Source organism: Leptonotus elevatus, chromosome 6 (assembly GCF_054856555.1).
Source record: "Leptonotus elevatus isolate MCC_2025b chromosome 6, RoL_Lele_1.0, whole genome shotgun sequence".
In the NCBI taxonomy this organism is placed as follows: Eukaryota; Metazoa; Chordata; class Actinopteri; order Syngnathiformes; family Syngnathidae; genus Leptonotus; species Leptonotus elevatus.
In genome coordinates, this window is record NC_141244.1 from 21,790,020 (window position 1) to 22,040,474 (window position 250,455).

The window sequence follows — 250,455 nt, forward strand, 5'->3', positions numbered from 1 at the left end:
ACGTCCCCCCGTGTGGAACCAAATCCCGCCACAGCTGCAGCGATGGAATGTCAATCTCTTCAAAGTTGATGTTAAACAATTCTCAACATTTCTCAGCAATCCTTCAAGTGAGTAAATCCGCGCATGTTGTATTGCGCATCGTACCGATCTTATCAAAGTGTGACTCAGCAGGCCTTTTTTTTTTTTTTCCCCACAAACTTCTGGAGGTTTGTGCTGGAAACGGATTGGTGGCAGTATCCCGTCTATATTCTGCCAATCGTGCGGGAACCAGACAATTTTCAGTGAAGTGGCCAGCGTGTTTATTTTTGGGTGGCACATAAATGTGTGTATTTAATAGACATCTATAAATTAAGGGAATAATTCAAGCGGAAGTCTTTCTTGACAATGTTATGTGTGACCTCATGTCTAAACATGACATTCTGATTAATATGGGGTATATGCCAAGGAGGAGGCGGGACTTCCGACTTCCTGGTTTTCACACATCAGCTTTGTTTCCGCGTCCCAGTTCTTGCGCCTCCGCCTTTTGTGCGCGTTGCCGTCGACGGGTGCGAGTGTGTAGTGCGCTAGTGTGTCTGCCTCTGTTGTCCGAAGCATTTCAGAGAGTTGAGAGGTTTATCCATCTCAGGGGGGCGGCCATTTTGCCACTTGCTGTCAACTGACGATGACATCACTGTTGCTCAGGGCTCAGGCAACAACGACCAATCGCAGCTCACCTGTTTTCTGAAGCTGCGCTGTGTTTGGTTGTTTCCTGAGACCTGAGCAACATTGATGTCATCTTGAGTCCACAGCAAGTGGCAAAATGGCCGCCCCCTGATATGGATCAAAAACGGCTAGACTTTGCTACATAACTCAGATAGGTCCAGAGTGGGCTGCGGGAGGGGGAGGCTTGTGTTCGCCTCCAGTCCAGCGTCACAGGAGACCTGATGAATGTGAAGTAAGCTTCTCATCGTGCCTGTGAAAAACATTTTGGTTTATACTCCAAGTGCCAAATGTGTGTTTTATAAATTTGAGCCGTGACTATTACTCCCAGCAACGCTGATGTCCACAGATCATCTCGCTAGCCAACCGCTGTCTTGTAAAAAAAAAATGGCATCCCAAGTCAACCAAAGAGAATTCTACATTTCTCCGTTTTATTGAAGCTTTAACAGCGTGTTGATTAAGAGCAGACCAGGAAATCAGATCAGCAAAATACAAAGTGAGAGATCACGTTTTGTGTCATGCCAAAACAATTTGCCCGCATGGCAAAGTCAGAAAAAGACAGGAAAATTACCTTTTTTTTTTTAAAGGCAGTGGTAAAAGGAGCTATATGACCTTGCGATCTGGAAAAATACACCACACAAAAATCTGAAGGTCAACTAGCGTTCTGGAACCCATTTTGTTGGACCTTGCGAGCTCTACTGTATCTGAGAAATGACAGTCGCGTATTTCGTGACTTCATAGCTGCTTTTGTATTATTATTTTTTTTGCAGATGAGACTTAGTAGACCTTCAAGGTTGAGTTCTCTTTTCGCAATTTCGCAAAGGGTGGCTTATAAAATACATTTTGCTTACACACAGGCTGTTACAATTCTGTTTCGGCAACCACCAAATATTGACAATTGCATGGTTGGCTTCATGTGACAAAGTAAAGTAAAAAATACAGTAAGTAGTTTTTTGTTTAGATTTTTTTTTTTTTTAGTCAATGCAACAATGAATGCTCTGGCAGTTGCATAGAGAGCTGGAAATACAAAAACAAAAATCTCACAAAGGGTAAAGTTATAAAATACTTGTTGAACAGTGACAATCACTTCCAATGCAATGTGCACCTCTGAAGCTGGAAAATTGCCAGGTCAGCTAAATAAAAAAAAATACAAATAATGATTGTTTTTACTGATATTGAAATCCTGATTAATAAACACGATTCTTATTCTTAGGAAAAGCAAAACAAAAAACACGATTCTTATGTTATGTATATGTGTGTTTTTTTATGATCGTGAGAAGCCAAAATTGAAATCATGATTGATTGCCCAGCCCGACTAGCTTAATGCGACAAAATTTGGTGGAGAGGGGGGGGGGGGGGGTTATTAAACAGGAAACATTAGTGTTTTTCTCCAGCCAATGTGGAAAAAGCTACTCTATAAAGTGTGAAACTGAAGTCCTAAGACATTTCAACATGGAATGTGGGAGGGTGCCAGAGTACCTGGAGAAAAAGTACGGGGGAACGCGACACAAGATTTAAACCCCCAACCTCGGAATTGTGAGACGTATATATGCTAACCACTCAACAACAGCGACGTCTCAAACGTTCTGTACGAAAACATTTCTGCTTCATCTTCGGCTATGCAACAAGTCGGGTCATGATCTTATACTGCGGGTCCGCAGAGTCAGAGTTAACAATGAGCCCGACAGACTTTGGCAGTAATGTCCATGTTGAAGATTATAATCATCGCATTTCACTCTCATTTCTGTATTCACGATACATAGGAGTGCAATTACATTTGACAGATGGACCCTAAAGGCCTAATTATGGGAATTCAATTCAATGTAACTTTTTGTACTTTGAACACGGACAAAAAAAGGTGAAGATTTGCCCTGAGCTATCAAAGTCAAGTCTGTAAAAACCTTGTACGTTTTTGCCCAATGACAATTGACAATGTAGCCTTAATGTGACCTCAACTGGCATAACAGGCTTTGTGTATCGGAACAGTACTCTTAGCCGACATCAATGGCGCCGCTATCCACCACTGACATGCTAAAATCGAAATGTCTCCAATGAATCACCATCACAGGCGCGCTCCGTTTCAATGGTGTAAATATATCACCTGGCTGCGCCGGGGGAAACATTAGCTCGCCATACTCTGGAAAAAATGAGAAGCGTCCTGTGCGAGTTAGCTCTTGCCTCCTCACGGGGGAGACGCGTAAATCATTAACCGGTTTGAACCTGCGAAAGGGTTCTGGCCGCGTCTGAAGATGGAGACGGTGACAGACGAAAAGTGTTTGAAAAGTTCATGTAGCCTGACAAAAGCCCATGTCGCACTCGTGTTTTTCCTGTTTAACTCATTCCCTCCCAGCCATTTTCACTGAAGCAACCCCCTTCGCTCCCGGCTGCTTTGCTGGATTTCGACTGATTTTGCAAGGCCCACAGAATATTCTACCAAAATAAATGTCGGAGTCTCTTTTTTCATCAGGAAAAAATATATATATTTTGTATCTGTTTCCGTTTGACAGCAATTAGTATTAGAATATAGCTAAGTTTCATCATTGTTCACAAGCCTGTTGAAAACACTGTGGAACAGAGCTTGTTGCAACATGGCTGATCTCTTATACTCTGCTGGTACCTGCTGGCCGTGTTTTGTAATAACTACCATTGCTTTAAGCCAAAGCCTTCTGTATGCTCTAGCATATATAAAAAAAAAAAACTAAAAAAAAAACATATATATATATATATATATATATATATATATATATATATATGTTTTTGGGACCATGGCAATATTTAAAATAGAACATTTTTTATACGTTTTTGGGAGCAAATGATGTAAAGGGGAAGTCAACCCCCCCAAAAATCTTGACAATAATATGATATATGCAGCCCCACTAGTCTAAATACAGTATTCTGGTTGAAATTGCAGCAGTTTTTAGCCATCTCAATGGGCAACCATTTTGCCACTTGCTGTCGATTGAAGATGACGTCACAGTTCCTCATGGCTCAGGTAACGACCAATCACAGCTCACCCGTTTTCTGAAGTTCTGATGTTATTTTCACTCGGCAAAAATGGCTGCCTTCTGAGATGGATAAAAATGGCTGGATTTTGCTGCTTAACTCATATTCCACAAATGTAAAATTAATCGGAATATCATGTTGAGACCACTGAGGCCATATATAATAACATATTATAGTCAAGAAATGTTTGTTTGACTTCCCCATTAAATAAGCAAAGGTCACACTAGCTTGTTTCCATCAAGAATAGTTAAGAACTTTTAACGGTTTTCAGCAGTAAAAGTTAGTTGTTTATAATTAATTTGATAATTTTTCATGTACACTTAATACCTTTAAAAACAAAATTTTCCACTTGCTGTCGACTGAAGACGACATCACCTGTGCTAAGGAAGTAGGTAGCGACCAATCAGGCCTCCGTTTGCTGACCAAACCCACAAAACAGGTGAGCCGCGATTGGTCGTTAACTACTTCCTCAGCACAGGTGATCATGTCGTCTTCAGTCGACAGCAAGTGGCAAAATTTGTTTTAAAAAGTATTAATTGTTCATGAAAAATAATTATCACATTAATTATAGACAAAATATCTTCTTACTGCTGAAAATGGCTCATTGAGTCGTCAAGCATCCCTGTGAGGAAGGAATGGGGAGGACCCACTTGTGGAAAAGTCTCTCCAGTCTCGGACATAATTCTGAATGCGACTGGGAAGACTTTTGCACAAGTTCCGCGACATCTCTCAGACCTGTTGAAAACTTGAAAAAGTCTCCAAAAGTTTTCGGGAGAAAAACTTCCCGCGACTCCCTGCCAACCTGGCTCGTCTCCAGGAGATGTTGTGGAAACATCTGTGCAACCAGTGGAGACTGCAGTTGTCATAAGGTCACCAACGAGTCTCTTAGCCAGTATGATAGGAGGCCCTTAACAAGCTGTTTTTTAAAATATATATATATATATATATTTGTGAGTACAAATAGTGTCTCGATTGCTTGTTTCGCTCGTTTGTTGCCACAAGTGTGGACGCCCGTTGGCCGCAACCGCAGGGGTTTGTTCCGTTCCACGGGCCCGGGGCGCAGCAGTCGCCGTCGTGCAGATGGACCCCTTCGACCCCAGAGTGTTGTTTCACTCGACCGTGAGTCAACAATTCCCATGCAGCGGAGGGAGGGGGAAGAAGGAACGGGTTGCCAGGGTGGCGACAGGAAGTCGGCAAGTGTTGAACGATTACATGGGGCTTAAGCTTCAGAGGGGCAGGAAGCAGATGCCTTTTGGAATAAGTCAACACAAAAAATGCTCGTCTTGATTGTGCTCTGTGTGGGTGTTTTTGGGGCTAGGCTTACCATACAAAACCCTATGATAACCTACATCAGGATTTTTTTCTCTCAACTGTTTTTATTACTCTTTAGGCATGAAAAAAATAATTCTTTTTTTGGGTGCAAATATACATTTTTCAAGGAGTTGGTGACATGTCCACTACAGTGGACAATGTGCATTTGAGCAACCGATGAAATATGTTTGTAAGAAAACTATAAATAATGTCTCTTTGACAACTACTATTTCAAAACTACTACATGTATTGCAAAAACATTTACCCAAAGACAAATGAACTTTTTATGAAGTACAGATAGTAATTAATTTTTTTCTGACAACTATTAATAATCACTGCCGCTGTCATCAACCCCACTTGAGTCAAACGGTATATGGTCGTCTATCCTGTAGGTTTTGCTAGCATGTTCTGCACCTGACCAGGATCCTTACTCTCATATGAGGACTCAAATCCATAAAATATTGCTATAATAAAAATGTAATGATGATTTAAAGCAACAACAAAAAAATTAATGCAGATTCAGTTTCAAAAGCAACAAAGTAACAGCAACACTAAGTTGTAGTCACAATACATGACGCAATGATGTCCAAAGTCCAATTTAGTGGACTTATGATCAACCGCACATAGAATAGAAAGAAGGGAGACGCTAACTCCCTTGTTGCACGTGTTGTTGTCGGTCTTATTTTTTGCACTTACAAACGTTGACCACTGGATGGCAGTGTATGTCAAGACTACACTATTGTCCACTGGAGTGGCTAATGGCCATCTGTGGCAAAAATATTTGTTTATATTGGAGAAAACGTTTTAATAGCTCAGTAACCACTAAATATAAATAAATAAAAATATATATATTATTTTTTTATTTTTTTACAGCTAACGTGACAGTCAAGGCACCCCCCCCACCACCCCCGCCCCCCAAAAAAGTTCCGCTATACACGCCTGAAACTCACATCTGGTTCCTCTGGAGCTCCCTCCGGCCGGCCTGTCGGGTCCTGTCCTCCAGAGAATGCCCTGTCAGGTAAAACCTGCACTTTGACACGCGGTCAGCCGGCGCTGACTGGCAACCGGGGCCCGGCTCGGCGGTCCGCATCAGCTGCTGTGCGTGCAAGCGCGCAAGCGTGCCATTAAATCCGATTACAGCCCTCAAGCACTCTCCTGCAGTTTAGAGGCAAGGGCGAAAACAGGCCCATTTCTCTCAGTCTTGATGATGTCTCTATGTCATTAAGAAAAGGCTACAGTTCACTTGAATTTGTCTCTCAGCACTCATAAATAACAGCTTTTATTTTTAGTGCAAGTGTGTGGGAGAGTGGATGCTCACTTCACTTGGTCTGGATGCGTTTATGCTGATTGCAGGAGCTTGGGAACGTCAAAAAGAGCCAGGGTGTACATTATGGTTCTCTAGACACTCTCTGGGTTAGAACCAATCCCCACATTCAGATCTCACTGTTGTGATTTTTCTGTGCACTTTGTGAACCCCTACGTGTGAAAAACATCTTGTGTTCAGCCGGAGAAAGACAATCACGAGATGCTCTCAGCGATCAGACATTTGCCAGAAAACAGCTCGCAGGCCTGAGGCACGAGGCGGAGGGTTTCGTTCCAACAAGTGACTCTTAACAGTAAAAAAAGAAAGAAAAAAAAGAGAGAGAGAGATTCCGATGTGGCAATAAACGTCAAAAATTGGGACGAGAACACGAGGTCTGTGAAACAAGCAACAAAAGGCGTTGAGATGATAGCATTCGATTCTCATTTCTTGCCATGGCTCAACATTTGCTTGCTTATCAATTTTGAGAGCAACCGTGAGATCATCCTGACTGTCAAACATCTCCTTAATTCGTTTGCTCCCAGTGGCAGCAGCCGACCACTGGCGTGTGATTGTGTGTGTGTGTGTGGGGGGGGGGGGGGGGGTGTATGGGTGTGTGGAGGGGGGGGTGTGACTGTGAGGTATTGTGAAGCGCTTTGGGCACAATATGGCGTCGATAAAGCGGCGCGCTATATAAGAAGCAGTCCATTTACTGCCAGTCTTAGTCAAAGTAGAATTCCTCAAAAATTTCGTCAATGAAAAACTAAACAAAAATTATTTCATCAACACACATTTTTCATCGGACTAAAACTGGTCTAGACTAAAACCCTCATTAATAAACAAAAGCTGGGACTAAATCAGTGTACTAAAATAAATCTATGGACATTTTAGTTCATGAACAAAAACGAGACGAAATTTCTATGATTTTGTAAAAATGTTGTCTCTGCTAATCTTTCACCGTGCCACTGTCATGCGATACAGTGACACGCCCCCTTTTCAAATGTGCAGTTAGAGAGCGCAACATCGACAAACATGAGACAGACAGGAAGTGGATTCAAGGTGAAAGGTTTAAAAAAAAAAGAAAAAGGGGAAAGTAAATTATAGTTATAACGTGACATTAATCCAACAGTTGTAATGTTCCAACAATAATGTTAACCCGGTCACTAACTGCTGGCTAACTTACTAGCTCATAGCATGGAGCCATTGTAGCCACTTGTTGATATACTGTAATTGTGTGTCAAGGTGTTTTTCATCAAAAAGATGAGAGAACATTTTATGTGACATCATTTTAGATCAGAAATGGTCAACATTATCTGTTGACAAAAAAAATATACAGGGGTGAAATGATTGTCCTGACTAAAACTCGACTTAAACGACCGTTTTTTTTGACTAAAACTACACGAATAAAACTCAAACGTCAATAATAAGGGAAAGAAATGCCAACAATTTTAAGAGTGGATGAGCTAAGTGAATAATTTGAGGTTAATGTTGTAAATTGAGTTTGAAATGATAATAAGCTGTTTTGGTATCATAGTTTGCGGTATACTTACAGTTTAAACATTTCATTATATGAAATTTTAAACATTTTTAGGGGCGGCAAGTTTTTAATTTTTTTATTATTTTTTTTGCATTGTTCACTGGAGGTCTCAATCCCTTTCCAAAAATATGTTTATATTCTATTGCCAATTGCCCATGTGTAAACCCCTTAAAAGCTTCAAGGCACTGCCAATTTTGTCAATATATGTGGTGTGCCACAAGGTTCTGGTGCGAGGCCCTTGAATTCTTTGTTAAACTTAGATTCTGTCTTGCGTGACAAATGAGCAAGTCATTGTGTTTGTGTTTTCTATTAGACCCGTCAGACAAGACCAGACTCCAAACAAAGGACTCGACATCTGCGGCCAAAGATGCAGATTAGCCTAAATATGCTCGCTAAAACCAGAGGACAGTCGGCAGCTGCTATCGGCCTCCCTCAGTGTTTATGCGAGTTTCTCTCAGCTCACGCAAACAAAAGTTGCAAGCTCCAGCTCGCTTCTGGGAGCCGTGCCGCCGTCGAACCATAATTGCTAGCCTGGCTGTTCTACGGTGTCTTGCCTCCAATTTGACACAGTGTAAGTGTTAGCGGCGGTGGCGGATGGCCCTGTAATATTCTCTCCATGCAAGCAAGTTCCAAATACGCCAGTTGGCAGCACGACTTTCATTTCACGTGCGGCCAACATGACCACTTAAAGCTCTTTATGTGTCATTTGAAATGTTTGTGCAAAAGGGGGCTGCTGAATGCTTGATAGCGTTTGATGCGATTCTTAAATGTGACTTTTTTTCCCCCGCATAAATAATCTTTTGTTGCAATGTCTGCCAAACATCATGGCAGAAAATGTATGCGTGTTTTTTTTTTTGTCATCCTAAAATAGAAACTAGTTGCTCCGCAGTTTTCAGCATTTCTAAGAAGGAAACCATAAACACAGTCGTTCTTGATTATTCTGGGATGTGTGCTTGGTGGTATATTACACTGTGTATTATTATGTGTGATATGGGAAACGCGTGCTTTTTGCTCAATGGCTACGTGATCCTTTCGATTCACACAGAAGTACATTTATTTAAATACATACCACATCAGTCTTAAAGAGACATTTTGTTTCGATGGCAACATTCTTTCATCCATCCATCCATCTGACCATTCCACCATTTGTCCAATCATCCATTCATATATCCAGCCATCTGTTTATCACATCATTCATCTGATCATTGTTGCATCCAACTACTCATACTTCCATCCATCCATCTCACCATTTCACCATTTATTCATTAAATCATCCATCCATTAATTCATCCATCCATCTGATCATTGTTGCATCCAACTACTAACTTCCATCTGTCCATCCATCCATCCGTCCAATCCTCCATTCATTTATCCAGCCATCTGTTTATCAAATCATTCATCCATCCATCTGATCATTGTTGTATCTAACTACTCAAACTTCCATCTACCCGTCCATCCATCCATCCATCATCTCACCATTTCACCATTTATTCAATACACCATCCATCCATTCATCCATCCATCTGATCATTGTTGTATTTAACTAATCAAACTTCCATCTGTCCGCCCATCCATCCATCTGACCATTCCACCATTTATTCCTCAGATCCATCATCCATTCATCCATCCGTCCAATCCTCCATTCATTTATCCAGCCATCTGTTTATCAAATCATTCATCCATTCATCTAATCATTGTTGCATCCAACTACTCAAACTTCCATCCATCCGTCCGTCCGTCTGACTATCCATCCATCCATCCATTTCACCGTTGATTCATTAAATCATCCATCCATCCATGAATCAAATCATTCATCCATTCATCATGTCTTTGTTTCATCCATCCACTAATTCTTCCACTCACAAATCCATCTATCGATCGGTCCAATCACTTTCCAGCTAATTACTTTTCTCAATCCATCCAATGAATCCACATAAAGAGATCACGCAAGTTTTGACCCTCCCGCCATTCATTCCATTTATTCATCCATCTTTTATTCCATCCATCCATACTCCAGCCTGATCATGAAAATTCAATTTGAAGTTCTCCCATCCTGACGATAAAGAATGTCAACTTTTGAGACATCAAGGCGCACGTGTGTGTGTGCCCTGACAGTTGAAGTCCAACAGAGACGTCACCGCAGAGCGTTATCGATGCGCCGGGGAACATTCGAGTAATATTCCCACTTTCCGAAGAATGTTAAGCTTTTTAAACACATGCTGAGCAGGAGGAATGTGACACGTCCGAAGCTTTTGTGTTTTGAGGCTTCATGACAAGCGGCTGTCACAATGCGAGGAGAACAACTGCGTGAGATGTGTTAAAAATTCTGCATTTGAGTTTTGATTGACGCCGTGTTTGTGGGCTCACGGGATGGATCGTCCCTACATGCAGATGGAGAAGAGTTTATGATTGCAAAACAGATTCCGTGCACGGGAGTTCCCTGCTCTCAACTCCCATCTGTCCCATAAAGCTCTCCTGGCAGATGCCTCCTCTGTGCTTTTTTTTTTTTTTGTGTGTGTGTGTGTGTGTGTGTGTAGGGGGGGGGGGGGGGGGGGGGGGTCTGTGTGACATGTGTTTTCTTGCACTGGCGTGGAGGTGTGGAGGTGAGATTCACGGACACGTTTTTCCAAGGACATTTTCGTCTTTGTCGGTGCCAAGGTGAAAGAAACATTTTGTTCTCTTTTTCCTTGTCACTCCCCGTTAACGTGCTCGCTACTTAATTGTCACTCCGGGCAAGCCAAGGTTGTCCAGCAACACGTGTTTGCAGTTTGATAGCAGCAGCGTGTGTTTTTCATTTAACACGGATTGGATCCTTCATTCAGTGAGCCGTCGTCGCGTTCTGAGCGCTGAATTAGGAGTCATGCATGCGCAACTGCTGGGCCTAAAAAGGGATTTCGATTTTGGATTTTTGATAATTTTGTGGCTAGCGCCGGATTCTTTATCCCCCCCCCCCCCACACACACACACACACACAAAGTTAGACCAATAAATTACAAAAATTACACCTTTTTTTTTTAGCAACTTCTGCAGTGTTGCTATTTCATCCATTCATTCATTCATTCATCCATCCATCAATCATCTGGCTAATCAATGTGTCATTCAGCTAATTATTTTTCCATTTATTCATCCATCCATCCAGTTAATCAATATTCCATCCATCCATTCAGCCAATGATTGTCATTAATTCATCCATCCAGCAATCATTCTTTCATCCATCCTTCTATCCATCCATCCATTCAGCCAGCCATCCAGCTAATTAATATTACATTTATCCATTGGTTATTGTTGAATCCATTATTCCATCCAGCCAGCCATTCATCCATCCATCAATCATTTGGCTAATCAATGTGTCATTCACCTAAATATTGTTCCATTTATTCATTCATCCATCCAGGTAATCAATATTCCATTCATCCATTCTGCCAATGATTGTGTCATCCATTCATCCATCCAGCAATCATTCTTCCATCCGTCCGTCTGTCCATTCGTTCACGTAATGCAACTTATTTATCCGGGTGTCCATTCCTCTGGTTGTCCAGCCTAATTGGTCCTTCATCCATTCATCATTTATCCAGGATGGAACAATGAATCCGTTGTTCACTTTCTTCCATCCTTTCATCTGTATTGTTAAATTCTTCCAGCCATCCTTCCATTAAATCCACCTAATCATCTTTCCATCTATTCAGTCATTCTCCCAACATTCATCCATTATTCAGCCATCACTCTATTTACTTATTGTTCATCCATACATCCAGCTAATTATTATTCCATCCATCCCACTCATTTGTATTCATGACCCTCCGTCGTCCAGACGTCCTTTCCGTTAAATCCACCAATTTTTTTGTCCATCCAGTTCGTTATTGTTCCATCCGTTCACACAGGCATCCAACTTCCATCCATCTGCCACACAGCCATTTCTCTGTCAAATCAAATCCGCCTAATCATTTGTCCATCAGTCTTTTCTTCCATTTGTCCATCTTATCTTTCAGCCCAACCGCTCATCCGTTCATCCGCCCTGCAGCTATCGGCCCATCTCTCAACTCCAGCCGTGTGTGGTTTTGATTAAAGACAGATCAAGCTCATTCTCTCGGGGAGCCTTTCCTCGCATTCTCAGCTCAGATGCGTCATGCACGGCTGGGAGTTTTTTCAACCTCGCCAGCATTTCATTTCCTCTCAATCATCCCGTCGTGTCATTACGCATCATCTCGGGCAGCCGAGCCCACCTTTTTGTCGGGGCTGTCGTCACTCCCTCGGGTGCGGATTATCAAGCAAAAGCTGTGTTTGTAAAAATGAGTGGGCGACTCAAAAGGCCAGCAAATATTATCGCGGGTTAAACGCGGCTGTCTTTTGTTCCTCGTATCTTGTTTAAATCTCCCACCTGCGGACAGACCCTCCGCATTCGTTGGCTCCTTCCTGTACGCCCTCGCCGACGCTTATCGGGGCGGGGTGATAAGACTTTACGCTAAACGGCAAGTTGCACCTCTTTTGTCTGGGAATCATTCAGGAAAAGTCTCTGCGTGCCCTGTAATTAGACCTCTCTCGTTGCTGGTGAAGATTCAGTCTCACCTCCTCATCCTGGCGGGAACTTCCTTTCTTCCCTCTTGCATGTCCGCCCTCCTTCAGTTCCGCCGCGGTTATAAATCTGCCCCAGGGACAATAGGGATAGTGATCACAGAATGACTCACAATGCTATAGTTTTACCTTTTTAACAATCGAAACAATAGTATTACGGATAAAAAAAAATAAAAATGAACAGCTAATTTTTTAACAGTGGTTAACTCTCAAGATGGCGTCCGTGGCTAACACTGCCTTCATGATTCAAGTTCAGCAAACAGGAAAGAGAGAGCTTGTTATGGGTTCGGTGCTACTCCCTTGGCATTGACTCCCTTTACTATCTCGGCCCAAATTGTATTTTTCCGCTTCTTGGCCACTTCATTGGAATGTTTTTTTTCTGTCAGCCCTGACCAGTTAACGTCAACGATCCGCTGAATTACATTTTTCGCTTTAGCAGACAAAAATCCTGCTTCTTTTTTTCCCGCAAAACCGAAAGTAAACAAAATTGTGTGATATATTGGTGCTAACCGGTGACGTTAACCACACAGTTAACTTTGACGGTGCTGTTCACTAACAATGTGACTAACCATGTTTTGAACAAGGTATATTTAACAGTCAGTTAGCTAACGACGGGCTAATAGTTTAACCCGGTGCTACGCTTAACCGTTGGTTAAAATAACTGAGAATTGAACAACCGTGCTCAGATCTTTGTCATGAACAAGAAAGACAAAGAAAAACAAAGTAACATACGTTACATAAATAATGATGTAAGATTGCTAGAGAAGAGGAAGGGATGCTAAGCCAATGGTAGCATAGCTGAGAGATGAGCCAGGTCTTAGTCAAGCTTCCACATACGGAAAAGTTTTAAGTTTACTCTTGAAGAAAGAAAGAGAGTACGATAGCTAATGGCTCTACCTCTCATTCTGCGTTTATATATATATATTATAAAAAAAATTTTTTTAGATACAGCTAGTAAATGTAAGCTCTGTGAACGTAGCATTCTAAGCCACCACAAGCTCTTTAGGCTAAAATGATGCCCGGCTCTGTATTACTTTCTATTCAAGGAGAAGGATTTTCAATTCCATTCTAAATAAGCGCCTCTGTTACGTATCAGTGAGACTGTAAAAAAAAAGATTGACTTTGTTGTTTAATGTCGCATTTGATGTTTGTATACAAGCCATTCAAAGTCCATTTTCCGTACTATGTCCCCAATAACCCGAAATAAAAAGTTTGCAGCTCTCCTAAGAAGCTCGTTTTCTACACCCGCAAGCATATGGCTTCAATACAAGTCCTTGTCACACTTTGTCAGATTTACAGCTCAGATAGCACAAAGTGTAGAGTGTAACGAATCCCACTTCCATGTCATCAGCTTGTACCAGCGCTAGTTTTGTCGCGTAGAACATCATGTTGGAGCATGTAGAAGAAAGCTGTAACCTTGTGATTCACATCATATCAAACCCGCTAATGAGGCCAACTGAATTGAAACCGTCAGACGGTTCAAGGGAAGCTCCGGATGACTTATTACACCAGGCTGCTCGTTGAAGCGGATTTCATGTTAATCATCCCCGTTCATTCGTTACGTTTCTATTTTCATCTTTTTCGAGAGCTTATGAACCACGGCTCGTCAAAGAGGTCATGTGTTAGTGATGAATGGACAAAAGTATTGGGACGGGTGGTTACACGGATTGCTTACTTTAAAAGCAGACATGATTGAAATCACTGAAAAGTCCTTTACATTACAGAAACTCTTGATGGTGCATTTCCCAGTAGGGCTGTAACGATAACGGCTATATCGTGATATCGCGATATGAAAACGACGACAATATCGTCAACGTCATGTCCCGATAGTAAAAGCAGCACATCTGTTAACAAAGTAAGGTTGATTTTCATTTGTGCAGTTCTAGCACCCTCTGTTGGCTAGTTGTTGTTGTTGTTTTAATTTGAAGTTTAATTTTCACATGCATGTTTTGGCCCTTCTATGTTTAAAATCCACGATAATGGTCAGATGTAGGGGAACGTAATATGTGCGTGAATGTGGAGGAACTCGATGTTTGCCTGCATTAGCAAGTAAGTGCCTCAATATTAAGTATTAGAGATTGTAGGTTGTTTATATGCATTGCTGTTATGTACAAAAGCACCATATTGTATTTTTTTCAGTATGAGCTCTTCTTTTCTTTTTCTTTTTTTACAATATTGTGACCTCTTTTTATATCGCCAACCTCCTCACAATATCGTGACAATTATCTTATCGTGATGTTTTGGTATCGTTACGTCCCTTTTTTCCAGCTCACGGTGCAGATGAGAAACTTAGTTAGCTGTAGTTAACTAAACCGTGTACCAGGTTAACCGTGGGCTGAAAACGGACTGTGAGAAAATTTAACAAGACTTTGAATACAGATGAAAGTTCCGAAGATTGGTCGCGCGTTGGCCAGTCCAGAAATTCCCGTACTGAATTTCGGCCCCAGCCAGGAACAAAGTGTGAATGTAGTCTTAAGCAAGACCACCAGGAGTCTAAAGACTTGGACCTTCCTATGTCCCTCCACCTGGCTTCCAAAAAAATCATCAGTCAGCATGCGCTCTTCCATCTCGCCGTGGCTTGCATTTCTGCTTCCGATTCCCAGATGTTCTAACTGTGCAGCAGTAACTATTCAATCATTGGACCATCTACACGTCAGCACCACTCCTGTTTGGTCACTCAATATGTGTTAATCATTACAAGCCTGTGCTTGTTTCTCTGTTGCTAAAACACAGCAAATATCCTGTAGTTGATACCTCTATCAAACAATAGACACACGCACACACAACCTCCCTCTCTGATTTGCTTGACCATTTTAGGCTGTTCCTATCACCCCCCCCCCCCCCCCCCAGGCGCCCCCCATGACAGCTTTTTCCTGCTCTGAGTGCACTGGAGCCAGGAGAGAGGAGGAGGAGAGAGAGAGAGCTCTTGTTAGTCAGCCTCCAACTTGGAGAGGAAGTTACCACCTCTTCCCAGACTACACAAACACACTTTTTAGTACTTGAACCACAGCGGCAAAAGCGAGCCGGGAAAACAGTCAAGGCTGCTTGTTTGCGATGTTTTCCACAAGGTTTTTTTTTTTTTGTTTGGGAGGGAATGATGAGTTTGTGCAGCGTTCCTGGAGCTCTCTGGAGCGTTTGACCGGGACATGATTTATCTCCACACACTGGTGAGTACTTTCCACTATTCCACCCCCCATGCAACTGCTCACTGAGTGATTAATATTAGTAGGTTCGAGTGTAGTTTTGAAATGTAGTTGCCAGGTCACCTTGTCTCGATATCTTCCAATATGAACCAAATGTTCTTCCCAGTTTGTTTTGATGACTAACCAAAAGTGTTTGTTTCGTTTTTTTTCTATACAATCCTCCCGTTTCACTTTCATTATTTCTGCTGAGTGCGCAGGGGCCGACTCGACCGCCGTCTGGTCACTGCTAAGTTTATGTTGTGACCACGCGTGCTTGTGGAGGGGGAGAGCTGAGGCAGCGTTTATGTTTTGAGCCCGGGTTCGGCTTTTTTTTTTCTTTTCTTTTTTCCTGTGCAGCTGCACGCTGTTGTGTTGGCGAAGTTCGTTGCGGTGAATGATGACTTGTCACTTGGAATGCAAACAAAAAGCTGACACCTCGTCCGTGCCAAAGCCACGGAAATTGAGTCAGATGCGGTAGAGGAGGTAGACTGCATTTTATTTTTTATTTTAAGTGTCTATCCATTATTTTTGGTACCGCCGAAATGTAATAGAATAAGCTTTTATTTGTCTTGTTTTGGCGAAATTTCAAAATAAAAATCCAAAAATATCTTGAGCGTGACGAGCTGCAGTTTTGTGGCAACTGCAATAGAAATACTGTAGATGCGAGCATAGTTAGCACTTAGCAGCATTGTTTTTAATCAAAATATAAAGTTATAATGTGCATAAATTCCTTATGTGTATGTACGCCGTTGGGAATGACAACCATACATGACTAAAATACACGACAGTGAATGTGAACAGCAGCAAGAATGGTCAGCAACAAATAAACAAATCCATCTATATCAATGGTCTGCTGTACATATGAGAATCAAATTAACACCAGCACTAGATCAAGCTCTCAGGGGGGGTCCCCTTTAATTGAGTACGCTCGAGCTCCTCCAGTCAATCAGATAACGCTGATAACATAGGACGAGCGTTAATGCGTGTTTAGTTGACCCCCTCCGAGGCTGCTTGACAACAGTTGACTCTTGTGCGACCTCCCTAAGGTATTCAGATCCCGCAGCAAACCCCCCCCCCACCCCCCCTACATCAATCAATCCAAATCCCCGACCAACCCATTCATCAGCCTTGTCTTCATCTGTCCCGAGGATGCTTGTTAGCGCTGCTCTTTTTTTAGCCCAAGGGTCATGTACTGATTGGGGATGCTTGTTTAAACTCCCACGGTGCCAGTCTGGGAAGTTGTAAGCGTTTCAAGACTGAAATGGATCACGGGGGTGGTATCGGTTGCAATGAAAAGTGACAGGATGGTGATGTTTTTGTTTTTTTAATTATCGAGCAATGGAATCTTTGGAGACTTCCTTCCATCCCGAGAGATTTGCAAAATCTAGCTCTCGTAAAAATATTGATCATTTCTTTGTACGTCTTCTAGACAGGAAACGTTTGTCTTGCATTTCATTCTTGGATTCACCAACATGATTTCAGCGTTTCCCCATATTAAATTACGTTGCTTGACATTCTTGATTGCTGCTTTGACGAGCGTCTTAATGTGTCCCTGCTGTGACATTTAACAGCGCCCCTGAAAGTCTTTTCTCCAACTTTATGCTGTGTGAAAGGTACAGAGACGGCAGTGGAGAATTGAAGTTGGCCTGTGGTTTGTTGGCCGCATCGGCGCTGTAACAGTTGAGTTGGCAGTTATCCATCTTGCCCTTTTACACTGAACCCAGCAAAGGCAGCAAATTGTCGTAACTGTGTGTGGTTTCACGCAGAGACCAGGCATCCCTTAATTAGATAACATCGACTAGTCTCAATCTATTCCCTTTCAAACAGCCACCATTGTTTACACTTTTGATGCTACCTAAGTCTTGAAATTTCCAGGCGGATTTTAACACCCTATTCCATGTCAGTGCCTTTCTCACAGAACATCAAACGAAGGGGAAAACCGACATTGTTGGGCAGTGTGAAAGGGACTAAAGTGCCAATTATCCTCTTTCACACAGAGCTGCTGCAAAAAAAAATGGACTCATCAAAGCTATAACGGAAGATCCAACAAATATCTACCTAGACATAGAATCCAGTCATATTGCCAGAAATATTTATGCTTTCATACCACAACACCGCATCACACAGTCAGATAATCGGAAAAACCTTGCAATCAACACAAAAAGGAAGATGTCATTGCCAGGAGTTAAAACACCTCCATTCCTGGCACAGCCGAATAGCCTTTAAAAACATGAGGCGGCCATCCCGCCTCCCTTATGGTTCTGATGCTACCGCCAAAGAGAAAAAAATTGCTTAGTCGACTTCCTCCAAAACAGCAACACAGGAACAATATGTGGAAAATTATGCTTTGTTTTTTTACAGCAGTATGAAAGGCATTAGTAATTTCCTTCTGCTCACAAGGCCTCCTTTTGTAGAAAACATGTCATCCTCAGAATCTTGTGGACGAACCCTCGAGGAGACGGCAACGCCTCGAGACCCAATCACGGAAAAAAGGCGAACACGTGTTGCGTGTCACAGGCTAATAGGCGGCGGCAGCGGGCGTGTAATTGATGCAGCGTGTTGCGCTGCTGGCCGGCGTCCAAGATCGATGTAACGGGTGAGATTATGTGTTGATGATCTGAAGCCTGCGTTGATTTCTGCAACAGGAGAGGAATCAGGAATCCATCACGATAAGCAGAAACATACATGTCAAAAACCATGTGAGGACTTTGGCGTATGTTTTAGCATCGGGGTGAAGATGCTACTCCATCCTCGATAGTAGGCACTAGATTTCATTCAATTACATAAAATGAAGTTTGAAGTGATGGCATTGGAAGTGTTAGTGGAAGACGACCTGTTCCTTTCATTCTTGGGAAGCCAGCAATCACATCAAAAACATGTTTGGTTTGATTTAACCCTTCCCAAGTTCATGGTAATTAGATGTACATGAGTTTTTTCCATCAGTCATATGGCATGGCATGACTCCTTCTTGTGATTTGGCTCCTGTATAGACTATAGGTCATGATAATTTTTGTTTCTGGCATTACATTTTTTTTTTACACAAGCAGAAAAGATCTGTTCTCGCTGTGGCCACTCATTTTTTCCTGCTCACGATCCTTGGCCACACCGACCTTTCAGACATAGTATTCAAAGATGCAAAATAAGCCACCGCAATTCGTCTCAAATTTGATGAATCACATTGTGCATAGTAAATTAAACAAATGAACTGCGTTTACATTTTTCCCCGTTTGGTAGAAACAATCCAGGGTGTGCTTGGTTAGTACATCTGTTTGCTTGAGAAATCGAGTTGGCGGCCGTTTTTTTTGCACGTGCGGACGTGTAGTAAAACAGACCCTTTGTGATTTACATATGAAAGCAATGTGGCCCTGCTTCGCATCAGGAGCACATCTGGCGGCTATTAAGCACTTGCCCTAACCCCCAGCGCCATCGCATATCTCCATTACCCTCCCATTACCTGCCAGGGCTCGCAGAACACGCTCTCCGCAGGACAAGCGCAGCTCTGTGGTTATAAAACCCCCCGACCTCCCTCCCCCACCACATGAGGATATGCAGGGGTTTGATTCGGGACTCTGAAACAAGCTGGCGTCACGCTGGCGTCTTGATTTACAAGACTGCGTTTTTATTGAAAGTCTCCAAATCTATGTTGACTTGTGTTTTTCGCCCTTGAATGCGAAGGTGTTGCTCGTCGAGTGCATGTCAAACAACGCGTTCCTAAACCGCAACGTGTTCTGTTTAGATTGAATACCAAATGTAAAGGATTGGAGTGGATCATGTCAAAGTCTGAGAGCCGAGCAAACATGCAGGCTTTAATTCACACCCACTCATCGGGAATTTAGCACAAGTTGTGATTTGCTTTCACGCCAACTTTTGGACTTTGCAGCTGGAAACAGAAACAGAGCTTTACCTATGAATAGAAACATATGACAAATACTGTACTCATTGTACAGAGTTATTGGAGCAAAGCCAGATGTGACCGTTGGAAAAGTATATCTGAGCAATTTATTACCGGCATCAAACCAGGACAAGCCGGTACACTGTTAAACCTCTAAGGTTCGTTTGTTCGGATATGGGAAGACTTCTTCCCATGTCAACTGTCGCCATTGGAAAACTTTTATTGGCAATGTTTTCAACTAAAATCTTATTTTTATCATTTTGGGTTAATGTTCAACTAAGTAACAGTGTGAATGGTTGTATATCTCTAATCTGTGCCCTGTGATTGACCGGCGATCAGTTAAGGGTATAGTCTGCCTTTTTTTTTTTTTTTTCAAAGTCAGTTGGCAAAGGTACCCGCTTCCCACGGTGGTTGGATTGCAAAGTCAACAACCTCATTACATTACAGTATTCGCTGACGTCACGGGTTCGCGATCCCGCCCCCTCATGGTGGGGTAATTTTCCAGTGAAGTCAGCTTTGCTTCTATTGAGTTTACGCCAAATGTTCTTTTGCTATTGACGAATGTCACCCTCAGCTTCCTCTAACGTTACTTGTGTAAGCAAGACGTATGCGGAAGATTTACCTCAACACTCTTTGCAGCGGTACACGTTGAAACATTTGGTTAGTGGAATCGATTGGATGACTTGAAAACGTACGCTCTAAAGTAGGATGGCTCTCGAAACACGGACATTCTTGCGTCTTCTGTACTGTCGGATTTTATTGGTTGCTATGTTTTATCAATTGTGAATTCGAGGTGAAGAATCTTGGGTTAATTTTTAAACCAAGTACTGTAGCTAGTTCCTCCGAACGCGCTAGCTACTAGCGCTAGCATGTTGCAACAAAAACAACAACAACAACATTGTTGATTCATCACTTATTTCCGTACACTTTAACAACAATTTCAACTTTTGGGCTGCTGGGAAAGGAAAATAAGAAACATTAAAGAGGGTATTTAGAGAGATCTCAAAATCCAACATCTTGACCACAAATCTATTTTTAGCCACGGCTAATGACTCAAATATATCACGATCGCATTATGGTAAAAGCATTTTTACCATCTTACAATGACACTTACCGTAATCAAAATGGTCAGAACACACTTTGGTAGACTTTGTCGGTCGGAAATGCTTTCGATGTATCTTTGAAATTCCGGACACTTCTTTGCCGTTCCCATTCGACATTCCTTGGACCGGCACACAATGATGGCATGTGAATACTATCTAGAAGTTTCATTTCACATCTCTGTTCGCCCAATTTTGCACCCGTGAACGGCACACGTATGCGCCATTGTGAAGCGGTTCGTGAAAATTCGGAAAGAGTGAACAAATGAATGAATCAAAGTAACTCGTAGTAAGCAACACGAGCGCTCCTCAGCATTTGCGTTGCGTTGTCTTGCTGGTCGTTTGCCCCACGAAAGGCCTGCCGGGTTGATAGGTGGGGGTCGGTGACGTCACGTGAATACTATTTGACTTTAGCGATTCCACTGTTTTTGTTTTTTTGTGTATGCCATGTCGCCTCCTTGTCTCCATGTGTTGGTATGCTTAAGAACATATATGCGTTTGTTTCAAAAATATTTAGCCAAAGGTCAACTCTCTGTCACTAAATCAAAGCATACGTTTGTTTGAAAGTCCTCCGTGACCCTAGGTCTGCTTTGGGGGGCGGAGGGGTCAACCACATGCCTGTCTCGTATCCAAATGCAACAGCCTGGAAGGTCTTGGCCTGGAGGAGGCTGCTTTCTCCACAAAGGGCCAAAGATTCTTGGATGTGCTCTTATGGTTGTTTGTTGTGGCTTCCATAAGATGTTAGTTACTTTCACCTCGTGGAAACGCAATATTTTCCCAAAGATGCGGAATCGGACGGCCTATTAATCAGTTGGGCTCTAGTTTTAGATCTGAGCAATAGTTTCAGGTTTAAGACCGATTGTGTTGCTCATCCTAGAGGTTAGCAGGGTTTTTGGGGTTTGAACTTCAATAAGATGGTGACTATTATGAGTATTGCTATATATTCTATCTGCATGTGTTGCTACCACTTGTGTTCAAGTTGTTAAAATGTTTATAAGTACTGCAACATCGATGCTAATTTCATTAGCTTGTCTATGCGTTTTGCATTGCTAGCAGGCAAATTCTCTTGTTTTCGTTAAAATAATACAGGGAGTCCTCGAGTTACGTCGTAGGTGATCTATGTGGTTTTCGACTTTACGGCGCCCGTGCCTGGTCCGTACCCCCCCGTTTATTTACCACAGTAATCACGTCATTTTAAAGATAATTAAAGTTGTGTTGTTGTCACCTCCAGGAACGGACGTCCATCAGCCGGTCGGCTCACCATCAGGCGCGTCACATTTCCGTGTTTAAGTTTGAATTAGCTCCGCTCTGCCGTCCGTCAGTGATGAATGTCCGTGCAGAAACACAAAATATTGATTCTGGCTCTTCCGGATCGCGCAAATATGTTTTTTTAAATTACTGTACAAAGTATTTTGATGGAAATATCACCTTTAACGGTGAAATTCGTCGGAATTCGGGTCACATCTCCAATGTAGGAACGTAACTCGGACGCAACTCGAGGACTCCCTGTAGTGGTTAGCACTTCAGCCTCACAGTTGTGAAATTCTAAGTTCAAATCTTGGTTCTGGCCTTCCTGTGCGGAGTTTCCCACCGTCCAGAAACATGCATGTTAGTTTAATTGATTGAAGACTTGAAATTATCCGTAGCTGTGAAATGATAGTGTGAATGCTTGATCTCCATGTGCCCTGTCATTGACTGGCAACCAGTCTAGGGTGAACCCCGTCTGTTGCCCAAAGTCAGCTGGGAAATAAGGTCTCGTGGTTTTGAATGTGGAAAATGATGGATTGATGGACTTGTCAAGCTTTAAAACGTTCAACGTTGCAATTAAAAGACCCGAATTTTCCTCGGTGGCTGCCGCAGAATCAAAGCAGGAACTTTTTAATGAACGAGGGCAAAGTCACAGGATGCTGTAAATTTTAATGTCAGCTTCCACAATCCGTCACGTCAGTTTTGACTAATTAAAGTCTATTTATACTATAAATATATTCAGAGTCTGCTCCGCGGCTTCTAGCAAACCACAGAAAAGCTCTGTTGCGGCCCCACGGAAATTCCAGGTGCTAAAAATATTGATGCCTTTTGTGTGCCGTTAAACTGAAGAAATAACATTGACACCAGTGATATAATTTCACGAGTGCATACTTACATCGAGCGTCAACAGAAATTCCTAAGGAGTTGCAACTTCTTCATTGCCTAACCACAGTTAGGAGGCCGTGGATAAATCATTTCTCTCAGCAGACATTCTAAGCTTACTCAATGTGATGCTGAAGGAAGTCCTGGATGACAGAGTCATTGTTGTTTTAGGATGATAGCAAAAATATGGAATGGTCATCCTGATGATCCGCGATAGCGAAACAATACCCGGACAAAAATAGCCTTTCCCGTTTTCCTCGCGCATAAGCACAACATATTATGAAGTCAAGCGATGTCTTCTTTGCAACTCAGATCAAATTGTAAAGTTACCGGTTTTATTTAGGCCATCAACAGCGGTTGACATGACCATTAGAAGGAACAGGAAAAGGATGCGTGAGTGTTTCACCTCAGGATATGAAGTTCGGAAAGACAAACCGATAAGCCAGCAGGGACCAAAAATAGGAGCGGATATTAATGGCATGGGAGCACTGACCAAACACTAAGAATAATTGGAAAATCTCATTATCCTCTGCTCCGGTCTGCAAATGAAAACACTAAACGTCTGGGAAACGCTGCTATCAAAGCAAAAAATATTTGACCCTTTGAAACATGCCTGTAAATGTCACCATTTTCTGCTATTCGGTACAAACAGCACTGACACTGAAGACTCACATTCTCACCTACAGACAATTTATATTCTTCAATGAAAGTGCACATTTCTAGAATAATAGGAAGAAACCATTCAAACTCAGAATCGTTCAACTTTGAGGCAGATGTGCTAACCGCTAGCGCACTATGCTGCCTAAAGGATTTTTATGGTTTCACATTGGAGTGGATTCTACCACCAGCATTTTAAAAGTGTCAGTCAGCATGCATTCTTCCACTTGGCATTGGCTTATGTTTCGGTTTCAGTCCCCGCTTCCCAAATTCACGAGATTCAAATCCCAACGCTGTTAGGACTGTTAGGGAGACGTTCTAACCCCTGGTGTACCATTCTGCCTAACATTAATACAATTATGGTCATGTAATTCCGGTTTTTGAACTGGGAATTTTCTCCCAGTGCCGTAATTATAAAAACATCAGTCAGCATACATTCTTCCACTTGGCCCTGGCCTTTGGAGGTCAATATCAGAGTGTGTATGTAAGGAACAAGTCACTCCAATGAAGGCAATATCCCACCACCTTTGCTGGATTCTGTGTAAAAGGCTATGACATCAATTTTTCCGGAATCTCTGCGTGAAAGAGGTCACTGTTGGGACCTCCCAAAATCCCACCGCCTCTTTTTTTTCTTTTTCTTTTTGCACAGAAGTTCTGCAGCACTCAGCACTCTGCAACAATGCATGCTATAGAGTGTGCGCTAAAGGCTTGACTGCTCTTATAACGACGGCATTGTTGTAAACTGGCCAGAGTTTGTCGTAGCAAGGCAAACTTGGCAACGCACACTTGACGGTAAGTAGAGATTAGGGAGGTCCGGGTCTGTTAATAATTTACCTTGCAGTAAAAACCAAAAGACAACAAAACAACATGGTGTTGTAATTAGTAATGAGATGGGCTTGAAGCAGATCCCCTGTGGTCTTTTAACGCCTTGGAGTCTTGACGGAGGACATTCCAGCGAAAGTGTGCAACCGTTAACTTTGACTTTGAAGAATCCTGCAGTCATTTATTTTATTACCCTTGAGACAAAAGCAATGATCTCAGCTCAAGGACGGACGCATTCTTCGTTAACAGAGGGTGGATTTGCTGGATTAGTAGCAAGGTATTTAACTACGTGGGGGGGGTGCTGGAGATGGAACTTTAATTGAAAAGCATGGAAGGAATCTCTGGACAAAATTAAGAATCCATTGCAAAATTAAAAACGTCCACATGACTGTGACAGAAATACAGCAAGCAACTTTGGCTCTAAAGTCCGTCCTTGATTTATGTGGGGGTTTTTTTTAAGTCCTCACATTTTTATTTTGTGTAATTGTTTAATATCTGAGTCAGGCGTTCTATTCTGACCGTAGGATCCACAGCCAGTCAAAAATGCTCACCCTAGAAAAGCAATCCACGCTCTACTAATTCAACTGACAGCTGTGCCCCCCAACACAGCAGAATAACTTGTAACAGGTCACAGTTCAGCATTTTTCACAGCTCACCCATCAACAGCCCCCGCACGTCTACTAGATCTTATGGTCAATGTTTTTTATTGGGGAGGGAGAAGTTTTGGGAATTTCGTCCGTGGATAAATGGCTTCGGCGTTAAGCTCCTGTTGGTCGTAATCAAGGTCATTGGTATTGCAGTTTTAAGTGTTTTTACTGCTGCTTAAGTTTAACAGCCTGTCATTGCAATATTTGGAGTTCCTTTGGGGCAAATGTGGCAGGTTGTTAAAGTCTACTGGCGAGAAATGAAAGTAGGACTTCCTTTTACTGTTTTAGAAGTGCTTTCACTTTTCTAACCTCATTAAGGAAAGGATGGCAATTCAATTTCAACCCATGTTAACTTTAAAGAGAATGGCAAAGCTATTATCGGAATTACAGTGGGCCTTATTTACAAACTATTCTTGAGACAAATGTGTTCTTAAGTTCCTCTTACCTGGATCACTAAAACCCGCTACCTGAAAACCCTTCAATCTGTCGTTCAGAGCTCTTTAAGCACTCTCCCACGAAGATTTTATTTATTTATTTTAACTTTGAAAGAACCATTTCCAGACAATTCTCAAGCTCACAATGATCCGGCATTGCTTTCATTTTGTGGTTACACAGAATTTTCTGCTTTTAGATGTCTCGGATTTTCAGGGTTCCTTCTCCAGACTGCAAGTTTCAGATCCTCCGCAGATGTTTTAAAGGGTTTGGATTAGAACTCTTCCAAATAGTCTGATGTTTTGTTTTTGGCCATCAATGCTCTTTCGAATCGTCTTTTCTTTGGTTCTTGGCCATTCTTGGATGTTTTTAACTGTGACTTTCAGGTGTTTATCTTGTTGGAGAACCTGTGACCTGCAGGTGAGACCAAGCTTTCTTAGACGGGGGGAGGGGGGGGGGGCACATTTGACCTCAGCTGGCCTTGATAGTCTTGAGTTTCTTCACAAATTCAAAACACCTTGTGCTGGATAGAGCAAAGCGGCCCCACCATATGACTGAGCCTCCTTCATGTCTTAAGCTTTCTGGCAATGTACCCTGTACAGATTCAAAACGAAAAAGCACAAAACCGAGCTTCCTTCATGTTTCACACTTGATGATCTTTTCTTGAGAGGTCAGACTATACTGCCTGCAACTTTTAACACAAAAGTGCACTTCCATTGATTCAAAAAGACCTCACGAGGACGGCGAACAGATTAGAGATTAGACTATCGCAAATTTGAAGAGCAAAAGTCATTAACCGACAACATTTTCGTAGTGGAGTCGCTCCGAAAAGCAAAAGCGCTCCCTCCGGTCTCTCGCTGGACCGTGAACATTGCAGTCTGCCTAATGTTGTTTGCACTGCAGACGCGTCAGTGACTCTGGATCTAATGTGGCTTGACGGCTGTGTGTGCGCGCGTCTGCGCGTGTGTGTGTGTTTGCTCTCGTCTCAGGGTGGCCAAATGAACTGTTTAGCCTGAGGACCAAAGATCACAAGCTCGCTCCAGCAGCGAAGCACAAAAAGGAGGATCCGAAAAATCTTTTCACATCTCCGAATCTTCTAACACGATGAGCTGCGGACTGAAGACCGGCTTGGCCGTTTGATTTAGTGGTAAGTGCTTCATCTGTGTTCTGTTTACTTCTGTGCCTCACCAGCCGCATGACATATGGTCGGATTTCCCTCCCCCCAAAATGTGTCAAATGAGGCACACATCACATTTGGCATTGATATCACCGTGGATATCTTTCGCTGAGGTCACAAGCAGGTGAAATTTGGAGGTTAACGTAGACATAAACATGCAATTTAAAAAGCGGCCCATGTTACATATGTAAGGCCCCCGTGCCATGTGGTTCAACTTACGCAGGTTAGAGCGGGACGCCATGCGCGGTGCGTCATCATTTGTGTTGGATTTTTCCACTGCCGGCCACAAGTTGGTGCTAACATGAGCTGGGAGAATTGCGGGCACCTCCTGTTATTTACGATAGCTTCATGTTTTCATCTGATTTCCATCATGATGTCATCGGGCCGAGGAAGTGGAACTTTAGGAAGTAGCTTTAAAGGCGGAGGAAGCTGGGAACTGGGAAGGATTAAAGTAGAAAAAAAAACAAGCCCTCTGTCACACTGCCTCTATAAGCTAGCGTTTTCCCACCTTTTCTCCATGTCTGTGACAGTGACATGGAAAAAAGCCAGGAATTTTGTTGTTGTCTTAATTCCTTATTCCAGGAACACCACAAAGGCCATACATGACCAGACAGTGTAAGAAAATGGTATAAATGGCACCAACATTGAATAGAGATGATGAAGTCAACACAGTTCCGAATCTTAAACCTTGCGCTTAACTCATTTGCTTCCAGCCATTTTCACTGAAGCAACCCCCTTCGCTCCCGGCGGGTTTACTGGATTTTGCAAGGCCCGCTGAATATTGTGTTCTATTGCAATAAAAACATGGAACCTACCAAAAGAAAGATTAGAGTCTATTCTTTTATCAGGAAAAGAGTTCCATTTCGATGCCGGCAACGTAACCGGAATTTATACATAAATAGCAATATTGAAGTCATAGTTGATCACCAACCTACTCTAATGCAAGTCACAATTACGTTAACATTTGTATGAAAAAGCCTCCGAAACCATCAATACAAAACGATCAAATGAAAAAGTTCATCCATTGCAAACGTATGTCGGGGCCACCTGCTGATGTCATCAGACGGGAGGGAAGTCCTCTGCGACCTCTCACAAAACTGACCCTTAACCTGTACTCTCAGGGTGTGTCATGCCCAAGTGGGTAAGGCGGTGCGCCATGTGGCTGAAGCATTACTACAAGCCAAAAAGTGCACAGTGGAGCTTTTGTCTGACCCTCGCAGGCGTCATCCTGCCCACCCGCAGGCTCACAACCGAATCTCCGCTGTGTTTCGTGGGTTTGACATGGAATGCTCTGCGTCGACTCTCGTCCTGCCATGCCGTTCAAAGTCAGATTCAATATGCTCATGTCTACCTGATTTATCTGTCGGCAGCTTTAAAGAAGCCACCATGGACGTGAAGAAGAAGGAAATGGATCTCCTGAGCAACAGCATAGCTGCTTATGCACACATTAAGGGTAAGTCGCATTCTCGTAGGCAATAACTCATCCATCCATTTTCTGTTGAGTTTATTCTCAGGTGAGCTGGAGCCTATTCCAGCTGACCTTTGGCGGGAGGCGGGGTGCCCCCTGGATTGGTTGCCAGGGCACATATACTGTAGATAAACAAGGATTCACATTCACAACAACAAAGAAGTTAGAGTCTTCAGTGAAGCTAACATTAAGCTAAGCTAAAATGTACTGCCAGATCAAATTTTGAATAGTGCGAGAGCAAAAAAACCTCAGAAACTTACAAGAAATACACGTAATGTACTCGGATGTTTGTGAAAATACTTTTCGGTCGGGTTTTCAAATGAGATAGTAATTAATTGCTTTAGCAGAGATTTCGCACTTTGAAGCATCGGGTACTGCCAGCGACAAAAACACCCTGAGGATCAAACATTGAAATTAATTTGCTCAAATGTATTTTTACTTGTACATTGATGTTTCCAGAATTATTATTTACACATTCATACATTTTGTTTTTGTTTTTTACTAGTAGCTAAGTTAATGTGTCAAATCTTAAGTATGCTAGCTTCTGATTGGTTAGTGTTAGTCAGCTGATAGGGGATCAGGAAGTGCCGTCGCTCTAGCTGCGATGTATGACTTGTAAAGTTTAAATAAAGAATAAATCAGTCTCTATCCTGCCTTTTCGTTTTATAAACAGTGTTCCATTAACCACCAACGAATCCTCACGTTAGACTATAGCTATTAGCTACGCTACGTGTATTTCTCGTAAGTTTCTGAGTTTTTTTCTCACAATTTTGCCACTTAATAAAGTCTCAAATTTACGACTTTATAAAGGGACAAATTTGCGAGTTTTTTTCTTAGAATATTACCCCCCCGGGGAAAAGAAATATTTATACGTGGCCCTAATACGTCGTCATACAATTTGTCACAGGATTCGACTGCCCTTTAAATGTTTATTCCAAACAATTTTCCCTTGCCCGTCTTCCCCCAGCCAACCCAGAGAGCTTCGGCCTGTACTTTGTGCTCGGCGTCTGCTTCGGCCTGGTTCTGACTCTCTGCTTGCTGGTCATCCGCATCTCCTGCAAGCCGCGCATCCGGACCGCGGGCGGGGCCGCCTCGTCCACGCCCGAGAAAAAAGCACCGCGTGACGACGAGGACCAGGAAAGCGACGACGAGGAAGACGACGACGACGACAGGGACGACGTCGAGGCGCCCTCCCCGCTGCTCGCCGCCACCACCTCCACAGTCACCACGGAGATCCCCGTGGGGAATCACAGCAACCACTCGGACGGGACGCTGAACGTGTTCACGTCGGCCGAGGAGCTGGAGAGGGCGCAGCGGCTGGAGGAGCGGGAGCGGATCATACGGGAAATCTGGAGGAACGGGCAGCCGGACATCCTGGGATCGGGAACGGGGACCATCGGGAGAGTGCATTACTACTAACAGACGCCAGGCCCCTGAGACTTAAAGGCTTGTGGTGCAATGTTACAATACCAAGAAGTGTCTTGTTAACAGACTAATGGATCCATATTGACAGAACAATGCAGTATGAATGGAGCTGATGACACTTGAACTTTGGCGCTTAATGACATGAAATGCACACAACAATGTTACGGATAATGAGCTTTCGGGTGTACTACAGTGATGCTTCACCATTTGGACCATGCAATTCCCTATAGAAGCCACAAGTTGGCGCCACATCACTACTTACAGTTTTTCTAAATTGTTTGCCTCAGTCAATTCACTTCAACAGACTATAAATAAAGTTGAACTGAGCAAAGCATCAACGCCATATATCTAGAATTGTGCCCATGTTACATAAACAACTGTATTCAGTTTGGTAAATTAATCAACAAATACAAACAACCTCGCCGAAACTGACACACACGGGCAAACATACAAGCGCACTAGCACTTTACACAAACAGTATAAGCCATTAAACTTGGCTTTCAGTTATGCACAGTAATAAATTTAACTCATACACGCAAATTATGACAAAGTGCACTACACCTTAGAGAATTCTATTTCCCTTGCATTTGGGAAATTAGATTTACATTGCTTTCCAGCTCCTTGAAGCCACAATTTCACCCCAAAGCTCAATATCCCTCACTTTTTGTGAGTGGTGTATGAACAGTTTCTCTGGTAGGTAGAGACTGTTATGTACGCAGTGAAGGTTCTTCTGTGTCTCTGGTGAACAGCCACAGAAGGACAGTAAAGGAAATGACATTGTTTGAACACAAACATATCACTTAACCTGGGGGCTAGATAATGTTACATGCAGTCAAATTAAGGTTAAAATGAAAAGGAAATTAAAGCATTAAGAAAATCATTTGCAGATGGTGCCTTTGGGGCAAATTGATTTTTATTTTATTTTTGAAATGTTGGCAGTGTCATCTTTAATCATTTTATCTGTACTGTATGTGCCTTATTTTGAATGGAAACACATCTTTGTAATAAAATCTGTGGGACCAACAACACAAAACGTAACCCTTGTGTGAGAAAAATGTTTTTATAAGGCTGCTTAAAGGAAGTGGCCTAATATGGTGGGATTGCTGAGAATTAAAGTAATTTCCTTCCAAATGGACAGGACAGTGTAATGGTGCCACATGCGCACTTGATTTATTAAATGCCTTGTGTTTTTTCTATTTTGTAGCACAAACACCATCCTACAGTTACGTACACACGTGCTGCACAGAAATGTTTAATTTTGATACCTGTTTAGGCTGTTTATGTTGTACTTGACATGCCCTCACGAGCAAATAGCAAGCCAGCGTTGCGTTGGTGATGACCAATCAGGTTGTAGCTCTCATTGACCTGGCTTTTTTTATTATTATTATTATATATATATATATATATATATATATATATATATAGTCTTTAATCAGCATTCACTTTTTACTATGCAAATTGTTGGTGTATCTATAACACAAATACTTTAATTAATTAGTTTCGTTTAAATTGAAAATAGTTGTAGTAATGTCAAAACTCACCAGCCAATAGGAAAACAGCTTGCTGTTCTACTTGACTAATCAGTGCTGAGCTCTCATTGATTTGGCACTTTACTTTTTCCTTGTTGGTAAGTCACAACTTCAAGTCTCCGTTCACAGGCGTTTATCTATTTGTTTTTTTTACTATGCGACTTAATAGTATAGCTACTATACACGTACACACGCTGTTTTAATTTCCTTTTTGTTTCAGCAATTTGTCGTAGTGGCGCCCTCAGCGGTGTTAGTATGTATCTCAAAGCTAAGGCTAGCTGGAAGGCTAACTGTGTTTCAGACTCGTGTACTAAATTTTGACTCGTAACCGCTCGTTTTCTGCTTTTGTTTGTGATAAATGTTTTCAGTTAGCGGATTCTGTAGTTGTATCAACACAGGTTTTGCCAATAATAGTCGGTGGTTTACTGTGTGGAGCATAACAGTCTCTTTTTTTATTTTTTTTTTATGTACCATATAGCCCACTCTAGAGTTCTGTTCGCATGCTACTAAGCGCCTTATGTAAAAGTATGTTTGTGATGACGGTGTGGAAACATGATGGTAGCCATACAACCAGAAATGCAATTGTGACACAGGTAAGGTTTTGACCACAGCATGATCTCGACCCAGGCTAGCTTCCAAGTCATGGGCGGAGAAACTCAAGAGGGCGGGTCTCTCTCTTGCAAATGAGACACTGCTCACCCCACCCTCTATACTGCAGGGCCGATCCCTCAGGAGACAGAAAAATTATAAACATGAATTATGTTTTCGCTTGTGGAGGCAGCACTTTGTGGCCAAGACTCCCATTAACATTTGTCAGTTTGCGGCACAGTGAAATGAGCCATCAAAACGGCATGTATTGAAGAGTAATTTCCTTTGGCAAAAAGTGGTATCCAAATGGACCTTCCACTGTATCAACACAAGTAAAACCATAATGGCGATTCTGTGGCGGCTCATACATACATTTAAATTCCATTTCGTGCCCTGAATGCCCCCCAGTGGCGTACAGTAATGGCCCTAAAGTCAATTCCCATGAAATCCCACACAATAGGCTTTCTGTGACAAACTTCTCTTTGTCCGTTATAACGCTCTCTGTCATTATTTCTATTTTTTTTTATTTCTCAAGGCTCCCCCCCGAACTTCCCCACATTGGTCATCCTTCCTTCGTCACAAGACAACTTATGTTCAATGTGGTGAGAGAGACAGAGACCATTCATTTTCATATCTGTGAACCATTGGTGAAATTTATGGCGTGACCCCTTTTCACCCCTCGAGTCCCAGAGGAAACGCGCCTCTGGTTTAAAAATAGAACATTCGTTCCCATAGCAGTTGTACAGATGGGATCGTTTCTAGATGTTACCCAGATGTGCTCCGGCTCGGACTACGTTTGCTGGGCTCTGACGCGTTTGATATTGCTATTGGTAGGACAAACACTCAAAATGTAATCATTCATAATGTGCAATTTTGAAAGACCATTTAAAAAACACTCCCTCGTACTTTAAACACATTTAAAAGTATAAAAATACATGTCAAGCACAAAAATTGCAAGTGTTAAAAGTGTAGAAAATGCTGTACAGTATTGATAAGTGGTGTGTATTGAATTCAACATTGATGAAGTTCCATTTGTTGAGAGCTAATGTAAATAAAGCGTTCTCGATACAACGCCAGCATACTGTAACTCAGTCCTTCCTGAATCATATCCAGGAGTTTTACTGTGTCTTCTCCTGAATGGTCAGGATATTCCTTTGGTGCTTAGGCTCACTACCAGAAGCCTTCCAAGATGCAGGATGCTTGGGGACCTTCTTCGGTCTTAAAAACGTGTTTTTTTCCCAAGATGATACCAGCAGCCAATCAGAGCCCAAAATAATCAAATTCCCACAAGACTGTTAAAGCCTGGTGATTTTTTTTTTTTTTAACTGCATTTGAATCAATATTTATGTTTTCAATGGTGCAACAGTTGTAAAAAGTCCACAAAAAAAACATTGCTATAAAATGCAGATTTCTGTGACAGACATTCCACACACAAAAATCTACCCAATAGCAAGGCCACTGTAAGTGAAATATTCCAGGATGGAAAATATACGACATTAATCAAACAAAATCATTTTTCTACACGGACTGATTCGCAAACACCACTCCATGTAGAAATAAGTTAGCCGCAGCCCTACTTCAAAAACTCCTCCACCCCTTTCATTCAGCCATCTGCAAAACTCTTATTTAATTGATACTTCTTCTGAAGTCCCCTGTTCTGTGCCCGAAAGGCAGACAATTCCCAACTTTAATTGAAGCGTGTATCGGGTATTATACTTCAAACCCCTGTTCCAACTTTCTGCTCTTCCCTTTTACACAGCTGCTGTCACACTTCAATACTATTTCCGAGGCTGGAAAATCAACCCCTCCAGTTGTCAGAACAGCGACCCAGGTGGGCTTGCCGCTTCTTACAGGTAGTGGGAAAGGTACTTTTGTGACACTAGTCCATTTACGGCACTGTTTCTTCCCAAGATGCTGGTTCACTACGGAGTTGTTCTCATTTTTATCCCCGTGGTAAATAATGGCAAATAAATGAATAATGGCAAATATGAAAGTGTTTCAACACCCAAGACCTTTTGACTTGATTTATGATTTGACTTTAGGTCACATCCTCAAAAGTCACACACAAAAAAGTGATCTTTAATAGCCCAATGGCTCCCCTATGTGGGTATTAGGAGAATAACATTCTTGTACAAATGGAAACACAATTATTAAAATATGCAGAAAATACATTTACTCCTCTGTACAGCTGCATACATATGACATTATATGAGTAAATATACAATAAAACCCAGGAAAAATAGATTACAAAAAAGCAGTTAAACTCGTTTACCCTTCTGTTGTATTTGTTTCTTACCAACAATGGTCATTATGGGTCAATGTGACCCAATATACATATAATCATAACAAATATATATAACAGTGCAAATTCTATTCATGTTGATTATCAAAACAAAAAAATAAAAGTAAAAACAATAGTAAGCCCAGCAGAATAAATGTATCTCTCTCTTTTTTTTACTTTTTTTTTTTTTTAACGCCGTCTAGATTTCCGTATGGGTCAATCTGACCCGCATCATAACAAGGGGGTTTAACGTAGTCCTTGCTTGTGAGCTTGTTTGCAGTCAACGGGCATGCTGCGTGGTTCATCATACTTTGAGATTAATGTTGAATTTTCAACAATTTTACTTCTTCCTGCATGGAAAAATACACACACAGAGTCAGTATTGTTTTATAAAAAAAAATTGTAACATCAATCATTGCGGTTATGCTTGCAAAAAAAGCTGAGCTTATCTGACCTGCAGTGTCAGTCGTTTGTTTGTCTCTTCCTTTAGTTCCTCCTTTACTGCCTGCATGTCGTGGCTGAGCAAATACACATAGACAGACATTTAGTAACCAATATCCTATTTTGTGGACTCAAAGTATGACAAGTCAAGAGCAGGACATCTTGGAGATGACGGGATTACAGTAGTTGGAAGCGACAGCTCTTCCTTTTAGCAATTACTGTCCTCGTTTTTTGAAATGCTGTCAAAAACAACCAGGTGCAAATAAGGTGTTGAGAAGCAAATAGTATTTCAAAAAAAAATAATCTAACAAAATGCTCAAGGGATGATGAAAACCCAAAGTAGTTGGACCGGTTGCGATCCAGCAGTTCAGTCAAGCGTTGTTATTGAGGCAATTAGTTGATTTTCTTTGGGAGAAACATTTATACACAATTGGAACAATTACAAGCTGATTGCATTGGATTTTAAAGTAGTTTAAAAAATGTCATTTGACTGAATTGTCTTGATTGACAATGAGGGAAATGAGTTACACTCCGACTCCTCTACTGCATCACAGACGGTCTGAATTTATATAACTACCAAGAATCCATATAATACGGTCAGGAGGATAGTCATATATTATTGCAAAATATTCAAGCCTTGTGTGATTTTATTTGTTGTTATCTTTCTTTATAATACTGTAGTGAGTAGTGACCCTGCATTTGTTACGTGGAGACTTTTCTATCTTTTAAATGTCTGCGAGGCAGTGAAGGTGCCTGAATGTGATTGGATGAGTTTACGTATATTTACAGGCTGATTGCAAACAATTATGCAGATATCAAGTTGACAACCTAAAAAATATATAAATGACTTCATCGATTAGCCGAGCCGATCGACTCGACTGTCATCACCTACAAACAAATCTGAAGTTGCTCGACCCCTTAGTACGTGGCACTCACTCGTGTCGCGCCTGCAGAATGTCCAGAGCCAGCCGCAGATCCTTGACTTCTGCCTGCAGGCTCTCCAGCGTCACCTTGGATTTTTGGGCCACGTTTCGGACTTCCGCCGGCACCCGAGGAGGTGATGGTCGCGCCGGAGGTGGCGTTTTGGGTCGGAAGTCTACCTTTGCCGGTTGTGGCTTGAGATGCTCTGCGCCCTGATTTCAAATATAAAGTGAAAAGTTATTCGGTTTGGTCTTAAATAATGACGTATATATTCTGCTACACCTTTTGTAAACCGGGGAGTTTATCGCTTTGGCCCTTCTTGGTCAGTTCCGGTTCAGAGTCACTTGGAGTCTGTAGAGAAAATTTTGCAATTAAAGACCCTTTCTTTCATTGACTTGAAGATTTACTGCTAGCAGTTCACACATTTTATAATAATATACTGCACCTCAAAACAACATATTTACAGTTAAAAAATTCTGATGGCAGCAGCTTTGATTCTGAAACATACATATCATCGCAAAAATATTTGATCTTGTCCGTGAACCGGTTTAGTTCAGTTTGTGGTTCCACTGTTTATCTTAAGTACAATCAAGCATAAGTAAAAGTAAGGCTTCTCCTCTTTGTCGCCATGATTACATGAGCAGTGACTCAGCGTTCAAACACTCAATCAACAGCTCGGGGAAGCTCCGTGGCTAAGGTGGCTGTTCTTTTGTTTTTTTATTTTTACCTGCACTCCGATGGCTGTTCCCGATGGGGGTTTCCTCTGGGGCGGCTTGGCTCGGTTGGCTGTCGGGTGATTCAGCTTGATGCTGTCCGGGTCCACGCCGTCAAAATGGTCGCCGTTTTTCTCCTCGGGCGATTTTGGCAAGTGCGGAGACGTGTCGCTGTTGGCTCTGCAAGAGAATGATTGGTATTGTCTTGTCTTGCTTTCGAAATGGTGCACTGAGACTTAGTTCTTCAATAAACAAGATCTTAAAAGGGCAGCATGGTGGAATAGTCAGCTTGTATCATAATGAAGACGACAAACGCTGTACAAAGTGAATGGGTGGGCGTTGTGTGTTGCTTTGTACCAAATAGAAATCAACTTCTCGCGGAGAAATCACCCTCAGGAACGGTTATAGACAGCTTTGTTTTGGTTTTCTGAGTTTACTTGCACGTTCACACAGGAAACAGGAAGAAGGCTGGTTGTGCGCGGTCTTGCCCGATCGGACTCATCCTAGACTTTCCACTGTTTGCCGCTAAAGGTTGGGCATCCTGGCATTCTTCTTTTCGAAGGACACCGTGGCAACCAAAACCTTGACTTTGTATAAGGCTCGCTTCTCGGTGCCAAGTAGGCATTTTTCCCTTGTGACCTTTACTGAACTTTTTTTTTCTTTTTCTTTTTTTTAGGGAGCTTGACAATTATTGCAATAGAAATTGCTGTGGTGGGAGAGAAAAGAGCAATTGTGAATGTCTCACTTGGATAAACCCCTGTTGGCTTTGTCTTTGAGTTGAGGCGGACTGAGTTTGTTGATGCTCGGAAGCTTCACTTTGGTTGGAGGATTGCTTCGCAAGTCCTTAAGCTCGGGTTTTTCATCTGCGAAGGAACAAAACCATTTTACTCCAAATGTTAACTTGACTTGACTTTTTGGGACTCAATGTGTGTGTTACCAGCCCTACCTTTTGTTTTTGTCGGGGCAACTTTGTCCATGGCTGGGCCCTCTGTTTTGTCTGGAAAATGCAAAAGAAAATAAATGTGCTTGCTAAATACGAATAATTAGCAGCATTGTAGGTCAATCTGTTAATTTTATTTCATAGAAGAATAATGATGATGATGATGATGTTCAATGGTTTGGAAAACTTATAAAATTGTATTTAGCAGATAAAAAAAAAAACACTTTTCGTCACGTCTAATTAATAGATGTATGGAAAGAAAAAACTTGTTGAAGCAAACAACAAAAATGTTTTTCGTGTTCCAAAAAATATTGTAGTTTAGAAATGCAATTAACAAAAACGCTTTTTCTTCATGTTCGGGAAAAAAATCCCACCAAAACAACAAAAATTACTTAATTGAAAAGAAAATATTTAAAAACAAATACAAATTTGGAGAAAATTACTATGTATTGGGGAAAAAAACTCCTTTGATATACAAGCAACAAAAATAACTCTTCTTCCTGTTTCTAAAACAAAACAATAAAATGTGTCGATAGCAGCCCAAAAAAATATATATATAGCAAAAGAAAATAGCAAACTTAAGTGACACAAACATGGCTTTTATTTGTGTTAAAAATGGAGATAGTGAAACTGACTTTTCTTCATTTTTTTTGGAAGGAAATCACAAAATTGAAGAAATAATATAAAATTACTAAAGTTGGAGATACAAACAAGATTATTACTTTTTATTCATGTTTCGGGAATAAATATTTTTTCATGATTATTTTTTAAATGACCATTAATAGCCAGTTAAATGCCTCCATCTTTTTTCAGACAGTCCACTGGCTCATTGAACAGAGCATTAAAACCACTAGTTAAATAAAACAAAGTAAAAAATCTAGCTGGCTGTATTTCAGTTCAAACGTCAAAGAGGAAAAGCTGTTTAGGCGCAGGCCTGGTTTCAGCTGTAACCAACTGAACTTCAGGCAGAGCTCCCAAGGGTCACAACAGCATCTAAGGGACAATAAAGTGTTGAGCCCTGGGACTAAGGTCAGCCTCCAATCTAATCAGTTTACTATTTACCATACAAGTCCTGAGTCCCGACCTATTTGAACCCAAATGTCACCAAAAACCAGCACTTACATGTAGCGTACAGCAGAGTCAACGATGTGGCGGCAGCACAGGAAGCCCACCTTGGGTATTCACAACATTTCCTTTCAAGCGTACAAACCACACTCGCATAGCAGCGAAGCTCAGATGTGTGCCACTTGTACAAATGTCTTGTGTGACAAGACGCCTTCCTCCCTCCTCCTCAAATCCCCACCCTCCCATTTCCTTGCAAGACTCCCAAACAATGTCACATGACCTCTTGCTCACCACCTCCTCAACGCTTGGGACACTTCCTGAGGGGAAAAAAACGAATTGTGGCGACGGTCCACCATCAACCAAAAATAATTTTCTTTCTAAAATCTTCTTTCCCTAACCCAAGCCAACTTGTGTGATTTCCTGGGGGGATGGGGACATGGACATCTTGTGACCATCAGTCTAAAGTTTGCCTTAAAAAAAAAAATCCTAGTCGTCTTTAAGTGTGTATTTTAGCATATTTATGACAGGCCTCAGGGACCGATATTTAAAAATATATATGATTTTTCTTTTTTTCTGTCCTATTTGCTGCCTCTAAATTTGAACCGTGATCGCCCCAAAATCCTGAATCTTAGACATCAAGATGTTGGCTAAATCGGTCAAAACCTCACCACAAACCACAAGCCAGTATAAAAGCCAAACTTAATCCAAAGACAGCAAACATATAATTTTAGATCAAACAAACAAGTCTTCAATCACAATTATCACTATTATTTATGGTTATACGTAGGTATGTGCCTTTTAAGAGGCGGTTCCTTCTGCTTGTAAGTATGAAGGCATGAGCTCTGGCCAACAGCACCTCCTGCCTTACAGTAAGTATACTGTAAAAACATAATCACTTAAGAAACATTTCTGCTATAGAGTTGGCGCGAATGATCAATCAAGAGAAGGCCCCAAAGCCTTCTTTATACCTCCCCACATGCATATATATCAGAAAAACGGTACAAACACACCACACTCAATTTTATGCTTACCAGATACGACTAGGTTTTGAGGAACCTCAATGTAATCTAATTAAACCAAGTGTTGCCCCGGATTTACTCAGGGTAACAGCTGAAATAACTTGTACAAGATACACAAGACGATTACAGCCACCAGCAACTGACTGTTACCCTCAGACAGTTTCCAGCCTATCACAGAACCCACTGTCATGACAGAGTAAAAATTCCCAGTGCTGCTCTGTTAAATCATGTCAGAATTCCAAAAACGTACCTAAGGCTGCCTTGTTGATGTTGCGAGCGGGCGGTTGGCTCTTGTTGCCAGCCTGGAGAAAAAGAGTACAGACAGAAAAAGCAAACCTCAAGTTAGCCACAGTGAGTCCTTTTGTGTATTCAAGACACCTCTTTTTATTTTTTTTTTTTTTTTAAACACACTCTTTCCACTGAGGGAGTTTTCGGGGTGAGTAATTCCCAATACACAGAAGAAAAAAACCTTAGTCACTGAATCCTGGCAGCGAGTCAGATATAAACAAGTTTTTGGGGACAAATGCAAGAAGACGTTGCAAAGTCTTAAGCAAATGTCTGTATGTTCTTCGGTCAAAATATATAAAGGATACATCCTTTTAAGCACACTTGGCATCTCTTATTTTTTGGGTGGTATTCTGGTGCATGCAAATGAGCCACTGCGAACTTTGCTTCTTGGCTTCCATTACCATGACGACGGGGGGGTAGAGCTCGAACATTGCAACGAGGTTAGCAATAATCGCCAAGTTGCTGACTTTCACTTGTCAATTCAGTTTGCATGTAGCGCATGCACCACACACGCCACCAAACACAAATACATGCAGGCTTTCAGACGCTAATACAATAATCCACTGGCTGCTGCCAGTTAGTGTGGGGTAGGGATTGAGACCTGCCTCTAATGGCCTATATTAATATTTTAAACCATAGCAATACCACACCAACTATGATCCCAAATAACTTTAACATAATTTCACTTACTTACTTCTTGACCATCCTATCTGCCAAGTAATGCTCAGAGAAGCTCGTGGGGGGGGGGGGGGGGGGGGGGGGGGGAGTTTGTTATGTAAATCAGCCTGACTATTATGTCACAATCTGGCAAAATTTAAACAGCTCACTTACAGACACATTTTATGTTGTTTAATTGCACAATCAATGGGTGGGCAGCCACTCCTGAGACCCAACTATTTGTATACAAGATAATTAAAAAAAACACATTGAAAGCACATCCACGGGTTCGGTATAGTCTTATTGATTCACTCACCGCCAGACTGTCCATTGGCGGTATCACCATGACAAAGTTATCAGGGAAGAATCCGCAGCGTCCGTTGAGCTCGCCCTCCCACCAGCCATCATCTTCGGTTTCCTTTAAATACAGATGAAAGACTTAGCTACCTCAAAAGACGCCCTCCAGCTTATTTTGCGACATCTAATTGCTTTCTTGAAAAGCCCAAAACCTAAACATAGCCCAAACCCCCATTAACAGAGATCAAATTCATGTTTAAATATATTTCTGACATTTCTCGTTTATGATTGGCTCATTCATCAAAACATGCACACGACTTGTGGCACGTGATTTTTCTGGAGAGAGGTTCGACTGGTTCCGCTGGTTTTTCACAAAATGACAAATGCGGCATTAAAAGATAAGAAAAAAGGTAGCTGGAGGTAAGCACAATGTCATCTGCCAAGAATCTTTGGGAAAAGATAACAGAAATGTTCTTGAACCTTTCTCAGCATGACGACGACGTCCCCAATCTTCAAATCCAGTTCGTCCTCTGCTTTGGCCTTGTAGTCGAACATGACTTGACAACACTCCACCACTGAGGAAAGACGACACATACTATCATCACACATTGCTCACGATATTATAAATAACTGTGCACTTATTTTTTATTGACAGACAAATTTCATAATAAAAGAGGTACATACTGTATGTATTTAATATTTTAGATTGATTGATTGTTAATGAAAAGTGCGCAGTGATTTGCTGAATATTCTGAGAATATAAATTCAATTTTTTTCCACATAAATGTATTGTGCACATTCTCAGATTTGGAGAAGTAATATATTTCTTGTCTAATTTGAATACACTTTAAACAGCTGAGGTGTATTTTTTTTTCAGTTATTAATTTATTAATAAATTAATTTAGTATTTTCTTCTTTAGTTTGTTCATGTTGGCAAAGCTGAGGGACCCCCATGTTTTTGATGGCATAAAAGCCTGAGCCAATCCCATTTTTTCGTTTTGTTTTTTACCTCTCAGTAAGGTTGATAAAAGATGGAAACTATTCTGTGTGTGCACAGTTCTTTTGTTTTCCAATTATTTTTTACTTTTGTACTTAAGTACACTCCAGTGCTACTTACAGTAAACAAAGGTATTGAGTGCTTCTATGTTTTGTACTCTTTACACAAAGTGATTATTTTTGCCACCTCTGCTTATCAGTGGCTTCATTACAGAAAAAAAATCAACTGCCAAAGCCTAGTTGTCATCAAGGGTGTAACAAATATTCACTCAGGATTATTGAGCTTTCAAGTAGTGTCACCTTAACACTGGAAATTCCCTGATGCCTCACAATAAACGTACAAAGATAAGCGAGCCTACGAAATACATTCCTCATATATTATAGCTGACCTCACCCACAACCAACACAGTTCCGGAATTTTCGCTTGTCTCTTGTCAACTGGGTGTGATGCTAAGAATAGACCTGTCTATCTGCTTTTAGAAACCGTATATGGTATTCCTTACGTGCAAATGGCAACCCCCTGAACATCACTGAAGTATTGTTTTGCAACCTACCGTTTTTTGCTTTGCTGCGAACTGTTGTTCTCTGAGACATCTGTGAAATGAACAAAAACATGATAAATAGAGTGATCACAGTGGCGTGTCGGACAATCATTGTTTCAGTATTGTACCTCTTTACTGAAGACTGCATTGCTTAGCTTCGGTCTGGCCTTGCTGTCATTGTGTTTGCCATCTAACAAAACAAAATCGTTAATTGGTTTAGCATATTCATGTTCATGAAACTAAGAAAGGCAGAACAAATGTAATTTTAAAAATGTGTAACTTTCCAAGGACCCTCAAACCCTCTTCTTCATGTCTATTCCTCAAAGTGATTGTTTGACGGCATCCATCAGATTCCGTTGGCAAAGAAGCTTCACAACTGAGCGTTGTGCAAATGTCTAGGATACTTGCTATTTGATTGGTGCTCCATTTGGATGAATTCCTGAATAGGAGTTTGTCAAAGTACACCACTTAGATTTTGCCCCCAAACCGTTGCTTCAAACCAAAATTGCTGAAACTTTGAGACTTTTGCACATTGTGTTATGATAGACATATTCATCCAATTTCACGCTGATTAGTGAGAATGGTGTTACCAATTTAGCACTGCCCTCCTGTCTTGGACACCTGGTTTAATTGAGCGCATTTGGTCAAATTTTTTGTTTGTCAAAGTACAAACCTAAATGCTGAAGTGCTATTTGATTTCGAGCACAGGTCTTTCAGACATTTTGGTCCATTTTTTTTTATGTTAGACAATGGACGCCCACCCAATTCCACGTCGATCAGTGAAACTGGTGTTGAATGCTAATTTTTTCAAACATTGTCGTGCTTGCAAACATTGGTGATGCTTCGGGTATTTTAAGGACCCAAGAAAATTGTTGAATTTGTTGAAAGAATAATAATGAACGTGGTTCCAAGAGGGCCTACGCATTCCCTTGTTGTTGGGCCCTAAAGTAGTTATTGGACGCACCTTTAGGGATGACGAAGATCTCTCTGACAAAGTTGGACGGAAAGGCCCCTACTCTGCCGTTTTTGATGCCCATCCACCATCCATCTTCAATCTATCATGTTGGAGACAGCAAACACTTAAAAAAACACACTGCAGTTGTCTAACAACCTGAAACTAAACCCATTACACAGATTACAGTCTGTCAATTGTCTCATTGTACCTGCTCACGTCACAAAAAAACCCCTCAGCGTTTAATTTCTGTCACCTGTTTACATAGCACCTGGACATTTGACAGGAATAGCTGTGCCCAAACTCTCACCTAAGCAAACTCAAGTGCATTCCCCTGATTTATTTATTCATTCAGCTCACAGGTCTTCAGAGGACTACAACCTCACCTCGCTGATGATTTCCACCGTCTCCCCGACGACCAACGGCAGCTCATCCTCGTTCACGGGGTTGTAGGCAAACACCACCTCGCACGTCCTTACTTGTTTCACCCTCTTCGCTGGAGAGATGGAAGACTATATTACAGCAAACAAGTACTGTGGATTGACTGAGGATTTAGATGCATACTTGTCCGCATGCTTCTTGGTTCCCGCTTGCTGTTACCCATCAAATAAACAGGCACTTCCTGCAAAGAATAATAATAATAATTTAAAAAATAAACGTGGTTAAACTTAAAACGCAGATAACCAGGACACAGGTCTTGACTAGTGCTTTTGGCAGTGGAGCAGACCTTGACAAAGTTGGCCGGGAAGATGCCTCTCTTCCCTCGCACCTCGCCCTCCAGCCAGCCTTCCTCGCTGGCCTTTGTAACATTTTTCACCACGTCTCCCATCCGCACCGTAATCTCGTCCCCCATGGTGCCCTCAAAGTTGATTAGTACCAGAACATCTGCGGCACAATGAGCAAGTGGGGCAGATAATTAGATTATTTTTGGCTTGTCTTGGTGACATTCAGACATTGCATTGTTGGAGATCAACTTTTCTTTATGTGGTGGATTCTTGCAGGGTATGTGTGTGTGTGTGTGTGTGTAAACATACACTACGCTACTGACAAATAGGTAGGGATATTCGACTTTCATATGAAACTTTCAATATTTCAGTATGTTTTGCATAACTTGTTGTTCTCTAACAAGGAGCTAAGCAGCAATAATTCTCAAAAGGGAGACAATATGAGAATATTCACACGCACGTAGTCCAACTAGGACTCTAGATTTGTCATAGCAAGTTATTTTAAATTCTTAGCAGTTAGTCCCTGTGTCTTGATCCCTGATTCCTAACAAACCAAATTAAAAGTAGATTTCATACATCTCTAAAACAAGCACTACGATAGGCTCACCCATTGTGTCCGACTTTGTCTTCCTCAGCCCGATGTGTGTGTCACAGAATATGCTATCGTCGTCCGCGACCTCCTTCCTACTTGTCAAACATTAACATTCAGCATTTCCTGAGGCTTGTCATTGCAAGTCGAAAGCTAGGAGGAAGGAGGGTGGAGTGAGAACTGGAAGGAAGTAAGGAGGGGAGGGAGGTTTCAGGCTAAGGAAAAACAGGTGGGGCAGGTTTATAATGGCACAGCTAAGCCAAGTCACCTTAGAAGTGTTTACCACCTTGTTCACAAGGGGATGACGCATTGACGTAAACATTTAGCTCTGAAAAAATGTGGCCATAAAATCATCTGCTATGGATATCACCATAAGTCTCCGTCATGCGTTTCTGGGGGCAGTTAGAGCATGTTGTTGTGTGGCCAAAAACAAAAAATCTCGAGGCAAAAAGAAAAAAAAAAGCAGAACTGGAAGATGTGAGACTGTATTACCTAATTGTCACATGGCAAAGAAGGTGGTGGGGGTGGTGGGCAACTGAAATACCATGAAGTTTATATCACAAAGGAAGATGAACTCATTTAATTGCTATGCATTAGCATCTATTGTGTGGTTAAGGCTTGCGTCTCTCCATGTGACTTAGACCAGCAATAGGTACAAGACAAAACTACAGGCTGTCATCGGAATCTGTAACCTTGACGCATGTACATGCACTTTGGGATATTTCCCAATGCAAGTACAGCATAAATGTGCAGATTGGCTAGACCCTGTCAATGCCAGATTGACGTCATAGGAATACACCGATCGGTGACATGGATATGTGTGGCGGCCGTGGCTCAGGGTGTCAAGACGGTCATTCAGTAACCAGAAGGTCGGCTGTTTGATCCCCGCTCTCCCCAAGTCATGTGTCGTTGAGTCCTTGGGCAAGGCACTTTGCACACATTGCCTCCAGTGCTTCTCACACTGGTGGTGCGAATGTTTGGTGGTGGTCAGAGGGGCCGTAGGTGCACACTGGCAGCCACGCTTCCGTCAGCCTGCCCCAGAGCAGCTGTGGCTACTTAAGTAGCTTACCGCCACCACAGTGTGAATGTGTGAGTGCATAAATAATGTATCCATTCCTCTATGAAGCGTCTTTGAGTGTCTAGAAAAGCGCTATATAAATCTGATTCATTATTATTATTATTAATATTATTATTATTATTATTATTATTATTATATACACCCCGACTGCCCAACCAAACCAAATAAACACATTCTAAACAGCCACTATAAATCAAAGCCACTGTGAAAGCATAGAAATTATACATGGAAAGAAGATACAGGCATGAATTGGGAATCTGGTACTTGGACCTGCACTTTCAAACTATCCTAAAAAAAAAAAAAAAACTTTGAATGACCATGGGAAAATTTGTTTTTGTGTTATTCATGGGATGGGAGAATTGCTCTCTGACGTTATGAATTCCTGTTTTATTATCATTGTTAGCTGGAGGAGTTGCCATATCAGGAGTTAGTGTGGTTGTAGCTCAACTTGGACAACAAACAAGCTCAGAGTAAATCAGCAGCAACGCATTGTGCATTCAGTTGATTCAACACAATCAACCAAATTCTTAATTGATAACTGCAACAGTCCTCCAGCCATATTTGGCTTGTTTTCAGAATATAGCACTCAAATGGTAACCATATGGTTCAGTTCGAATCATTTTAATATCCTACATAACTTTGACAATTAGAAACGCAAAGAAAATCTCTATCTTACTGAAATTTCCATGCACTTTTCTTGTGAATGAATGAGCCAATGCAATTAAGAGACATTAAATTGAGCTTCATTGTCATCAGTGTCATTTAATAAAACCGTCTTCAAAAACACATACACCCGCGTAACAGATTATTATAGAGCCAGTAACACAAGCAAGCACACCAGGTGAACGCAAATTCTACTGATTGTCACTTTTACACATCTGAGACTATTCATCACAATTTTTGAAACCTCTTTATAGTTCTTATAAATATAACCCAAATTTCATGTAAACACCCTGCGTATACTATGGAAGCCAGAGTCTGCTTGTGTAAACAAACTATTTTAATTGATCTACTTCTGCAAACAAAAATGCTAATTTCTTATTTAATGTTCTTACAGTTTCTAGTGTAAAACATGTTTGACATTTTAATCGTCTAGAGAAATGTTTGCAAATTATATGCTAAATGTGGATCCTGCTTAATGACCACAAAACTCCAATTGTACATATAAATGTAAAATAGTTTTCCAACATCAAGTTAGCTAAAGCTCCTACTGTGAACAACAGAATTTCAAAATGTGAAGACTGTCATAAAAGCCCAAGTAGTTTGCTTCATGCTGAAATACTGTAAATCCGATAGATGACCTGACTTTTTGATGACCCTTTGCAATTTGGTCCCTTTGTCAGATCCAGGCCAACAGTGTTCCTAAGTACCCTCAAATCCACATGTGACTCAACTATATAGCTTCAAAAAGCATGACGTGTCTTACTATTTAAAAGTTTAAGGCATAAATGTGTTTTTTATTTTGAACTTTTCCTCCGAGCTTGTGCAGTCTTGACTTTTAAAAGGCTCGTGTCAATGTAAAAAGTTCAAGGCACAAATCAGGGTATTTTTTTGTACTGACATGCAAAAAGTTCACCAGTCATTTTGTAAAGTGAGACTAAAACAGGAGAAGGTATGTGAAACAGTAATCTACCAAGTAACAGTGAGTCATCTTGTAAGAAGTTAAATCAGATGTAAAAGCTCTGGAATCTACGTTTGTCAAATATTCCAGTGGATACAAATCGGATCTCATAAGAAAACGGTCTCTTAAGATGTTGACGCTCAGGTATTTCCGTCTTTTTGATGCTGTTCTGTATGATCTTCAAGCATGGCGTTTTTCTCTCCGTTGACCTGGAACTTATCTTGGGCCCATGTGATGTTCGGCCCTCCGCCGTTGGCTTTTCGTATGATAAACCTTGCCCGTCCACGTGAAAATCCACCTCCGCCGCGTCCTCGCCCTTCTCTGTTGTCCATCCACTTGCTGGTTTCTACCTCGACATCTCTGTCATCGTGCTAGATTAACAGATGGAAATACATAACAGTTGTTAAATAGTCAAGACAATTAAGATGAGTGTGGGAAGAAACATGTCTTACCAAGTAGTATGTTCTGCTCTTTGGGGGACATTCCTGGTCCCATTCTTGGTTTTTGGGTGCTCCTACCATGTCTGGATTGCAGTCTCCCTGGTAGTTGCCCCTCTTCCATCCCCTTCCACGAAATCGTACTTGCTACAATAGAAATGCATTTGCTCAAGCTCCAATTTTGGGGGGTTTTCATTAGGGCTGGGCAATGAATTGATTGTATTGATTACTGAATCTCCGTACTATAACACGGTTTAGGGTGTTAAAACTTGTCTATCCCCAGTCTTGGAATTGCAGAATTCCCTCAGACACTGGTGCCTTGAGGGATGCTGATAGAAAACTGTTTTCTTTCTAGAACCTGTTGGCGGTATTCCAATTCCAATTTTTTTGCTTGCCTATATAATTCCACCTATCAAGCCAACCAACGATTTGACTGATGCTCGGCCACTTGGTGAGGTCGCTTAAAGCGCTATTCTCAGGTGTGAATTAGCAGAGAGGAAAGCAAGGGCAGAAACGTGAAGTTATGAAAGAAAATTAAAAAGGACCCGTGCTTTGACCGGGACTTGACTGCTATTGAGGCTGCTTAAAGCACATAGTTTTTGGTCGTGATTGGGCTCATGTCATGACAAGAATGACGGAAGTGTTTAGAATTGGCCATCATCAGCCCTAGTTATCAAAATAGTCTGAAACTTACAAATTCTCTCCACTGTGTTTCTTTCTCCGCAGACGTCTCCGTCGGCGCAAGCCGAGCCCTGCTAAAGCCGTCTTTTTTTACTTCGGACTTGGGCACATCATCCACATGGGACTTGGAGGAGGACGATGAGGAAGACGACCTGGAGCGAGAGCACTTGCTCTCACTGATCCTACAAGCGGAAATGGTACGTGCACATTCCAGCAATATTTCACAGTTTTATTGGAAAATCTCAAAAGGATGGGGCTGTTGCACATACTTTGATTTCTTGGAGAACTTTTCCTGAGATTTCTCTTGACTAGTGTCTGGGGACTCTCCAACCCCGTCCTGATCGTAATCTCTCTCGCGGCTAGAGTATCTCTTACGCCGTTCGATATCCAAGCGCAGGTCCATCGCGTCACCCTTCGTTTTTTCCCCAACATCCTGAGCAATGCAAAACAGAACAGACTGTCTATGGCAACAAGAGCTAGGTAAGTGTGAACACAACTAAACTGTCCAGTAAAAATAAGTTTAGCTTTTGGTAGCGCAATTGCATTTATGGTCTTCATTCAAAGCTTGGCAAGGTTAGGATTATTTTAAAACAACATGATTCCTTCAGGTGCTCATGGAGAGAAATTAGACTACTCAACAGCATCGCATGGATATGGACTACCCGCAAATCTCCTTACAGGTTCGGGTCGTAATTAAATATACTCTCTATGTAGGACAGTCATGTATTATCTAATTCAAACAAGACACTCAGGATTTACCAGCCTTGAGTTTAAGTTGTAAACAATATTTATGCATTGGTATAAAAATATAATTTTAGTGTTGAAATTAGAGTTGCAATTTCTTGCTCTTTTTAGATATTTCCATTGTTTTGATACTTACAAAGACAATTAGTCCCTTGAACAGCTTGGGCACAGCGGCATCCACGTTTTGACTTTTATCTTATTCATTAGCCTCAGTTAGGCTTGTGCCAACATAATACCCAACTCACAACAGAAAGTCAAAATGCCACATTGTCATTCATTCATGGGAGGGCGAGCACTCTAAAGGCATCTGGCTTGCTCACTGGTTTGCCGTTTTGTTTGCCCGGTTTATACGTCAAAGTGCAAAATATTCAGTCACCTTGTTAGTGCCATCCTCTGGGCTTTTCATTGCCTCAAAAATCTGTGAGTGTTTCTTAAAAGCACTTGGTGATACGTCAATTCTCCTGCAAGGGATGACACAACAAAACCATTAAGACACCATGCAGTGTGATTTGTTAGCCACACTGGCCTATGGAGACAACATCCGACAGGACAATGAAGAATGAAGAACTGACCTCCAACCAAAAAGAAAACAAACAACAGTTCAGGTAGGACAGTGGAGAGAAATACCTGAAGGCTGCTTTTAAAATAGGAGGTGAAGCCACAGCACACTGAAGGGTGAGAGTTGTTCACTCATAAGGGTGACTCTACCTGTGAATTTCTGGGCTTTTTCTCAGCTTCATGCTCTCCCTCTCTGCAGCTTGTCTTTGGTACATGGTGAATCGCTCGTTAAGAGTCATTCGGGAAGGCACAAAGTGCTGAGCTGCGTAAAGAGTGAAGGCATTATTCTTCCTCCTTTAACGTTCTGCATAAAATAGGCAACACTATACCACGTCAGTTTTTCTGGAATAAGTAACGCAAGTTAGCAACCATTATTGTTTTGCACTTAAACTTCCTGTAAGGCTTCACAGAGGAGGATAGACCTAAAACCAATCTCTTTTTACACTGCATCTGTATACAGTGGTCCTTGATGTTTAACTAAAGACCTAGACACACCAATCCGACGTCAGGAGTCGGACAGCGTTGGGCCGGCTGGGGCTGGGTATCTATTCAGATTTCCAAAATCGATTTGATTCAATTCAGAAGAACCCGATTTGATTCACGATTCACATTCATTTTCGATTTCAGTTAAGGATTTCATGCAGTTTTACTACCAATTTTACTTTTATATGGAAGACATTCTCAGAAGTATTAATGCGGAAAAAATATAATTGAATCCAATGCAGTTACATTAATCATGTATGTTTTATTGAACATGACCTGATCAAAACAATAGAGTCAAAACAAGAAGAATAGCAACTGTTTGTAATTAGTAAAAGTAACCAGTATGCATTGTTTACAATTTTATATCCCACCCCCGTAAAGAGGTTTCTGGCTGCCTTTAGGAATAATGATTGCTGCCGCCGATTGAATGGAGGGGAATTACTTCTCGTGCATGTGCTGAAGGTACGTAATAAGCGGGGTCGGTGCGGTGTGTATTTACATAATTTTTCTATGCGACATGCCGATGCCACAGGGGGTAGGCATCGGTCACATTTAGCCAACGTCGGATTGGTGTATCTAGGCCTTAACATAGAAGTCCGGAAGGTTCATCATGTCTGTAACTTCCATACACAACAGCAAGCGAAAAGTGACGGCTTTGACAGACACTGTGAAAAAGTATTTATGACTTCCAGATTGTGTTTTTGCAAACAATCCTAGAATGTAAACACAATGGATTAAACTTCAATCCTCTCACCTCTGATGTGGTGCAGGATGGCCACAATGTGCTGAGCAAACAGCTCGGAAGGAGCTCTCTGCAACGGAGCAGTCTGAACGTGTTGAAAAATGGAGCGGAACTCTTGGCCCCTCTTAGAGGATAGCACGAGGTCCTGAGACAACTGTCGTTCCTGAGCTAAAATCTCGGAAGCGCTGAGCACAGTAGAAATTATTGTGTTAGTCAAATCAATTATACATACAGCAAAGGGTTTATAGCAAAGTGTCTAAACAAGAAGACTATAGCCTACCCTATCAAGCTGTCTCCAAGGAAATCCATTCTGACATTGATCTTTGTCTCAGGTTTTCTCAAGGACAGCAGTGATGAGTTCTCCTCTGTCATCATAAACATTTCCCTGTCAGAGTTCCGCCTCAACAGTGGCGTGAAAAATGGCGTGGCGGGAGATCTAGATATTTTGCTGGATTTGCAACCCAGCTCTTCAAATGTTCCCAACATTTCCCGTCGAGCAATGGCGGCAGATTTAGGAGCGGTGTACCTCTCCTCTCCTTGGGCGTTGGGTTCACCGTCGGCTCCCTGTGAGGAGGCCACACTTTGCCATCTATCAAAGCACTCATCAAATGGCTCTCTGGACAAATTAACAACCTTTGGATTAGAGTTGTTGATGTCCCCATTGAGCCTGTCTTTGTTTAGTGACTTTGAGTGTGGCTTGAAGAGTATCTCTTCATCCGCCTCATCAGACGGAGAAGGAGAATCCTTTAGTAAATGATTTAAAGCCACTTTGCCATTCAGGTCTTCTATGGAGCGCTTTGACGGTGGTTCAGTGACACCTGCATGTGTTGGACCATTTATATTGGATTGATCCTCGTCTACAGCATTTGCATCTGTGCTCCTGTTTTCCCAAGTAGATTTAGGTTTTTTATTGTGCTCCTTTAGAAACCTAAACAAAGGTAACAAAAAAGAGAGAGACACATCTAACGCAACTTTACATACAACAACTCTGTGTGCATGCAAACTGATGATTATCAATAACAAAAGAATAAACTTGTCTTACTTTCTGAAAGCAATGGAGACGGCCGTTTTATCTCCGTCTAGGAATTCCTCGCTCTTGAAAATGTCAAGGCTGGAAATCATTTGGTTTAGTGCTTCCTGTGACAAAATTTTGGGAGAGGGTGCAGTACACACTGTCTGCCAAGAGGGGGCACCATTGTTGGTGTCATTTGGGTTCTGGAATGAGGTACCAGCCTGGTTTGAGTTTTGGCTGTTCTGAACATTGACAGCAGGATTTTCTGGGCTGACTTTCTTTGGACTGCTGTTGCCTTCTGTCAGGACTTGCCAGCCCCCCTCAGTTGACCCACCGCTTTGACCTTCTTGGACATCTCCCGCCTCTAATTGCTCCCCATCTTCCCTTTCTTTCTGGGCCTCCTTGGAGGCCAAGAGCTCCTCTTTTGCATTGTTGGAACGCTGATTAGCTACCAACATGGCTTTGGGAGACGAGCCATGAGAGGATGCATTAGAATGCTGAGATTGCCGGGATAATGGAGAAAGGGATCGGTCAGAGTGGCGGGAATATTCGGGAGGCGGGGAGCTTCGAGGGAATTTCTGAAGGTAGGCTCGCCCTCTGGACTGGTTTTGTTGCTGCTGCTTTTGTTGCTTCTGGGGGTTCTGCTTGTAATTTTTCCAGTTGTTACGAAAATTATTGTTGTTGTTGTTGTAGCCTCTCCCGCCTCCTCCACCACCACCACCACCACCACCACCACCACCACCACCACGCTGATATCGTCCTCGTGAGAAATAGCCCCGTCCTCTGCCTCGGAAGTTGTACGGCCTCCGGAAGCCACGTTGGTAGCCCCGGAACTCACGGCTGTTCTGGTATTTCTTGTCGCGGTTATAAAATGGTGATTGAGATCTTGACCGGGACCGTGATCGAGACCTTGACCTAGAGCTGGAAGAAGAAGAAAATCACATTTAAAGGCTGGTTATGGTCTGTAGACCTGGCCTGGTATACGGAATAGTCATTTAATGGGCTTTGGAAGTAAGGTTGCTTCTTCAAGTATCCGTGCTTTGAGTATTCATTTTTCTGATGATTTTTAAAAACATTTTTACTCGCTACATTTAAAAACTTGTGTATGAACTTTCTACTTTGTCACAATAGGCTCATTAAAGTGTTTACAAACTCTGTGGATGATGATGAAATGACCTAAAAACAGAGAGATGATTGATTGCGATCTTGGAGACTAATGAAGTGGGAAAAACAGCAAGATGGTGATAGTTCAATCATACATCACCCCAGATACTATGTGTGCACGTATATTTTTAATACGTTGTTACGGAAGACGTTCCCATTTCTGTCCTTACTGGTCCAGAACCTCAAGTGCAGAAAAGATGGACTTTCAGAATACCAATGTGTAGTGTCACAATAGTCCACATGGTGGCTCTGGTGTTCTTATGTGCACCACTCTACCCTCGACATAAAATATACAGTAGTCTGCATTTTCTCGCCATGATCTTAAAGTATATCTCGAGTATCTGTGCACGAACCGCGTTTTAGGACTCTCCATTGGTACATTTGATGTATGGATGTTTCACATCTGGTGTAGACATTAACATCTTCTCTTTCAAGCTTTTCGTGTAGACCTCAATACTTGAAATGTTTTCAGAGTTTTCCCCCAACTTTTTCAAACGCATGGTATTGTACTCTCATTTACACCACCAATGGAAATGTGATACGACTGAACTCTACAAGCCACCTAAGTATGCCAAAATAAACAAACGCACCCAACCAGCAGCAACATAAAAGACATGAAAGAGATATTAAAGATTGATAAAAGGCAACAAAAAAAAACTCACCACGTCCTTTTTTTCATTGGAATACCGAGTGATTCACAAGGCAGCACACTGAGCTGCTCTGCACACTTAATGGCAGTGAGTTGCGCTTACACTCCAGCTGTGTCACATGGGCCAAACAGAGGAGGAGGGCTCTACTCAATTCCTGTTTGACTCTATGCTTGCCGGTAATGAGGGCTAACCAATCAGTGGAGAGTTGATTAACGGCAAGATAAATTGGGAAAAGCTATAAAATGTTATCACCCTAAGGAAGAAACACAACAAAACCATTTTTTACAAGTTATGCAAATAGGTGGCATTTACCTGTAACGATGTCTCCTGGAGCGGGATCGTGAGCGACTTCTTCGGGACTGGGAGGTGGACCGGGATCTAGAGCGCGTTCGGGACCGGGATCTCGAGTGGCTCCGAGACCGAGAGACTGATCTTGTGGCTCTGGACATCCCCACTGGCAGGCCAGGCAACTAAAACTTTCATAGAACAGTAAAATATTCCATTCCGGTCAGGAGTTCTTCAAAAAGGTTAGAATGTACAAAACTAGTAAGACAACGAGAAGTAGAACATCTTGAATGGGTTCAGTGGTATTCTAGGGTTAAATTAAGGTGAGATAAGATAAGAGAGCACAGCCATACCTGAAGCAACTGAGAGTAAATGAAACTGCTGAAAGAAAAAAATAAAGGAGCAGCCTCTAAAGGCAGTGGAAGGCAATGTGTAAATAGTGTCAGGCATCAAACACAAGCTGTTTTTATTTAGCCACTGCTCCTCATTTGCGTAGAGGGCGTATTTAGCCACTGCTCCTAATTTGCGTAGAGGGCGGATTTCCTGTGGTCACCTGACTGCCACTCTACCACTCACCATTGTCTATGCTGCAGAAAATTGCACAGTAATTTACACCAAGTTTAAAAACTGAAGTTGGTCTGTGCGCAACCGATCATTCTAGTCTGTAATTTCTTTGTCATCTAATCTGAAGATATGAATTCTCAAGCTCCAAAACACTGACTTGGCTGGACATTGTGAAGTTAATACCAGATCAGCCTAACATGAGAATATTTGCTTGCATTTATTACACGTGACAATGGTATTCATTTGAACCAAGTCCAGAATAAACACGCTGCTGTCAAATGTGTCTTTTGATACGCCACATTAAACTAGTGGTACAGTATAAAGCAATGGCATCTGCAATAGTAGTCTGAGTTGAGCTTTCCAAACATAACAGAACACTCAAACGACACAAAACTATAAATTTCTGGCAGAGTCCTGAAATATGCAAGGGATCAAATCACCAGTGTCATCTTCATGGACTTCGGGTAGAACGGAAACTACCGACTGCTTATGACTGTGATTTCAAAAGTTGTGTGCCCTATCACATTGGTGGTCTCAGTGTATATCCTTGCTACTATTTTGGAAAGTATCAAAACTGATCTGTCTCACCCCTCCCCGCCTCCACCCCCTCCTTTTCCTCCTCCTTCATAAGCACTACGAACACGCTGCTCTCTCTGTTCCTGGCACTTTGTTGTCATTGGCTTTCAGGGTGCAATTTCCTGAAGGCTCCAGCCTCAACTGATCATCCACTAAGCTTAGCCTGCATATTTCAAGAGCGTGGCATTCACATGTGCTCCTTTCAGTAGTAAAATGGTGGACTGTTTTTCTTCTTTACATATCGCAGCCCTCTTGGAGATGTTCACTTGCATGACAGTAGTTGGAACATCTGGATCACGTTGAAAAGGAAGTGTAAAACAGACGGACAATAAGCTTCCTCTGCAAACTGCAATTAGAACCCTTTCTTCCGTACGCCACATATAGCAGTGGTTGGTACTGTCGCAGTTACGGGTTCAAATCTGTGTCAGCTCTGGCCTTTCTGTCTCCGGGTACTAAGACAGCTCATACCTCCTGACAACATGCACATTTCGCTGTGAGCCACGATATCATCTCTCCCTCGGTACACGGTGTACCCTTTTAAATTGCTTTCTGGTTTTTCCCTGTTTTTGTACAGACACAGAATGTGTGTGTGTGTGTGTGTGTGTGGGGTGTGGGTGTGTGTGTGTGTGGGGGGGGGGGGTTGTGTGTGTGTGTGTGTGTGTGTGGGGGTGTGTGTGAGGGGAGTCATACCATCCATATATTCCCACATGTATGCAGTAATCCACCTTCGGCGGTAGTATCATTAAAGAAGTGATGGCCTGTGTCCCATTACACTATATTTTCTGTACCTATTCCACCATCTGAAGTTATATCCAAGCCGTAACAGAGGCTGGAAGGTGCCTGTGTACTGTACACGGGAGCAACACAGTCCTGGAATTGGAGTTTCTTACTTCTGTCCGATCCATCTGGGGTGTCTCATTTGCATTTGTTTAACACTTACTGAAAAAAATAAAACGGCATTTCACGTGTTTTTCTGGTGTTGTGTTTGAACAGCACTGACATGTAATAGGAGGACAAAGTCATCAGGGGTTGTCATACCACCCCGCAATTGCTTATTAATAGTCTTCACAAAACATCATGGCAACTGCCTGGGACATCATTTAACAGCGATTCACCAGCTTCACTTTCTTCTTGTGGCCACATTTTGTTTATGCAATTAAAAGTACGAAATAAGATTCAAGACTATGCATTATGTGTACCATATATACCCAAAGCATAGCTTCTTCCTTGTCACATCGTTAAGAGCTCACTTCCAGAGTTGCGACGTCTGTTTCAATGGTCTCTATTGATAACCATGTGCAGCTGTTCCTCTGGCTTCACAACATACTGTCGGCAGCCTAATCACCGAGATTTTAGCCTCTTAGGGGAGCCTGTGTCATGTTTAGCCTTTTAATCAGTCAACTCTGGATTTGCTCACAAACGCATACCGCTACAACACTTGTGAGGACCTTTTAATGGATTTGCAACAGTAGAACTGATCGTTAAAGACCTCACATTTGACAACTTGATGACAATCACAGTAGCATGAATAATAAGCGCTAAACTCCAGCGAAGAAAATGTTCTTGGGTACCTTTTTAAAATGATGAAAATAGAATCTATATGTTTTGTAAACCAGATCAGAATTAGCATATTAAATGATACGTAGGTCTTGGTCCAGCAACTCGACTTATGAGTCTCCTAACTTAATAGGAGGTGCTGTCTGATTGGTGTATAGGTCCAGAGTTTTACACCCCAGAAAATATAAAGATTTTTGTGAAGGTGGTTTTGAACGGTGTTCCTGTATCTATTCCTATTCGTCCAGGACCTCCACTGGAAAATAACTTCATTGTATATCTTGGACTTAGACATTGCAGATCTAAATAGTCCTTACATAGAAAGGCACCCTAACAGCTGTAGTTTAATTTCATGTAATCAACAATGGACTTGCAACTTGATACGCAGCTCTAAGACAATGGACCTACAACTTGATACGCAGCTCTAAGTGCCCGAGAACAAATAGTCCACTCCATTCAAGGACTAGATTATTTTGGCCGGTATGCCACGACGGGAATCGGAATCACATTTGCCCGCAATGTCGTTGGAACAATCCATTGCAAATGTCCATTCGAGTGATTTCTAGTTTTTTGAAACGCAACAACCCTTCCACTGACTACCCTGTCAAGACACGCTGAGGCGGTTAAGACGGACAACAGGGCCTTAGAGAAGATAAGCTATGCGGATTCCTCCTTGCCTTATTAAACGAAAACAACTGCTTTGCTTCAGTCTGACCTTTTGTTGAGTTCTGCTTAGAACTCAGAGGAGGTCCTGTGTCGCAACAGACTTCTTTTTTTTTTTAACCTGAATTCAATGCCAGTACCACCGTAAACTGATTTATCGTATCGCTATTCACAAATTTACCTCTTTGAGTTTTTTTTTGTGGAACCTATCCTCAGCTATTCTCTGAAAACCTCAGCTGTGTTCTTTCTGTAACACTCAAAGATCCTGCCTAACAGGATACGGCGACGTAACCCGTATTTCTAAGTGCCACAGTCTATCGATATATATAACATATCGGATTCATATAACAATGAAACAAAAAACATTATTGTGGTAACCTCAAAACGTCATGTTCCTTGACCGTTGTTGACTGTGATTTCTCATTCCCTTCAATTCAAACCTTCCCACAACTGCATAATGACTCTGTTTTTACGGGTTGCGAGATATAAAGTACAGCCGAGTGTCAGACAGCCATCCTTGCGTTGACTCACTTCCCAACGCAACTGTCGTCGCCGTGTTCGCACACGAGAAGGACGCCATCAGCTGAAGTAGGGCTAACTCTATTTTGGTCTGCCGGCAACAGGCCGGCGATGAGTTATAGCTTTATACTTGCAAAATATGCACAGTTGCCATTTGCGTTTTCCCTTTGGGCCTTGTAGTCTGCATGGAGATAAGATGGTGTTAACCAAAAGGGTCGGGGGAGGCCGTCTTTTAAACTCATTTTGATTGCACTTAAAGAACAACCTAGCAAAAACGATGGTGTTTCTTTGACAACTTTGTCAAAATGATCCCCGTTCATGCGAATGAAAATGCTGTACAGTAAACTTCGCAATTCACAAATTGACATTGTCACATTTTTTTGTGTGCAAAACATATCATGAGCTTTTTGCTTAAAATCACATTTTCGCGTTCTCTATAATGATCGAAGATGCCACAAGATGGGGCTAAAGTCCTGAAATGCCTTCTTCTTGATTTGCTTTGACACTTGGCGACTACATTAAACAAACGCCTCTGACACCTACGGGACTTCAGCGTAATGACAGCAACACAATTGCACAGTGTGAGAAGCTCGATCATTACCTTTAACTTTCTGTCAAGGCCTTTGTTTTGTAATTTAGTGTGCAGTTAGTGTTGCCTCTCTCAAGCAATGAGCTCAATGTTACAGACTCTCATTGGTTTTATGTTTATCATATGAGCAACCGCAACAGGATACCGGGGCAAAATGAAAACACATTAATATACCTCAAGTCTACCAGCATATGTAAATACAGACACTCCTTATCATTTTGTGCATGTGTGTGTTGTCATGGACAGCTGCTGTTTATCAAAGAAAAACAAACTGAATCCTGCAAGAGAAAGTGACATGAGTGGACCCCAAGAATAGATTTCCCTGTCCACAAAACCTGAAGCATTTGGATTTATAAATTTATATATAAACTATTTTTTTTTAAATTACAATCCCTGGGACTATATTTGACCATGTGACTGTTTGTTCTGTAGATGGAGTGGGTGAAGTTTGCACTCACAACTTTCTGATAAAATAACAGCCTGATAAAACAAACTTGAAGCAGTCCACTGAATTGAAACTTTGTTTGAATGTTCCACAATTTTTCCACAATCATTAAGTCAATAATTAAAAAGTAATAGTCAAAGTTAAAATTACAATTGCCCCCAAAAATATATTTAATGTCATTTGAACATTGATGACATTATAAATGCAAACTACTAAAATGAAGCCTAAAATAAATAAATTTATAAATTTGAAGGAAAAAAACAACACATTGCAGAAATTCAAAATGACAATTTTTAAAACAAAACAAAACTGATAAAACAGCGCAAATAAAAAAACAAAGCTAAAACTAAACTAATATAAATATTCAGTCATAAAACTATAATAATGAAAAAAGAAAGGTTGAAAAATATATATTGACTAAATAATACACACTCAAAAAGGAAATCTTTTTTTTTTATAAATTATATGTGTATAATGTTTTAATGGAATTATTGATACATTTAAATGAATAAAGTGATACAATGATGCCAATTGAAAATGTATTATTATTATTATTTTTATAAAGACATGGTGTTTGCATAAAATATTTATTTTCCTAACTAGCTCTCCATGAACACCCAGACCAAGCCTGCGGGCCACTTTTAAACTCGCCACCCACCTTTTTGAGAACCACTGCATGCGTTTTTACTAACTCACTTGGAGCTCATTCTCACTGCGCTTTACTACAAAGCGAAAGTCATGCGGCCTTCTTCATAAATCATTTTACCCTCCTCTCTAATTGCCCGCTCACACATCACTGCGCACGATCTCATAATTGATCGCAGCATGCCGAACGTTTACGTTATGTCAAAGTGATTACTGCTAAACGGAGAAGAAGAAGTCACTTACCGGTCAGCTTTTTTTTGTTCAGCGTTGACGTTGCCTCATATTCGGCAGCATCTAAAAAAAACGTCAAAAGTCGTCCCACTGTAGTGCTCCTTGCGCGAGAGTGTGTGCGGATGTGTGCGTGTGTGTGATGTGCAGGCGCAACTGGCTCACTTATGGCTGCCCCCATGTGCGCGCGCACGTGTCTGTGGGACTGTGCGCGTGCGTGTATGCATGCATGTGCGTATGCAACTGAGAAGGGGGGCGTAGCTTGTGCGCTCCCTTTTGGCGTGGGTGTGTTCGTGTGAATATCATCACTGCCTGAAAAGATAGGGATTTAAAATGTATACTGTAAGCATTTATATACATTGTAGATAAAAAAATAATAATAAATGAAGAAAAAACCCAATTTACAAACATGTACAAAACACTGTATAAACTTTTCTCAGACAGGCATTGTTGCCGTCGTTGTTGTTACCAATGTTTGTATTAGTTTGTGTAGTAATAGTATTTTTATTTTATTTATTAAGTGTTATCACTAGTCAATTAAAAATGTGAAATTCCCTGCATTTTTATCCCCAAAACAGCAAACATATTGTTGGATAAAATACATAAACTAACGCTACATGCTGTGAAAACATGCAAGCACAAATTTCAAACTTTAATAAATGGACAAACACACACATTGATAAAACCTGACAAGTGTGGAAGAAAAAATAGATTTGAATGACTTAATGATTGTCACATGGCTCGTTTCATAAACACATCTTGGCAAATAAGGACTTTACTTAACCTGGTCTTGTCTGTGTGGCAGGAAACACCCACAGGAATGCCACTCAGCCGCAAGGACGACATGTAAAATCCTCCCCCCAAAAAGTGTGCGGGTGGGAAGCCAAAAGTGTTTTTGCTGTGTGCTGGAAGCAAAAAGTAACAGCTCGTGGACCACAGATGAAAGTAGGACTGCTAATTGACTGCAGTTGTGTGATATTAGCGATGACGATGTCACTACATCCATTCACGATTCTCAATAACACGGTATAAGATATACAGTATGTAAAATTAAATTAAAATAAAAAATATAAATGAATATAATATAATAAAAGTTAGCATTTAAAAATAAAGATAAAAAGGTTTGGAAAAAAAGCTGAAATTCTGTTATGTTAAATGTTATGAATAGTCGGGGCGGTGGGAATCATAAAAAACACGCATTCAAAGACACTTAAACATAAAAAAAAAGCTATTATAAATGTATGATATTAGTTTTTATTTTTAATGTAGTTAATAAAGTATAGCTTGTAAAATGTTGCATGAGACTGGCAAATTGTATTTTTATTTTTTATTTTGCTATGGGTAGAACATAAGGGCAGAACAGCCGGTTATGCATCATACCCTCTCAAACTGAGCGGTACAATATTGAAGGGAATCGTGATCCCACTGAATAGAACCAAATCGAATCATTCCACTTGAAAATATAACCGTTTTTAAATCTTAGCACACCATACGTTTTAAGATATGAATGGAATTGTCTTTTATTGGGGAGATGCACTGAAATCTCTAAATCAGGGTTCACCATTTCCGGTCCTCGAGGTCCAGAGTCCTGCAAGTTTGAGATGTTTCCGCCCACTAGCACATCTGATTCATATAATCAGCTCATCAGCATCCCCGATAACGATCCTGATCGTTAGTATCAGGTGTGTTGGTAGGCGGAAATATCTCAAACCTGCATAGCTCAGGACCTCGAGGAGTGGAATTGGTGATTCAGGGTCCAGGGTGTACACCACTTGTCGCCAAAAGTCAGCTAGCATCAACTCCAGCTCCGTAATGAAGACACGTTTATAGAAAATGGCTGGATGTTTGTAATTTTCCCATTCCTGAATGCCCTATGAGGAAGCGGCGGTTGCAATTCTGACTTCTGTCATTCGAGACCTCTATTAAGGGATTTTCTAGATTGCCCAAAAAACATGGACGTGTTTGTCGTTAAAACAGTCGCCATATTGATGCTGACAAGGGGATTTGCTTTGCCGACACACATTCTTTTCATCGGGTTATGTTTTATAAAGTGCGGAAGCTTATCAGTTGACGTCTAAATGGAGGCTGAGAACGCTTGCGTTGTAACAGTGTTTAATAGTCTGCGGTATAAACGTTTTGGTCGGCTTCTCTTCTTGTCATCGTCCTGGCTCATTTGCTTCTCCATTGGCCATTCAATGCAGTGCTCGGAGTTCATGTGCACTTCCTGTGGAATGTTCTTCATATTGTTGATGCTACGTCTGCACTACGCGGTGGCTAACGCCGTTCACCTAGGTTGTTCAAATTGTACTTGCCAACTCATTTAAATTTTGTGTTACTGTAATTGCAGCAACATGTTAGTAAATCATGCTAATGTTAAAAGGTTTCGCTCAAGCATCTGTTAGCTGCTATGCTGGATAATATATGTGACAGGGTTGCATTGGTTTGTGTGACACACTATCACGACTGAAAACAAAGAAAAACTATGAAAAATAGAAGAGAAAACTTGCCTAAAGTCTGCCCAAGATCAGAGCCGATAACCGTTAATGATGTACCGTAATTTCTCCTCGCTCAGTTTTGTTTCTCTTCTAGATGGCTAAAAAGTGACAGGGTTGCAATTATGTTGAGAGACACAACTTCAGAACTTAATCATAATAATAAGGAAGAACATATCACCAACATTGAAAATCTGATTTCAGATTTATTTGATCGTATAGTGTGACTCTCTTTTCCCAGTAAGTACAGCATACTGGAACTAGGGTGTTTTTTTTTAAATGCAAATTTCCACTTTAATCTTGACGCCGCCGTAGCAACAGAACTCCATCGTAAACCGTGGACCCCCTATAGGAACAAAGGATCAGGACACGTAATGATTGAACTCGACAAAGCCTGCCAAGGCTCAAATGTTTCCCTTTGTTTCACACGTTCATTCACCCTAATGAGTACAAGTGGTTTAGAAATGATTAGATTGATGCCTCGTGTATGACAAGTAATCACAACAAAGCCAGACAAAATTCACAGACTGAACAAGAGAGACCACCATGCTTGAAGCTTTAATTAGTCATTACGGTTTGTGTTTACGCTGCAGGAAAGTCTGATATGGTGTGTTCAATGTGGCAAATGCTTGCACTCATTTTGTCTGCACCCGAGGCTAATGTTTCATGGAGAACAAAAAAACGGCCACTGTGTGTATTTGCATTGGAAATGCCGCTGCTGATAGCTTGCGCCACATCCTGCCATCTTCCCTTCGTTTATAAAGTCCATCAACAAACAAAGAACTCGCCATCATTCAAACATGATCAGATTTTCCTGCGAAGCTGACTGTGCCCCCCTCTGTCCGGAACAGGATATCCAGTAGAGCAGATAGATGGATTTCAAAAGTCTTTTCTCATTTCCTGAACTTAGGTCATGTTTGTACAAGAGCAATATCTTCACCAAAATGGCAGTTTTTGTTTCTTAACCCTTTCAATTTTGACATGAAAAAAAAAATCCTTTTTTTTTCACCCTGAAGGTTGAGGACTGCAAGAGGGTTGTTGCCTGCATGTAAACGTACAACAGGGATTTCCAAACAATCCAGAGAACTGTCTGCGTTTCCACCTTGGTCTTAGAAGGGTCATGGGGGATGTCGAACCCGTGGAAGTTTAAAACCGCACAAGATTGATCATAGACAGTACATTTAAAGAACAGAAGACATACAGAGGTGAAAAGTTGCCTTGACCAAAAATTAAAATTGGTGTCTTTTATCGGATTCGAGTCAAGTCATGTGACTCAAATCCCCCACCTCTGCCTGTACGCCTTTAAACCGTTTGACCCCTTAGTTAAGAATGTCATGTGTGGACCTAAGTGTGCGACCTTGACTCCATACAGCATCTACAATCAAACTTTGATCCATGTCAGTGGACCAGTAACCTGCCTGCTGTCTGGACGCCGGTGACGCCACTCTCGGCTATTTTCAGCAAGTCCCCTTGACACCATCTCAGTCTCTCTCTTGTGTTTGGATAAACCAGTTCACAACACTGCACACCCTCCACTTTGCATCCTCGCCACCTGTTGGAGGTGTCAGTCTACTTGCTAACGGTCTTTCAGTATTGCACCTCGTAACTCAACTCCTTTGAGGGACATTGTCTTGGGCAGTGGTGCGAAGTTCCGTGCATTAGTTGTTTTTTCTGTGGACTTTTTTTTTTTTACCCGTTACATTTGAAAACATCGTTTTTACTTTTGTTGTAAAGTACATTTATAGTAGTACAATATACACTTTTTATTTATTTTGTTTTAGGGGAGTTAGTACAGGAGTTAAATCCGTACTTCTACTTTTTTTACACAATTATCTGTATTTATTAGTCCACAGTGTGAGTACTTCTACAACCTTTGCCAAGAAGTCTTGCTACTGCAGTTGCAACAATAGAATGTTGTATAATCAGGTGAAAACTTGCACAGGGTCTCTGGAGAGCAGAATCAAACTGGCTGTGTGGTAAATCCTTCCCTTTTATGTCAAACGACCTCTGTTTTGGAGCATCTGGTTGTTGTTACTGCTTGTAAATATCCAAGCGTCTCTTACTGGCTGTGCCATGAATCATCATTTAATCCGAAGAAAAGAGTCAATTGTTTGAAAAAGGTACTTTATTTGTTGGTGGTGGTAGTATTTTTTTTAAGCTTTCTTTAAATGGCAAAAAACTGTTTTGCTCAGCAGGGTACGCACGTACCGATTTTCAACATTTTAACAGATTTTTAAAATGTGAGAGAGAGTCCTCATATGACTTGTGCTACTGTTGTGTACTCAAGATGGTATCCAAACTAATTAAATTCAAAGAAGAACTAGCATGAGCTTACAGGTTGCTACCTAATCGTGTTTTTCTGTAGCACGTCACAATCGCTGAGCTGTGGCTCAGCCGAACTTGGCGTTAACCACACACAATGACTAGTTATCGTAACTATTGAGCAGGTTTAACAAATACGATTTCTGAAGCAGATTGAGTAAATCCCTCTTAAAACAACCCAAACATTTGTTTTAAAGAGTGAAAAAAATCTTTCCATCTGGACCTTAGACACGAAACAGCATGCAAGGAAAATCCAGTTAAGATAACCAATGTGGAAACAGATTACCGATTAAACTTGAAATCATTCATCACCGCTCAACCAAGGAAGTGTTGACGGCCATTATATTTTAAAGTTTGTTGTCTTGTTGGCTTTGGCATTTCTTTGGCACGCAATTCCCTATCAAGGATTGCGTTTGGAAAGTATTGAAAGACACTGGCCCCTGCCACCTCCGTCTTCTCGATTGCACAACTGTCGGGTCATCTGACACCTGTCAAAATGCAAGATTGATGTCTCTCGCTTGTCCTCTTTGTTGTCATCACAAGAGGGGGTTACGGAGATGAGCGCGCACGCAGAGGCAGCTGCCCCGTGGCTCCAAAGAGCCTCCGTGACCACACAACCCACGCACACCCTGGCCAAAGTCTGTTATCACCTTCTCCATATTTCGGCCAAGGGCTTGGATCGCACCCTCGCTCGTCAAAACTCACGCGTCAGTATGAAACATTTGGGAAACTGAAGACGGCTCCCAACAAAGCCGCGATTATGAGCAAAGCCCACTTTGATTAGTGGGCAAATGAGGAGATGAAAGTAGAGCGTGGCTTTACGAGTGTGCAATTCCTTAAAACCAAATAGTGAGGACCCTCTGTCCCAAACATGCATTTGGCATGTCCAGTATCATTTGCACTTTCGCCGCCTATGTTCATGAACGGGTGTCCTCATGATGAATCTATTGTGACAGTTTAAACTGAAGGAATTGGTTTTAACGACATATTTTTATTGAAGGCTGTCAACTTATTACGTACCCCACAGGAATCAGTATTCAAACCTTTGCTTGGACTAACTAATAAAATGTTGCATCACAAGCCTTTTTTCCCCCATGTCTCCCTCCTCCAACACACCTGAATCATATAATCGGGATCAGCATCAGGCTTCTGTAGAGCTTGCTGATGATATGCGATCAGCTCATCAGCAAGCTCTGCAAAAGCTGTTGATTGGAATCAGCTGCGTTGCAGCAGGGAAACCTCCAAAACCTGCTTGAGGACCGAGTTTGCCCACTACTGGTCTAGAGTGTCTTACTCTGGCTGAAAGACAGGTGTGCTGTGGTCGCTAACTGCATATGTAAATTTACATCGATGACCTATGGCTTTCCCGAGGTGCAGTTAAAATGGAAACTTTTTGTATTTCGATATGGCAAAGCAGCATGTGCCCACATTAAGCTGTTCTTGTACCCTCTGTTCCGAGTAGTAACTCTTTTATGATTATCACAAGTGTGACAGCGAATGCCACGTTAGTCCGAAGCTCTTACATACTGCATTGCGCCTGTTCTGTACAATCTCTCATTCTCTCCTCTGTCTCTATGATGGCTGCAGTTGGTTTAGCTCTCCAAGCACTTGCCAGAATATTCTCCGCACGGGAGAAATACTGCAATCCCTAGCCTTTCCCTCGGAATAGTTTTTCCTCACTGTCCTTGGCCTTCCGCTTTCAACTGAGTTTGAGTCCTAAGCCCCCTACTTAAGAGTCTCTGACAACTGTCCACATCTAAATCGAGTGTCACTGTGTCAAGTCTCATAATACAAGAACAGGAGTGGTCAGTCAGAATACATCAAGTGGGAGAATTGTTTCCCAAAGATCTCCATAGTGGAAGTTCTATTGAATGAGGACCTTGGAGACTTGTCAATGGGAATAACTAAGCTTGCAATGCAAAGCCAAATGTGTGACCCTGAGCCCACTGGAGCAAAAGGCTAAGTTCGCGTCGCTGCCATTTTCCTCATAACGCCGTCAGATTTACGACCGATTCATCCGGAGGCCGGGCAGCAGGTGCTATTGGTAGAGAACCTACCAATGCCACTCATCGCCTAACAAATGAACTGCACTAAGTAGAGGTCATGTAGGCCACGCTACACCTTTTGCGGCATCTTCCCAAACATGTCCCGGGCCGTGCAACCGGATCCCGTTGGCCCAGTGGCTGCTTGTCGTTTGCAGCCTCTCAGGTTTTGGATTTAGGATTTAATGAGGCTGTAGAGGGTTGTAGAGACTGGCTGTCTGGGCCTGATTTGGGTTAGGAGGTGATTATACCAATATTTCATTCATGATATTTGGAAGAATTAGTTTAAGAGTGAAATCGGTCACTGTCATAAAAATGTTATTAACTGTTCTGAATTTTGCAAGAGTTGTGACATCATCCAGTTATTACAAATTATGAGACAAAAATGTAGGCGTTCGAGAAATGTGCTTTCTTTGTCTTTCCCAAGTATTAATTGTTTTTGACTCTTGAACCAATCTCAAGCGACGTTGGCAGTATTTCAATGTATGTGGACATGCACAGAAAACTCTGAAACGTGTGTTTGTGATACGTTCACGGGAGTTGGTGATGCATGCGGAAATCGCAGCTGCGCCAGACCGATGCTGTTGAAGACGGGCTTCACAACGACAGCTGAGACTGCCAGTCTGCTCCCTTGCGATCTGTTACACCAGTAAAAAAAAAAGAAAAGGGACAAAAAAGAAAAAAAGCAGCACCCATCCCCAGTTGTTTTTGTACGTAAAGTGAAAAGACCCTTCGCGATTTACCAGCATGGGTTACATCAGGCGTAGTCCTTATCTGTGGTCTACCAAGGGTCAAATTAGAGCCTTTGCAAATCCACACAGCTGTGGGGCTGTCGGTAGTTTTACTTTTACTAAGGCGGCAAAGGTACTCACACTATGTACTTATGTAAGATAGATACTTGCCTAAAAAGAGAATATGGAGTAGAAGTAAAAGTAAAAAGTACAGACTGTATTTCTGTTTTTATTAGTTAACCTTCCACAGAATCTGAGAAAAAAAAAAAACAAGAATATAAACATTGAAAAGTAACAAAAAAATAAGAATTTTCCTTGCATCTGTCTTCATTTCCCCCCTCTGGAGGTCCGTAAGTTGTATGACATGTTCTGTTTCTGGTTGGTTCAAAACACATGCACGCACTAAAGAACATCTCGTCTGCCAAGATGGTCTCTCTCTCTCTCTCTCAAATTAAAGAGGCGCTTCAACTTTTTATGCCCAAGCAGCTGTGGATTTCTGCAAGTTGACACTCTTCATTTAAGTAGACACGAGCAGTCACACAGTGAACACGTCGCATTTAGACTTTTAAATTTTTTCACGCTAACTTGTAGAAATGTCATGGCTCGTCACGGTAATGAACAGACCACACTGGAAGATTAACTCTCAATAAAGAAGTAAAATCTTGGTATAGGTAGCTTCAGTGCTCGGACTCCCAATTTTATAAGCTTTAAAGCAGTCTAGGAAAATGTTCAGCGTGACTATGTAGACTAGCTAACATAGCTCAGAAGCTAACATAGCAGCTAACGTGTTAATTCTAACCCTTGATAAAAAATAAGAATAATATATATATATATATATATATATTGCTGTCTTTATTGCGTGCACAGCGAAAGTTGTAATAACTGTGAATTTCAAAGTAGCAGTTTTATGCCCTATACAGTAAAATGTACTGTTATTTTTACGATGCTGTCTTTTAGGGGGTATCTTTCTTCAAACTTAATATCTAGCAATAAACGTATACTATAGATTAGGCCTATTGGTGTCCTGGAGGTCATATATCCAAACATTAATGTTGAAAATTAGTGAGCTAAAGCTTGCATTTGGAAAACACTGCAAAGTGTTATCACATTGTAGATTGTTTTATTGGGGCTGGTCATGACATTTTGTAATGCTAATTGTCAGCGAACAATACACTTTTGTGAGCTGTAATTAATTTTTGCTTGTTTGTTCCCGTTGCTTCCCCTCCTTTTTAATCATGACGACCCTCCCGAAGGGATTAAAGTGAACCTTTTGTTCAGCTAAATGCAAGCAGATGTCTTCTGTGGAGGTTCATGTTGGGGCACACTACCATGACCGTACCAAGGAAAAACAAAAGCAGAAAACAAACAACAATCAAACCCTTACTGCCGTATAAATAAAGCGGGAGGCAGGGTAGCCCAAAAATTGTTCTTTGGCATACCACAGTGAGTCACAAAAACACTTCAGCTTGCATTTGTATCTTCTGGATAACATGTGCATGGCATCCTTCGAAACCAGTTGATTCACGAAGATGCCTGCACGGGCCTCGCTGCCGTGGGAGCTATGGTCAACTTTGGGACATTATACCACCCGCTGACTTTTATTTAGATAGACAACATGATCAGGCGGAAGGATGAAAAGGAGCACAGATAAAAAGGAATCTCGTCATATTTTCTTTAAGGAGGGATATCACACAGTAAGGTTTTATTCTTAAGCAAGCAAAGTTTCCTCCCCTGCGGCTACATGTTATGTTATGTATGTTAAACGAAATAATGTCAACACATCTTTTGACAAGCACAGTAACAAAGTATTAGTACTAAGATATATTTTCTGCTACCTCTGCTTGAGGTTTTATTTTTCTGAAAAGAGGTAAGAGTGCATTTTCCACCAGTTATTAGTAGCTGCTTTAGCTGTGCACAATGTTAGCTTAGCTATGGACACAAGGTTTTGATATAAAAGCTTGAGCCAGCACATGCTAGTTTTTTTTTCTTCCTAATATGAGCACTATGAAAGTGAAGAGGGAAACTATTTTATGTATTATTTTTTTTCATTGTGCCAGTTATCCAAATGGGATTGGTATATAATTGAGAGTAAAAAATTCATTCATTTCAGAGTCTACTACTCACAGTCTGTCTTCACATAGTTATGTTAAGTACATTCTGTAAGTGCTTTTGCCACCTCTGCATATTTATCTTGCCAGTTCAGCATCCAAACACCACCACAAGAATTCCGTGTTTTTTCAGTCTCCAGTTGCCTGTTTCCCTCAGGGCTTCTGCAACATTAGCATGAGAACCCGCAATTTCTCCTCTGCTACTTTTTGATGTTATTAAAGGGATAGTTGACTCATTGAGCCTTTTTTAGCATTAAAACGTTCATATTTTGTCCAGAATTAGATAATTTTTCATGTTGAATTAATAGCTCTAAAAACGAATGTTTCCGCTTGCTGTCGACTGAAAATGACCAACGATGGCTCACCTGTTTTCTGAGTTTGGTCAGCAAACTGAGTAATAATTGGTCGTTACCTACTTCCTCAGCACATCTGATGTCATCTTCAGTCGACAGCAAGTGGAAAATTAGTTTGCAAAGGTATTAACAAATTAATTCTGAACAAAATAAGAACTTTTTACTGCTGAAAATGACTCAATGAGTCAAGTATCCCTTTAAAAATGTTGTCAACGGATAAAGTTAACAAAAAAGACTGCTACGTTTGCTTCTCTTGCTTACTAGCTTGTATTTTCACTGGTTTGGAGCAATTCAAAACTCTTTTGGTCAGCAAGTGAAGATGTAGACTGCTACGTTAGCTTCATGCGCTCGCCGGGTCTCGCCTTCCCTCTCCAAAAATGTTGGTCCTACTAATAATTAAATATGTCATACTAATTTCACTTATATTAATAATAAATTCTAAAACAAATTAAACAAACAGTCCTTGAAAATGTCATGCAAATGTTTAAATAAACCTGATCTGTACGTAGGGTGTGTTTCTTCCATCGATGCGAACCACATTTTGAGAATCAAACACTAAGCAAATGAAGCTTGACAACTTGACTGTTTTTTTTTTCCATCTCAACACAAATTCTCTTGTTGGTCTGTCAACAAAAATTCCCAAATTCAAAACTTTCCTGTTTACGGTGTACTTTAGAACTCGTTGGCTGACTAACAAAAGAGTTTCAGTGTTACTCTTCCATTTGCTTTGGCTTTTGCCACCCGATGACCGAACTGAGTCACATTTGTTTCTGCATCTTCCTCCACATGCACTCGCTCCGTTTCTGCGCAGCCAAAACAGCAAAGCTGGCGGCGTGAAGGCGTGTCAGGAGCTGGCGAATGAAAATCACTTCCTGTGCATGTGCAGAGTCACTGGAACCGAGCGGCCACAAGTCCCCCTCCCACTACTCCTCACACCGTGGGCCAAACAGGATGTTGTGTGATGTGCCAGATTATTATGAGAAGTGTAACCTCACATACAGTAGACCCAGCTGACGGGACCTGTTGACTGACGCGCCCTCACATTTACACACAGCCAGCTTTCCGTCTTTCTTTGTCTTTCTTCCAGTTTCGGATCACGCTGGAAGAACAGCGGAATATTAGGTGAATCATCCCAATTTAGAGCTGATGATGTCAGCAGTTTTTATCTGATTTATTCCTATGACTAATTGTAAGATACTGGAAGAGTCTGACAGACATTGCCAAGAGTGAGATGAGGAAACAATCAAACGCTCAATTGTAACTTTAATGACAATGACTATACACTTACCTAAAAAGTCAATATTGAAGCTATTTTCTGTCATGAAAAAACTTTTTTTTTTATGTCATATCTGTTCTTTTTAATCCGAGGTTGGAGTCTCAAATCGCAGGAATTAACTTAAATCTTAAGTGCCAATTTTAGGACTTGGTTGGCTTGACTTTGACTTGATTTTCATGAGATTCGACTTAACTTGAATGACATGATTTATGGGCCGTATCGGCCGATCTTAATACATCGTCAATATTTTGCAGTACACATGTACATTATTTAGAAGCGTGTCTTGAGGGTACTGTATAAAAATGACAAGTCCATGATTTACTACAGCCTGCTAGGATTCTAATTGGCATTGTGACTGCCATGCCAAATGTTTTGACACCAGGCATCCACAGCAATCACCGCCCATCCTATTCCCCAGCATAGTCTTATAACCGTTCTGACCACGGTGGCCTGGAACGGGGCTGTCATGGCTGCCAGGAATACATTCATTATGACTCGACATATGTAACCTACTCCACCCTGTTTTTTTTTAATCAGAAATGATGCACAGTTTGATATTAACATTTTGTTCCCTTCGTGAACCGAACCGCGACCTTAAAACCAAGCGACATGCCGAACCATGACTCGTGTTCCATCCCTTGCCAGGGTGTCTTTTGCCATTAGGGCACGGTCCAGTCAAACATGCGGCAGACCAGTGGCAGCATAATCCATCAAAAGCTATGCGGTCGAGGCATGACAGCTTAATATCACCCAACATTAGTTGTGTTGTCTTGTAGTTTTGTGGTCCGGTCAACGTTCTGCCCGTCAGGCTCGTTTTTTTTTTTTTTAGAAGGTGGTGGAAAAATACTTTCCTTTCTGTCTTCATTTAAATTTCTTCTGGCACTTCTGTGAGAGAAAAAAAATGATCTCATTTTAAAACCCATTGAGATGTTTGCCAGGGGAAAAAATGGTTAGGTTTGAATAGAACTACTGTTCTGCTGTGTTCTGTGTCCTACTAGACTGCTCTGCTGGTCCACTTCTGTGGGTGTTGGTTCCACTCCAGGTTTCGGTTAAGTGGCATTTCCACTCCCAGTTTTTTTTTTTTTTTCCGCCTGTGGTCTGCAGACACGTGCGCTGGGTGTGTTGACGCTCTTCTTGATGCAAGTAATGTACAGGCGCCATGTTGTTGACCCACATACTGCATCTCTGAGTTCACATGCTCGTCGCGAGGGCTTCCTGCCAGGCAGTGAGAAAGTCAGCATCGCATCCATGACTTAAAGGGGCTCAGGGAGCTGTAAGCTTTCAGGAATAGCTAAAGTGACACTCTACACTGCTGTCAACTTTTCTGGGTGCTCTGAAAGTCTTTCTTCTCATGATCGAGATTAAATCCTGGAATGATGGAATCGAATCGGGGTTTCCACTCTATACCTTAGGATTTTTCTTAAGTACTGATATCAAAGGAGTCCAGTCGATGTTGGACATCACTGGTTAAAATATAGTTCTCAAAGTCATTAAGCAAGACCAGGGACGCAAGTTCTCTCATTTGATCCCAAAAACATATAAAACGTTCTATTTTAAATATTGACATGGTCCCAAAAACGTATTTATATGTTTTTATGTTTGTTTGTTTTTATGCTAGACATACAGAAGGCTTTTATGCAGCCTCTGACCTGAAGAGGTCGCTTAAAGCAGTGGTAGTTATTACCAAAAAAAGGGGACTCAGTGTCGAGCCGCTACTCCTCCGCATTGAGAGGAACCATTGAGGTGGCTCGGGCATCTGGTTCGGAGGCCTCCTGGACGCCTCCCTGGAGAGGTGTTACGGGCATGTCCCACCGGAGAGAGGCCCTGAGGCAATCCTAGGACACGCTGGAGAGACTATGTCTCTCAGTTGGCCCGGGAACGCCTTGGGATCCCGTCGGAGGAGCTGGTTGAAGTGGCTGGGGAAGAGGGAAGTCTGCGCTTCCCTGCTAAAGCTGCTGCCCCCGCGACCCGACCCCGGATAAGCGGTAGATGAATGCATGGATGGATAGATTCAGCAAATGTCACGGAATCACTAAAACCATTAGTTGCTATACTTTTATTTTGCAGAAAGCTGTTGCAGTTTTTTTTTAGCGAGACTTTTGTCATGTCATGTCATGGCCTGATTATTCGCCTCAGGGAAAGTTTTGTTTTGCCAAACAGACAAACAGGATTTTGGTTTTCAGTCCAGAGATTTTAACGATTCCTAAAAGGCTTGCACAAGTGGGACATTCAGTCAATACGAGGTCAGTCTTGGGTGTATTGTGGTTTTTATGACCAGTCCTGACCGGTGGGGATGCTAGAATTAGAAGTCTGGACCTCTTCATCCGAGTTCCCATCCAAAGGTTTCACTCTTCCCCAAGCACTCTTCTCTACACAATACTGACTTGGTGCCATTTTCAAACCAGATGAGCAACATATGGGGATCTGCTCTTTTTTTTCTGCTGGGAACACAATATCCTTTTGTGTGCAAAAGTGGCGCAATAACTCACAAATAAACATCAATGCGATGATTTAGGCTAATTTCAAGCAAACGCAGCTAGCATGGGAATATTTTTTTTCATAGTCCGCAAAGCTCCTCTGACAGCATGTCACTTGGTTATGATTAGAGTTGAGCTATTTTGTTTATCTCTGTCAAAATTGAAATCAAAACACCATTTGATCTGTTCGTGTTAACCTGTAATTAAACTCAAGCTACTGGGACACATCTTTTGACTAAGCATTCGCAGAAAAAGGCAAGTCAGAAGAATGAACGTAAGTTTTTTTTTGTTTTGTTTTTTTAAAGAAGAGGAAAGTTATGTTATGAGAAAAACTTTTTTTTTTTTTTGAGAAAAGTAGTTTTATTTTACAAGAAACATATCACTTTTTTTCTTTTTTTCTTTCCAAGACAACAGTCTCCAAATAATGTAACAAAAATAGTTACAATATTACAAGGAAAAGAAAAAGAAATACATACATTTTAAAAAAGTTTTTTTTTTTGTTGAGTCAGATGTTTTCTTTTTTTTTCTTTTTAAACAAAAGTCATGATAAATCCAGAGAATTATATTTTTTGAGAGGTTTTTGTTGAAGGATTAAAAAAAAAAAATCCAAAACTAAAGCACAAATATGTCAAGAAAAGTTGTAACATTACAAAAATAATAGTGCATCAGTCCCCATGTTTTATGTTTGGTATGACTTTTATTTGTTCTGCATGTCAGTGAATTAAATCAAGTCCAGAGCGACCATCTTGCACTTCTCTGACCACATTTCCTGGTGCGTGCCAGCCCTCGCCAACTCCTTCCTTATTTGACGAGACGCTACTAAGTCAAGATGTGAACCATTTGTTGTGATTAAGTAACGGTGAAACTTGACCTGAGGCCTTACCGTGCGAAACGGGGCATGCGGGCTTTAGATGTGACGATGCACACGGAAATCTTCTTCTTCTGCTGACTTTAAAGTATTAGGGTGCGGGAGGATCACCTGCCAGTGGGGAATCAAACGCACCCAACATAAGAACGTGACAACATGGGACCAAGGGGACAGGCGCGGATAGATGTGGCGGCCGTGGGTGTAGAGACGGTCATTCAGTAACCAGAAGGTCGGCTTTTCGATCCCCGCTCTCCCCATGTCATGTGTCGTCGTGTCCTTGGGCAAGGCACTTCACACACATTGCCTCCAGTGCTACTGTGGAAGGTGCGAATGTTTGGTGGTGGTCGGAGGGGCCGTATAATGTATCCATTCCTTTGTAAAGCGTCTTTGAGTGTCCAGAAAAGCGCTATATAGCTCTGATGCATTATTATTATTATTATTATTATTATTCGCATGGGACTTCTACAAAGGACTCAGGGGGAAAAAATCAATATTGCGAGTGAATGATGTCCTGTGGAATGAATTAAAAATGTTGGAAATACAGAATGTGAAGTTGTAATGTTAAAGAAAAAAGTTACTGAGAATGAAAAAAGGTCTGCTTATTTTGGGACTGGGATTTTTTTTTTTTGTTGAAAACAAATATTTTGTGAGAGTGATGTTTTTTAATTCGTAAAAAAAGCTAAATCTTTGAGGAAAAAAAGTACTGTACTTTTGAAATGTTTCAAATTCAAGTTGTCCTTGAAAGTGCAAACTTCGAAATGCATGTGAATACTATAGAAAGCATTAAACAATGTAGAAAATATAGAATGCGAGACTTGAAAACCTAAAAAAAAAAAAAGAAAGCTGAATGGAATGGAGGTAAATTTGTTATATTTCTTAAGTACAGTCATTTCTGGGCTATAAGGCGCACCTGCCTATAAGCCTCGCCAGCTAAATTTGAGGAACACTCGAGTTTGTGACACATATAAGTCCACCTGACTGTAATGTGTTTTAATGTTACCGCACCGGGTTCCCGCTACTTTGTTTTCCATAATGAGGGCGCAAATTGTCTCGCTCTCGTTCTCTCTCCTACTGTATTTGGCCTCTCTTGGTTTGTTTGGTTGGTTGTCTGTTATAGTGAGTCCCATTGCGATCTGATGGATAAGACGCACCTTTGTATTAGCTCCAGGGTCGAATGCAAGTGAAAAAAGTAGCGGCTTATAGTCCAAATTGTTTTGTAATTTTCTAATGTAATTTGGAAATGTTCTCAATGTGGAATTCTAACAAAAATGATTTTGGAATTTTCAAAATGTTGAAGTTAGAATGGCTTGAATTGGTTGAAAAATGCTGAACATTTACAACTGATTTGTTGTCATGGAAAATTTTGAATTCTTTAAATGTGGGATTTTGAAGTTTATAAGGAAAATTTGAAAATAAATTTGAAAAAATTTCTTCAATTTAAATTTGTGTTGTGTTTTTTTCCTTGTGGAACATTTTGTATTTTTGGGGAAAGTGGAAAAATAATTCCCAGGAGGCCTTGAATTAGCAGAATATTTTGAGGTTGGAATCTGTTATGAATGTGGAAGTACACTGAGAAATGTTCTTCATCATTCGACCAATTAGGCTAAAGGATGCTTAGTGCCTTTGAGATTTGAGTTGATTAGTTGTCCTATATAACAAAAGACACTTTTATTCAATGTAATGGGACATGCCGGAGCACAATTTACAACATCATCCCAAATGTTGTCTGGCAGAGACTCTGAGAGCCGCCGCCACCCTCCACAGGATATGCACTAAAGAAGATGGATGACATTTAGAAGCTACACTATGACTTCTGTAGCCATGTGGTTACAATAACGATTAAACCTGCAAAGACGGAGGACTCGTTCCAGTTTAGAGAACTGGAAGAAAATCGGATCATCAGGTGCCAAGTAGGGGGTGCCAATGAATCTCTTTAGGACAAGGTCTTCATCAAGCTCAGACCTTGTGGAGCTGACTTCAAATTAGAGTTTATGTTTCATGGCGAGATATCAAACTTTGCCGTCATACTTTAGCCACACGCGCTGACAAAAACCTCAAATCTTTGTAAATTCGTGTCGGCCTTTTGTTCGGTATGATTGGTTCAAATGTGGTTGCAATCAGAGAAGTTTGTCTCATAAGGAGCCCTGGAAAATGACACAAAAATGATATTTGCAAACCAAAATGGCAGACTTCCTGTGGGTTTTCAGGCATGGCTTCTTGAAACTTTTTTGTAGGTCTGGTCATGATAGACACGTGCATGTATTGAATTTCATGTTACTAAGTTAAACTGGCCCTGACCTTGATGACTGAGAATTTTTGAAGGAGCCCTAGAAATGGCCAAAAGGACTCTAAATGACCAATTCAAAACAAAATGGAAGACTTCCTGTATCTGTCAGACATGGCTTCTTGAAACTTTTTTTGGGAGTGTCATCTCATTTTTTGTTGTACTGAATTTCATATTGCTAAACTGGATCTGGCCTTGTGGGCCAAGTTATTTTTGGACGCACTCCTAGAAATGGCCATGATCAGCCCAAAATGGCTGCTTCAAACCAAAATGGTAGATTTACTGTGTCTTTTCAGGCATGGCTTCGGAGACTTTTTTTTTTTTTTGTGGGCTTACTCATGAGCCATGCCTACCAAATTTCATGTTTCTAAGTCAAACCTGCTTTGGGAGCTGAATTATTATTCTGTCCATCGGCTTTTTAATACTCCCAACATACAGATGAGATCAGTGTTGTTCCAAGTGGATGCCTTATCCAGAATTTCCTCCGTGTTTTTTTTATTTTTTTTAACCTTCCTGTAGACACGCTGTGAGCGGACACACTGATGGCCCAGGGCTTGCTTTAATGCACATTGCATCTGGAGCCAATTCCACGACAGCAAAACCTTCAAAGTCTAACAGTACCTTCTGGGATGCTTGGAGACGTCCTATTTGTTCGGATTTAGTTCGGATGAACTTAAGTCTCGTGAGATTTGCTCCAGTCGAGCAAGATGTACGCCACAGTGTGCGTTTCTACCTTTCAACCAAGTTAGTTTCAGCTTTCCTTCCTCCCTTCCATTTTATTTTATTTTATTTTATTTTATTTTTTAACCATATGTTCAGACGCTGTCAGCAATCTGCCTCCATTTTTTTTTTTTTTACTGAAGCGCAAATCTGAGTGAAAAAACTAAAAAAGTGCCCAGTCAGCATTGAAGCAAAAAAAGACCTGGGCGGTCGTCTCACATGTGAGCGTGAATAAACCAGAAAGTGAAAAAAAAAAAGAAGAAGAAGCCTCCCAAGGGTACTTTCCACTTGTCAAGCAGCTGTGTGTGATGTTCCCGTGGGGAAAACCGTCAACACGGTAATTTGTTTTTTTAGAAGAACCCATCTTTTTTTTATTATTAAGCAAACAAGCCGAGCGAGAGCCAACATGGCGTCATCGGCGCTGGTCTGTCCAGATGCAGGTGTTCATGCAGACATTCTCACCTGGGCCTTTATGTAAATGTGTTTCTTTCAGTCTCACTTTCAGGCTAAAAAGTTCCCTCCGCTCCAATGCTTTTAACGTGACTGCGTTGACAACTCGGGGTCTTGATGCTACTTTCAAATACCCCCCCCCCCCCCCCCATCCTCCACTGCCCAGCTTTGTCTCGACGAGAGATCATCTTGCCCTCCCCAGTGTCGTAGAACGGCTGTTGTCGCGTGTCTTGCAAACACACACTGTCGCCGGGCTGTCTCTTAATATTTCTTGTATTAGCTTAGCAATTTTTTTTGCTGAGCATTGGTTTCTTTTATTTTTATTTATCTCACTAATTTACATGTTTAATTTATTCTAAATAGATAACTTTTTAGAATTTGTTTTGTTAAACAGTTGGTTAATTAACTCATTATATATAGATGTGTGTGTTTTTAAATTCAATTTTAGTGCAGTTACCCGACAGTTCCCCAGCTAGCTAGCTAGCTAGATGCCCAGCTAGCTAGCTAGCTAGGTAGATGCCCAGCTAACTAGCTGAGCAATACAGTCTCAACATTATATAACGAAGTTCAGGATCTTTAGAGATAGAAAGAGAGAGATTAGATAGAGAAATAGATCTAGAAACAGGAGCTGTTTGTTTGTGTAAAAATTCCAAATATTCTATCACCCACTGCTAATTCTTGTATTTAGTAGAAGTCTTAAAGGTAGGCTGATTTTTACATACCGTTATGCCCGGCAGTCATTGTGATCACACAACAATCGATATTGTGGAAGAAAAAAAAAAAAGACGATATTTCACAAATTACCTTGAAGGCCAGGAAATTCTCAATGTGAGCCCTAAAAATGGCCGCTTCAAGCTAAAATCTCAGACTTCCTGTTTTTTGTGGGTCTAACTCATGATAGAAATGACTGTCAAATGTCATGTTTCTACGTGAAAGTGACTCTAACCTTGTGGAGTTTTTCGAGTAGTGTGTTTTATTACGCGTCGTCAAACTTACAAGTGAGAACACCAAATGCAAGAAGGCTGGAGACCAGCTTTGAACCTCAGAACGCTAAGGCAGATGTGCTCAACACTAAACCCCACCGAGCTGCCCCAAATGAAAGCCATCTAAAAAAATAAAATAACAAAAAGTTAGAGGCTGATTTATGGTTTGCAAAAGTATCTTTTTTTGTTGTTGTTGTTGTTGTTGCAAACAAGAGTCTTCAAAGTCTCAATCGCAACGGGAAACAGCCGAGTCATCGCGTCTTCATGTGGTCGCCGAGACGCAAAACAAGGTGGCCTTAGTCCAAGGACAAAGAGAAGAAGAAAAAAATGTGTCTCTCTGAACGACATCTGGAAGGCTCTCTCACAATCGGACAACTCGTGTTACTGCGAGAGATCCCGCGTTTCCTGTCCTGGACTGGAACGAGTCCAAAAGCCTGGACTGCCAGTTTAGCTTTAGCGTGTAGCTCGGATTCATGCCGCGTGCTTCTCCCGTGAGCTAAAAATAACCGCCAATGTGAGACTGCAAAATCAAAGCTGCCTGTGATGTTGATCGGCGGCGACGTCTGCGACTCACTGCTGCGTCGCCACGCAACCGATGGGAATTTCAGTAGATGTGCTTTTCAAATCGTTAAATGTGCACATCCGCTGACTTCTGGATCATTTCGGTCGGGTTCCCTTGAGATTCATTGTCGTCCCGTAAAGTTTGTTTTATGATAAGATATCTGCCCAAGTATTCCCACCGTGCTTAGAAATAGCACTAACACAGCAAAATCACTTAAATGGGGCTTTTTTTCTTCTTCTTTTTTTTTTGAAGGTGCTGCTAATCGAGTTTTAGTAAGTAGGGGTTCTATGGTTCTGGTTTCAAATCTCCGCCGTGGTTTTTGTGTGTGAAGTTTGCGTGGTATTCCAACCAAATTCCAAAAACATCTTAGGGTTCATCGAATATTCTAAATTGGCCGTAGGTGTGAAGATCAGCCTGAATACGTAACTCATTTGCTCCCAAAAACGTATAAATATGTTCTATGTAAAATAAAAATAAAATAAAAAAAAGTGTCCCAAAGACGTACAGTATTTCTAAGTTTTTTGTTTAGTTGAGTTTTTTTTAATGCTAGAGCATACAGAAGGCTTTGACGCAGCCTCTCAACTGCACAAAACGGTTGAAGCAGTGGTAGTTATTACAAAAACGGCCAGCAGGTGGCAGCAGATTATAAGAGATCAACCAGGGCCAGGTTGCAACAAGCTAACTTCCCCACAATTTAAAGCAGATTTATGAATAATGATGAAATTAGCTATATTCTAATGCTAATTGCTGAAAAAAACGGAAACAGATAGAAATATACTTTTTTTTTCCTGATGAAAGAAAAGACTCGAATCTTTCTTTTGGTAGGTTAATTGTTGTTGTTTTTTTATAGCAATAGAACACAATATTCTGCGGGCCTTGCAAAATCAGTCAAAATCCAGTAAAACAGCCGGGAGGGAAGGGGGTTGCTTCCGTGAAAATGGCTGGGATTGAATGAGTTAATTGTGTGTCGCCTATGTGCCCCAATGCCAATCCCGAAATGTGTTTGACTTTCAAGACTTAATTTAAATTTTTTACCCTTCCTTTTAAATCACAAACCCTTTGCGCAGACTCAAGTGGATTTAAAATATTAGCTTGACGTCCAACACATTCAATCCATTTTTGGTAGCGACGTTAGCTTAGCCTGACCTTCTTTATTTTTTATTTTTTTTTAAATAGCACGTAACAAAAGGAATGATAAGAGCCAGTCAGAAAACAAACGTCGGCTAATCCAAATAAATCTGCGAGCACGCTTTTATTCTGAAATGCACGCCAGGATGACTCCCGGGAGTCATCAGAGAGCACTCAGGTTGTGACAATGTCCCGACCCCTGCCCCTCAGCTGCCCGTTCCGAGCCAGCTGCAGCGACGCCCTGGGTGGCACGGGGTCCTCTTTTGAATGGAAATAGCCCCCACGCTCGGACGTCACGCAGCGTTCCCGCGGCCTTTCCTTAATGTACTGTCATCTGAGAGCAGTCCCTGCGTGTCGCTGAGCAGATACGCAACGGATCAGCGTGAGGGTGAGTGAGTGGTGGTCCGAGGGGGGTCCGAGCATGAACACTGAGCAGGTTGTGGATGCTAGACATTTGATGGCTGGGACATCCTCGCGCACTCGTATCTTATTGCCGAACCCTCCTGCTGAAGAAATGACAAATTGAACTTCGGTGTTCCGGTGGTGACGAAAGCGCCGACAGCCGTCGAGTTAAAACAGTGAAATGTATTTAAAAATACAAATAATACTACTTCATGTTAGTTTGAGTTAAGATTATGGTTATGTTTAGTGTTATAGTTACGTTAAGGCTTAGTAAAAAAATAAAATAAAAAAAAGACGGAATTGGAGGTGACGTATTTCCGGTAGCGCTCCTCTCGCTGTTGTAGTGCTAGCATAAATGCTAACATTAGCATTTATGTCATTGTTGTCGCAACACCCAATCAAAAACACCTATACCAATTGATGCTAACATTAGCATTTCTGTTGTTGCGAACATGACCCCCGACTACTTCATTTTGTTGGACTAGCGCTAACATTAGCATTTGTCACTTACCCCAACTGTTGTTTGAATATTTTGCATTCCAAAAGGTGCCTAAAAGTCATTTTCTTACCCCTGCTTGAACTCAAATGAAAGTGCCAAGTCGTGTTTTGTGTCCACCAAGCGCCGATGACACCCACCAGCATCAATTCCACTCGTTTATTATTGTTCCGGCCTTCATGCGAACGTATTAGGAAAACCTCGGCACTGCTCGGCCTGCAACTGTGCGCCGCCTCACTGACACTTCCCTAAAAATAGAGCCTATAATCCACCCCCACCCAGCCCCCCCTCTTTAAAAGTGCATTAGCCAGATCAGTTGAGCACATCTTGGCGCGCTTGGGAAGGCCCATAATATGCGTACTCTAATAGAATGCTGTCTATCATATATGCAATCGGGAATGCAAGTCAGCTGTGTGGAGGATTGGGAATGTTTTCCCTGGATTCTTATGACCTGCTTGACCTATGGCGACTACAACTATTAAACTTTGTACATGCAAAAGGTTTCAGGCAGTATTAAATGTGATGCTTTAGCAACGCTTTATGACCATATTTAGAAACTACAGCCGCACTGTTTCCAAAACACACCACGTTGGCAGACGACTTCCTGGTTCATGAAGGATGAGTAACAGATGGATGATACCATTATGATTGTGGACGGCTGTGGAGGCCACCGTGGAGTCCATTTTGGTTATGGGGAAATTTTCAGCATCACTTCTCAAGTGTGCTGGGTTTTTCTTGGCTTTTTTTTTTTTTATTATAGAATTTTTGTCGTTTAAGACCAAAAGAACATCATCACAGATACAAGCAGCCCAAATGAGATTCCTCCACTAACTAAGTCTAGCTGGTTTAGTCGACCTGCCTTCAAATTAAATGAAATTTTGACCTTTTTTTTTCTTCTTGAAATGCACAACAAATCTAAACCCCAAATAGGGCTAGGGTTTCCTCGAAATATTACTATTTTTGTCATATGGGGGGATTCCCCCCCCCCCCCCGAAAGGAATCCAATAAAAAAATGTTTTAACGTGAGGTGACTAATTTAAAAAAATGTTTTGTTTCTTGAACATTTTTATTTTTATAAAGATTTTTGGTAGAAAAAATCTACCGATTATTTAAAAAAAAAATTGTGTTCCCACAGCATTTGTGTGTGAATATTCGTTGTTTGAAGGAAAAACACTCCCAAAGTCGATAACTTCCTGTTAGCATTTGCATGTGATCTTCCTTTCACTTTTAGCACTAGCGTTACGCTAGCGATGTTTTAAAAACAAAGCATGTTTTGTATTTAAATATACCGTGGATGTCATTCTTATTGTCGTGTGTTCAGTTTTACAGTTAACTCCAACTGGGGTGTCATGAAACAGCTGAGGGACAACAGAATAACATACGCTACACACTTGCTAGTTGCTAATGCTACGCCAGCAAAATGGCGCATTCAGGGTACTTTCACAGCGTCGGAAACTTCCGTTTTCTTCGATGATAAAGTTTTAAGAGGAAAGTTTTTTTTTTACTTGATCTAACTCTTATTATACTCTCAATGAAACAAACAGCGGACACTGTACAGATTTGTCTTTAATAAGACTGTTGAAATAACTCCACAGGGAGCTTACAACGCGCATCGAAATGTATTTAGACACACGCACACAGACCAGCCCCAAAGCAAATGAGCAAACACTTGAGTCATGCACATTTGTAATTATTTACAACTAACAAAAAAAAAACATCCCTTAGCTTTTAAATAGGAGAATAAATCTGTCTTTTATAGATGTGTGACTTCAATATTGTTGAAGCTGTGCGTTATTATTATTGCGTTTAATCAATCAAATAAACATGTTGACTTGACAAAGTTGCGTCCCTCATTGACTTTACACACAAAATACACGATTTCCCTCCAGTTAAATACGAGCTAACAAAGTGTGTTTGCGCGGCGTGTACGCAGGACGATGCTGTCTGGGAGGAAGATGCACACGAGGTCTTCGCACACAGAGCCTGGCGTGACGCAGCAGCAGACGCCATCCCCCGTTTCACCTTCAAAGGTGGAAAAAGAACAGCTTTTTTTCTTTACAGGTTGTGTGAAAGGGGATGCACGCTGATGGCTGTCTGCAGGGCTCCACTTGCCAAACGCGTGATCACCATTTCACAGCACTTCTGGAAAAAGAAAAAAGAAAGGCAACGTGGAAAAGGTGAAAATGTATCGATTTAAATAACGTTTTAACATTCTCTAATTAGCGTAACTTCATAAGCCGGATTAAGCTGAGAAAAGCGCTCTCGCGTCTCGGCGGCGTCATTGGAAATAGTTCCCGGGTCAAAGCCGTCGTCTCACGTGTCCTTTGCGTTCATTCGAGCGAAAAGGAGATGAGGGAACGTTTTATTGGACAAGTGGACGAGCTAAGTCAGATGCGCAATGAAACAAGATTTGGGGGCGCAGACAGATGGTGGTCTGCTGCCAAACAGGTGAAAAAGATATGGATGAGTGCGCGGGGGGTGGTACGAGGGGGGGGGGGGGGGGGGGGGGGGTCCGACTCAGCGCTTAATTGCTCCAGAGTCCGGTTTCTAAGCTCCTCGCGGATCGAGTCTCCTCATCACTTTTGCCATTTGAGGAATTCCACTCTGTAAGTGTGCCCAATTATATTACAAAAAACAACCCCAAAAAAATCTGTCACCATCCATCACTGTGCAACTAAAGAGCTCCCCCAAAGACATGCGCCTCTTTTAGAATACATATTCTGTTCTCTTAAGGATAGCAAGTGAAAGTTCCCTTGCCAAGTGCTTGTGGTACAACACAGCTCGTTGCATATTTTTTCTTCAAAACTGAACTAATTGTCTTTTTACAATATTACTTTTTTCTTGTAATTTATTTTACAAAAAAAAAAATTCTTCTAGAAAACTGCACACATTTTTTTTTTACATTGCAACTTATTTCCTTGAAGAAAAAATTCTAGAAAAAGAAGCAAGATATTTTTTCTAGAAAGTGGCAAAAATGTTCTTTTTACAATATTGCAACTTATTTTCTTAAACAAAAAAATTCAGAGGATTTTTTTCTCTAGAAAACGGCAGAAATTTCTAGGAAATACCATTTTGCTAGAAAATTATACAAATTTTCTTTTTACAATTTACCCTTTTCTAGAAAATAGCAAAAACATTTATTTATTTTTTTACAATATTGCAACTTTTTTCTTAGGAGAAAAAATCTAGAAAATACCACAAATTTTATTTTTGTGATATTGCAACATTCTTGAAAAAGAAAAATGTTATTACAATGTAGCAACTTTTTCTTGAAAACTATTTTAGAAAATTACCTTTTTCTAGAAAGCTTTTTTTTTTTTCAATATTGAAACTTTTTTCTTGGGTGAAAAAATCTAGAACATACCTTTTTCTAGAAAATTATTTTTTATATTTTATATTATATTGCGATATTGTAACTTGAAAGATAATTTTTTTTTCTTGGAAAGCATTTTTTCTGGGGAATAAAAATACAGTAAAATTGTTATTTTTACAATATTGCAACTTATTTTCTTGAAACAAATCTAGAAAAGACCCTTTTTCTAGAAAACGACACAAATGTTATTTTTACAATATTGCAACTTTGTTAAAAAAAAATTCTTGAAAAACACCTTTTCCCCTGGAATAAAGCACGTCTTTTCTTTTCCCCAATATCGTAACTTCTTGACATTATTATTATTATTATTTTTACATACAAGTACACATTTGAGCATTTTTATGTATTTATTTTTTCATTTCCTGGGGGGAAAATATGGATTTTCTTTTTACAATATTGCAGGGTTTTTTTCATGGGAAAAAAGACTAAGGACAATATTCTTGAAAAATAAAATTTCTTTCTGGAACAAAGTACGAATTTTCTTTTTACAATATTGCAACTTTTTTCTTAAAAAAATAGAGAATGTCCTTGAGAAAATACAATATTGCAACATTTTCTCTCTCCCCCCCCCCCACTTTGAGAGAGTTCAGTATTGTTCATTCCAATATGTCATCAACATTTTCTTGAATTTTTTTTAATTTTCTTGAAAATATATTTTACCGTCCAATAAGAGAAGGAGTGCCGTGTCACACTGTTTGTTGTGATGTCATACCTGCAACGTGCTGCGTCTTCAGCGGCGCCGCTTTCTTCATGAAGGTATCGTCGCCATCGAAGACCAGGATGTCGTCGGTGGCCCCGCCGACCTCGGAGCGTCCCCGCGCGCCGTTGAGGATGATGTCCTCCACGGACAGGCCGTTGTGATCGCGTCTACCCGGCTGGACCCTGTTGAAGTGAGTTGGGCTGTGAGAGAGACGCACGTACATTCAACATCTCTGGAAAATGTTCTGTACATTTTTACAAAGTTTGCTGTAAATTATCATGAGAAATAATACAAATTGGAAACTTTCTATGGAAATTAACTGGGAATCGAAGGTCATTTAATGGATTGGAAAGGTATCATATTCAAGCAAACAAAGAGCAAAAAAAAAAAAAGTGGTCCAACCAGGAAGGCGTTTGACTGTTACCTTTGTCTGCTCTGTCCGTGTTCTGTCTTGTTATCCATGTTGACCTCACATTCTGCAACACAAACATCCGCAAATGTACACTTTTGGTATTTCATATGTTGTACTTCTTTTCATATTCTTGCAAATCGGTGCTCAACTTGGCTACATGCCTTTATTCTCATGAATGTTATGTAAAAAAAAATATTTTCTTGAAATGACATTGCCCAATTTTTTAAAACAGTATGTCTTTTTATTTTTACTACTACTTTTACTTTTAGTGCTTTTCACCCTCCCAAAAAATATCAATATTTGGTCTTTTTGTTTAAAAAAAACAAAAATCTTAAAAATACTTATTTTTCCATTGAGGTATTTCTTATATACCATTCTAAACCAAAGAAGCTTTTCTCACATGACTTTTGGTCAACCATACTTTTGACACATTTTCTAGAAATTCAAGAATTCAGATACAGATTCAACATGTCTGCGATTTCTGATGTGTCCAAATGCGCTACTTTGCGAAACAAACGGATGCTCTCAAGAGGCTTGCCAGTTCTCCTTCACCCTTTGAAAAGCATCTCTTCCGATTGTCATCCATTTAAGGCGCTGCGTGTTTCTTGACCGGCTTCCAAAAACCCTCCAATCGAGACAGAAAGAGCCGCCTTTAACGCATGTGTCTTTATGTTTCAGAAGCGCAGCGTGTTGCATCAAATGAAAAACATTGGCTCGATGCGCCGAACGTAACACGGTGGGAGGCTCTACAAATACCGATTCATTACTTTTACGATGCAAAGCAGCTGTGTAGATACGCTAACGCTGCATTTACATGTGTGCTCCTTTCATTGAAGGTTTCCAAAGTAAATGCGAGGGAGGCCACTCTTCCTGCCCCCCCCCCCCCCCCCATGTCCCCCGTGCACAAATGCGTCCATCCCGTCCAGCAGAGGAGGAGAACTCAATGTGCAGCTGTGCAGGATATGAGAGATGCAATCAAAAAAAGGTGCGCATAAAGCCGGACCGGCAGCCGCGTGTCATGCGAAGCACGCCGACGATGCGTGTTTGCGCTAACGACGGCAGCACGTTGGATGCCGCATATCGTTTTGATTGATGCGCTCAGCAGGGTGTTGAAATCGCTATAATGCAATTTTTCATTCGCACATAACACATTGTTATCACAGTATTCTATTTATTCCCTGAATATTAGGACTTCGACATTCGGGTCATGTGAGGTTTTTTTTAGAAAAATACATCTCATCATTTTGGGAATAATTTTTTCAACATTCTAGGATTTTCTTGTAATTTGACTTTGGCAAGACATTTATTTTTCCTCTTGACTATTGTGATTATATTATTTTTGATTGATTTCAAATGACATTCTTGGAGAATTCGGATTTTGAAAAACTTTTTTTTCTTAATTAATTTCTATATGAAATTAACTTTTTTCTTTGGGAAAAAAACCCGTTTTTTCTTTAAATATTGCATATTTTTTACCCTCAAATAATTGTTTTTCTCAGAATATTCTGACCTTTCATCTAAAATATTCTGGCATTATTGTCGAATTACCTCTATATAGTTTATTACATGACCCCCCCCCCCCCCCCAAAAAAAGAAAAGTTTTCCGAATGTGAACTTTCTCAGAATTTTCTTTTCTTCTCGGTGCAGCCCTAACAAACTTACACACTTTAAAAACTTAAATAGACCATGCTGCACATTTTACGCATCCTTTCATCCCTTCAAATGCTCTCTTAAATTGAATCTTAAATTGCTATTATTATTATTTTAAGAGGGATGAGAATCTTGTGTCATATTGAAATTGAAAATAACACTACTGTGATGTTGCCGACCTTTGTTGCTCTCCAAATCTTTCTCGCTCACTGGATGCGACTCTGGCACGACTGCTTTTGTGACCTTCTGGAGAGAAAAATGAAAATATGTCACGTTTAGATTCATTGCAAATAAGGTCGGCCCCCCCCCCATCCAGACATACCTTGTCACTTGCATCTGATTTGCGCGTCCTCTTCATAATCTCCTCCAGGCGCTGGGAAAAGTCAGAATTCGGATTACATGACACACACACACACAGTTTAGGGAACGGCAAATGTAATTCCAAGTGCGATCCATCCGCTTCATAAAACATCTTTATTGTTATTGTTATGATTATTACAGCATTGGCAGCATGAGCAGTGGCCTGTCAAAGTGAGCGGTCGCCGCTCTGTTTTATTTACAGTGGAAACTCCAAAATCCGACACTCCTGAAGGCACACAATTTGTAATTGGAACAAGATTTTGAGCAAAATAAATCTTTAAAAAAAAAACGTGAAAGGATGAACTTTTTGGTTTTTTTCTTTGGGTTTTTATTTTCCAACCTTGCTAAAATCGATGGATTCACTCATGCCGGTTTAACTTTTTTTTTTAAGGCGACGTCAACGTTTTATAATACTTTCTTCCTATTAAAATGACATATTTTTGTTTTGTTTTTAAATGACATTGTTGTAATAGTATGACTTTTCTTGTATGTAAACATAACTTTTTTTTTTCCCTCACAATATTATTGATGCTTATGCTGTTATTGTTTTACTCATAACGTTGCAGCTTTAAGCATTTTAAGGACATCGTTTCTTTTTTCTTTTCCCATTATTTCAAGTGTGGTGAAATTAGCATAACGCTGATACTGAATATTTATTGTCCCTCTGGCCTCAGACGACCACGCTCCTCTCGGCGGATAGAGTTTATATTTAACTCTCAGTAAAGCAGCTCTATTAAATGACAGCATACCGACAGGCGATCCCGCGTAAGCCTTGAGACATCCTTCGTCTAAATTCCCGGGATTGAGCAGAGCCAATGTTGTCCAGAGAATATGATACGTCCTCTCGAGAAGGAGAGCTTGTTTTCAGCCGATTACCAGCCGGCATACTCGCGTCATGTCAATCAGTGCGTTTGAGATGAGGAAGGCCGCCAACTCCCCGGCAGGGAAACGGTTAACAAAATTGACAGCGGAGAAGGCCGAGCCTACCTTTTTCCTCTCCAGCCTCTCCTGCTCCTCCTTCTGGAAGTGCTTCTCCCTCTCCAGACGCTGCTTCTCCGCCTCCTCGCGAGCTTTCGCCTCGGATTCTTCTTTCTGAGGACAGAATCCAACTTTTTTTTCCCTTTTTTTCTTTCCTTTTTTTCTTTCATTCACCAGACACACAAAAGGAGCGGAGGTTTGAGCCAAATCGGCACGCCGCACGCCGGGTGTGGCCGCACCCTGACGATCGCTCGTCTGACCACAAAGGCGATATTTTGGTTCTGGAAAACAACTTCTTTAACGAGCAATCGTAAGCTGTTTTTATCAAAATGAATATAAATGTAATTCTTGTAAAAGGCCACAAGAGGGCAGCAGTTTTGCAAGCTCAGGAGGGTCCACAGCAGCTTGGATTGACATTTTCTCTTTTATTTTAGTATTTAGCAAAAAGCATTCCTATGGTTTCTCTTTTCAAATAAACATCTGTAAAAAAGATTTATTGTGAAACCTAAATTGAAGACAAGCTGTTCTGTAGTACTGTATTTTAATTTTAGTATTTTAAGTAAGTAATATTTTAACATTCTAGTAAGTATGTAAAATGCTGGAAAAAATATTTTCAACTAAATTAAAATAGAGTGAAACTTTTATTGCTTCAACCTGAGCACAAAACCAGCAAATTGAGAGTTTTACAACAAATAATGCAGTAGAGGAAAAACTAATTCAATAAAAATCTGTGAATTTATGAATGCGTAAATACGAAGCAGTTCACTATAACATAATTTATTGTTTTCACAGTCATGGCCTTCTGAGAAAAAGCCGAACGAATGCCCTTTGTTTGACTTTTGCGGTGTAATTCTCCCGAAATGGTCGCATTTTTGGGGGTGATAAACTGGATTTTCCAGTGCTGGCGCGTACCTGCTTTTGCAGGCGAACGTTCTCCTCCTGCTCGGCCACAGCTCGCTCCCTGGCCTCCTCCTCCTCCCTCAGCCGTTGCTGCTCGTCCCTCCTCTGCTGCTCCTCGGCCATGGCGCGCGCCTCCTCCTCGCGACGACGCCTCGCCTGCTCCTCCTTCGCCAGGCGTTCTTCTCTCAGAATCCTGAAAGTCCAAATACATCCCATGTAAGAGAAGCTTTTAAAATGGAAACTCGCCATGAAAATGAACTCGGCTTGTGAACTTTTCAACTCCGTCTGACCTTTCCTTCTCCTCCTGCTCGCGGCGCTCCTCCTCATCCCTCTCGCGCTGCTCGCGAGCCTGCCGCCGTTTCTCCGCAAGGATGCGGGCCGCCTCCTCGGGGTTGTTGGTGCCTGCCATGGGCTTGGGGGACGGGGAGTGCGCGGAGGGAAGGTCCCTGATGGATGGCTCAGGTGACGGCGAGGCCGAGATGTTGGAAGTAGACGAGTTTCTGATGGCAGGAACCACAGGAGAACCTGGGAGAGACGAAAATGGATGACCAAGAAGTTCACAAATTAATTCAACAAAGTGGGAATGCCTGTGGGTGTTATTTTTGTCCACTTGGAGTCACCGTCCTCTGGTTCTACTGTAGTATCTGTGATAACCTGTCCTGCTACCATAATAGACGTGTCAAAATATAGGACAATCCAGATCTGTCATGGTTAGAGATAGACTGATATGCTTTTCTCAGGGCCGATACCGATTCGCGGTAGTCAGGGAGGCCGATAACCGATATTTGAAGCCGATATACAGCTAACTGTTAGCTCGCGGGCTAACCAATCACCCACACGCTAACCCCAGGGATAACTCACAAATAGCCGCTAAAAAATGGCTATTAGGTTAGCCTGCGAGCTAACCGTTAGCTCACGGGCTAACCTAATAGCCGTTAAATCGCGAGCTAACCGACTAGCTCACGTGCTAATGATTTACCTGAACGCTAACTCGCAAATAGCTGCTAATTTGCGAGCTAACTATTAGCTATTCCAAATAGCCGCTAAAAAAACGGCTATTAGGTTAGCCCGCAAGCTAAAGCGAGCTAATAGCCATTAATTCACAAGCTAGCTAGTTAGCTCGTGGGCTAATAGCCGCTAATTGCTGCTTATTGGCTGTTAGCACTGCACGAGCAACCAATCAGATGGTGCTGTGAGCGGGCCAATGTTGCAGGGAGTCAACAGCCGCTGACTCAGAGTAGCAAAAATAACCGTTTTTTATATATTGTCCATCAAAACAAAAAAAAGAGGCCGATGCCAATGTTCATAAAATGCTGAATATCGGGCCGATTATCAGCCGGGCCGATTATCGGTCTATCCCTAGTCATGGTACCAACGACCAAATTTGGGCTAATAGGTAGTCTAATTTAGATAAGAGCTACTATGACACCTAGTTTTAAATTGAGGACAAAGCTAAACCAAAAAAATATGGAGCCCTCTACTCACGCCGACTGTTGTTCTCGGGGGTGGCCGGCCTGCGGTGTTCTCTGACCCTTTCCAGCTGGACAGGGGAGGAAGTGCGGTGGTCCACCCTGGCGGGGGTCCTCGCCCTCCTGGGCCGTCCTTTAGGGGTCGACGGGCTGCTGCGTGTGGAAGGGGGCTTCGGGGAGGCGGCGGGGCTCGGCGAGGCGGTCCTGCCCTTGGGCGTGGCGGGCGACGACGGCCGCGGCCTTGCGAGCGGACTTGGACTGGACGACGCATGCAATTCATGTTTTAGAGTTTGCAAATATACATACGCAAAACAAACAGCACACAGAGGGGGGGCGGGGGGGGGGGGGGTGCGTTGCCCAGACACAAACGCAGAACTTTTACGACTGTGAGGCAAATATGATAACCAATATGCCACATTAAACAATCTGCTTCTTTTGGAAACTTTCCTCTTTGTAAGTCAAGCTTGTGTCCTGAAGAAAGTCAAAGCAGTGAAACATTACATCATCCATTGAAGTGCATTATACCATTAGGGATGACATCACTCGTTTTGGCCTCAGGCACTGACAGCTCACTCATGTGCTTTGTTTGTCAAGCCAAAGGAAGTGGACCCCCCACCCCGCCCCCCCTCCCAATTGCATCCCATCCTCTCTATCTTGGTTGCCATTTGTTGTGTGGCCTCGGGATGAAAGAAAGCGTTTTTCTATTTTCGCCTCTGCTCTGCACGAACCATGCCGCCTGAATAGTAGCCACACGTGTTCATGATCATACTACAGACGCATGACAGCTCTGCATTATGAATTGGGGAGGCTGTGTTTATTTTTATTTTTGATACAGAGCAGTGATTGCGAAATGCATACACATCAAATTAATGTAATGTCATAATTGTAAAAGTTGTTTTGGGAATATTTTCATTCTTTACTTTCTGCTCAATTTCTTGTATTGGCCTCTGGTGGCACAAAACATTACGTGGAAGTCTGCCTAGCAACAAGTGCCAGAGAAACGCGTGACGCATCCAGAAAAAAATGCAAGCAAGTCTGGAGTTTCTTGATCAAATTTTGTTATCGGTGCTAAAATTAACATAGCAGTTGGGTGATATTTTAGAGTATTTCAAAGTATACATTTCCCAGTACAGTACTAGAGTACTGTAATTTTGCTTATATGCAGCCTAGTTCAGTGTTTGTTTGCCAGTTTTGCCAGAAATGCATTGTACTGCTCTCTCCAAAATGTTTGTAATCAAAACATTTTTTTATCAAGTATATTTTTTATTACATATATACAAATGAGTTTGAAACATATTTTTAGAGAATGTTTTTTTAATTAAATCTTAAAAAATATGTATATATTGTTTCCAATTTACATCTCTTTTTTGACTCAATTTTAACATTTGTTGAAACAATTCTTTTATCATATTTAAAAAATCCGATATTGGGTGCCTTTTGTTTTTTGTTTTTTACCTGAGGTCTGCTCTGTGTCTCATGCTGGGAAGCGATTGCCTCTTCTTGAGGAACTTCTCCTTTGTCAGGGCGTTTTTCTCTTTCTCGTTCTCCCGCTCCTTGTCTCTCTTCTCCTTTTTGGTTCTATCCATCTGATAAGACGAAAGAAGTAAATATACCAGGTGTGCGTCGCGCCTCTGCGCGTCGAACGTGTTACGTACGGGTGTGGAGCTCCGTCTGTGCTGGCGCTGCGTGATGTCGGGCGTGCTGGACGTCACCCTCCAGCGATCGGAGCAGCGGTGGTGGGGCAGGTGGGCGCACAGCGTCAGGGGGCTGGCTGAGGACGAGCGGGGGCACAGCGGGGACTCTGAGGAGGAGACATTTTAGTTACAAACTAGCAAAAAATAAATAAAATGCAATCTTGTTGTGGTCTGAAATGCATAACAGAATTGCTTTGGCGCCACCTGGTGGCATCTTGGTGCTAAGGACGTACAGCATATTTATGATCCAGTTTTCATTTTGGAACCTATTTGCTGAAAAACTCGTTCATTCTCAGTTTTTGATGCCATCTTGGTTTTGTTCTTGATAAGTTTACTTCACTGATGTATTTTTTTTCTTCATCTGTGTATGTCCGGTTTTGCGGCAGTCCTCGAATTTTATGTGATTTGTCGTTACCTGCTTTTTTTTTTTTTTTTAATAACAAATGTGAGTTTAATGACTTCTACCCTTTGTGCCCATTTCAGTCAGTTATTTTTTATTTTTTTTACTTTCACTTAAATTAAAATTTTAAAGAAGTTGAATCGATCCTTTTAGTTTCAGCAGTTTTTAAGTACAGTACTTAAGTAGTGTTTTGCTACCTATGCCAATTCAATATTCAAATTAAACTTTTTGTCTATTATCGTCAATTACAATTACAACAAAATAAGCAGTCACTTTTTTTTTTTTTCAATTGCCAATTGAAGATGCAAAGATCGAACGGGCTGTCCGGCAAGGATAACTTACGTCCGTCTTTTCCGTTGGCGAGCACGCTGGCGGCGCTGCGGCTCCGAGCCAGGAAAGACAAAGTGGGCGTCATCAGGCGGTCCACGATGCTGCTCTCCCATGGACTCAGTGCAACGTTACGGGCTGCAAGTTGAGACAAAAAAAAACAAAAAACGTTTACATCTGCGTCTTAGGGCATTTAACAGGGATGAAAATAATACTTTAAACCTCATTTCAGCTAGCGTCAAATGATTCACTGCAAGGACAACACGGTAAATAAAATAAGAATATCCACTAGAATTGACTGTGAAATAAAACCATGGCAAAGGTGCACCATGTTGGAAAGGAGCCCAACAACTGTCGAGTCGGAAGTTCTTTGAAATGCTCGTCTAGACAGTGAATCATCACTTTTTTGTCACCTTTTATCCTGGACGAGGAACTTTCCCTGCAGTATAACCGAACACAAAAGGCGTGTTCCACTGCAACACGGCCCCGACCGCTTCCTCCTTGGAATACATTATCTTCCGCTCCTCAAAATGCTGACTCGCTCACTCGCTCACTTTGCTTTCCCAGATGACAGGATATTCCCAATTGAAGAAAAGTGAGTCAAAGCAACCCATAATGAAATCACCACAGAATGAAGCAACCACAAGACGACACAACAGCAAATGAGCACAAACGCAAAAATACAATCATGCAAAAAAGCTGCGGACCGGAATCTCCAAACTCAGCTTGGAAATGAAACGAAAAGTGTCAACCATCAAGCAAGGTAGAGGGACTTGGGACTCAAAATCAGGAGGAAGTAACTGAAGAATGAAACGACACTGATGGTTTCCCCGGCGATGGTGGAGTTGTGATGGGCACATTTAGGGGGGACACACGTTGGGGAGTGGGTGGTTGCGCATTCCACTCGTAGTCTTACTTCTGCTGGGGGAGTTCCACAGCGTGGCAGAGGACTTGGAGAGTCGCTTGTTTATGACCGAGTCCACGTGTTTGGGCAGGTTGACGGTGGAGAGAGAGCATCTGCCTGAGAAGCCAAGAGAGCGCCACACACACACACACACACACACATGTTCACACACGTTTGACAAGCAACAAGGGGAAACACCTCCATTTGTCGTGCTTTTACGACAAAGGAGCCAAAAGCAGGCTTCCATGCGCTGAGAGCGCAAAATTCCACCAAAGCTTATTCATATGCCAACAGTGAAAATTAATGAGGGAAGAACATCCAAAGTCAAATATACAACGACTTACAAGTGACCTCATTTATAAGGTTTGACAACACAAAGTAGATAGTGAACGGCTCTTCAAAAAAAAAAAAAAAAAAAAACGTGCTTTCCAATCTAAACAACTATACAACAGTTTGCTAGCTAGCTTAATGCTAAGATATAATGGGAAAAAACTAGGGGTGTGCCCCCCCAAAAAAAAGATTCTCATAAGAATCGCGATTCTCATTTAGTACGATTCAGAATCGATTTTAAATGTCCCAAAATCTATTTTATTTAAATTCTTTTATCTTTGTCTGTGTGTGCCTTTATTTGGAGCGCTGTTAATGTTGTACCCGGTTTGGCCACTGAGGGGCAGTGTGGTTCAATGCGGTCTAATACACTGTTAAATTGTAGCTACAATAGAGAGTAGAAGGAACAAGTCACAATCAAGTTATTCCAATAAAAGTTGTTTTTTTTGCAGTGTGGAGCCGTTCTTTTGAGTGATAAAAGTGCCGCGAGTAGCGCGCTAATTAGCATTAGCGAGTCAGACCGGAGAAGATCATTACAATTCCTTGCATATCTATAGATTGAGGCAAAAGTCATTGTCAATCAAATCATTTTGAATCAAAAATCGTTCTTAATTGACATCGCAGACCCAAAAATCGGAATCGAATTGTGAGACATTCAAAGATTCCCACCCCTCGACTGGCAGTTATACCATAAACAACTTTTAATTGAACATAATCATGAGCAACACATGTCATGCACACAGATTATAGAACAATACCCACAGGCATTAGTTCTTTAACCTCTGCGCAAAACAACTAATATTACTGTTATACATGATATTTTTTAAGGGGGATTGGAACAGATTATTAGCACTTCTGTTCATTTTAATGGGAGATGATGATGGAAAGTGATTTTACATGTTCCAGGCTCAAACTGTGGTCATCACAAAACATTAAACTAACTGTACTGTATAAGCCAAATACTGCTTTAACAATCACTGAAGTGTAAAAAAAAACAGTTACTAAACTTATCACCTTTTCACTAATGAGGTCCGTTTTTTGCAGAGTGATTGTACTGGCCGACGTTAGCCTCATTCAAATAACAACCTGCCTGATGTGATCAAAGCATCTTTTCCCCCAAACTTCCTGCCAGCAATTCCTAAATAACACCCTGAGCTCCAAGCAATTCCAACATTGCACACAAGCGGTGAAAGTGATTGTTGCTAATCCCCCCCCCCGACACACGGCCAAGATGACCAAATTGAACAGTTCAATCGGGCAATATCAATAAGAGTACTGCAGTCATGGCATACTGCAGTGTGATTGGACGTCTGACCATTGTTTTGCTTCAACTTTGAATGCAAATCGTGCAATAAAGCAGCCGACTTGATCAATGCAATTCAATCATACCAAAAAGCACTTGCGTCATCCACTTCCTCATTATTGCACAGATTCTCTTTCCCTCCTCGGATACTTACTCGTACCCTCCTTTTGGTTGGCATTCTGGTTGCCGGCCCAGGACCACCTTTGCTGGCGGATTTCGGCCCACGTTTTCTTGGCGGAACGCTGGATGGCCGCCTCGTAGCGTTCCTGGAGAACAGATGAGAACAGACATACGGTTGTTTTAAACAGCTATTTTCTATTTTTGTTATTTTAAATAACAGCTTTTTTTTGTTAAAGGTGATAAGGAGTATGCAGCAGGCCGCTAAAAAAAATGAATGGGCGTGTGTCTATTTTGAGGGCGTCGGCGTGTGAAGCGAGGGCGACCCGGCTGCCGTCACCTACTTTGTTCTTCTCCTGCTTCTGTTTTTGACGCTCCTCCAGGGCGGCGCGGCGTTTTTCCGCCAGGACGCGTTGTTCCTCCAGCCTCCTGCGACGCTCCTCCAGCTGCTGCTCCCTCAGCTGCCGCGCCCTCTCCTCCTTCTCCAGCCACTGGCTCTTCTTCGCCGCTGAGGTGCGGAGGAAAAAAGGAGGAGAATGGGTGAGAAGGTCGGGAGTGCCGGAGGAATGGGAAGGCCTTCTATGAAAAGTCGTCTTCTTTTTTTTTTTTTTTTTTTTTTTTTTTTTAAAGGGCTTCTTTGGTAAGTTTTCACTTCAGAGAGATGTGAAATCTGTTGAAAGTACTTCAACTTCTGGAAAGGTGGGCGTGATTCCTTGAAAAAATTTGGTTCAAAAGACTCTCACATCTAAAGGTCTTTGTGTTTGGAAAATAGAGCACATTATTTCCTACTTCTCACAGAGGTAATCACATCAAACTACATCGACTTGACGCAGGCTCCGGGCAGCTTCCCTGCTGTGTACACGATGCACTTTTTAGACTACAAAGTAAAACCTCCAAAGCACTTGGATGAAACCAAAACAAACTGGTTGTAGATTTGGGGATCTTGTAATAGAGAAAATGGTCACTAGAGGGGACCAGAGTCCGACCGCCTATTGAGGAACTCTGCTTTAGTGCAAAATTTTAAGTTGAATATTACAGTAGGGAGTGTCGACTTCGTTTTGTCAAATTGTGGATTTGAGCTCCTCAGCGACATGTGTCTATTTTAGGGCCCTTAATGATAGACTAAAAAGAAAAAGTCTTTCCTGACAGTGATCAATGCTGCCAAGTACGATCAGGATTTAGCAAAGTGAAGCCATTAAATAATCATAAGCAGCAGGCGGCTCTTAAATCTCCGCCATGAAGTATTGATGCACTGGCGCGGCTTCTCGGGAGGTAACTTGTGTGCATGTCAACAAAGACCCGACGTGAAAATTGTCGTACTGAAAGTCTTCGTGGACCTCCCCTTTTAAGCGGGTAGTGTAAACACACACAGCTTTGGAATGATCTCTTCTTTTATCCAAGTCTGACTGAAGGTATTAGATTGGTCCCATCTGGCGTTCCCTGGCCTGCCGATCCCCCAATTAGATTGATCTACAAGCTCAGCACAGCTGGATTAGGACACAAGAAGATGCTCCTGAAAGGGGCGGACTTTAAGGAATCGTGGTTCTGCATGGTTAAACTCAATTTTACATACTATACATTTAAAAAAAAAAAAAAAAAAACAACTCCATCCCATCTACTCACATTATTCATCATTTGCTGCTTTTTTTTTTTTATGTTTATATATACAATGGAACAACTGGAAGTGACCCACTTTGGGCTTTCCCATAATAGGCTAAGATTTAATTGGGATAGTTATTTTTGTAACGTCATTTCACAGAAATGAATTTAACAGTGAAGACGCTGAAAGCTCAAGTTGATCTCTGGCTGAATGGAAAGACACACGGATGTTCACGATGAGGAATGCTTCAGCTTCTTTCACGCATCAGAATAACAGAAGACCCAGCATTTATTCGCCTTTCTCTTTTCGACGGGACAGAGCACGGCGGCGAAGCGGGATATTGCGACTGCGTGCATTTTTCACACGGCGAGTCCCGCCGTCCTGCAATCAGCTGATTGCACCCCCCCCCCCCACCTCCCGTTATGGAATTGCCATTTGATGGTGTCCCGTCTGTTTAACAGCCATGATTCTATAATTACTCAGAAGGCGAATTATTGCCAGGTCATGTTCTGTACAAACATTAGCCGCATGGAAAAAAGGTGGGAAAATGGCCATTTTTACAGGCAGCGTGAAATTTTAAGGGATGCATGAATGAAGCAGTTGGAATGCGGGGCAATATGACCAAAGCTAAAAAATAAATAAATAAAAAAATATTTGAGTCAGACTTTGGTTGAATGACTGTTTGTTTGATTGTTGTTAGAAGAAGGTGTATTGAATTGAGTTACATGGGACCAAATGAGCGTGAGGACGAATGATGTCTTAGGACCACCACCACCACCGTGTACACAACGGTTACTTACCTTGTAGCTTGCTGAGCTCTTCTGCAGGGAGGAGGGAAGGTGGGTGAGAGAGAAGACAAGCAGCTGTCAATCATGCAAAGCAGTGCACCGTGTGTGCGGTGTGTGTGGCTACCAAAAGATGCAGGCAAGTGATATAGTGATGGAAAATTGGCTTTTTATTGTATTGTTTACAAATGCTTCGATCTCTGGAGTGTCTGTTTTGATTGTGTTTTAGTGCACAGGTAAGCTCATGCACGAATATGAGCATGCATGTGCGTTTTTGTGTTTTTCACCCCACCACGAGGGGGCGCTCTCATCCCGCATGAAGTTCTTTTTTGCGCCCCTGTTTCCACTTACCGAGATATTTGGCTTTTTCCTCTCGCCTCTCCTTGGCCAGCTGCAGCCTCTCCTCCGACTTCATCGTGTCTGAAGTGCAAAAAACGCGAGAGGGAAACCGTTAACAGATCGAGAGGTGCACTCGTCAGCGCAGGGACGGACAACCTGTGGCGCCCGAGCGATGTCCCGTGGAGGACAAAAAAGCTGAAGTGGCGCTGCCATGATAGACTAGTGATGCTGATTAAATACGATGAAGGCTAATTATCGTCACCGGGGAGGAATGCATGTCTCGCCGCAATATCAGGACTGGCATGTCAGCAGGCAAGGTGAGGCGACCTGCTTATCATCAAAAGAATGGCTGCACAAGAACAATATGAAGTATATGAAGGTTGTGCAGGTTGTGTTTTTTCCCTCTTTTTTAAATTTTTTAAAGCTGCATTTTTTGTCTTTTTTTCTCTTTTCTTTCTTTCTAGTAGGTCATTTTTTTCTTTTTTTTTAACAGTTGAGCTGAAATTTTTTTTACTTTCAATTTTCCCCTAGCTTTATATTTTATTACCAAAAAGTTTTTTTTATAGTTTCCCCATTTGTTTTATTTAAACTGCAAAGGCATTTTTTTAAATTACATAGCACAGTATTTTAATGTATTATTTTTCCTATTTTTTCCCACGAGGTGCTCAAGATTCTAATGCCACTTATCCATTATATTTGAAGACATTGTTGTATAGAGAAGCCTTTAAAATAGAAGCAAAAGCATGTTGAACTTTAAAAAAAAAAGAAGCCTGGCTTCCATCTGTATGCGGGGGTTTGTTATGACAGCAGTGGAACATGTGACAAATATGAAATCACATGACTCTTAATGGGAGAATATGCGAGTCCAGACAGTGGAAGATTGACTGCTGCTTCGTCATCGCTTGTCGCTTATTATTAAAGTCAAGAGTATAATACATTAAATTTTTACATTTACTAAAAACTAAAAATATTTGAAGAAATGACGAACTTCAAAGCTCACGCGCCAGCTTCATTCACGTGCACATTTTTACGAGGTATTCGTTAGCATAATGCCCGCGGGGTATTTCTGCCTTACTGGGAGACCCCCTATCTCATCTCACAGTCCAGATGTTTCACATCAAGCACAAAGCAACATCTGCACCATCTGACTGGAAGAGGTGTCAAGTGTAAACAATGTGCCAGGTAGAGAGAGGGGGGGGGGGAACATCCTGACCCACTTTGGTATTTATAGGACTGTGGAAAGCCCACGTGTTCGCAGTGAGGTGCCAGGAAGGTGCTGCATGTGTATCAGAACATCACCGCTGTGGCAAGTTGTAGTTTTTGGCCTCCGTGCCCGTTTCCACCCTTAAGTTCTTATCCGCCATTTATCCTCAAAAGGGTCGCAGGTGAGCTGGAGCCTATCCCAGTTGGCTTTGAGCGAGCGGCGGGGGGGGGAACCCGGATTGGTTGCCAGCCAATCGCAAGACACTTATATCGTCAAATAATCAGGTCATACTAACGACTGCTGCTGTTTTGGTTAGCAACGGTGTTCATTTAGGCCAATTGGTTACTGCTTAAGTCACCTGCGATCTGAGATAGTTGCAATTACGACCTGTTTTTGTATTCCTGATGGAAAAAGGGAGGTGTCTATTTGTCTTAAGTGGACACTTTTTTGCATTTCCGCGATCAGTTTGTGATATTGCTTACAAGAAAATGGTCTTCTAATTAGAAAACGGAAACACTTTTTTTTGCTGCGTAATTATTTTCGCAGGGAAGATGGAGAGGAACAATAAAATCAGTCAGAGTGCCACTTGAAGCAAATCGCTGCTGTCAGACCACAGAACGAACGAGTAATCAGACCACAAAAACAGTCTCTTTTCCCGCTAATCGCCTGACTATTCACTTGGTCTAATTAAGGGGGTTACAAAGCGCTTTTTCCCTTTAAACTCCCCTGGAGGCCACAAAAGCCCACAATTAACCAACTTCACAGCGCCAGAAAAGGAACCTGAAGGACAAGGAGGTCATTTCTTGTTTTTTTTGGGGGGGGGGGACGAACTCAACTGGTTTATTTCTCAGAAAAGGAAACCCTCGGGGGACTAAAGTGAGAGACCGCTGCAAATGGATTAATGGATAAAAGAAAGAACAGAGCGCAGCGGGAGAAAAGAAGCTTACTTATTTTCAAAAGCCTCAAACGTGGTTCTTCAAGTAAACAAGCGATGTCGGCTAATGGCTGTCGGAGTTAAGTGTATTTCACATTACCGGAGTTTGACACCTGACACGCACGTTTCACGCAATCGTTGCTGTCAACGAGCATTTTTATACATCACACCAGATATTTTCATCTGCAATCGGTGTGTAAAAAAAACATTGTTAATTACTGCCCCCTGTGGGACGACAGTGGGAAGTAGTTTCACTTGACACTTCTGATGTCAAGTTTTGACAGTAGGGAAGCACCAATAACGATATCAGTATCTGATATCAGCACTGATATCACGTCATACCAGATTGGTTGGCACAAAAAGGGATACTTCTTTGTGATCTGTTTTATATATTAGTGCTTTTCATACGAATATTTACTGGAATTACGACTTTACTCCTGCGTTACTGTCGCTTCATGGTACGCTATCTATGCCATGCTACAACTTCGGTACAAATCTGGTTCGCATTGGTACGAACAGAACGCCGCCGTATGCCAAAGACCCGCCTTTATACTTTGTTTCCGTTTGTTGCGTTATCTCAGTGTAAAAGGCTGTGAGCAATCTTCAAGATGTCTTCTCCGTATTGGATTTGGCCGCAGGTCTGAAAGCAAATGCGGCCTCTCAGACTCTCAAGAGAGCTGAGCTTACTCTGGCAAAGTGCAAACCTAATAGCACGCCATTATCAAAGTTTGAGTCGAGTCCATTATGAGTCTGATCGAACCGAGCGAACCCTTGGCGTGTTTTACCTCTTTTAGGCTGCGGCGCAGGTGATGCCGGTGAGCCGGGTGTCCGTGGGATCGGGTCAGCTTTGGTCTGGGCGGTCAGTTTCTTGGCCGGCGACGCCATTCTGTCGGCGGGTTTATTGGGACTGCTCTCCCCTTCTGGATCGGGCCTCGTTATCTTCCTGTTCAGTGCTTCGCGTGGCGCTGATCCAAAACAGAACATCGCAGAGAGAGAACAAGGGGTAAATGACAAGGGAGACGGTAACGCTGCGAGAGATCTCGACCAGTCGATCCTCATTCCATTCACCGCCGACCTGCAAGTGACGTCACCCCCCCCCCCCCCGCGCCGCCGCGCCAGGTCGTGAGGAATGCTCGGCTTTCTTTGGGGATGCTTCACCGCGATGCTGCACTAATCTCCCCAGGAGTCGCTGGTATCATCAGAATTGAACAAAACAATAACTCGGCTGCATTGTCAGAGGTGGTGACTCACACTTGGCAGGCTGCTTGAACTCGAATGTCCAACTTCAACATCAGTTTGGCTGGGATCTGACAACCCGAACAAAGGCCCTCATGGGAGGGACGCTTGGCTTTGTCCGGCCCGCACTGTACGCCTTGTGTTCAGCTCGGGAAACCCGGTTTGGGTAAACACTGCGGCAACAGTCTGTAAATCATTGCGAGCGTTTTTTTGGCTGAAAAAACGGCACCGACGGTAGGAGGCTGTCACAGAGGGAGTCGCGGTGAATCGCAGGGGGAGATTTACGACACCGTCGCTGCGCTATTCAACAACTCAGCAACCAATGGCGAGCAAGACGACTGCTGCGCCGCTCCATCGGCGGCCTCTGTGCCGACTGCACGCATTTGCATTGCGCTCTCCTCCAATGAAGCTACGGGAACAGGTTTAAAGTCCAAATTGAGGTCTCGTGACTGGTTTTATGCAATTTTGAGGTCAGATTTACACTTCCGTTCCAATTCAGTCTTGTGGCCCCCTTTTTCCATCCATCCGTTTTTGACCTTTTGGACGAAAGGCGGGGCTACAACCTCGACTTGACCTCAGCAAATCGCAGGATGCCCCTTTTTGAAGTCAATATTTTAAATCTGAGCCTGAAAACAAACAACAAATTCAGCCAACGGCACGTTTAACACCGCCGAATCCTTTCCAAACTCAGGGTCTGCAATGCGTAATCTCGTTCGCTTCCAGATGATTAGAGGCGTTGCGCGAGATAGCGGGCCTGAAGAAAAAGCTTGTCTGAGCTCATCGAGGCGCATGCAAAAGCGACGTCATTGCTCACAAGATGACCCCCCCGCTGCCCGACCAGGACGAACGAGGCCGAGCTATCAGGCACCGTTGAGCTTCCCCCCGTGAAAGAGTTCAACCGCGAGAGGCGAGACGATGTGAGGCTTCCCCTCTCTGCCAAAGCGTGACACTATTAAGTAAGCATTCCTCAGACAAGAGACAAGCCTTTGTTGTGGTCTCTGCTTGGCGACCGAGTGCAGCCAAAACACCGCAGCGGCAAGAAAACTGCGAGGGGATGGGAGTGAATAATGTATGGCGTTCTTATTGTCAGTTTGAATGCAGGTTTGTTTTTCATTTATCTTCCAGACAAGAACGACTTCTTTGATGCAAAAAGGGATAACTTTTCAACCCCCCCCCCCCCCCTTCAGGGTTCGAATCAAGTGTGACAGTGATGAAGAGAACGTTACATACCGCTGCTACGGAGGAGGTCGAGGCGACAACTACCAATGAAGCCCAAAGCTCTCAGGGAGGGGGGAAAGAGGGGAACGGGAAGCTGGGGGGGGGGGGGGGCGGGACGGACTGCTGCTGTTTGGCAAGGAGACTGAAACGAGGGCTGATTTATGCAGTCTGTGCCACCAGAAGAGCAGAATGTACGATTCACAAGTAAAAGTTCCAAGCACAGCAATACCGAAAATACGAAACAGGGGGGGGGGGGGGGGGGTCTGTCTACCCGCCACCATTAGTTTTATCTGCAATTACATAACGATGAGAACTCACATTTGATGAAACTGATGGAAAATGCATACAACCTTGCCATGGATTTTAATGAGGACAAGTGGAAAAATTGTGTCAAAACACAAACAATTGGGCGGTAGACGAGTATCCAGGACATTAAACCGTTTGGGACAATCTTGTGCGCGGGTACTTTGAAGTGCACACTGACACACGCATATTTGCTCAGGTGTCGTAAACAGGATGATGAAGTCAACAACCCGTGAACTGTTTCTGTCCTGCTGTCGCACGCCTTCCTTACACCGCAGATGCACTGCACTCAAGCGGGGTGGGGGGGGAACCAGCAACCATTTACATTCGAGAGCCACCGGCCTTCTCGTCACTTTCATCTTATTCATCCAAAAGCATCCAAGGTGCTGTCGAAATGGGGAGGGGTGGGGGGTGCTGGGGGGGGGGGACTTTGTGCCAACTGCTTGACAGCCACGGGGCCCTAAATGGGTCGCAGAAGGTTCAGGAATCCTCAGCATGCATCGTGTGAGTTCACTGGTCCCCTCGAGCTGAAGGTAGCGCACAATAGGACAACGCCTCAAGCACTCTGAAGCCGCAGCCATTCGGAAAGGGGCGAAACAGAAAGGAGGCCCCAGCAGGGGCGCGTGGACGCTTGCAACGCATGCATGCGTGAGCACAGTGCGGCATGGCGGCGCACCGGCAGGTTGACAATCAGCAGGTATCGAGCATAAAACCATCAAGGGACCATCTCGGCGTGTCAGATGGGTTTGAGTTTACTGGAACCGCTCGCATAGTCACACTTGACTAAGGCTAGTTGAATAACTCAAATAACACTGGCCAACAAATTGTCATTAATTTTTTTGGGCCAACATTTGTATCTTTCAATATCATTTATTTACCTACCTTTTATGTGAATCTCTGTCTTTGGTGTTATTTACACTAGCATTGCTTTGTTTTGTTAATTGTTTTATTCATTTTTTTCCTTTCGGACACATTATTACAGGTTCCATCGATCACATCACATCATTTGCAACATTGACATCCAAAAGAAGCGCTGCAGAAGCCGTGGCTTATTAGTAACCCGTCCCCATTGATTCTTACTAAACGCATCGGTCATATACATTGATTATGATAGTCATTGATTCATATCGTTATCCATCAATCCCAGACTTATGTCTGCACACTCCTCGCTCAGTTCGTCTTCGATGTCCGTCTTTGTATGACACGATAAAAGTACTAAACAAATGATGTTGGATTGATTGTACTGGATAATCGTAGTAGGGGTGTGAATTGCCTCGTACCTGGCGATTCGATCCGTATCGCGATTCTTGGGTCACGATTCGATTAGATACCGATTAATCATGATACAAATCTATCTATAATAAGTCGATTATTGCGAATTTTTTAAAAATAACTTTGAAAATACTCATCAGTAGTGATAGACAAATGAAACTTCATGAAACACTTGTGATATTGTTTGACTCCTCTAGATGGCACTCTTGGTTTAAATGGGCCAGCTAGCTAGCTAGCTAAACAGCTAACCAGACAGACAGACAGACAAATGAAGCTTCATGAAGCACCTGTGATATTTGGTTTTACTCCTCTTGATGGCACACTTGGTTTAAAAGCTAACCTCAAGTAGGATGTTTTGTTGAATATTTCCATCAAAAATTGATGTTTAAAAATCGATTTGGCCGCATATTGAATTGATACGAGAATTGTGCACGGTATATCGCGATATATCGGCGAAACGATTTTTTTTTAACACCCCTAATCGGTAGAAATGTAGAATACAAACTATTCACAAGTGTGTATTACACCTTCCTTTACATTTGAACGCCCTAAAAGTGCTCAAATTTTGAGTTCAACCACAATATTTTGAAAACCCCCCACAAAATGTACTTTCTGAGTGAATGGAGTACATTACAGTGTGTGTGGTGACATCGGGGGAGGGCGGAAGGCCTCGTTAAGACTGGAACAAATTCTAATGCTGCCACAGTGAAAGCGATTTTGCCCAAATCCAATTTCACGGCATATTGTTTCACCCGGGTCGGCTATAAATACCCGCTGCTTTGTATAGCGCTCTCCCGGCAACAGAAAATTCATAACGAGCACAGAAACATGCACATTAATGATGAAGTAACGGGAAGATACAAAACACTGGCAGTGTATTTTCAAGCAAGAAATTAAAAATGTATCACCACTGGACGAGACATGGCATATTCATGAATCCAAGAGCTAAAATAAGCACCTTCAGCAAGATTCTGGATTACGAAAGAAGAATACATAATAGTTATAATAAAATAAGACTGTGCAAATAGAACATTCTAATGAAAAGTGCAAATGAGGTAAGAGGGTGTCGACCGAATAACCACAACAAGTTGGAAAACACAAGATCCACATCTCATTTGAGATGAAACCGCCAGCACTAATAAACTACCTCACCCCCCCCCCACCCCTTGCCCCTATTTTGTCCACTTTGCTGCCCCCATAAGAGGATGACGTAAGGGGTGCAAAGGGGCCCAGACACATAGGAAGCGCAGTGCAAACAAGCCAGCATTGACTTCGCGCCAGCCCGTTTGTTTAAAGGTCCAGAGGAGCTGAGCGTTCAATACGCGCTGACCCCGTGCGACATAAACGACCGTAATTCAGGAGTTGAATTGAACACAAACAAACCACCTTCAACGTGACACTCCACAATAGTATTAGCTATTAGCTAGCATACGAGCCGAAAATAACACTGATGTGGCATCAAAATGGGGAAAATAAAACGGATGAACGGATACATTTTATTGGATGGTGATGTTTGTAGTCAGTTGGGCTCTTGAACAAACAAATGAAAAGTATGTTTTGGGGGTGATCAGTCTTTTAGTCAGTTAAGCACGTTATGATATTCCTTTAAATGTTAATCGTGTAGTTGAACCGCGAATATGCATATCCACTGTCTGTATCTCCGAATGATGTGGGTTTAGAGCTGAAAGGTGACCCCAATTTTTTTTCCCTCAAGATTTCATTTAAAAACAAAAAGCTCACAAAATGTGGAGATGCATGCTTTTCGGCAGACAGTAACGTTTAGTTTTAATTGTCAGCTGAGTTAGGTATCATTGTGTTTCCTAAAACCGGCATTTGAAAATGAATCATCATGTCACTGTTTGCTGAAAAGCACGCATCACTAAATAGTGCGACGTTTGAGCTAAAACATAAAAAATAAAAAATAAATGTTTATTCAGCGAAAGACAAAAAGATCACAAAGTTTGGAGATTGGACAGCGTTTTTTAGTTTGACTGGTCAGTGTAAAAGGTTTCATGGCGTCTTCTAAAAATTTAACTATCTTTTCATTTGAATTCATCTTAACCTAATGTCGCTTTTTGGTAAAAAGCTTGTATCTCCAAATGTTGTGGTTCCGGCTGAAACAAAACGTTTTTTTGTGATAAAGTATTTCTAATCCAAACATTGTAGCGCGACGATAAATTGAGTTAGCATTGAGACAATCCGTAAAAAACAACAACAACAACAAGACGTTTTTCATCAGAAGAGCGTTGGAGTGGAATGCAGCGCTGTCATTTCATTCCTGTATGGTTGTTTACTCAAACATTACCTTGGGCAAAAATCTCATGCGATCTTGCATCGCTTCAACGCATAATTAACCCCGACAGCTATAATTATGTGGATTTTTGTCTAACCACGTGGAAGGCTGGCAAACGCGGCGGCTATCATTTGATGACATGACGCCGCTGCACGTGGCGGCGTTATTAAGTAACCTTCCTTCCCAGCAAAGTGCCGAGCAGGCTCACGTGACGGTTGATGATGACATACGGCAGGACGGCAATGTATACAAAGTGGGAGGCGTGCCCTTCAGCCAAACAGGAAGTGTTCTAATAATAGACACAAGGTCTGGTGACAGAAGAGCACTCGGCCGCCACGTTTGGGGATATTTTCAGACGCGGTGCAAAGAACACGCTTCAAAGTCCAGATGTCCTGTCCGGGAAAAGAGAGAGGGGCAGTGACTGGCGATAATTTGCTGGCAGAATGTCACAGAGATGAAGCAGATGCCTTTGAACACAAGGCGCCTGCGTATCATGGGCCTGTTAGTGAGACATAAGGATAGCGTGATGCATTGGCGTGAGCAGCTGTGCAGCATCCTGCGAGGCATTCAAGAATGCTGGGAAGTCGGAAATATTTTGCTTGAAGCATATCTGACCATCAACAATCTTGACTAAAGTCATTTCTATTTCAGCCTTGGTAGTATTGTGATATATTTACTGCGATCCCACAAATATTTGTTGTTAGCGATATAAAAACATTTTTTTCCCGTGGACTGCTATGAAAACTATACCCCCCCCCCAACTCATTTTTATCAGTGTCATGTCAGTAATAACACATTTAATGGACTGTAGATTAGGGATGCTCAAAGTGTGAGCTCCCTCTAGTGGTGCACAAAAGTAGCACTGCCCAAATACTGTTCAGTTGTATTTAACTTAAATTCAATACATTTGCATTGAATCTTAATTTTATTTGGTGTATGCACATTGTACAGTGCTATAATATTGTTCAAGGTGTGCACAATGATAGACTGGCTTATTAAATGTATTTTTCAATGGTGATTGTAATTAGAGGGTTCAGTAACTTTTTAGGTGGAAGTTGGTGTGTGAGAAGTTTGCATCTTATTTGTGAACAAAAAATGATTGCTAGACTGCCCTGCAAGGCAAGCAGGACCAAAGGAAGTAAGCAGCTGACGTAGTTCAACATGACTCAGATAATAACTATCTCTCAAAACTCACAGTAGGCAAACATGAACTATGAATGTATTGATCAGCTCTTCTCGGTTTGGATTTTGCATGCAGACAGGATGTTAGCGCAGTCTTAGAGGTGATGGAATCCTTTCCATTTAGCAAATTATTATAAGGCAGCTTTGCAGAACACTCAAGGAATCTGTCTACAGATTTGAGTGGCATGGCACTAAATCTCAGGTTTTACCCTTTAACTCATTCACTGCCATTGACGGCTATTGACGTCAAAAATTCATTTGAACTATGTCTGAGTTTAACATTTTTTCCCACTTTTGTTAACAACAGTATGAAAACCCAGGATTTTTTTTTATTGTACATTTAGAACAGATATAAAATTTGTGATTAATTGTCAGTTAACTAGTGAAGTTATGCGATTAATTATGATTTAAAAAAATAATAATCGCCTGACCCCCCAAATGTTTTAATAATCTTTTCTTTAAAAAAAATATATATTTTTTTTTAAAAAATGACTAAAAAAAAAAAAGAAGAAAAGATTATTAAAAATTAGGGGCGTCAGGCGATTAAAATTTTTCATAATTAATCGCATGACTTTACTATTTAACTCACGATATCTGTTCTAAATGTAAAAATCCCCCCCCCCCCCAGGTTTTCATACTCAACAACAACAACTTAAAAGTGGAAAAAAATGTGAAACTAATAGAAATAGTTCTAATGACGTTTTGACATCTATAGCCGTCAATGGCAGTGAATGAGTTAAAGTGTGTCTCATGTATTCCCTTTAGCATTTCATAATTTCTTCCGGAAAAAAAGGTGCAAGGAATGAAATGCTTGGGGGAGGAGTTGATTTATTTGATCATCTCTGATGGAGGATATAACCCACTTATAATTTCCACCTTTTTGATATTCATTTTTCATGCCACCCACATGAAGAACTGGCAAAGAGCAGTCATACCCACTTTTTTTGCTGAGTAGAACTAAACCGATTGTCCTCATAACACCAGGGTGGAGTTGGATTCTCCTGCCGCTTGATCGGATGCCAAAACATGCCGACCTAACCCAACTTTGGACCCCCTCTACTTCCCAGCAGGAAGCAAGTTTTCTTGTTGTCATTGGGTCTCATTGTGAGTCCAGCTCCCCTTTTAAATATTCCGGACACAGGCAACGTGTCAATCCACAATGCTCAGGCACGCATAAACATGAGATCATCCTGCAAGATAGCAGGCATGGTTAGTTCATTTTTGTGTGGAATAAGGAGGCACTTGAGGGGGTTATATGTTTGCATTTGCACAAATTAAGATTGAAATGAGTTACTTGAGGGTTGATAACCTGGATTTGATGCGAGGGTGGTTTTTTTACAGTGCAGTTCCAATCCCGGTTAGCAAATGTTTTGGGGAAATGTCCTGGAGTGGCTCAGCATTTAGGATGCATCATTAGTTGGTGAACATAATAAGGAGGAGGGGGATGGGACCGACAGATTACCTCATAGTGCAAATGGTGTTTTGGAGAGGCTGATATAAGAAATCTTTTCTTTTTTTTCGTAAACAACACCCAGTCTCAATGATTCCTCACCTGCTTTTCAAGTGTAACAACCAGGTAAGACAAGTGTTCCAATACAATGCGGTACTCCGCCGACATTTCTTCTTATTTAAAGCAGATACCCCACTACTCCGTAAGTACAAAAAAAAAATAACCGTACGACTTACATGTCTCTGCTGCTACATTATTTCGCTCCATTTCGGCGGCGGTCACGACACCCTCGCTGTCTGTCGTCGCGTTCATCCAAGCACCGGCTCCTTGTTGCCCGGCAGCCCGCTCATCCCTCACGCAGGACGGGGGGAACTTGGGAGTCGCTTGAGGGAAGTGTCTCGGAGCTTCTCACGCCCAGCGAGAATTGGACGATAAGACAAATAAACCCAGGCTGGGGGTATGTGCAGACACCGGTGGGTGTGGATAAATGTTTTTTAAAAATGTTTTGTCGGCGTCAAAATGGAGGAAAAGGAGAGGAACGTCCTCGCTGTTCCGCTGGCTTGCAGCTGATGCTGAGCTCCCGCCGACTGACCCTCTGGCCGGGCTAGACTGTACCATTACAATGAGGTGGGTGCGTTCATATTTAGCACGTTTTATTTAACAATTTATGATATTGACAAGACATATTATATATATGATAAAAATTCAATAATCATTTTCGACTATTTGGATCGCCTTTATTAAAAATGTTCCATAAAATTTGATTTACTCGTATGATTAAGCACCCTTGTCACCCTTTGTGTTGGTTCCTCCCACCGCTGAACAACAATACATTGTGGGCTGCTCCCATTGAATGCAAACTTCCAAATGCCCATGCAGAGTTGCTCAAACTTTTGGGGGGGAAGTTTTTTAAGGATCCCCTCAATGTCCTACCATGTACCATATGTGCCAAATTCCATAGTCATTATTTTTTTTCTGGAGGATAACAAAAAGTTGTAATGCTACGATAACAAAATGTGTTATTTTGTCGAAAATGGTGAAATGAAGTATACGTTCAAGTAAAAATAATTAAATGTTTACAGGAATAAAGACGTATGCTGTTTGGATAAAAAGTCATAATCTTACAGGCATAATGTCATATTTTTCCTAAACAAATGTATGTATGCAATGCATGTAAATATGATATTTAAAAATGGTCATGTCAGAGCTTTCAAATGGCCCAATGCAAAAGTGTGGACAAGTAATGGGTATTTTACAGAACTGTATGCACTTATTATGCAAAATAAGTTACTACAAGTTGTTTTGCAGGCAATGACTCGATGACTGCAGTTTGAAAACCACCGCTTTAGCTTGTCAAGTGCTAAAAGCTTTAAAATTGAAGATTTATGAGGCAATGCATCAAGAGCAACAATGCCGACTAGTTAGTAATTATCTGCTTTAATACATGTGTGTATTTCAACTGTAGACGACACTTGCTTTTCCTGTCAGCCTGCTCTTTGTATTTTGCATCCTCTAAAAACAAGTTAGTCCACACTCGGTGCAGAGTTTCGCTACACAATGTGAATGCATTTTTTGTTACGTAACACTCACTTACTGTCTTCTTCTTTACCACATGTGGATCTCTGGAAGCATCTGGCAAGATGGGGAGGGGGGGGGGGGTAGATTTTGGCAAAACTGGGGATATCGGCACGCTTGAGCGGGGGACCTCTGTCTTAAAGGACCCTGGTAGGGCTCTATTGTGCAGCTGTTGAGCCGTGCTCGACCCCGAAACCCGCCACCCCATCCCCCTTCCGCCACCTGTCACTGCAACTGGATAAAGTAAAGGGATGGGGAGGGGGGGGGGGGGTGCTGAGGCACATCCATTGAGTGCCTCTGCACACAGGAAGTTGATCACAGCAACTTGCCCGCTGAATGAAAGAGCTCGATTTTGGAGTTGCAGCTGCACTAAACACGCGCGCGCGCACGCACACGTTAGGTGATAGTGAAGGGGAACAGCGTCGAGTTCGCATCAGTGCACATGCTGAAAGAACGAGGGTGAAAGGATGAGACGTTGTTGGTCAACGAGACCAACTTCGATAGATTAAAAAAATGATAAAAAAGAAAGAAAAATTATTTATTTGATGGATTGACTGATTGATTGATTGATTAAGAGGAGTGCTCAGTGCTATTGTAAACGATGATCATGTGCTGCTGAGTAGGACAGTTGATTTTTTTTTTAAAGTGATTAAGTCAGGTTTGTTTATAAATTGATTAGACTTGTGTGTTTGTCTCAGCAGATCACAATTGACTGATGACTGCTTGCTGGAGTAGAGTGTTTACTTTAGTGGTCATTTAATCAGACGCTGCATCCACTCACACTATGGAGTACAGAATTCAGACTTTTTTTTTCCATTTTAAATACATGCAAAAAAATACATTAGGAACAATCACTATAAATAGATACATTTCATAAATAATATTATGAAACATTTATTAGGCAGCAGTGTGCAAATACATGTGGCTCCCCCATTAGTTGCTCTCATTACTGTAGGTCTTAGCAACAGGTGTTGTCTTCCAAGTGGAATGTCATCCCACAGCCAACCATGACATCATGGCCAAGAAACATGTGTCCCCTCTGTACTCGCCATCAGAGCCCCCCCCCCCCCTTCACATAACCGCCCCATCCCATCCAACAACCCCACCCGCACTCCTTCTGCTCCAGCGCACTCTCTTGTTGATGTGAGCATGAATCGCTCCATTCCAGTCTGCTACCAAACCCAAACTGCTTCAATAATAGAAGCCCCCAGTCCAACCCCCGAACCTGCTCCCCCACATGCCCCCGGCTTGCTTTCATTTCCATGGCGACCTACAATGGTGAGAGAGAGGATGGCCAGCGAGTGAGGGGGAAAGAGCAGAGGCAGGAAATAAAATGTGAATGAGCAGCAAGTGGGAGTGGCTTCCTTTAACCTCGGGCTTCATTTTAAAGGGGGTAGGGGGCTCGGAAATTGGGGGGTATGGAGTCGGGTAAGGAGTGTTTCCAGCTGGGCGGCTAACAAGAGTAGCAAAATAAACCCTTTGAAATGAAATGAACTCAACAAGTGTGTTTAAGGATGAATTTCCAACTGAACTCTGGTTACCTGAGATGCACCTTATCAAGGATGCACCCTACCAAGGACACATTTGCGATCATGTCATTTAAGAAAATCTATGAGTGTTATTGCGTATTTACATATTATATTTACAGTGGGAAAATGTTGTAGTCGCAAAGTCATTCTGGCGGAGTTCTAAATTAAGTACCTTAATGGAACAATGGCAAATTCCAGCTTATGATTTCAAAACTGTTGTAAACAAAAGATGAGTCCCTCTGGCTCAGTAATACGCATACACGCACAGATTAGTGGTTTGAATTCAACTCAGTTGGATTAATTGTCTCACCAGTAGTGATGAGCAATGGTTGTTAAATGCATTGGGGTAGACAATTGGTCATGTGACCAACGTGGCCTGACCCTACGACGCATTGCGAGAAGCGTGCATACTTATGTACCGTACATGCAAGATGTATTTTTTACGTAACAAATTAACAATGTATAGTAAGACTTAAATGGCACAACATATCTATTGAAAGACTTTTTCAAATATGTGACTTAATGTCAGTAGGGCACATTCAATGAAGGTTGCATCCTTAGTTGCCATTTGATGTATCGTAAAATTAAGACAATTTATTGAGATAACTAGGTGTACAAAAAAAAAGAAGAAGAAGTGTACTCGACAAGTGCCTTACAAGGGGTTAAGAACCTCATAAAAGCTCTCCATTGCAGGAGACAAATCAGCAAGTTGCTATTGTGTGCGTGTGTGTCAAGATTCCAACATGGAGACACGTGTTGTCATCACTCAGGAATGACAGCGACACAAAGAATGAGCTCATGTTGCAAACACATAAATATTACAAAAGTGGTAACAAACCTTATATTGTGTTGTAATGTATAAAAGCACATGTTTTGTCATGCAGTGCCGCGCCAAAACAATGCGATGACTGCTGTTATGTGTCTGATGTCGCTAATCCCAGAGATTGGGGGGGGGGGGGGGCATTGGTGTCCCCAATCCCCGGAAAATCCTGCCGACTGACCAAAAAAATAAATAGATAAATAGATGCCCTAATGAGACCAAATATTAGGTCATCTCTTCATCACTTCATGTGACAAAAGCAAAAATAAAATAATATTGCTTGAATATTTTAAGCAAAAAAATAATCTCTTAATGTTATTAAATGAAATTATGAGAATAAACTTGTAATATTGTGACAGGAAATTAAATTTACGAAATTAAAGTATTGGTGTTGTGAAATAAGTGGCGGAGTGTGGTGCATTGAAGGTAGGTTGCATTCTTGCTCATTAAGATATGTATGTTGTAAAACCTTTATTTTTAAATGAGAATATATAGTATTAAGGACATGGGCTAATTGATCTTCATTTTAAATTAAGACTAAGCAAATACAGCAGGACTATGTCGGATTCATACACTGGATACATTTTATTTAAAAAAAAAAGTTTTACTGTATAGCATGCTTTCAAAATGTTTTTTTTTTGCCATTGTCGCATCCTACCAAGGATACGCCCTAACTAGAATGTACATTTTCTGAAACATTTCATTTTAAAAAGTCTTACTATTACGCCATGTCTTCATAAAGTTCAGTTAATACCCTTCCTAGGACGACTGTGTATGACGCATCCTTCTTAGAATTTACCATGACAAAGGATGCACCACACATATCTAGGATGCATCCTCCCAATATTGCGCCCTACCGAGAATGCACACTTCCTAAAACATGTACACGAAAAACAGTCATGTCATGTCCTTTTTTTAAAAGGTATTTTGTCATTCTTTCACCCTATTAAGGATGCACCCTTGGGTAGGGATGAGTTTGAACAGATGTGACACAGCAAGCGGCATGCTATTAGTTTATTTGTTCCCAACATATGTAGTAATCATTTTGAGCGGATTTCTTGCATTAGAGTTGAAGTCAACACTGAGGTATATGTAATATCAAAAACCCTGAGACGTGTCATGTATTCACATTGAAATGTACAAAGAAGAAAGTAAGAAAAAAAAACAAAATCACAGTGATAGCACCTGAAACAGGTCCAGCCCGTCCACTAAAGCACTGATGTCAAAGTAGAGCGCCGTGGCTGTCCTGGTCAAACATGCCGGGCCGAGACTTCCTGTAAGTGGTAATGGCGGCCCAGATGCGACACAACATGCCTCCCCTGAAACACAAAAAGTGGCAAGCACTTGAAATACTGAGGGAAAAAATATGACGGTTTTTTTAAAGTTGTTTTTAAAGTAAAAAGTTCCAGTATTGAAAAAAATTAAAAAATTAATAAACGTGAAATATTCTGAGATAAGTGATCATATTTAGAATAATAATAATAATTTAAAAACACAGAAATGTAATACTACTAGTGATGTATGACTTAAAGAGAATTATTTTTTAATATAAGAAGGAAAAAAAAGAATATTATAATATAATATAAACAAAACTAAGGCACATGCATCTGTTACCTGTTTGGTATCACAAAAAAAAAAATAAATAAATTGCAGAGCGCGCTCACCTTATTCCACAGTACATCAAGTCGTCCCTGCAGGCCATTTGCAGCAGACAGTCCAACGTGAACTCGTGAGCCACCAGCTAGAAAAAAACACCATGACACACACACTAGGAATAAACTGGAAGCAGAGGAATCAAACAGGGATCGCGCCGTGCATCCAGTTACCTTTTCAATGGTGTGGTGGTCAACTGGGATACTCTCTAGCCAGGCCACCATGTCCTTCACGCCTGGATCACGGTTCTTCTGTGCAGTCGACCCGTCATCTACATACATGATAGATGATCAAAACAAGTCATGTCATAAAATGGAATAATCATGAGCCAGGTGATAGGAACCCGAAGCCCCAAGGTGAGGAGGAGCCTGAGTGACTGATACACACGAATAAGGTACAGAGCGCCGCCAAGGCCAAACAAAAATGCCACAGCTAAGCTTTGAGGCAAATAAAATGGAAGAGAAACAGAAAACAGAACAAGTTGTTTTCTGCTATTACATTTCCACTCATGTCCAACAGGTGGCAGTACTGTGAAGGCTAAAATATAAATGGCCATAACAAACAAAAAATACATCATAAATAAAAAATAATATATAATGTAATAAAAAAATCATATGATAGACAGTATAACTAAAAAATACTTAAAATATAAGGAAAATAATACATACAATTTTAATATATAAATAAAATAAATATTTCTTTCAACAAACGTTTAACAAAATTAATATTTACAAATTACATTGCAAATTAATTTTATACAAAATTGAAATAATATAATGTTTGACAAAAAATATATATTTATAGAGGAATGAGCATATACGCCTACTGTATTTAAAAAAAAAAAATTTTAACTAAAAAAAATGCAGTGTATATAAAAATGGTGAATATAAAGTGTGAACATAAATATATTTAGATATGGTATATAATACTCCAACATCAGTAAAATACATTAAAACAAGGCATGTCTGCCATCTCCTGTGAAAGTGTGCTTCATATAATTATAATTCTATGACTTGTTCCTTGGGAATCAATTCCACAACTGAATATGAATTTAATTAAATAAGTAGATGTTGTACCTGGAGTGTGTCCCCTGAGTGCATTGATGTCCTCCTGTTTCTTCTGGACTGAAGTCCTCAGTAGGTCCTGGTACTCTCTCTCCTTGTCACTCAACAGCCTCAGCAGTCTTGAACACAAAAGTACACAAAACATGAAATTCATATTTGTGTGAAACTCCACACAAAAAAATGTAGTCTGTGGTGGTTCACCTTCTGGTCTCCAGTCGGAGGTCCCTCAGTTCGTCACTGAGTGGGCAATTGCTGTCTAAGATGGCATCCGTGGGGCTTGGCAGTGCCGTCTTCTCCACAGACTCAGGCCGTTGGCATTCTGTCACCTCCTCTTCATGGTGTACGCTGTTTGTGTCTGCTGGTGGCTCCTCAGGAGTGCTGTCCTCCGTCTCGAATGACGACTGCAGCTGGAGCTTCAGTTCTTTCCGGCGACAGGGAGAACCGATCACAATTAATTGCAACCCATTAAATGTCATATTTTAAGCAGACTATTCGAACCTGGGAGAAGCACGGTGATGGCGTCTTGCACGGCCTGTCTGAGCAGATTGTCAAGGGCGAACATCCAATGAGGCTTCACCTGCTGCTGCCTCAACACCTTCTTCACCTGCACAAAGAAGAAGAAAACACAGTCATCACAAAATTCCATCTAAAAGCTTTCCCACTGCATCAAGGCAACCTACTGCATCCTGGAAGCTGAACACCACCGCCTGCAGGCCGTTGAGAGGTATGACGGCGGAGACCAGCGCGTCTCGAAGGTCGCGCAGGCTGCTGGTCAGCCGCTTCCTGTCCGGCGAGCAGATGTTGTCCCGTAGGCAGCAAACAAGCTCTGTGATGTGGTCTGACGAGACCGATGACCCCTTACACTGATAGAAGACATTTTAAAAATTGTTGAAAGTGATTTCCATTTTGCGTATCGACTTCGGCAAGAGGTCAAAATCAAGATGTATTTTTGACCTATAAAAATCTCAATCAATCTCTGAAAGGGAAGATGTTGAAGATAAGAGTTGATTTGCCATTACTTTGCTTTTATGAGACAAAACGATTGACCGAATGACTTATATTTTTGCTTCCTTGATTTGATCCCATTTTTGGACATTTGATGTTCTCTTGAGGATGTGCATGGGTGTACCTGTGGCAAGGCTTCCTGTATGTTGGCCACCACGTCGGTGATGTAGTCAGTGAGCACCCGGTGCAGCGTGGCCCTCCTCTCGCTGTCCTTCCTCAACATGAACAAGCCCATGTTCTCGTCTGTGGACGCTGGGCTGCTCATGTCCAGTGCGGAGTCCTCCGGCACTCTGGGCAGAGAATAAAAAGATCATCAAAACAAGTGACTCAAGTCTAATTGTAGTCAAGAAAGGCACCAAAAATCGCACTGTGATGTGGAATAATGAAGTCAACTTGTCGACTAATCAAGCCTTTTACTCTCTAAAATGAGGTTCTACGTGCAATTATAAAACGTTTTTCTCAAAATATTGCACCGTAACTCACGGCAGGAATCGTCCATTGCCAGGTGGGCTCTCTGAGATGTGGTTGGGTCTAAAGACAGACTGCTGTGTCCCCCTCAAGTCCAGCGAGCAGGACAGGTCGATTAAATCCGAGTAGGAGTCGGTGTCCTCCACAAGGATGGAGACTGGCACTGACAGGCTGCGCTGGTAGTCACCTGGAAAACACAGCAAAAATATTAATTACACACACCGACAAGTTATATTTTGTAGTTTGTGAGTATATGCAGTATGAACAAGCAGTCCCACTAGCAGCGGTGTCTTCGAGGTCACACTCCAGCGGGGCCCTGGGCTTCTTCCTGGGGGCCGACCTCAGGAAGATGTCCCTGAGCAGGTCTGCGGCCGTGGCCCGGTCGTCCGGGTTGGGCTCGAAACAGTTCATGATGAAGCTCTTGGCCTCCACTGACATGGACTCCGGAACCTTGGGGTGGATTTTAAACATCCCAACCTGGAAGCAATACGACATATTATGCATCATTGTCAACTTTATTGGCCCAATAGATACTTGACTTCATTGCTCCATTTTTCATTTAACCAGGTTGGTCCTGTTGAGATTAAAAACCTATTTTTCAAGAGAGACCTGGCCAAGATAGGCAGCAGCAAATGAACACAAAGTTACAGACATATAGTACAGAGTGGGACGAATATTTTTTTTTACAAAGTACAACATTGTTGCAGCAGTCACACAATACAAAAAAAAATAGGCAAAAAAACTTTACAGTTTATCCAAACTAGCACCAGCCTTTAGAACCTGAATAAGTAAAAGTCCTATACTAGGACTAAATGACTAGCTGTACATTTCTATTCTTTTTAAACGTTGCTTAAAAAAAAAAATGTCATCGGTTGTGAAATTATGACCCAAAATGTTTTTACCTTGAACATGGCTGCCTGAGGACTCCCCAGTTCATGGAAAGGTGTTTTGCCTGTCGCCATTTCGATGATGGTGCACCCAAGGGACCATATGTCAGCCGGCTTCCCATAGCCCCGGGGACCCTGGTCAATAATCTCCGGTGCCATGTACTGGAGAGTTCCTATTGGCAGGTAATAAATAAATAAAAGTTCCCCAAATTAAAAGATTTTCCAGATACTTCAATTTAAAATCGAGTTTTTGCTTTGCATGGTGAGCAAAAATTACTTACTAGCGAGCTTCAGGCACTCCGCCACTAGATGGCGGCAGCGAATTTCACAATATCCGGCCACCATTAGTTGTGAAAGTCAAATTAAAGGTAAAGGTTTTTTAGAATGTATTTAGACTTTTGTCTTCGTTTTTGTATTTTTGGGTGCTTTTAGTTTGCCTGCAGCCAATAAAGCCTCTAATGCCAGCTGAGGACATTAAAATAAATTCTAAGCAGTGAATCTCTGTCCATGAAAAAATGGAAAAGCTGAAGAAAATGAGGGAAAGCGTGGTGAAAAACATAAACAAAACAGTGACGAAAATGAACTTCAGTGAAAGCGAAGTGAAAAATGTATCAACTCAATATTTAATGGTTTGAACTGTTGAATTCATGATACAGCTGTATTTGATAGACTGCATTCAAGCTGAAATTGCAGCATCCTTACAGAAATCTTACCTGCAAAAGTTTCAGTGCAGGGGTTGATCCCCGCTAGCCTCTTGGAGGTTCCGAAGTCGGAGATCTTTAATACGCCGCTGTATGTGTTTATCAGCACGTTGTCACCCTGCAGTAAAAAAAAAAATAAAATCGCATATTTATATACGTGAGTATCATGGAATAAAAGACACGTTTACTCAAAGATGCTTGCCTTGATGTCTCTGTGAACAATCTGGTTGTCGTGAAGGTATCTTAGCCCCTCGAGGATCTGCTTGGTATAGAAGATGATTGTGGCCTCGTTGTCTTTTAGGGGACCCCACTTGGAGCGTAGCAGAGACGACAGGCTTCCTGCCGGGGTGGGAACATCTTGTGAGCTGATAGAATTTGTGATGGTCACAGTACGAGTGTAACTTAATGTGTGTTCCACCTAATAATATGCGTTAATAATACTTTTAATTTGTTACCTATTGCAAATACAGTAGTTTAAACTAAAGGTTGCCTCCCAGTCAAAATGTATCACCTCAACATACTTCTTTGACCAATTATTGTACTACTTTTTTATTAAGGCAAGGTTTGGCATTGGCACCTTCTTGTGGCATCTTATGGTGTTTCAGAAAAGCCCCAAAAATGTGAAAAGAGAAAAACACGAATAGGTGAATTTTCAAATACTGACCTTGCAAAATAAAATAAAAAATCGTAATTTTTTTTTTTTTAAATCTGATTCAAATAAAACAAATGAAATTTAAATTACACAAAAATCTGATTTAATTGACTAATTAAAAACATGTTTTTTTCCCCTCAATAAATCGTGACTTTTATCAACTCTGGTTTAACGAACCTCCTGGTACTTCTTCCATGAAGATCTTGATGAAACCACCCTGACTAACGGAGCCCAAGTACTGGACGATGTTTCTGTGCTTCAGTCTCTTGTGCAAGCAAATCTCCTCATGGAGAGGCTGGGAATAACTGTGAGGAGGGAGTTAGTTAGCGTGTGTTTAGAATAGTCACCCTTTAAAAGTTGACTTTGATTAAGAAACAATTCTCTTACGTGATGTCCTTCTCTGGGATCTCCTTGATGGCGATGCGCACTTGGTTGCTCACGTCCCTGCCGGCGTACACGATGCCGTATGTGCCTTTCCCGAGTACCATCTTGTCGCCATTCTCGTTGGTCTCGTAGACGTACTGTGAGGGGAAAAACAATAGACCAGTGGAATGAGAAAATGGATTTGTGAATGTGACAGCTGGTTTGTTACCTTGATGGACATTTGCTATTTAGGAAAATTTTTGTTTGGTGGTGCGAAGTACGATTTTTCTAATGTACCTAGCACTAGGCCACATGCAGCACTACCGAATACAATCCAATTGAATTGTGAGGCAAAGCTCATTTAAAAACAACTCAAAATTGACAGGAATGTGCATGGTGACCAACCTCGAGTATTCCATCACTGCGATGATTCAGATCCTGGGAGGCGTTCTCAGCTTTATGGAGCAGAGAATTGACCAGATCGCAGAAACTGAGGAGACAACAGCAAAAGACATTAGTGAAGCTCAAGACACACAACTGTAAAATCCATTAATATAATAGCTATATCATATATAACTACTATCACAGACCAGACTGAAGTTTCCAAGGTTTTCCAGTTTGAGAACCACTGCTAAGCATGCCATTAAAAACATGACGTTGATTGAGGTTAAAATGCTTTTCAAACAAAATGACGCAGCACAGTTGTTCTCATGACTCAAAAGTAGAATTACCTTGTGCCTGCCTTTCTCATCCGGCACACCCCATTCGTGGTCAATTAGCAGGCCTACTTATGAATCAATACAGTATGTACGGCCACTCACCCTTTACAGCGCTGCTCTGAGGAGAAGCAGAGCTGGAAGTCATCGGAGTTGTAGTGCACGTACAGGAAGCAACTCCGCTCGTCAATCTTTGAAGCACTGGAGAGAGGAGAAAGGATTTTTACAATTGTGTAAAAGTGTAATTAAAAGTAAATGAATCCAAACTGCGTGTTTAGGCTGCACTTCCACTGTATAAGTATTGGATTTGTATCTACATTTGGAAGAGGCTTGATTCCAATCTGAATGTACAGTATCTGATTTGATGTGTGTTTATGGCACACATGAAATCATATCCCAATGGTGTCACTTGAACGATGCAAATCTTCGTCCCAGTCTAAACATCAAACCAGCAATTAGGGAGGACAGACAAGTCAATTGTTTACCCTTTGACAACCAGTGCGTTTTTCGCCAATTGCTTTGCTGCAGGCTTTGAAAACACACACACAAGTGGAGGTATTTGAAAGTTGTCAGCACACGCAGTAGCATACCTCACTCCCCGGATTGCACCGGCTGGGAAAGTCCACTGATGTAAGCCTTTCTGTTGAGTCAAAAGAGAAAACAAAACAAAATTAAAAGTGTGGACATGGCCAGATTCTTAAGTGTTCTGCGGGTGCAGTTTGTACACACACACACACACATAAGAAGAAGAAACATCATGAGGCATGACACATTACCACACACAAAAACCACACCCTCGTTTTTGGCTTGAACATTCAATGAAATAAGAACAGTCCCGTGTAGCAAAGTTGGGATTTTTCTTTTTCATATTGTGCAAGCAGGGCCGAGGCTAATACAGCATGTATAGAATGCATGACCTAAGATGTTTAGTGTGTGTGAGGGGGCAATCACATGGTACGCATACCTTGAAGGGTGTGACGTGTTTTAACTGGACAGTGCAAATTCCATCCCCCTCGCTCACAGACACAAAAGCAGGCTGAAGGACTTTACTGGGCTCCAGAATGAGCACCTGAAAAAGAACAAGACAAAAAAATGAAGTACTTGACATTGAGCCTGAGATCCTTAAACCCTTTTATATTGGATATCATTCTAAATCAATCGAGCTTTTGCAAGGTGAAAGTTTGAAGGGCATTTATGTAAACTGTGACCAGATCAGCGTTGAAACGTCAAAAAATGTATTGACCATCGTGTTGTTCAAAATCAATTCAGCTTTTGTTTTGATTTAAAGCAATAATCCATGTGAGCTCTCTGGGATATTGATTGAAAAAACGGCACCTGTGTTGGAAAGTATTCAACATCTATTGAGCCATTGCTCTGACTTAAAGCCATAATACCACCAAGCTTTAAGGGATTTTTTAAATTACTAAATGACCTGACTTAACCTCTAACTATCTTGATTTGAACACCATTCAAAATCAATACAGTCTAACTTCGGTCCATGACAAAAAAAAAGCCAAATGAAAAAACAGAGTGGCCCGTACGGGGATCGAACCCGCGACCTTGGCGTTATTAGCACCACGCTCTAACCAACTGAGCTAACCGGCCATGAATAGATGTCACAGGTGTTGTATTACCGGGCAGTGGTCGGTGCAGACGCTGAGTTCGCAGTACTGCAACAGCAGCTCCATCCAAAAGTCCACAGTGTCCTGTTTGGGAGACTTCACCTCGGGAGGCTTCGCAAACTGTCGGTACAGAATGTACGTCTCCATCACGGACGCCACATACCTGAAAGGAGAATAATGAACATGGAATGTAAAAGAGCATTACATTTTTTTCCACATCTAACGTGTTGATTTGTGCCTTGAGATGAGAGTTCCATGACCATGCTTGTGACTCATAAGACTGCTGCTGGTATCTCAAATCATATTTTCCCATCAAAATTCCATTAATACATTATTCCTTTGTTTTACGTTTAGTTTGGCAGTAAAATACAACTGGGAGTAAAAGTAAACAGCTTGAATCTTGTTTTTTGAAGAATTGTGCTTGCGAAACTGCTAAACTACTTCTTGTTGTGACGTGAGTTTAGTCACTGCCACCATTCACTTGCATCTCAAGGCACCTCTTCAATTTCAAATCTTAATTAGCCTCACCAAATGGGAGCCTTAAGCTTGTACAGTTTCTCTGAAGCCTCGATGACTTTCCTGTGTGCGTTAGCCAGAATGTTAGCACCCAGGTAGAAGCCCACGTCCCAGTAGTCCTTCATCTTCTCCAGGCTTCCCTTCCGGCCCAACAGAGTGCTTAAGGTCACGCCTAGAAATCAAACAAATCAAAAAATACAAATTATGTAATTATTATTAATGTATTTCAAATTCACCTTTCTAAAAAGATGCACAGTTAGATAAGAAAATCCTCCTAGCGATACATATAAAATAACACCTCATAGGGCTGCTTGATTATGAAGAAATTATTCATCACGATTAATTTGATAATAACTGAAATCACGATTTGGACGATCATTTGCTTTTTGGTACAAAAAAAGTAAATATTTTAAGTTTTTTTTTTTTTTAAACAAATATATTTATTTGAAACACTATAATTATGCATGTTTCTTTTGGACCAAACAAGATTTATTAAAGTAGTTATTTTAAAATTTAAAAAAGGTACAAATATATACAATTTGCGAGTCATTATTCAATTTTAGGAGATTATTCATCCTCAGCTATTAAAAACACGAGAGTGGCCCATGTGTGCCGAAATAGCTCAGTTGGGAGAGCGTTAGACTGAAGATCTAAAGGTCCCTGGTTCGATCCCGGGTTTCGGCATTCTGCCAGAACCATTTTGAGGGATTAGTGTGAGTGTGGACTGCACTAACTACTGTATATATTTAGCTACGTGGTAATGGATAGGGACAATGACATTTAAAACTCAAAGACCTTTTTTGCGCAGCTCAATGGACGTATCAAATTCGTGTCCGGCTGCCATCAGAAGGACCACATTGTTGATACCCGAGTGAAGAGTGTGTTCCGTCTCAAAGGCTTTTCCATACCTACAAATGAATCAAGAGGCATTTAGATACAAAAGCCAGAAGGTAGGGCGATTGACAAAACACTAAAGGCCCATACCAGGAGCAGGCTTGATCTCGACTGTGTTGGTCGGTGAAGCCCGAACTCATAAAAATGTCTTTGTAGATGCGACCGCACAGGCAGTAGACGTCCGTCACCACCTTGTCTCCCGATTCCACAATGGGAAGGATCTCCTCCAAAGCCTTAGCACGATCACCTGGCTGATTCCTCCTGTTACAATGGAATATAAAAGAATAAGGGAGGGGCAAGGAGAACAGGACAGGCATATGAACACATATAACAGAACAGGACAGCGTAGGATAAAACGGGGACATGATATAATAGAACATGGTAAGATAGGATAAGATAGACAGGACAAGACATGATTGAACAGGACAGGACAGGATTGGAACCCTAAAAGAAGGGAATAGGAATAATGTATGTACCTGTTAAGAGCAAAGATATAGTGAAACTTAATATTTTGGTGTCTTGCCACGAGACACATTGGTAGGTTGTTCAGCATCTCCACCAGTTTGATGATAGCATCGTAGTCCTATAAAAAATAAAATCATTCATGCTGACGTCAAATTTTAGAGGCTTGATCTTAAGCTTTAGGTTGTTCATCTTCTGCAATCAGAATACATACACAACAACTCAAACAAGCCGAAATAGCTCAGTTGGGAGAGCGTTAGACTGAAGATCTAAAGGTCCCTGGTTCGATCCCGGGTTTCGGCAAGTGAGCAGTAATGTTTTGAAGGTTCGATGTGCGTTGGGGCTGAACTGCTGTCTGAATTTAGTGTCTCGTCCGGGGTCATATATAATGTCCTGTTCTGAACCGAAACCCTGTCCTTAACTGATGATCCCTTGTTCAGTTATTGCATAACTCACAAGATTTACATTAGTAAATGGATTAATCCTGAAAAGGCTTCATTCAAGGAACTGTGTTCTGCTCTCACCCTGTTTTTGGTCAAGTTAGTATATGCAAATCTATGAAAAGAGAGTGGCCCGTACGGGGATCGAACCCTCGACCTTGGCGTTATTAGCACCACGCTCTAACCAACTAAGCTAACCGGCCTTGTGATCACCTTTGATCAAAAACAACACACGAATCGAAGCCATTCACTGAAAAAAATTGCATCAAAACCCTGTCTAATAAGAACTCAGTAATTGGTATCAATAAAGTATGTTGAAGTGCTACAGTTTTACTAAACCAAGAGCCTTGTATGTCAAGGAATATAATTGGCTAAATTCAGCTAAGGCTGAGATCCCAAAGGTTTCTCCACATGTGCATGTACATACCTTGTTGGCATGTATCGGGCTCGTTTTCTAATAAAACAGTACATTGTGTTGCATTACACACAAAGTATGCGAACGAACTTGTCACCTGAATGTCCCTGTAGGACAGCAGCAGGTTTATGACAATGTCAGGGGTGAGCAGGTCCACGCTGTCCAGACGCTTCTGGATGAGACTCAGTTCCTCGCTCAAGGCCTGACCGCTGAACCGCTCCCTCGCCATGCGGATGTCGTGCCTTATAGACTCCCGGAAATATTCGCTGTTGGAGGACAGGGTGGTTTTAAGGGTGTTAGGCCAAGGGACTACACGGAAGACAACACCGCTTCCAATAACAAACCCAAGTCCAGAAAGTAAAAACCTTGCCACAGTTTGGCTTTAGCTACAGGTGCTTCTACTCAACAGACAGGAAAATGGGAGCTCGTTTACCCGCATTTTTAGTTTTCATCTTCTGCTATGAGTATTATATAAGATGCACAAATCAAGCCGAAATAGCGGCAGTTGGGAGAGCGTTAGACTGAAGATCTAAAGGTCCCTGGGTTTCGGCAAGTCAACAATAACCTTTTGAAGGATCGTATACTGTAAATTCGGTGTCAAATGCGGAGAAGCTGGCTTTAATGCCGTTTCCAATATTTAAAAAAATCCTAGAATTTAAGTTTGAGAACCTCATACGTAAAAATATACAACAGCAGCAGAAGTGAGAGAAACTTAAACATGGGTGTAATGTGTGATGGCTCACCTGGCTTGCACATCCACATTGTTGAGCAAATGTACGAGTCTTTCTGTCAGTGGGGTGAGAAGCGAGTCCAGCTGGAAAGCGGGCTGCATCAACTCTTTGATGCCCGTCATCACGGTGCCGTCGCAGGCGAACACCTTGCCCTGAGGCGTCACCACGTAAGGGAGGAACGTGTAGCTTCCACACTGCTCCTGAATGGCACAGGAAGGTTTGTTTTGTATCTTTCAATATTATGACTCAGTTTGAGAACACTAATGTAGGATTTGGTGGACATATATCCGACTTTATTTCCGTAGTTTTTTCATAATTACAACTCATCTCGAAAATACTTCTTAAAATGGTTGCTGATTGAAAAAATGGGTAATTTCATCCCTACATTGGATCAGGCATGCATACCTAACTAATTGTAGTAAGTACAGTAAGTAGTAAGGTAAGGTGTCTTTTTAACTCATTCACTGCCATTGACGGTGTAAAAAATTTATTTGAACTATTTCTATTAGTTTAACATTTTTCTACTTTTATTAACAAGATATGAAAACCTAAAAACAATTATAGTAGATTTAGAATAGATATTAAAAAAAATATTAATCGTGAGTTAACTAGTGAAGTCATGCGATTAATTACAGGAAAGAATTTTCAAATTCCAAGTAAAGCAAAAGAATAAATGGGGACAGAAAGAAGTAAAACTTGTTTTGTCTGCCCCTAATCAACTAAAACAAAAACACACACACGATTAATCACAAATTTTATATCTGTTATAAATGTACAATAAAAAATGTTCTAGGTTTTCATACTGTTGTTAACAAAAGTGGGAAAATGGTAAACTAATAGAAATTGTTCAAATGAATTTTTGAAGTCTATAGCCATCAATGGCAGTGAATGAGTTAATAATTTGGTTAAAAGATAATGACAAATGAGTCAAATATTTCAATGGGATCAGGAGCTATGGCACAAAAAAAAAAGAAGAAGAAAAAGGCTAAGCCCCCACAACTGCGCCTTGAGGGACGAAATGTTACCTTCACAGCCTGCAGGTCTGTGTCCTCCTCATAACAGTAGAAGATAATGTTGTTGGTCATGCTGAAACTTTCCCTCACTCCCAGGTGATAGAAGAGGGATGCGTGGCAGAAAGAGTCACTCAATTCCACCACGGCCACATCTGTGAAGGAATGTCATCAACAAAATGGTGGTGGTAGGCAGTGGTGGCAAATAAAGTACAAATACTTTACTTACTGATGATGACTATACAATGACAAAGGGACTTTTTTTTTTTATAAACCAATTAGATTTCAAATTTGCCTCGCAGGGTCAGCTGTAGCCTACAATAACGTCAGCATTTTCCCGTCCTCTGATTGGTTGGGCAGCGTGAGCCAAGCAAAACAAGTTTGTAGCGTTGTCATCCACGAAGGTGGGAAAAAAACGTATGGGCCTATTTTGTCAAATACGGAGTAGAAGGAACAGTTGTTTTTAATGTAGGGAGTAAAATTAAAGGTTATCAGAAAAATACTCAAGTACAGACATCTGAAAAATCTTATGTACAGTACGGCCCATTTTGTACTTTTAAACTTCCCACTGGAATTGACAGTAAAATTTATATTTTGAGTACATTCCAGAGTAAATTTTATTTACAAAATGTTTACTTTTGCATTTAAGTGAAATTCAAAGTCAGTACGTTTTACATTTTACATATGGAGCTGAATCAGTTGATAAAGTTTCGACATTCGGCATATCGCCAAGGGGTCCGTTTTTTTTTTTTGCTGTTGTTTTTCAAACACAATTCTTCTTCCACAAACACTTCTACTTAAGTACATAGTGTGAAAACTCACCGGCGTTGTAGAATCTGTCCAGGACGTCCGTCGTCGCCATGGAGATTCTCTCGAAGGGGATGCTTTTAAACGAGGCCCGCGTGTCAGCACACGCCTCCTTCAGACATGCCAGGGACAAGTGGCGCTCGGCCGGGGCAGCCTCCGCCGTCTCAGCCGCCTCGTCCCCCCCGTCTTTGGAGATGTAGGCCACCGACACTGGGCGGCCGCGGCTGCGGGGCGAGACGACGCCGTTCTTGGCGGCGGTGGTGCGGGCGCTCGGCTCCATGGCCAGCGGGTCCTGCCACAAACTTCCCGCCGACGACTGCAGCCAGGCGGGAGGCTCACGCCGGAGGCTCATTCGCCTCCGCTCCGTCGTGTACATTTATCGTCTTTCTTTCTTTTCTGCGTCTTTTAACAACAACTTCCACGGTGGTAGGCGGGTCCGGTGTCTCTTGTTGCGACTGAAGTCTCCCAGGTGAGTGGCCGCCCACAAGGCTCGGTTCTATCAAATCGAGGAACATTCCCGAAACTCCACCCAAGTTTGGTGACGTCACATATCCTGAAACCGGATGCCAAGGCGTCTTCTGTTCTTCTCCTTTGCTGTATTGTTAACTTCCGCTGTAACTTTTCATTGTTTTGGACTGAGGTGGTGGTGGATTGCGCAATAAATGCCTCCCTTAATATGAAAATGATGACATACTTTTAGGGAGTGTTTCTTGGGTCTGTACATGTTAGTTGCCTCCCTAATATGGTTTTCTACGCCATTACAAACACGAGATATATATACAGGGTGTGTAGAACCTTTTTTTTTTAAACGTAAAAAACATTTCAGATAATTCATGTTTTTCTATGCCATTTAAACATCTAAATTCTATTGTATTTATAGAGCACTTTTAAAACAACTGCAGCTGCAATAAAGAGCTATGCATAAATACCTATTGAACATAAAACAAGACAATTGAACATCACAATATGTTACAGCACCTTATAGCGCTTTTGCTTTGTTTACACCAAGGCAGAGGTCACCATTCTTGTTGAAACAGAGCTACTTTATGGGAACTGATTAATGCAAAGGTCTACCAGTTTGATTGACATGTCTGAAATAACAAATTTGCTTAAATTACCTTTAATAATGTTAGCAACTTTCACATGTTTTTTGACTGGATATCCACAGGTCAATAATTCACTCAAGGCGGTCCAATAGTCGACAGTCTTTATTTACAGTACAAAAATGTAAATTTACATGACTGCTGTAAGCCCCCCTGATGTGAGAAAATAAAAAAAGGGGGTATATGTCTATTTATACAACAGAGCGTCATAAATGACTGCATTATTAATCAGGTCCCGTCTTGAAACACGAAAGACCACATTATGAAATTTGATGTTTATGCGTTTGGCTCGTTTGGCTCATCCAGGCTTTCGTCCAGGCCTTCGTCCTCTTCCAGCTCCTTGGCGTCCACCTCGCTGGTGTCGGAGAATTCGTGCAGCAGGACGTACTCGCGGCTGCTGAAGCCGAACTTGAGCACGTCCTTCTCTTTGAGCTCGTAGTAGCGCTGCGCCTCAATGCGCTGGTTGTTCAAGTAGGTGCCGTTACCCGAGGCCAAGTCGATGATGTACGGTCTCACGCGGCGGCCCGTGGTGCCGTCTGCTCGCGTGAACGGCATCACTCTGAACAAGTAGAGAAAAAGGAACATTTAACTTATGGTTATCAGAAAAGCCATTTAAAGAGGAAGCACAATTTATATAAAAAAAAAGAAGACTTTTTAGCTAGTAAGTTTGTTTTTGCATCTCCTACTACAGCAACGAATAGTCAATGTAGTCACTTTCCTTAATTCCAGGCCATTATTGTGTGTAAATGCTCAAATGTGAGTAAAATGACATACCCTTTGTGTAAAGTGTTACTGCGCACAATTTAGGCTCGTCTGCTGGCTAATATTGACGAGCGTCATGTGAAAGTAGGCTTGTTATGAATAGTTTAACGACTGAATGCAGTTGCTTCTTGAGTGTTCCGATGATGTGGTTCTTGATTTCAGTTGCCGGTCGCTCCCTTTGGAACGACCTTCCGTTAAATATGAGGCAATGTCCCTCTCTATCCACTTTTAAAACACATCTTTATTTTTAGCCTTTGACTCAGCATTGTTTCAGTGTTTTTGGGTGCCTGCTGTATTTCGGCAACTCAATTTATTTGATACATATTTTATTTACTTATTCACATACATGCTACTTGTTATAAATTTCATTTTTATTTACTTGCCCAATTATGACTTTCATTTATTTATTTTGTGTTATTTTGTTTCACCTGTCTTTACTGTAGAACTGATTTTAATTCCATGTAACAGCACTATGTCTGCAGCGATGGTTGTTTCAAAGTGATATACCGTATAATAAAATTTAATTGAGTGTACATGCTAGCTGCATGTTGTTGAATCTTTGTCGATTATAATTATTGTTTTTAAAGACCAAAGCAAATAACAGGTACCAACCAATGTGGATTTTTCAACAATTACAATGGACCCTTACATACTTGTAATTTGGCACCAACATTTTCTCATTATTTATAAAAACAAAAAAAAACATTATATAATGAATAAAATAACTTATATATTTAGTTCCCTTAATAATTAACTACTTGTAGAACTGACTTGCACATTCAGTATTTCTTTAATTTTACACTATAGAAGAAAAATCTGCACACAAAAAAGGATGGGTTTTTTTTGTTTGAGCGCCATTTTCGTTTCGAGTTGTAATGTGTTAATATGTTGTTGTTTTTTATTAGCTGTTTCTCCCTATTTTAAAATAGCAAATACATGCTAATTAAACCAGCTAGCTGATTAATCGGTCAGGCCCAAATCCAATCCAAATGTAATACCAGTCTCCACTGGAAGTGCCCTAAATTGTCTGTAGGTGTGAATGTGAATGGTTGTTTGACCATATGCAACCTGCAACCAGTTGAGCGTATGCGGCCCTCAGGGGATGCCTTACAACTTGTAGTTTGAACTCTTCCAGGCAACCATTTAAGCAGCCCCGCCCCCCGCAAAAATGATGGTTAAAATCAAAATTGGAGCTATTTAGGAGCATTCTACCATGTAAGTTCTCTAGTCTATTTGTCATTCCTTACCTGTACTGAAATACTGCGTGCTGCTTCGAGCAGGACGGGTGATCAATGGGAATGTCTGCGATTTTCCGCTGTCTCCCCAACAAATAGGCACTCTGTCGGTGAATGTACATTACGGGAAGCTGCTCGTCATTCTTAAATGGATAGAACCGCCACCTCCGCTTGGGAATGCGCGCCTCGGGTGGCTCGTTGTACTTGATCACCACCCCGCGGAACGTGTTGGTGTCTTCCGTGAGTGCGCCCGACAAGCCAAAGTTGGGCTTTTCTTTATCAGCAGGGGGCTCCGTCGGGCTGTTGCCGGTGCTCTCCGGACGGCCGAAGTCCAGGTCCTGGTTCACCTCGCGCCTTCGACGATTTTCCCGCCGCTGATCATCGTGACGCTGCCGCTCTGCTTGTTGCGAGGACGTGGCGTCCCGCTCCCGGCGTCTGTCGCCGTTACGCTCTCTCTCCTGAGGCCGGTCCGATTCCCACCTGCTGCGCCTATCCTCGGCCTGGTCATTTCTTCTTCTCTGCTCATCTCCGCCGGAACGATGCTCGTCGCGCTCCTGTATTGCAATTAGTAATACAAAAACATACACACACATATATATATATATATTTTTTTTTTTTAAGCTTTTCATTAAACAATCATTCAATCAATTATTGTGCTTTCAAACTTCAACTTTCTAACTCATTTTTACAGTTTTCCACCGCGAGATGATGGCAGAAAACTTGGTGCCGACGCGTTCTGTTTAGAAGGTTGATGACGTTAAACTTTGTTCCAATTCCATTTTATGAGTAATTCACCCGCTTTAACTTGACATCGGCACTGCGGTGAGGACGAGGGGACCTGCTGCCTCGTCGGGCAGGGGGAGAGGTCTCTCTCCTGACGGCCGAGCGATCGTCTCTTGTCCTGACAGGCGACCTGGATCAAGCACACATAGAAAACAAGTCTTCAAAATAAATAAATAAATAACTGATCAATCTGGTGTAGTACAATGAGTTGCGCAACAACTGCTAACGGCTAGCCAAACAAGCTAAACAACACCATCGATATAACATAAAATGTTTGCGACGCCTTATCTTGGTTAAGAGAAAAAACAGATTTAAAACAAAAAGCCTGATAAAAAAGGGACGAACAAACCTGCTGGCTCTCCTCCTCGGAGGGCTTCTGTTGTCGCTCGGCGAGCGGCGTGTTCTGTGCGGCCTTGCGGGGCTTATCTTCTCTTGTTTCACCTTAACTTTCGCTTCTGGCGAGTCCCGTCTCTTGTGTCGTTTTTCTTTGGCCATTTGATTTCCAGAAAATAATAGTTTGAAAATGTTGTAAAGCGGTTTAGCTTAGGCGTACCTGATCATTTCCTCGAAAACAAACTATGCGAAGAGCAGCTAGGCTAGCTTACGTTATGGGTTTCTTACTTCCGCTTCCAGTGGAAAACAGGAAATGTGCCTCGGCGAATCACTGCTTGTCACAATGGTTCCCTTTCGCAATCACACATATTAAAATAAGTTAAATATCTTACATAAACACGATACAAAAGTATAATACATTTATAAATAAAAGCCTGATTTTTTCTTATTTCTGATCAAATTAAATATATGAGTGAAAACGTGGTAAAAACAGTTCTATTTTCTGCTTTCTATCCTACCCGGATCTAATAAATTGGACACCGGTAAGAGAATGTTGCCATAACGACAGAAAACGTCAACGCGAACTTTTTTCCTTTTTTTTAAGTTTTAAGAGCAACCCAACCTGCAGCTGGAGTTTTTATTAAAAAAAAAAGAAGATATTTTATTATATCGTAAACGATGAGTGAGTCCCTTCTCAAATATGACACTCCGGTTTCAATAAGCAAAGGCACAGTTAGGAAATCAGTAAAGGTAAGTAGACACTTTTTAAGAAATGATGGGAAAATAAACAAACTATTATTTACTAACATTAAAAATAAACATGTCTTAAATCTAATTATAAGGACTCTAGCTATTGCGCTAAATCGTTTTTCCTGGTTTTATGGTTTAACTATTTTTCTTGCATACAATCAAACGATCTAGATATTGGGAAGTTTTACATTTCGATGGCATTTAGGGACACACATGGTTAGTTGTGTTCTGAGGGGGTCTTTGGAGAAAGGTCTCCCATTTAAACACTTTTAAAGTAATTCGAAATAATTTTTTTCCTGCAGGGACGTCCATTCAAAGTGAGCCCGCATCAGCCTGCTGACTCCCCTGTGCCCCCTCCCCCTAAAACCAAATCAGGGTCACCTGAAAATGAAGAAATCCTCAACGTCATCTTTCCCCCCAAGCGAGTACACCCCTACCACGAGACCCTTTTACACTACCCAAATTAACCCAGATTGTTACTGTCTAGGGAGTGGATGGAGGGCAACCAGCTGTGGATGCAGCGGGTGTCCACTACGCCGTGTACACGGGCCGACGTCGTCAACCTGGAGGAAGTGCTGGACAGGAAGTTGCAACAGAGGCGGGCCTTGGAGACAGGCATCTGCCCCGTGCGCAGGGAGCTGTACTCTCAGTGCTTCGGTAAATACAAATGATGATGTTATGCAAATGCTGTTCAAAGAAATCAATCAAGAACTCTAATCGTTGCGTCTTTCATATTAATTCATGGTTCATTTGCCTTATTTGAGCATAAAGCCTAACCTGTAAGACCAAAACAATTACACATAAATATGTTGTTTATTGTAGAACAGTTTGATTTACTGCTTGTGTTAGTTAAAAAAAAAAAAAAAGCATAGAAAGGAGACCTAATTTTTTTTTATAAAATTGCAACATTGAGGAAAATAACGCCTATGATCTTGCAGCATCACTTACTCAGTCTTTTGGGTAATAGTTCAATATTTCAGAACGATCACAGCCCCCCAAATACTATAAGTAACTTTTTTCTTTTTTTAAAGACGAGCTGATCCGGCAGGTGTGCATCAACTGCGCCGAGCAGGGCCTCCTGCTGCTGCGCGTCCGAGACGAGATCCAAACGACCATCGCCGCCTACCAGACCTTGTACGAGAGCAGTGTGGTCTTCGGCATGAGGAAGGCCCTGCAGGCCGAACAGGACAAAGTGGACATGCAGCAAAGAGTAAACACCACATTTTGTATCACATGCTGGCAATGGGATTTAACTGCAGTTCAGCTGCACGTCCAGCAGATGGCAGACTTAACCGGAAATTCAAATTGGAATACAGTATTGAGGGACTTAAGCGGCTTTTATACAAATAGTTTGGGTTTTTTAAGAGTGCCTGCCACCTGCCCATCAAGTGTGAAATTAAACAACCAATTAAATCTTTTGTGATTTTCCCAAAATGTCTATATGAGCCAGCCCTTCTGACTTTCAGCAATTTAAAATGTCACAACTTGATTAATTTACATAACACAACCCCCCCAAGTTCTGCTCATTACGAAGAGGCGTTCCCTTCAGGTATTTTTATTTATTTGTTTTTCACAGAAGCCTGTCACATACATTTTATTGAGACATCTGGGAACTGTTTTCTATAAAAACTGCAAAATATGTCTCTTATAACATGATTACAGAGCTGATTGCGCTCCCTCCCTTTACACATTCAGATCAACGATCTAGAGAAAGAGAAAGAAGACCTGACGACGCGGCTGAACGCGCAGAAGGCCGAATGCGTCGTCAACCAGAAGAGGGAAGAGGAAAAACGGGAAGCGCAGGAAAAGAAGCATGCGGAGCAGATTCAGTTTTTGAAGAGGACCAACCAGCAGCTCAAGGTAGTACAACACGTCTACCTTTCACTGCTTCATTCCCCTTCCTAACATCTGTATTTCCATTTAGGCACAGCTGGAAGGGATGGTCACGCCAAAGAAGTAACTTCCAAGCACTGATGTGTCCTATCGCAACATTAAATGAGTGGAAATGGAGGCAAATATTTAGATTTTTCATGTAGTCCCAAACAAAAACATATCCTGCGCGGGTCAAAATGGACGATAGACAATCCCGGTCTTTAAATTTCAAATAAAGCATAATCAAAAGTCTTTATTTAAATATATTTTATTGCTAGCCTTTAGCGCTTAGCTCTCTTAGCTTTTCTGCCCTCTGATGTTGCTTCTTGGGCGTCTTTCTTCTTGTTCCTGTTCTTGACGTTGTGCGTTTCGTAGTAGCGCGAGCCGACTTTCTTTGACCGCTGGGCGCGATCCATCGCTCTTCTCTGTTGAGGTGAAAAATACATACATTCAATGAAGAAATTAACATTATTATTCAGATTCTTTTAATTCATTCGAAACTTGTCAAGAACTTCCTAAACAAAACTTTCTAAATACATACCCACATCTAATCAGCTTATACATATAGCCTAATTTTAAGCCCTCTCCCCCCTTTTTTCTTTTTACGATGACATTCATAAAAAAGAAATAAATACCTATAAACAAATTGAAGCATACACAAACTAAACAAAATGCGAGAGTGTTTTTTTGTTTTGTTTTTTTACCTCTTTGGACGACAGTTTGGGTTGCTGGGCAGAATGGGCATCTTCCTCATCGTCGTCAGCTTTCCTCTTTTTGTTTCTCTGAGTAGCAGCTAGAATTAAAATAAATAAATACAAATTAGATGACAAACTTCACAAAATGTCATAAAAATAGCAAACAATTCTGTAAGTGAAACTAACTCAAGATGAGCTAGTAACGTTGTTTTTGAGAAACAGTTGCAAAAAGAAATGACTCAAGTAACACGTATTGCACATAATAGCTCAATAAAAATGGCACCTTAAATGTTTAACAAAAACAGTTCTTAAATGCAAATGTGTTGTTAATGTGTCACAAGTTTAGTGTACTTAGGCAGTGATTCTTTAGTCTACCACTAGAAGAAGCTTGGACACTGAAAATCATAAGTGGTACGGAAAATGGATGGATACACAAAAAGTTTGCCGTTAAATTTATGACAAATTTCATCAACACACCATTCTTGGCCGGTGTTGAATTCCCAAGTTGTTACAAACACGATAAAAGTGAATACAAATGCAAAAAAAGAAGAATCCATCACAAATTCATATTACCAATAAATTACATCATCCTGAGCCTTTGCTGTAGTCTTAATTGTTATCCTCAACAGATTTGTTTTATTAAAGCTAAAGATATGATTATTTACCTTTCATCTGCGCTTGTTTGGTCTTGATGTGCGTTAACACTTTGTCTGAATCGGCTTTTGGTATCCTGTTTAAAAAAACAAAAGTAGAAGGTAAGGCCACCCCTCCCATGTCTCGCACGGCTAATACGACACAAGGAAAGAGAAGAATTTGTTTGAAAGCTTAGTGACCTGATGGCGGAGAAGCGCTTGGATTTGGCCCGGTCTAGAAACTGCTTGTATTTGGCGATCTTCTCGTCCAGCTCGCGGATCACCTGCTTGGAATTCTTCTTCCCAGCAACCGGATTCTCTTCAGCGACTGGCTCACTGCCTCCCTCCTTCTCCTCTTCCTTTACACCCTCCTCTTCCTCACTGTCCCCCTCTCCTTCATCTTCCTCAGCCTCCGAGCCAGAGATGTCCAAGTCGGGCATTTCCACGGGGACCAGGTCCTCCTCGTTGAATTCGGGCGCCACGTTGATCTTGCCGAAGTTCTGCCGCACGTTGGACAAAATCTTGTTCAGTTCCCCCTTCTGTTGTCCTTCGCCTTCAGTGGCGGCAGGGGTCAGGGTGGTCTCCTCCGTCTGGGCTTCCTGCACGCTTTCTATTGCCAATGGGGGAGCTTTCACTGGCAAATGTTCCTTGTGAAATGGTTAAAAAAAATACTGTAACATCTATCTGTGGGAATATAAAAGGCTTAATATGTATCGAATGTTTACCTGCTGGTCGCCCTCAGGCCCTGGAGGCTTCACAAAAAAGGGGATACGCCCCCTCTGCCAATCATTTAACACCATTTTGGACACCGTTGGCAGATCTGGTTCTCCACCCTGCACAATACAACACAAGACAATTGTTTTGTCACGTTGACAAATAATTATAATATACTAAATATATTAGTAACTTATAAAATATAAAACATGCTAAAAATGGCAGACATTTTAAAGTGCCAAAATTGCGAAAATATGCTAATATGACAAATCAAACAAAAAAGGTATTTAATACAGAAACACATTAAAATAACTGTAAAAAACGCATTTAAAAAAGTAAAAATGTTAAATATACAAGCAATATTAAAATGGAAAAAATAACAACAAAATATAAAAAATACCTTAGCACAGATTATGTAAACATTAACATTAAATTTAAAAAAAAGTATATTAAAATACTCTATTATAACAAATAACTCCTGAAATAAAACAAATTTAAATTTTTTCTTAAAAAGTAAAAAACAAAAAAAATTCTAAATCCTATAAATAGTACAAAAAATAATCAGACAGTTTCAACTACACATGAAATAATTTAGCGTAAAATAATGCAATAAATGAACAAAATGCCCTGAAAATCCTCTATAAATACAAATCCACTTAACGATAAAATTGAAATAAATTCAATTACAAAATAAAAGATGTGATCATTTTGTTTCCCAAAACCTTACCTTCAAAAGTTTGCCAGTGCGGAATGCCATCTTCTCGAGGAAATCCTCCGCTGAGCTCCATGTGGGGATACGGTACGTCTTCTGGATGTACTCGGGCTTGGCCCGCTCCAGCACTGCCCCAATGTGCTCCTCTGGGTTCTTGATCTTCTCCACTTGAACCTTCATGAGAGGGCATGGGGAAGGAGTTGAGTGCAGTTTAAGCCGCGAGCCTTTTCACACACTTAAACACAAAAATAGAACATAAAAGTCAAACGTACCACTCCTTTGAGAACAATATCAGTTTCGCTGTCATCTGAAGGGTAGACCACACCGGGACAATCAATGAGGAAGATTCGTCGCATCAAAGTGATGTATTGCCACACCTGGAAAGAGGCCACTTTCAACAAAACAACGATCCAAAGATTGTGTGTGGCATATCATGCTTCCACCAAGCGACCAGAAACATTACCTTGGTTTCTCCAGCGATGGGCGCCACATTGCAGACTTTCTTGGAGCGTAGCGTGTTGATGACGGAGCTCTTGCCCACATTGGGGTAACCGATGAAGCCCACGCTGATTTGTTTCTTGTCCGTATGGAGCTGCAAGAAGAAAACTTTTTTTTTTAATTTGACTGGTGTTGTTTTAGAAGGGCTTTAGTGAGATTACCTTGCCAAACTGCCTGAGGAGCTGAATGAGGGCGCCTTTACCAAACGAGTTGGTGAGGCTGGCGTGGAAAGCCAGGGTGGGGTTCTCCTGGGACAACACCGCCACCCAGCGTTTCTGGGTCAACAAAGGGGAAACGTTTCAGTCAAGGTGCTCAAGAGTCGGATGTTTTAGGAGAAAATTAAGGAAAGCGGTCTTACAGTGACCCAAGTGGGGATGAGGTCGCACTTGTTCAGCACAAAGATCAAGTGCTTCCATGACTTCTCCTTCTTGATGTAAGCCTCAATATTCTGCGAGCGCGTGCCCATTGGGTCGCGAGCATCCAGCACTTGGATGACCACGTCAGACGAGTCGATCACCTGCGGAGGCCAGAGTCACAACAACCGTGATATCAACAATCGGCCGTTGCATCATTCTCTGCATCTCGCCTTGTCCATTTCAGGTGAAGAGTGTGCGGATGGTCATGAAGCTTTATAATAGATATATGGTTGTTATTAGAGACAAATAGTGGGGTCTCTTGGTGATGAAGTGCTGCTTCCATAAGTGAAAATACAGTACAGCCGTTCCAGATGCTGGCTTTTAATAGTAGCCCTTAATTCGTCGTAGCGCCACCACCGTTCGTCATGGTAACAAAAGCAATACTCAGCATTGGCCAAGTTGTAGAGGGGGGGGGGTGAGCAAGACCCCCCCCCCCCCTCTCTCTCAAAATGAAGTGATTTGAACCAGATTAGCATAAATGAATGTTATGTTATGGAGTTAAACATAACATCCTATGCTACCTTGTGCTATGTGATTGTGACTGTAAAGCTCCACATCTGCATGAAACAATACCTTGTAAAGTTCTCCCCAAATCCTTTTGGACTGACCCTTTTTGAAGATCTCTTCGCGGACTTCATCCCTGTCGCAAAAATAAATACATATATTATTACAAATCAGTATTGTATGGGCCTGCAAGATAAGGTGGAAAACAATGATACATCATTTGGCCTTACCGGACCCCCGTGTCCTCCGTCACCAGGTCTTTGTCCTTGTCGGCATTATAACTCATAGCAGAAGTTTCGGCTTGCTCTAACAGGTCCTTGACATCAGACACCACAAGACTGGGCCTCTTCCGCTGAGCCTTGGGTCCAAACGTGATCTCGAAAGCCTCTGTGTCTAAAATGTGCACCTTGGAGTTCTGCCAAGAGGAGCAGCGAAAGTTATTTACTGTGGCATAACTATATAAAGCTATTTATCGCTGTATTGTTAGTTTAAGTGCTCATTTGGCCATGAATGCCCCCTCAGGATGCTGACACTGAATAGAACTTTATCAATTTAAGTTAAGTTCCACGGTCTAACATAAGCTTGGGTTGCACGCACATGCGCTTTGACTCGGTCATGCAGGAGCGTCATGGGCAGTTTGCTTTGTTTCATCACGACGCGATACGGATCTTTCCGCACGGCGTTCATCTCCTCTTGGAACTTCTGCAGGGATGATTGCTTGATCACCCGTGTGTTTGCTGCAAGACAAAAGGTTTCAAATTAACCTGTGTGTTACATTCGGGGCAATCTGGTCTGGCATGCATGTGCCAGAAACAAATCCTCACTATTGTGCAAGATGAATTTTGGTCTTACACCAGTGTTTACATTTTAAACAGATGAAAAGTATGCGTTAAGATAGAAAACATTCAAATATGTCGGTGCAAATGACATACATAAGTGAATGAAATGTACATTTACACCAGCATGAATGAAAATGAAAATTTGTTAGCCAACTCACTAAACCACTTGATGTTGGGTTCGACTCGGGCCACTGTCCCGGGAGCCACAGTGGACTGGTACTGTAAAGGCTTGATGACTTTTCCTCTGTTGTTACTGGCAACAAAAAGACAGATTTAAGCCAAGCACGTGAACAGGTATCACAACATTGCAACAGATTATATTATTTTATACAAAAAAACAACAAATGAGTCAATTACCATCTCTGTTTTTGTCTGTACATATTCAGACGCCTGATGGTGCCACGGTCCCTCATTGCGCTGCCGCCACCCTTGACCCGATCTAACATAAACAAATAACTTGGTTTAGATTATATATAATTACCAGTTCATTAGAATATATCGGCAACAATATTGTTAAACAATATAATAAATATATTTCTTATCTTAAATGTGAATTGCACCAAAGCCTACTAAATCGACAGTGCCACCTCCACTACAGTGACAACAAGGTGGTTGAACTTCGTTTGTTCCAAGTATGAGGGGCTACAATCCAACACATTGGCCTTAAATTATCACTTTTACGTTGTCCTATTTGCATACTCTTTTTATGTTCTGTATCCAATATTGCTACTAAAGCGATGCAAGTTTGCCCACTGTCGTACTAATAAACTACAAAAGGCTATCTTATCTTAAATGTCAGTCGGGCAACGATAAACAAACCGTGCGGCTAATAAGGTTAGCTTACTTACCCGGGTTGCTGCTGGACGTCGAGGGATTAATCGAGCTTTTCCCTTTGAAGAGAGGCTTCACCATCTTGACTGTTTATCCGGCGAAGCCGTCAACGATATAGAACAAAATAGCGGCACCCAAATAAATGTGCCAAAAAGGTGATGTTAGTACTTATTTCGCCGCTTCAGCTCGACTCCGTGCGTCACACGTGTCAGAGACGTGTAGCTGGAAGAACGTCATCAAAAGGCGACGATGAGGACGGCCAATCAGACAGCAGTTACCGTGTCATCCAATGAACGTAAATAGTAAAGATTTTAATTTAAAATACAAATACGACTGAATATTATGTTACATAAAAAAAAATCTCCACAAATATTTCATATACGTTTATTTGATTTATTTATTAAAAATTATGAAACACAATTATTTTGTTTCTAAAATATTTTGTAAGCCAGTTTGATAGTAATTTGGTTAAATTAATATAGCTTAATTAAATTATTATGAGGTAAAAAATAATAATAATGAAATAATAAAATACAAAAAAAATGTCTCACGTTGTTATTGTTATCATTATTAGTTTGTTTATTTGTTGTAGTTGTTGTCACTTAGTTCACCCATCTCGTACAGTGCTAGTTGGCGGGCCCACCTCGCACCTCCTACAAATGACTGATGTTGGTCTATAATGACACAACTCTAAAAAAGTCATTGATAACAATGACACCCACCTCACACCTCATACAAATGACTGATGTTGGTCTATATATAATAACACAAGTCTAAAAAAGTCATTGATTACAATGACACGTTGGGTGTGAAGAGAAGCAAACCTGGGGCCTGTGCCCCAGTAGAACTTTATGCATAGCAAAGCCTCTGGGAGTCATATGCTGGTTTCCTCCCACATTCCAAAATTGTGCATATTAAGTGTCACTGAAGACTCTTAATTGTCCTTAGGTGTGAATGTGAGTGTTAATAGTTGTTTATATGTGCCCTCCCTGCAATTAACTGGCGACCAGTCCAGTAACCTGCCTCTCATCCGAAGTCTGCTGAGATGGACGGCTGCTGTTTTGTGACCCAAGTGAGGATACGTGGGATAGAAAATTTATGTATGTTTTTCTTCTCATGCTAGCTGCTGTTGGGGAAACCACAAGAACTATTGGACAATGTCTCAACAGAAACATGCCACATATGATACGCTATAGAGCAGATAATGCTTTCATGCAACATTTCCAATTGAATAACGAGAACACGAATCAGTAAACAGCCACACATTTACAGCCAGTACACAATGCATCATAAACAATGCCTTTTAACAGCATTTTGCGCAATGCCTCCTAGTGAAGAGATTATTTACTGCAGTGGGAATTTGCTTGGAAAAACAGTTGAGGACATATGACAAACATATGATGTTCCAGATGTGTTTTAGTGTGGCAGAGGCACCAGCAATCCCAACGCAGTTGGGGCTGGGCGTTAAGATAAACAAAGCCAGTGTGACATTAAAATGCACGTGAATGTGCACATTTGTGGATAATATTTCAGCACTCGCAGGGTCTCTGCTTTGAGTCAAAAAAGGGGAACACTGGCGGGCTCAGACAGGCTGGTCTAAACAACGACTGACAACTGATGAAGGCCACTTAGTACTGGAGGAGTTTGAAATGGAAAGCATTCACAGTACACAGTGAGGGAAATAACGACTTGATCCCCTGCTGAATTTGTAAGCTTATTCACTTACCGTACAAATGGAAAGTAACATTTTCTTATGGTTGTTGAATGGTGGTTACGTTTATACGAGTCAGTCAAAAATGCATGAAAAACACAGTTTAAAAGTTCTAAAATGTGTATTTTATTAAGTGGGATACGATAATTGTGATCACTTACGTCAGAGAAGTCGAGGATGAAACAAATGTGAGTATGACTCAAAGGACAACAACAAATCTACAGTCCCTACATTAATGGGCCGGTAAACAAGGTCATATACTGAATAATTTTCATTAAAAACCTCCAATGTATCACGGATGGATCCTTCAGTATGGCAATGACCCAAAAGATACTGACAGGGCAACAAAAGAGTGTCTTAAGAAGAAGCATATTAAGGTCACGGAGTGGCCTAGTAAGTCTCCAGATCTCAACCCAAAAGAAAATCAATGGAGTTATCACAAGCTTGGAATTCCTTGAAATATTTTGAGATTTTATGGAAAGAGGAGAGGGCCAAAAATCTGGTGACCAACTACAAGAATGATCTGATCGCTGTGGTTGCTAACAAGCGTTCCTCCACCAAGTACGAACACATGTTTTTTCTTTGAGATCAAATATTTATTGACTTCAATAAAATGATCAACATTTTATTACCGGTATAATCCTTCTTTATGCATTTTTGATTGATATACTTATTCTGTCTATTACGATAATCGACAAACAACCCTAATAATTCGAGGATGTTAATTTCTGATGTGTGCGAACTGTCGTACAAATTCAGCAACAATTATTTCCCCTATTGTATCGCTTCCAAAGTAAAGAACCATCGTGGACCAGAAAGACTGACAGTCACCATTGTGTGTCCAAGTTGATTTTGGATACTACATTGCATCAAAACATTTGGGAAGGTCACAAGGAAAAAACACCACAAATCAACTTTCACTATCTTCAAACTTAAAAGCCACTTTGTAACGCCATCCAAGTGTTATTTCCTTGACAGCGAACACATAAACTCATTGGATAGGCATTTCCTCCCCTTCCATTTGTCAGCACTGGAAAGAGCAAAGACACAGCCTGGAGCTCCCATCTTTATCTGTATCCCACACTATACGGCGTTACCGCCGACTGTTTCAAGAAGTGACTGGACTGAGAAAAAAAAAGAAAATGTGAGGAAAGAGTTGTGAATCATGACAAATATGATAAGATCATGTTGATACGACCCAAATGGAGATGAAGTGATTGTATGTTGTTTTTCTGGCAAATGTGTTGGTCACTTATAACATACAGTGTGACCTCCAAAGTCAAACAGCCCGAAAGATGAACGAAATTTAGACTGCAACATTGGAAAGCGCTATAAGAGTAAAAGCATTTGATTAGATATCAGTTAAGTACACCAATTATAATCATTACTTATTTTTACCAAGCAAAGTTACAGTAAATGTTCAGATGTGTCAAATCCAGATCCAGAAAGTAAAAATCCTGCCACAATTTGCTAAGCAAGAGCTCATTTAACTGCTGGTTTAGTCAAAGCACCTGTGAATTCTGTACATAATGAGTCAGGATATGTACAGTTTATCTTGACTGTGAGATCAAACCCTGAGAGCAAAACAAGCTCGGCCTATTTCAAAATGACTAAAGGCAACTATTTGTGACTGAGTCGAAAATGTGTTGTTAATTACTTACAGAGCACCTCTTTAAGCACATCGTCACGATCGGGCTGGCTGTGAGCCAGGACTGAAAAAAAGAAAAAAAAGAAAACTTCATTCATGGTGGAAAAAGTCCTTCATCAAGTCCTCCAGGTGAACTCAGTGATTGAGTTAAAAACTTTTTTTCTTACAATTTGGATAGTATTTAGCTTGATCATCGGGAAATTATTAAATGAGCATGATAGTATAAACAACCATAATTTAAAGTGACGTTAATGGAACAATATTGTAGGCCTGTCTAACAATGAGGCGCTGCACTGAGCTGAGACAGAAATGTCGTTGTGTATGCTGTACTATGAAAACCAAAAGCTTACCAAAAGCCAAAGCAGGTTAAGACCAATAAAGGTTGAGACCAAGTCAAAAGCAAAAGCTGAGATTAAGCCAGACCAAGGCTTGGTTAAAACACAAATGATCACATTTGTAAAAATCTACAAATGTCCTAGTAGGCTGCAAGAACTCAAATTGATTCAATTGAACTTACTCACCCCGCTTTTATGTACCAAGCTTCTTTGTAAGCACTCTTTTCTTCCATCCAAGACAAAGCCTCTCCTCTAATTCCGAAATCCACAGATGCGCTGCTGCTGCCTTTGCATGATGTTTGCTGCAACCAGGAATCTTAATGAGTCATTATTGGCGAGGGGTTACGGAGTTGAATGTCAGTAACTGGCTGGCAGAGATGGTCAAAGTACTCACATTTAATCTATACTTAAGGAGAAGTACAGATACAGGAGAATAATTAGAAACTGGACATTATTTCAAATCGTCAGTGAAGAAAATGCACAAATCTGAATTATGATTCAGGTACAGGTTTAAGTTATAACATCAATCCGAAAATCAGCCAAAATTTTAATTATTGTTTTCCAAAGTAAAAACAGATGTTGAAAATACCAACACAAACATAATCTGTTTGCTTTAATGGAGGACTATAGACGTTTGACAATATTTACTGTTGAAAGGCTGAAATTCTAATGAATTGGGCAATTTTAAATTTAACAAGGTCTCTCAATGATTAATCGATGATTAAAAATAATGATAAATTAATGGAACACGAAGGAACTTTCAGTTTACATTGATTATGGTGGCGCCATATTGACAAAAGTGGTAATGTTATGCCTGAAGTAAGACCACATTTCCCATGAGGACAAGCGCATTGCGTCATTTTTTAGCTCACGCCAGCAAGCCAGGCCAATGTTGAGCCTTGACTGTTCTTTTATCCAGGGAGCTTCCCTTTTTCTTTTTTGTCTCCTCAGACAAAACCTTTCAGTTGTTTTGCAACTTCTGCCAGGAAATCAGTAATCGTGAGACGACATTCACATTAACTTCCATCTTTGTAACAAATTGGGATAGGGGGAAGTGACGTATGCCATAAAGCAGTCAGCACATATGTAGTTTTTTGTGTGGCAGTGTTCCTACCATGCTCTTCAAAGTTGTTAGTGCCAGTGAAAAATGATACAGACCCCCTCAGGCAAAGGTACCATTCAACTAGTTTTAAGTCAATGTTTCAGACCCCCTCAGGCAAAGGTACCATTCAACTAGTTTTAAGTCAACGTTTCATCAGAAGAGGTTTGAAAATGTTTTATTAAGGTTTAAAAGTTCCTTAGTGCTACTTTAATATGATAATTGATTAATTGCTGCACCTCTAAAGTTTTTGTGTAAGAGCTAGCTAGTGTTAGCTTGGCTTTTAGGCATCAAAACAACATGTTCCAATACCTTTGCTAATGTTATGAACTGAGTAACAAAATTTTTTGTATTGGCTAACAATAACAACTGAAATGTACTTTTTAGATTAGCTTGACATTTTTTGAACGCCAGAAGCTGGTGGTTTTTAGGCCAGCAAAAGACATAATTGATTCGCCGTGAGTCATTTTTGGAGCCCACAACATCGAACAAGTCTCTGTTGCCGTTGTTGTTGTTAATGATCCCTGGTTCACGTTACTCCATGTCACCGCTGTCCATGTTTTTGACCACAAAATCTCAACTGTGGTTGACTTTCTCCACTTTGTTTATCCTTTTTTTTTATTTTTATACATCATGTCATCATCAGCAGAGGTTGAAAACAGTAATGAGCCTATTTTCATAACATAAGGAGTAGAACGCATAGATATCCCATTTCAAATGTCGGGAGCACAGCAACCCCCCCCCCAAAAATCCTCAGAAAAATCCTCAATTACAGTTGAAAACTCTACTTATGTACAGTAACAAAGTATTTGTAGTTAGTTACTTCCCACCACTTCTAGCCGGTAATATAAACAGCAAGTTGAAGATTGGGTTGAGTGCCAGAGTGCCTCTTGCCAGCAATGTTCTCTTGCTGAATGGAACCAGTGTTCACCCTTTCCTCTATCTGGCGGAATCCCATCTTTAGTGTCTATCTGCTGCCCTTTCGATTAGATAGAGGCCTATTTGCTGGGAGGTCTGTGTGTCACAGCGAGGCTGTAAGCTGCCACTGTTGAGGTCATGCCTCATAAGGGGAAGCGAGGCGCTACTGTTTCCCCTGAGCGGCCTACAAAACACAAGCGATTACGCCGGCTGATCTTTCCAAGGGATGCGGGCTGGTGAGGATCAAAAGCGAGACCACCTGGAACCTGTCTTGGCATCAGACGCAGCCTGCGGAGGGTTGGGGGCCTCTGGGAAAAGCCACTGCTCCATCCTGATCTCTGTGAGAAAGCAGGCTCTTTGAGTGAGGAGCCTCCTTTTCGTAGCTGTGCCAAATTTGTGAAAGAATGAGCGCCCGGGAAGAGCTGACTGTTCTTCATCCAGACACAGCTATTCCATTTTCTTGTATACATAGATCGGTAGATAGCTACTTCATCCACAAGAGATATTTAGCATGGCTCAGGTGGTCGAGTGGTCGTCGACCAATGCTAAGGTTGCGTGTTTGATCCTCAAAGTGCCTTGGATTGATTCTGAGGTTTTAAATTAACAGCTGTCAGTAAATTTGACAACTTTTAACTTTGACAGTAACTTTAATACCCCTGCAACATATCTACAAATGCACCAATGTTTATGAAAGGAAACCGTCTAAAAATATTCTGCCAAAGGTTGTAACAAGAGCAAGTGAAAATGTTGGAACATTTTGGGCCAGAATTCCTATCGCTGGGGCCAGTAGTGTATTTTGGCCCATGACGGAGTTTTGTGCAAGAGGAGGTTGACGTGGATGGCAAGGGAGAGTTCAACTTGTTTCTTTCACTATTTTGAAAACAAAAGAATGAGATCCCAACTGAATCTGTTCTTTGTGGACACAAAACACACCCAAACAACACATATAACTTACAACTGTGGTTAGCTGTTTATTTAATATGTTGCGTTGTACAAAAGGAAAACAGCAGGAGATAAAATTGTATAACTATGTGACCTGACTATTTGTTTATAAGACACCAAAAAGTCAAAAAGCCATTGGGAATAGCAGAGGGCTGACATGAAACCGTTTTTAATGCAGCCAAACTAACGTGAAGCTGTTTCTGCAGCACAGTGGTCCTCAACCACTTTTGACCGGCCGCTGCGGACTGCAAAGTTGAAAGAATAAAAAAAAAAAACTTATTATACTTCCAGTTAATTGATTAGCCAAGGCTTAAAAATATTTTATTTTGAAAAGTGACCGGATTCTCTGTTTACGACGGACTCTTGACGCATGTTAAGATGCTAATTATCTCAGTCGCGTAGCGCTGATGCTCATCGACAAGTTATCAAAATGAGTAAAAAACAAACATATTTGGAAAGTTTCTTTGCAACAGAGAAAAGGCCCAGTGATGAGACAACACAGGAGCCTATGACCAAGAAGAAAAAGAAAGGTGCATGGACTTACAGCTACAGGTGATTTACACGCATGATGGCCTGCTCTGCGGCGACCGGCTCTTAATTTAGCGTTATGGTGAGTGAGTTAGGGTAGACCGGGGCTAGTATTACTTTTTATACCCACTGGGTGGCCGGTCCGCGAAAGTTGTGGACTTGTATGAACCGTTCCTTGGTGGAAAAAAGGTTGGGGACCACTGCATTAGGAGACTACACTCTGACAGTAATGTTGCAGCAGAATGAGTCAATGTAAGATCTAATGTAAAGACGTCTGTTCTTCTAATTGCCAGTTAGCTTGTGGATAGAGATGTAATTAATGTATGATACATTACATTGCGAAAACTTTTTGGAATCCAAGTATCGGGAGTTTAAGTCAATGTACATACTGTTTGAGGTTATAGTGCCCCCTATAGCCAAGTATGAGCTGGACTATCAATTTTTTTCTTTACCATGGAGAAAAGGAAATGTATTATTTCTTAATCCCGCCTGAGAAAAGACAGCAGAATCAGGTTATTTTCCTACCCTACTTTCTAACCTTGAGTATCTAACCTACGTTACATCACAGAATAAATGATCCCGATCGTGCTTTTTATGGCTTCCCAGCTCAGAAATGCCATTTCAGGCCAGCTCACATATTTGTGAGGAAACTGCCCCCAGTGGATCACTTTTCACGGCCATTTCATTTTCACGACCTATTCTGAGGTAGGTAGTTTTGAGTGGTTGTGAGAAAGCTGCCAGAAGAGGAGGCGGTGGAAGGCCACTATGACTTTACGGAGTGGACCGAAAGTTGGATGAAGTCCTGGCAAGAAGTCCTGGTAACTGCGATGGAAAACTGACTAATCATCGAAATTAGGCTATGCAAAGACCCATGCAGGTCAACGTCATTTAACGACCACACTCAAGGTGATCGTGAAAAAATAAACACGTCATCTTTGTGCTTGCAAAGAATGAGTGACCTGTCCCTCCAGATGTTTAAATGGAAACGATCGAATTGTCTTCGGCTGTATTTTCTACAGTAGGGTTCAATTGACTTGCCTGCAATGGCGGGATAAGCAAATGCATGAAATCGGGCTTGATGAGATATAAATCAGGAATCAGAATTTGATATCTACCACTGTGATGGCAGTGTAAGTGGACAGATCAACAAGTTGGGCAACATAACAATACAACAATTGTAAAGATATGATACTTATTGTCCTGTTCAGAGTCATGGGGCCTTTCCCAGCTGATTTTGGCGGGATGAGTGGATTCATACAAAAGGTGTGATCTTTGTATCTAAGTTGTAAATCCGATCCAGATGTAAATAACTGAGAATAAAAGCTAAAATGTTTGCATCCTTTGATCTTGCAAAATGTTTAAGTCAACAGCATCTGGCTTTTTCATGAATTCTCTCCGCTTTCCATTGTGGTCTTAACATGGTTTCTATCCTTTGTCCACGTAGTGTTCACACTAGCTCAACAGAACTGGCCGCACCAAAGTTTGTTTTGCAAACAACCCATAGTTCATATGTTTGGTTTACTTTATTCCATGATCATAAAAATTAGACTGGAGTTTGTTTGCAAATGGACCAAAACACCGCCTGTGTCTTGGTCCATATGTTTAATGCACACCAAGTTTCAGAGGGTTGAAGTGATTTTGAAGCTTTATTGGTTTCTATGTTTGTGACACGCCAGGGTTCGAAGGGTTCACACTTGATTGTGATGAGGGGAATAATACCAGATATTGCTTGCAAATGGACCAAGACCACCTCTCAAGTCATCTCGGTCTGTAAGTTTGGGGGTTCGAAGGGTTCACGCTTCTCTAGTGAACTCTTCTGATCCCTGGCTGTTTTACTGCTGCAAACCTTCCTCTCTATCTGCCCGGCCCTAACCGTGGTGAAGGGAACGGTGATTTGGCCAACGACAACACTCTCCACGGTGGGCCCGAGGACCTGTAAATTATTAGACTGACTGTCTTCAAACTCAGACCAAAGTGATCTAATGATGCTCTCTAACTGGACGCAACAGAGGATTTGGCAAACACTGTGACTGTCCCTGTGGGGTGCTGCTGTTTCTCTTGCTCCCGTGTTGGGGTAATGTTACGATAAACTTTGCTTAATATCCCACGCTTGGTAGCCTATTTATGGGCGTTTTCATGCTTGAGCTACTCTCAGAAGCCTTCCATTGTTTGTGTGTCATTTAGTTTTGTGCATACAGACGTTAGATTTCTTAGATCATGCTCTGCTGTCTTTCTATATGTGGCTGGTACAGTGAACAAATGATCAACAAACCGAAGGTGACAACACTTCAAAAGAAAACATCAATTGCCTCAGCCTGCATTGTGAAGTGATCCCCTATCATTGCAGGGTTTTTTTTCCAGATACTAGAGCAACCATGTAAAATAACATTTAACAACGGGAGCCACATATCGTTTGGGCATCTAAAATGAGGTAGGATTTTGCTTTCCTTTTTTCTTTTTAATTTGCTGCAGACACCGTTCAAACAGATGGCCCGTTCGAAGCGATGTGTCAGCACATCCGCCATATTGGATGTGGCAATTGTATTTGCCATTAAATCGGTAAATAATTATTAAAATTTTGTTTGAATGGGATAATATAATCAAAAATAATGGTTCCTTATTAATCAAATAAGTTGTGGCTCGATGATACATCTCCAAAGAGAAACTGAACAAGGCATCTTTACAAATAGCTTCACTTTGCTTATCCAATATGTCTGCCGCGTCAACGTACTCACGACAGAGCTGCCGTTTCCTGTATGTGTATGTACTGTAAATGCTGTCTATGATAATACTGGTCAGCGGGTGCCATTTAATGGATGGATGCACGACATAGATGCAAATATATGGGGCAAGTTAATGCTGTCTGTAGGGTATTCATAATAATTGCCCCCCCCATGCATTTTATGTGCCCCCCCCCCCCCTTAAGCCTGGGGTCTGATTCTACCTATCCACTGATGTACAGCACTAAATCCATGAAATAGGAGGACCACAAGAGGTGAACTGTGAAATTCATTACATTTCTCTAAGTCACATCCTGAAATGTAGATCAACCATTCATAATGCAGCACAGAACAGGCTCCGACACATTTTTGGCTGTGCTCCGTTGAATCCAGTGGTACATCCACTTAAAATGTAATAATTCTTAAATGATGTGCTTGGGGGCACCTTTTTTGCAACTCGGACTTCAAATATTCACTAGCACACTCATGTGCATGTAATCATTGGAGTCTTGTGCAGCATTTTCGAACTCCTTAATTATTGGCCTGCGAGCAATTTGAAGACCGTTTAAGTGACTCATAAGCTCTTTCCGGGAACATGAAATTGATTTTCTTTTTCCACCCTGGTATTTACAAGTTCACAAGACAAATAAAGTCATTAAATATAATTTTGAATTGTCAGAATTTATGTTTTAATTCAATTTTAGCATGTAACGTAAGGTACACTAATTCAATCCCATGATCAAGCCATTAAGCCATGACTTCAACCCGTGAGCCCTTCTTCTGGATATTAATGTTGCAAATGATGTGATCAAGGTAACCTGTTGTAACAATGTGTCCGAAAGGAAAAATTAATAAATCAAATCAATAAGGGGGATTGAATCAATATATCACAAAGTCCAATTGTCGCCATCACAAAACCTTTATTAACTGTACAGGCTACGTTTCAAAGTGACATTTTGTAGTGTAAAACCAAGGCAGTGCAAGTGTAAAAACAGCTGACTGTTGGTAATAAGAAGTTTGCATTTGTAACTATGTCTCTAGTATTTTAATTCAATTTTCAAAATCATTACATTTTAACGACTGATTTAATTTTTTATTTAATTCCCACTTTTTAGTTAGAAATTATCAGTACTGGCGAGGTGTATTAAATTCAAAAGTACATTTTTTATTTAATTTACAAAATGATTAAATTAAATTAAATTGTATATGTATTATAGATTACGCTAGGACAGTGACACGTGTATGACCTTTAGTTATGATTGGCTGGTGTGCATTTCCGGGGTGTGGCTTAGTAAAAGGCCAATTGACTACGGCAACAAAGAATGTTGTTATTAATTAGACAAACATTCCTTTGGAGCCAAGCAGATACATGGAATTTATGTACTGTAATGTACATGACCAACTCTTTTTTTTTTTTTCATGATTCATGCGTTGTGGATTTTTTCTTTAGCTGAAATTGGGACTTTTAGACAAGGTATAAACACTTCCAAATTACTGTCAGTGTTAGCACAAAACCTTCAGGTTTTTGCTAGAAATCAAACCAATATGCCAGAACTTCTACTAGAAAGCCTGAACTTTATTTGATGCTAATCAGAGGCACTTTAATGGTGGCAGGTGTGTGCTGACTCCCATTTAACATGAGTTTGAATGGTGGCCTGCAAAGCTTAAGTAAGTTTTTAAGTTAAGTTTTTTAATGCACCACATACACTCAGCAACATGCTTGGGTGGCGGGTGGATCGGAGCGTGGGAATATCATTTCCATCGGCTCCGGTTCACCTGCTCCTAATTTTAATGCACCATACACACACACTTGTATATACACTGGGTGGGGTCACATTCACGGTTTAGGGGTAGAGTTCGCCAGTCCGCGAGCTGGCGGACTCAGTAACAGGGGTTAATTTTCACAAAGAACGCTGGGGTGACGACCAGGGCCTTCCCCCGCTGGGCCTGGGGTTCGGGGGTGTCGGCTGCCCTCCGGTGCCCCCATCTCCCCCTTCTGCCCCCGGTGTTCCGTCCTTCCACACGGCGGGGGGTGGGGTGGGCGCGGCTGCCCTCTCCGCTCCGCTGTCCGGCCCCTCTTCGGCGCCGGAGCCTGGGTGCGGGTGGTCCCCGGGGGCTGGGGGTCGGGGGTTGGGGGGCTGCCGGTTGGTCGGGGTGGGGTCAGGGGGGGGCGGCTTTGTTGGGGGGGGGGCGGTGGTGGGGGTTGCGGGGTGGGGGTGCTGGGGGTGGGGGGTGTCTGGGGGATTGGGGGCGTGGGGGCGGCTGGGGCTGGGTTGGGGTGGGTGGCGGGGGTGGATGGGGGGCGGGGGGTCGCGGGGGGGGTTTGGGGGGGTGGTTGGGGGCCGGTGGGGTGCCTGGTGGGCCTGCAGTGCCCCGTCCCGCTGCGTTGGGCCGGGGGCGCGGGCCGTGTTGGGGCGGGGGGCGCTCCTGCTCCTGGGTTTGCTCTCCGGCCGGTGGCCCTGGCGGGGCCCGGGGGTCGTCCTTTGGCGCTGCCGCGGCCTGGGGGGCCCTGAGGTGTTGCGCTTGCTCTGTTCCGGCGGGGGTCGTCGGCTCCCCTCTTTGGTGGAGATTTTCATGCATGCCAGATCCACCACACCAGCATCTACCGAAACTCAGACACAATCTGTTTCCTCCTCAGGTTATTGAATCGGTGGAGGCTGGTGTCTGCGGATCTCACGCGGCTTCGTCTGTCCTTCCTTCCTTTTCTCGGTCTCTCCTTTGGTCTCTTGAGGCCTCCCTGATTTTATGTTTTTTGGATTTGTTGGGGTCTGGATGTTTCTTGGGCTGGGGAGGAGTTCTGGTGGGGGGTGTCTGGTCGGTGCTGGATTTCGCCTTCCTTGGTTTTCTTCGGTCCCCTCGGGTCTCCTGGTGTTCGGTTTAGGTGAACGGTATGAGATTTTTTCTAATAGGTTTTCTGGTGAGCTAACAAATACACGCACGCACGCACGCACGCACATACACATACTCACCCACACACACAAAAAAAAAAAAATATATATATATATATATATATATATTAAAAAAAAAAAAAAGAGCAATGATGATGACATTTCCGAATGAACAATACTGAGCTCTTAAAAAAATAAAAAAAAAATAAAAATAAAAAATAAAATAAAGTACACTGTTTGCTAACGGGCAGATAGATGTATTTTAGTTTTTTACTTTGAGAAACAAAAATACTTGATATGCTTCACCATTTAAAAAAAACATGCACAAGGGAGAATGACCGAAATGTTTTATAATTTGTGTTTTGTTATTTCACAAGTCCTCATTTTTTATACCACATATAGTCATGATGTCATATTGTCTTCATTCCTAAACACCAAACGAATCATCATCAACCTCATCAATTGGGGAAAAAATAGGAGGAAAATATTTTTCTGGCGATATGGGGACAGTTAATTGCTGGCTAATCTGAACACGCCAGCTTCAATCAACGAGAGAGGACCACGACGGCATCCAGTTTTGATACAAAGGCTACATCCGTGACTCACTGGGCTGTTTATAGTCGTTTACTTCACATCTGGCAAAGTACTGTACGTCTTTCTTCACTTAAAAAGAAACCACGAAACAAAATGTACAACAACGCAGTAGTAATCAGAGCTGGTTCTCGTGAGAATTTTGTAGGATTTTGTACAGTGAAGAACCAAAGACGGCACTGCTTAAATCTTAGTTACCATTGTCACGACATGTTGTTGTTTATTTTTTGCAATTTTTGCTGAAGGTGATTTTATTTTGTTAATCCAGGGAAACAAGGAGCACTCTATAGCAACACAGAGACTACTTAGCATTATACCGCAGTGTCAAGAACTCAAGCACACGTTAAGAAAATAGTGCAAGAAAGAGAAAAAAACAAGTAGAAGAAAAGCTCTGAAAACATGTGTCCATTGTAATCGAGTAGGGTGTTAAAATCGAATCCGTCCCATGGCGATGGTCTTGTTTTTTAATAAAAACACATTAAAACCACTCGTTTGTGATTTACGTGTGATTAAATGTGACTTCTTTGCTTCAGTTATGCAATCTATTGTTTTACAAATTGCTTTAGTAGTTTTGGAATTGCACAAAGTGTCATGTTTCGGTTCTGTTGGGTTTTTGTTTGATTTTGGGTGTTCTGTTCGTGTTCCTTTTTGCCTGTGTGTTCAATGTTTTGTTTTTTGTTCCTCGTCTTTCCCCTCGTGTCGTTATGTGTAACCACGCCCGCCTGTGTGTCTTTCCTTTCGTGCGTGTCAATCTATCAGTGTCCTCAGCCACTTGTGTCTTCCCCAGGTGTGTCTTGTCAAGTAAGTTGGTGTATTTAGTCTGTTGTGTTTGTCCAGTCACTGTGGGAGCTTTGTCGACGTTATGTGTGGAAGTTTGTGTGTTTCGTCTCGTCAGAGCTAAGTCTTTGTCACAGACAAGCTGTTGTCACAGTCAAGTCTTCGTCACAGCCAAGTCTTCATCACAGCTAAGCTTTTGTCACAGTCAGGTTTTTGTCACAGTTAACTCTTTCACAGCCAAGTCTCTGTCACAGCCAAGTCTCCGTCACAGCCAAATATTCATCACAGCCAAGCTTTCGTCACAGTTAAGGCTTTGTTACAGCCAAGTCTTTGTCACAGCCAAGCTTTCGTTACAGCCAAGCTTTTGTCACAGTCAAGTCTTTGTCACAGCCAAGCCATCGCCACAGCCAAGCCATCGTCACAGCCACAGCCAAGCCATCGTCACAGCCCCAGCCAAGTCATAGCCACACCACAGCTAGTCAAGGCTAGTCAAGGCAAGTCAAGGCAAGTCAAGGCAAGGCAAGTCAAGGCAAGTCAAGGCAAGGCAAGTGAGGTCCTGTCACATCACTCTCATTCCAGTCTAGTCACGTTGTCCTGTCCAGTCACAACGACCAGTCCAGTCACGTACAGTCCAGTCGCCACGACCAGTCAAGTCACATCCTGTCTAGTCGCGACATCCAGTCCAGTCCTGACGACCAGTCTAGTCGCGACGTCCAGTCTAGTCGCGACGTCCAGTCCTGTCCTGACGACCAGTCCTGTCCTGACAACCAGTCCAGTCGCAATGTCCAGTCCTGTCCTGTCCACCAGTCCAGTCGCAACGTCCAGTCCTGTCCACAAATCCAATCCTGTCCTGACGTCCAGTCGCAACGTCCAGTTCAGTCGCATTGTCCAGTCCTGTCCTGTCCACGCCCATCCAGTCATTGTTGTCTGTTGACCTTTGTTCCTGTGTTTGATTAAAGTTCCACATATTGCACTTCATTCCTGTCTCACTGCTTTGCTTCCCGGCGTTTGGGTCCACCATCCCTCAACCAATCACGCCCACCTTGACACAAAGTCATGTCTTCTTGACCCTACTTTTGCTGTCTTGATTTTTAGAAATGAACTGCGTATGTGCAGTTTATCAGAAGCTAATGCCCACAACATTGTTAGCTATAGTGCTAAACTGTACTAAAACTGAAGTTCGTCCTGCCTACGGCTTGGTCATGATATTATATAGTGCTTTTGTTTGAAAATGACTTTTGCACAGTTTATTTGTCAAGTCATGGGCAAAGAAACTTGGTGTGGGAGCAGTATTATACAAATTAGCCAAAAAAAAAAAATAGTCCGGAAAAATTTACTGAACTGAGACATTTTCATTTTAATGAATATTTATTTGGTTGTTTAACAAACAGCAGACTTTCCAGAGAGTCAACCAACTACAACTGGTGCCTTGCCTTAAGTAGGTAACTACTTTTTTTATACAAGACATTTAAAAACTCTATGTTCGATCATATGTTCCCTTTAAGACATTGCCTTTGCAGTTAACTATGCTTTAGTGTTTTTAAATGTAAGCAATCCCTCCACCTGGTGTAAACTAAAATCAAACTTGTCTTTGTACAAATTGTGATGAGCCAAACCACAGATTAGTCATTTAAGTAAATAAAATGTCCTTTTCAAAAAAAAAACAAAAAAAAAAAAAACAACTGGCCGACGTGATGCCTTATACATTTTAAGCACAATAATTTTGGGGTTTGCTCGCGCTCAGAGTGCAAAAAAAAAGAAAAGAAAAAAGAAGTTTATTTAAAGCTTAAATGAGTTTGACATGAGATGTGACTGGACCCAACACTAAGTGCAACATTTAAAGGGCCAGCATCACGTCTTGCAGTAAGGTGATACTCGGCGGCTTGAGTCCACGAGCGCCAATATGGCAAACACATGTTAGCAGCTCGTTTCTAATGTGATAAATCTTGTAAATCTTGAAAAAAATCTTATTTTCACTTGGCATTTTATGATTTTATGAGGTTGAATATTTGTGATAGAACGCTGTACTCCTGATGTTTATGACAGCAAAGCAGCGGGCTACGATGATAAAAAAAAATGATGGATTCCCCCCTTGTTATTCTGACATTAATCAAATAAACTCAAGAAAATATTAAATATATAAGTTGTAGATACATGTTAAGATTTAGTTTCCAAAATAACTAATCAGTAATACTGTAGGCTAGGCTATACAGTATGTCGGAGAACATACAAGTACCTTTTCTTGAGGTCTTGATGAGCAATGGACTCAAATTAGGTGCATAAAACATAAAAGAAACATCAATAGATTGAATTCAACAGCGATAAAGACAGAGCACATAGCTAGCTATGGCTAGTAACTACTGTATGAGCCTAAATCAGATAACAGCAGCTATACAGACAGCCAGTTTGATCCAGAGCTTGCATCATGTCATAATTGAAAATCAATCAATGTTATCTTGACATTGATAATGCTATTCTGAAGAATACTGAAATATAGCAGGTGAACGGCATCTTTCTGTTCAGATGTATGTATTTAGAGTTGGATTTTGAGTTGAGTGCTGTTTAAACCAAAGAGATAAGAGTATCCTGAATGTCATCGAGTTTCAGCCAGCGCTCTTTCTTGGCAGCAGATTTTTGGCAGATTTAGTTTTTGTATCCATGCAGAATTGCAGTCTCATCCCACTCGTAACAGATGTCTGGCCACCAGATGGAGGTCTTGGCTCTCACACTTCGTCTACTTCTGGTAGCTGTGGATTTGATTCAGGACATTTGTTCCTAGCGGTGTATAGCTGTTCAGGCGTTCAATGTTGGTACAAGACAGGGTCCTGCTGACTCAGACTGATTTTTTTTCCTGCAGGCGAAACTGGTGCAAGCACCCACTTTTGGAGGCAGTTGTCCAACAGCATCATGATAGAACTTCATCTTCAGTACTTGCTTGAACTCGGTTTAGAGGCTGTACCTATCTGCTCTTTCGAAGAATCCTTTCTACTTCCTACAGGAGTTGCATAGATAGAACTGTCACTTGGTTCCACTAAGGTTATCTCTGTTGAAAGAAAAAGTTCACTTGGAGGGAGACTGTAGATGATGAAGAGGTGGGTATTTGGGGCAGAGCCCTGCGTTTACACCCGTGGACACAGGAGAAGGGATATATTTGTATGATTGATGAATCATTCTAGTCGCTTGAGATCACTTTGGGGGCTAAAAATGTGTTTTCTACTTCCCACAGGAGCTGTAATTGGAGATGTCAAATGTGATTTTTATAAATGGTATATTTGGTTAAAATGGACTTAGGACCATTGAGGAGGATCTCTGGTTTGTCACTGCTCAGCAGAAAATGTTGCCAAGAGGGACAGTGAAGATGATGGATAGGGAACAAAGCCCTGGGGCACACTAGGTATGGCCAACCTGCATGCGATTAGTTTGGAGGCTGAAACTCTCTGCCCGTTTTGACTGAGTTGGAATTGGAATTGTCAATAGTGTGTCAGCTTTGATTAAAGTGTAGTTCCAGTTGAAGAAGATCAACGGATTGTTGTTACGTGAAAAATGTTGTCTGCAGAGTGCAAATGCTGAAGAGGAAGGGGCCTTAGGACACATTTAGAAATGAGAGAAGGGACAATTGACATGACTAATGAACAAAATCGGTTTGGAGGCTGACACCGTCTCCCAACACTGAATTGGAGTTGTCAGTAGTGATAAAATTAGTGTAAGCTTTGGCTCAGGTGAATTTCCAATGCGGGTTTTTGTGGTTGGAGAAAATGATTGAATTAACAAAAAATGTTGCGAGTTGAATGTTGAGAGTGTGGGGAAGAGAAGCGGCCCCAAGACTAAGCCCTGGGTCACACCAGTGGATGGATCATTCTAGGTTCCGTTTGGACATTGAAACTGACCACTCTTTCGAAGAATATAGTCTACTTCCACGAAAGCAACAAGTGATTTCAACACCCGTGGCCACTGTGTTCTTTTTGTTGTTTGTTCTTGCAGTTTTACAACCATTAATATAATAATTATTCTCGCATCTGTAAAAACTCCAACTTGTCGTTGTCTTCTGTTTAATGTGCCCTCATGTGGACCTGTTGTTTTGGTACAGATGACATTTAATGATCACACGTGCTTCTTTGCGCTGATGTGGTTGTAAACATGACCACCTCAACAGTCTCTTCACTCTGTACTTCATTTTAACATCCATGAAATGGGCGTTGTTTTCTGGTCTTTGGAACAAATCGTCGCTGTCCTGTGATTTTTTGTCTTTTATTTATTTATTTATTTAGATTTTTACGTTTAGGGGTGAAGCTGAATGCAGACATCCCCCAAAAAATAAAAAATAAATCTCGTTCAGAATCATGTCAATGGCTACTTTGTTGTTTCTCGGCTGTTTTCTTTACCAGGATGTATTGCATCACCTCATGCGTTCTGCTCCATAGACCATTTCATTATGTTTGTAAACAATAGACAAACACTTTGTGTTAAAAATGTATATATTTTTCCAACTACCTCTTAAAAAAATGTGTTTTGCTTTGAGGCGCTAACCACTGAACCACTGTGCTGCCCACAGTGGTCAAAATGTCAGGGGAAGGCTATAATATGAAAGTGCAGGTTGTTCTGTGTCATCAGGTAGCAGACTCAATTGTGAAGAAAATGACTTGTGATAAAGATCAAGGAAAGCATAAACTGTACTTCACAGTTCATTATCAAAGACTTTGTATTGCATCCTGATGAAACATAAGTCATCGCTTTACCTTGATGCCTTGTCGGATTTGGCTCATTTCTCTTCACAGTCCAACAGTTGGACCATTGGTCTCATTAGTAAAGGTCTTTCTTCAAGCTCGGTTTAGCTTCAAGGATATTTCCTTGCCTATCGTTACACTAAGCTTTGAGGTCAGAGCAGAAATGATGACCTGAATAAAGTCCACTTTTTACGCTATTTGCATGCATAAGCGGTCTTGTAACTGACACGGAAAGAAGCGCTTTGCCTCGGGTTTAGGGCTCCCCCAGGACTGTTTCTTGGCCGTCTTCGCGCAGTTTGTTAACAGCATAAAAAAAAAATGCTGGCAAATTCAGAAGCATCACCAAGGATAATGTTAAGGGTAGGGGTGAGGGTTAGGGTCAGGATTAAGGTTCACCTTAGTCTTCAATGAACCATACTTGTTTTTGAAACATGGGAAGAAGCCAGAGTACTTGGAGATCATTCAAACACCACACAGGAGGGCCTGGGCCGAGATCCAAACGCAAGGTATGCGTGCCAACCACTAGTGTACCGCCCCGCTCATGTCATGCTCTAATATCGACAAATCTCCACGAATAACACACACAGCGGGATGGCAAATTGATATATAAAACATCCTCATATTTTATTCTAGTGTGCTTGGCCAAATTCATATGTGCGTCTATTTTTCTGTCATCGCACGCATCAAAATGCTTGACTGGCAGCCACAGAGATCAAGTGATGATGTGCAGCCGTGCTTTAAAATGCAATTTTTCTTTCCCTCTCGCTTGGCCACAAGAAGAGGAAAAACAAACAGGCTGTGGCGTAACTTAATTCTCAAGATAAATCGATCAGCGGGAGCGGTATTCGTTTCACGCAGCGAAATGTCATTTTCTGACATGGAGATGAGATTTGGACAAAACTCCTCGATAATCAGTGCTGTAAATAATCCTGTTATTGTTTGTAATGTATTTACCAATATTTTTGTGGTACCTCAAGATTGTATTGTATGCCTTTGGTGATCAAATTGGTGAAACTCAGGTCAGGATTAACTGCACATTTTGCATTTTCTTTGGCTTTTAGTAAGATGACGAGGCCTAAAAGTAGCGTTTATTCGTCCATGATCTGAAATGGCCGATGTCATTTTCAGTTAACATTCCAGGCAGGGCTTGCACAATGACTTGACAGCCTAATGTGTCAATCATTATAGCAGCGCAGACCTCAAAATCATGGGTAGAGGGATGTGACCACTCACATTTTAAAATAGTAGCAAATATTTTCATCGATTGTTTAATATGACATGTATGATGGCGTATTAGGGCCATGTCTAAATATATATTTTTTAGAGGGTGGGGCCAACGTTCTGAGAAAAAAAACTTTATAAAGTGGCAAATTTGCCACTTTCTTAAGTGGCAACTTTGAGACCTTATAAAGTGTCCGATTTGCGAGAAAAAAACTCAAACTTATGAGGAATACACGTAGCGCTACTCGGATGTTTGTGCCACTTTTCGGTCGAGTTTCCAAATACGGAGATAGTAATGGCTTTAACCATATCATGTTAAGCATTTTTTTGGATTTGTTGGAATTTAGATGTTTCTGGGGTTGGGGAAGAATTCTGGTGGGTGGCCCGGTGGGTGGTGTCTGGTCGGTGCTGGATTTCACTTTCCTTTGTTTTCTTTGGTCCCCTCGGGTCTCCTGACGGCGGTGTTCGGTTTAGGTGAACGGCATGGGATTTTTTCTAATAGGTTTTTGGTGAGCTAACAAATACACGCACGCACATACACATACAAATTTTTTTTTATATATATATATATATTAAAAAATAAAAAATAAATGAGCAATGATGATGACATTACCGAATGAACAATACTGAGCTCTTTAAAAAAGAAAAAAAAATCATGTTAAGCATTCACACTTTGAAGCGTTGGGTACTGCCAACGACAAAGACGAATCACTTTGCGAAGGTCCACACCATGAGGATCAAGCATTTAAGTGAATTTGTTAAAATGTATATTTACTTGTACATTTATGTTTCCAGAATTTTTATTTACACATTCATACATTTTGGTATTTTTTTGTACAAGCAGCTAAGTTGATGTGTCAAATCTGCTGCTCTCCATCCATCATTCACTTGTATTTACCTAAAGTATGCTAGCTTCTGATTGGTTAGTGTTTAGTCAGCTGATAGGGGATCAGAAAGTCTTGTCGCTCTAGCTGCCGTGTATGACGAGTAAAGTTTAAATTAAGAATAAATCCATCTCCATCCTGCCTTTTCATTTTATAAACAGTGTCGCATTAACCACCAACGAATCCTTACATTAGACTATAGCTAAACCTTGAAACCCTTTATCAAGCTAACTCTGAGGAGCTGCCCTGCAGTACCAGGCACATTTTCACACGTTATTCACAATCACGTTTGGTTATTCCAGAAAACAGTGAGTGTACAATAATTATATTAATGCTGCCATTGTTGTCACTATGTGTTTCCCCAAGAAAGGAATATATACAATATATATTTAATAAATACTGTATTTGTATTTTATTTTTATTTAGTCGTATTCAAGGTAATGTGGTGAGTGGTGGATTGAAACCCTAGCACTGATTAAGACGTATTTTTGTTTTTAAAAATGGGTAAAACTATTATTTTAAAATAAGCCATTAGCTGCAACTTGGACGCACCTATTAAGCTAAGAAAAAGAAAAGAGTTTGTAAACAGTGTGATTGGTTTAACAGAGGTTAACTTCTTTTTACACTTGTATGACAGTTATGAATGCTATCATGTTACTTGTAACATTTCTTTGATTCAATAATTGTGTTTTAAAACATGCATATAAAACATTTATATAATCCACTTCAATTAGCAGTAAAATTACAGTGCAGGGCAGCTTTTCTTCTGAGTGCACAGTTTGTGGGCGAGGCTTCCGCAGGTCCTGGCAGCTGCGAGCGTTGGATGCAAATATCACCTCTATCGCACGCTCTCTCTCACACTCCACCGAGTCGCAGCAGTTGGAGGCAGCTGACAGCTCCAACAACTTTGGAATTAAAAGCCACGGGGAAGCTTCATTAAATTGACATTTAAATAAAAATGTAAATACCTTGAAATGAAGACAAAAGGACAAATGCCAACCAGCCTCATGGGAATATTATAACTTTTCTTCTTCTTTTTTCAATCTGACACTTTAAATTTTTTTTTTTTTTGTTTTTTACTTTACTGCAGCTTTTAAGCACTGCAGCACATTTGCCGCATTCTGCATCATTAAATTTAATTTTAGGAAGACTTGTATTAATTATTGGGAGCATTTTAGTTTTTTATTGTGTCTTGATTTTTTATTTCTTTTTGCTAAAGAAGCTGCAGGGTTTTTTCTTTTTAAATAAATCAAAGTGACGAGTGGATCTTGGTTCACAGGTGGGTTGCTCCTTATTTATTTATTTATTTATGACTCTTTACACTTTTGTGGTTATTTAATTACAGTGATTATGTCTTACTTTGCAAACAACTTTGTTGTTGCATGTTGGCACTGCTAAAGTGGTATTAATTTAACAACTATGTTTATTCTTGTGGTTGTGGTTTACAATAAATCAGACAGAGTGCTCTGAATATTTTGAAATCTTCGAGTAACTCAATTAGGCAACCATAACTCTTTTCTGTTCTACAATCGATGTCCAAGTTTATCTCATGTTTATTATTACACATTAAATATTATAGTTGAAATGCATATATCGTCACTGCTAAGTGAAAAACACTTATGTCCCCCCCCCCCAGATTTTTTTTTATTTTTACGTTTTTGGGATCATCCCAAAAATAAAAAAAATAAAACAATTAATGGACAAAAAAATGGACATAAGTGTTTTTCACATAGCAGCGACGATATGATTCTGTCGTTATTGTTACAAAGTGTGTGATCATAGACTTCAGTCTTTTACAACTGAGTGATTCAACTATAAAGACTCAAACAGAGATACAATCAAGAGGAAAGCAGAGAGAAGCAAGATAAAAGTGAGCCAGAATAGTTATTCGTGGAGGGCTAAGCTACCAGGCTGTGTGTGCAATTAATTGACTTCAGTCATTTAAAACGGACTGATGTGACAATTAAGATTAAGCAGGAGGAAAGCAGGCAGAAGCGAGGGCAAGCTAAGTCTGTGAGCACTAGATTTTAGTAGCTCTTTACTGAGTTTCTGATCATAAACGTTCAGCTGGAGGTAAAATCGGGGGGAAAATAGGTAGGAGCTTGAAAACAGTCAGCCAGAAGAGAGTAAGAGACACTAGCATTGTGCTAAGCTAACATGCTAAGTTATTGTGGTTGGGTACGTTGACTGGTAAAATCATGGAAGATGTTTGAACAAAACCTCTGTGTGTTTATTCTGGGTGTAACAATGTCATCAACTGCCATTAGCATTACGATTCAGAGCTAATGGCTAGGAAACGGTGCATGTGGCTGGTATGTCAGCATCAAACTGTTTCACAACAGCAGTTGTTTGGGTCCGTGCCGTTTACCTCGCGCCAGTCATATATGTAACACTGGAAATATACCACTAGAAAGCTCAGCTTGCGGTGTCTGGCCAGCGAGTGGTGACCACAATGAATAGCAGTAGGACTGCATTTCCCATGATTCTTAGATACGAAAGCAGGAAGTAGTTCTAGTTCCGCAAACGTAAATTTGGAAGTAAATATGAACAGTTAAATTCCCTTTGATTGGGTTTATCGTATGATTTGCTATGACAGCTGCGTGATTGACATACACATGGCAAAAAAAATGGGATGCCGGGACGGGGCCTGCATAATATTGGGACAGAACAATGACTTTGGCGAAAGCCGGCGGGATGTGGGACGGACCCATGGCTCAAAACGGGACTGTCCCACTCAAAACAGTCTGGTCACCCTTGGGATGTGCTGTCTTTTGGAATACAACACAAATTAAAAGTAGAAAGAACATCCATGGCCATTTTTCCCCCCTGATTTAGCATGTTTGGGTTCTCTAGTATTTGAAATACAATCGGTTAGTAATGTTATGTCTTCTCTTTAATTTCGACTCCAATGAAATTTCCAGTGAAAGGGCCAAGGTTGTACCGTTGATGAAATGAAGGTGAAGAGCATGAGAATACATCTCAACCAGTGCAGACACCACATGTTCTTCTACAAGTTATTTTCAATGTGGTGCAGGTTGGCTGTCATTCTACAAATATCACAAATTGACGAGACTTGAATTGGAACATTGAATAGTCATCCATTTATTGCTCTGCTTGCCTAAAAGCTACTATCTTCCCTTCTGGTGGCCACATGACAAACATCCACGTCACAACAATTTCATATCAAAGATGAGAAGAGGAATAGAACAGCCAACAGTCAAGGAAAAGGTCCAAACTGAGGAATGGGAATTCCGTGACTTTTGGATGTCTGGAGTATAATAAGCAGCATGCGCCATGTTAGAATGAACTATCACGCATATATAATATGAAACCAACCACTAACGTAAAACATAACACACATAAGATCTTCTGATCAGAATTTGTGACAAACAAATGACTCGCTCGTGTAGAATGCTGCGGTCTACATCTTTACTCACTGCTTCTTCTCTTTCATTAAAAGGCTACCTTTTAAATCACAAATGGCATACTCACTCTCACCCACGGCAATTTAGACTTTAATTTACCCAAGAAATTTGAGTCGCCTTAGAGAACATACAAAGTACTCCACACAGGACAGTGGCACAGATTTGAATCCAGATGCTTAGCAATAGACCACTGTGACTTGCAAAAAAAAACTCAGGGATCGGCTGCATGGGTTAGGTTACGGTGTTTTGTTTTAGAGTTAGGGTTAGTGGGTTACGGCAGGGGTCTGCAACCACCGAGCTGTGAACTGCTCCCGGACCACAGGCTATATGTACTGTGCTACACACAGTGAGTGAACAAAAAATATTTGTTTCTTGAATTGGTGTTCTGAAAGTACTGAGTTTCGGTGAGAAAGTGAACGTGATTGGATGAGCAATTTGAGTATGTAGGTGCGAGTGTAAAGAGAAGACAGTTTTCTTTCTTCTTTTTTTTGGGTGTGGTTACTGCTAATAGTAACGGTTCCTTCTCTGAACAAAGATGTAAATCGTGATTGACTGCTTGTCCTCTTTAAATTGTCTGAGAAGAAGCTTAAATATTATATTGACCAGAGTTTGAAAGGAGACTCTCAAAACGCTTAACTCAAAATAAATTAGCTCGCAAGCTAGCAAAGTTGAATTGAATAACATACAGTATGTTTGGAGAGCTTTTTTAGATTGGGGAACAAGCCAAATAAGAAGCGGTGACGACTTCCCCATGAATAAATATGTATTTAAGAAACAATATCTTCCTCACGTTACGGATTCATTACTAGTTGAGTTGTGCACATCAATCCTGCTCGGCGTAGTATTTTGCAACAGGCTTGCAAATAAGGCAATGAAGCCATCAAATTTGCTTTGGCACATGGAGCTCAAGCACCCGGTAATAAAGTTGTTTTTTGAAAGAAAGAAAGATTACCCCAATGGGGCCATCTTTTTAACGAGAGACAAGTGCAGGGTCATTAATTACAACAACTTCAACATTGTGTGAATGGTGAGATGTATATTACATTTTTTGGTCTGTCAATAATTCAATTTGGCTTACCTGCCTTGACATTGTATGATGTAAAAATAATCCAACTATGGGAAAAAAAATTGACCGATCCTCTCTACATCTCAAAGATAATCTATCCGGTTGAGGTCAGGACCCTGGTTTATGGACTGGTGCATGGTCACGTTGAAGCTGGGACAGGACATGCTCAAACTGTTCCCACCATGTCATAATTGGTTCGAGAAGTTTAGTCTGCTTGTCTGCCAGCGCAAATATTGGCTGTTTGTTATGTAGAAGGCGCAACCACTTTCAATGGAAGGGGCATCAAGCTCGAATAAATCCTGTCAACTATTAACAAGAGGACTTGCCAAGTCATGTAGTTCAAGTCAAAGTCAAGTTGAGTCTCCTGGATATCAAGGCAAGTCTCAAGTTTTTGCCAAGCTAGACGCAAGTCCTAAAAATAGCAATTCAAGTGAACTTGACTTGAGTTCCAACTCGGCTGAGCACCAATGCACAAAGCAAGGACCATGAAGACATTGATGAAGGAGTTCGGCATGGATGAACTTGACTGACCTTATCAGAGTCTTGATCTCAACCCGACGGAGAGTGAGAGCAAGACTTTCTGGTCCAACATCAGTGTGTTGACCTCACAAATGCGCTTCTGGAAGAATGGTAAAAAAAAATCCCATAAACACACTTATAAACCTTGTGGGAAACCTTCCCAGAAGAGATTAAGTAATTTCTCCAAAGGTTGAACCGACCTTACAACAAAGTGTATGGATTAAGAATGGGATGTTACTTAAATTCATATGTGAGCCGAGGCGGGTTGAGCCTAGAGAGTATGTCTTTACAAGAAACTGGTCTGTTGCGCAAAAAAGGTTGGCGTTAAACATCAGCCACTAAGGTTCATCCACAGTTAGATGCTTGAATAATTAATGTATCGAACTTGGGTTTTACAAAGGAGATAATATAATCTCCTGACTCTTTTTATGGCTTCACAAAGCCCTCAAGACTTGATGGTGGTGGGCTTTAAAGATTAAGATGAAGATGTTTTTAATTACTGTCACATAAATGTACGCAGGAATCGCGTGCATTCACGTCATCCCAGGAATTATTAGCCATTAGCCGGAGCCCCTACGGTCACAGACGGCTTTCTTTAGAGTTATGCGGGGTTTATAAAAGAGGTTCTGGCACAAGTGAGGAGTTACTCAACTGTTATTCAGCAGCCATGTGCTGGTCGCCAGCTCCTTTCAAGTAACAAACAGGTGCTGCATCATTTTTTTCTGGCTCTCTCTTGTAAATATGACTTGGAGCCGAAGGGTGTCACTGATGTGTTTTTATTATTAGAGTACCGTTTAGCAACGGCTAAGTATCCCTGGTGGGTTATCCAAGGACTTGCTTAAATTAATGAATGGTGAGAATACCGCATCAAGAATTGCATGTGTCATCCACACTAACTCGGTATCATGCATGTTTCCATTTGCATTCATTAGGGATTAACAGTATTGGAAAAAACTGTCGTAAAAATAATGCTGCAAATATATTTCAAGATTACATACATCACATTCTTATATCATTTAACATATACTGTATTACATAAAATAAATGCAAGTAATTTTTTCTCATAAATACTACTACTACTCTTAATAATATCATTATTATTATCATCATAAATTATTTCAAATGAATAATAAATGTGATTATTTTAAGTATATTGTTTTTAATTAGTTCTAAAGGGATATTACATTTTAAAAACTATTATTTTAACATTTATAATAAATGATGATATAAAATGATTTCTAATAAATACATTCTTCATTATTTATATTGTATATTAGTATATTATTTATTTTATAAGTAGAACAAATACTTGTAATTATAGGTTTAGTTTTTATGATAATAACAAAAATGATAATAAATAGTACTATATTGACAATTTATTATTATTAAATTTAAAAAGTATTTTGCAATTTGTTGTATCAAATATGATTTGAGTTTAGGTTTATTATTTATAATATATTATAAATATTACGAGTATTCATATTTACAAGTAATGCATGCAAAATAAGTTTTGATTAACATAATTTTTGGTTTTAAGATTTGTAAAATGTACCTCTCTAAATTGCTTATCAATTATTATATTCATTTAATAGTTTGAAAATAGTTTTGTTTTTTTTTTTACTTAGAAATGGCTTCCAGCACAGTTATGGTGAATTTAATAATAAATAAATAGAATTTCAATACCTGTGCATATACAACTATAGTATGCTAGTATATTTACAGTATATTCACATTCTTCATGACTCTTTCGGTGAGTCCAGGTGAGAATGGCGCATGTAGAAATCATTATCATGCTGATCACGTAATGACTTTGGATTAGTGTTATGATGCATGCTATGCTATGTTTTGATGCACCCGGTGGCACGATGCCAGATGGTACCAAACACAACAGCCTAATATGGTCTTCATTTTCTTTTATCATGCTTGCAAGGAGGGACCACTCATTGTCGGGGTCCTCATGTGTTCTGGGTGTCCTCGTCGTCACACCCGAGCTGTAAATACACCTCGACCTCGCCACTAAAGCTGTCTCGAATGTGTTTTGACTACAATTAATATTCCGAGCATAACACACACTCCTCTCATCATCCAAGTCCAAATATAGTTTTGAATAGTGTCTGTCTGTTGTTTGGTATTTGGCTAATGTTGCTAAGCATATTGTTGGTTGTTGATAAGAGATGACAAACTTATTGCTCGTACAGACAACATACATTTCTGATTCTTTACAAAACTTCATAAATGAAGATTAATTAAAGCTAACTAACGCCATTGTTTGATTGGCTTCTTGTTGCTAGGCGGAATTCGTTAGGACTCGGTCTTAACTGCGCCTTGGCGGTTGAAAACAGGCTCACGTGCCCACAAAGTAATCGGAAAACGCCAAGGATTATTGGATACCCGAGTCCTGTGTACCAATGCAGTGTTCCCTGAAAATCTGTGCGTAACTGGCATCCCACTAAAAGCATAGTAATTGCCTATAGATTGCAGCAAAGCACTTGTTGTTGTTTTTTTACTCGATTAGAGAATTTTGAATTGATCTGGTTTAGGTTAGGGGTTGTGACGGGGTCAGGGGTTAACATAAGGTTTTAGGGTTCGGGGTTAAGATAATTTGGAGTCTTCACATAATTTGGTTAGGGTTCAGTTTGGACTATGGTTTGGCAGAAGGTGTGAGAGTAATCTTAAACCTTCATTAACAGTTGTTGAGGTTGGATTGAGGCTGTGTTATGGTTAGGAATTTAGGGTAAGGGTTTAGAGACTTCAATTAACTTGGCTACAGTTGTGTTAGGAGTTAAGGGATTAAGGGTTTTAGGGTAATTCAGATTATTCAGTTAACCTGGTTGGGTTTGTGTTTTGGTTAGGAGTTTGGGTAAGAGACTCCATTTAACCTGGTTAGAGTTAACGTCGGATTAGGTGTAAGGGTGATTTTGAGTCTTCAATTAACCTAACTTAAATGTTTTTGAGAAATGAGAGGAATTGGAGAAGTCAACTCCCCACAAAAAGGCTGACATTCAAATTCTGAACCTTTGACCTCCCATACCCTGCCCAATACTTTCTGTGTACAAGCTTGAGTTTGACCATTTACTTTGCATACAACACAATGTTTCCCAGAAACACTGAATTATTGACTTACTCCCTAAAATAGTTTTTTGATTATTTTAATTGTCCCTTTGCAGCTGTCAGGAGGAGCCTGCCTCCATCCTTTTATCACTCTGCAAGCCGTCAATCAACTTAATAAGACGTGTGACCTCTGACCACCGACTAGAACGAGGAACGAGGAAGAGCAGCCATCCCTTCAGCTTCATGGGTTGAAACGCCAGATGTTCGACAGCCTCCATCTCCGTTTTGCTTAAACAATGAATTAGCCACTTCACTGACAGATAGCAAACGACAGAGCGGGATATAAAGGTGGCGAGACGGACCATCTATTCACCTGTAAGAAGGGACGGATTTACCTATCTGGCAGAGGAAGGGACCCATTCCTCTGCCCCACCTAGTCCACTGGGGACCTCGAGTGGCCCGGAAAACCAACAGGGACTATGCAGCTGGGATTGGTGGCACTGGCGATGGTCTTCCTCAGTTCCATGGGTGACAGCGATGTTGCCAAACCTTTCAAGAGCAAAAGGCAGAGACGGGGTGAGTGACCACAGGTGACTGATATGTACTGAAGTACAATAGTAGTTGAGATTTTTGGCTTGTTCCATCATTTGTTCGGAAGTTGTGACGTAAAAATTGTTTCTCTTTTTTATTGATTTGCATGGAGGTGCGAATAAAAACAAGCTAGCTAGCTAGCGTTAGCTTAGGCTTTCACGCTATCAAAACATTGTCCCATAACTTTGCTAACATTGTGAATTGAGTAACAAAAAACATACACAATTAGCTAATGATAACAACTGGGAAAAAATACACCTTGCTTATAGGCCTACCGTACGTACTGTATTTTTGCTGTTTTTTTAGGATGGTACAAGACAATATATTCACCACAAATCATTCTTGGAAACGACAACATCAAGTAATTATCTTGCATGATGATCTCTGACAATCTCTGTATATTTTAAAATGGAATAATTAAATTCTGTTTGATTCGATTCACTCTTTCTTTTAAATCAAAACTGATTCTCTATGTGAAAATGTTTGTTGTTACACCCCTAGCTAGCCGCCAGCCATTATGCTGTCAGGCTTAAACAATTGTGTTCATAAAGTGAATATCTTTTGAAGCGGGATGTTTGTGAACCGAGGTTCCAAAGTAAAAAAAAATGTCACACATTTTTTTTGATTTTCGGTTTCACATCTGTCTTTGTTTTGCTGTTCATTGTCGCCTGTCTGCGGCTGACTGTTCCTGTTCTGTGAGTCAACACTCGAGAGAAAACATGCACGACAAGACAAAACGTTGCTTCCCAACCGTCATTGCAAGACAAGACAAAACGTAGCGTGCCGCTATTTCACGACGCTGAAGTTTACATTTCGGCTCAAACCATAACGATATTTTGTGATTATTCATCTGAGAAGGAGTTCGCAAAGTTCTCTCCTTTATGTGTTTGTCTCCGCAGGCTGATAATAAGACATGAATGTATGACAGTTCAAAGGCAACAACTTTTTTTCAAAGCATTTTCAGGACAACTCTCAAACCTTAGGCCACCGTCCGTCATGTGATTGCTGCAACCCGATGAGGAGAACAGCACTGTGCGTTCCGTGAAAGCAGTTAAACTTCATCGTCATGTTTCTGGGTTGTCTTCTGTGAATGAATGAGCAATTGACTATGAAGTCCCTGAGGTCAGGAACACAGACCGGTATTTATTTGTTTATGTAAATAGAAAGACAAGACCGATTGAGGTGGTTTCCATGAAAACAATAAGATTCCGTTCCGTCTGCATTGATGTGACTGCGAACTTGGCCGTAGACAACAAATACCTTTTTAACTAGTTCGTCTCCCAAAAAATATGCTTCATGACTATTTATTAAAAACAAAACAATACAAAAAGTAAATTTTTGTCAGAATATGAAAAATGAGGGTGAGATTATTTTGCTAAATAATTTAAAGAAATTTTTTTGGGGTGGTGGGTCATCTTTTTATTCCAGGAAAAATAAGTTAATTGTGTGTTGGGATCCACCCCCCTAAAAAAAAAACTTGATCGGTTGTTACCTGAGTCCTGATCGACAACAAGTGCCTCCTTAGATGGACAAAAAACAAGTGGATTGTGCTGCAAGTGCAATATTAATCAGAATGTCGTGTTTAGACTAGTGGGGGCTCATCGAACATATTGTAAAGAACATTTTGGACTTGACTTCTCCTTTAAAACTCTAACAGCCATTTTCACTGAAGCTGAAGCCGGCTGTTTTACTGGATTTTGACAGATTTTGCAAGGCCCACAGAATATTGTGTTCTACTGCTATAAAAACATGGAACCTACCAAAAGAAATATTAGAGTCTCCTGTTTCATCAGGAAAACAAGTATATTTGTATCTGTTTTCGTTTTGCAGCAATTAGCATTAGAATATAGCCAAGTTTCACCATTATTCACAAATCTGTTGAAAACACTGTGGAAAAGAGCTTGTTGCAACATGGCCCTGGTTGATCTCTTATACTCTGCTGCCACCTGCGGGCTGTATTTTGTAATAACTACCATTGCTTTAAGCCACCTCTTCAGGTCAGAAGCTGCATAAAAGCCTTCTATATGCTCTAGCATAAAAAAATATATAAATAAATGTGTTTTTTGGACCATGACAATATTTAAAATAGAAAGTTTTTTGGAGCAAATGAGTTAACAATATTTGGAATTTGGGAGTTACGTTGTTAATATTTTGTAGAATAAAACAATTTTCCTCCAACATTTACAGTGGCCTTAAATAGCAACATCTGGGAAACTGATAATTTTGCGGCTGTGCTTAAATTTATTCCAGATCTGCATTGCTTTTTTAAAAATTATTTTTTGTCTGTTATTGCAGTACATATTGGAATGCTAGTAAAATATGAAACCATCACAATGTTATTTTAACAGGTCGACTGAGAAAATGTCATTTGTTAAAATGCCTCACATGTTGCTGGAAACAATTAGATGGGTTTTTTTTTCCATTTGATGTGCATTATTCTTTTTTTCTTGCCAGTGAGCGGCGAGGGCCTGCCATCTTGCCCCAAAGGCTGCGAGCGCTGCTCCGAGTACAACGGCTGCATCAAATGCAAAGCCAAGCTCTTCATCTACTTTGTGCGGAGCAACATAAGTCAAGTGGGCGTGTGCCTGGCCTCCTGCCCCACGGGATACTTTGGCATGAGGATACAGGGAGGCAACAACAGATGTTTCCGTGAGTCCTGCTCATTTGATCCGTTTACATTTTGCAAATGTCAATTTGTTATTGTAAAAAAAAAAAAAAAAAAAAAAAAGGCTTAGTGTATTTTTCGACACAAAAAGCTCAGTTTGTGAGGGCGGAATTCCCGTATTTTGTGGCCAAAGGAGCCAGCAGCTGAGTGTGCAGTTAGTCTGCTTATGCTTACCTCGTGAAACGCAAATCTCAAGTGAAAGTTTACACAATGTATGGTTGTCTGCTTGTTTTTTTGTTTTTGTTTTTTGGGGTGGAACATATGTTTTTCATTTGGTGCTTAATGCCAAAGAAAGCCACAATCTGTTTGCTATTGCTTTAACACATATTTTCATTTAGATTTTTTTTATTTAACAGTAGTGATATTACTGTTACTGTTCATTGTTTTATTTTCAATGTTTCTTTTCTTCTTGTCTTGTTGAGTTGTGTTGTGTTAAAAGACTTTTAAGTAGTGATGGGAAAATTAAGCTTCATGAAGCACTTGTGATTTTTTTGACTCCTCCAAATGGCACGCTTGGTTTAAAGATGAAGTTGAAATTGAATCAATTATTTTGTCCATCACTACTTGTATGGATGATTTTTATTATTTATCATAATTTTTTATTGGGAAAAAAAAAAGATTGTAACAAATTTATTTTTCCGCAAAAAAAAATAGTTTTCTTGAAAAATTATTTTTCTTTAAAAACTAAAAAAACTAAATAAAAACCACAGTTTATGAATTACTAAATGCATACAATGTTAGTCTCCAACAAACAAAACTTCCCCACCGCTGAATTTTTTCCCCTTTCACATGGGAACAACTTTATAATTCATTTAAACAAATGTTGTGCTTTTAAACACTGCACTGTGTTTAGATCCTGTGTCATTGTGGCGACGAGCCACACGCAACCAAGTCGGCGCTATTTAAGCTTTCTATTTAATCACAGAAACACAAACAATCCCTCCAAAAGGGCCAATTGGCATCAGGCGCCGGAGCATCGCAAGATTCCCAACTTTTTATCCGCCCTTTTTCCTGGAAGGCCGCATTGCGATGCAATGGTCGTCACAACGAGGAATTAGCGCGCGTCTGCGTTTCAACACATTGTCTTGCTTGCTCTCATTCACACGCTCACCCGATAGCAACCTGCGTGTGTGCTGTGAAGTCATTGAAAGGTTTGCTCCTCTGGCTGTGTCTTGCAGAATGTGAACGAGACTGTGACGCGTGTTTCCACCTCAAGTTTTGCATGAAATGCAAGGAGGGCTTGTATTTGAACAGTGGAAAATGTTCCGTCAGCTGCCCTCCGCACCTGCACCCCGCTAACGACTCCATGGAGTGTGTGGGTGAGTCTCCACTAACGACTACAAGAGGGTCAGGGTTAACCAGTCCTCTGCATACCACCAGAGGGAGCCTGTGTACCACACTTTGAGAATCACTAGTATGCCTTTAAAAAATATATATATATTTAAGTTGTCTTTGGGGCACAAATCACAATTCTGCCTTGCACCGTGCTTCGTAATTATTTGTTGTTTATCCTCAATTTCTATTTCAGAGTGTGAGCTGTCCGAGTGGAGCCAGTGGAGTTCATGCGTGAAGAGGAACAAGACTTGTGGCTTCAAAAAGGGGACCCAGTCTAGGGTCCGACTACCACTGCGGGGGGTTCGGTCTGTGGGACTATCTCAGACGTGCGCGCCGCAGACCGACAGGAAAAAATGCAGCGTTCCCAAGACGCCTTGCGTGAGAGGTGAACGTGCGTTACATCACACCATACTCCACTTTGATTTGATTTTAGTTAGTTTGTTGAGCCTTGCGGGATGGTCAAATTATTAGGTACAACTCACAATATGCAATCTATAATCCCAATACACACATTTTACAAGTGTTGTTAAAGGGGAAGTCAACCGTACATATTTCTTGACAATAACATGTTATATGTTAGTTCACTAGTCTAAACATGACATTCTGATTAATATTACATTTGTGGAATATTAGTTATGCAGCAAAATCCAGCTGTTTTTATCTCAGGGGGGCGGCCATTTTGCCACTTGCTGTCGACTGAAGATGACATCACATTTGCTCAGGGCTCAGGCATCTGTTTTCTGAAGCTGAGCTGTGATTGGTTGTCACCTGAGACCTGAGTAACTGCGATGTAATTTTCACTCAACAACAAGTGGCAAAATGGCCGCCCCCCGAGATGGATAAAAATGGCTGGATTTTGCTGCTTAACTCATATTCCACTAACGCAATATTTACCAGAATACCATATTTAGACTAGTGGGGCTGCATAGAATATATTATTGTCAAGATTTTTGGGGGAGGGGTTTACTTCCCCTTTAACTTATTCTTTAGCTTTTTTTGGTATTTTGATGTGGGACAATGAGAAAAAGTCTATACACCCCTGTCAAAAGGCCTTTTTTTTGTGTGTGTAAAAATGATCAAGATAAATCGCTCCAAAACTTTTCCCATGTGACCTTTAATTTTCACAACTCAAATGACGAGAGGGTAAGTAAAAATAACTTGCATAATGTAGTCGCACACGTGTGCCCACCCTGTTTTAACTGGGGTATGGCTCTGTTACGAATGAACCAATCACACGCAAACTCACGTTAAACAGTATATGTCAATAAATCTTCAGCTACAGACAGGCGTAAACAGCCTTAAATGGAGCATTTTTTTTCTCTTTTTAATAGTTTATTAATATACAAACAACTTTTTAAATGTTTATTATTTGTTAAAAAATTTAAATTAATCTCTTTTTTTAAGTTAAAAAAAATATTTACAATAACTCAATACATGATTTAATGAGAGATTAAAATAAAATTAATACATTTTTTGGGTCAAATTTCTTTCTTGACAGTACAGCATTTCTCAAAAAGGTATTACTTTTTTAATTAAAAATAAATAAATAAATTCTCTCAGAATACTCTCATAATATTCCGACAATTTTTCTTGAAAATGTTTTTTCTGAATGTAGTACACCAAAAATCGTGGTTCGGTCCGTACTTTGGTTTTAAGTTTACTGTTAAGTTAACATTTTGTACAGTAAGTAAGGAGAACCAATTTATAATATTTAAATGAAAAAACAGAATTTTTTTCTCTCTATTTTTTTCTCCTTTTCAGGAAACCAAGTGTACCTCTTATTATGGGTGCAGAGTGCGTGTGTGAATTTATTTTTATTTTTTTTCTGTCTGGAAGGAAGTCGGCTGTTAGGCGGACAGCTGCCGTTGAGAAATGGGTCGCGTGTGAATTCACCCTGGAAAGAATTTCATTTCGGGGGTCGGGAAAACAATTAGCGGTGAAATATTATAAACCCTCTCATAAAAACTTCCAAGGTGTTCATGCTGCGGAAGGCTCGGGATGAAGCGCGAGCGGGTGTCAACTGATGAGCAATCAAGAGATGTCCTCCTCCTGCCAACATATCAGCGTCTTTTGTACGCACTAGTATCAGTGATTCTAACAGTACTTTTTAGGATTTACTTCGGCGTACTATGCTACTGTATTGTACTCCTGATGGTGGTACTTTGAGAACCCATGCATCCAAAGTGTGACCAAGGATGAGGTGAAGTCCCATGGAGCAGCTGTGGAGTCACACCGGGGGCAAAACTTGTATAACAGTGTGTGATTTAGTGGCACACACATCATCATCTCCCCTTCATTTGGGGGTCTCACGCAAATAGAAAAAAGAAGTTCCCTGGACATGTTATTGCATTTGTCAGGCACTCGTTGTTTGGACGGCGTGGAGACGAGGTTGGACCATAAATTGATGGCGTGTCCCGACTCAGAGCACCTTGAGCACATTAGTCGCTTGTTAAACGAGTCGTTACGTCATGATAAAATAGAGAGTAACTGCAAACGTTGGACAGCTCTCACGTTATCTTCTGAGTAATTGGAAAAAAAAGTCTGTTATAGCTTTTTGAATTTCAATAAATAAATACATCTCAAGGCTTTTTGAATTCCAGCAACATCATTCCAGCAGTAACTATAAAACACCACTAAGTGGCAAACATTGCTATCAATTATTTAGTTGACTTTCAAATTAATAGAATTCTTAATTATTATTATTTTTAATGATTTTTCATACTCCAATTTTATTTTTACGTGTTTTTTTAAAGTATATATTTTTAGATGTGATTATATTTTATACAAAAATTTTATATACATTTTATTTTTACACTTTAACATTTATTTTTGAATTAAAACAATATTTTTTTGATTTCAGATTTATTTTTACATTTATTCTAATTTAATTTAATCAATTCATTTATTGAGATACCATTTCATATTTTGTAAGCTTTTGTTTGGTTTTCATGTTCAGATATTTACATTTTAGAGGTATCTACCTTTTTTTATTTAAGCATTTTGTAAGTTTTGTATTCAGGTTTTATTGTTAGATTTTATCATTTGTTTGAATGTTTTAGATAAAGTTGTAATTTTCTTTAAAAATAATTATATTCAGAATTTATTTGAACCTTAAAATATGTCTGTAGATTTTTGTTACATTATATTATTTCTGAAATACTTTTACTATCACCCATCCATTAAAACATATTTTTTACATTTTTTGTTCGATTTTTTCCGATTTTATATTTTTAATAAAAAAAGAAATCAATTAATGTTTTATGACTTTTACAGAAGTATTTTACATTTATAGCTTATACATTTTATTTGTACATAAAAAATACAGAAATTTTTAGATCCTATTTTTTAAGACTACTGCTCTTCATACATTAGACATTTTTGTTTTTATATTTAATTTTTTAGTTTAATTTTTTTTTTTTTTACAATATATATTTTTTTACTTTTACATTTTATTGTTTTGATTTTTTTTAAAGATATTATTTGTGTACCTTACCATATTGACATGTTATTCATACTGTGCATTCAAAAAAGCATAAAAAAATTAATCATTTTCTGACCTTCTTTTTCATTTTTACCGCCAAGCTACTTTTATGATGACCTTTGCATTGTCAGCGGCATACTCTGTCACATACACTGTCTAGTGTTTGGCAAGTGTGCACTTTTTTTCCGAGTGGTGCACAGAGCCATAACAAGTTCATAACAGACATCAGTCAGTGTAGCGAGCTAGCCCGCCTTGGATAAACAAAACGAGCGCCGTCTGACTAATTGCCGCCTAATGCTGCACATCGAGTTCATTTCCACTTGACGGTGTTTAGTAATGATTCTTGTGTTTGTTGATTATTAAGAAAATGCAAGCTAGAGTGATGCAGTTAAATTACCCGGTGGTGGCGTTGCGCAAACGCCATTCATTTGCAGTCTGGATGTGGAGGGCGGAACCACTCAACAAAGTTGTCACAGTTTTCAACCCCTGGTCGTACCAAATGGTTTTTGGCACACCCCTAAAATTAAAAAATATGAATACTTCAGCACTTACTGTACTTAAGAAAATATTTTGTTTATTCATTTTTTTAATATGTTGCACACCATTCTATATAATTCAAGGTCATTCCACATTTATCACCAATATTATTCCACATCATTTATTATCATTCAATCAATATCAGTCAGCATCATTCCAATTTATCCCCCCCCCAAAATTATTCCAATAATACTAAAATACAAAATGCTCAGCTCTTTGAATTCACCTTGAGAACAATTTAGAAAATTCCCATGTAGTTCTCATGCGCAAATTCCACAAATTCTCACAATTATCTTTCCACATCAATCCTTATCATTCAGTATCACTCCACAATATTCAATACCATTTCACAACACTTGATAGCTTTCAACATCATTCCACATTGTCCACCATTATCATTCCACATCAATCCTTAACATTCAGTATCATTCAACATCACTCCACATTACATCATTCTATATTTTTCAAAATCACTCCATATATTCCAAAATATTCAATATCAATCTATACAATGCAAAAAAATTCACATCATTCCATATCTTTCAATATAATTCAATAGCATTCCAACAAGGGTGTGAATTGCCTCGAACCTGGCGATTTGATCCGTATCACGATTCATAGGTCATGTTTCGATTTGACACGATTTATCCCGATACAACTCTATATATCGATTGTTGCGATTTTTTTTAACTCAAATTTAGAAAATACTAATCAGCAAACTTGTACATGTACACTGTAAAATTTGTATGAAAATGTACTTATTTATCTGAAAATTCAGGCTCATAATTGTGAGCCACTGTATTTAACAAACAGGTTGCAATCTGTTTCATGATTGAACAGCATTGAAATAAAATATTAAGGCTTAATGTGCCATTAATATAACATTCTTCCATGCTTAAAGGATGAACTCTAACCCTAAGTAAGGCGTTTTGTTGAATATTTAAACATCGATTCGGCCACATATTGAATCGATATGAGAATTGCCGCTGTAATATTGCGATATATCGCAAAATCAATTTTTTAACACCCCTAATTCCAACATATTGCAAATTTTTCACCAATATCATTCCACATCATTCAATATCATTACGCTTTGCGATACTTTTTTCGTTCATTCACATGCAATTGCTACATAAATTCGTCTGTCTTGTTTATAATATTTGTGATTTTCTCATGATCATTATTTAACATTTGTCTTATTCAAGGTAACTCAGCTGAGTTTGTCCACCCGCCACTATAAGGGTTGCTGTGTGTTACTATTCCCAATGTCAACCAAAACCACTATTTCCCAAAAAGAAAACCAACTATTGATGTTGCACTTCAATAAAAACTAAAGATTGAGATTTGTACTGCCAGCAAGTTTAGTGTGCTGTGGCACCCCTAACTAAAACTTATTTTTGTCTCATCAGAGAAGAAGACCAAGGGGGGCGCTCGAGTCGGAGGCAACGGCGGGAGGAGGCGGAAAGGCCAAAGCAGGACCACCGCCGTTCCCAAGGTGGCAACCAGCTCCGTAACTTAAAGTCGGAAGGATTCCACCAAGAACAAACTCCAGAGATGACGCTGAAGCCAAGCTGACATCTTGATGAGAAAACATTGCATATAGGGCCGCTTCTAGATGCTGACTCTGCAGGTTTTCCCAGTCACGAAAGGAGTCCAATCATAGGAAATGTGATCCTCGTTGGCATTGTCGGACGTGATGGACGGATTGTCTTTGCATAAAAAAAGTGATGAAAAGATCCCCGAGGTGTCTTTTTGTGACTGGGAGCAAATACGCAGTGCAAGCCACTGCTAATCAACACTTCGTAATGCTGCTTTGTTTGTAACAGGGTTCGGATGTATTTGCACAGTTTTGTTGTTGTTGAAGTAAACATTTCATATCCGCATGCATCTCTTTGTTGCGAGTTGGGGCCGTACGGATGTCAAGTCTTTCTAAAGGTTTATATGCTATCAGTTTTCCTATTAAAAGTCCAATTAAAAAGAGGAAACTTGTGTCACTTCATGCACATAATTACACATTGAGTTTGTTCAGCTTTGGAGCAGTAACAATTTGTAAAGGATACTTTACGGGACTCATTTTTTCTCCTTTTTTTTTATCAGCAGGTACAATGTTGTTTTTTAAAGCAAGATGTGTGAACGGTTTCAAACTAGGGTCAGGGTTTCAAATTAGGGGTTGAATTAAGGCTTCAAAGGGATTTCAAATTAGGGTTTCAAAGTAGGGTTGTGGTTGGGGTCAGGGTTTTAAATGTGGAAGGACATTTAATGTACCATAACATGCAGGTTACCTTAAAACAAGACATTTTGTCATTGGCAAAGGGGAGGGTGCGGTCAAGACGGTTGGACATGCACCGTAAATAGCACTTTTTCTTTTTCTGATTGCAAATGTCAACAGATTGATTGCTTCCTCTATTCACTCTCTCCTTGGTGGGAGCTAAAGATCTTACCACTAATAGACTTCAACCTAAAAATGATAAATGTTTCTCTGTAATAACAATCAATGCCTAAAAACTAGCTTGTTAAACGCCTGATGCAAATTAGACAAAGCTTGGATTGTGCTGCCCCCTTTTGCACGCATTTAGCACTGCAGCTCCAAAAATCTCTAAGTAATTGTAATTGTCACACATGAAGGAAGGCAAGATGTTAAAATAATCACATCACGCATTGAAGTCCAATGATAATAATAATAAATACAAATATTTTTTATTATTATTATTTAATAATAAAAATAAGAATTACAAAAGTGCTGCAATGGGGAGTCAATCAATGCATACGTAGGTAAAAGACTGACCACAAGAGGGTGCTATATGCATTATAGACAAGCCATGGCACACTCGAGGTCCATGACTAAATATTATTCAGTCCTTATTGTACAAGAGTACTTAAAAGTCAAGTTAAAAGTAATCGATGTATGATGAATAATATGTTATTTGCACCCCCACTAGTCTTAACACAGCATTCTGTATAATATTGCATTTGTGGAATATGAAATAAGCAGAAAAATCCACCGGTTAAAAAGTTAGCAGCTGTCCTTAGGGGTGTTAACTTTAACACCAAATTAACAGCCGGTTAAAGTTAACCGAGTTTTGAAAAAGATAAATGTGCCATTAAAGTTAACAGGCGGTTAAATCTACTTATACAGTGGTTTAAAAACAAAACAAAAAAAACACACAAAAAAAACGTTTTGAACAACCGGGCTACTAGCGTTAGCTAGAATGCTAGCGCTAGCTAATGCTAACAACACTAATAAGCTACGTTTCAACATGGCATCACATTAATAAGTACTAATTTACAAACTTGACATGCTGGAATTTGCAAAAAATATACTAAGTTCTCGTTAGAACTTACCAGTTTGTCTTCTTTTGTCACTTGAAAAAGATGCTAAATTAAAAGCTGCCAACAGAAGCCAACTGTTAGCTGGTTTGAACTGGTTTGAAGTGCAAGTCTCATTTGGGCAGGGGCACAGGTGCACGGCATTGACATCGAGAAAGCATTGAAACCATGTCTATTTATTGTTGATATTTCAACATTGAAAACCCAACATGTATAAAATGTTAATTCAACAAAAAAAAATTCAAATGTTGAAATGGTAACTGTAATTAAATATTGAATAAACAAATTTATCAACATCAAACAAAAATAAAAAAATTCACCAAAATTCAACATTGAATCACTGTATTTTGCTATCTGGGATCACTGTAAAGTCGCTATGATGTCATTTTCAGTGACACCAAAATAGCAGCCCTGAGACCGATAAAAACAGGTGGATTTTGCTGATTAATTCATATTCCTCAAACACAATAATAATCAGAATATTGTGTTTAGACGAGTGGAGGCGCACGGAACATATTATATTAATTTTTGATTTTACCCTTCAAAAACCCAGACTTGAACTTTAATTCGGCCATTTTTGTTCAAAGTAGCCATTTTGGTGGATGCTTCTCAATCATTTCAAGTATATCAAAAAGTTTGGGGGGGAAAATAGCCCTTCGCTCTCGTTTCTCCCATCAACACAAATATGTCTCACAGGAGCCATCAAAACGTCTCAAAGACCCATGTCCAAAATGTTGGCCACTTTGGTTTGTACCATAGCAGGCATTACAGGCCAACTTTAGAGCTTACACTTGGGCAAATTCCAACTAGGGAAGTCACAGTTGATCATTTAGATTCGCCGTGACAATGAAGTTGCAAAGTCCCGTTAAATGATGCTTAGAACGTTATAGTAAGTTACATGTTATTTTCATGAGGTCGCTAACATATGTTAGCATGCATAATGCAAGGCCGGGTTTTCTCACTGACCCTTCCTCCTCTGGTTTCGTCTCCTAACTGCCAAGAAATCCCACCTAAATAAAAAAGAAAAAAAAAGAAAAAAGAAAAAAAATGATGACCCCCTGCTGAAAGTGTCGAGTCCAGATGTGAACATCCTCCCTCTCTTCCTCACTCCCACACTTCTAGCACCCCCTCCACCTCTTCCTCCACCCGAGCCGCTGCAAGTTTTCCATTTCCTTTTTTGGTGAAAAAATTTCGAACGGCAGCAGGGAGTGTGCATCTGTTATTCCTTGTGTACTCCATCGAGGTTGTGAAACAGTCGACTCAGCATAAATATTGCCCTGTATTATAGATTTCAATCCACTTAAAAGCATGTTGTCGCTGTAGTTAAGCGATAGCACACAAATGTGTTGAAAGGGTTCTACCAAAGTCACCACAATTCTTGCAATTACCTCATAAAGCGCTATTTCAAGACAGTACGCAATATAATCCATATCATTTCGTTTATTTTCCACACACATACGAACACACAAATCCTCCATCGCCACCATTGCAAGATTGAGTCCTGTCCATTGACATCGGGATTTATACTAAACAATGGCTTATTCCCCCCCAGCTTAAAAAACAAACAAACAAATGCATATTTGCCAACTCTGACTCACCAGCATCAAAGCTGAAATAATGAAATATATATATATATATATATACAGTACATATATATTTTTTTATACTTTGTCACATAGAATAAGATAAAGAAAGGAAAAAACAGAAAGAGATTTAATAGACACAACAAGAATCTCCAAATTTTGTGTTTAATTTTTTTATCTAGCGTGAGCTGTTATTTTGCACTCATATGAATGTTTTTATAAGTGGTTATTGTTTGCAAACACTTGATGTAAGGATCTAATTCTTACCAAATAGTGAGCCCCAAGTTAGCCTCTAACGCTCATAGGATGTTGCTTAATTATGAGACATTCTATATTATATATTACCTTATTTTCCCCCTCTACAAAAACTAAAATAGCAAGTTAAACATAAACAAGTAAAATGAGAAAAGAGAAATGAAACAAATATAGAACTACAACTTGTAAAATAAATAAACTGATACAAACTAAAATTTAAAAGAAAAAGAAAAACAAATAGGTATTTTAAAATAAGAAAAGCAACAACAACAAAATGGGGGGTGATGGGTTTGGGACAAATATTCAACCTAAACAAAAAATCCTTAAAAAAAAAAAAGAAAGAAAAAATCCTCTAGAAACCTTACCAAATAGTGAATTGTTAGTCAAACTTTATAAGTGTATTTCTTGTTAGGGAGGGGGGGGGGGGGCACAAAATTCGTAGATACAGTGACAACCAGACAAATTCAACAAACGAGAAATACTGAAAAGTAAGACATGCATACTGCGACATTATATAAAAGTAACGCAACATCTTTTGGACTATAATTTCCAGATGCTTAAAAAAGGCACAATGTGAAGGAAAAAAAATAGGGAAATGCTCCAAACCAATTGGGGGCAACAAAGTGCCAGAATATCGAATCATTGTGTGTGTGATTCAGACTTGGAATGCTGGCTAACCAAAACTGACACATGATGCATCATTATTAGAACAATCCGTTTTTCTTTTTTTTTCTGATTTGAAAAAGATTTGGTCCCAAATGCAGAAAGCATTGAGGAACTGTTTACCTCCTTTGAATTCTTCTGAATCACTAGCATCTTAAGAGGGACAAAGTGGTATTACAGGACAAACTTGATTACAAAATAATAATAATAAAAATATAATACAATGAACAGAAAATGTAAGAATAAAAAACAATAAGCAAAAAGGTTCAGCAATCAGATAAAAAAGTGGTTTTGTGCCATGTTTTTGTATTGTGTGTGTTTTTTTATTTTATTTATGTGCACGCAACATGGTAGCATGAGACGGTCTTGTCCAAAAAGTGCAAACTTAACCTTAATTTTTCATGACAATAAAAAAGTTTTTTATTTTTTTGGGACAAGTCGAGTATAAAATTTTGTATCATTATATACAGTGACCTGGTCAAGATGCATTGTAGCGGACGTGGCTCAAGATGTAGAGACGGTCGTTCAGTAACGAGAAGGTTGGCTGTTCGATCCCCGCTCTCCCCAAGTCATGTGTCGTTGTGTCCTTGGGCAAGGCACTTCACACACATTGCCTCCAGTGCTTCTCACACTGGTGGTGCGAATGTTTGTGTGGTGGTCGGAGGGACCGTAGGCGCACACTGGCAGCCACGCTTCCGTCAGCCTGCCCCAGGGCAGCTGTGGCTACTTAAGTAGCTTACCGCCACCACCGTGTGAATGTGTGAGTGCATGAATAATGTATCCAATCCATTGTAAAGCGTCTTTGAGTGTCTAGAAAAGCGCTATATAAATCCAATACAAAAAAATATATATGAATTATTGCGTGAGGAAGAAAAATGACATTTGAAATGCAGTGACATCATTAAATAGGGTTTATTGTTCCTCCTGAATCGTATTTTCTTGGGGGAAGGGGGGGGGGGGTGTCTTATTAACCTGCCCGAAAACTTACCAATTTTTGCAAGTGCCTTTGTGATAATGTACTGTATGTATTCAATGGGTCTCAGACACAACCCCCTAAAATTCACTCATTATCCCTCCATGAAAAGCTGGAAAAAATTAGCCCGCTGTACTCATTTGACTGATTGACATCAAATTGTGATTAGGACTATAAACTGCACTCTTGTGTCCCTTCAATAATTTTTTAAAATACCATATACTACAGTGTTACATAACATGGTGTTAAGGCACTTCACTGTATAAAGTAGTTTGTTGGCGATCCACTTTGGGAAAACTGCCTTAATTTCCCTGTATTACCTTTGCTGGGTATAAAGACTTTGGTGATGCATGAGTCGAGTGGAATTCAGAGTTGGAGTGTGTGGGTCTTTATAGGCCGTTGTGGCAGTCACGGCACAGGATGCGCTCGCCGTCGGGGAAGAAGCCGGCGCCCACTAGCGACACGGAGCACTGCGTGCACGTAAAGCACGGCTGGTGCCACTGGCGCTCCTCGAACGAGATGTACTTGCCTCCGCCAAAACCTGGAAAAAGAGGGACAGAACATCTGACTTAACGTGACTTTTTTCCCCAGAATTTTAGAGTGTGAAGTTGAACGGTGGTGAGCCAACTGTCAGAATGTTGAAGGGAGAGTGCGAATTTGGGAAGCGCTAACATTAGCAGTTGATGAAACAATGGACTGATAATAACAAGTGCCTCTTGGTGGATAGTTAGCAAGCTAGAGGCTAACATTAGTGGTCGACAAAACACTTAGCCTAATGATAAAAAGTGATGACAGACACAGCCCGTTAGCCAGTTGGAGGCTTGTTAATGAGCTAGTCGCTAGAAGCTAACGAGAGTAGTCGATAGACACTCATTAACAAGATGGAGGATAGCAGATAATGTTAGCAGTCGATAAAACATTCAGGCCAATGATGACAAGTGACGACTTGCAAAGCTGTTAGCCAGCCGGCGATAAGTTAGCAAGCTAGCAGCTAAAGTTAGAAGCAGATAAAACACTCAACTGTTGATAACAAGTGTCAACATGCAAAGCAGATAGCCAGTCGGTTAAGTTAGTGAGCAAGCGGCTATTATTAGCAGTTGATAAAACACACAATGAAAACAAGCGATGATGTTAGCAGTCAATCAAATGGTCTGCCGATGATAGGAACGTAACAAGTGACGACGTGCGTAGCAGTTAGCCAGGCGACGACTAGAGGCTTGGTGTTAATGTTAAAGTTGATTAGGGTGAGCATATTCCCATTTCCCCCCAAAAAAGAGGACACTTTCCTCTGCCTTGAAATTGTGGTACCAGTCGCAGTTACACAGTGTACTTCACCTACTAGTGGCTAACATTAGCAGGTAATAAAAGTCCACCTGGCAGATGACAACAATTTGAAGAAGCGCATTGCATTTAGTCAATCAGTGGCTAGTTAGCGTGCTAGTAGTTAAAATTAACAATCAATAAAATACTTGGAAGATACCTCAAAGGGATGATGTGCATACCTCTTAGTCACATTTTCCCTTTTCATCTGTTTTCCGAGCATCCCACCAAAATGAGTGTGACTCACATTAAATTCAATTTGAAACATCACGTAATCACTTCCGCAGTGTGGAAAATGAGGTCCAACTCTTTGTGAAAGATTCCACAGCAGCTCGCCGCACTCTCGACTTGACACGAGTGGGAAAAGCCATCAGGGAACCTCCGGTCGTTCGGAGCAACACGTTTATTTCTGGAGGACGATCCCATGAGGGATCCGCATATAAATCCCAAGGGAGAAGCTCCTGTCATGAAGGTCTGAGGTTTACTTGTTGGTCTTAAATCAGCCTTTAATTGCACTTAGGCCCCACCTACAGTTGATAAGATTAACTGCTAAGGGTGAGAAAAACATCATCGTATTGTACACTGTAAAAAAAAAAAAGAGTAATATTTACTTTAAAAAACCTAGTAAAGTTTTCACTCAGAAATTCTAAGTAAATTTCGCAAGGAGTTTTGAGTATATTTGACCAGTTTGTTAAAAAAAAAAAGTTACTCAAGCGTTGAGGAACAACCTCATGACTTTCAGCTTGGTAGACGGCTACTCTACCACCTGAGCCATGCCACTCTTGTTGTTTGCCAGTTGAGAATATACTGCATTGCTGATGTGTCCAAAATGAGACCAAAAACAGGTATCTTGGAGGTACAAGGATTCCGCCTGACATCATCAATATACTAACACACAACAGGAGCGGCATGGCTCAGGTGGTAGAGTGGCTGTCTCCCAACCTGAAGGTTGTGGGTTTGTTCCTCAACCCATGAGTTCCTTTTTTTAATAAATTGGTAAAATTTAAATATACTCAAAATATCCCTTGTAACATTTACTTAAAATTTCTGAGTGAAAAAAACTTTTTTTTACAGTGTACTGTTGTCTGTTTTGATATGGCGGCATTAAAGACTCTCTCCTTCAGTTTCATAGCGAATAATAATGATGGGATGGAGTGATTACCAGCAACTACTCCCACCAATGTGTTAGTTAACACATTCCCATTTGCAAGACAAGGTTCTACGTGGTGACATATAATATTTGTTTGATTGCTCGTGAGTGGCGTAGCATGATTACGCAACAAATACTAAACTGAACCTTGTGCGTTTGTAAATATCAGCTGTAAACATCGGAGCGGTCCACAAACATTCTAGACCACCAAAGCGGTCATAACAAGAAGACTCTTGCCTGTGATGGGTTTGCTGCAGGCCTCGCACTTCTTGGCGTAAAGGCTTCCGAAGCACTTGAGGCAGTACGGGCTGTCGTCGCGCGAGGTGAAGTGCTGGCCGGCCAGCTGCGTTTTACAGCCGCTGCACACGAAACACTCCTTGTGCCACGGCTCGTCCCGGTAGGTCACACCGCCTTTGGCCAGGGTCTGAAAAGATGAGGACACTTGATTGAGGTCAACCAAACACCCACTCAATCGAGAGACCGTCACAATTTATCAAGGTTGTCGACAGAAGAAATAATAAGACAGACAGAAACTTTAAAAAGTGATAGGGTTTTTTCAAGGTTGATATCGGTACAGATTATTAGTAGTCAAAATTCCTTAAAATTAGTTTTTCTTTTAATTTTAGATATAAAAAGAATTGACAGCTTTGTTTAAAAATGATAACAAAAATTGTAGGGAATTTCCAGGGTCATCAGCTTTAGAGTGTCAGGCGATTACATTTTTTAATTGTAATTAATCGCATGTCTTCACTAGTTCACTCACCATTAATCACACATTTTATATCTGTTCTAAATGTACAATAAAATGTACACCCCCAATTTTTTTTTTTTACGTTTTCTTAGTCTTGTTAACATAAAAGTGGAAAAAAAAAGTTAAACTAATAGAAATCTTGCATCTTTTAGTCATTGATATAGTCATTTTATAATAATTCATAAAATTGGATTACAATTCAAAAGATGTACTATACTGTAAAAAAAACCCGAGTGTGATATTGATTTGTGTAGGTCATTTTTCTGCCACTAAATGGCATAATTGCATTTGTAAGAAAGTGACAGCTCAGCGCATTTTTCTTTTTATATCTAATCAGCTATCTAATCTTGTGAAATTCTGCACATTTTTACATTTGTAAAATCCAAACTTGACCCCAGACTCAACACATATATGTATTATTATTAAATGTATTACTGCTAAATTTTGACGTGGACGTGCCTGCAGTACATGCTTTACAAGTAAATTAACTCAAAATTAACACACTCATTTTGACACCCCTAGTTAAGCTAAATTAAGACCTAAACAAGTAAATAGTTCCTTAAAGTTTTCTACTGTAAATACAAGTTTTTTAAAATTTAAACATAATTATTTATTTATTTAATACAAACTGTATGGAGTTCCCAGTGTCAGCATCCTTTTTTTTTATAAAGTAGAAATTTAAATGAAAAGTTCCCTGAGCGACAAATGCATGCAAATTTGTCAGGGTAAAAGCTTTCAAAAGAGTTTTATCGGCCTTTAGATTTGTAAAAAAGCCAAATATCGGCACCGATAATCGGCCTGGGCGGTAATCGCTCTATCCCTACTTTCAAATGTTTAAATACCACTATTACTCCTAACCCTGACCGAGTCCGAGTGCCTTTTAAGCCAACCAAAAGGCAAGCACCACCCACTCAGGGTTTGGTCTTTCTGTGACGCATTCACAAACCTTTTTACAGCGCGTGCAGCGCGGCGCAAACTTGTCCTCGTAACACGGCACGCAGTAGTGTTCGTCCTTCTCGGGGATGAACGATTTGGAGCCGATGGGCTGCTCGCAGGCGTGGCAGACGAAGCAGCCCTCGTGCCACGTGGAACCTGCATACTCCAGTTTTCTGCTACCTGTAGGACAACGGAAAACAGGCAAAATGTAAAACTGCAACTATGGTGCGATGGCAACTTTACTGGATTGCTTTAAATAATGTGCTAGAACTGCACAAATGCATGAAAAAGCCATTTTGATTTATTGGAAACGAAAACACCACAGGCCCCACACACTCTGTTGGAAACTGGCGGCCGGCCGTACAGGATGGATTAATGCAATTTTTTCCCCCCATAGTTTGTGTCACTGAATAATCCATCTTCTCCCACTTTGGCGCTTGTTTTTTTATTTATTTTATTTTACTTGCTGGTTTGCCCTACGATGACGCTGCGGTTTTGAGGTCCGACCGGCTTTCTTCTCCAGTCGTGGAAAACTCACGCATTACAGCATTACATTATTGGAAAATAACAAAACATACCATTCGTCCGTTTGGCAACCACAACAGAAGGTACAGGTGCACTTTATAATGCAGGGGTGGGAAAAGTATGGCCTGAGGGCCCTATAGGGACAGCTCTGTTCTTTAATCCGTCTCATAAGCATTTACATCATGAAAATATTTAAAAAAATAGTAATTTAGTTTAGTTAATTGAAATGTATATACAGTGGACCTCTGCAAAAGATTCATCTATTTGTGTATTTTTTCCCCAAATTATTTTTATAGTATGTTATTGGATTATTTACCCCCCCCCCCCCCCCCATGTCATCGTTTTATATATATATATATATATATATATTATTTTTTTTTTTTTTTATTGCATTATGTGGGTGTCAATTATACGGCAATTTCCGCTATTCGTGGGCTAGCCCGGTGCGTACCTCCATGAATAGTGGGGGTCCACTGTATATTGATTATATTAAGGAGCAGTTAATTCATGTTTTGTAAAAATAAATAAATAATAATAAAAGTTCAGTAAATATCTATTACATACAGTTAAACAAATCATTTGACCAAACACTAGTTTCCCATCATTATTACTGTTCCCGTTCTATTCCGATTGGCTGCGAGATATGATGTACTGCTTGATAGTGGGGAGTTTATCGTCCATTTTGAACACATAACGGTACCAACTGTGGTTTTTTTAACCAAGAAAAAGTGAATGTCCAAGAAGCCCTTCATTAGAACTGATCAGTGATCTATTTTGTCCATAGCAGTCTACTACTTTACATGCTAGAACCAAACCACAGCACCCATTGGGCAAATAACCAAACTTTGCTCACCTGGCATGACGATCTTGTCGCAGGCTACGCACTTGGAGGAGAACTCGTTGCAGTAGCAGTCGTTGCAGAGCAGCGCGTCCTCTTGGTTGGTGAAGGGCTCGTCCGCCAGCGAGCGGTCGCAGCGGAAACAGCGGAAGCAGTGCTCGTGGTAGTGCCGGTCCTCGTAGAAGAGCTCCTGGCGGGGTGACATGGAAACAAGATCAGGTCCAGCTCACCCACGAAACCAATGAGGATAAGCGGCGTTTAAAAATGGATGAATGAATGACTTAAATAGGGATTAAAAATGAATAAATAATGACAATTGTAAACCTCTTAGAAATGGTCATGGACTCCTTTTCTGCAATAAGAGCAAGGGTCACTATTGGCTAGATTAGATCTATCGCCACATATTACGGTCATATCCATTGTGCGGTCACTATGAGCTGCTCCCAATTATAGCCGTGGAGCCTTATTGTACAATTTAATGTTTCCTGCTGCTGTTTATAACTTGCCAAGGTTCAAAGCAAGAGAACTCGATAGCGCTCAGTATTTGCCACGCGCTTCCTGTATTTAAAATGGGTGTGAATACGTGTTCATAAGCATGTCTCCAAATAAGGTCAGAATATGTTTGTACTTGATTGGGGGGGATCTGAAATGAAATCAACACTATGGAATATGGGTAGCCAGTCAGTTAGCGGCTAGCAGGAAAAACTTGGATGATCCAAATATCGAGCCACGATGGTCGAAAGTATTTGGTCACAATAAGATTTTTTTCACTACTTTAAACAAGTCTGCCGATGCTGGCTGAAACGAGTTCTAGCGAGGTGCACTAGCTACTTGCGTTTAGCAGGAATTACACAGATTGGGCAGGTATGGTAAAAGTCAAAACAATTTTTAAATACCTTGGTTTTAAGGTCATGGTTGGGCTCATATTTGACATGGTAAGAAAACAAAATTCGAATGATTTTTTTTTTTGTGTGAACAGATTATAAAACATTCAAACGAAGAAACATTAAAGTTTTTTTTTTTTTGTAGGAAACACCACTGATAAGTTTGACCTAATGCCAAAAGCATACTGCTAGCCATAATGCCTGCTAGCTATAGGCTTAGCTGCACTGTGTTTTATTACAAGAGGCCCTCATACCTAATATGTTCCGTTCTGTGTATACTGAAAAAAACTGAATATGAATACAGTAAATCAGAGCCCAATTTTACAATTACTTCTTTCAGTGATTCTCAAAGTGTGGTGTGCAGGCTACCTTAAAAGCTATGTGAAAGAATCACTGCTAAGTTTGGCAAATAAGTTAACAAATTAAAAAAGTCTGCTTTATGTCACTTCTAATCAAAGTTTACTGTCAAACTATTCCTGAAACAAATAGAATTACACACTGTATTTAAAAAAAGCCAAATCGATTTTTTTTCTATTGAAATAGTAATACTAATTTAACCTTTACATATTGCAACAACTTTTGTAGTTCTTTTCGGGGAAGGCTCGAACGTGTTAGTTCATTAGCATTGGAATTCATTGGCACTATAGAAAGAGCACAAAAAAGGGAAAAGCTGATGATAGGTTCAAAAGTAAAAATCAGTCAAGTCAAGACATGGTATGCAATGAGTTAACAGTGCCGAGAGCATGACATCATAGTGTACATATGCTTCATACTAGCGTACAGAAACAAAAATGCTACACAGATGCCAGTGAAGCATTCAGGCACCATGCCATGCATGTCCAACTGTTGTTTTTACAAACTCAAAACAAATCAAGTCTGATCCCGTCGGGAAGGGCCGCACTCACCCGGGCGTCATGGCCGATCAGCTCCTTGCACTCGTCGCACGTGTTGGAGAAGAGGCTGTCGTAGCACGGGATGCAGTAAGGGCTGTCATCCGACTGGATGTACTTGCGGCCGTACAGGGACTCCTTGCAGTTGTCGCAGTCAAAGCGGTCGGCCATCGCGGTGGTTAGTCGGGTTTGTCAGCCTGAAAAAGAGGAGAGAGGAAATGACAACACATGAGGTCATGGCATAATAAAGAGAAAGGGCAGAAAAAGACAAAGGCCTTTAATACTCAAAGTTGCCAGGTATGACCACTCGAATCAGAAATGTCCAAAATAACCGACTAACTACGTTTCACAGCATAGGTTCTTAGAGATTTGTATGTGTCCTGTAATGACGAATCCACGCGCCATATTTCATGTCAATCTGACACACTGGTGGCGGACTCCAGCAGCATGGACCACCGCCAAGTCCGTCCTGTCAGCATGTAACACAGCAGCAGCATGTGTTATGTCTAACAACACAACGGGCCGTTGACTTGGCGCAGGACGACCAAGCGGAACAATGGCTTAAAAGGGCGCCGACGGCGACAACAGTATCGGGTTGCCTAAACATGACGGCACCACTGGAGGGAAGCCCGGCGATAAGTGATGCCGACCCTCCGGCGTTCCCACCGCACCGCCGATGAGAACCACCGCTTGGTTTGAAAGGCAGTCGGGGGCTGGGAGCGTTCAGCAAAAGATGATCTCACTTCTGGGTAAGACAAGTAGTGTCAGGCTGGATTTATACTGCAGATCCGAGTGTATACGACTCCGATTTTAGTGCTTGAATCTAACATCAGGTGGCAAAGTGGTCTTGAATTGTTATTTCTTCTGTGTTTGGATGTCCTACATGTTGTTAGCTCTTGAATGCACCTCATGCACAGTCAAATTAAATGTGGAAGTTTGTTTTTGCTTCAGTTATTTAGGCTAACACGATGAGCCTCATTTGAAGGACGTTTTTGCTAAATGATGTAACTACTGAATGCAGCAATTTATGTAACATGGATTCATGATCGTATACATTTTATATGAATGGTGTTAATGGTATGATCTCTATTTTTAAGGGCTTTGTAAAGGAGTTGAATCAGTACTACGAGCGTTACCCGTTTCTGTTTTGTAAAGAATGTGGGTACTAATTGGCACTTCTGCTTGAGACATGACTCACATTCATTGTCATTTTGCCACAGTGCCCGTGGATTTTCTTGTTTTTAAGTCTTATTGTGGTAAACTTTTTATAGCACTTAAGACAAAACCTGATTATTTTTATTTCGGCTGTTTCCTATGGGAAAATACATACAAATCAGAGGAATAGATTGTGTTTGACCTTGGTGGTTCCACTATAGTAGGCATGTTTTCCTTGGCTTGACTCTTGTTATATTGTATGTAATTTGGCTCCCTACATGACGGCCAACATGACTGAACAGACCGTTCTGTATTTCACTACCGCCAATGGATCTATCAGCAAATACATCATGTCTAAAAAGCATCCGTGCTCGGCCTGTGCCACGTTAGTCAAGGTGCTCGTCTTGGAATAGGTTTGCTTTAACAATCAATTTATGCACATTTGACACTCCATCTGTCAGAGAATTCCAGCCGCGCTGTCATCGACCCTCCTAACAGCCACGTCAAGATCAGATCAGCACAATATCGAGTTGAAATTGAAGAATTTGCGTGACCTCTGCATTGCCAGCACTGCCAGGTACGCAGCAGGTATGTGCTCGCCAGATATGAAAACAGAAAGGAGGCGTGAGCTGGAATGGTTCACTGGCAACTAGCTGTCTTTTTTTTTTTAAGCAAATAAGGCTTCTGATAATACACCAGTCAAATGTTTGGACACGTTTCTCTTTTATGGCATGAGAAAGTGTAATATGTATTGTTGGTGGTGCGGACAAGGAATGACATGCGCCGAATCCTATTCGTCGACATATTCGTTGCTCGTCGACGGGGCATGTGGTGACTATTAGACTATAAGAAAAGCCTGGCTTGGGGAAAACCCTTGTATATACAGTATGTGGGTTGTGTGACGTATGCTGTAATTCTTCATCCTTGGAGTATTTTGATGCAAAAATGTCCGTTTTTAAATAGAAAAAAAAGCACATTTCTAGTTTTTAATTTGTTAAAAAACCCGCGTCTCCTTTAAAACTTTGCCCAAGTAATTCGGAAGGGTTTATACCCGTGACAGTAAATCACTAAATATCACTTTAAAAAAAAACACATACGCAAAAAAGCCAAGAAAACAAAAATCACAGTTTTGCTGAAACATTTGTGGTTGAAATCCAAATTTTAACAACTTTTAAATGGTACACATGGACAGGAAGTAGGTCAAGAAGTCGTTTGTATGAATTCCCATTACAGCGTAAAGACCACTTCCACACAGGACAGCCGACGTACGGCACCTGGAAAGGCCCAACAAGGCCGCTCCCAAGGCTGGCTTATTTCCTCACCAGAGTGCTTCTACAAAGCCTTGGCTTGTTTTTGTAGTCTTCCCAGAGAGACGCAGCTCTGAGTAAGAATAACTAACAATCACGTCCGATTAAGTATCCGTCAACTTGCTCGAGCAACAGATGGGAACGTCTTAGGTGGAGATCCCAAAGCCCGACAAAGAAAAGGGCTTGTTTGGACTTGTTTTCATTTTGGGTTGGAGTGGCCAATGTGGGGGTTAAATGAACTCCTGATGCCACAAGCTCCCTCCACGAAAAAAAAAGAGAATGACGTCAGCGCGGTGACCTTCAGGCGCTGGATCTGGGTCATGGTGAACGCCAGATTCCAGGCCTCACAGGGCTTTTTGGATCTCCTGCTACTGCTGTATAGCGCAAACTTCCCGGCAAAGCTCCATCTTCCTTCACATCCAGCGGTGACTCAGAACCTCAGAAGCGGGTCAGGAACGTTGCTAAATACCAGAGCCGTGACCGGTTTCCGAGGAAATCTGAGCCGAGGAGTCCACGCAGGACCACGTACGGAGTTAAATTGCAGCATTGCAAGCAACAAAACGAGGCTCAGAACCAAAAATTCCTTTCTTTGCAGCAATTCCCGCGGGAGTTCATCCGAGATGGAAAGTCAAATACTGAACGCAGCTACAGTATATGGGTCAGCGTGATTGACTCTGCTGGATGTTGATACACTTTTCTTTTCCTTTAAGTGGTTCAATGTTGATTAGTCTGTCTGCTTGTTTGCCATGCAAGTGATTATAATCAACTGGAAATTCACCGTCTCTAAAATCTTAGGATGGACTCCGTGTCCAATTCGGATTTAGGGCAGACTCAGATTAGACCAGTGATTACCATCCAATGTGACAATATCTGGTTTCACCCAATTGATCTGAAAATTAGCATTTACTACAAATAATGTATCTTCGTGTGCCTATCTATGCTAGCAACGTATAGTGCCCGACAGAACAATTAACTCATTCATTCCCAGCCATTTTCACTGAAGCAACCCCCTTCGCTCCCGGCTGTTTTTGACTGATTTTGCAAGGCCCACATAATATTGTGTTCTATTGCTATAAAAACATGAAATCTACCAAAAGAAAGATTAGAGTCTCTTCTTTCATCAGGAAAAAAGTACATTTGTATCTGTTTCCATTTGCAGCGATTAGCATTAGAATATAGCTAAGTTTCATCATTATCCACAAATCTGTTGAAAACACTGAGTAAAAGAGCTTGTTGCAACATGGCCCTGGCTGATCTCTTATACTCTGCCAGCACCTGCTGGCCGTTTTTTGTAATAACTACCATTGCTGATCAAGTGACCTCTTCAGGTCAGAAGCTGCATCAAAGCCTTCTGTACGATCTAACATAAAAAACATATAAAGACGTTTTTGGGAGTGCAGGACAAAGTATAAAAACGTATTTATACGTTTATACGTTTTTCGGTTTGAATCTGGTTGCATTCTTATAACAAAATAATAGTAAAGCATTCAACAGCACTAAGTAAATTGAGATGATTTTTGTTTGGTGAGTGTGCTGATTTGCGTATGTGGCACATGCAGTGACACACTAAGACTCCCCGCTCCTACGGAAAACCATCCCGCTTTTCCTTTTTGCCATTGAGTGAGAAGATACAGTGGAGCATGTGTGCAGTGGCTTTGTTTTTGCAAGACTCAGTCATGCCTGTTGCGGTCAAGATGATCTCTCTGTTGATACAACAGGCTGTCAGATGCTTTGTCTAGTCCTTCTAAAACACTTTTTTGAGGAAAAGGGGGAGTTGATTATTTTCATTCAACAGTAGTGAATGAGGAATGAGCAGCCAGGCTTTTTCCCCTTTCCTGCAGGGAGTAAACACATTTGGGATCAAACAGAGCGTAAAAAGTTTGGGCTGCCAGGGATTAGCAGGCTTGCCAACGGGACCAGACCGGACCGGACGGGGCATACGTAGTTGCTATGTTGCCCGGCGACAGCATACATACAGTCTGCTGTGCTGTCTCCCGATTGGCCCTGAACTTTCTCTTGTTTTCCCAATCGGGAAGAGATTGTACTGACGAGTCTAATCCCCGGGCCTTGGCATTCCTCGTCTATCTTACGGACGGATATTTGAAAACAAATAAAACGTGGAAAAAGCCGGGAAGTCGTAAGGTTCATGACTAAATTAAAGAGTCGCGAGGAAGGAATAACACGCTGAGGCTTTTTGGTTTTCCAGAAGCCGCAGCGGCGAGGCCAGAGTGCAACATGTGCTCAAGGGAAAAGGCCACAGACTCAAAACATGGAGCATGGGTGTGCCGGCTGAATTTCATTATGAGAAACCTCGAATAAACACAGCAAGGCCGCTAAAGATCTCAATGCCATTACCTGCACACATGCCGTACGATTACTGTAATGCATTATGCAAGTTATTCACGATAACCGCCACATTGCACAATAGAAATAAATAGAACGACCAGAAATACTCCACAGAGTAAAAAAAACAACCCAAAAAACAGCATGGTTGACAAGGCTTGAAATACATTTTTCCCTTTGCCGAGTAGTTTTGCGAATCAGTGACTTCATATAAGTAGCAACTGTCTAATTTTGTGTAGCAATTTTTCTTTGCAGATTCATCCCAGGGACCTGCAGCAATGGTTTTATTAAACAATAAAAATATAACAGTCACATTGTGTCTAGCAGAAAACTATTTTCTTGTCTAGAAGCAAAGTTACATTGATTTAAAAAATATTTACTGATACTTTTTTTTAGACAAATGATAAGAAAACAAACACGTAATAAGCCTAACCCTAACCCATAAGAGCTGTCGATGGCCAAAACTCAACACATGGTTCCGCCCAATTCACACTGACCGCGGAACCGACGCGGTGCGTTTTGTGTACGGCATAAGCACGGACTGCAATTCACACCGCGTGCATTGCATGAGCTGTCCGGAAATCTACAACCGATAGACCATAAGATCACGGGGGTTCACGCTGGAGAGTTGAGGTCACGCGATAACAATCGTGTATATAGAGTCCTATTGGTAAACAATAGCCACACTTGCCTGTTGTCATATCGATATGCTTTTGGACATTATTTCTGGCTCTTCTACCATGGTTAAATACGGTTTGTGTTTAAATAGTGTTATTTTGTCATGTTTAATTTATTCTGAGCTCGTTTTTTATCTTAAATGTCTGACTCATGTCATGCTATGTAGTTAGCTAGCTTCCCTCCCCCAAAAATGAGTTTGCAAACGGTTTTATTTTGAAATATACTGGATCTACCTTGATGACGACGCTCGACTTCCTGTCCGGCTTGTGTAATTTTTTCAGCTTCATGAAAATCTGCATTCGGCATTTGGAAAAAAAATAGAACGCCCTTCCGCACCATATACGCACCGCACTGCAGCTGGTGTGAATTGACACGCACTCGAATGCTTTCTATTCCTTGCGGCGGCCGTACGGAAAATGCACCGGGTCCGTTCCGCAGTCAGTGTGAATTGGGGGTTAGTCCGCAAACTACATTCTCATTTGCTGACACCTATGTCACTCACTTGGCCAGGCCCCGCCTTTTAAAGCCATACACACTCAAAGTGACAGATACAATGATAAAATGTGATCATGGCAACCCCAAGTGGACAGAAATACATGCTATTTTATTTGGTTGTAATAAAATCATTCCTATACAAGATAATATGTGTCATACGATGAATGCAATAGCTTCTTTCGCCTGTTTTTTAGAATAACCTCCGCCTTGCACAACAGAAATAAACAAAACGTTGAGAAATAACTTCCCGGGCAAACATTTCCGCGGCAGGCTGGCTCATGTGTGCGTACAAATTAGACGTGTCATACAATAATTGCCGTAATGCAATCATTCCTTGTCAGTTATTCAGAATAGACAGCACCATGTATAATCAAAACAAACACAACAACAAGCAATAATCTGCAGTCAAATCAATCCATGACATGTTCAGTCATGCATTGGCACCTGTTCATGTGCAACATGGATGTGAAATGGTGCACTCCGCTTAACATTACATTGACAAGGAACACTATAGAAAATGGATGGAGGGACACAATGGAAACTATTGAACTGAATTGAACCCTACTACATGGTGGAAAGAAGGATAACGATCCCGATGCATGAAGAGGCCTGGACGCAACCCAGGACTTATCGTAAAGGTCTTTAAGCAGCACAGATTTTAGTGTTCTCGTTGTGAGGTTTGCCATTTTATGATTGAGCTGCTTCGAAAGACTTTCAATCACTTTTGAGCGCCTGGATATTTTGGCAGTGAACAGACTCGCAAAGACCCCTTTAGAGACAAAAACTTTATAAAGAGTAATGCAGGAACCGAGGAGGACATTTTAGGAAACTGAAGACGAGCACGTTCAGAAGTAAATCAAGGCAGAAGCAAGAGCTTTAACCCAAAGGCAGGTCCTAAATCATATCTGAATAAAAAGGAACAGAGAAGAAGGCTGCGTTGGGATAAACACATACCATCACTTTGCACTCTTGTCTGGTGCCTGGACATCTTCCAGAACACAGTCGAGCTCCTTTGGCTGACTTTTAGCTGGGTAAAAAGTTCAGATCTGGACATTCGACTATATCATTTGAGGGCTTTGGTTGAGCACATCAAAAATAAAAAGATGATGTCAAGAAAACAACCCCCACTAAAATCCCACATGTTAGAAAGTTTACGTGTTGCTTCCTCGCAAAGAATGGAGATATTTGTTCCTTCATAAGCATGGAGGCGCTCCATGCGGTGACGAATGGGAAAAGTCAAGTGCGCGAATTGCACCAGAAGATCTTAATGGTTCAGAACGTGTGTTTATGACTCACTGTCCGAAGGATTACGTGTATATTATTCTTTTTAAAGACAGAGGCCTGGTTCTCCAGGATGAGGGAGCGCAGTCGCTCTCCTCAGCGTGACAAATGGCTTGCAGGAACGTACACTTAAAGTTTGTCAGTTCACAGCCAACGTTACAAAATTTGTCAAATGTAGTTTGGCGAAGGCGAACTGCTCCCCTCGTCATGTCTTTATTTGACAGAACCCACTGAGGTATCACAAGACGAAGAGGAAATTAGACATGAGGGGGAGATTATTCATTGATGTGTTTTGATTTAAATGGTCATCGTGGTCACCGGTCATTACAATTGGACATTTTAATGCTAATGGAAAGAAATGATTTCAACATTTACTATGATGGGAAGACAGCAACATTGTTAAATCATGACAAATACTGTAAATGCTCGTCCACAATGTAATCATCCTCCAATCGGCCATCGCTATACGATCATTCATTCCCATTGGTCATTTGGTAAATTCAAGTTCATCACAGTAGGAGCCAAAAATGTCTGCTTCAAATCAAAATGGCTCACTTCCTGTCCAATTTCAGCCTTAGGTTCTGGATACTTTCATATTTTTCTTATGTGATAAATATGTCTACCTAATTTCATGTTGATCAGGGAACCTGGTGTTGGGGGATATTTTTTTTCTAACTTTCTGAAAATCCTTAGAATGATCACCATTTTTTTAAGCTATGCCCCACCCACATTAGATACTGTGGGCAAACAAATCTTCACCCATCTGTCTAGGACACTTAATTCCAATTGGGGATCATTGGTTGAAATTCCCTAAAAAAATTGTGAGCTACAACGATTCAGCAGAAATGACACCAAGCTAATTTGTCTGACCATAGCAGACGTAAGGCAAGTCCTCTCATAAAAAGAATTTCTAGCATGTCAATTACCTGTGGTTTTTCAGTGTTGGAGAATATTGGAGTTAGGTGTACAGTTGACACTATTTATAGGGGATGGGTTTGCTGGTGATAGATGACGATTGAAATGCATTGGGGGGGGACCCACATAATTCTTCCTCAATTGCTGATGAACATTCAATATATGTATGTTATATAAATGAGGGGAAATAGGAAGAAAAAACAAAAAATGAACCCAAAATATTTTTAAAAAAGCAACAAAAAAACCTGGGAAACATTTGTTTTAATAAAAAAAAGAAAAGAAAAAAAGAATCATCCGATTTTCAAGCATGTAGGAGTCAACTGTACTGCCCTCTTCTGCATCACCGAGCAATCAAGCGCCACTTATTAAAAGCTAATACTAATTGGTGCCATCCACAAAACTAAGAGCAGCTCTACTTACTTTTTGACTTTGACATGGTATTATTGGTGGGTGTCACACTCATGGGGATTTGGCAAATTCTGCATGATTGTGCTTCTGACAGTGTGGTCTAGTTGTTTGAAAGTGGCTCTGAATCTTCTACTAGCCTAGCTGATCCTGTCATGGGTCAAGTTATTATGTAAATTATTCCTACGTGTTAGTTGTGCAAGCACAGAAGAGCTCGCACACTGGTAAATTTACAGAAATAGGCAAACAAGATATATGTAGTGTGATTTATGTTTAATTTCATACTTGATGGGTGGGCAGGCAATCCAGAGACCCAACTATTTCCATACAAACAATTAAAAAGCACATTTTAAATAAAATCCCCCCCTTTAAATATTTAATAATTAAAACGGCTGTAAACAAGTGTCCAGAAGACAAACAGCATAGCACAAATGTACTTTTTCCAAGTACATTTGTCATAATCACACTTGATGATGCATTAGCACCTAAAAGGCTGTTGTCTCAATTTCAAACAACAATTATCACGGCTCTAAATCATAGTTCCTGTCAAACCACCATGAAGGAAGTTCAGGGATCTGCGGAATGAACGTGAATTTATTTTTACACCGACTACATTTTTGGCCTACATTTGTCTTCCTTTGAGAAAAAAAAATGCTGCCATGCATTAGTGCCTGACATCTGGTTTGCATTGGCGAAACTATGCAGAGGACTCCTGTGTGCCTTCCACTTTTTGGGGAGAGTCACTGCCTGGAGAGCCTGTTTAGATGGCAGCAGAAGTACCGGAGAGAGGGTGAGAAGAGACGTAGGAAATCTCAAAAGCAGACCAAGGGATGTTTTTGACAGCTCGCTAACTGGTCTACTGGATGTACTTGGGATGGTAAACACACGAAGACGCTTCCTAACAAGTCAGACGGCGTAAAGCTGTCAGGCCAAAAATATATTAGCAGTGAGCTGAAATGGAAAAATGGGAGTAAAGGTAGTGAGAGTTAGATTTCTGCAGGTCTCACTCAAGGCTTGTATTAGAATGAAAGGAAGACGTTTTTATTTATATTTCTTTAAATCAGAGGATTCTGTTTCTTCCCAGGATTCCCACAGATGCTTAATGTGCTCAAAAACCTGCAATTGTTTAAAGGTGACATGCTGTGACATGTTGTGACACACTGGTTGAAGATCCAGAGCCACTTTTAAGCGCCAGCCACAAATATCAATATTTAATATTTGTGTATGTTAGTTTTTTTGCTACATATAACTGCTGCTTCCATGAGTTAAAATGCTTGTATTGTCTTTACAGGAATATTTTTTACACTCTGAGCTCAAGTAACAATGAGCTGATTTCAGCAAGACCAGAAATAATTCTTGATCTGTACTAACTCCCACCCAGAGATTCTCAGCCAATGACTTGGCAGCTCAGAATCTAAAGTTCCAGAGCATAAGAGACACTTCCAAGTGAGCGCCAAAGCACTATCATGTCAACTTGAAACTTTCCAGGAATTCACCAGAATTTCCAACACTATGATTGTATTTATGTTGGATCTTAGAGGCTCCACTGTACAAAATAATTAGATATATTGATGGATGGATGATTTACACACAGCTTTCAAAATGTGAGGAAAAAGTGAGTATAAAACAGCGCCAAGTGCAAAGTTAAGTTCCCCTGATGATGATTCACCATCACGCTTCTTGGCGATAAGAAACCCGTCTGACATCAAGGCTAACTGCGAGACCGGTCATTCACTGGTGGTCGCCTGTTGCCGAGTCAGCACAAAGAGGCCCGGACGCAAAGGGGGTGCGGGGTTAAGGTCTCAAAGGCCCGCCAACTCAGCAATCTGACCTGCATGCGGCACACACACCGACACAACTGCTTGAAATTATTTGTGGCTCGTGGCTGCAGTGATGGAAGCTGACCCTGAAGGTTAATGCCCTACAAAATAATTTATTTAGAAAGCACTACCAAATACCCTCATATGCATGAGCAGTAAGGCTATCATAACCTCTGATTTATTCATTTGAAAGATAAAATCCCTCTGATCACGGGCGTTTTGTTCCAGTACTCGCGATAGGTGAAAACATAACACAGACCATATACTAAATATTTTTTTTTCTGTTTTCTGTTACGGCACGGAGCTTCCACGAACAAGCCAAAGCGGCTGCAGCAAAAGCGTACGGTTGTTATACTTGACCAGGATAGTGAATTCATCGAAACACTGAACAAGCAGCTGTTTGATCTTTTTGACGACGCGTTGGTTGATTGCCTGGTCCACATTGAAGGGGAAAACTTGTAGTTGATAGTTTGGATTTAAAATATATATTTTGTGACATTAGTCATGGCTTTTTTCTGATACACCTCGTATTCTTTTTCTCTTCTCATGTTCATCTCACAACACCTCTCTTGGAGGTGATCCACATTTAGAATAAAGGTCTCAAAGAAACTATCAAAAACTGAGCTCATTTTCCTATTAACCTCAGAAGAAGAGTTCATAAAAAGAGACATAAAGTCATTGTTGGCCACGTAATCCACCAAGACACCTGCCAAAATGCGCAACCAACAGGATGACTATCTTCAAAGTCATTTCCAGTACATGTGGGCCATATTTCCCCGCCTCTTCTCGCAGGCACATCACCGCGGCAACGTGCAAACACCGTCCTCACACCGTGCCGTCATAAACTCCTTGGCCGGTGACGTTCGCCGCTCGTTTCACAGCGAGGCAATTGGCCTGCCGTTGTATGTGGGATGCCGTGGCCATGCGCAAACGGACGAGGCGTGCCAGAAAAAACACACGAGCACATTTATCAACACATGCCGAAACCTGTGATGCATATTCAGGGAATCGGGTCAAGCTGGAGACACGTAAATGTGTCAGTTTAGCAAGACGGGCTGTTAAACCTTACACATTTTTGTGGGGTTGCAGTGTAAAATCTCTTTAGGTGAAAATTCCCTGTGGGCCGCCTCAAAATCATTAGGATAAAATGCTAAAATTGGGTCTCAACTCTTTAGCGTCGCTGCTAAATCTAAATACAGTAAACACCCAGGGTTCACTATACACATATTTATTTATTTGTGTTTTGATCTGTGGAACCTATGCTCAGATATTCTCCAAAAATCTCGACCTAAACCTAAAATGGAAGAAGTTAGAACCAAAGCCCTGGCTAATCGGAAAGTAATCAGAAAGGAAGGAGCTAGCGTTAGCTTAATCTCTAAATATAAGTCAATCAAATAATCTTTAAGCCATTTTATGTTGAAGTATGTTGTAAAACAAGTTTAAGATGTTATGACAGTGTTTTGGGATTATGGTTTGTGGTATCGTTGGTTTTAACTAATGTTTGCAATCATAACATTTTTTAGGAGGGAAGTCAATTACTAATCACCGTCCGTGTCACTTGTCCCTTTTGATATGAATACCAGCTTTACTGTAACACTTCATAATGAAGACCTGCAGCCACGAGTTAACGTGGGCTATCATGCAAGCACGTGAACACTCAAAGGTTGTAGCTGGTTTAAGTAGAAAAACAAACACAACAGTTCTAATGGTGGCAGTATAGTGACGGGTTCAATGAGGAAACTACAGACAGACAACAGCTGCATACACAAGCACCCACCATTTGTTTAAAGCACTTTTGTGGGGACTTCCCTTTGAACAAACCACTAATATTTACTATCACTGGCTTTTCTTACCGCATAAATCAGTGGTTCTCAAACTTTTTACACCAAATACCGTCTGAAAAAAGACCTCACTCTCCAAGTTGTCTGAGTTAAATACAACTGAACTGTATGTTACAGATGCACTGTTCTAAAAATTTCCACAGCATCTTATCAGTAGCTTGACTCAAGAAAATGTTTTATGTCCCCCAATCATAGGTTCTAGGTTTGAATCTCAATTCTGTGTGGATTTGTGGAAGTGGATTGGGGTAAATCCCACGTTACATTGAGCACAGTCACAACGAGAAACACTAACAAACCATGGCAGACTTCTTGGTGTGGAGAGATTATTCTCAAGGAGACTGACGACAAAAGACAGCAAAGTGAAGACTGTAACACTGTACTCTTTACATAAATCCTCAAATATTAATGGTAAGACCAATGAGAAACCAGGAGCTTTGGAACAGCAACAAAGTCAGCTGTTTTATTATTAGTTCCTGCTGTGGAGCTCTGCTGTAAGTCAAGGAACCTCTACAATACCAAAAGTATCTCGTCAATACCTCCTTTCTGTTTGACAATCAATTAAAGGATGTAAAGATAAGAACCTGCATCAGATGTCTTTGGGTAATTTTCTTGCCCTGAGCCTTTCTCCACGTAAGGTCAAAATGTTACCAGCCCGAAAACGGAGCCGGCGTGCCTCATGTCTGGAATGAGCTCACTTCAAAAGGTGTCTATAAATCATGCTGCCAAGCAACATCACTGTTGCCTCCCCCAGTTGTTTGCACCCCCCCCCCCCTTTTTCTGCCCCACCCTATTCTCCTTCAGTTCTAGTGTCCTTCAATTAGGGTTCAAGACTGTGTGCTATTTGAATGTCCAGCTACATTTCCAGGATTGTTGATCACAAAGCCTTAACTGAGGCTGGATTCCCACCACAGATTATCTAACCCAATTCCTACTTGGTGCCAATACGTGTGTTCCTTGTTTTATGACAGAATTCTGTTTTAAGGCTACGGCGGCTGATTTGTATATAATTCGGAACGTGCATTACGCTACCCGTGCCTCTGAAGACTTTGACAAGATTTGGAAAAGACCCTTGGGAAATAATCTCACACCTGCCCCAGTTCCCACATTTAAACACGAGTTATAGAGTTTTTAATCGCAGCCTAGTCTCACACTGAGATTTTACAAAGACTGTGGAATTTACAGGGACACTATTTACAAGAGTACAACTAGATTCTTTAGGCATTTTTTTACCACAATGCAATTTTGGGCCGCAACAATGACGCAACATCCCAAAATCTGATGAGTTGTCATCAACGACAATTACTTTCCGGCACAACGCGACGGGAGAAGGGAGTATCGGGTGGTAAAATTCTCAACCAGGTTGGAGAATACCCTTACACATTGGCGGCATCCTGTACCGGTTGCAGCTCTGATTCTACCTCGTAAGTCTGAAAATTGCCGAGTAGACCTTGTCCATCCATTTTCACGTGGTTTGCTTTCACCACAACAGGGCAGGAAAGGAAAGTGTCAGGGGGTGTCACATCTATGACGTCACATTATATAACTGTACATCAGAAGCCGAAAACTCAGCAGGTCCACCAGGTCCCCCCATTTTCGTTTTTCCTTATTAGCTGTCTCCAAACTTTGACTTTGAATTTAGCACGAATTGTAATGACATCCTGTTGCAATGATACGGCGACCTGTCTGCTTATATCGGAGCTATTCCATTCATCGCCAGTTTTAATCTAGAATCACTCTGGAGAATATCCGATTCCATGTTTTGTCCGTGACACATAGGCGAGGAAGGCCACAAGAGAGAATCAAATAGGTTCCAGTGAGAACCATAAATGCGGGCTTAGTTGACTCAATCACAAGATTTAGTGGTGACAGGGTGGAATATGTAAACATAAAAATGACCTCAAAGTGATTACTGCTATCAAAAAGCAAAACTCCCTTTAGTGTACAATAGATCACAGCGGATTTATCAGCGGTTTTGTTTGGGTCTCCGGAGGCACGAGTACCGAGATCCTGACTTTGTCGACTTTGCCAAAGCGGAATCGCAATCCATCAGCGTCTTATCTTTCCAATGTCACACGCGTTTTCTTTATCATGCAAGCATGCAAAACACCATTCGTCTTCCACACCTAATTCATTACCAGTGTTAAAATGCAAACTTCTCTGCTGCCGCTGTTCCTAAAATTGGGGGTGGGAGGGTGGGGGACAAAAACAAACAAACAAGTGCTTTGATGAACATTGATAACGGCAACAGTTTAACGCAGGCCTCCTGCCTCTGTTTCGATATACGTATACATTTTTAAAGTTAAGAAATAGACCAGATCTTTCATAGATGAGGTAAATATGTTAAACTATATAAAATCTGATAATATGATGATGGCAAAATTATTCATTCTTATTTTTATATTTTTGTATTCATTATTGATTGATTATTGAAATTATTTAGCCTATTTAATTTTTTTTTGCAATATTACTACACCTTACTTAGAAATAAGAACTGTCTCCTTGTACTCTTTATCCATATGTCTTATCATACTGTCCCGAGGCGCACACACCAGAAGGAGCAGCACAATTTCATTTCAATTGAAGCAAAATCCAGTGTGTATGTATGTACTTTGTGAATGAAGGTAACAAATATGCTAGGAGCCTTGATAATCTAAATAACTGGTAGGCCGGATGAAAAAATTAAGTGGGCCATATGTGGCCCGCAGGCCATACTTTGCAGAGCATGCAGAGCACTGAATTATCTCATCTCATCGCATCTCTATCTCGACATTCATGGTTCTTTCCTGAAAAAGTGGTCTTTCGATTCCAAGGGATGCACAATCTAGTTGCACAAGACGGTTCAAAAGAAACCTAGAGTCATTGGTTAGCACTCCCCCGACCAATCAACATGCAGCCATTGATCATCATCATGCAACTTGTCAATTCGGGTCACTTAGCCTCCATTCTTTCTCTGGCGGCAATTAAAGCCTAAACTGTTTCCACTCACTATGCAAAAGTGATGAGGCACGGGTGGTGTTGGTTTGGAGAAAGGGGGGGTTTGAATGCTTCCACAGTGAAGTCATACCGCTTGTGTCATAGACCCTCTCTCGCTATGCTTTGCTCACCGTCTGGCCTCTATTTTACTCATTGATCTCACTTCCACGGCTGGCGTTGGAAGTGGTTCTTTCTTTCTTTATTCTAAGCTGGGATGTTTTGGCCCATTAAAGAGGGGGTGGGGGGCTCAGGGCAGAATTGCTAACGTATGAAGCAAAGACGTCGAGGTGAAAACAATTTGGTGATGTTTGCCAGACCCCTGAGAGGAATGCGGATCACTGTTCTTTTTGTGTGTGAGGCATTGTTTAGGAAAAACCCACAAAGCAAACATTTAACAAAACCCTTACAATAAGATAACAACACAAATGTGGCTGAAAGACTTGCCACTTGTTTCCACTGTGATTCCTACTGATTTCATTGCAGAAATGTGTGACATCTGCACTGTGTTGGCCAAGCAGTCTATGTTGGTATTCTGGCCCGCTGCCCGAAAGGTATTCACTCAATCAAATTGCCAGTTCGGAATGGGAGTGCGTTGCCGCCACTGAGACCACTTTATTTGGACTCTTGCACATGAAGCTTCAAATAAATTTATGAAACTCTTCAAGTGAAAATAAATATGTTTTTAATTTGACACACCACAGAGAAGAATGTTGTTAACAACCCTGCCAAATCTGAATGATTAAAAAGATCGGCAAGTATATAATATGAGGCTTCAAAATCCGAATCTAAAAATCAAGCCTCCGCTCGCCAACGCTGGTGGGCGTGTCTGCTGAATGCGCAAAAGCACTCTGACAAATGAATGTTACTTCATCGAGCATCATTCTTATGCCGACACATTCAGATGTTTGAGCCAGGAAAATATATCCGCTTCTGGTGGCTGGAATATATCCCACCCGGTATTCGTGGGATTTTCCACGCCGTGATAAAAAGATAGCTTGCAAGTTATCAGACTTGGGCCTAGTAATAATAACTAATTTACAATTGTGCCAAATAACCACAGATCCCAAGACAAAGTGTATCAATAGTCACTGTTTTCACAACAGTCTAAAACAAATCAGGAAGACTGAATGGCTGACAAACTGTTTAACACAACATCTCTACAACTCCACTCCACTTTACGCTAGCCCAAATGGTTTGAATGGAAAGTTGATGAATTAATACAGTGAGACAGGGGTATCGATTCTAATTTATTCAATCGATTCAATTTCGATTCACAAGAGTTCAGTTTAAAAAAATATCTAGATTTTAACCGATTCGATTAATTTCAGTTCAGTCCGATATCGATTAATTATGAAGCATTAATTCTTTAATGTCAAAGACATGATAAAAACTCATTTTTCTTTTTTTCCTTTCGGCTTTTCCCTTCAGGGGTCTCGCCACAGCGAGTCAGTTGCCTCCATCAAACCCTGTCCTCTGCATCCTCTGCTCTCACACCAACTACCTTCATGTCCTCTTTAACTACATCCATAAACCTCCTCTTTGGTCTTCCTTTAGACCTCCTGCCTGGCATTTGGAAACTCAGCATCCTTCTGCCAATATGCTCACCGTCTCTCCTCTGGACATATTCAAACCATCTCAATCTGGCATCTCTGACTTTATCACCAAAGCCTCTAACAGTTGCTGTCCCTCTGATGTACTCATTCCTGATTCTATCCATCCTGGACATTCCCAAAGAGAACCTCAGCATCTTCATCTCTGCCACCTCCAGCTCTGCCTCCTGTCTTTTCCTCAGTGGCACTGTCTTAAGACCAAACAACATCGCTGGTCTCACCACAGTTTTATAAACCTTTGCTTTCATTTGACCTGAAACTCTTCTATCACACGTCACACCTGACACTTCTGAAGGAAGACAGTATTTCCTATGAGGACAAGCGCATTGCGTCGTTTCGTAGGTCACTCTAGCGAGTTAAATCCGGGCCAATGTTGATCCTTGACTGTCCTTTCATCCGGGGTAGCTTTTGACGTATGCCATAAAGCAGTCAGCACATTTGTAGTTTTTTGTGTGGCAGTGTTCGTACCCTCCTCCTTAAAGTTGCTTAGTGCCAGTAAAAATGATACGGACCCCCTGAAGCCATGGCAAAGGTACCATTCAACTAGTTTTATGTCGATGGTTCATCAGAAGAGTTATGAAAGTATTTTATTAAGGTTGAGAAGTTCTTTAGTGCTACTTTAAGTGTTATACAAATATTGACATCAGCAAGGATGAGATGAAAATATTTTCATAATTCTAATTCAACAATTATAAATAAAACTAAAAATATTCTGAATTGTCTTTAAGTGCAGTAAGTCAGTTCTTTCAAAAATGGAAGAACATACTTTTAAAGTCATGTGGAGAGTAAATTTCAGGAAAACAGTCAGATGGGAAAAAAAATCAGCCTTTAAAATTCAATTTTCTTAAGAATGTATAGGGGAAAAAAGATATTTAAATAATCAATTCATGGTTTTATGAATCGATATTGGGCTCGAACAGGAAAAATCGATTATTCGATTTTTTTTAAACCCAGCCCTACATGCATTAAAAAATGTATTATCAATAATGAAATATATTAAAAGTAAGTATTTTGTCACTAATTAAAATATATTTTTTGTCATATTCTGGTTAGGAAGTGCGTGGTCCAATGTAGCCCTCCAGTTAAGTAGCACTGATGAAAAATTGTGACCCCCCCCCTCTAACATTCAAGATGCCGATCCTTGGTCTAGGGTGTTAGACTTCCCACTATAGATGCGCTAATACTGCACTATAATTCTTTGCGGATGTGGGCAAAATCATGGGTAAACTTCAACCCTTCCTTCCATCAGGCACTTTACACACAGTACCTTACACACAGGACAGCGAGTAAGGAAAAACCCGGCTCAGGCGGCCTGTATGAAGGAGCTTAGGTGATTCAGTTTCTCTTCTTTCATAAAGCAGCTCATCAAGCGTTATATAGTGTTTGCGCATCTGTGCCTTTGTGGCTTTGACAAACAGAATTTAGCAACGAGCGGTTTGCGGCCTGCTGGCCGGCCTGCGAAATACAATCTACGAGTGATTACTTTCAGAGAAATGTGGTGGCAGCTGCTAAGCGGGCAAGCCTCCTCCCGCGCCGTTTACTCAGCAAGCGCCGCCTTCTCCATTATTCAAACATTTCACTTAGTCTGCAGAAATTCCAGCAACTTTTCCTCCACCCCCCCACCACCCGACACACATGAAAGAAGCTTCGCCATACCATGCGTAGTGCGACTCAAAGCAGCGGCCGATCATTACGGTGAAATACGGCACTGTTTGACATGTCCTGTTCACAACCTGCAAATCACATTTAGCTCCGGATGTTTGCACTCATTTGACATAGCTCACTTAGGGTCTGATTTACAAAAGGTTTGAGAGTGCAAAAACGGGCTATAACTTGTTGCGGAAGCTGCTCTACTAAACAATCAAGAATGCCAAAGGCGCTAAATTGCCAGGCAGTTCGTTTTGTGTATTCTGGGCGGAGTCTATGCAAATAGATTCATTCAAGATAATGTGATTCATCAAATTTGAGAATAACTGTGATGGCTCTCCGCTTGACTGTCTGTGTGGGAGCATTTCAGCCTACACTTTGCTTATATATAAGAAATCCGGCCCGAGTTGAAGACTGGCAGGCATAAGAACCCGGAAGACACAACTATAGCCCAGCTATTAGTTTCAGATACAGAAGATGAGGACTTTGTGGATGAGGATTGATTAATAGTAACGTGAGTGCATTCTTAAATGCTTCAACTACAACCAAACTCACTGTTTACATTGTTAAATACTTCAATAAAGTACAACAGAACCCCGCTGCCTTTTTAAAAACATATGCTGGCATTTTTAGTGTGAAAGCGTGCTACCATATGTTTTGAGTTATCGTATGTTTAACCGTGCCTGCGCCCAATAGTGCGGTGCGCCTTATGTGTGTGTTAAATACAGAAATGCGCCTTATGGTTGTGACAATACGGTATCTGTAGTACTTAGTTATTTTTTATTTTATTTTACTCTCACTTTTACCCTCCACTGTTGAAAACTGATTTGTACTTGTCTTATATCAGAGTCTTCTTTATCTATACTTCTGCTTAAGTAGAGAGTATGAGTACTTTTGTCACCTCTAGCAAATAAACGTGCCAGAACCAAGAATCCGGAGCTCAGTTCAAGACCTTCTTAGCTTTAAGTGTACAAAGTTGTGAAAACCTCTCCAGGGTGAAGAGGTGGTACGAGCTGAGTAAACTCCGCGGCACAGGACTAGTATTTGACATCTATTAAGTTTTTTTCCCCCTTGACAGGCTGACGACAGACAGGCCTGCGGGCGACAATGATGTGCCCGGGCCGCTCCTCTCCTTAAGTCATCCCTTCATTCTCCCCTATTAGCGGCCACGAGAAGCCAAGAAAATCCCTGTTTAGCTCGTCCCTGTCGTAAATCTCCAAAGCATCCACTCGTCGAGGAGCCAAAGTCCTTTTATAGCCATGCCAAGGACACTTTCTGCCATTTATGGAGGCTCAGTCCAGCATCACATGAAGGTGGGGGGACGGATAGAAATGCGAGAACCACGGCACCCGCCTCGCGATTATTTCTATAGGTGTGCACGTACCTAATTTACAACTGCGAGAGCGACCTAAACACGCACCTCGGCGTGCCGCGTGGAACTTGTTGAAGCATGCCGCTCGCCGCGTACCGTAGCACAGGCAAAAAGTGAGAGCGACAACGCCTAAAGCTTGTAAATACTTGACTGAAAGAGCAGCGGCGGAGGGATGCAGCAAGAACACTGCTGCTTAAGAAGTCACATTCTGGATCTAGTTTCATCATGCCGAGTTGTGATTGTACTGTCAACGAGAGGAATGCTAGCATATACATATACATATATAAATATATATATACAACTTTTTTTTTTTACTAAATATAATAATAATGTTTTTAGTTTTTGTAATATTCTGCTATATTTTTTCAATATAGGTATAAATATTTCCTTGTTTTCCCTTCTAATACTGTATTCTCTATTTCTAGCGGCTTAACAAATTCCCGTCCAAGCGGCATGCTGCGCAACAAGGACGTAATTCTGACAAGAAACCACAGATGCATGTTCGAACCTCGTACTCGGCATTCTAGCAATTGCCGCATGATTTCACAGTCTGGCTTCTGCTCGCAGCTGTGCGCGCCAAAGCTAGTAAATGTTGGTTGGGTAAGCCATCAACACTAATGCCACTCAAGTTACACGCCATATAAAGTCAAAATCCAGTAGTGATGCAGTGGCATTGTGAAACAAACAAGATGTCGTTAAGATGGCAAAGCTAAACAACATTCCCGTTGTCTTGTTTTGTTTAAGAAGTAACGTTTGGCCCTTGGTTGTTCCGCCAGTATTGCCAAATAAAGTAAATACCGGTAAGCAAGAACATCCAGCAGGAGAAGGATGATGATGACACCTCTACTGTTTAGGGATTAAACGGTTTAAGGTGAATCAAGATAACATTTCAGTCGATTCAAATTACCGACTGAAGTTTGAACTACCATCACTACCGTATTTAGCATCTCTGGGAGTAGGAGAGTTGTCTTGTGGCGTCTCTCATCTGGTGTGAGCTGCAATAGCTAAATAACAGAAAAAAACGCAAAGTGATTTTTTTTTGGGGGGGGGGGGGGTTGTCTAATAGATTGTCTCATATATATAGATGATATTTTTATTAAATATTTATCTTTTTCCCAATATTTTTAAGAATATTTTTTTCCATTATTATTTTTGTCTACTATTTACATTAAAACATTTAGCTAACATTTGTCAAATTTTCATCATAATTTTACCCCCTTGAAATTAATTCTTGTGTTCTGTTTCTTTTCTCTATTATGTCTTGTATTTTTGGCTCTTTAGGTATTTCTTCTAAATATTTTTGACTGCACTAGTTCTGGCACTCATTGAACTGTACAATTGTACCTACTATTTTGACTTGTGCTACTCCCAATAGCGTATTTCTTCACACAATATCATATTACTGGTAATCATGATCATTCTGCAACTATAATCCCAAAATGAGATTTTCATAGCATCTCATCTCGTCTACTGTGGTGCAAATATAAGCAACACTGACTCTTATAACGTCATATAATAGCAGGGAAGACTGGGCACTGAAATCCTTGAAAAACTAAGGTCGATAAACTTGTAATCCCCTCGATACAGTATTATCCAGCGGGGGGTTTGCTTTTTTTTGACGAGTTGTAACGACGCGGTGTAACAATGTCACACGCAATTTGTCTCCTGGCGGGGAAGGGGGGCAAAACTTGCATCGCTTGACCTCATTTATGCAAGAAATTCTCCGTACCCAGCAGTATTTTTCCTCCATTAGGCATAGTGAGTGCTATGATTAGGCCATTAGCCGCAGTCCGTGGTGACTATTACGCGTCAAATTACAGGTTGCGTACGAAAACACTGCAGATTATTTGTAGACTTAAACTTGCCTGCAGCCAAGTTATTTGTAACAGCTATCGCAGCGTGTTTTCCTATGACGACATCGTTCATACTGTAGTTGCGGCTTGCTGTGTAGACTTCACTACGTGCCCAGTCGGGTCATGGACTTTCTTAGCCCCTGTCACACAAATAGTCGGGCATCAGAGCTGAAGTAAGAAGTGTTTGCTTTTTACACACAGAACCCAGCAAAGGCAAGATATATATTGTCGCAACTGCCACCAAAGAGAGCAAAATTGCCTGGTTGGTGGTACCTTTCACACAGAAGAACGTCACTGGAAAATCTGGCTTTACTAGACAGTGTGAAATGGGCTTCTGTTACACCACTGATACTATCTGGAACCGGGAAACTGCTGGTTTGCCTTTTGGAAAAATTCTGTGTGTCGGTATCTTTCACACAGACCGATAATATGGTATATCTGATTCTGATGGGTATGAAAGGGGCTTCCAGTACAGCTCTCATACTACCTCTAAATCTAGGACATTTTTGTCTGCTCTTCATGCCCAATTCCATGTCAGTGCCTTTAACACAGACCAGTGACAGCTTGAAAGCTGGCTATTATGGGTAGTGTAAAAGGGGCTTCTATTATGCCTCAGAAGATGAAAATTGCCAGGCCACCTTCGCATCTTTCACACATACCATTTACATGGGAAAAGCTGACTTTGATGGGTAGTATGAAAGGGTTTTCCACTACAAGTGTGATACAACCTCCACACCGCTGGTCCCTTTCACACAAAACAGCAACACAGTTAAAGGGTGACTTAGACAGGCAGTGTGAAAGGGGATTCCATTGAAGATCTGACATTACTTCCAAGCTGGGAAATTTCTGTCTTATCTTTGAGTCAAATTTCACATTGGTACCTTTCACACAAATTCTGTAACAAGGGAAAAGCTGGCTTTGACGGGCAGTGTGAAACGGTTTTCTATTATAGCTGTGGTACTACCTCCACATCGGGGAAATGTGCATCTCGTCTTTGAGGGTAATTCCATGTTGGTACATTTAACACCTGGCCAATGACATGGGAAAAGATGACGTATAAAAAAACAGTTTCTATTACAGCTCTGATACTACCTCAGAAGGCAAGAATTGCCAGGTCCCCTACGTGCTCCAATTTTCTGTCAGTACCTTTCACACAGACCACTGACATGGGAAAATCTGGCTTTGATGGGCAGTGATAAAACAGCTTTTGTTACACCCCCGATACTACCTCCAAAGCTGAGGAAACTGGGAGGCTCTTACCTGCTCTGCTGGTACCTTACACACAGCACAGTGAAGCCAGCAAAGGTGAGCTATACATTGCCGCAACTATTGGTCATGTTCCAGCACTGATATTATGCCTTCATCACCTCCCCCACCTCCATTCCGTATCATTTGTGACCCGAAAAAAACGACGGATAAAACCTTGCTTGAAAACAAAGGATGAGCGACAAGAAGACGATTGCCTCATTCTTGAAGGCCAAGGTGCGGGAAGCCAGTCGCAGCTGACTCATTGACAAGACGGTGAATTGACAGAGCATTCCCACATACAAACAACATCTGGTACATGTGGGACGGCAGATGGGGAAACACTGATTTGACTCAAGCCATTAATGAAATGTATTACATGTGCGTCGATTTACCCACTGTGTTCCTGGTAAATGAAAAACTGAAATGAAGCGTGAGCCTCTTTCAAGTACAGTTTCCATAAAACTGACACAATAGAGGAGAGAAAGAATTCACACAGAGCAGTACCACTGGAAAAAGCTGGCTTTTAAAGGGTAGTGTGAAAGGGGCTTCTTTTATAGCTCACATGCTAGGATTCTGTTATAGCTCTGATACCAAGACTGAAGCGGGGATATTGCCAGGTCGTCATTCCACATCAGTACTTTCACACAGATCATGATGGGATAAGCTGCCTTTGTTGGAGCGTGTGAAAGGGCCTTTCCATTCTTAAACTACCTCTTAAACCGGGGAAACTGCCAGGTTACCCAAGTCTCATCGTCCTATAACATAATCTTTCATACAGAGCATGCAAAGAAAATGTGGTTTGATGCCAGTGTGAAATGGACATCTGATATTACCAAATTCTGTGACAGTACCTTTCACACAGGCAAGTGAAAATCTCTGAAACTGAGAATTGTTGAGTCTCGTCTCCTCTACATTTCTTGGAGATAGAGCACATAACTACAGAAGCACGCCATGTGGAAGTTGAGTGAAATGGGTTAAATCACTGAGATCTGAAAACTGGGGGAAATGCCTGGTTGTCTTAGTTCCACCATTCCAGGTCAGTATCTTGTAAAAAAAAAAAAAAAAAAAAGCTAATTGGAATGCTGTCTTTGATGGTTAGTGTGAAGGGGGCCTTTGCTACATCTGATGCTGGGGAAATGGTCAGGTCACCTTCATGCCCCAATTCTGTGTGGGTACCTTTCACATAGACCGGCGTCATTGGAAATGTACACCATTGACAGGCGTGTCAAAGGTAGTCTCTGAGACTACCTCAGAAGCTGTGACTTGGTCAAGTCACCTTACTTCTTTTTTTCTGTGTCGGTACATTACATGCAGAACAGCAGCATGATATAATTAAATAAATGCGAAAAGGCGGCTCAGACGGGAACCACGAAAAAGTTCTGTTATTGCTCTGATATTAATTACAAAGCTGGGTTATTTCTATCGCCTTAGTTTGAGTGTACTGAGGCTTTCACACGGAACAGCAAAACAGGAAAAAGTCAAGGAAAAGCTGGCTTAAACTGCCACCAAAGCCAAGTCCCCTTGGTCATCCACATTCTGTGTCGGAACCTTTCACAGTGCAGCAAAACGTTTCTTCTCGAATAAACATAAACGCCACCCATATTAAACAAGTGTCTGTAATTATGATATATCCTACAGTTCCCATAATTTGTCATTTCCAGCGAAACAGCGTTTCTTTTCAAATGAGCAGATAAGTGCTAGGTATAGGCCTGTAATTACATCCCTTGAGGAACCTAATTACAACACAAGCACAGTCAATGACTTTGTAGACTATATAACGCTTATGCTCCTTGTAACTCAGAACAGAACGGATGAGCCAATTGTCAAGCAGACGGGTGTTGTGTATGTGGGGGGGGTGTTTACCTCGCACAAGGGGAGCCCCGGCTGGACGGATCACATTACGTTTACCAACAAGCGCTTCCACGAAGGAAGCCTCGCGCCCTCGCGGTAACACTCCACAGCACCTGGCCATGCTCACCCACACAGGAAGCCTGAGGTCACTTCCCCCACTTGCAGGGAATGCAGACGCACTCCTGCCGCCAGCCACGCACCCCCGCACACCACTGAAGAAAAGGAGGATAAGAATCTGCACTAGAAACTGTGATTCTTGACATAAAGTCGCCTTGAGCCTCGATCCTTAGGCTAAACCCTAGATCAGGAGAAGTAACCCACAAGTAATGATTATGTCATGCAAAAAAAACTGGGTGAGGGTTATGGCGAAGGTTGGGGGAAGTAGGAGTTCAGTGATATGGGTTCTCCTTAGTGATATAATTAATTTGAAGGATATGGGTTTGGGAAAGGGTTGTGGCAAAAATGTCTAGCAGCCCCTTCTCCTCACTGAACCTGCCCCTCAACAGCAGCAAGTCTTAGCTTATCTACACATGCAAACACACCCACTTGGTTACACTGTCTGCTGTAGATCTGTAAATGTTGATGTAGTTGAAACTTCATGGTAGTCATTCATGTCATCTCCCTTGTTGAATATTCAGTCACGGGAATCCCATTGTGGAATGCCTGCCATGTACTATGGCCAACACTAACGTTTTTTTGCCTTATGGAGTCCATACAGACCAATCTCGACTCGCACTTTCTAACCACCTGCAACCACTTGACTGTCTCTTCTCTTTTGGGCTGCTTTTAAACCACGCCAACCCATGACCCGGCCGCCAGCCAGCTATTCGGCATCTGGCTTGCTTCCAGCTAGCATGCAGGGATTGTAGGGCTGACCCTTGGACAACTCTGAAAGAATATCAACAGCAGAGGAAGAGGAGGCAGGCAAACAAACACATTACAGAGCTTCCAAGATGCTAAAACGGGGACAGAATGACAGCCTTTTGGCAGCTCGGAGGTGATTTTGCCTGGCCGGCAGTCCAGAGTGATTGAAAAACAGACTCAAAGGTCTTCAAATGTGCGCTTTATTTTCTTCAACAAAGAGCAAGTTCACAACACACTAGCTAGTAGATATAGCTAGTAGGGTTGAACTTAGGCTACTAGTCGACTTAACTACTATGTAATGATGATTATAGCTTTACGTTGATTAATTGCCACATATCAAGTCAAAACTAACACTGATACCTTCAAGATCTCTCAGCAACAATCCACCTAACAACTTCAGATTTTCTACAAAACATTATTGCAAAGCATTTTGTGTCACCAAATATATATAATAGAAATGTATAAAGTCTCTGAATAAATTGAATGCAGTTGATAAACGAAAACGTTTACGGCCATTGTAACATTACGCCAAGTTTCAAAATTGTATTTAGCGATTGTGTTAAGACATATCCCACTTCCTGCCTCAGGATAAAAGGGCAGTTTAGCCCCAGCGACTCCCCCTGCACACAAGCCTGGGAGCTAAATGCAACATTAAAGTGGCTCCACACACTGTCCAGTATGAGGAGTGTTGTATTATATATGCACAACCATTGAGACAGAAGAAAGGAAAAACAAGAACACATGAGAAAAAGAAAACATCAAGGGTGAGAAGAGGAAGACGTGCAGCCCTCTTCACAGGTTTTTTCCTGTTGGTTTTTTAAATCTTTTGACGAGCAAGTGCAAATTTGACTAAGCTCTGATATTAGAAGGCCTCATCAAGCCTTGGCATGCCCACATCTTCTTTCATTGTGTCAAATGTAACCAGAAGGGAACCATACGACCAAACAGTTCATTATCAAGAGCAAGTATGACAGTTTTGGATGTTTTTAATTAATTTTGGATCAGAAATCTTACATTTTGGATGAAATTAATGATATTTTTTTTCGGGGGGGGGGGGGGGGGTTGGAGGACAAAACTAAATTCAAGGATTCAATAATTCATAATCAGACATAGCCTTAGAGCTTTTATTCAAAACTTTTTTTTGTGATTTTTCAAAACAAAGACAATAAAAAAATTAATTGAATGGGAAGAAAAAACATCTAAAAATAATAATAGACACATTAGCGATAACATATTATGATACAAAAAAATCTGTTAACTATATGTATACAGTATACATTCAAATATACATATATACAGTAAATAGCCTATGTTACAAATATATATGTTAAAATGTTTTAATAAAAAAAAAATCTCACTACATCTTTGGTTTTTCTTCTTAATTTGAATATCTCATCAATCTCATTATATTTAATAATATATCATATATACAGAATGTATAATATTAATAATACAATAATATGAAATGAGTTTATTGTCAAATTAACTCCCGGCATTTTTAGCTATTTCATCTTGGAACTTTTTCTTCTTTTCATAAAAAGAGACTAAGTCACAAACTATGATGACGCATGATTTCTGATGTGTGAAAAACTCTCAATCAATGATCAATAGCTTTGCCAAAGCAACGCAAATAACACGTAAGCAGCATAATTACCACCATATTGTTCTTTTTAAGTCATTCTCATTGGAAAGTTCTGTTTGAATGAAGTTTTCGTGATAATATATGCATGTATGAACAATATAGAGTTACAAGGGGGACAAGTGAGAATATACAAGAAAGACGCGGTAAATATTGCAATTTTCTTACCAGGTATGAAGCGGGAGCTGACAGCGGGCCGCCCGGGTGTCACGTCGCCCCCAGTCGAAATCTGCGAGGCGGGCTTCAATGTGGAGGTCGCTCCGGTCCGGTGTCGCCGGCTTGCTGCTGCTGCTGTTGAAGGGGGGGAGAGAAAAAAAAACTTTCCTCAAGTGAGTGTGTGCTGGACAAAAGTTGCCGGCAATTTTTTTCTCCTTCTTTTTACTACTCAGGAAGTGAGTCACTAGAGCCCGCCCCTTCTCCCCTGTCACTCAGCTCCAAATAAGGAACAAGGTCGCCCGCTCCCCGCCTCGCCCCGCCCCACTTCCCTCTTCTCTTTTCCTCCGACCTGGTGGGTTGCAGTTTTCGTGCTCCCCCCCCCCCCCCCCCCCCCCCATGAGATGAAGTGTAATTGGTGATTACACGAGGCAAACTGTAGATGTATGCTGGAAAAGTGTTTGCATGTGTGCAACTGCACACTCTCACTTCATTACTGCGATCATTAAACACTTAAGGAGCATTATCAGCAATTATTCTTTTATAATCAAATTGTGATTAACAGCTTTAAAATGCAAGAGAAAAAATACAGTTAGGGGGCTGACCTCTTGTGGGAATAAACAGTTTAATGCCGTTTAATTTTAATTTGGACTCTTTTGGTCATAATTTGGTGTCTAAAATATTACATAAATACTATACATACGCAATTATTTGCTTTCAAATTAACAATATATATATATCACCCATTCATGATGACCGTAGTTAGACTACTGTAATTACTGTTTCTTTGTAATATTTGTGTAACTTTTGGACAATCGAGGTTTGTCCTACAAAATGATTAGCAATATAAGGCATCTCCTTGTTTGTTATTAATATTAATAATAATAATATTGATGATAATATACTATGCAATGCATAGAGGTAACAATATTTATTATCACACTTATTTTATTATTTCAAGTTAAATGTGATGTAACAGCACTATCATCATCATTATTATTATAAGATTTTGTTTAAATTGTATATATAAATATATATATATATATATATATATAATTGTGTATTTGTATATCATCATCATCTCTTCTTTTCATCAATAAAATACTGTATTTATGACCGGGATAATTTCTTTTCACACGGGACGACAGACCACCATCACCTTTCACTTCTCCATTATCAAGTGTAAGAGCGGGCGCCGTGTTTCACTTCTGTCATGACTCAATCAGGCAATCGACCAAACCCGCTCTTGTGTCATCCGTGTAACAAGGAAAGGTACATTATGCTCGTTTGACTCATTATGGGTAAACACAAGAACATGCTGGGGGGTGTTGATAGAAGCCCAACCCCATCTGATAACATTGTTGCACAGTTAGTCATGACGTGAAATCGTTTTCGGATGCAGCACGCACTGAACATTCATTTGTACATCACTGGCGGTTTGCGGTCAGGCATGCAGCAAGTCATTGGGAGTTCTTGGAATTCATCCAGTGTCATCCAGGTAACCATCTTCATGAGTCTTCAGTGTAGGATGAAAACAATACAATGAAATACAATGTGAATTCGATTTATATGCTATTAAAAATACATCACACAGTTCAATAAATAGGCGAGACAACTTCAGGCAAGTGCTTCACAATATTTGCAAAGAACATTTTCACTTTAATTTGCCATCTTTGCCACTTGCTCTGTAACATTGTTAGCCATGTGTGACTTTCACATATTAACATTGGATCCACACACTACTTTATAGTCAATTGTTTGAACTTAATACTGAAACATCAGTCTTTTCAGGCACGGTACATTTAAAATAAACCGTCTCTGTTCCAAACAGCAACACGTTGAAGATGAGGAGTAAAGGGAAAGCTAGCCATCATCCGGAGTGGAAAAAGCAATAAAACGCTCTCAGCCCATTTGGAAGTAGAATATATATCTCCAATGGGCCTTCAGGCAAGAAGCTGCTGTGTGAAAACACAGTGACTTGTTTGCAGCTTTGGCCAACGGCTGAGTCTGTTTCTCTTTGGTGGTGGCTCCAACCTTGGAGTGTATTTAAGGAGAATGTAAAACAAGAAAGCTTGAATAAGACGTCAACAGCCTCTGGCTTGACCTTCACTCGCTCTGTCCCGGAATGGAGAAGGCACGATTACTGCATGTTGGTGCTTGGTGACAATAATGTCATCCTCTTCCAGTCTTTATTTTATTTCAATTTTATTCTTGTATTTTTTCCTCTTGAAGAAAAATATGATTTAATTTTCTTAACATTCCGACTTTATCCTTGTCACATTAAAAGCATATTCTTGTAATAAATCAATAAAAATCCTTACAATGTGGTAAATTTGAGTTGAAGCTTCAAAGTGCTCTTGTCTAGTGAACTAATGAATTTTTTTTGCTGTTTAAGTGATAATTTTGACATTCACTTGTTAAAAATTAGGGTGAGAATCTTGGTCAACCGGCAGGGACTCAGTGTCGAGCCGCTACTACTCCGTGTTGAGAGGAACCAGTTGAGGTGGCTCGGGCATCTGGTTTGGATGCCTCCTGGACACCTCCCTGGAGAGGTGTTCCGGGCATGTCCCACCGGCGGGATGCCCCGGGGACGACCCAGGACACGCTGGAGAGACTATGTCTCTAGGCTGGCCTGGGAACACCTTGGGATCCCGTCGGAGGAGCTGGCTGAAGTGGCTGGGGAGAGGGAAGTCTGGGCTTCCCTGCTAAAGCTCTCCTGCCCGTGCGACCCAACCCCGGATAAGCGGTAGATGATGGATGGGTGGACTTGTTAAAATTTTGATTTGTCATATAATGTTTACAATATATGGTTTATTTTGGCACGGTCAAAATTGATACTAATGTTTTTTTCTGCTAAAAGTGGTGTTATGTAAATGGGTCACATCAACATGCATTCCATCAAAATAATATATTCTCAGCTGTGGGTACTACTTGAATGTAGTGAACTGTAATAAGCATCATGACCCCAAGCAGTCAAATAATGGACCAATTGGACCATTAAAAGAAGTAAATTATTAACATGAAGGTACAACTTGTAACACTATGCATCCCTAATGGCTGTTAGGTATTTGTCGCCGTACAACAAAATGTCCTGTCTGGACATGTGTCATCAAAACACCATCATGTGACTTTTACTGCCAACCTTTCTCACACTTGATCCCGATGCCACCCATAACGTCGCCGCCATCACGGTGCAATATACACTTTCAAAACTCAAGCCGAGAAAATGAGCAGTATATTTGCACTTAATTGTAGACAATTTCTGCTTTACAAGGTTTTGTGGTGCGAGAGGCTCTCTCGCTCTTGCTTGGTAAGAAAATCCCACCCAGGCAACGCGCCTACCGGAGCGGCCAGCAAGTGGCGGGCATTGGACCAGCAGCTGACGACGGCCAATGAGCTGCGGAACAAGTGTGTGAGTGGATATTAAAAGACCACAATGTAAATATACTCAAAAGTTAGACTATTCTGGATCTTATAATCATGTTATGTCATCATGTTATATTACTTATTAGGGCCTGAACACCAGGCAGTGTTAAGGCCTATTTGAATAATAATAATAATTCTTATTTTTTAACCATTATTTAACCAGGAAAATCCCATTGAGATCCGCAGGTCTCTTTTCCAAGGGAGTCCTAGCCACGAGGCGCAACACAACCCAACACAACACAACATTATGTATAGTATATAATTAAAAACAGCAACATGTTAATGACTTCATTTCCAGGTCCTTTAAAATGTACTCTTATTACTCTTCAGATGAATGAATCGGCTTTTAGGGAACATCAACATGCCTGAAAATTTTCATTTTTACAAGTGTGTGTATCCTGGTGAAAATATGTTTGGTCCTGAAAAAAATTAACACCTGACTGGTGAATACAAAATTGAGTAAATATTACTATCATGGCCTCAATGCAACAGGAAGTCAGCCATTTTGGTTTGAATGAGCCATTATAGATGAAATCAATATTCACTCTGATGTGGGCAAAGCTTGGCCTCAAACTTGGATGATCATTTTGAGGATTCCTGGAAAGTTTGCAAAAACAAGCGTCCCACTCCAGTTTCATTGAACCGTAAGAAATTCAGAATACATGTGCCTAAAATTGAACAGGAAGTCAGCCATTTTTGGTTTGAAGCAACAAATTTGATAAATGCCAATCGGAAGCAGGTATTCATGACAGATAGGCATCGCTAGATTGCAAAGCTATGACATTTAACGAAGGAGAAGCATGGTGTAAAAAACTGATTATCATTTTAAAGAGTTTGAGAAAGTAAAAACAACAACATTGCCCTAGACACCAGTTTCACCTTTCAACATGGACTTAGTGGACACGTCTATCATAACAGTTACAAGACACTTTTGAAAAGTCTCAAGACCCATGCCCCTAATTGAACAGGAAGTCAATCATTTTGGTCAAATTCCACGGTTTGAACTTAGACTGACGCCTACTAGGAAATTGTCCAAATGAGCCCACTCCGAAGCAGGTACTCCAGACAGATGTGCAACGCTAAATTGTGAAGTTTTTTTCCCCCCCAACCTTACAATGTTTACCGTATCAAGAATTCTCGCTCGCATCTTTCATTTACTGTAAGTGCTATTTTCAATGTGAGTTGGTCACTTGCGATGAGAACCGGTCATACAAGCGAGACATACCAAAGTCTTGAGCTCACAACACACACTTGCTGTAATCCAACAAAATGTCAACACTGATATTTCCTCGGCGTTCATTAAAGAAAACCAAACCGTATCCCTGCATCGGCTCGACTTGCTCTTTTCTGCCATTTCCCGCCATTTCACTGGACACTTTGTTTGTGTAAAATCAGCACTAGAGTGTTTTTGATCACTTTTATTTTTATACTTGTGTGACCATTGAGAAGAACTGTTAAAAACAAGACTTAAGAAGGCATTCCGCCTTTGTTGCTTGTTATTCTAGTGGTGGAGACTCATTGTTTAATGGGTTTTATATCTGAAGAGTGTGGTTCACTTTTGTTTACATATGACTGTTATAAATCTTAGAATGTGATTTCATTTGTCTACAGCTTTCATGATGACAGAGAAATGTACGACTCGAGTGTCACTAAATGTGCTGCCACTTGCTAATGAAGTTAAGGTAGAGTTTACTTTGCCCATCTCTGTTGATAATGCTCACTTTGTGGGTTGAATAAAAAAAAAAAGGTCAGGCCATATGTGACTCGCGGGCCATGCTTTTCATTTACCATGAAAACCACAGTAACATAAAGAGCAAGAAGGCCTGATTGAAGACATTTAAAAGTGGGGGTGAAACGTGCGCACAAGATTTCGGGGGTCATTAACCCGCAGTGCTGACGATAAACAAAGCATGTGACATCATGTGGAAACACTGATCCCATTCATTGGTCTCATCAGCCGCAAACATTCTGCATGCTGGGCAAATCTCACACATGTAACAGACATTCCTCGCGGTTGTAGTGAGATGCCATTGGGAGTTGGGAGTCTGGGTGAGATGAGCTCACTGGTGCCGTTGTGGCTTCTCTCAAATATATCATGCCAGGATGTAGTCCCCACCTCCCCAAGTCTTATCTCAGAGGACGCTGCAACTTATAGAAAGCCTTTCATACGTCGCACATATTTATGTTCACTGGCTGCTTGGCTATACACTTTATTTCATGTTGTTTATGAGAAACATCAGGCCTCGTTTCATTATGAGCTGATGCACTCATAAACATGAGGAGGTTAAGAAATAACAGGAAAAACATAACTAAATTGTAAATGTAAAATGAACCATAAAGACAGTAAAAGTTAAAATGTCATCAAGAAGCTTGGAACAACTTCTACAGAAATATTAAATGGGCCTGTCATGTTTTTTGTGTGTCTTTCTTCTTCATAGAGATTAATTGTGGCCTGCAGTGTAGAACTAATTCAACTTGGGGCCCCAACAAAATATTTAAATTAAAATGTAATGAAAAAAGTACATACGTTTTTTTTAAATGAATTTTTTGCTAAATAAAATTATACTGGTGGTTAAACGTTGTACTGTATTTAAGAATAATGTAATATTATTTTGTTGATTCCCCTCTTTATAATAATGGCACTTTTTAATTACATTTTTGTTTCATAGTGCAGTAGAGTACTATACCTGTTTCCAATTCCAAGCAAAGCAGGACAAAACTGTGCACCAGTGACCTCTCTTGCCTCCAATGCATTACTACAACACAAACAAACATCGGCGCAAGTGATTTTAATTTTTTTTATTCAGCTATAAAATTTTGTTTTAAAAACATACACGATCATATTATTTATCGCGTTGCACTCACGATGAACAATTAGACGATTTTAGGAGAACGTTCTTTTTCGTGGCGAATCTGCGAAAGAGAAATGAGTAAACCGGAACCACGTGTGCTTGCTTGAAGGGAAACAACATGGAGTAGTGCTTATTCTGGGATTTGTAAAAGTCTGAAATTATACATTTGAAAGGGTTTATCTTGTCCTAGCAGCTGTTTGGAATACTTCTCGGACATGTCGTCGTTCAGGAAAGCGCTGAAATCCCAACAGAGAAACCACCATGAAAGATCCCAGGTAAGTTTTTCGAGGGAGTTTGGGCGAGCGGCTAGCTGACAAAGCTAGCCGGACTACTTTAGGCTGGGTTATTAGTGATTAAGACTTTATTCGCATACAAGCCTAAATGGACCCACTTAACGTGTTTTCTTTGATCAGCCTGAATTTAGGAAGCAGTTGGGCTTTCTGGAGAAGAAGAAAGACTACAAAAAACGTGCAACGTAAGTTACATGAAACCCACAAATGGTTCAAACTATACAACTACATGAAATTCACTCATTGTGTTGGTTTCTAACAGTAACTTCCACAAGAAACAGAACACGCTCCTTGCTCTTCGCAAGAAGGCTCTGGAGAAGAACCCAGATGAGTTTTACCATAACATGATCAACTCACAGCAGAAGGTAACATTGACAACAGGTATGATCTTACCATTTTCTAGATCCCATTGGATTTAGTTGATCATGCTTGCCATCAACAGGATGGAGCCCACATATTCAAAAAGGGAAATGAAGAGGAGCCAGAGGTGACGGAGGAGCAGAAGAAAATGATGACGACGCAAGATATTAAATACGTAGAGATGAAGAGGGTGGCGGAAGCGAGGGTAAATTTACACATGAAATAAAATGAATGATGAAAAAATTTCACTATAGAAACTGCTCAGTTTTTATCCATTCATAAATTACCATTCTCTGTCTACCAATCATTGTCATGTGCCAGTAACCTATTTATAAAATGTGTTTTTCAGAAAATTGAGAGGATGAAAGGAAGTCTCCATCTTCTGGATGCAGGCAGCAAACAGAAAAACAAGCACACATTTTTTGTGGGTTCCAAAAAAGAAGGTAAACATTCACAAATGTAACAAGGGATGCTCTAATAAAGTCCCGTAAGTTGAGGACTACTCGGTCTGAATGGAAACCGAGGAGAATTGGCTGGAAATGCTATCATATAACCCAGTACAGTCATGCACACGTTGTTTTGTCATAGGAATTGATGCAGGTAAACTGCAATCTAAATAATTAAACATGCGGTGTTCAATCTAGTAATTTATGTAGATTTTTATTCAGGAGTGAATACTTACTGAGTGGTGAATAAAACATCATGTGTCTGAATAAGTTGCGTTAGTGCATCAAGTGTCACTCAGCTGGGCAGAGAGCTAACATGCTAGCAGTTGAGTAAATGTATAGCAAGATGGCAACCTGAGTAAAAAGATAGCTTTAGCATAACGGGTTCTTCATCTTGCCCTGTTTTTTTGTTATGATTATTGTTTTTATTATGTATTTCCATTGAGATTTAATCAAATGCTAGCATGCTAATGCTTGTAGTTTGTTTGTTTGCTTATAGAAAGATGGCAACATATGTACCAATGCACCATGGTAGAGTGGCTAAGGATTTGATTTTGGCTTGTAGCCTGTTAATATTTGTCATAAATATTGCTCTGCTCAAACACTAAAATGCTAGCATATAATAAGATGCTAGCATATAATAAGGTGCCAGCTTGACTACAAAAACACCAAGGATGATGGAAAAGGATTTCACAGCTTGCCCGGTAGTTAAGCACAATCTCTAATAAAACGTCCTGACTGTTGCTATGCTAAAATATAACAAGAACCTAAGAGGAGGAAGCCTAAATGTGACTCTACACGCTAAAGCCTACTGAGATTGATGGAGTGCTAACATGTTAGCAGCTGGTATACTGGCAAGATGGCATCCTGAGTGGATGAAAATTTGTTTTTAGGCCAATTGTTTTTGCATAATGCCCTGTAGTTAAGTACTAATACTAAACAAATGTCGGCTTGTGTTTTACAGTGCAGTCGTTCGACTTGGCTGACCACCTGAACACCGTCCCTGAACTGGTGGACCGTGTGTACAACAGGCCCACGGTGGACACTCTAAGTAACAAGCACATCCTGGGAGCCGTGGAGCCTCATAGTCAAAAGGTTTGCATCAGTCTATATTTATTTACTCTCAAAAAAAATCTTCCTGAGCTCTAAATTCTTCATTTTCTCCTGCTCATGCATTGTAGAAGCTGTCCAAGCAACGCAAGCACGAGTACATGCATCTCTCCCAACGGATTGACCGGGAGAAAAAATTATTTGTCATCAGCCAGAAGCTCCAGACGCGTAAGGACCTACAGGTGATGACTCACAGCAGCTAATGGCCGCATTATGATCTATACAAGCTTCACTTACTGTGTTGTGGATTTTTTTTTGTCTACTTTTCTGTCACATATATTATATGGCGGAAATCTATTTCTATCTAATCTAATCTATTAATTTGGTGGTGGCAGATTTTCACCTTTTGCGGTTGGGTTGGAAAATACAGTTAAGTCTGGAATGGCGGTTCACCGTAAAATGAATGTTTTCCTACAGGATAAAAACAAGAAGATCAAAGTCAGGAAGGAGACGGCAAACGCGCCGGCCATCTACAAGTTTGAGACCAAGAGGAAACGCTGATGTGTCACTAAATTGACCAATTACTAACATCATCCCTCAGTGTCAACCATTTTGTACATACGTTTTTTTTCCAGATGAAATATTAAACATTGACATGATTCACTTGTGATTGGTTAATCAGATTTAGTAATTACATAAAGAAAAAACTAGTGAACAAACATTATTAATAAAGCTGTAAGTTGTACTTTGTATCAGTAGATGGCGTCATTGGGCTGTGTGGCAATGACTGGCACAGAACAAGCTGAACGTTGGCTGGACAAAGCATTAGGTACAGGAGCTCAATCATGAGATGAAAAGGTAGCCAAATATTACAAATGTATGATGAGATAAAACTGTACACCACTACAATAATAAGTACATTTTAATATTAAAAAGCAAAAGAACCATTATCTTGTGAAGGCAGATTATTGATATAACTCTTCTATTGGATCTCATTAGATTAAGAGTGCGGGTGTACCTGAACCAAGTCATTACAATTTTGACTGATCTAATATGATTTATTCATAATGATGAGCCGCACTAAAATCGTGCATATGTGTGTGTGTGTGTCTACCTGCTGTTCAACGTGAGGGTGAGCTGAAGTCCAACAGCAGATCGCAGGGATCGAGGCGTGATTGATCGCCGCGGTGGCAGCGGCTTCATAAACGCGGACGATCCATCAAAGTCTCCCGGGAACATCTGCAAGGGAAGGGAGAGAGAGAGAGAGAGTGAGTGAGGCAGAAATGTCAGCAGAGAGGGAAGGAAAGCAGAGGCCTTGGTCCAAACATTGATGATCAGACTAAAGGTGAGCCAGTGTGCTTATAAGGGGACAGATCAGGGAAAGAGTGACTTTGGGTTTATTTACTTTAATGTGAGGACATCTCAAGCTGAAAAGTTGAAAGGTTGACATTAGTAATAATAATAATACATTCAATTTATCAGCGCCTTTCATGACTCCCAAGGACACTTTACAGGGTAAACTAAACTAAGACAATCAAAAGCAAATCCAAAAATTGGGGCAGAAAAAAAATATTGGTCCATCTTTTGGAATGAATGTTGCCAAAGAAAATGTCAACTGCGCAAGTGAATCTTTCGAGGTGCTTGTGTGGTAGATAAGAGTTGTTGTGCGTTTTGGTGGCAGCATGCATGATGTCAGTCAATGAATGTTTTAGAATAAATTTTGCGAAAAGACAAAAGCTAAAGCTAAAGGAGTTCATTTTATGGAATCAGTTTTGTAAAGCACTACATGAAAAGCTAAGCTAAATGGGAAAGTCCATATAAAAAAAAAATCCAGGAAAAGATAGGATCGACCAAATGGTAAGATGGTGTTCGATACTACTTACCGCTTTTAATTTTGATTCATAACATTTCCCCTAAAAACGACAGATAATTTAAAGGAAATATCTATATATCACAATATAGAATTTATTCTTGAAATTGCATGAAATCAATGGCAATTTTCTATACTTCTAATTTCTAGTTCCTGATCATAAAAATGTCCACAAGAGGGCGGTGTCATGAGTACCAATATCTTGAAATATGGGCTGATACCGATACCTGGTATTTTTACTCCCTGATCCCTGAAAAAAAGAAAAAGAGAGAAACTCCGAGTCCATGCAAAGTCAAAGAAAAATCAAAACCTGAGTACTTGGAATAAGTGTAATTAAAAAAACAACACTAAAAAGCGAACTACAAAGAAAAATAAATATGCAAATCCATCTTTCGGAATAAAAGTAGCAAAATGTCAAGAAAAGCCAAAAGAAAACTTAACACGCAAGTCCATCTTTTGAAATGAGTTTTGCTAAGAAAAAACAATGCCTAAAGGCCTGTTTTCATAGTTTCTCTATAAAACATAACTAAACAGAACAACCTTTTACTGTGTCTTTTAAACAAGCTTCCTCCTTAAAAAGCGACTGTACACTAGGGTCAGTGTCACCCTCCCTGCACTTGTATGTCCACTTGAACTCTGTCCCATGGTTCGAACACTTCTAGCAAACCTTCAGAGTCTAACTCAATGAATGATGAGGACACATTGAAGGAATTCACATCTATATCTTTAAAATCAGAAGATCGCCCACTGCCGGCACTGCATCCCAGCGAAGGGTCCCATTTCTTGAGAAAAGGGGGTGGACTGTGTTGTGGCAATGTCCGACAATGAAAGGCCAGCCTGAGCAGGAACAGTGGCATGTCTGTGCAGGGTGAGATAGCGGGGGTCCGGAACTGCGCACACAGTGTTTTGACCTCCACCCCCTCGGCTTATGGAGGCCGGGTCCGAGGGTCTCGATGCACGCACGCTCTCTCGAACGAGTGACGTGAGGAAGACGTGGATGTCATTCACCCTGGAGACTTGTTGCATTCCAGTTCTTCTTCTATGGTTATGACCACATAAATCATTTGCAGTTCATTAGAAAAGTTCACAAGTGAAATATAAATCATATCGCTGGAGCAGAAACGGGGTTACTCTGATTTTTTTTAATTTTTTTAATGTTTTCTAGTCACATGTTTAATTGGCCACTTGTTGCTGGGCAGACTTCAAGGACTCAAGACAGGCAAATACTGGAATTGGCATATTATATTAGTGTTGCCAACTGGAATGACAGAAGCCGGGATTGTGTTCAAACTTTTTTTTTTTTTTCGGTCGGTCATTTTGATTGAAATCGATTGAAGATCTCTGGCCAACCGTTTACATGAGACACGGTCTATTCCAATCTGGTGTTTACATGCACCACTCCATTTAATCAGATCATCCGTTTTACAGACGAGTGCCATGCAGATAGATCTAAACATCGTGCGGTTGATCAAGATGGAGGTCAGTCATCTATTTAGCACAGCAGTTGCAATTGTTTTTGTACTTTTATTAAAGCAACAGCTTGATCAAATCAAGTTAAAAATTATCTTTCCCGCAGCAAACGAGCTGTGGTTGGAAGCCACCATATTTGCGCATATACGTCAAAGCAGCACTGAATCGATGACTTTGAAATGGTTTGGCAAAAGGAATATACTCTGTAATTTGGACATTTGGGTTTCTTTCTAGTTGGAATACAAGGTTACATGTAAACCCGGCTAGTGAGGGGTGCAGAAAGGACAGAGAGACTTGGCAGAAACAGGAACTCAGACTCATGATGCTGAAAATAATGTGAAAGTAGGCAGGAAAGCTCCTCAAAAATGTATCTGAAGAGAAATGACAATGGATTCCTTCCTTTGTCATTCAATTTAAGTCTCGCGTATTTATACGGTTATGTCCTAATATTAACACAAGTTGAAAAATGTTAAAATGTTGCCAAATCACATTTTATGCAGCCACTTTTGTCTCCTCACTTGTTTACCAGCTTTCAGATGCCAGATCAGATGGTTAAGAAGACTACTAATCGATCCCCCAATTAATTGAGTAGAGGGAGGAGGATGAGGGTTCGAGCGTGTGTCTAAACGTGAGGGGTGAGGGTGAGTCTTTATCCTACAGGATCCCCCTCCCCTCGCTTGGTGCCGTGACGCTTGGTGTCACGGGCCTTTTGAAGTAGTGGATCGAGAGGAGGTACACAAGCGGAAGAGGAGGGGGAGGAGTAGCGTGCCAGGGGGAAGACACGTGAAGGGAAATCTTGACACAAGCCCTTGACGTGTGTTATTTATTTTTTCGAGAGCGTTTGAATATGTGTGTGCGCGCTTGTGTGTTTAGCACAACGTCTGGCAAGGTTGGGGATCACCAAACCTTCTTTTAAAAGAAAAAACGGGTTGCTAATGAGCCCTGGCTGGCGACAAGTACTCCAATTGATTAAATTTGCATGGGAGCCTAAAATCATGACGGGGGCCCTCAGTATCCACCCGCCCTGAGGTGCACGCACGCATGCACACACACACACACACACACAGCACCCCTGTGACTTGGTAACTCTGCAGGGGCGAGGGGCGAGGGGCAGCAGCAGGGTGTGTGTGTGTGTGTGTGAGAAGGCAGGGCGTGGAGCGCACCCATCTGCCCTGCTACTGTCAGGCCATCATTCAGGGAGATGCCGAGCGCGTGCCTTGGGGAGGTGTTCATTAGGTTTTAACTAGCGGATGCGTCCTTGTCTCGCAGTGTGTCATTGTCTCTCTTTGATTGTGTGTATCTGTGTGTGCCTGCAACACAACGTGATGCGTGTGTGTGTGTGTATAAACCCACCTAATGCAACCTGCTTGTTTCCTTTTAAATACACTTTTATGGGACGGAACTATATTTGGTAACTTTAAGTAGAATTAGTATTTGATAAATATTGAAAATGATTACAATGAATAATATTCTAATACAGCAACTGGAAATTTCTACTGCAACATTATCAGATTATATAAAATAAGATGTCAAAATACCCCCTCCCCACCAAACCCAATTTTCTGCAAATAAATGAATGCCATTATTTCTAATTGAAATTTGGTTCCATTGTCAGTTGATTCTTTTCTGTATAAAAATTGTCAAAATATCCCGGCCCAACTACAAACTGGGGGGTCTTTTTTCAGCACTGTGTAATCACCATGGTCCATTTTTTTTGTTTGAGATATAAAAAAAACAACAACCAACATTTTTTTTTTAATTTATAAAGGATTTTTAAATAGCCACACTATTATAATTTCTTAAATTTAATAATAATCTATAATTTAAAACTTAACTAGTGTTTTCCCTATTTTTTCTAATTGTTTTTGTTAGCTCTTAAAATTATTGTAATATTTTTAACCAGTATTATATTTTTTGAATAGTATTTGAATAATAATCATTTATAGTGATTTTTTTGTTTTTTGTTTTTTACACACAGGTCCAGTAGATGCAGTGTAAGGCATTTTTTGTTTTCATGTTCATCATTAATACAGAGTAGCAATTGTGGCATTACTATATTGTTCAAATATTTTTATAGTTCTTTTGGACTGATTTCAATGTTAATTATTTAATTTCATGTGTGTCTGCCTGACTTTCTGTTCCTGCTGCCTCTCCCTGCTTGTCTACAAATTCACAAGGCTGGGTCCTCCAAAAGCCGAATTTGTTGGCTGCATGACGTCACTCCCAGCGCGACTTGACAGCATGCATGGACTTGCATATGAATGTATTGTCAATGCTGATTGTCGGTAGCGCATTGTCCGATATTCCATTCATGTGTAAGTCTGTGCGCGTTGTCGAGTTGCGCCAGGAGGGACGTCATGCAGCCGACGAATTTGGCCTTTGGAGGACCCAGTCTTGTGAATTTGGACACAGGCCCTGTCCTTCCTCAGCTTTGTTTGGCAGCGGAGCCGACGGCCATATGTTTCCTTCAACATAGTGAGTGTGACTGACATAAGGTTTTTGTCCCATTGGATTTTGGACCAATTCTGCCTAGCAACAAGTGACACAGACAAGAGAAATTATCTCATCCAAATCTCCATTTGTAAATTTGAGTTTAAAGTGAAATTTTGAACTAAATGTTGTCTGTGGTGTTGATGAATTTGCGGAAGGATTTTGAGTTGCATCATTTATGTTAACTTGTACGCGTCTGCTGCGTTTTTGCTCAGTGAGGTTTTATGTTGTGTTTTTTTTTTTTATGTGTGTGTATGACTAGATGGTGGTGAGGAGTAGGGGTTTTCAGTACAGTGCATGCGTGGTTATCCCGGGTGATTGCAGTAATCATACGCGGGTGGGAGGGATGGGTGTTAATCAGAGTTTGTTCGTCAGTGGCCTGATGAGGGCCGCTGATTGTAATGTGATGCTGACAACCGTGGAGACAAACTGCCAAGAGAATCATTAGCGTGCTGGTGAACACTTTTTTTTTTTGTGTGTTGCCAGGCCTCTTTGGGAACACCACGACAATAAGAGTGTAAACAAACAAGCACTTGCACGCACAACGTGTACGTTTTCATTCTGGTGGACACAAAGAAGCGGGGTAATGTATGTGGTGTGTGGAAGGAGGGGGGAGGTAGATGTGACCCCATGGTTTATCAGCTCATCTTGAGAGGGTTGCACCCCCTTTTTTTTTATTTTTGCAATGGAAGGAAGAGGGGAGGGGTGCGCTACGGAGACCATTATGGCTGGCTCATCAGCCAAGTCCCTACAAGGGCTGATACAAATTAATTAACCTAATTAGATGCTGTGATTGCGGGTGTGATTATAGGGGCTGGAAGGGGAGGGAGGGATGGGACTCGGTTTGGGGATGGGGAGGAGAGGGGGGTGCGCTGGCAGCCAGGGTCGGGGCCATGATGATGATGATGAGCCGTGAGGTGTGGGAGAGGAGCCAAGATGCTGTGCATGGCTAATGAGGAGCGCTAGCTAGCTGAAAACAGTCCCTCCCTCCCCGATCGCTCTCGATCTCCCATTCACGTTCGTTCCCCACCTTCTGTCTATTTTCACCCCCCCCCCCCCTCTTTCATTATCACATTAAATGTTTCCTATAAATTTCAGCTTTGAAAACAGTTGCTTTTTTGTAAGTGCACCTGTTGCATTATCCAGTTCTTGAAAAATCACAGAGCAGTCTCGGTTTGGTTCACGCCGGGTCCAGTAAGGCAACAAAATGCCTACAAAACAGCTTAAAGTGTTCCCTTGTTCATCTCTGGGGTTATGCCCCAAAAAATAACCACAATCGATGAAATCCGCGAAGTAGTCAGCTTTATTTTTTTTTATTCATTATATATATACATGTACCTAACATTGTGACGGAACATAGCCAATGCCGAAAATCACAAAAAGCGTTTTTTTCTTTTCTTCCTCTCCAGTTCACCTCACAGGAACACATTGTCAAGTTATACACACATAACCACACAGTATAAACACTCTCGATCTCTAGAGGAGCAATATTCAAATCTCCATCTATTTGTATTGGAAACACAACAAAGACATCCTTCAGGCCGAGCCAAACGCACCAAAAAAGATTCTTGCCGGCATCAGCAACTCTGCCGCTCTTAATGAGTTTGAGGAGCGACTTGAAGTGGCGTGCTATTGGTAAATAAAACAAAGTCAAAGAGGGAGAGAAAAGTTGCTCAATAGTGCACTTTGAGCCGACGCATCCCCCTCGTCAATCGGATGCTGTCATTCCATATCCAAGATACTTCTCCATCCTCTCTCTCACAATCAACATCAGTGCAGGGATGTGCTCTGGAAGCCCCCGAATACCCGGCCGACCTCCCTCCCTCACATGCATTCTGCATTGTAAACAGCAAAGGAATGGATACATAACTTTATATTACATGCTTTTTAACCGGTGGGAAAGGTTAACCACAAATAAAATGGGCAAACATAACATCAAATCCAATTAGTGTGAGGATGAGGGGGACATTATGTAAAAATTATGTAAAAAGGAAATAACGCTTCTGACACTGTTATTGCCCACAGAAATGTAAACGCAAGATTTCCTTCTTTAGCAAAGTGATACTAAAGCAAAATTTAATGGTAAAGTGCCCCATTTTATGGCAAATCCTTGAAATGATCTTCAAATTCTGATTCTTAATGTTCAGGCCACAATAGACGGTGTCAGGAAAGTCTCACAATTTACCGTCTCCCATCTGTCCAGGATAGAATTTCCTTTATAAGAAGAGTTGTTCAAAATACAAATCCTGGAATTTAACCAACATGGTTGACTTCCTGGTTTAATTTCAAGCATGAGAACTTGAGGCATTTTCTTGCGTCCTGTTATGTCCACCCATTTTCATGTTGATTGTGGTCGAGGACTAATTGTTTTTCATTTGACCAGGGTGCTACTGACTGAGCTTTGGTGGGCTTGGTTTGGGATACAAGGATACACAAGCTTGAGCATGTTGGTTCACCCCAAAAGGGAATTATTATTAGGAAAAAATAATAATTTAAATACAATCATAGAGAGTTTTCCCTTTTTGGACTAAGGCAAAACTACAATTAGTAACTCATTCAAGTTGATTGGAGACTCGCTGATTAAACGGTAAACAAATAGCGAAGGGCGATTTTGGGTGAGAGTCCAAGCTCTAGTTATTATGTTAATTAGCCCCATTGTTTTGTAACAGTGGGCCCAAGTGCAGATTGGCTCGCTCACAGACACATATTCAGAAACAGGCAGATAATTAAAGACTTAATCGGTTTCTCGATTTCACACTTGGCAGGCACTCTGGAGACCCAGCTATATGTATACAAACATTAAAAAGTCAATTTTTCATAATATATGACCTTTAATGTTAATGTTGGATTGTGCATGTGTACCTAATGTTGGGGCCAAAGCGATTAGTCAGGCCTTTTGAAACGTCGCTGTGGTTATCTCGCCGCACTGATAAGCGCGAGGCCTGTCAGAGGAACAAACGGTAAATACTTTAAAGCCACTTAAGGATTCTTTCCTCTTTTTTGCAGTCGCACTTTAATTAACACCGCAGATATCCTTGCAATGAGCCGATGCTATCAGGAGGTGAGGGGGTAGAACCACTCGGGGACGGGGGTCTCTGACCAGTTTTTAGTGCGAAAATGCAGGCGCACTCTCAGTGGAAGTGTTGTTTGTGCGCTCTCCAGCTAAACAGCTGTAGCGTACGACGCCGTTATCAGATATTTATAAGCGGCTCATGAATATGGATGGGCGGCAAGATGGGACTGATGTTTGTCCTCTAAGAGCGGATGAAAGGGGAATGGCGGTCCCTTTTCCCAGGCCGGTAGAACGGGAATGCTGGTCGGGATTGCCGGTGAGACTGGGGGAAAACGGGGTGCAGGGTACAAGATGGCGCGGGGCAGATGGTGGGGTTTAATGACGTGAGATTTGCGTGGCGTTTTCCCTTGTGGATGTTGAGATTAAAACCTTGTAAGTGGAGTGTTAGCACTGTCGTCTGCTATCTTGATACCTGTCGACTACACTCCCTATTCGCCATTTCCTTTATAAATAACTTTGGGATTGGATTTGGGCAGGAGATTTAAAAAAAAACAACACATTCATGAGAACAGCAAAAAACAACACTTTATAATAATATGAATAGAACTACAACTACTGTTCTTTCTTATCATTCCCATTTTCAGACAATAAAAAAACAAAACAATTCTGAAGCATGATTTTTGAATAAAAATAAAATCTGGAACCGTCGTTGTGTGTGGCAACAGCGCGAACCACTCATCCGGCGTACTGCCTCGACAAATCTCTTTCATTGTCGCAGTGAATTGCTAATGTCCTTGTGCATATTGCTGCCAATGTTTGGTCAGGAATGAACATCACTGGCCTAAGTGACCAGCGTAGAGGTCAACGCGCCGAGTAACGGGAGCTGAACTGCGTTGAACCTCTCCGTGCTCATCACGGAGTCATCTATCAGCGCTAATATGCGGGCGCTAAGCAACCTGTACATGCATTAGACCCCCTCCCTATTACCATAATGGGCTGTTTTTAATATAGCTAATCGGCTGGCACGACCTTGCCCGTTCGCTTTGCAGGTAAAAGGACCCAGACGACGCGGAATGGATATATTTAGAGGCTAAAGGACCATTAGGGACTTTTAGCAGTTCCGGGCCCCGTCATAGTTACGCATCATAAAAGGGAAGAAGAGATGGGCAAATCGGTGCATGACAACAAACGAGAAGAGAAAATTACAATAAATGCATGCAGGCACGGAGGATACAAATGTTGGACAAGAACTACTACGACAGTGTGGGTGCTATGTGGTATTGGATGGGCGGGATGTGGGAGAGGGGGGCAGAATTTGAAAAATTTGCCTCCGCAAAACTGTCGTGGTTAACATTTTGCTTTTTGTCTGAGCCTTTGTAATTGTGGACAAATGATCCCAGGAGTGGGACAATAATGTTTTTATGGGACTCCAAATGTTGAGCTCAACAGGGTCATCGTGGGAGTGTAATGGCCAACACGTGGCCCAGCTTGAACTCCGCCCGGCCTTGCCGTTGATCCGGAGGGGGGGGTGGGCTGGAGGAGGAATGGGAAGAAAGCGAGGACTCACCCCTCTGGGTCACGCCAACAAGTGTTCACTTTGTTCTCATGGGAGACAACAGCCACTCAGAACATCAAGTACCTTAATGGCCAAACAAGAGCCAGACTGGGTCTTGTAAACTGGAGAGATAATATTTCCCTGTTGCAAATCTGTGCCTGAGTTGCCCACGTCCTGGCATCCAATGAATAAGGCCTTCCGGCTTTGGGCAAGAAGCCTTCCTTTGTCTCTCCCTGGACCTCTCGGACGATTACTGTCTGTGATGTGGGTCAGAACAGAGATTTTAGGATTAAAAGACTTCTGTCCAAGATCAGTTTGTGCCAAGGGACGTGACTAGATAGGATTTGTTCCAAGTGAAGCCTATTACATCCATGAATGTAGGTTTACTGGGATTGTGACAGAACTCATGACTTAAAGAATATCCGAGCTGGGGTAGCATTCCTTGTCACCGCTCTACCATTCACAATAATGATAGTCTGCTTTATCAGAGCAGGAACCCAAATGATGGGGATCTCAAATCCAACTTGTTTTTCGGTATCTCCATTGGGCGCCATCGCTTTCTCTTTAATCACTTCAAGGTACTTTGAAACGTACTTCTGAAGACTCACAGAAGGACTGAAGACTTCAGTCCAGATCAGTTCATACCAAGGGAAAAGGTCTAGATAAGATTTGGCCTGAGTCTGCTACATCCATGAATGTGGGTTTATTGGGATTGACAGAACTCTTGATTTAAGACACTATCCGACCCCTGTTCGCATTCCTTGTCTCTATCATCTGATGTCAAATCCGAACACTCTTAGCAAATACCAACAACCTTGGTTATTGAATGCACTGTTTTGAGCAGATAACAGATAGTCAAAGTATTAAGTTCAATACTTGATTAGGGATGTAACGGTTCAGTTCGGTGCTCTTCATTTGGCTGGCAACCACTACAGGATGCAACTGTTCTCTCTCCCAAAGTCAGCTGAGATAAGCTTCAGCCCATCCGCGATCCTAATAAGGACAAGCACCATAGAAAATGGATGCATGGATTGTTCAGTTCAATTAAAAAATTCACGGTTCGTTCCATAGGTGCAACACCCAATAGTCTGTCTTTTAAGGATTGCTACCGACTTCTGGTGCAATGCTGATTTGACCTGAGATTTGTTGCCACTCAGGCACAGGGCACATATAGAGACAGATGACCGTTGTCATTCGCCTTCACTAATTGGCAAGTGAACCTTCTCCACGTGCATCAAAATCAAACGAATGTACCATTACACATACACTGAAAACATGTCGTGAACTTGATCGCCAGCTGCCGCCGTACTGACAGATGTATTTTGGGCACACGTGCAATCTATCGCCGCCTCCATCCGTCGCTTGTCCGTGAGCATCCGTCACATCGATGCATCTGATATGATGCTGACAGAACTGAGAGTCGCCTTTCAGGCTCAGACGACAACATCCACATTCGTTCAACTGATGCTTCCGCAGACAAAACACCAAGAGGCAGCCTCGTCTCGTCTCCTTTTCTGTTTGTCGAGTGGAGGTGGATTTATCGATGATGCGTACATGTCTGTTTTAAGAATGACAAATTCCAAACTGCGATTTTGCTTGTGGTAGCTAATTTTGGTATTATTTTGTCACATTTTGATGTTTGCATAATTGTAATGATTCCTTTAAATGGGCTTTACTGTTTGTTTAATCTAACTTTTGGAGGTGCGCCTGAAAGTGTTTGTCAAGGACCACTCTCGGATACCTGTATATGATTTAGAAAATGGATGGATGGACTTTGTCAATGCAACAATATTGTTCTACAGTATGGTTAAAAATTGATGTCCATCCCTAGTGTCACACACCTGACAAAATGAAGCATCTAACATTGACAAATCCTCACATGATTCTACCACACAGTTCATTTATTTGTGTGAAATTGATACAGCCTGGCACAATGGACCCACAAAGGACGGTGCTCCTTTGGGTCAGAGGTCCCCGCGGGCCACCCACGTCACTGTGGTGCAACAAGCCGGCGTGGAATGCCAACGGGGTCGCTCCACTGCTAAACCTCGGGGGCTCGTCACCCGACCATTGTGACACACCCGGGCAGGCTTAGCTATGCGCCACCCCCGCCGGCCAATCTGCAGTATCAAAGGACTCCGCACCCCCCCTCCGCCCCAATCAATCCCATTCACGCCAAGCCGCACATGGGCGTACGCACACAACGGCCATCTCTGATGCCCTTCTGATTCTCTGCTCTGGCATTTAGCACCAGAACTTTAGCCCGCGTGTGTGTGTGTGTGTGTGTGTGTGTGTACGTGGACGCTTGCGCAGCAGGGAGGAGGGGTGTGAAGGGTTGGAGGGGTGACAAACGCTGTGGTGCAGATGTCCTCTCAGCGAGAAAGAACTTCATGAATGGAAACTGTTGTGATGGTCATGGGGAAATGCGCTGGAGGCCTGGCCTACGCACTCCAGTCATATGAATGGATGGAATTCAACGCCGTCAACAATGTGGCCCCTCTACTACGGTTTCACACCCACGCGTTCATGTTGAGCTTTTTTACCTCCCTCTATAAATTAGCTGGTTAATTGTGACGCACATATTTCAATAAGTGCCTTAAAAACAGTTTACTGGCACTTTCAACATCCTCTCCCCTGCACACGTAAAAAAATGCGACTAACTATTAATAATAAAATACTGTATCTCACTTATGTCCATGTTTCTTTTTTCTTTACGTTTATGGGATGAAACTGAATGCAGACATCCTAAAAGCGTTTAAAAAAAAATTCAATTTTCACAGGACAGCAACGATATTCTAGTCGTTGCCAACCCAACTTTTAAAATGATGCACCCCATTAATGATCCCAACAGAGTTGGCGCACCCTCTCTTTCCCCTAAACACCCTGAAAAGAGAAGTCAAAGATAATAATAACAACACAATACTGCATAAAATAGGGCCTTTCTTCTAAAGTTTCTAAGGTACGCACCCCCGTCAACATCCCGGTAGTATTGGCGCACCCCCTCTCTCCCTTGCACACACTGAATAAAAAGTTCAAAACAAACAAAAATGATACAATATTGTGTATAATAAATCAGTCTTTCAGAAACATTTCAAGTCAGGCATTACCCTCAAGATCCCCAGAGAGTTGGGAGTTGGCGCACTCCCTTCTCTCCCCTTCACACCCGAAAATACAAACACAATAGTGTACAGTAGATACTAGACTAGTCTTTCCCTAACTTTTGAAGTCTCACAGCCCATTGGGAGACCCAATCATCCAACCCCCCAAAATTCATTTGTTCTAGTAGGCTTTTCTTGACTTTTTTGTTGTTGCTTTGTATGAGAAGCTTTACTGTTTTACGCAATTCGTCTACTACTTAATACTACTTGATAATTTCCTGCACCTTGACAAAGGCCCCAGTTCCAGTTGAAGAAAAGCAGCCAAAGCACGATGCAAGATCCCAACAGATGTAGCGCACCCCCTCTCCCTTGGATACATCCTAAACAAAGGAGTGAACATAAACATTCAAGCAAGCAACATTACTTTATAAAAGAGAGCAAAATTATGATAATACAATACTGCATATTTGAGAGCAGTCCTTCCCTAAATGTATACAATAAGTCAGACATCCCCTTCAACATCTATACACACATTCTACTCAACCTACAACCTAAAATAAATAAATAAATACTATTACAACATCTTGTGCGCTAGAGCAGTCTCTCCTTAGGTTTTAAGTCCGTCCCTTCAACATCCTGACCGAGTTGGCGCACCCCGTCTTTCTTGCACTGACCGTAAAAAAAAAGTCTCCAACGAACAAATAAGAAAATATAGCCTAAAGTAGAACAGCAGTGGTAGTCGTCATTCACGACACTGTCCATCTGCCTCTTCTGCTGCAATTTCACACCACTGGGCGTAAGCACAGAGGTTTGCTGGGTAAACATCCAAAGCCGAGTAGGAGCCGCAAGCATCACAGTTATTGTTGTCACTTAATGCCATCAATGCATCCATATGTAATCAAGCTGCGAAGGCGACGGGACAATAGCAACCATTGTGGCGCTCGGATCAGAAGGCGAAACAAAGGTCCCCCCCCCCACCCCCCCCCCCCTGCCCCCACTCCCCCTAGATCGAAGCTGCTGTGATGCAAACCAACTGCTTCCTGGTACAGGACACAAAGTGACGTGATTGGTCCCTGCTGGGAACTACCTGGCATTTGTCACGCTCGTATTGGTTTTTGGAGCCATGTGTTGATCGCGTTGGCATTTTTATGAATGATGACGCTTGATGGATGCTGATGGGGGTTGAATGGAGGGAAGGACGTGGGGTGATGGGACATTTTGGATTGACTGCAGAGGTGTTGCACGTTGGGTGTGTGGCAGGAGGGCCGCGTGTGTGCGCTTCTTAGGGCAAACGTCGATGGCCGTGTCAGGGGTGAGTGATAACTGTGGTCTTTTCAGCACTGCGAGGTGGGATGTGATGGATGGTTAGCACGTTGGGCCCCATCCTTCCCCGTGCCTCTCTGCAGGCCAGAGTCGGTGCAGGACAAGGCTGGGATGGAGCAACTGCTGGGTGGGTGTTGTTAAAAAGGTGTCACTAATAGTATAGTATTTTGCATCCAGTTGCATCCACAAATGTGTACTGGACAGCGCGTAATAAGAGTTAGATTGGTACAGGGAGGAATCAATACAATACGGCAATGGAATTATATTATGTGCCCACCCACTCAGCTAAGACTGACTAAAAAAGTATAATATAACAGTACATTAAATATTTTCTGATTTTAAAATACATTTATCAATACATAAATTCTTAGTTATTGTGTTTATACGTAATAGTACAATTCAAATGTATTTCAAAATGTTAAAAGAAAATAATTAAAATAATACCATGATTAGTTACCTGCTTATGTTTTAAATTCAAGAATAATAGTGATTTATTTTGAAAAAAAAAAGAAGAGATTTTACTTGGGAAAAACAGACCAAAAAACCCCCACCAACTGCACATTAGTTTTGTGACAAATGCAGTCCAGGGCAATTAGCATCAAGTGACCCTGGAACATCCATTTGCATCAGAGAGCATTCAAATGCTAGTGGAAAATCTGGGAACTAAGAGGAAAACAATGCCATAGTACATGTACACTATATGTACAGTACATGCCACACTATAGAAAGTGATGGTATACCACCTGACACAGCTTTTCTTTTTGATGGCACCTGACTTTTCATGGCCACTCTTTTCATGGTTTCCCCCGCATTTGAAGGCTTTGTGGGCTCAGTGGTCCGCTGCTTGAGGCCCAGGCACGTCTACAGAGAGGCGCGCGCTGAGAAACACCCCAGAGAGGAGCGAGTGCAACCTGCCTGCTGTCTTTTCTCAGTCTTCAAACGCACCGCAGACTACACAGAGGGAAGCAACAAAGCTAATGTGAGGAGGCACTGAGCCCTTCGTGGCACACCACATCGCTAATTGAGGGCGGAGGATTCTTGCAGGCCTTTTGCACATACGGTATACAAGTGTCCATGTATTGGAGGTGCGGCATGTATTTATCGAAACGGATGGTATTTATTGATCTAAATTAACTGCACCCGACAATTAATTGAGGTATGGAATATTTTAGTACATGCCTCTATTTTAGGAATGGGATAATTGAAGGCATTTATTTGAGGTGTGCCGTTTATTTTTCAAAGTAGACTACACACCCGGTTGTTTTATTCAGGCATGTGTTTTAAAGAAGCGGACAATATTTGAGAGAACGGGGTTGTGTCAGGCATTTCAGATGGTGCAATTATTTTATTTTATTTTTTTGGAGAGCTCAGTTCATTCGGTAATTTTACCGATTTGACATGTCATCATCATTGCTGTCTTTTTAAAAAAAAAATTTTTTTTATACATTTTTATTTTGTATGTGGGTGTGTCTGTGCATGTGCGTGCGTGCAAGAGTGTATGCATTAGTTCACCTAAAACCTATTTAAAAATCCCATACCGTTCACCTAAACCGAACACTTCAGAATCCAGCCAGAGTCGTGAGGCCGTCAGGAGACCCGAGGAAGGACCAAAGAAGAGAAAGGAAAGTGAAGTGAAGCACCCTGCAATTAATTGAAACATGGCCGGTTATGACAAATTCTAGTGATTAATTCAGGCACAGTGTCTATTGAAGAAGAGACCATTATTTGAGCAATTCCAGGATTTTTTTTTAGGTCAACAATCCAAGTGGATGACACAGCCAATGATTATTTGGGATACAAAATATTTTAGAGTGGATGCCACCAATTGAGAAAATGTGCGAGTTTCAGGCATTTATTTGAGGTGTGGCATGTATTTATCTAAAAGGACAACACCTTGCGATTAATTGGTTCATGGCATCTTTTCAAGTGGAGGCCGCTGTTTCAGGCATATTTTTGAAGTGCAGCATTTACCTAAAGGAGGCTATTCACTTGTCGATTATTTGGAGTATGGAATATTTTAGAGTGCTGCTGTGTTTATTTATAGTGGCTCGATCACTGACTTCATGGTGTTGAATAGAGCGAGAATAAACCTACTATTTAAGGAAATGCAATACCGGTAGTTTCTAGACAAGGTGTGGCATTTATTTATCCAACTGGATGCTGCACCTGGCGATAAATTGGATTACTACTATCTATTCAAGCCCACATTTTGAGGAACTGCAGTCAATTCCGGCATCAGTTTGAGCTGTGTGGAATTAATAAATGTATCTAAAGTATGACACTGGTGATTTATCATCTGTCAGAGTGGAGGCAACTTTTTGAGTAGTTTTGAGCATTTATTTGACGTGAGTAGTTTATTTTTGACGGTGATGCATGCAGCTGTTCTTTAGGTGATGGGATCTTTTAGGGTGGATGCCACTATTCGAGGAAATGCAACTAATTGGATTACAGCATTGATAAGAGGCCACTCATTTAGGAGGTACAGTAGTTTGAGGCATCTATTTGGGGCATGGCCTTTATCTAGAGAGCTGCACATTAATTGGGTTATGGCATTTATTAAAATTCTGGCCATTATTTGAAGAAATATATTATTTCAATGATAGTATCAACCAAAACTGAGTTTTGCAAAGGAAAGATTTGGAATCTCACCCTCTCTGTACCTAATGTTGTGGCCTGGGAGTGTGCAAACATGGACTCTTCATATTATAGTATATGTTCATAAAGTGACCTTCTAGCATCTTGGGGGCATGCTCATCTGCGGCTTCTGTCCCTTTTATATCCACACCTTATAAAGCACACATATGGGCAGCGGGCTGTTTTGTCACTCAGTTAGTTTAGTAATGGCAAAGCGAAGGCCCCGGGGCCACCATTTAATTGCTTTGGCCTCCGCGCACACTAAAAGAGGTGCCACACCAATTAATCCCCTTAGTACAGCGCTACGTCCCGTCCCCCTGGCAGAGGCGTCCCGCAGGGCTGGGAAAAGCCGCTGACAACAATGGGTACCACCTCCACAACCTCCGCTCCCCCCCTTCCCTTCCCTACAACATTGATGCATCACCTTTAATGTGCATGTGGATATGCAAGAGCCAGCTCTCTCATTACATAGCTCCATCCATTTGAAACCAACTGATAGCAGTAATACTCAGTTTAGTATAAAAAAAACAACAACAAAAAAACAATACAGTATAAAGAAGGCCATATTTTATTTATTTTTCAAATGTGTTGCTCCAAAATGTCTGTTTCATCTTCCATTTAAGGCTACAGAGAGGAAAAAGCAGTTTGAAGCCTTAGCTGCACTCACAGTGATTACTCAGACATCCTCGCTGACGTGCATTTTCAATGTCTGAAGGGCATAATTACCTCTTTTGCGTCAGGTACCAGGAAAGTAAAAGGGGGACTAGAGGAATGGATTTTTTTATGTCAGGAATTCACAAATAGAACGTTGTGACTAAAAACATTGTCGACATTGGAGGATCCATACAAGACGTCCAAATATATGGCCCAGTTGCAAAGCAAACTGAAACATCTCGTACATTTCCCAAAATACTTGGAGCCGCTATAAAGAACTAGGCTAGGATATGTGATACAGTATTTTTGAAAATGGGAGAACCTTTGGACATTGGCTAGCATTGGTGTTTTGATGAGAATTTAGTTAGAAATTTCTTTCAATTATTTTCCAGCAACGCTGACCAAACGGGAAGAATACGTACCCGTTCTAAAACAATAATGCAATTTAATAAATTATTTGAGGAAATTACAGGTTACAGGCATGTATATGAGCGGCAGTCTTTATTTATCCAAATGGGTGAGATATCCAATAATTTATTTGGGCATGGCATCTATTAGAGAATAGGGCAATATCTGAGTAAAGGCTGTTGTTTGAGACATTTATTTGAGCTGTGGCCTTTATTTATCCACTTGGACAACACACCCAGCTAATGTTTATGTCCACTAAAAAAAGTAGATTTTTGAAGAAGAGTAATGCTTGAGGAAATGTGGTAAATTTGGGCATCCACTTAAGATATGATGTTTAATTATCCCCATGCAAAAAAACAAACAAACAAAAACCTGGACACACCTATGTTTTTGTAAATGACTAATGTAGAAAGTTTTTTTTTTAAATACACTAAATTTTCAACAAAAAAAAAGTCAATTATACTGCTTCAAAAATAAATAAATAAATAAATAAATAATTGATGCTGTTTCCAAATGACAAATGCCAGGAAATCCTTTGAACTGTTATAATGGATGAATGGATGGCCCATTTTAAGGTCAGCTGAAGAAGAACAAAAACACACCTCGAGTCAACACATACATGTAAGCTCCGCGGAGCTCCAGGCTGGCAGAGGGACGTCTACAAAAGCAATGATGGTCCACAAAGACTTTCGTAATGAGCAGAGCCCAATTAAAAAGAGCCTTTCTGCTCCTCCTCCTCCTCATCCTCCTTTTATCGTCCAGGCTGAACGTCCTTCTGTCTGCTCTCCTCCAGCGGCATGTTATTGATCACCTTTAACCCGCGTGTCAAAACTAGCATTTAGGCTCATCCCTGGGGCTGAGCGTGTGTCGATGGCACCCTGCCCCATAAATCATTACTGGGAGGGGCCGGCCTGACTTTCACACACACAAGGAGCTCAACCCCACACCCGGCGGGGTCGAGGGTCATCGACGGTTCCGTGGATTAACACCCGGACAACCCCCCCCCTGCTTAGCCCTTCGCACGACGTCCAACCCGTTTCTATTCCCTCGTGGGTCCTGCCAGTGGGACCTTTTTGATTTTTAAATAAGACAAAAAGGTCGATTTCCACTGTTCAAATACGTGACTGTTCTTCCTCTCCTCATTGTGCATCGGAAATACGTCTTGTCACTGTGAAATGAATATAACATTCTCTATCCTAATTATATTCGTTTTTATGTATAGTGCATGGGTTCGTGACTGGGGGTGTACGAGAAGAGTTTGTAGCCATATCAAGCAATCGTATATTAAAGCTATCAGAAGATGATTGCCATTGTATGTTAAAACTTACCAACAGTTGCATGATATGACTTTGGCTCCCCAAAATGTTGCATGTTTTATCACAAGTGACGTGTTCAAGCTGTTTTATGCCACCCTAATTAAATTTTTCTATGTTAAATGTTTTAAGTGTCCCAACGACATATTTATAGAAAAAAAAAGAAAAAAATTTTTCATAAGGAAGGCTTTGAACTGCAGAGAACGGGTGAAGAAATAGTAGTAATTACAAAAACGGCCAGCAGGTGGCAGCAGAGTAAAGGAGATCAACCAGGGCCATGTTGAAAACAAGCTAATTTACCCACTTCAATCAGATTTGTGAATAATGATGGAACTTAGCTATATTCTAATGCTAATTGCTGCGAAACGGAAACCAATATAAATATACTTTTTTCCTGATGAAAGAAGAGACTCTAATCTTTCTTTTGGTAGGTTCCACGTTTTTATAGCAATAGAACACAATATTCTGTGGGCCTCGCAAAATCCAGTAAAACAGCCGGGAGCGAAGGGGGTTGCTTCAGTGAAAATGGCTGGTAGTGAATGAGTTAAAGTGTAAGCTGACCAAAAACAGTGGCTGAAATTGTTACAAAAATATGTTGTTGATTGTAGGGTGCTCATCTCAACCACATTTACGCCACTCTAGCTTTACGTTTAATTTGCTCCCTTTGATTATCCCTGAATCTTGTGAGGCCCCCGAACGCAACGCGGTACACGTTCAATGCCGCGTCTCCACACTGCAAGGCCTCTCGTCTTTTATTATTTATTTTCCCCTCTCTCTCTCGCTCGCTCACTCGCTGCCCTCCTCTTTGAGGAACAACCTTGTTATTGAAGACGGGAAGGCGCTTTTTGCCTTATAAGCTAACAAAAGCCCAGCTCGAATGAGAAAGAAAAGAAAGAGGAAGGAGGGAGTGCAACCTTTAGCATGGGGGGCCGCCATGTTCTTTTCCACGCACCAATTAACTCCGCAACCTTGGGCAGGCAAGTGGAAAACGCTTTGTCAGCTGCGCCGTGTGGTTGCAAAAGTCTTAAAAGGTCCGAATACTGCTGCTAATAATCACAAAGCAATCTATTATGTTAATACTTTGTTTACTTGAGCGTTTTCTATATCGTCAGACGTGGCGAATTTACCGAGAGTAAGACGTGAAAATATGCCTCGGTGATTTTGATACCGTACTCTTTACTGTTTTGAAATTGCCCCATGACTCTTCAAAGACCAACAGGTGCACGTTTCTGTGGGAACTTGTGAAAAGTGGTGGGAACACAGACAGTTCTAGGGGCCGTTTCAAGCTCTTCCTTCAACATTGTAAACACTGGCCCATAAAAACACACATCTATGGTATGTTGTTTCATCATTTTCCTTGATTTAATACACACTGTTAACAAAAATCCACTTTCATTGTCACCAATCAATTCTAATGTGTATTTTGGGTCATTTTAGGAAAAGTTGTCAAATTTCACTGGTGACAAAATTATATTTCGAGTCATAGTTTAGATTTGTTACATGTGACCCGACTGAGGAGTTTTACAGGATATGAACCATCCCTCATCCAATTTTTTCTTTTGTCTTGAATTGAGAGCAAAATTGTAATTTACAAGCGCTAAATGGTGGCAGCTAACGTCACAAAAAGGAGCAGATAGTGAAAGAAGAGACTCTAATCTTTCTTTTGGTAGGTTCCATGTTTTTATAGCAATCGAACACAATATTCTGTGGGCCTCGCAAAATCTGTCAAAATGGCTGGGGGGAAAAAGAAAGAAAAAAAGTGTTCTTAAGTGCATACTTTTACCCCCATATGAAATTATATTAGGTGTCAATTATTCACAAATGTTCACTATTGATTGGATTGGTTTGTCCACCGTATTTGAACTTGCCACTAATTAACTCATTGTTTTGTTTTGTTTACGTCCGTATATGATCCCCATCGTCACATCTTTGAGGCTCCCTGCAAGATGAGCGAATACATCTAAGGGCAATGCAGTATGATCTGAAAGGTGGTCGGCGTTCTTGTTTAGCAGGCCCGAACTGCGACTAATCCGCCGCACTCGAATGTCCCGTAAAAGTTAAAGTGTGTGCAGCTGCCGGGAGGCAAGACGGCGAGATATAACTGTTAGTCACTCTTGACAGACACCTGAGGCGGTATAAAATGTCCCTCAAAGGCGTGGAAGAGGCAGACGGGAGCGCCTCTCTTCTTCAAACCGGGGGATGGGGGTGGGGGGGGGGCAACTTTGTGAAGATGCACTTGTGTGTACCCCCCCCCCACCTCCCCTCGCGCTCTTACAGGAGGCCCGAGCACATGAAGGAGAGAGAAGGGCGGGGTAGGCCCACATGGCTACAAGGCCCGCTATCATAAATAACACAAGAGCGCTCGGGTCTCCATTCTCCCCGTCTCCTCCGGTTCACCGCCGGAGCGTTTCATATGGTAACGAGGTGTTTCTCC

At 41.1% G+C, this 250,455-nt stretch overlaps 11 protein-coding genes, 2 long non-coding RNA genes and 4 other non-coding genes across 32 annotated transcripts; 7 read left to right on the top strand and 10 right to left on the bottom strand.

Annotated features, from left to right (window-relative positions):
• The first annotated feature begins 15,347 nt into the window (after positions 1 to 15,347).
• On the top strand, positions 15,348 to 30,502 carry eva1ba (eva-1 homolog Ba (C. elegans)). The gene is made up of 4 exons (XM_086077348.1): positions 15,348 to 15,589; positions 26,274 to 26,431; positions 27,832 to 27,914; positions 28,897 to 30,502. The coding sequence occupies exons 3-4, from the start codon at positions 27,848 to 27,850 to the stop codon at positions 29,346 to 29,348; spliced, it is 519 nt and encodes a 172-aa protein (XP_085933474.1). The 5' UTR covers positions 15,348 to 15,589; positions 26,274 to 26,431; positions 27,832 to 27,847; the 3' UTR covers positions 29,349 to 30,502.
• A 428-nt stretch (positions 30,503 to 30,930) lies between these two features.
• Positions 30,931 to 83,273, top strand: LOC147172734 (uncharacterized). Its single transcript, XR_015095308.1, has 4 exons — positions 30,931 to 30,981; positions 33,231 to 33,302; positions 47,760 to 47,911; positions 82,763 to 83,273. It is a non-coding gene; the product is annotated as an uncharacterized LOC147172734 (long non-coding RNA).
• On the bottom strand, positions 33,530 to 44,061 carry mnmip1 (manchette microtubule inner protein 1). The gene is made up of 17 exons (XM_086077533.1): positions 43,916 to 44,061; positions 43,311 to 43,468; positions 43,148 to 43,205; positions 42,970 to 43,079; positions 42,596 to 42,686; positions 41,760 to 41,821; positions 41,644 to 41,683; positions 40,574 to 40,668; positions 40,113 to 40,214; positions 39,102 to 39,153; positions 36,774 to 36,824; positions 36,573 to 36,690; positions 35,842 to 36,007; positions 35,397 to 35,465; positions 35,130 to 35,326; positions 34,207 to 34,270; positions 33,530 to 34,102 (listed from the first exon to the last, which is right to left on the bottom strand). The coding sequence occupies exons 1-17, from the start codon at positions 43,917 to 43,919 to the stop codon at positions 34,070 to 34,072; spliced, it is 1,470 nt and encodes a 489-aa protein (XP_085933659.1). The 5' UTR covers positions 43,920 to 44,061; the 3' UTR covers positions 33,530 to 34,069.
• Positions 45,712 to 59,349, bottom strand: thrap3a (thyroid hormone receptor associated protein 3a). Of its 5 annotated transcripts, none has more exons than XM_086077522.1 (11): positions 59,151 to 59,349; positions 53,380 to 53,543; positions 51,284 to 52,174; positions 50,522 to 51,169; positions 50,254 to 50,426; positions 49,167 to 49,278; positions 48,835 to 48,919; positions 47,984 to 48,147; positions 47,728 to 47,866; positions 47,049 to 47,180; positions 45,712 to 46,967 (listed from the first exon to the last, which is right to left on the bottom strand). In XM_086077522.1, the coding sequence occupies exons 2-11, from the start codon at positions 53,514 to 53,516 to the stop codon at positions 46,737 to 46,739; spliced, it is 2,712 nt and encodes a 903-aa protein (XP_085933648.1). In that variant the 5' UTR covers positions 53,517 to 53,543; positions 59,151 to 59,349; the 3' UTR covers positions 45,712 to 46,736. The 5 variants fall into 5 exon arrangements, with proteins under 5 accessions (XP_085933648.1, XP_085933645.1, XP_085933647.1 ...); XM_086077519.1 differs by having other exon boundaries at positions 47,728 to 47,896; positions 59,151 to 59,347; XM_086077521.1 differs by lacking the exon at positions 59,151 to 59,349 and adding an exon at positions 53,706 to 53,781 and having other exon boundaries at positions 47,728 to 47,896.
• On the bottom strand, positions 82,378 to 110,146 carry map7d1a (MAP7 domain containing 1a). 7 transcript variants are annotated; one of them, XM_086077529.1, is made up of 19 exons: positions 109,796 to 110,146; positions 101,391 to 101,570; positions 98,480 to 98,548; positions 98,144 to 98,164; positions 96,088 to 96,251; positions 95,781 to 95,892; positions 94,009 to 94,113; positions 93,108 to 93,230; positions 92,327 to 92,472; positions 92,127 to 92,257; positions 90,688 to 90,929; positions 89,493 to 89,727; positions 89,215 to 89,395; positions 88,312 to 88,416; positions 87,287 to 87,337; positions 87,144 to 87,207; positions 85,327 to 85,378; positions 84,915 to 85,084; positions 82,378 to 82,971 (listed from the first exon to the last, which is right to left on the bottom strand). In XM_086077529.1, the coding sequence occupies exons 1-19, from the start codon at positions 109,869 to 109,871 to the stop codon at positions 82,961 to 82,963; spliced, it is 2,238 nt and encodes a 745-aa protein (XP_085933655.1). In that variant the 5' UTR covers positions 109,872 to 110,146; the 3' UTR covers positions 82,378 to 82,960. The 7 variants fall into 7 exon arrangements, with proteins under 7 accessions (XP_085933655.1, XP_085933652.1, XP_085933653.1 ...); XM_086077526.1 differs by having other exon boundaries at positions 84,915 to 85,102; XM_086077527.1 differs by having other exon boundaries at positions 87,144 to 87,210.
• A 4,337-nt stretch (positions 110,147 to 114,483) lies between these two features.
• On the bottom strand, positions 114,484 to 128,414 carry LOC147172738 (mitogen-activated protein kinase kinase kinase 5). Its single transcript, XM_086077477.1, has 28 exons — positions 127,905 to 128,414; positions 127,098 to 127,237; positions 126,085 to 126,272; positions 125,439 to 125,607; positions 124,501 to 124,607; positions 124,115 to 124,285; positions 123,926 to 124,038; positions 123,143 to 123,302; positions 122,627 to 122,777; positions 121,957 to 122,061; positions 121,583 to 121,632; positions 121,098 to 121,193; positions 120,682 to 120,766; positions 120,301 to 120,434; positions 120,091 to 120,218; positions 119,464 to 119,600; positions 119,274 to 119,379; positions 118,576 to 118,733; positions 117,952 to 118,150; positions 117,689 to 117,860; positions 117,330 to 117,495; positions 116,881 to 117,063; positions 116,699 to 116,804; positions 116,402 to 116,621; positions 116,213 to 116,319; positions 115,310 to 115,407; positions 115,148 to 115,224; positions 114,484 to 114,802 (listed from the first exon to the last, which is right to left on the bottom strand). The coding sequence occupies exons 1-28, from the start codon at positions 128,263 to 128,265 to the stop codon at positions 114,706 to 114,708; spliced, it is 3,984 nt and encodes a 1,327-aa protein (XP_085933603.1). The 5' UTR covers positions 128,266 to 128,414; the 3' UTR covers positions 114,484 to 114,705.
• Positions 122,524 to 122,597, bottom strand: trnai-aau (transfer RNA isoleucine (anticodon AAU)). The gene has a single exon. It is a non-coding gene; the product is annotated as a tRNA-Ile (tRNA).
• Positions 123,742 to 123,814, top strand: trnaf-gaa (transfer RNA phenylalanine (anticodon GAA)). Its single transcript has one exon. It is a non-coding gene; the product is annotated as a tRNA-Phe (tRNA).
• On the top strand, positions 124,717 to 124,789 carry trnaf-gaa (transfer RNA phenylalanine (anticodon GAA)). The gene has a single exon. It is a non-coding gene; the product is annotated as a tRNA-Phe (tRNA).
• On the bottom strand, positions 125,056 to 125,129 carry trnai-aau (transfer RNA isoleucine (anticodon AAU)). The gene has a single exon. It is a non-coding gene; the product is annotated as a tRNA-Ile (tRNA).
• Positions 128,415 to 129,082: 668 nt separating the features above from the next.
• On the bottom strand, positions 129,083 to 132,418 carry snip1 (Smad nuclear interacting protein). The gene is made up of 4 exons (XM_086077367.1): positions 132,122 to 132,418; positions 131,785 to 131,902; positions 131,002 to 131,543; positions 129,083 to 129,551 (listed from the first exon to the last, which is right to left on the bottom strand). Exons 1-4 carry the CDS (start codon positions 132,265 to 132,267, stop codon positions 129,269 to 129,271), a joined length of 1,089 nt encoding a protein of 362 aa, XP_085933493.1. The 5' UTR covers positions 132,268 to 132,418; the 3' UTR covers positions 129,083 to 129,268.
• Positions 132,419 to 133,357: 939 nt separating this feature from the next.
• Positions 133,358 to 136,041, top strand: dnali1 (dynein, axonemal, light intermediate chain 1). The gene is made up of 4 exons (XM_086077482.1): positions 133,358 to 133,512; positions 133,887 to 134,065; positions 134,551 to 134,715; positions 134,780 to 136,041. Exons 1-4 carry the CDS (start codon positions 133,371 to 133,373, stop codon positions 134,813 to 134,815), a joined length of 522 nt encoding a protein of 173 aa, XP_085933608.1. The 5' UTR covers positions 133,358 to 133,370; the 3' UTR covers positions 134,816 to 136,041.
• Positions 134,395 to 140,923, bottom strand: gnl2 (G protein nucleolar 2). Its single transcript, XM_086077478.1, has 16 exons — positions 140,586 to 140,923; positions 140,095 to 140,176; positions 139,896 to 139,990; positions 139,496 to 139,635; positions 139,129 to 139,313; positions 138,968 to 139,034; positions 138,337 to 138,495; positions 138,140 to 138,253; positions 137,944 to 138,072; positions 137,753 to 137,857; positions 137,496 to 137,654; positions 136,780 to 136,887; positions 136,256 to 136,701; positions 136,088 to 136,152; positions 135,432 to 135,520; positions 134,395 to 135,152 (listed from the first exon to the last, which is right to left on the bottom strand). The coding sequence occupies exons 1-16, from the start codon at positions 140,647 to 140,649 to the stop codon at positions 135,009 to 135,011; spliced, it is 2,151 nt and encodes a 716-aa protein (XP_085933604.1). The 5' UTR covers positions 140,650 to 140,923; the 3' UTR covers positions 134,395 to 135,008.
• Positions 140,924 to 144,012: 3,089 nt separating this feature from the next.
• On the bottom strand, positions 144,013 to 181,677 carry LOC147172746 (uncharacterized). Of its 4 annotated transcripts, none has more exons than XR_015095300.1 (5): positions 181,567 to 181,677; positions 178,085 to 178,204; positions 170,011 to 170,164; positions 166,577 to 166,664; positions 144,013 to 144,564 (listed from the first exon to the last, which is right to left on the bottom strand). It is a non-coding gene; the product is annotated as an uncharacterized LOC147172746 (long non-coding RNA). The 4 variants fall into 4 exon arrangements; XR_015095302.1 differs by lacking the exon at positions 144,013 to 144,564 and adding an exon at positions 156,112 to 157,768; XR_015095303.1 differs by lacking the exon at positions 144,013 to 144,564 and adding an exon at positions 162,174 to 162,459.
• On the top strand, positions 162,427 to 180,175 carry rspo1 (R-spondin 1). Of its 3 annotated transcripts, none has more exons than XM_086077479.1 (6): positions 162,427 to 162,833; positions 169,732 to 170,191; positions 172,661 to 172,855; positions 174,050 to 174,190; positions 174,400 to 174,597; positions 179,639 to 180,175. In XM_086077479.1, the coding sequence occupies exons 2-6, from the start codon at positions 170,095 to 170,097 to the stop codon at positions 179,797 to 179,799; spliced, it is 792 nt and encodes a 263-aa protein (XP_085933605.1). In that variant the 5' UTR covers positions 162,427 to 162,833; positions 169,732 to 170,094; the 3' UTR covers positions 179,800 to 180,175. The 3 variants fall into 3 exon arrangements, with proteins under 3 accessions (XP_085933605.1, XP_085933607.1, XP_085933606.1); XM_086077481.1 differs by having other exon boundaries at positions 174,400 to 174,591; positions 179,634 to 180,175; XM_086077480.1 differs by having other exon boundaries at positions 174,400 to 174,591.
• Positions 181,678 to 182,999: 1,322 nt separating the features above from the next.
• Positions 183,000 to 219,987, bottom strand: fhl3a (four and a half LIM domains 3a). Its single transcript, XM_086079038.1, has 6 exons — positions 219,785 to 219,987; positions 192,335 to 192,516; positions 190,561 to 190,735; positions 189,193 to 189,362; positions 187,733 to 187,919; positions 183,000 to 185,566 (listed from the first exon to the last, which is right to left on the bottom strand). Exons 2-6 carry the CDS (start codon positions 192,488 to 192,490, stop codon positions 185,415 to 185,417), a joined length of 840 nt encoding a protein of 279 aa, XP_085935164.1. The 5' UTR covers positions 192,491 to 192,516; positions 219,785 to 219,987; the 3' UTR covers positions 183,000 to 185,414.
• A 6,152-nt stretch (positions 219,988 to 226,139) lies between these two features.
• On the top strand, positions 226,140 to 228,951 carry utp11 (UTP11 small subunit processome component). Its single transcript, XM_086078824.1, has 8 exons — positions 226,140 to 226,322; positions 226,461 to 226,522; positions 226,600 to 226,702; positions 226,780 to 226,902; positions 227,047 to 227,140; positions 228,108 to 228,238; positions 228,325 to 228,435; positions 228,671 to 228,951. The coding sequence occupies exons 1-8, from the start codon at positions 226,263 to 226,265 to the stop codon at positions 228,752 to 228,754; spliced, it is 768 nt and encodes a 255-aa protein (XP_085934950.1). The 5' UTR covers positions 226,140 to 226,262; the 3' UTR covers positions 228,755 to 228,951.
• The last annotated feature ends 21,504 nt before the right edge of the window (positions 228,952 to 250,455 follow it).

What these genes read in the sequence shown, in the direction of transcription:
- eva1ba (XM_086077348.1), top strand. Translation starts at nt 27,848, where the DNA reads ATGGACGTGAAGAAGAAGGAAATGGATCTCCTGAGCAACAGCATAGCT. An exon ending in TGCTTATGCACACATTAAGG is followed by an intron (nt 27,915 to 28,896) that starts GTAAGTCGCATT and finishes GTCTTCCCCCAG; the next exon opens with CCAACCCAGAGAGCTTCGGC.
- snip1 (XM_086077367.1), bottom strand. Translation starts at nt 132,267, where the DNA reads ATGGCCAAAGAAAAACGACACAAGAGACGGGACTCGCCAGAAGCGAAA. An exon ending in CCGAGGAGGAGAGCCAGCAG is followed by an intron (nt 131,903 to 132,121) that starts GTTTGTTCGTCC and finishes TGCTTGATCCAG; the next exon opens with GTCGCCTGTCAGGACAAGAG. An exon ending in CCGATGTCAAGTTAAAGCGG is followed by an intron (nt 131,544 to 131,784) that starts GTGAATTACTCA and finishes ATTGCAATACAG; the next exon opens with GAGCGCGACGAGCATCGTTC.
- fhl3a (XM_086079038.1), bottom strand. Translation starts at nt 192,490, where the DNA reads ATGGCCGACCGCTTTGACTGCGACAACTGCAAGGAGTCCCTGTACGGC. An exon ending in TGATCGGCCATGACGCCCGG is followed by an intron (nt 190,736 to 192,334) that starts GTGAGTGCGGCC and finishes TCACCCCGCCAG; the next exon opens with GAGCTCTTCTACGAGGACCG. An exon ending in GCTGCACGCGCTGTAAAAAG is followed by an intron (nt 187,920 to 189,192) that starts GTTTGTGAATGC and finishes TCATCTTTTCAG; the next exon opens with ACCCTGGCCAAAGGCGGTGT.
- mnmip1 (XM_086077533.1), bottom strand. An exon ending in ATGCAGTCTTCAGTAAAGAG is followed by an intron (nt 41,684 to 41,759) that starts GTACAATACTGA and finishes TTCATTTCACAG; the next exon opens with ATGTCTCAGAGAACAACAGT. An exon ending in GCCAACAGGGGTTTATCCAA is followed by an intron (nt 36,008 to 36,572) that starts GTGAGACATTCA and finishes ATTCTCTTGCAG; the next exon opens with AGCCAACAGCGACACGTCTC.
- map7d1a (XM_086077525.1), bottom strand. Translation starts at nt 109,871, where the DNA reads ATGAACGCGACGACAGACAGCGAGGGTGTCGTGACCGCCGCCGAAATG. An exon ending in TGCGCCGCAGCCTAAAAGAG is followed by an intron (nt 98,549 to 101,390) that starts GTAAAACACGCC and finishes TTTGCACTTCAG; the next exon opens with ACACGATGAAGTCGGAGGAG. An exon ending in AATCAGATGCAAGTGACAAG is followed by an intron (nt 87,211 to 87,286) that starts GTATGTCTGGAT and finishes TTTTCTCTCCAG; the next exon opens with AAGGTCACAAAAGCAGTCGT.
- thrap3a (XM_086077519.1), bottom strand. Translation starts at nt 53,516, where the DNA reads ATGTCCAGAGCCACAAGATCAGTCTCTCGGTCTCGGAGCCACTCGAGA. An exon ending in CTTGGAGACAGCTTGATAGG is followed by an intron (nt 50,427 to 50,521) that starts GTAGGCTATAGT and finishes TACTGTGCTCAG; the next exon opens with CGCTTCCGAGATTTTAGCTC. An exon ending in CAGAGGATGGCACTAACAAG is followed by an intron (nt 48,148 to 48,834) that starts GTGACTGAATAT and finishes TGCATTGCTCAG; the next exon opens with GATGTTGGGGAAAAAACGAA.
- gnl2 (XM_086077478.1), bottom strand. Translation starts at nt 140,649, where the DNA reads ATGGTGAAGCCTCTCTTCAAAGGGAAAAGCTCGATTAATCCCTCGACG. An exon ending in ACGGAGGACACGGGGGTCCG is followed by an intron (nt 139,035 to 139,128) that starts GTAAGGCCAAAT and finishes TTTTTGCGACAG; the next exon opens with GGATGAAGTCCGCGAAGAGA. An exon ending in GCACTGGCAAACTTTTGAAG is followed by an intron (nt 136,888 to 137,495) that starts GTAAGGTTTTGG and finishes TGTATTGTGCAG; the next exon opens with GGTGGAGAACCAGATCTGCC.
- utp11 (XM_086078824.1), top strand. Translation starts at nt 226,263, where the DNA reads ATGTCGTCGTTCAGGAAAGCGCTGAAATCCCAACAGAGAAACCACCAT. An exon ending in TGTGGGTTCCAAAAAAGAAG is followed by an intron (nt 227,141 to 228,107) that starts GTAAACATTCAC and finishes TGTGTTTTACAG; the next exon opens with TGCAGTCGTTCGACTTGGCT. An exon ending in AGACGCGTAAGGACCTACAG is followed by an intron (nt 228,436 to 228,670) that starts GTGATGACTCAC and finishes GTTTTCCTACAG; the next exon opens with GATAAAAACAAGAAGATCAA.
- LOC147172738 (XM_086077477.1), bottom strand. Translation starts at nt 128,265, where the DNA reads ATGTACACGACGGAGCGGAGGCGAATGAGCCTCCGGCGTGAGCCTCCC. An exon ending in TGTTCAGCTTCCAGGATGCA is followed by an intron (nt 116,805 to 116,880) that starts GTAGGTTGCCTT and finishes TTCTTTGTGCAG; the next exon opens with GTGAAGAAGGTGTTGAGGCA. An exon ending in CATCACCGTGCTTCTCCCAG is followed by an intron (nt 116,622 to 116,698) that starts GTTCGAATAGTC and finishes GTCGCCGGAAAG; the next exon opens with AACTGAAGCTCCAGCTGCAG.
- rspo1 (XM_086077479.1), top strand. Translation starts at nt 170,095, where the DNA reads ATGCAGCTGGGATTGGTGGCACTGGCGATGGTCTTCCTCAGTTCCATG. An exon ending in GAGCAAAAGGCAGAGACGGG is followed by an intron (nt 170,192 to 172,660) that starts GTGAGTGACCAC and finishes TTTTCTTGCCAG; the next exon opens with TGAGCGGCGAGGGCCTGCCA. An exon ending in AGGCAACAACAGATGTTTCC is followed by an intron (nt 172,856 to 174,049) that starts GTGAGTCCTGCT and finishes TGTGTCTTGCAG; the next exon opens with AATGTGAACGAGACTGTGAC.
- dnali1 (XM_086077482.1), top strand. Translation starts at nt 133,371, where the DNA reads ATGCAGCGGGTGTCCACTACGCCGTGTACACGGGCCGACGTCGTCAAC. An exon ending in AAGTGGACATGCAGCAAAGA is followed by an intron (nt 134,066 to 134,550) that starts GTAAACACCACA and finishes TTACACATTCAG; the next exon opens with ATCAACGATCTAGAGAAAGA. An exon ending in GGACCAACCAGCAGCTCAAG is followed by an intron (nt 134,716 to 134,779) that starts GTAGTACAACAC and finishes ATTTCCATTTAG; the next exon opens with GCACAGCTGGAAGGGATGGT.